This window comes from Podarcis liolepis (genome assembly GCF_965112155.1).
Source record: "Podarcis liolepis genome assembly, chromosome: 4".
Classification (NCBI taxonomy): Eukaryota; Metazoa; Chordata; class Lepidosauria; order Squamata; family Lacertidae; genus Podarcis; species Podarcis liolepis.
The window spans coordinates 86,106,173-86,394,530 of record NC_139558.1 but is presented as its reverse complement, the minus strand read 5'-3'; the positions used below and the strand labels follow the sequence as shown (position 1 = coordinate 86,394,530).

At 43.7% G+C, this 288,358-nt stretch overlaps 2 protein-coding genes and 4 long non-coding RNA genes across 7 annotated transcripts; 3 read left to right on the top strand and 3 right to left on the bottom strand.

Annotated features, from left to right (window-relative positions):
- Positions 1-7,666: 7,666 nt before the first annotated feature.
- LOC310705862 lies at positions 7,667-11,390 on the bottom strand. Its single transcript, XR_014525498.1, has 2 exons — positions 11,100-11,390; positions 7,667-8,086 (listed from the first exon to the last, which is right to left on the bottom strand). It is a non-coding gene; the product is annotated as an uncharacterized lncRNA (long non-coding RNA).
- A 39,821-nt stretch (positions 11,391-51,211) lies between these two features.
- On the bottom strand, positions 51,212-63,647 carry LOC310705414. The gene is made up of 2 exons (XR_014525253.1): positions 63,150-63,647; positions 51,212-51,765 (listed from the first exon to the last, which is right to left on the bottom strand). It is a non-coding gene; the product is annotated as an uncharacterized lncRNA (long non-coding RNA).
- Positions 63,648-86,050: 22,403 nt separating this feature from the next.
- Positions 86,051-237,215, bottom strand: PDGFD (platelet derived growth factor D). Its single transcript, XM_083499854.1, has 7 exons — positions 236,432-237,215; positions 142,869-143,073; positions 139,625-139,805; positions 115,314-115,373; positions 111,680-111,878; positions 99,476-99,690; positions 86,051-91,572 (listed from the first exon to the last, which is right to left on the bottom strand). Exons 1-7 carry the CDS (start codon positions 236,559-236,561, stop codon positions 91,438-91,440), a joined length of 1,125 nt encoding a protein of 374 aa, XP_083355980.1. The 5' UTR covers positions 236,562-237,215; the 3' UTR covers positions 86,051-91,437.
- Positions 128,830-129,437, top strand: LOC310705775 (putative CENPB DNA-binding domain-containing protein 1; the record flags this gene model as incomplete). Its single annotated transcript, XM_083500598.1, has 2 exons — positions 128,830-128,907; positions 129,082-129,437. The coding sequence occupies exon 2, from the start codon at positions 129,108-129,110 to the stop codon at positions 129,435-129,437; it is 330 nt and encodes a 109-aa protein (XP_083356724.1). The 5' UTR covers positions 128,830-128,907; positions 129,082-129,107.
- On the top strand, positions 150,416-150,848 carry LOC310705552. The gene is made up of 2 exons (XR_014525389.1): positions 150,416-150,478; positions 150,584-150,848. It is a non-coding gene; the product is annotated as an uncharacterized lncRNA (long non-coding RNA).
- A 22,464-nt stretch (positions 237,216-259,679) lies between the features above and the next one.
- On the top strand, positions 259,680-270,810 carry LOC310705422. 2 transcript variants are annotated; one of them, XR_014525263.1, is made up of 3 exons: positions 259,680-259,766; positions 269,683-269,771; positions 269,996-270,810. It is a non-coding gene; the product is annotated as an uncharacterized lncRNA (long non-coding RNA). The 2 variants fall into 2 exon arrangements; XR_014525264.1 differs by lacking the exon at positions 259,680-259,766 and adding an exon at positions 269,511-269,601.
- The last annotated feature ends 17,548 nt before the right edge of the window (positions 270,811-288,358 follow it).

The window sequence follows — 288,358 nt, the reverse complement described above, 5'->3', positions numbered from 1 at the left end:
CTGCTGGCACCCTGTCCTGCTTGTCTGCCAGAGTTCCTGACCACACCTGACTCCTTGCCTAGGACCCCGCTTCAGCCTTGATGGACAGTCTCCATACCACACCCTTGACCATGGACTGGACTTGGACCACGTCACATGGTAACCCCCCGGGACCAGCACAGCTGCCTTACCAACATGCTTGCCCATCTCAGCATTGATGGAGTGGTTGCTCCATCATCTACCACCTTGAGTATGCTGATACATGGAGTGCTGGCAACATCCCAATTCAGGATACTGGTCTTCATCAGACGGATGCTAAGACTGAATTCCCTTCAGGCTTGGGCAGAAGAGCTGATAAGACTCTGTAGAGAGCTTCATTGGAGTGAACTGTCAAGGCTGTGTCATCTGCAGACAACATGTCTCAGATGAGGACCCACCACATCTTGGTGTGGAGAGTCAGGTCTCCACACCAAGCCTACCCTACCTCTCAGGGTTGCTGTGAGAGCCCTACATTGAGCTCCATGGACCAAGGATGGGAGGCAGTTTTTTTTAAAGGAATAAGCTGAAGAATTTTCTTTAGTTTGAAAACATTTATGGCTCCATCACTGGAACTCGTTGTTCTGTCTGTTGGAATGAAGCATTTCATCGTTATTCCATTAATCAAAGAGTGGCATGAATTCACTTCTCTATTCTCGCTCAACATGAAATGATTATTGAAACAACCCTTTATAAAGTGATCAGCCAGCCAGTCTCATGTTGGAACAATCTTCTCCTGAGACGGACTAATCATTAATGGGAGGAGCAGCCATCCTCAGCAAAGTTGCTCAAGCTACGTTAAAAGTCTTGGTGCCTGGTATTTGATAGTCCGTTAAAATAATCCATAAAATCTTAAGGACAATTGCACCTTGAAATATTGTTCCCAGAGGCCTCGTAGGATGAGCAGAGTGAGAACAATGCAGATATATGACTCCACAATATTACAACAGTATTTCAAATAGTGTGTGGGGGCTCACGCTTAGAATGCCTCACAGTCATAGCCACTGACACTGGGGAAGCTTGAGGAATCCAGTCTTTCTGACTTTCAGTATGACTGAATGGACCCACACGCTGCATCTCCCAAACTGATGTGCTTAGTTATCTATGGGTTTTTGCACTTCCTAACACAGTTCTCAGTTTCAAATAAAGAAGTATCAAAATACTTTTGCTACCCTAACCTTATAGACTCAGAAGTGAGTCCTGTGAGGACTTATTCCCAGGTAAGTGTGGTTCAGATGGTAGCATAAGACTGGACTGGGAATCAGTCCCCTTGACCTCAATAAGACTTCCTTCTGAGTACAAGGCTGTACTTGTTACATATGTTAATTTTGAGAGAAAATATGTTTAAATATTTAAATATATGATTAAATATTTAAATATATGGTTAAATATGTAAACATCATTTAAATGCAAATTTTCATGGAGTTTTTGTTTTAATTTTTTTAGCTTATTACAGAAATGGAACAGAGTGGACCTATGATGAACACATGCTAAATGGGTAATGTCCAGAAAAAGTTTGATTCAACCATCCTTGGTTGATGCTGCCAGATACCATGGATGGAGGGTGCAGTGGAAATAACCATCTTATTTATGATGATGATGAGGAGGAGGCAGAAGAAGGAGGAAGCTTGGTTTTTTAGTATGAAATTGTCTATGGAAAAATGACAGGGTATTTTCCTACCCTTCTCTTGCTAACATTGACTGGAGTAATAAACACACTCCAATCACAAAATCCAATGTTTCTAGAGCAATTTATGTCGTGTGTGTGTGTGTGTGTGTGTGTGTGTGTGTGTGTGGTGTTGATGGTGTGCAAGTGACAATTTGTTGCAGCATCATAGAAGGAATATCTTGTAGGTCTATTTATATGTAAGTTGCATCGTGAAAGGTGCACCCCGGGTAGGTTTATGGTCCTGGAATTTTGCATGAAGGATAAGAAAGGAAGTCTGTTTTATTAGTGCAGCTAAAAAGGTCAATTCATTTTTAAATTTATGATTAGCAAGAAGAGTGCCATTGGACATGAACATATTGTGATGGGGAGCAAAAAATGAAGCATGAAAGAGCCATTGCTTTCTTCTGATGGCAGCCTTTGAGATGGCCTTGTCGCTTCCGAATGGGGATCTCTCTGAATTAACTGAAATATTTCCTGATAATGAGTCAGTGCATCATTTCACTTTTACTTAGCTCAAAATAATAATAAAAAACCTCCCTGCAACTCAGATGGGTTTCATCCATTATGTTCTTTCTCTAGTTATTTATGCTGTAAATAACAATCCTTCGATTTATAACAGGAATCAAGTTTTCACCCCTGTCTGCTCCTTGTTGAAGTGGATCCTTTTTAAGTGAGGCTAAGCTGAAAAGGAATTATCATTTTTCTCCTGATACACAGCATCGGAGACAACCCCATCACCTGCCGAGGCAAGTACTGTTGACTCCGGAGAATATAGTTGAGGCCACACAATCCTATGCTGGGGCACAGATTTTTCATCCTGATAAAACAGAAGGCTTAGGGAGAAATCCTCATACTTTCCCTATCCAACTGGCTGGGTTTTTATTGCACGTTGGGGCCACTGCTCATCCACAGTCACATAATGGCTGGGGTAAAAAATGGGGCATGGAGTAGGCAGATTGCAGTCTTCTTCTTCTTCTTCTTCTTCTTCTTCTTCTTCTTCTTCTTCTTCTTCTTCTTCTTCTTCTTCTTCTTCTATCACAATAGCCGAGTAAGATGGTCTTCCATAAACACGGTTTTAACAGTAGGTCCATAAGTGACTGTGGAGGCTGGTTCTGGATCCACACGTCCTTCCACAGTGGGGACATTGGTTTCTGGGAGGGAGTTGATCACGGTGAGGGCTTGCCAAGCATGCCTTCCTCCTAGCATGTTTCTCCCTTTCATCCTGAGTTTGAGCGTCTTCAAAGCCCATGACACCTTTGGTAAAGGTTGTTCTCCAATTGCAGCACTCTCAGGCAAGTGTTTCCCAGTTGTCGTTGTTTATACTACATTTTTTAAAGATTTGCCTTGAGACAGTCTTTAAACCTCTTTTGTTGACCATCAGCATTTTGCTTTCCATTTTAAAGTTTGGAATAGAGTAGTTGCTTTGGAAGACGATCATCAGGCATCAACACAACATGACCAGTCCAACGAAGTTGATGTTGAAGAATAATTGCTTCAACACTGGTGATCTTTGCTTCTTCCAGTACACTGATATTAGTTCACCTGTCTTCCCAAGTGATGTTTAATTTTTTCGGAGACACCCTTGATGCAATCTTTCGAGGAGTTGGAGTTTATGCGTGGTCCATGTTTCACAAGCATATAGTAAGGCTGGCAGTACAATAGCTTTGTAAACAAGCATTTTGATTTCCCTGTGAATGTCCTGGTCCTCAAACACTCTGGTCTTCAGTTGGGAGAAAGCTGCACTCACAAAGCTCAGGCGACACTGGACCTTGGCATCAGTGTTGGCCCTTGTGGAAAGATAACTGCCTAGGTAGGAGAAGTGATCAACATTTTCCAATGTTACACCACTGAGTTGGATTTGTGGCACTGCAGAGGGGTTATTTTGTACTTGTTGGTGCAGCACTTTGGTTTTGGGGATGTTGAGTGATAGGCCAAGCTGTTCATAAGCTTCTGCAAAGCTATTTAGGATGGTTTGGAGATCATCCTCTGAGCCAAAAACCTCCACAGAAGAGGTTTATAAGTGGTCCATGTTTCATAAGCATACAGGAAGCAACATTTCCACCCACTCACACGTTGGGTGGACAGGTGGGAGAACTCCACATCAGAGGAGTGTTTCTGGCATCAGTCCACTGGTAGCAGCCAGTGGGAGACATAGCTGATGCATATCCCCAGTTGCTGCATAGAGAAGAGCTCAAAAGGAACTAAATGCATGCTTTCATTTAATAAGTTTGCATATTTTTTTAGAGTGACTACAAAGCAAATTCTGCTGCTGTAAAGGAGTCTGATTTAATATGTAGCAGCATTACTCATCCTAATTTTAATGGCAGAAGGTATAGCATCTTTGTTCTTCGGCTCTTTATTTCCTCCACTTCCCCCATCCCTTTATTTGATAGAAAGTGACTTTGCCATATGCTGGTTAAAATACTTCAGAAAATAGTTCAGTAAGATAGAAAAAATACAACGGCCATCAAGATCATTTGCAAATCTCCATCTGTTTGATCACAATGGCAGCTCAGCGTGAAAAGACTGCTTGACAAGAAGAAGAAGAAGAAGAAGAAGAAGAAGAAGAAGAAGAAGAAGAAGAAGAAGAAGAAGAAGAAGAAGAAAGCATTGGGAGAAAATGCATTTCCTAGATAAAATGCTCATATCAAGATTGCTGTGCAGCCCAATCTCAGACATGTTTACAGACATGTCCCACTGCAATCACTGGAACGTTTCTACCAAGTAAGGTTGAGCAGAAATGACATCCTAATTATTGATGCTAATTGTAGGTGACAAAAAGGGGATGTGTGTGAGCTAAATATTCTTGCACTGGGAAATGAAATTTCTATAGAATTTAACATGTAATTCTATAGAATTTAACATTACATGTTAAATTCCTATAGAATTTAACATTTAATGTTAAATGAAGTTAGTTCATACAGGTGGGTGAAGGAAGCAATGGGTGGAGAGCAGGTCCAAGCCCTTTGCATTGGCCCAAGCCCTTTGCTTCCTTCAACTATCTATCGATCTATCAATTGATCAATCTACACACATACATGTGCGTACCCACCCACACCAACCTACCCATACAATAAAATCTACAGTTTGTGGAGGGAACCACTGCACATATTGCCCTGAAAGTTTGCAGGTTTTATCCTTTTTGAAGAAACATCTGTGCCTTCAAATTGTGTCCAATTTTCACAGTAAATAAAAAGGTTATAGGCTTTTTCTTTTAAAAAATAAATACAGCTACACATTGCCTGCATGAAAACCCCTTGACTGATCTGCCTGAAATTTGGGAGCTTAATTCAGTCTGGAGGGGCTCCTTTGCCTGCAAATTTCATCCACTTCTGTGAAAAGGATGTAAAGTTGTAGCTGTTCCCCATCATAATCAGTGTGAGGAAACAGACCTGCAGGTTTAATACAGTGGTACCTCGAGTTACATACGCTTCAGATTACAGACTCCGCTAACCCAGAAATACAGTGGTACCTCGGTTTATGTACTTAATTCGTTCTGGAGGTCCGTTCTTAACCTGAAACTGTTCTTAACCTGAAGCACCACTTTAGCTAATGGGGCTTCCTGCTGCCACCGTGCTGCTGGAGCACGATTTCTGTTCTCATCCTCAAGCAAAGTTCTTAACCCGGGGTACTATTTCTGGGTTAGCAGAGTCTGTAACCTGAAGCGTCTGTAACCCGAGGTACCACTGTATTACCTCGGGTTAAGAACTTTGCTTCAGGATGAGAACAGAAATCGCACTGCGGCAGCAGGAGGCCCCATTAGCTAAAGTGGTGCTTCAGGTTAAGAACAGTTTCAGGTTAAGAACAGACTTCCAGAACAAATTAAGTTCTCAACCCGAGGTACCACTGTAGCTCTGATTCAGACCTGAATATTGTTAAACTGTAAAGACACAGAATGGTCCCATAACTGAATGGGTTGCTTCCTAACAAGGCAAATCTTGTGGTTGGTGGAGTCTCCTAGTAGTGGGCTCTATCTTAAAAGACAACTGGGTGAGGGACCATAACTTGGTGGAAGAGTGCATGATTTGAATGCAAAAATTCTCAAGTCCAATCCCTAGCATGTTAGATTGGTTAGCAGCTGATAAGAAAGACCTCTGCTTGAGACCCCAGCAGTGATCAACCTTCCAGAACTACAACACCTATCATCCCTGTTAATTGGGCTGATGGGTGTTGTAGTACTTAACATCTGGAAGGCATTGTGTTGGCACCTATTCTTATAATTTCTTCCCATTCCATCTTTCCTCATGAGTGTTACACAGAGTCAGGGATGCTGGGATTTTCCTTCTTTTTATGAGTCCAGCACAGCTACGTTTGCTTTTTTTCAGGAGGAAACAGTAATCTTTTGCAGCAGCCAGGTTTCATTCCCTTCCACTTGCTGCTCCTAATAGGTTGTTCTCTCCACTCTGAGGGAGCAACCTTTTTAACCTTCTGTTCCTTCACCTCTCCTTAGACCTCTGTCAGCTTGCGCCGGCTCTCTCCTTGAGGTTAATTAACTTGAGCAACCTTATCATGCAGTATCTCAAAACTGCTAACAGAACTAGTCTAGGTCAATGCTGACTACAAGGAAACTTACCTTGGCGTATGGAAAAAGTAGGCAAGGAGGGGACAATTCCAGATTCCCGGTATAATATCTTTTCCTACTGGGGATTCTGTGATTGGTAGTCACAGATCTTGAATGGGAAAAGATTGCTTGCTAGGGGCTGCAAATGCCCTCCAGATACCGTCTCTGCCTTCACGTGATCCAGGGTAAGGTTCTTAGCCACAGAACAGGGAAAATGGAGGTGAGAATATGCCCAAAGCCACAATGCTTTTCAAGGCAAACACAGGGATTCCAATGCACCTGTATTTGCACATGCTGGAATTGCTCCCTGGAATTGCATTTTAATTGCTTAAGTCTGTTTCCGATGAGTTGGATGATGACTAGTATAATGCTAAATTGCCTTCCTATCATTAAATGCAACAATAACTCTGAACTGCTAACATGCATCATTGAATGTATACTGCAGTGCAGAGAGAGAGAGAGAGAGAGAGAGAGAGAGAGAGAGGACCGGGAGATCAGGAATACCTAAGGGATTCTCCAATGTACTGAGCATTCATCCTCATTTGCTTGAGCAAAGAGAGGTTAGCTTATATCCAGCTGTTATTGAACATTTGCTCTGATGTCATTGCAGGGAGGTTGTGCAACAATGAGTACTCAAACTGCATGCATCCCAATTTGCTTATGGGGTGTTTATACATCTTCCCATCAATCATTCATCCACTCAACACTTTCTGATGCATTTCCCAATCATTTCCCTGAAAGCTAAAGGTCTGTTTCTTTTATAAAGTGGATTTGTTGTGCGGGGATGACAGAGTACCTTAATCTACTTTGATGCTGCAAACCTAAATTTCCTAGAATACCCTTGAATCCCTCCCACAAAATACTGAACATCTGCAGGTGCCCTTTATCCAGGGATGGGGAAGCTTGGGCCCGGGGGCCAATTGTGGCCCTCCAGGCCTCTCAGGGCATTCTCTAGACCACGCCTCCTAAACCCAGGCCACACCCCTTAATGGTCTTGCTTTATACCCAAAGTGTTTTTGCCTAGGTGGAATGTAGCCTTGAATTCTGCTAATGCCTCTTGCTTTTTCGCATGGGGGATAGAGAGGGGTGTACAAGCATGTGTAGAAACTAGCCTATCACACAAAGGCAAAATTTACACCCATTGATCCACCCACTTTTGTCTCTGGCCCCACCCATTACTGGTATGTGGCCTTTAAAAAGTTATCCAGAAGGGAAAGTGGCCCTTGGGCTGCAAAATGTGTCCCATTCCTGGGATAAATCTGGGATAAATCTACAGGAAAATAGGACTGTGATTGTAGGTAAATACCAAGGAAATATGATCAACAAATGTATCATAGAGGACAATTTTGTAATGAAGTGGGCTTTTATGGACACACAAAATGTTCTGTTCCGCCAAAGGAGTCATAAATGAATTGTCCAAATTAGCAGCAAAAGGAATTTATTGTGACATGCAAAATTCCCATTCAAGGAGCCAAACAGTTGGTAATGTTCGAAATATAAACATGTAAGGACAGCTTAAAACAACGAGCAAACAGTCAAGAGATGGAGAGTATCATGTCATGGTGACCTTCGCTATACAGCAGAAGCAGGAAATCGTCTGGGAAGTCATTTTCACTGCAGAAAGCAACTTCTGGTCCTTACCAGGACGTACCATGCATGGGTCATCCAAATCCCGCATTGTGCATTTTCTCATGGGGGCTGCTTGAGAAAGAATAAAGCTTAACACCCTTCAGATTTATGTGAATAAATATCTATCTGATTACAGAAACCTTGCCTCTCTTTAGCTGTGTCACTTTTGCTGTATTTATTGAGAGCTGGATTCGTCAGTCACCCCAGGAAGACTTGCTGGATGCATTGAAACTCCAAAGCTATTCCATTTGTGTTCACGGGGCTTGTTTCCTGAGCACTGCTGGCAAGATATATGACAACCTGCCACAAATGCTTGACCTATTTTCCATGCAGCTCATGGCCAAGGGGGGAAAAAGTAGGCAGAAAGGGCATTTCAGTTGCCCTGTGGCAGGAACTATGGGTTGTAGGCAATGTTCTCTGTCTACTAGCACAAGACCCCTTGCAGAAACGGAGGACAGAGTTTGCAGGTTATTCAACAAAGGAATCCAACACAGCAGTTGTGTTAGTGGAAGGTTGCTGAGCGAACAGCTGCTTCTTGTGCAATCTGTTGCACAGCCATCTTGTGTTTTCCCTTGTTCCAGAGAACGAGGGATAGATATGTCCCCAGGAGGAGCCTCACATATATCTAAATGGATTTCAGAAGAGTGTATGGAATTGGAAAGGGTGCAGCTTTGAGATTTGGGGTGGGGGTGGGATTTCTTAATTATTATTTAAAAATTGCTTGGTATTTCACTTAATGGAGAAGTCTCCATAATAAAAAGTGGCAGCACACAAAAACAAAATAAGGCCCAAGACGGGGGGTGTATGTGTAATTTTATTCTTTTATTATGTAACAAGAGCATTTATAGGCTTTCTCTGTGCAAATAAAACCTCCTATTTATGCAATGCCACATTTGATATTAAACATCTGACGACAACAGTTGAAAAACAAAATGAAGTCTTTTACCAACGCACATCACTTCTTTGTTTAAGTTTGCAGCTGTAATCTGAACAATTGTGTCACAATTTGGCCTGATGGCCAAGTTGTAAAACATATCAAATGCCCCCAAAAGGGCAAGTGTCCAAATTGGAAGCCCCCTTTCAGCTTCAGACCCCAGACCAAACACCTTTCCTGCCCCACCTCAATTGGCTCTGCATCTTGCAGTCTGCCTAGCTGCTAACCACAGACACAAGGTGGGCTAGAGAACATTTAGGAGGTGATGGAAGGGTTGGGTACATCTCATGCCTTCCCCTGAAGCTCTTCTTGAAACTGCAAGAAGTGCTCCCTAAAGACGCTGTGTTTCCTTCCATACCTCATTGAGCCTTGTAATTTGGACAATGGACTGAAAAACAGAGCAGCTGGTGCTATAGATATGATTTAGTTGTCCCTAACATCTGGTAACTGATGGAGGGATTATAAGGAAGTAGGGAAGTCTGCGAAGGTTGCAGGCTGTCCCCCAACGCAATCTCCAAGCAGTAGTGAATGGGGGATGCAAGCCCGGTGTTAATGCAAACAGTAAACAGTTCTCTGAATGGCTTCTTACATGCCTAATTTGAATGCAAAATCACAGCTTCATATTCATTATAGATGCTATAAAATGGCCATAAATCCTGGAATTTATAACCAGCTGAGTTTTCTATAAATGATGTGCGGTTTATTGTCTGTTAATACCCAGTTACGGCAGTTAAACGTTCAGTCCCGCCAATTTTATAACTTTTTACCATACATATTAGAACAGAATGTTCACATCCGCATAGTTAAGGATGAGTTGCAGTTTCTGCTGAAAACTTCTGTTTTCAGCCACAGAGGAGTTATTCCATGCACTAACCTGACAAATATGTGTGTTTATTTGTGTGTGTGTGTGTTTTTTTAAAAAAGAGAAATGCCAAAAACCCAGAGTCATATTTTTGTACCACTTAAGCAGCCAGATTGGCTCTTTGTGAGATTGTTGATGGATGATTGCAGATCATATCAGAGGCTTTTGGTTTTGGCTGGGCTGGGGCCTTAAAGATGGCAATAAAAATATCCCTTAATTTAGACGTTGGGTCAAAAAAGATGTTGATAGGAGGAAACATGATGTTTCACTGATATGAATTAAGCTCCATTGGGTAATATCCAAGGAAAACGTAGTTAAGAACAAGAGTGGGTGTAGATCTGTGCCCTGATACCCACCTATACCCACCCTGATCTATTCGGTTCTTCCAGTACACTGGCATTAGTTTGCCTGTCTTTCCAGGTGATGTGTAAATTTTTTCGGAGACATTGTTGATGGAATCTTTCAAGGAGTTGGAGATGGCGTTTATAAGTGGTCCATGTTGGACTGGTCATGTTGTGTGGATGCCATTGTCTTCCAAAGCAACTACACTATTCCAAATTTTAAAATGGTAAGTGTAATGCTGGTGGTCAACCACAGAAGTTCAAAGACTCCCTCAAGGCACATCTAAAAAAACGTAGTATAAACACCGACAACTGGGAAACACTGGCCAATTGGAGAACAGCCTTTACCAAAGGTGTTCTGTTGAGCGGCTTTGAAGACGCTCAATCTCAGGACAAAACGGTGAAACGTGCTAAGAGGAAGGCACGCTTGGCAAACCCTCACTGTGATCACCTCCTGCCCAGGAACTTATATCCCCGCTGTGGAAGGACGTGGGGATCCAGAATTGGCTTCCACAGTCACTTACGGACTCACTTTTAAAACCATGTTTATGGAAGACAAACTTACTTGGCTATGAGTGATCACCAAAGAAGAAGATCTGGGCCCTGATGCAACAGTATCTGGAAGAGTTGTAACTCAGAGATAGAACAGATGCTTTGCAGTAGAGGCTGGTGCAAGTACAGGCAGAGCTACTCTCCTGGCTTGGCAGTGGTACAGCTTACTTGAGTGGGGCTTGAATGGGGCCAGAGCAATAATGAGGTCAGGAACTGTGTGGGTGCACTGGTGGAGATAATCCCATGCTCCTGACCTCATCACTGCCCCACTGCATCGTATCCCCATACAGATAATCTGTGGGGCTGCTGGCGTCAGATGGGCATCTCTTTGTCTCTGCTCCACCACACCAGTCGCTGCTGATACCGTGCCTGAAGGAGGCCTCAGGTTAATCCCTGGGCATCTCCAGGTGGGGCTAGGAATGTTTCCTGTCTGAGACCTTGGAGAGCTCCTGCAAGAGCTCCTGTGAGCTGTGTGGAACAGTGATCTAAGTGAGCTTCCTGTGTAGTGTGCAAAATAAGGAAGGGAAACAGTGTACCTGTATATAAAGAATCAAGCCTGACACAGGCCTTATAGCTCCCATGTTCATAATTATGGAATCTGGAATCCCAAACAATTGGGGTTCCGGATTGTATGGGAACCTTTATATTCACAAAGGCTCCCATATGAACTGCCTTCAGACATTCACCTAGGGCCACATTTGTGTATTGCACAAGCAACCAGATTGGTTCTTGGGGGGAGATGGTATCTCACAATGTTGGGAGGCAGCCTGCTCAGGGCATCCCCAGTCCCTTATCCCATGTTGATGAACACAGGAACTATAATGTCTCTATAGAGTTTCACTCTCTGACAAATATACAGTGGTATCTCGGGTTAAAAACTTAATTTGTTCTGGAGGTCTGTTCTTAACCTGAAACTGTTCTTAACCTGAAGCACCACTTTAGCTAATGGGGTCTCCCGCACCGCCGGAGAACGATTTCTGTTCTCATCCTGAAGCAAAGTTCTTAACCCGAGGTACTATTTCTGGGTTAGTGGAGTCTGTAACCTGAAGTGTCTGTAACCCAAGGTACCACTGTATCTTTAGGATTGATATATATGCATACCTATGATTGTTGCACACATATTTGGAGCTGGGTGTACAGTGGTAAAATAAACGACTAAAATAAACGACTTATATCAAATAAACTAAGTACTATTCACTATTCAATAGCACACAATAAAATTAAATATTAGCAAATAATAACTAAACAGAAATTCACTATTAACAATTACAATAAATAACTACCAAACTACAATCAATAAAAATAACAGCAAGTCACAATGCATAAAATGCCATATTACATGAAACCGTGTAAAAGGATCACATGGATAAAAAAGGCACACAACTTATATTTAAAATCAATTTAAAAATCCTTAAATTCTTCTCTCTTCCAAGATGCTTCTGCTGTCGTGGTCTGAAGGGTGGGGCAAGGGAGGTGGAAAAAGCCATTTCCTGGTGGATAGCACAAAGTCTCCCTCCCCTCACAGTTCTTCCTCTGGAAATGAAGACACTTACTGCTTCTGACAGTGGAGGTCGAATCAAGCCACTGTAGCCAGTAGCCACTGCTAGCCTTATCCTCCGGGAATTTGTCTAATTCAAGTTGGAGGCCCTCCCTTCCTGAATTCCATAGTTCAACTATGCACTGTGATGAAATCCTTTCTTCTACCTGTTCTGAATCTTCCAGCATTCTGCTTCATTGGATGACTGTGATTTCTAGTGTTCTGAGATGGGGAGGGGAAAAAACACTTCTCTATATCCACTTTTCCCCATGCCATGCATAAATCTATACCCTTCTACCATGCCATCCTTTACTCACCTATTCTCTATGCTTTTGTTGTTGTTGTTTAGTCGTTTAGTCGTGTCCGACTCTTCGTGACCCCATGGACCAGAGCACGCCAGGCACTCCTGTCTTCCACTGCCTCCCGCAGTTTGGTCAAACTCATGCTAGTAGCTTCGAGAACACTGTCCAACCATCTCGTCCTCTGTCATCCCCTTCTCCTTGTGCTCTACATCTTTTGCAACATCAGGATCTTTTCCAGGGAGTCTTCTCTTCTCATGAGGTGGCCAAAGTATTGGAGCATAAGCTTCAGGATCTGTCCTTCCAGTGAGCAATCAGGGCTGATTTCCTTCAGAATGGAGAGGTTTGATCTTCTTGCAGTCCATGGGACTCTCAAGAGTCTCCTCCAGCACCATAATTCAAAAGCATCAATTCTTCGGCGATCAGCCTTCTTTATGGTCCAGCTCTCACTTCCATACATCACTACTGGGAAAACCATAGCTTTAACTATACGGACCTTTGTTGGCAAGGTGATGTCGCCCCAAATGTTGTGACCCTTCTTCATAGGGGAGCTGTTGTATCACCTTGACCATTTGGGCTGCCCTTTCTCTCCAAAGGACTTCCTGCATGCATTTGTCCTCTCAAGCCTTTTAAAAGAAAGCTCCAGGATATAAGGGAAGACCATTCTCACCATATACAAACCTGCACTTATAGTACTTTCTTCTTCTTCTTTCCATTTTAAAATTGGAATTTATCTACTGGCCCAGAGACTCTGCTGAAGTATTTCTACATGTCTTCTGCTCTTCTCCCAGCTGCCTGCTTCCAAAACACACTTTTCCCTTTACTGAGGTTCTGCAGGCATGTTAGTTCACACTACAGGGAGACCTTTCATCCTTTGCAGCCCTTTGTGTTTTCACAGTAAAGAACTATTTTAAAGTCTAGAAATTTTGAAAATCCCACTGATTGGTAGAAATGGGGCAGGTCAAATACCTTGACTCTTGAGGGTCTATAACGAACAGTGTAAGATTTGCTGCTGATACAACTTCCAGGCAGGAACTCAAGCTAAATTTTCTCCTTCTTCCCCCTTTGTAGCTATGACCTACTTATTATGAGTTTTCAGGAAGGAAGAGTTGGAAGAAGGTCTACTTTTAGGAATCCAGAAATGGCTTTTATAAACCCACAAAGGACTTGAAGGCGTGAAGGCAACTACCACCCCACCATTTCCAAGCTAGATCTGAAAAAAGGTTGAAAACTATTTATTCTCCATCTTTTCTTCAACATGTTTCCACAGAAGGAGGTGTAAATGCTTTGGGGGGCACAGCCATGCTTGCACCTGGCATCAGGTATGTCACACACATGGGCGTGGCTTGGCCAAAATGGCTGCATGGAGTAAATGTGGAGGCCTACGGGGCCAAATTAGGCCTGCAGACTAGGGGTTCTGAACCACCAACCCTACCATCAGAACACAGGACAATCCAACCACATTTATTTCCTGTCCTGATCAAGCTAAGCAACTCAGACCACCATGGGCTTCCAGGAGCTCCTTAGTGGTTGGGAAAGTCAAATATCTGCTGAGCTTCTCCTCATGGTCTCTATATATTCATTGACCATTTGAAGGGAGGAAGTGTGGCTGAATGCTCTGGCCACCAGTCCCTCTTGGTGCCTGAGTACACAGAGACAGACCTCGCTGGGCTTCTTGCACCAGCTAGAGAACACCAGGCAGCTATGTTGTCCCCCACAAGTGACCCTTGGGATGATTCTTTTTTTTAAAAAAAAAATATTTATTAAGAATTTAATAATTACAAAAAGAAGAAAAAGAGTTAAACAAAGCAAAACAATACAATACATAAAAAGCAAAAAAGAAAAAGAAAAACACTGCTTATCTTAACAAAACAAAAACAAAAACAAAGACAGAAACAATTAAAAACACATCCAATATTTTCATATCTTGTCTTTCATTTCCTTGTTTCAACGACCTCCTCACACCTCCCTTTTTTGTATTCTAGTTCAATTAGCTATTTCAGCAAATCCTTTCCATCTTTCCCAGTTTTTGTCCTATAGTTTATCTTAACACAATCTAACCTTATTTTTCCCCCCCTTTGGCCCATTAACAGTCTATTTTTACTTAATTCTTTATAACATTTCTGCTAAAGCCATATAACTTCATTCCAGCATCCTTCTAACATTCATTAATTTTACAGTGTTTCTGTAAATAGTCTTTAAATTTTTTCCAATCTTCTTCCACCGACTCTTCTCCCTGGTCTCGGATTCTGCCAGTCATTTCCGCCAGTGACCCTTGGGATGATTCATTACTCTTCCTTCCCAATGCGCTTCTGTGACACATATCTGAAGATATAGGCACACAATACAATAGCAGAGTCCAAGCAGAAGCTAGGCATTGGAGGTGTGGCTTTCTAAGCTACTTTATTATGTACAAAACAGAACAAAGGAAATCATGGCTCCTCTCTCCTTCTTCATCTCCGAGAGAGCAGAAAAGCAAAAGTACAACATAACGGAACAGTGCAACTGAACTTCCGTTCTCATGACTCCATGACTCATGACTCATGACTCCACACAGACATGTGATGAAAACAATCACACATCCATCCTGCAACGGGGGAATGAAATCCCAACAGTCCCAACCACTTTCTCTTCAGCAGAAGGTCTGAGCAAAGCTTTCATGTAGACTGGTGCTTAAACAAAGTCTCTGTCTACTTCACCACTAAAGCAAAATGAGATAAATTGTCTTCAACTGTGGAAGTGGAGCATAGCCATTGTGACTAGCAGCTATCAATCACAATATCCTCCATGAATTTTCCCAATTCTTTTTGAAGCCATCTAAGTTGGTGGACATCAGTACTTCTGGCAGGAAAAAGTTCCTCAGCTTAGCTACTGTGTTGTTGGATTCCAACTCCCATCAGTTTCATCCAACACAACGAATGGTTTGGGGGTGATGAGAGAAGCAAGATAATCTGGAGATCCACAGGTTCCCCACCCTTCCTTTAGAATCATCCTCTCCCTGATGTGACAACTATGGGGAAGCTTCTATTTTTTTAAAAAAAAATCAGGGCAGCATTAAGAAGAACTCCCCTCACTGAAATCTGAAGTGGTAGAGTCCAAAATTCTACCATCTAATTCTATTACCGCATTTTCTGTAGTTGCAGAACACTAAATTCTGTCCAGAGAGCACGGCTGTCCTAAATTTAAGCCAAACAGCAACTGAATACTGTTTCAGAGAAATTCATTTCCTGGTCATTGTCACAAGACAGTGTTGCAGAAGCAGTTTGTGTCAGAGCTTAAGGCAGCCTCTCAGCCATTTGTATTAGAGATGTCTGACTCACAGCAGAGGGAAACAAGCAAAGCATTTAGCAATGTGGATCCCATATATTTACTGGCCTGTGCAAATGGCTTTAGGTGACAGGTAGAATAATACTTGGTGACATGCCTGCCTCTAGATTAATTCATTTTTTCCTTGTCCTTTGCCGTTCCTTCCCAGATAATAACTGGATTAGGATAGAATGATACTAGTCTTTGCACTAGACTGGCTTAAGGTGCCCCTGGGCCCTGGAGCAGTTGCCAAAATAGGGCCCTCCTGAAAAGGTACCAGAAACAAGGTACCAGAAAATCGACTTGAGGTATCTTAAAGACTAACAGCTAAAATTCTCAAAGTTCTCTGGGAAGAGGGATTAGCTGTTAAACAACTCTGGGAATTGTAGCTCTCCAAGTGGAATAAGCGTGTGGTCTAAACCACTGAACCTAGGGCTTGCTGATCAGAAGGTCAGCGGTTCAAATCCCCACGACGGGATGAGCTCCCGTTGCTCGGTCCCTGCTCCTGCCAACCTAGCAGTTTGAAAGCATGTCAAAGTGCAAGTAGATAAATAGGTACCACTCTGGCAGGAAGGTAAACGCCATTTCCGTGTGCTGCTCTGGTTCGCAAGAAGCGGCTTAGTCATACTGGTCACATGACCCGGAAGCTCTCTGTGGAAAAACGCCGGCTCCCTCAGCCTATAGAGAGAGATGAGCGCTGCAACCCCAGAGTCATCTGCGACCTTTACCTTTACCTTTAATAACTTTCAGCACCTAATAACAGCTACAGCTCCCATAACTCTTTGGGGGAAAACTATCACTGTTTTGATTGGTATTGTAGTGCTTTAAAAGTATGGTGCGAATTTGGCCATAGTGTCATTCCAAGAGAATTGGTGAGAACCAATCAGCAGCCACATGGACAACCTCTGCTGCAGCTGAGTTTTGGTCCCAAATTTTGTCCCAGATTCGGTAACTGCTGTCAACACACGCATGCCGCCAATGCCAAAATGTCCCAACCACCACTATTACCATCACTTGTGGCTGAGGTGGCAAAAATGGGAGAGAACATTTAGGTTCAGCCCTGCAATGGGGAACCATCTCCAGAGAAATGCATTTGTTTTTGCAGGGATATGAGACAATATGAAAGTGCTTGGTATTATAACTGTGGTTACCCATGCATACATGCAAATCGTCAGTGGATACCAGACATTATTCAAGGCTGGAATCATTCAGGGCAATTACACAGTGTGTGTGCATATGTGTGTGTTTTGTGTGTGTGTAAAATGGATTGGATTCCATGCTTTGACAGGCACTGCCCATGAGTGTTTAGATTCCACTAGTCTCCTCCCTTGCCCTCTCAGTTTCTGCTGTGGCACCATCCCTAAGCTTCGTCAAATGAAATGTTCACAGATAAACAGCTGTTATATAAATACAGAAAGTGCTAAAGAAGGTGTGAGGAACAGGCTTACTACAAAATTGCAGAAAAGCGATACACTGGCACAAAACGTTTAAATGTGAGAATAGAGGCACATTTAATGCTAGCACTTCATGGTGATGGGAGAGAGGTATGGCATACTGTGGTTTTAACCAAGCATTCCAAACTCAGATTAAAACCATACATTTGAAGCACGTGGCTCCCCTCAAAGAATTTTAGGAACTGTATTTCCACCCGCTCACAGAGCTACAATTCCCAACACCCTTAACAAATTACGGTTTCTCATATGCTTTGGGGGAAGTCATATGCTTTGGGGGGAATGCAATGCACTCTATGTGGGGCTGCCTTTGAAGGTGACCCGGAAACTGCAATTAATCCAGAATGTGGCAGCTAGACTGGTGACTGGGAGTGGCCACCGGGACCACATAACACCAGTCCTGAGAGATCTGCATTGGCTCCCACTACGTTTCCGAGCACAATTCAAAGTGTTGGTGCTGACCTTTAAAGCCCTAAATGGCCTCGGTCCTGTATACCTGAAGAAGCATCTCCACCCCCATCGTTCTGCCCAGACACTGAGATCCAGCACCGAGGGCCTTCTGGCGGTTCCCTCATTACGAGAAGTGAGGTTATAGGGAACCAGACAGAGGGCCTTCTCAGTAGTGGCGCCCACCCTGTGGAACACCCTCCCTTCAGATGTGAAGGAAATAAGCAGTTATCCTATCTTTAAAAGACATCTGAAGGCAGCCCTGTTTAGGGAGGTTTTTAATATTTAATGCTGTATTGTTTTTAACATGTGATTGGGAGCCGCCCAGAGTGGCTGGGGAGACTCAGCCAGATGGGCGGGGTCTAAATAATAAATTATTTATTTATTTATTTATTTATTTATTTATTTATTATTATTATTATTATTATTATTTGCTTTAAATGTGCTTTGGATGCGCTGTAAATGTATGGTGCAGCTCTGCCTCAAGTTGTCTTGAAAGGAAAGTGGGGCGTAAATGTTATATATGGTTGAGCAGTGAGCAGCATGGTTGAGTAGAGCTGACAAACCCAAAACAGCTCCAGCAAATCAGAGGAGGGCAGAATTTGGTAGGTCTGGGGGAATCTTCTGGGTCAGATACAGATCACCATCAAGGTTGGCGAATTAGGAGCAGAAGACCCAAAGCACAGAGGGATGGGAATGAAGGCAGGGCAGTCTCTGAAAGGTGGACTTTAACACAGTTTGGATTTTACTTTATTTGCAATCCCTGATACTTGACCACCTCCACTACCTACTAGGCCATGATGGCTATGTGTAACTTCCAGGATTAGCAGCATGCTCCTGAATCCCAGTTGCCGAGGAACAAGAAAAATAAAAAGTTGTTGCACTCATTGTCAGGGACTGGGCAGAGGAGGAATGGTGGAGACCACCTCCCCATCCTGACGATTCCAGGGAGGGGGAGGTAGAAGACAGTATAGGTTTACAAAAGGGGTTTGAGGGAGGTCACAGCTCAGAGGCAGATAAGGGGAAAAGTTGGGAAATCATGGGAGAGTCAGAGCGGCTGGCTGGCACATTGTCATTACAAAGCATTCCAGAATCACCATCTCCCAGAACCCGGCGAGCCTTAAAAGTAGGAGAGCAAAGAGCTCAAAGACAGAGGGCACTTAGTGGCACCCACAGAAGTGATGAGTGAAGACGTGGGAGAGACAGGGTGGAGATTCACTCAGGACAATGCCATTATCCAAGAGGCTGGGTCCTATAGCCTTTCTCGGTAAAGACTGAAATAAAAAAGTATGGTAAGAAACTGTTCCTTGCCTTTATACTTTCCTGGGCAACCAGCCAGGAGCTGCTGACAGCATCCTGACCCTCGTGTCCTGCAGGCAGGCTTCAGTGAGGCATCTCTTAAACGGGACGTGGCATGCTGGACAGTGGGTGGGTTTTGGCCTCACCCAGCAGGGCTCCATTTACATTCTTCCTGGGCTTGAGCAAAGGAGAAGGTGTCTAATGAGAATGGACCTTGAGAGAGAGAGATAAGAGTATATTTCAATGCTGGAGGAAGTTCTTTATTCCTCCTGGCCCCCTTCCCATGATCTCTTCCTTTCGCTCTGTTCATGGAGGCACAGGTGTTTTGTGAGCGAATCCTTTCATGGCAGAGCAGCCTTAATAATTAATAACAAATTCTCTCTCCCAGCCAAGCTGACAGACAGGATCTTCTTAGCCTCCCGCTGCCTTCTAATTGGCACCTTTTGCGCTGCGTGCCGCACAAAGCAAATGAGTTAAACAGGATATCTTCCTAAGGACACCCTCGACGTCCGGCTACAAGTGTCTATGCAAATAGGATGCTGTCAGGGAAGAAGGAAAAATGAGGAAGACAAAGTGCATACCTGTCAGGCACCTCGCAGCTGAAGCAACGCCGAGAAAATAAGAATCGACAGTTGTTGCTGTGTCGGTCCCAGCAGATAATAAAAAAGGGATTATTTTTATTATCAAGCTGACATCTGTTTATGTTAGGGTGGCACGCTTGGGCATCCAGGAGGGGGAGGGAGCAGGAGGAAACACATTGCCTAAAAAGCAGGGCAAAAGAGGATGCAGATTTATATACAATATGCATATGCTAATTTGCAGGGGTTGATGCATATTTGGAAATGATCACTCTAAATAGAAATACAATGCATTTCACTAGAGTGAGGAACAAGGCTGTGAAGAGGTGGAACTCTGTGTCTGCTCAATCTGCTGTTCAGGTGTTCCTGGGTGTGTGGGTGTGGGTGTACACACACACAACATATTATTGAAAGTTTTCAGCATTGTTGTTGTTCAGTCGTTTAGTCGTGTCCGACTCTTCATGACCCCATGGACCAGAGCACGCCAGGCACTCCTGTCTTCCACTGCCTCCCGCAGTTTGGTCAAATTCATGTTCATGGCTTCGAGAACACTGTCCAACCATCTCGTCCTCTGTTGTCCCCTTCTCCTTGTGCCCTCCATCTTTCCCAGCATCAGGCTCTTTTCCAGGGAGTCTTCTCTTCTCATGAGGTGGCCAAAGTATTGGAGCCTCAGCTTCAAGATCTGTCCTTCTAGTGAGCACTCAGGGCTGATTTCCTTCAGAATGGAGAGGTTTGATCTTCTTGCAGTCCATGGGACTCTCAAGAGTCTCCTCCAGCACCATAATTCAAAAGCATCAATTCTTTGGCGATCAGCCTTCTTTATGGTCCAGCATATAATACAATAAAAGCCAAACTAATCTAAATAAAAATGAAACAGAGAGAAAAGATAGAAAAAAGACAGGATGAGGAAGAGGATGTGACTTTACCCTTATTCCACCCAAAGGAAGGTGAGCCCTCTCAGCTCTCACCTGGGACCTTCCCCCTCTTTCTCCAGCCTCCCACCCTGGGAGATCGTCCCTACCCTGACCTTCACACAAGGCTGTTCGTCTTCCATCCTGCACCTTCCTGTGTGTATCTTCATTAACATGGCATGGGAAACATAAAAAGAGACAGACCATAAATATAGATAGAGTTAGCGGAGGGGGAGGAAATGAAAATTAGAAGTTATAGAAAATAAAAATAAAATAAGAAATAAGGGAAAAAAGTGTGAAATGCTTCGGATTCTCCATCTGCCAATGAAAGACTATTCAAAATATACATTTCAGGAAAACACCTAGCTGTGTTCCAAGAGAATATCCAGCTGCTTCTCAATATGCTCAGCAGTGTTTACCCAATTTGCAATCTCAGGTATCTCAAGTTCATTCATTCTTTTTTCAATCCAAAAAGTCCAAAAGGAACTCTTCCATTATGATCATTGCTAAATGTCAAAAATAGTCCTTCTCTAATCCAATACGGTGGTACCTCGGGTTACATACGCTTCAGGTTACAGACTCCACTAACCCAGAAATAGTGCTTCAGGTTAAGAACTCTGCTTCAGGATGAGAACAGAAATCGTGCTCTGGTGGCACAGCAGCAGCAGGAGGCCACATTAGCTAAAGTGGTGCTTCAGGTTAAGAACAGTTTCAGGTTAAGTATGGACCTCCGGAACAAATTAAGTACTTAACCCGAGGTACCACTGTATGATAAATTTCTCTCCAAGGGTTCCAACAACTCTTAACAGCCTTGTTGCTGTTGTTTAGTCGTTTAGTTGTGTCTGACTCTTCGTGACCCCATGGACACACCAGGCACTCCTGTCTTCCACTGCCTCCCACAGTTTGGTCAAACTCATGCTGGTAGCTTTGAGAACACTGTCCAACCATCTTGTCCTCTGTTGTCCCCTTCTCCTTGTGCCCTCCATCTTTCCCAACATCAGGGTCTTTTCCAGGGAGTCTTCTCTTCTCATGAGGTGGCCAAAGTATTGGAACCTCAGCTTCACGATCTGTCCCTCCAGTGAGCACTCAGGGCTGATTTCCTTAAGAATGGATAGGTTTGATCTTCTTGCAGTCCATCTTAACAGCATATTAGTCCACAATTATTTACTTGTTATGTCTTTGGTAATTCATACCCAGTTCCATATTTCCCAGTCCCAATTCCTGTTGGCCATGATTCTCCATCCTAGTTTTTGTTTTTTGTTTTAAAGGAAGGGGTCCTTCTTTTTCTACCCCCCCCCAAAAAAAAATTGTCAAAAGCTTAGAGACTTTTTCTCCTCTTCAACTTGTACATGTGGCCCTTTCTCTCAGGTGCTCCTAGCTGTTGATGAGCAACTTCCAGGACCTTTCCTGCTCTTCCTTCTGATGGTTCTTCACCTTTAAAATGGACTTGGACCAGGCAGTCCTTCAAATAGAGGACCATCCTCTGTGAAGTAGGACACACGACCACTCTAGGTTCAGCTACAAAGAACTTCGCATCAAGCGGATTGGAAAGGAAGCTAATGGGGCAATCCTGGGGCAGGATCCACCAGGTGAGCTGCTTAGGATGCAGCGGACAGTGGCAGAGCATCCACAACTGCCGCCTGGGGCGGACACATGGGGTGTACCCTCAAGGGGTGCGGAGGGAGCCGGCTGCAGCTTGCCTCCCAAAGCAGAGTGGGGGACACACTCCTGCGACACAGCCCAAATGAGGAGAGAGGTTGCAAAGCTGCTACTGACTCTTCTTCACTCTGCCCCCAGGTCCGACATGACCCGGGAATGGAGCAGTGGCTGGGTGCAAGAAAACTGCCTTGGCAGCTCCCTCACACACTGGAGCCAGGCTCTGGTGAGAGACTGTTGTGGGGGCGCCTGGTCGCTCCCCCTTCCAATAATGTGCCCGGGGCCACAGCCCCCCATGCTATGCCACTGGCAGCGGATCTCTGGCTCAGCATTCTGGGAGCATGGTGAGGGCAGGACCAGAGAGTGGGGACTTTGGCTGGATCCTGAGTCCATTCATTTCTGTCACATGACCTGCTAACCCAGCATGCAACACTGTTTTAGAGGCTGCTTCCTCTGCCAGGCTTAGGGCAGAGCAACAGCATCAACTCTGCTAAAAAGGGTTTGGATCTGTTGTAAATTTATGCCGGCTTGATTTATACCAGCTTCCCTTACCCCAGTTTATTGTGCATAAAGGTTTCCTGCCTAGAGCTCAAGTAAATAAAATGGTATTCCCTGATTAAGTAAATTAACATCTCAACTTTCTGCAGTTAGGAACCCAGTGTGATAAACACAGGAAGCATGGAACACTGTTGTAAAACTGTCGTGTTTTTAGAAACGACTACAAAAACGAAGTAGGAGTAAACGAAAACAAAACAAAACCCTACAATTGATATGTTTCAATAAACATTTGTGCTCTTTCCTGTATATTGACCTATTTAATAACAAACAAACAAACAAACAAACAAATAATAAAACTCCATTCTTCTTTATTTTTTGTGGCCACTTAATATTAAATCCCTTTACTTGCTCAGGTTTGATACTGAATTTTAAAAATAAGTTGTAATTCTTTGGCAACAGATGCTCCCTATTTTTAAAGTTCAGTTCTCAAAATGAGTTAATTCTCTCAGTTCTTTATTAAGATCCTCATTTCAAGATATGCAAAACAACGGAGGGCTTGCTGGCTTGAAACCGCTCCCAATTTCTGACCATGAAATGATCCCTTTTTGGTTTTTCTTATTTCTTATGTGGTTTAACCATTTTCTCTGCCTTTTAATCCTGCCTCATATTATGGAGAGTATAATTCCAGATGCTGAATGCCTCCTGAGGTAAACTTGAGCATCTTTGATTCCCACAGAAGACACTTGTGTGACAAGTTCTTTGGTCCATGGTGCTGAGGTCAGTTTATGAACCTTTCAGCGTTATTTCAGACGAATTCATTTTCTGTGGCCAGATTACCACTCTTTCGCTTCCTAGGAATGTCAAGCGTCACTTCCCATTGTCTGTTTTCATGTTCCGGTCCATTCTGTCCAATTTGTTGGTCTTACCAAGAAACATGATTTCTGTTCCCAGTTAGCCTTTTGCAGCCATGCTCCTTTCAAAAGGCACTCTTGAATCCACTCACAGTTCCTTGACATTGCCAGCAAAGGAAATTATGATAGTGGATAAACGTAATGGGCATTTTGATCGACTGAATAGGAGTTTAGGCAATTGAGCCTAAACTCATAGTTTATGATGCAGCAGCATAGCTATAAATATGTCGGCATACTTTGCAATTTCAGGTAGATGGCAGAAAACCACACAGGCTAAGTGTGAAATCGCAGCTTGGAAATTGAGAGTCAATACAATGGTACCTCGGGTTAAGAACTTAATTCGTTCCGGAGGTCTGTTCTTAACCTGAAACTGTTCTTAACCTGAAGCACCACTTTAGCTAATGGGGCCTCCCACTGCCAGCACGCCTCTGTTCTCATCCTGAAGCAAAGTTCTTAACCCGAGGTACTATTTCAGGGTTAATGGAGTCTGTAACCTGAAGCATCTGTAACCTGAAGCGTCTGTAACCTGAGGTACCACTGTAATGTGCAGTGCACGCCTTCCAGTGTGAATTCACTCGAGTGTCATTTCCCTTGTCAATGTTAACCAGGAGTGTGTGTGGACCGCAGCAATAGCATCCCACCAGTGGTGTCACTGCTGCTTAACAGCAGGGGTAGAGGACAGGAAGCAGCAAGGTGGGGACTGTGTGGGTCTACTTGCAGGAGTACTGGATTGGATCAACTGGTGCACTCACACAGCCATGACTTTGCCACCACATCCTTCTGGTATCTGACAGCAGTGCTGCCACTGGAAGGTTGTTGCTGTGGCTCTTCCCTGCTAGGCAAATAACTACTGGCCTCAACCATGGTCTACCACTCTAGGGAATACATATTGAATATAAAGACCCCCCCCGGTGTTTCTTTTCTTATCCACACAATTCCCTTCCCACATTGAACTTCAACATCTACCGCTTGTCCCCAGAATTTAACATATCAAAGCCTTGTAGGCCTTTGGAGTAATGTTCAAAATATAATTCCATAGTGATTTAATTTTGAGGCAAAGAAGACTTACATTATTTGACACATTTATCTAAAATGGATTTCAGTCCCTCTGGCGCTCTGGCTTATCCTCCTTCCACCCTCTGATAAAAAAAGAGAAGAAATATCAGCTGGCAAACACACTCCCTGATATAAAGGGCCAACAGAGCTGGGGGAGACTGTCCTTTTCGCATTGACTTGTGCTGCGTAGACAGTTTGGAGGAAAGCACGTCTGCATTTCAGAACACCTATCCTGGGCTCCCTCAGGTTTTATTGGTGCAAGGATGTCAGAGCAAACTGTGGCTGCAAGCAGCATGGTGCTAGCAAAATGTTTGTCCCAAAAGAATTGGCAGGAAATGGATTCTGAAATGTAGGCTCCTCAGGTAAATCTGTAGAGACTAAGTGGCTGGGAAAGCTCACTGTTCATGCCTACTCTGGGCATCCTTTCAGGTTTTTTAAAAACAACTTTAAAACTTGTTTTTGTGGCACCATCTTGGAAGCTGTTTAGCACCAGAACTATTTTTAAACCTTTTTAAACCAGCGTTGACAAGAATGAAAATAGCGTTGACACAGTTCACAGATGGCACGGCACATCTGTGAAATGCCACAGGTCAAGTCCTTTTGTTGGAGAGGTCAGGTACATATTTTCAGATGTGGTGGGGCTGAAAACCTGTACCATTATTTCGAGAAATGGTATTTGAAGACGTTTCTTCTATTGCGTGTCCAGGCGGAGATCCCCCTCCCGGCCCGAGAGACCACCAGAAGGAATAATGACTCGTGACAATGTGTTACAGCATTAAAAATTGGCCACAACTTTACTAAACCTTTCAGATGTAGGGAGACCTTGGCTTAGGCATTGGGTGTGTATCCCTTCCAGCCCCCCAGCCGGGGGAAATGGGGCTCCTCAGAGTGAGTGGGATATGGGAGGGTGCACAGCAAGACGCTTGTGTATGCTGGCCTCCCACCCCATATCCCCACAACGCAGGGGAGTTCACTGACAACCTTTCAGTGTATGGCCAGTGACTCCAATATACAAACCCCTTTAAGAGGGGACCCTGGAATCGCTACCGTGGGGGGTGAGTCACCACTTCACCCCCCCATATAGGGAAGATAGACTAAAGGATTCCGCCCAAGTCCTAAAACCGCCAAAATTGTGACAAATTGCTATGGGGAAGGCCAAACATGCCAATGCAGGGAAATTCCTTCCCGGCTCTTCATCGACAACCATCCAAAGACCGTAGCAGCACCCGTTGAACAGGAAGGAAAATGGTTAACCTGCAAACATTAAACAAAGGGAGGGTTGGGTGGGTGAAGCTCTGGAGTCGATTGCATAGCTGCTGCTGGCTCCAGCTCCTATTTAAGGAACTGGCCCCGCCTCCCTGCAGTGCTGATTGGCTAATTGAGGTTTGGCAGGAACCTCCAATGAGTAGCATAGGGAGGCAGGCCAGCCCAACCAGCTGGTGGGTCCCACATGGGCTGAGGTGCTGCGCATGGTTCCGCAAAGGCCGCCCACAAAGGAAGATGTGAGCGCTCATTGCAGGACAGGTGATACAACCTGATTCAAGGCAAGCTGTATTAAAGCTGTTTACAGAAGAGTATAAGAATTTCCTGCTTAAGGACCTACTAATTCTTTTCATGTCTGCAGCTAGAAATAAATTAATGCAATACTGGAAAACAGCTAGGAGCCAACTCCTAGGGGCTGAGGTGTCTTCAGCCCCCTCAATAAATTATTTGAGGGGGCTGGGCCCCCTCAAAGTTGATGGACATTGCCATTCAAATAGTGTGTGTGCAAGGATATTCCGACAATTGCAGAATGGCAACAGAAAGTATTGGAGTATGCGGAAATAGCAAGGTTAACTGGAAGAATCCGACAACAGGATGATGAGAAATTCCAAAAAGAATGGTCCAAATTTATGGTATACTTAGAGAAAACTGTACATAAATAAAGACACTCACAGGACCAAAATAAAACTCGTAATGTTTATTGTAAACATTTGGTTAGACCACAAGATGTAATGCTGTAATATAATAAGGAATGTATGTCTAAAGTATAATACAAAAAATTATTAAGGAATTATAGACATTTATAGAATGTATATATAGTAATCACGCTTAAGTAAGAGCAATGTAGAGAAGCCAGAAGAGGGGTGGAGGGAAGTTAATTCAGATAAGATATAGATTGAAAGGAGAATAATATTGTTAAGCTGTGTTGTGTTTAAGATATTTGGAAAAAAATAATAAAAATAATTGGGGGGAAATGGTGTGTGTGCACTGCATCATGTGATCATTTATACAGGGTGGGACTTACTAGGCCCCCTCAATATTTTATTCAAGTTGACACCCTAGCTACTAAGTTAACACTAGAGGCATGGAAGGATAGACAATGGAACACAGCTCTTATGGAGAAACTAATGGAGCATCTTAGAGCACCCTCCTTACTCATGTCCCATTATGATTTCTCCCTAATTGTTCCACTCTTTAGGCTGTCAGCTTCAAAGCTATTTCAGGCAAACAGATGCAGATGGTGACAGGGTCTGCTGGGACACCAGGATCAAGCTACTTGCATCGAAGAGGCAGGAGGATGACAAACAGCAATGGCGAGAGCGCAAGACCTAAATTGCAATGTACCTGATCAGATCATAAAACTGGCTCTTGAACGCTACAGCCCTTGATTGTAATGACTGCCATTAATTTATATTCTAAGCAACATGGCATCATTTCAGTCAGATTTCTGCAAACACGTGAACCGCGACTGTTTCTCTGGAGTGGTTTGCCTTCCGCCTCTGTTTTGCTGTTGGCATCTTAATGAGGTTCTCTCTCTCTCTCTCTCTCTCTCTCTCTCTCTCTCTCTCTCTCTCTCTCTGTTTTTAATAAGCAATTTGCATTTTGATTTTGCTTTTCTTTGGGTATAGGGAAAAGGTGACGCTTATCCTACAAATATGCGCTCAAAGTTGCATCAGGGAAGAATTCACATGCAGGCTACGCAATGTAAGAAGATCTCCTGAAAGTTTGGAGAGATGAAACTTATCTATTTGTTTCATTAACTGGCACATTTATACCCTCCCCTTTCAGGTGGTTCTCCCTCTCCCTCCATTTTGTCCTCACATCAAGCCTGTGAGGTTAGACTAAGAGACAGTGGCTTTCCTGTGGTCACCTGGTGAGTTTCTTGGCTGAGTGGAGATTTGAAACTTGGTCTCCAGGGTCAGCAGCACTCTCAAATGGCTGCACCACACTGGGCCTCTGTCTCTCTCTTTCAAATAAGAAAGCTAAACTCTTCTACATTCCTTGATGTTGCTGATTTTTATTGTTGTTTTGATGCCACCATTTTGATTGTTTCGTTGCTTGTGCCCCCTTATTGCTTTTGTTGCTGGAGTGTTCTTTATTATCAAATTTATTTATTTTAATACTGCCTTGGGAGCACTTGTAAGGCAGGGAGGTGGTGCATGGATGTAAAAATAAACAAAACGAAATGAAATAAATCTCCCTCATGTACAGCAACAGTATTTAAAAGTGCTTAATCTTGGCTGGATAATGCCTCATGTTTATTTAGAAGCAGGTCCCATTGAACTCTGTGGGATTTACTTATTAGAATCTACTTTTAGAGCTGTAGCTTTAAGGAAATTTCAGAGGTTGCTTTGGAGACCACACACACACACACACACACACAGAGAGAGAGAGAGAGAGAGAGAGAGAGAGAGAGAGAGAGAGAGAGAGAGAGAGAGAGAGAGAGAGAGAGAACCAGAATTCCTGCAGTGACATAGGCTATTATGAGAGAATTACAGAACTTTCTGCAGTGGATATATGCTTAGGGAAAGGTATAATTGAAAGGAAGGAAGTCTCTCTTAAGGAGTAAATCCTACAGCAGTGGGACTTCTGAATAAACATTTAAGCCATATACTGAACATATTTTTGTGTATTTCAGCATTTCATATTGAGATTATGATGCATATAATTTAGGAGTGAATCTTTATTGATTTGACAGGAACTATTGCAGCCAGCAAATGATCAGGGATTGGAACCACCCTGGGATATAGTTGTATAAAGAGCCGTAGACCAATAATGTAAATAAATAAAGGCATACAGCACATGCACAATGGAACCTGACAGGCAAATGGAAGTTGCATGCAATTATATTTGGCTCAGGGCATTACCCAGACTGGTTTTTGTTTGTGTTTAAAGTGCAAGAGATGGTGGAAATTTCTTAGCCCAAGGAAAATATCTTTATTGGTACACACTTCTAAACAGCTCAGCACTGTGCTTTGCAAAACAGCCTGCAGTTGGTGGAGCAATGCTGCTTTTGCCCCAGTAGTGCAGCCTCCGCTGGCAGTGATGGTGGAAGCAAGGTTAGGAGCCCAGAATAGCACTGCTAGTCACTGCCTCCTCTGCTGTGGACAAGCAGAGATGGCAGGCAAAGCATTTCCAGCAACCAAGGTCAGGCGTTGCCACCGATGTCACAGAGGGCACCTTGCCCAGGCCCCCTTCAAACTTGCAGCTGACCCTCAGGTTTGACTTGTCCCTGGTTTCAATGCCCTGGGGGGAGCAGGTTGAGACAGTGAACATGCTTGGCTGGCTTTAAAAGATGATTAGATAGTTTCATGGAGAAAATGGCTGCTGGTGATGTTGGTTATATGCATCCTCTAGGCTCCGGAAATAGAAGTGCTGGTTGCTGGGGAGCAGCCACCCAAGAAGGCTCCCACCTTGTAGGTTTCTCGGAGGCATGTTATGAAACAAGGATACAGGAATGGATGGACCAGTGGTCTGATCTGGAAGGACTCTTGTGTTCTTATGAAACTGGAGTCCAACAAGTGCTTATAAAGGTTCTTTGCCTGAAATGGAAACGCTGTGTCCACACTACTGTTTACTCTGCATCCTGTGCACTCCGGTTGCTGGTTTTTGAAGCTATGTACAGACAACATTAGCCACTGTTCTGTGGCTTGTTTTGTTTCCCCTTAAATCAGCTTTGATCTGAATTGAAAACTTAGGCCACATTCAGTTCTCAGTTAAGCTAAGGTCTATACTTTTGAAAGGTACCTTTCTTACGAATGGGTGGTCTTACATGCACAGATGGAAGCTTCATGAATAGGAGGGGTTTTTTGGTGGGGGAAGACATCCCTGCCCCCTCTCCACCCAATGGTGTGGACAGAGAGCAGGTGACTTACAGGTAGAAGCTCATTAAACCACACTGATGTGTACAGCAACATGCAGTTGCAATGTGAAACATAACAAACGTCAAAAGAGACCTCAATGCATTTTGAGCTGATAAATTGTGTTTGCAGCCAAAGTTCCAAGGGAAATTAATGGTAATGCTCATTATTGCATTTTTCCTCTTTTGGGTTGTTGTTGGCAGATTTCTCTAACCTACCGGTATGTAGACCTATTGAAGTTAAGTCAGGGGTGAATTTTGTAGGATAAGGGAATTATCATATTAATGCTTTCCACTAAGATAATATTGAGACTCCCAGGATCTCACAGCACTTTGCAAGTGTTAATTTAGTCTCACGTCCTCTGGAAGTGAAGGAGGTTGGTAGCAAACTCATTTAAAATCCTATTATGTCAATTTAAAATGATGGCATAATTCTTTTTTAATGAGGCATCTTCTTTGGATTCCATTTTGGTGGAATGAAGTGGGCTCTTCCCACCACTGAACACTGTGCAGCTAATAAGAAGCATGGTTATTATAAATATATTTTATTTTATTTATTTTTTTGTAACTTTTTTTATTAAGTTTTAACAATGCACAGTGTAAAAGAAAAAATACAAAGACAAGGACAAGAGAAATATAAAAACACAAAATACATACTACAAAATACAACAATACAAACATTAAGCACAAAAATACAAAAAAAGCATACATTAAAAAACTAATAGTAAAAAAGAAAAAGCACATATAGGAAAAACACAAAAATTCCCTCTTTCTTAGTTTTATATCTTACATTCACATATTTTCCTGACTTCCTCACATCCCCCGTTCTTGTATCCCTTTTAAAAGTTGGTTCAGCAAATTCATAGCCCTTAGTTTATCTATTGTTGGTTTAATCTTAAATTTTATCTTGTTGCTAGAACCCCCACAGTTCATTTCAATGTCATCAACATTCAAAAATTTTACAATGTTTCTGCAAATAGATTTTAAATTTCCCCCAATCTTCTTCCACTTGCTCTTCTCCCTGGTCTCGAATTCTGCCAGTCATCTCTGCCATCTCCATGTAGTCAATTAGTTGCATCTGCCAGTCTTCCACGGTGGGTAGATCTTCTGTCTTCCAATGTTTTGCTATAAGAATTCTTGCTGCTGCTGTAGCGTACATAAAGAAAGTTCTATCCTTCTTTAACACCGATTGGTCAACTATGCCCAGGAGGAAGGCCTCTGGTTTCTTCAGGAAGGTATATTTAAATACCCTTTTCAGTTCATTATATATCATTTCCCAGAAAGCCTTAATCCTTGGGCACGTCCACCAAAGGTGAAAGAAAGTACCTTCAATTTCTTTACACTTCCAACATTTATTATCGGGCAAATGATATATCTTTGCAAAGCTTGACTGGGGTCATGTACCACCTATACATCATTTTCATAATATTCTCTCTTAAGGCATTACATGCCGTGAATTTAATCTCGGTGGTCCACAACTTCTCCCAGTCAGCGAACATAATGTTATGGCCTATGCCTTGTGCCCATTTTATCATTGACGATTTTACTGTTTCTTCCTCAGTATTCCATTTCAACAGCAGATTATACATTCTCGAAAGTGTCTTTACATTGGGTTCTAACAATTCTGTTTCTAACTTTGATTTTTCCACCTGGAAACCAATTTTTTTGTCCAAGTTATAAACCTCTCTTATTTGAAAATAATGTAGCCAGTCTCGCACCTTCTCCTTAAGCTTGTCATAACTCTGCAATTTCAGTTTGTCACCTTCCTGTTCTAGAATTTCCCAGTATTTTGGCCATTGAGCCTCCATGTTCAGTTTTTTCAAAGCTTTCGCTTCCATAGGTGATAGCCACCTTGGTGTTTTACCCTCTAGAAAATCTTTATACCTTATCCAGACATTAAACAGTGATTTCCTGACAATATGGTTTCTAAATGCCTTATGTGCTTTAACCTTGCCATACCAAAGATATGCATGCCATTTATAAATATATTTTAGACGGGACTCTCTGCCATATCTAATATGGAACTTAGAAAGTTTTGGAGACGTGCATTTGTTGACTTGGTTTTGCCAGGAAGCATTCCGTTCCATCTGTTCTGTCAATATAGGCAAAAATAAATTAATGAATAGCTAAAAGTCCATGGAGAAATGCTCTTGAATAATGGAACTCCCACCCCCTAGATAAAGGGTGCCCTTCCAGTAGCCTTGAACATTGACCATGTGGATCCATGGATGGACTTCAAGGGTCCATGAACCAGCTCAAATCCCCTCCCTCCCCCAGAAATACAATGAAACAAATTGTATGCAGAATTTTGTTTGTATGGTTTGTGTGCATTTTTCTGTGGAGCAAGTCCATAGCTTACATCAGATTGTCAAAGGGGCCCATGACCCATAAAGAGTTAAGTGTCACTGATCTAACTGTTCTAAGCTATTAGATTGCTTTACTAAAAAAATCTTTCTATTAGGCAATTGATTGGTTGATTTTATTTCTATGCCGCTTTTTATTCAAATAAATCCCAAAGCGGCTTACAAATAAAAGATAAAATCACCATAATGAAACATCACAAATAAAGCATAAATCATATAGAATGCTTAACAAATCATCAGTAAAACAATCACAAGTCACAAATAAAATGGTGCACACATCTTTGTTAGCCAAGGAAGCAGCAGGGGTGAGCTGTTGGTTAAGAGACCTCAGCAATAGGAGGCAATTAAAAAGGGGGGAAATATTTACAGCAGGGGGAGCCAACATGGTGCCCTTGAGATGAGGTTGGAGCAAAAAGTACAGTTAAATGAACATAGGGTTAAACTTCATCCACTTTCCCTCTAGCCGAAAAGTTCCCTATCAGCTCACTACTATGTTAGAACAGCACCCTTGATGCCATTAGAATAGCATTTGATCTTTAGTCCAAGATTACACCTTGATCTGCCTACCAAAGCACATTAGTGATCAGATATACCCTGGGGCTGTATGACTCCTCATCCACAAGATCTGAAAATTCTACTACCTTCCCACTTGATCCCTGGGCAGATCAATTTTTACAGACTGAACACTTTATCCCCAAACAAGCCTACATGCAATAGATATATTTTTATATAACGGAACAGTCTCCTTTGCTTCACAGGTGTTCTCATACTGGGTAAAGGCCCCCTATTCTCAGGAAGCTTGCAAACAGATGTGTTGAGGCTGCTACAAGGCTTCCTCACTTGTTCCTGCAGGTAACTGTGCCTTTCACTCAACTTTGTAAACTTAAGTGCTTTCTCCACATTATCATTAATTAACTGCCTGACAGCTTTGACTATAAGTACCATGTTAAGGGACGCAGGTGGCGCTGTGGGTTAAACCACAGAGCCTAGGACTTGCCAATCAGAAGGTCGGCAGTTCGAATCCCCGCAACAGGGTGAGCTCCCTGCTCCTGCCAACCTAGCAGTTTGAAAGCACATCAAAGTGCAAGTAGATAAATAGGTACTGCTCCGGTGGGAAGGTAAACAGAGTTTCCATGTGCTCCTCTGGTTCGCCAGAAGCAGCTTAGTCATGCTGGCCACATGACCCGGAAGCTGTATACCGGCTCCCTTGGCCAATAAAGCGAGATGAGCGCCGCAACCCCAGAGTCGGCCACGAATGGACCTAATGGTCAGGGGTCCCTTTACCTTTACCTTTTTACCATGTTAATGTACAACTAGATAACTGTTATGGGTGTTGGGGGGATGTTATATTGTGGTTTTGTGACTATATATAACAATCCAATAACAAGTATTTAATAACGGAATGGGTGCTTTGGCCAAAGGTTCCAGCCATCCCTTGGATGACCTGAAGTTTTTCTATTTTTTGATGTGATCCTCAATACATGTCCATTTGCGACTGTCAAGCTACAGGCCTTGTAATGACATTCCCTGCACAGAAAGGAAGGGTGTTATATCGTGTTGCTCCTTTTAGACTGCGGAGGAGAGCCCTGAGCGAAACTTGTTTTATCAGCACTTTCTCTTTATGGAATAAGATTTTTCAAAAAGATTGAAGCTGTGAAACCATTTTTGTGGGGGTGGGGGTGAGGGTGGGGGGGTTGATCCCTCAGCTTCCCGGGTTTGTATAAACATGTCAGTCATCTCTGCTTTCGCTATTTCTGCCTTTCATACGGCCGCCAAGATAATGTACAAGAGAAAGGGGTCCCCCGTTGCCTCTCAGCTCTGTGTTTTCTTGACATCCAGTCCACAGAGTTGGGAAGTGGTAGGAAATTTAATCACTTCCATTGTCTGATCTTTATAGATCTGAGCCTCTTAAAGCTAAGCTCTCCCTGGGCTTTATGCAAAGGCAGTTCACATTAGCACAGAACTAACAGGCATTATTCTGACGCATATTCTACCGCATAGAAACCATGATAGCTCCATTTTCTAAGCAACACTAGAATTGACCTCAGCATACCTTGTTCAGGTGGGCAATGAAAGAGAGAGAGAGAGAGAACGTGTCTCTAACAGAGCATTTAGCATTTAAGAATTTTACACTAAGGGGCCCAGATCCAGAGCACCCCACAAGTGCATTGGGCTCAGAGCTAGTGGGGTGCTCTCCATTCATTTCAATGGAAAGTGCAATCGCATGGACCCATTTGGCTCTCGGGATATAGATCTTTAGCACCCACCCCATAGTAAATTGTTTAAACTGTTTTTATACCGTTGCAACCCACCCTGAGTGCATATGGCGAAAGGTGGGGTAGAACTTCAGATAACCATAACCATAATATTTTATTGCATTTATATTCTGCCCTTCCTGCAAGGAGCTCAAAGTGTCCTATATAATTCTCCCTATTTTATCCTCGCATGAGCCCTGTGAGATAGGTTAGGATGAGAGTGAGCGACTGCCCCAAGGTCACCTTGTGAGCGTCATCATCATCATCATCATCATCATCATCATTATGGCCAAATTTAAGAATCCACTTTCCATGAAAACATCTCAAAGCGATGAAAAATTTGAAAAAAATCTAGTACGGATACCAGCTGGGATCTGTAATCATCAGCATAATCTCCTCTTTACGTGAATGAAACTTCAAAGGTGGTCTAAACAGTTTGGAACCAGGTTTTCTGTAGGATTGCCAGCCCTCTCGTGTGCTTTCCTGAGCAACTGCTCTGAGAGAAATAGTGCATTTGGGTGTGGTGAAGCTGAAGTTAATACCGCATTCAGATACATAAATAAAACTTTGACATTTGAAGCCACTGCTCTTCCTGTCAACCATTTGTGACCCGAATTTTCCCCAGGCTGACAGTGTTAGGTCAGGAATCTTAGATAATGCTGACTTTTCTGTCAGTCTGGTCTGTGAGTTCTTGTCAGAATTGCAAAGTGAAGCCTTCATTTGTGGTTAGAGCTTTCCAGATTATAGGGAAGAAAAGGAGGACTAAAGCTGTTTACTCAGCTATAAGGCCCACTGAGCTCAATGAGACTTACTTCTTAGTAAGTGTGCACAGGGTTTCACAGGAAGGTTGCAGTTCTATGCATAGGGGTTTTTAAGAGCATAAGAACATTAGCAGAGCCTGCTGGGTCAGGCAGAAGAAGAAGAAGAAGAAGAAGAAGAAGAAGAAGAAGAAGAAGAAGAAGAAGAAGAAGAGGAGTTTGGATTTGATATCCTGCTTTATCACTACCCGAAGGAGTCTCAAAGCGGCTATCATTCTCCTTTCCCTTCCTCCCCCACAACAAACACTCTGTGAGGTGAGTGAGGCTGAGAGACTTCAAAGAAGTGTGGCTGGCCCAAGGTCACCCAGCAGCTGCATGTGGAGGAGCGGGGAAGCGAACCCGGTTCACCAGATTACAGGTCTACACCTCTTAACCACTACACCACACTGGCTCTCTATCTAGAGAGCCTATCTAGAACAGTATCCTGATTTCACAGTGGACAACCAAATGTTCATAGGAAGCCCACAGGCAGGAGGCTGATCATTAACAACACTCTCTCTCCTGCTATTCCCAGACATTGATATAAACTGCACTTGGAAGTAAGTTAACTGGAAGTCATCGAGATTTCCAATGGCATTGGATTGGATTGGATGGCAATACATGAAAATTACTAATGGTGTGTGGAGAAGGGGTGGTCCTTTCTTCTTACTGCCTCCTGGAACAGTTGGTCTTTAAGGTGCTACTGGAAGTTGGTCTTTAAGGTGCTACTGGAAGCAATTTTTTTATTTTGCCTCCTGGAAGAAAGCAATAAACCTGAATACAGAACTTTGTGCCACTTGCATTGCCTACCAGTAGGTTTTCCAACTCAATTTGGAGTGTTGATTTTAATCTTTAAAGCCCTGAATGGCTTGGATCCAGGTCACCTCAATTAATCTTCCCAAATGCTAGGATCTATCCTGAGAGCCACCTTTTCAAGCGCTCACCATTCAGAACAATTCGTTTGGTGTGCACACAAAAGGGGCTTTCGAAGGGTTTGGAAATAAGGTGTTGTTTTTAATGTTGCTGCTATTTTATGTTTTCGTGTAAATTTATGATAATTATTGTAATGTTCTGTTTATTATGTATTATGTTTTACTATTTATTATTTTTGCAAAACAAGTAATTTTGTAATTGTCTTATTTTGCTCTGGGACCATTTTCAGTGAATGCAAGTATAGAAACAGCTTCTTTTCAATGAGTTCACTTCAGTACCTTAAACTTAATTGTATAGAGGTTACAGCTTAGGCCTTAATACTTGGGTCCTTAAACAAGGTGAGACTTTCTGTCAGTTCCCCAGCCTTCTATAATGCTCCTCTAGGAGTATAACTGACCCAGGGGATCACCACACCCCTCCTAACTGGTTTGGGGTTCTCTTCTTTCCAGAAGACCTCTCTCCTTCTCACTGAATTGAGACCCAAGTAGACCTCAACTTCTTGCTCAAATTCAGCTTGCCAGTGCCAGTTAACTCTTATATGAATACTCTGAAAAAGACACGAATCACTGTCTTTCCAACAAAGCTCAGAGACTTTCTTTTCTGGCTACATATATTTTCCTCAGAGTGGATCTTACAAACACAGCTCAGGAGCTGCACTCCTATCCACCTGGTACACAGGCTGAGACCCTACCTGCCCGCGGACTGTCTCGCCAGAGTGGTGCATGCTCTAGTTATCTCCCGCTTGGACTACTGCAATGCGCTCTACGTGGGGCTACCTTTGAAGGTGACTCGGAAACTACAGCTAATCCAGAATGCGGCAGCTAGACTGGTGACTGGGGGCGGCCGCCGAGACCACATAACACCGGTCTTGAAAGACCTACATTGGCTCCCAGTACGCTTCCGAGCACAATTCAAAGTGCTGGTGTTGACCTTTAAAGCCCTAAACGGCCTCGGCCCAGTATACCTGAAGGAGCGTCTCCACCCCCATCGTTCTGCCCGGACGCTGAGGTCCAGCACCGAGGGCATTCTGGCAGTTCCCTCATTGCAAGAAGCAAAGCTACAGGGAACCAGGCAGAGGGCCTTCTCGGTAGTGGCGCCCGCCCTCCCATCAGATGTCAAAACGATAATCAACTACCTGACATTCAGAAGACATCTTAAGGCAGCCCGGTTCAGGGAAGTTTTTAATGTATGATATTTTAGTGTTTTTTTGTTTCAATGGAAGCCGCCCAGAGTGGCTGGGGAAACCCAGCCAGATGGGTGGGGTACAAATAATAAATTATTATTATTATTATTATTATTATTTATTATTATCCCCGCTGAACTCCAAGAACCCCAACTCTCCTCTCTCTCACTTCCCAACAGCTCCCCCCCCCCAAAGTGCTGACTCCATCCCTTTCTGGCTAGTGGTACCCACAACCAATCAGAAGAAGGCTACAGGTCAGCACCCTGATGGAATTCCATTGCACTGCATCACCAAACTCTTTCTGAGCTTTCAGGTGCCATCATGTCTGTGTTCAGTTTCTGTTAATTGATTTTGTGGAAACTTACAGATTCTGGCTTCAAACAATTAACTCAAGGCAGTGTCAATTTACTCTTGGCAGAAAGCCAAGGTCTGTTTGACCTAGAAACTACTTACTCTGATTGGTTAACGACCAGCACTCAACTCTGTTATCTAGGAATGCTAGCACAGTTTGGTGTTAGGTGTGTTAGGAGTAAAGTGCTGTGTATGGTTAAGAGAGAGAGAGAAAGAAAGGATTTATTTTGCTTTGTTTTATATGCAGAAACTCTGCTGGTTTTATTTTTCCTTTTAATAAATCCTGTAAATAGTTATTCTGAGTCTAGCTGACTAGTCATTACCACCTCAACTAGCTTCTTCACTGTGCAGGAAAACTCTGCTACGTTTGGGCTAAAGCCAGTAGGGCTATGCCTGACACTTCAAAGTTCCATGAGTCTGGTGTGAGGAAGGCCACCATCTTTCCTTTCATCTGTCCAGCAAGGCAATTTTCGTGTTCTTAAGACAGAGCCTTTCTAACAACTCCAGTTGAAGACAGATCAAGGCTAAATTCAGAATTGGTATTGCAACATGTCAGTGTGTTGCATCTGATTTCATTATTGCTGAACTAAATAGAATCTTGTTTTCCAATCTGCATCTTAATACATTTTCAAACCCCTTGACAGATCCACTGCTTCATATTCCGCTACCTTGACAACCAACCTGCATTCCATAATTTGTTCTGTCTCTCAAATGCCTCGGATGCTTTGCTGGGAAACAGTGGGGTAACTTAACATGGCCAGCACAAAATCCAACTAGGATGTTGAGCACAAGCTTACAACAACCTAAGATGAGTAGTTGGGCACTAGAGCAGACCAAATATTCCGTTCCACAACTGTGGGGCCATTGGTGATGATGGTATTTACATTTTAGGGTAGCGGGAGTGGTTCACAGACAGTGAAGTTGAAGGATAGCTGGTTGAAGCTGCAAAATCTGACTAGATGGTTCTTCAGGCCAGAGATAGGAGAAAGAGGAACAGTTGTGAAATGATCCTTGGAGCATGGAAATAGGAGAGTAGAATGGAAATATTTCAACTAATATAAGGTCTTTTTGTATGATATTTACCCAAATACTTTCGTTTTTATGCATGTCCCCTGTAAAATATACATTTTTGTGAACATTCTTTGATTGGAGAACTCATTACAAAATTCAGAGAGTTGCGAATTTCAAAGGATGGCTGGGTTTTAGTCCTCACAGTGTTTCAGAAAGTGCAAATTTGGTAGATTTGGCTGTAAATGCAAACAGAATTGAATTTATCACACAGCCCTTTTGGTTAGATGACTGAGCAGCATGAATGAGACTATTCCTCTAGCGCAAAGACTTCTCACCCTTCTGGTTTGATTGGAAGTGAGCATTGAACCATTCTTTTAATTCCAACTTTGCCATGTCTCCTGTTACCCACAGCACTTAGCTGAAGCTTGAAAGAGCCCTATCAGCAGAAACAATTACTTTAACCTTTTTTCCTCTCACTTAGGAGCACCATTATATTCATTTGTTTTCCTTCAATGCTATGGGAACTCTTAATTGACTTTTAATTAAGTGGTTACTCTTTAACTGTTGCGCATACCCTCAGGATTGGTGCAACATGGTTAAACTCTGTTCCAGTGTGCTGAGAGGAAAAAAGTCAGATTGGGAATGCTTTAAAAAAAAAAAGTGGAAAGAAGGAGAAGGGAGAGCTCAAGTTGCAAGCTCCCGCATGGGAATTAATCAGGGAAGCAAAATTGTCTGATGACTTGTCCCCAAGCTTAGTTTTCATAACTTATTCTAGATCTGTTTCAGTTCAGCCTTGTTGGAAGGGCTATAGAGCTCACTGCTGGAAGCTAGTACTCATTCAGGTAGGTTACTGACAAATGGGAACTAAAGACTCTTTCTACACAGAGGGATAAGGTGGTGGTGGATGTTTTGTCAGAGTGTTCCCCTTCTTGCCTTGGAATCTCTCTATGTTCTACAACTTCCATCATCCCTAGTTAGCAGGGTCAGCTGTCAGGGATGATGGGAACTGTAGTCCAAAACCAGCTGGAGACCGAAGTTTGGGAAATACTAAGCTAAGGAAAGCACAAGAGCTTTACACTTTATGCTGACTGAAGCATCTGCCTTGGGCAGTGGAATCCCGAAGGGGCAGCAGACCCCCACATGCCACCACCAGAGAATCAAAGAAAAGCAGTAGAGGCAAGTTCTGGCGAGAGCCCTGCGAAATCTTACCACTGTCACTGCTTCTCCTCAGTGCTCTGGTGCCGCCACGGGCACTTCCTGTGCCCACTGCTGCCAAAGAAGTGAGGAGAAGCCATAACCACTTCTCCTGTGGTGGTGGTAGTGATGGTGGGGTTATCACCAGAACCTAGAAGCTGCTGCTGCAGCCATGTAACCCCAGTAAGCAGGGGGGGGGCAGCCATGTGGGGTGGGACCTTTCCATTCGAGCTCAGACAGCAAAATGGGAAGGGCTGTCCTGCATTGTGGGCAAACTTTTCAGGGACCATATGCCAGTGATGGGCAGGGACAGAGGCAAAAGTGGGTGGGCAACATGTATGACTCTTAATATTGCACATCCGGCTACATTCTAGCTATGCAAATGTCAGAGGCATCCATATTCATCCACAACACAGACACATCTCTCCAACCAGGCAGGCAGGAGACATTCCAGCTAGTCAAAATCCCTCTAACAGAGCATGATCGAGGGGTAGGCCCTACAGAATGGGAACATGGTCTTTGAAGGACAGTGCCCTGTGAGCCAAACCGAGAGGACTGGAGGACAGCATTTGAACCTGAAGTTCACCATCCCTGGCTGAAACCTTCCTTTGCTTGTGTATTGCAGACACACAAGGGAGGGTACATGAACACCCTGTTATTCCCATCTCCACACATTCTCCAGCCATGCCCCCAGTCCTAGGAGCCAACTCCTAGGGGCCGAGATCCCTTCTGCCTCCACAATATAATATTTGAGGGGGCCAGGGCCCCCCAAAGTTGATGGCCATGGCCATTTAAATGGGGTATCTTGTGATCGATTGTGCAGGGCGGGGCTTACCTGCCCCCACAATATTTTATTCAGGTCGGCACACCTGCCCCCGGGGATTGACGCGCTTGCAGTTAGCATGAAGATGTGCTTGCATGCGCACAGAGGGAGAGTCCTGTGTGCCTGCATCTCCCAAGCCCCCATCACCATATCACCAAATGCACATCCAACTGGGAACATGGCCAGTGAGAAAATTGGCGCTGAGGGAGGGGTAGGGGTAGCATCATCTTTTCAGTCCCTCTCTTGGGTGGGATGTGTGGGATGTAAACACAGGAGCAGTCAATGACAACATTCCTAGAGTGTACATGTTAGAACATGGGGAGGGATGTCTGTCCAGCAAGCAGGTAAACTTCCTGGGGACGGACTTCCTCCGCATGTGACCAGAGGTGGGTGTGGCCTCACCTGTGCAGGTAATGACAAAAGCACAGGGCAGGCAGCCATCTCTCTCTCTCTGCCATTTTCCTTCGATGAGGAAGCATGTAAAGATGCCCTCTTGGCTCTCAGCCAAGAGAGGAGATAAGGTCTATCTTGCAACAAGATAGATTCTAAGTATATGTAACCTTTTTAAGCCTGTCTGCCATCTGGGATCATATTGTGAACAGACCGTGAGTAAACTCTTTATACTTTTATAAAGACTGTGTTGTGTCTTGTATTTTAAGAGGGAACAAAGGGGATATTACCAGAGTAATTATTATAGAGGTTCTAGCGAACCTGTGCACACGTTACCGTTGCAAACTAAAAGGGGAATGTCTATAAACTCTGCTGATATTTTGGGAACTTGTTAGCACAAGTTGGATAAGGATATAATAAGTCAATATATCCTCTCCTGCACCCCAGAACATTCCCACAGTATGTGTACTCATGGGAGAAGAAGGTCTGGGCAGATCTAGGGATAAGAGATCTAAGGATTTTTATAACCAGCATGTTCCTTTATTGCTCCATGGGGAAGCAAGGATCCAAGCAGGACCTGAGCACAAAAGCCCTCTCCACTTCTGTGGCTTCCAGTAAGTGGTATTCAGAAGAATTACAACCTTCAGCTGTGGAGTCGAGTCACCATGGCTAGTAGCCCTTAATAGCTTTCTCCTCCAATTCATCTGTGCAGCCAGTTAAGAGACCTGCGTGCAGAAGCTTTAAGAGTTTCCTCAGCATGTGGGGAAAGTCTGAGTGGGATGTTCCATCGCCAAGAACACAGCAGAACCAGGAGACACACAGTGGGGCATTAAGTGTCTCATTTGGAGAACGAATTTTGAAGAATTAAATGAAGTCACTTGTGCTGCTCAAGTGTGCCTTATGACAAGGTGTTTGCACGAGTAATCTTGTGCATGCACAAATCGGACAGATTAAAGATGAACAGTGACACAAAATTAACACCTAGCTCGCTGTTGCTGTTATTGTTAAGGAATGTAACTCGATGATGAGGCATTTGGAGACTGCAGACTGTCAGGTGATCAATACCTGTAGGTGGCAGTGAGGGAAATCATGTTAAATGGTTTATACCAGCCTTTGCCAACCTGCCAAGGGTGTGGTCCATGAAACTAGTCTTCCTCAGATGTAAACAATGCTGGGTTATTTCTTTGCTGAAATTTCCTCTTTTGCTCAACTGTTCATGGTACATACAGAAGCTAATTCTTTGGTCAGACACATTTTAAATAGGAGTCCATGGAGCTAGGATTTTTTTTTAAAAAAACCCAACCCATAAGCAGTGATTGTTTCTGAGAAAATAAGATGTATCTATGGTCTCTAGGCTGATCACAATGTTCTGCTTGGATACCATTTGGTAGATGATGGAAATTATGGAAGAGTGTAATAGAGAACATGTGACTGGTGACTGGGAGCAGCCGCCGAGACCATATAACACCAGTCTTGAAAGACCTACATTGGCTCCCAGTACGTTTCTGAGCACAATTCAGTGTTGGTGCTGACCTTTAAAGCCCTAAACGGCCTAGGTCCAGTATATCTGAAGGAGCGTCTCCACCCCCATCGTTCTACCCGGACACTGAGGTCCAGCACCGAGGGCCTTCTGGCAGTTCCCTCACTGCAAGAAGCCAAGTTACAGGGAACCAGGCAGAGGGCCTTCTCAGTAGTGGAACGCCCTCCCACCAGATGTCAAAGAGAACAACAACTACCAGACCATTAGAAGACATCTGAAGGCAGCCCTGTTTAGGGAAGCTTTTAATGTTTGATGTATCACAGTATTTTAATATTTTTTTGGAAGCTGCCCACAGTGGCTGGGGAGGCCCAGCCAGATGGGTTCGGTATAAATAATAAATTATTATTATTATTATTATTATTATTATTATTATTATTATTATTATTGAGTCACTAGTTGGCTGAGTGTTTGATTGGGTGTGTGTGTGTGTGTGTGTGAGAGAGAGAGAGAGAGAGAGAGAGAGAGAGAGCGCACTGATGTCACATGATACCACATTACTTTCCCACTCCCCATCATGCTGTTCATGTACCATATTGCACATTTTCTGAGCAAGTCTAGCTGGATTGGACAAGCAATACAAATGCGTACTTCACTGGCAACTGTGCACGATACAAGCATTGTGCCCCAACGTAACCTGTGACATCAGAACGGATATCTTGCAAACTGCGGGTGTCATTCAACAAATAATTGTATGAGCAGAATGACTTCTACTTGTGCAATGGGATTTCCCCCTCTCTCCTCCACCTGTGCTCCCCACTTGCTCACATGTTCACACTAAGCCATGGTTTGGCTTAAAACTGTACATGAACTGAAGCTGTTTCTTTCTAGACGCACACACTTTTCTTTTCTTTTCTTTTCTTTTCTTTTCTTTTCTTTTCTTTTCTTTTCTTTTCTTTTCTTTTCTTTTCTTAAAAAGACTGCAATCTAAGCATGAAAACCTTCACTTGCCTATTGTGTTTTACAAGGGAGTAACTTTAGTATGAAATCCCGGCTATGGATTCAGAGCTAAAACTCAGCTTCCGTTGTCACATTTCGTTTGAAGACAACTCGGGATCTGACAGGTTATTCATCAATGCTGAACCAGGGGCTATATCTTTCTAAAAGTATTCCATTAATTACCGTAGCTGTTCAGCAACATCATTCTCCACCACCATCTCGGTGTTTCCCCTCCGTAATATCCTGTCGTTCGCAAATATTATAAACCTGTCATTAATTACTGGTGTCAGGGCATGCATTTTCAATCTCACACTTCAAAGCCAGTTCTAGGCTCATCTGCGCAGAACAGACCTACGAGAGCCATGATGAACTAGGAGGGGTGCCATTCAGCATGGTGCGATGGCATAACCCCTCAGTAAATTTGCGCTTTCATTCCATAGCTGCAGGCATGAAATGTAATACCTTCTCAAAGCCACGGAGCTGCGAAACTTGATTTGCCAAGAAAACAGAACATACGAAGGTGCTCTTCAAGGCTGCCAGGGCTTCTTTAAGACATGCTAATGGTTGCTAAAAAAGCAGAGACATCACCTTGCCAACAAAGGTCCATATAGTTAAAGCCATGGTTTTCCCAGTAGTGATGTATGGAAGTGAGAGCTGGACCATAAAGAAGGCTGATCGCCGAAGAATTGATGCTTTTGAATTATGGTGCTGGAGGAGACTTGAGAGTCCCATGGACTGCAAGAAGATCAAACCTCTCCATTCTGAAGGAAATCAGCCCTGAGTGCTCACTGGAAGGACAGATCCTGAAGCTGAGGCTCCAATACTCAATCATGAGAAGAGAAGACTCCCTGGAAAAGACCATGATGTTGGGAAAGATTGAGGGCACAAGGAGAAGGGGACGACAGAGGACGAGATGTTTGGACAGTGTTCTTGAAGCTACCAGCATGAGTTTGACCAAACTGTGGGAGGCAGTGGAAGACAGGAGTGCCTGGCGTGCTCTGGTCCATGGGGTCACGAAGAGTCGGACATGACCAAACGACTAAACAACAACTAATGGTTGCTAAGCACAGATGGGCAGTCTCTCTTCTGCTCAGCTCCGATGGGCGAAAAAATGATTCGAGTTCTTCCCTGCAAAACATAGGGGAGATGGGCGCCATCTTGTACTCACACAATAAAATGTTCTGAGTTGTTCATGGCCACAAGGAGGCCACAAGCTCAGTGGTGGAACACATACTTGGAAAAGTTATGTCCTGGGTGGGGATGAAAGAATCTGTCAATTTTGGTTCTCTCAGTTTCTTGCTTTTCCAATCTTAAATTCAGTTCTCTATATTTTGGCAGCATTTCTGCTGGTTTCCTTTTTTTTTCTTAAATTCTCATGAAAACTATTCACTATTTAATGTGAATTTATCCCTGCTGAATTTAAGCCATCTTAATTTAAACCAACATACCTCCTGCTGATTTCTTATATTTAGAATGGCTCTGTATGCAATTAACTTAGCACCAGGGAACATGGAACACTTTCAAAGAGTTTTGTGTTTGCTTGCTTCATCTTCCAACCAGTTTGACCATTAATAGCACCAAGAAAGTGGTTTTCTCTTCTCTTTTAGTGTTGTCATTTTGCAAGTTGATTGTTGCTGCATCGGAAATGTCATTGATTGCCCTCTTGGACTAAACGGTAGCTGCTTTTCTTGATTTCTTGTTGGGACATAGAAAGCAAAGGATGGCTCTTTTTTCCAACTTGTGATCTCCCTAATCTTTTAAAATGCATCAATTTCCAACTTTCCCCACACTGAACTCATTTAATGGACTATTGCTTACAAAGTCTATCATTTTAATCAGTAGAGATTGATGGAGACTGTGCCTAACAGTCTTCGGTAGAGGGTGGGTTTTTTTTGGTGTGTGTGTTTTTAAGTAGCATTCTCCACTAAGGAGTTAGAAATCTTCATTGGTAAAGCTCCTGTCATCTTGAGCGATATAATCTGACATTATAATCTTTAAAACAAATTCTAAAAGAATTCCTTTAAAATTGCTCTATATGCGTTTCTTGATAACAAAATTATCAGATGAGCCACTTCTGGTTTCAGGGGTGGTAAGATTCAGAACACAATGGCAAAACATTGTGTATTTTGCATTATTAAACATTAGAAGATGTGCAGGTGCGCACATTTGTCAGCCCTCAGGTGATGTACTAGTGCAGCCTTTCTCAAACTTGGGTTCCCAAATGTTGTCGGACTACAACTCCCAACATCCCTGACTATTGGTGCTGCCAGCTAGGGATGATGGGAGTTGTAGTCCAACAACATGTGGACACCTAAGGTTGGGAAAGGTGAAGGATGCCTATTTCCTCCGCCCTGAACCAATACCTCTAGAATGAGCATTCGTTGTGATATTAGCATTCATACAACAGCAGCAGCAGTTTGTGACAGGTCATAGGGATTCTATTGTACCCCCCATAAATGCCAGTGTAATCAAGGTTGGATCATAAACATGTTTTTTACGACTTCTTCTTATGAGCTTTGTAAAAAAAGTTTTTAGTCCTAACAGGCTGGTATGCTGCATGTAGCCAACTTGTCACATTTTAACACCCCCCGAGGCAAAGCCATACAGATGCCTCATTAATAAAGATTGTTTCTCTGACAAGAGGCCCATTATATAATTAGAAAGAGCACTAATGAATTTACAACCTCCAGTTGCTGTGTGCTCAGTGCTGTCCGGTGTCATCACAGATCCAGAACAGGCATTTCATTACTTTGTAAGCTCCTGACTGGACAGCAAATATCATCATCACTATTATTTTTATTTTTATTTATATACCGTCTTCCTCCCAGAACTGGGAATCAAGGCGGCTCTCCAAAATTAAAAGGAGCAGGAATAAAACACAGAAAGCTAAAAGCACGTACAAGATAATAGTTGAAAGGTAAATTGCTTTGTTTTGTCCATATGTAGCACCCTGCTTGTGGTTAACTCTTAGCTGGAATGAAATATTCAACGCAGCAATAGAGAAATTAAAATAATAATTTATTTGTCAGACAAATAAATGAGAGACACAGTGGTATACGGTTACCAAAGCTCTGCCCACTCCAGCCCTGATGGCCAGCACTTATATTTCCTCAGCCCAGCCCCCTTGCTCCTCCTTTGGCTGCCTCTGTCCAATCAGCCTGGTTGAAATTCCTATTGGCTGTTTGCTAGAACCAATCATAAAAGATACACCCATTTCCTATTACCTTTTATGGGAGACAAAGAGCTATATTTCCTTCTATCCATAAATGGCAGACAAGTAGCCATATATCTTACATTTGCCTCGACAAGGCACCTTAATTATCAGATCATCTTTGCCCTATTGCCCTATTGCCCTATTGCCCTATTGCCCTATTGCCCTATTCACTCCAAAACAGATAGCTAAAACAGATGGCTCATGGTAACAGAGATCTTGGGTTCACCTTCTCACACACCATCAATGAAATAAGAATCTAACATAAGAATCTAACATTTCTTACTTTCTAAATCCTTTGCATACTTATATTTAAGCCAATATATTTCATACATTAACATATATAGCTTTTTAGAAGAAAAGGAACTTAGTAAAAAGGAAACAGCTTCAGAGAGAAGCCTCTTCGGTTTACAACCCCCCTTTCCCCAGCCTGCTGCTGTTCCTGTTAGCTCTTGCCCTTTAACCTTAGGAAAATATGGCTCAAGTCTAATGGGAGGCACCTAGTATTATTTTCTGTTAAACAATAAATCTCACTATTTACCAACTCTTAATTAGTGTTTTTGCAGCTTGATTGTATTATGTAATATGTAGGGTCACTGTAACCTTTGCTCCCAGCCTGTAATTTCCTTTTACAACTTTGAGAAACGTGTCTCCTGCTAATGCTATAAATCAGAGGAGCCCTCGTCCAGGAGATAAACATCTGCCAAAGTACTTAGCCAGCTGGTTTCTGCCTGGCATGAAAGATACAAACATTTACAAATATATTTTTAAAGCTCATTTTAAAATACAGGTCTTGATCAGATGCCTCACATAATTATGCAGCTTCCCTATTTCCAGTTTCTGGTCGCTCTGCAACACTCTGTTGTCACATTTTAATAACGCATTATTAACGTTACAAACAAAATGTAATGTGCCCATCTATGTTATGAAAATGATTCCTTAACGTTATAAACCATGAGTGTAGATCTGCAACTAGTCTCACAGAACTGCTAGACTGGAATCTTCAGTAGTATCTTCCTCAGTGCAGCAAATGGAAGTTCTGTATATTTATATAGTTTATAAACAGGATGGATATTCTGTATGAATATCTTTTTAGCCAATATTTTGACTACTGCACATTTGTTTCTGATGAAGCCTCTCACCACTCAAGACCGCTGTGTGTGCAGGGTCTGATAGTACAATCTGTGCCATGTACTTTAAAGAACTGTGTTTAAAACCTTCCCCCAAAGCATTTCTTTTTAAAAAGCCACTTGCAAAGCAGGGCAATATTTGAGAATTCAAAGAGTTTCCACTGTGCAAATCCTCCCCATTCAATATGTGTGTTCAGTTCCCCAGCTGCTCTCACGTGGCTCATTTTTATTTCTTGCCCTGAACTTTGACTCTACGATTTCACACCCTTTTTTCCTTGCCTGGTATGGCTCGATCTTTTCAATAATGTAAGCAACAGATTTATAAGAGCAGCCATTAATCTTTGCCTTCTGTTCTTACAGCCTTCCTTCAGCTGACATCACTCATAGCTAGACACATATTAGTAAGGAATATGCATTTTTCATTTCCTGGGTTTTCAGAAAGTGAAATTGCATCCCCTTGGGTCATAACAAATATATCTGGAGGAACCGTGGTTCTACCTGCTTAAGCAATTTCTCCCCTTAGGATTTCTTGCTTTGAGAAACTGCACAAATCAGGGCAATTTCACACGTTCGTGTGCCTCACCTGCTAAATATAACCCACTGGTAACCTATCACAGGGAAGCACGACACTTCCCCTTTATTTCCCAGGAGGGGTTCTGCTTTTATCACTCCCCACTACCTTGCTTATGGAAGAGTCTGAGCAGGAACCCATTTGTGGCGAGAGAGGAAGTGGGGCAGGAAGCCACTTCTGGTTCCTGATGCTGTCATTTGCCAGCAGTGGGGTGGAGGAAGGCAGAAGCTATAAAAGGGCCTCCCATCCTTTCCACCTCCTTCTTCAGAGGTTGTCACAGCACCTAGACAACCCACCTAGTATGCAGTGTGAAATTGGCTGGTTGGCATAGCGGGGTCCAGTAGGGATTTTTTTTCTTCAGCTGCAAATGGCTTGCAGCTGGGGAAGTTTTTTTGCCAACTCCACACTGTACTACAGGTGTGTGCAGGAAAGGGAAATGGGGAACAGGAAATGGTGTGGCACATTTCAGGTGATTAGTAAGTCCAGCAATTGCACACAGGGCTCTGTGATCCATGGGAAAGGGTATGGATAACCTTTCTGGTGAACTTGAGCCACTCACTCGGAGTTATGTGGCTTGGAGGGGATAGGAACCAGGAACAACTCCCTCCTCACCTTGAAGGTGTGGCAGGGCAAATAGGAGCTGGGATTAAGACCAACTTGACTCGCTCCAGGGTGTAAGCGCAGTGATGGCCAAAGTTAGCCCTCCAGCTGTTTAGGGACTACAATTCCCATAATCCCTGACCACTGGTCCTGTTAGCTAGGGATGATGGGAGTTGTAGTCCCAAAACAGCTGGAGGGCCAAGTTTGGCCATCACTGGAGGAAGGAGGGCAAAGCAGACTCCAAGCACAAGTTCTCCAGGTTAAAACTGACATCCATGTGAAAGTAGTATGCACAGCCTTCTCATACACTCAGCTATGTTCATTCTATATACACTCAGCTATTCATTCTAGCACACCCGATCCTGGCAGCTATAAACCCTATCCCTTTAGTCCCAGTACAGTGGTACCTCGGGTTAAGTACTTAATTCGTTCCGGAAGTCCGTACTTAACCTGAAACTGTTCTTAATCTGAAGCATCATTTTAGCTAATGGGGCCTCCTGCTGCTGCCGTGCACAATTTCTGTTCTCATCCTGAAGCAAAGTTCTTAACCTGAAGCACTATTTCTGGGTTAGCGGAGTCTGTAACCTGAAGCGTATGTAACCTGAGGTACCACTGTAGTGATGTATGGGAGTGAGAGTTGGACCATAAAGAAGGCTGATTGCCGAAGAATTGATGCTTTTGAATTATGGTGCTGGAGGAGACTCTTGAGAGTCCCATGGACTGCAAGAAAATCAAACCTATCCATTCTTAAGGAAATCAGCCCTGAATGCTCACTGGAAGGACAGATCATGAAGCGGAGACTCCAATACTTTGGCCACCTCACGAGAAGAGAAGACTCCTTGGAAAAGACCCTGATGTTGGGAAAGATGGAGGGCACAAGGAGAAGGGGACGACAGAGGACGAGATGGTTGGACAGTGTTCTTGAAGCTACTAACATGAGTTTGACCAAGCTGCGGGAGGCAGTGGAAGACAGGAGTGCCTGGCGTGCTCTGGTCCATGGGGTCACAAAGAGTGGGACACGACTAAACGACTAAACAACAACAGCATGTCATATGCAAAAACTGCAGTCCAGCTAGCATTTAAAATCAGCCTTATCCCCCAGAGATCTTAATAAATTAAGGCATAGAATCTTCCACAACCAACTTAGCAGATCCCTAACATAGATATTAACATCAGCCTAGTCCTAGACATGTACTCACTTACATTTATCCCAATTAGTCTATTTGTAACATGATCCCATCATACTATCTACTAGTAAAGTCAGCTAATAATGCTCTTGGGCCCATACCCGAAAATGTTGGTCAAACCCCCTCCTTTATTAATGAACCCTTTCATTATATCTAATGAACCAACCTGGGCATTGGAGCAACCAACCAACCTGGGCATTGGAGCAATCATAACTGCCGCCAATTACCACTGGCTTCTATGTTGCAAAATATGAGTCAGCAATATCAAAAGCAACACGATGGCCAGAAACAATAACAATGTGAAGAAGAAGAAGAAGAAGAAGAAGAAGAAGAAGAAGAAGAAGAAGAACAGTTGTTGTTTGGATTTGATATCCCGCCTTTCACTCCCTTTAAGGAGTCTCAAAGCCGCTAACAACAACAAACACTCTGTGAGGTGAGTGGGGCTGAGAGACTTCAAAGAAGCGTGACTGGCCCAAGGTCACCCAGCAGCTGCATGTGGAGGAGTGGAGACTTCGAACCCGGTTTCCCAGATTACGAGACTACCGCTCTTAACCACTACACCACACTAGCTTTATGGAATAATTCAAAACATCAAAATTAACAAACTGAAGTCTCTGAAAGTCTTTAAATGAATCACGGTGCCAGACTTTACCTGGTGGAGAGCAAGCTGTGAAGCTTTGTATAATCAGCAAATGTCCAGTTCTGATGCCCAACTCTGAACTCTGCTGAACAGTGTTTCCGGATAACAACTACTGTTTTGTTGAATTCTTCATCAGCCAATTAGTTCAACACTTGTAAGTAGAAAGATATGTAATTTCTTCATTAACCAATCTTTTTTTGAATAGATATAATGTAAAATACTTTGGAACAGTGCTCATGCGATTATGTAGTCACTGTATTCATTTAAGGACTTTCAGAGACTTCAGTTTGTTAGTTTTGATGTTTTGAATTATTCCATAAAGTTGTTCACATTGTTATTGTTTCTGGCCATCGTGTTGCTTTTGCTATTACTGGCCACTGGCTTCTAGCCTTAATTGGACGAGAACTAAACATCTTAGCCATCACCCCAATTTTAGCCAAACAACACCACCCACAAGCTACCGAAGCCGTGACAAAATGCTTTCTTATTCAAGCAACAGCCTTGGCCATTATCCTATTCTCAAACACCCTTAATGCGAGAATGGACCCCAATTGCTTGCAAGCACCCACCCAACCCAGACCAGATCTAGCAGAGTTGATGACAACAACACTCAGGCTGGCAAGCCAACTCCTGCTATGTGGATCTTGCCCCAGACAGCTGCCTTGATAGCTGTTAGAATCATAACAGGCTTGGTGGAGTTGCCCTCCTTCCTCACTGATGTCCTGGTTTGAATCCTGCCTGGACCCAAAGTGTAATACATCCTGCCTGGCTCTGCTTCCTAGAAATCATATCCGAGTGCAGGTTTCTGCAGTACCAGGTAGGGGGTAGCAGTTAGCCAAGAAGTGATTGCATTCTTAGGTTGCTGCTAGTGAAGGAATCCTTCCTTTTCTCTTTACAGTTGCAGTGCTCTGCTTCTGCTCCTCGCCTGTTGTCGGTCCTTTGTTCCAGGCACAGTCAGGCCTTAGGCTGAGTCTGCTTGTTCATTTTCTTTCCAGCTTTACTGTTGTTATTTTCCCCTGTATGAAAATATAATAAAATCAATCCTACGGAAGCTATTCCATACGCAGAGCTGCCGCATTATGTGGTTTTAATGACATTTAAAGGCGGTGAAAGCGGCAAGCTCAAATCTGGAGGTAGGAAGGTGTGTTATTGCAGAAATTGGTTAAAGTTGCTTCTCAGATTTCTAGGGCAACTAGAAATTTATTTTGCTTTTGTTTGAAACTCAGACAGGAAACGTTTACAAGGAGACTGGAGTAAAGTATATAGGAAGTCCCCATATACCAAGTTGGACCATTTATCCATCTAGTGTAGTATTGTCTACACTGACTGGCAACAGCTCTCTGAAGTTTCTGGCAGGGGGTCCCACCAGCCCTCCTTGGAGAGACAAAGGATTGAACCTGAGACCTTCTGCATGTAGGTTTCTAGCCTCGTATAACTCTAGCATGTTTGAATCTAGTTAGTGCACGAAGGAGTTAAACCATAGAGTACACTGTCCTGCCAGGCTTATCCTACATCACTTCCCACCTTGAGAGCAATTGGGTCACCAAGCCTTTGTCATCTCTCTCTCTCTCTCCATGTGGATTTTGGTATCTCTGAGTCGGTTGCTCCAGCACATTGCTTTAACTAGCCTCTTTTGTTTCAGATCAGAATGGAATCTGAAACTAGCCTTTCTCCATACCCATCGTTTAGAAACTATTACCTTTTGTAACTAAGCAACATTTTGACTGCCTGTGCATGTTTTCTGACTGCTGTAATTAAAGGCACATTAATCTGACTTTTGAAGAGTTTTGTAAGTAAACAATTTTTTGACTTGCCAAACATGTGGTCTATCTCTATGCTAGGGAAGTGAGATAGCTTGGAAAGAACTTTAAATGGGGACATTTTTGGGACTCATATGAATGGGAAAAGATGAATGGGAAAAGATAAATGAATCCATTACATTAGGGAAAATCGCTTTGCAAAAATGTATATTAGAAGAATTTTGCGTGGGAATCTGATTGGTCACTGTGATAACAGGGTGCTGGACGAGATAAGCCTTTGGTCCTATCCAGCAAGGCTTTATATAAATATACTGCATATATAAATTCTCATGAAATGAATTGACAGAGTAAGCAGATTTCTATGTGGCTCTGATGATTTCGGCTATGCCATCCACAAATCCTGCAGTCTGTTAGTTATATGACATATAACCTGTCTGTTTGAAGGAGGCAGTGGTAAAACCACTCCTTAAGAAACCTTCCTTGGATTCAGAAAACGTAACTAACTACCAGAGCCAGTTGCTAATCTCCCTTTCCTGAGTAAGGTTCTGGAGTGAGTGGTCATAGACCGATCTAGGTGCTTTTGGAAGAAACCAATGTTCTGGACCCATTTCAATTGGGGTTTAGGCCCGGTTTTGGCACAGAAACTGCTTTGATCACCTTGTATGATGACCTCTGTTGAGAGAGAGATACGGGAAACATGTCCCTGTTAATTCTTCTTGACCTCTCAGTGGCTATTGATACCATTGACCACGGTATCCTTCTGGAGCAACTGTCCAAACTAGTGGCGGGTGACACCACTTTGTGGTGGTTCCAGTCCTACTTGGATGGTCATTCCCAGAGGGTGTTGCTTGGGGAATGCTTTTCAGCCCCATAGAACCTTCACTGTGGGTTTCCACAGAGCTCAATCCTATCCCCTACATTGTTTAATATCTACATGAAACTGCTGGGTGGGGTTATCCAGAGCTTTAGAGTACATTGTCAGCAGTATTCTGATGACACTCAGCTCTATTTCTCCTTTAGCCCTGCAGGTGAGGCAATGGACTGGATGAGAGCCAACAAACTGAAACTCAATCCAAAGAAGACTGAGGCACTGTTAGTGGGTGGTTCCCTAGACGAGATGGGTGGGAGATCACTTGCTCTTGATGGGGTTACACTTTCTCTGAAGGAGCAGGTACCTAGCTTGGGGGTACTCCTGGATCCTTTGCTGTCACTCAAGGCTCAGGTGGCCTCAGTGGCCTGGAGTGCCTTCCGTCAGCTTTGGCTGGTGGCCCAGCTACACCCCTATCTGGACAGGGGTAGCCTGTCTATGCTCTGGTTGTCTATGCTCTGGTAATCTCAAGATTAGATTACTGCAATGTGTTATACATAGGGCGGTCTCTGAAGATGGTTCAGAAACTTCAGCTAGTGCAGAATTCAGCGGCCAGGTTGCTCACTGGAGCAAGACAGGTTGAGCATATTACACCAATCCTGGTCCAACTGCACCGGCTACCAATTAGTTTCTGGGCCCAATTCGAAGTGCTGCTTTTGACCTCTAAAATCTTAAACGGCTCAGGACTGCTATACCTCAAGGATGCCTCTTTCCATATGAACCTACCTGGACCCTGAGATCATCTTCTGAGGCCCTCCTTTGTGTGTCTCCTCCTCGAGAGGGTAGCAACATGAGAGAGGGGCCTTCTTTGCAGTCGTTCCCTGTCTGTGGAATGTTCTCTCCAGGGAAGTTCACCTGGCACCTTCATTATACACCTTTAGGCACCAGGCAAAAAACTTTCCTTTTGAAACCAGGCCTTTGGTTGATTTTATTGACATCCTATGGTCTTTTAAAATGTGTGGCTTTTTTGTTTTTTAAAATAATATTTATTACTTTTCCAGCAATTTAAACACAACAAAAAAAAGAACAATTCAGTACTGTCAGGGAACTGACATCAGAGGCACGGGAGAAGGAGAGGGTCTCTGATTCTGCAGGAGAAGGTCCCAGCGCTAGGGGGAGACTCAGCTGGGAAGAAGGGGAAGGGAATAGGTGTAACACCAGGGATCCAGGAGAGCAATGGGACAGGGAGGTGCAGGGGCTCCAGGACTCTTCGTTGGAAGTTAGTGAGGAGAGCCCAGGCACCCCGCTGCCCACGCCCACCCTGCGCAGGAGACTCCTGCGCAGTGAGAGGCGGAGACGATTGGGCGTCAAACAACTCTTATGTTGGCAGCGCTTTAAGAAACGCCCACAGACAGATTCTACGAGTGACTAAGGGCAGCCACGCTGAGATGGGCTGTGCAGTCCGGAGGGTTTAACCAGGCAAACTAATGCTCAAACTGAGCAGGATTACGCACGAGTAACTTCCAACCACTACAAGTACAATACAAAAACACTACATAACACTAACACATTAAACTAACAAAATAAAACAAAAAACACATCAAACAACATCAAACAACATCAAATCAACATCAAACAATTTCAATATCTTATCTTTCATTCACTTATTTCAACGACCTCCTCACACCTCCCTTTTTGTATTCCACTTCTGCTAATTGTTTCAGCAATTCCTTTCCATCTTCCTCTGTTTTCTATCCTATAATTATCTTAACACATTCTAACCTTATTTTTTCCTTTAATACTCTATTAATTTTATACTTAGTTCCTTATAACATTTCTACTAAAGCCATGTAACTTCATTCCAACATTTTTCTAACGTTCATTAATTTTACAATATTTCTGTAAATAGTCTTTAAACTTTTTCCAATCTTCTTCCACCGACTCTTCTCCCTGGTCTTGGATTCTGCCAGTCATTTCCGCCAGTTCCATATTGTCCATCAACTTCATCTGCCATTCTTCCCAGGTGGGTAAATCTTGTGTCTTCCTAAAATGTGGGGGTTTTTTTGGGCGGGGGTTATTGGGTTGTTGTTTTTATTTTGATTATGTATTTTGTGGTTTTATTTCGATTTTATTCTGAGAACTGTTCTAAGACCTCTGGGTATAGGGTAATATATAAATTCAATCAATAATCATAATAGTAATATAATTGGCTGTTCTTAGATACAGTGGATGCTCGGGTTGTGAATGTGATCCGTGCGGGAAGCACGTTCGCAACCTGCAGTGTCCGCAACCCACAGCACCACGTCTGTGCATGCGCCGGTCATGATTTGGCACTTCTGCGCATGCACCAAAACCTGGAAGGCATGGTGCACAACCCGAAATCGCGCAACCCAAAGCATCTATAACCCGACGTATGACTGTATTGATTTTATTTTGATAGCAAATACCAAAGTTGGTTGGTATTTCCCTTTGGGCAACTGGTTGGAAAGAAAACAAAGTAAGAAGAAAGAAAGAAAGAAAGAAAGAAAGAAAGAGAGAGAGAGAGAGAGAGAGAGAGTGAGTACCCAAGAACATCTTTTACCCCTCTGCACATCCAGACTTTCCATTATGTGGTATTGCATCAGTGGCAGGTCAGCACAAAGAAAGCAGAATGTTGGCAAGATAGATGAGATGCAGCCCAAGAGCTACTTCATTATCAGAGTTACTGTCATTTTTCATCTGGACAAGGGAAAACAGCCCTCTTCTGTTTTATCTGCAGTTTTCTTTAGAATTTAAGAGTTTTTATGACTCTTGTGTTGGTCTTTCCCCAAGCACTGGAAAGTTCAAGGCAACCTTTGTGTGGAAAGTAGAGGTGGGTGCAGCAGTCAATTTTGGTTTCTCAGTTTCTCATTTTTCCACCCTTGAGTTCAGTTCTCAGCATTTCCACATCAGTTTGCCATTTTTCTTTTGAGTCCTCATGAAAATTCATCTGCATTTAGGTGCCCGTTTCTCCCAATTTGCACATTTTTTGCTAAGCAACCCCCCCCCCATATAAATAATTTGCATGTGTTCGTTTCACTCATATATGCATTTTAATGCACATTTTTATCCCAGTGGTTGGAGAACAGCATTGCAAAATTTGGAGAAGTGCCCGTTTCGAAGGATGTCTGTGTTTTTGGAAAGTTCAGCTGAGGAAGGTTTGCCATGAAATGAAAATCAGATCAGGTTTATCCCCCATCCCTGGTGGAAAGTTTCCTTCAGAATGGACGACGCCGATGAAACTGGTAACTTCTCGTAGAATTCTCTCAAAATGTTCAGGCTGGGAGGAGATGATAAGCATAAGAACATAAGACGGATGACTTGCAGGATCAGACCAATGGCACACCTAGCCTGGTACTCTATTCTCACAGACGCCAAGCAAATACCTGTGCGAAGCTCATAAGTAGGGCCTCAGAGTGACAGCACTCTGTCCCGCCCCCTGCAATTTCCAGCAACTGGTATTCAGAAGCATAATGGCAGTAGAGGTAGAATTTAGTCTTTGTGTCCAGTAGCCGTGGATGCAATCCAGAAGCAAGTCTGGCTGGATAACTGTTGTTGTTGTTTAATCATTTAGTCGTGTCCGACTCTTCGTGACCCCATGGACTAGAGCACGCCAGGCACTCCTGTCTTCCACTGCCTCCCGCAGTTTGGTCAAACTCATGCTGGTAGCTTTGAGAACACTGTCCAACCATCTCGTCCTCTGTCATCCCCTTCTCCTTGTGCCCTCCATCTTTCCCAACATCAGGGTCTTTTCCAGGGAGTCTTCTCTTCTCATGAGGTGGCCAAAGTATTGGAGCCTCAGCTTCATGATCTGTTCTTCCAGGGAGCACTCAGGGCTGACTTCCTTCAGAATGGATAGGTTTGATCTTCTTGCAGTCCATGGGACTCTCAAGAGTCTCCTCCAGCACCATAATTCAAAAGCACCAATTCTTCGGCAATCAGCCTTCTTTATGGTCCAGCTCTCATTTCCATACATCACTACTGGGAAAACCATAGCTTTAACTATATGGATGTTTGTTGGCAAGGTGATGTCTCTGCTTTTTAGGCTGCACAATAAATCCTATATATACAGGTTTTTGAACTTATTCTATGAGTGTGGCACCTTCTGTTGCTAAAATGGTCCCATCTATGCATAAGGGGAGCGAGCAGACTTGGGGAAACCCCAAGATTTGCAGAGGTAGAAAAACAAAATAAAGGGTGGGGGAACAACCCAAATTGGGAGTGGGAATCAGAGACAGTAAACAGCTCAGTGGCCACAGAATGCTGGATTATGGGGTGGGGTGAAAAACAGGGAGAGGCAGAATGGATAGCTGGGACACAGAATGGGAGAAGTTCACACTGCAACAATTTGCTGCAGATCCCACTTGTCCAATGACGAACAAAAGAACGTGAGAGCACTAAGAAGAGATAGCTATCTATGATGTAATACGTTTTGAACTGATTTGAGATGATAGCAATAACATGCATTGGCAGAAAAGAATGGTAATTAGATTTATGGAGTAGATGGGAAGTCAGATTTAAAAGGAAGAGACCATTACAGTTTATGGATTATGGAATTTATATTAATTCTTTATGTAATGTGTGGCTGCTGATATTCTTATTATGGTGTAATATGTCTTGTTGTTGTTGTTGTTGTTGTTGTTGTTGTTGTTGTTGTTGTTGTTGTTATGTGTTGAGCAAATAAAATTAAAAAAATTAAAAAGGGAAAAAAGGAAAAGAGAAGAGATAGCTATCAAGTGCTGCTAAGAAATGTAAATGCAGCCAGCAGTTGAGGGCATCAATTCAAGCTTTACTTTTGATTGATTTGAGTACCCATTTCCAGGTAGCTGTGTTTCCTACCCAGGGGTTGGGCCCAGAAACTTCCCAAGGAACACAGGCTGGGCTTTTCTTGTGGTGTTTTGGGAAATTATGGGTCACAGAAGGCTCAACTTTTGGTTGCTCCAAGACTAGTAGACCTAGATCTACAGGAACTGAGAACTTCAGCCAATAAAACTTTTTCTCCTATAAATTAGGGAATCACCACAGCTGTATATCTGTATACATTAACCCCCTGAAATTCTACGACAGCATTAACTCTGGCTTGCTTCAATGTGCTGCCATCAGGACTGCTAAATAGATGAATTAATAAGTCCTGGACTAATTAATGGACACGTTTGTGTCGACATACAGCAGTAGAATTTGTTGAACAGGTCCTCCTACACTGTAATCCGTATAGTGAATGTAGAGAAAGATTAATTCTCCCTCTAAAGACAGTTATATCTCCTGCAAACTTGGTGCTCATTTGTTTAAAGAATGTGTCCTTTTGTGCCACTAAGAGGGCTACCAGGTTTTTTTCTGACCTCGATGCTGATCAGGACAAAATCATTGTGCTTGCTTAATTGCATAATTATTTGTATTTGCCCCTCAACGTGCCTTTTATCATTGTATTGAATTTTACTGGTCTGTGACCATAATAAATCGCTTGCTTGCTGCTTGTCTTCTATTGGCCCATCAGTTAAAAATCAGTAGTGTCTGGAAGTCAGTGCCAGGGTCTGAACAGGCATTGATGTTTAGAGCTAGAATGGCAAAAGGTTATTTGCAATTAACTCAACCCAATCTTGAGTGCTCACTGGGAGGACAGATCCTGAAGCTGAGGCTCCAACACTTTGGCCACCTCATGAGAAGAGAAGACTCCCTGGAAAAGACCCTGATGCTGGGAAAGATGGAGGGCACAAGGAGACAGAGGACAAGATGATTGAACAGTGTTCTTGAAGCTACCAGCATGAGTTTGACCAAACTACGGGAGGCAGTGAAAGACAGGAGTGCCTGGTGTGCTCTGGTCCATGGGGTCACGAAGAGTCGGACACGACTAAGCGACTAAAACAACAACAACATCAACAACCCAATCTGTCACTCCAGATTCTGCTCTGGCTTCACCCCTGAATCAGCAAGATCTCTCCCTATCTTTAGTTATGCCTCCTTTCCCTGTCTGGCATTTTTTTTTAAACAAACAAACAAACAAACAAGCAGACAAGCAAGCAAGCAAGCAAGCAAGCAAGCAAACAAACAAACCAAAGTGACCAACTCCAGCCCCCAGGTGGACTTAATGCAAGGTCCAAAGTCCAAGATCCTAAAAGTTATATTTCCCCACCTCCCTTTGCTCTTCTTGCAGGTCTGCTTGACAGGAACAGGAAAGCTTTTCCTGGGTTGTACCAGTGTGAGCCAGTGTGGTGTACGTCCATCAGGAAAGCCTGCCAAAGGCCCATCTGGTCCAGCATCTGGTGCTCATAGTGGTCAACCAGATTCCCCCAAGAAGCCTGCAAGAAACACCTGAGAGAAACATCACTCTGCAATTCCTGACAACTAGTATTGCAAGGCCTTCTGTCTCTGACAGTGGAGGTCGAACATAGTCATTGTGGCTAGAAGCCACTGAGAGCCTTACCCTCCACAAATTTGTCTAACCCTCTTTCAAGCCACCCAAGTTGGTGGCCATCACTGCTACAGCTTATGGGAGTAAATGCCAGAGTTTAACAATGCTCTACCTGATGATGTACTTTCTTTTGTTTTTCCTGAATCTTCCAACATTCAGCTTCACTGAATGCTGCAAACAAAACAAAACAAAACAAAACAACAACAACAACAACAACAACAAATTTGTTATTTATATGCCACCCATCTGCCTGGGTTGCCCCAGCCATTTTGGGCAGCTTCCAACAAATTGAAACATCAAGCACAGCAAAACAAACATTAAAAACTTCAGATGTCTTCAAAAAGTCAAGATAGTTGTTTATTTCCTTGATATCCAATGGGAGGGCTTTGCACAGGGTGGGTGCCACTACCGAGAAGGCCCTCTGCCTGGTTCCCTGTAACTTGGCTTCTCGCAGTGAGGGAAGCAGCAGAAGGCCCTCGGCGATGGACTCAGTAGAACGATGGGGGTGGAGACACTCCTTCAGGTATAAAGCATCAAATGGATAAACAGGTAGATTGGTCTAGCGATTCTATCCTGTTTCTATCCTCATTCCATCTGTTCCTCCATACTTCTGTGCTCTGTTTCATGAATGGGGTTGTTGAGCTAGAAGCCCAAGAGCTGAGCCTTTCAATACCCTTTCATCACAGAATCTCATTGTAAAGAAGCAATCCAGATCGTGGCTGTATATTTGGTGGGAGCAGCCAAATGAAATAAAGAACAAGCGTTGATCAAGGACTCCAATGGTGACCCCATGGTGTGTGGAAGTGAAGTTAAATAACGGTACCCATGTCTACCATTTACTTTCCTGAGATACATTTTGCATTGTGAATATTTCTTTGTCAGTTTGAAGGAGGGCTGGGGAGATGAAGTGGTTTGTTTTCTCCTCTTCTCCTAAACCGTTAGTCATGCAATTCCTCTTTTTAAACGATAGCTCATTTCATCGTCTCTGCCTGGCTGAACCTTCTGTTCTCCAAACTCCACCCTCTCCGATAGACGCTGAGCAGCTTACAAATTGGCAACGAGTTAAATGTCTCAGAGACTGACGGCAGCCGCTGAGTTTAACGCCTGAACCACAGGCCTGCTGCTGGCTCTCCAACAGCACAAATCTTGTAATCAGCACGTGCCTCACATTCGCTATGGCGGGCATTTAAGTGGGACGTGGCTGAACCATGAGAATCAAGATTTAAGCCATTCTGTTGCTATTGGGATGGGGTTCTTTGGCAGCTTGCTACCTGCTTCTTTCTTTCTTTTTTACCCTCCAGCTTCGCATCCCATTCAAGTCAACAAGGTGAATCCTGTAGAATGGTAGTTCATACTTGCATGGCGTCCCCTGACGACTGCAGCTTCACATGGCAGCTTTCATGTTTGTATAAGGACCAGTCATAGGTGTGATTGGGGAAAGGTAGCTTAGGAGCAAAGTATCTGCTTTGCAGGCAGAAGGTCCCGGGTTCAAGTCTTGGCTTCTCTAGGTAGGGCTGGGAATGTCTGAAATCGGAGAGAATTGCTACCAGTTGAGCTTGGTGGACTGATTGTCTGCTCACTATAAGGCAGCGTCTTATGTTTCTATGTAACTTTTTTAGGCTGGTAGATCTTATGCTTATCCTGTTCTCACAGTGGCCACCCAGACGCCTATAAGAAGCCCTCTAGCAGGACAACAATGCAACAGCACTTTTCCCACTTGCAAAGCCCATCCATTGGTATTCAGATGTGACTGGGCTCCAGAGGCGGATTTGGGTTCCGTCGCACTGGGAGCTAACTCTAGAGGGCGCTGCAGGGTTCTAGAACATCGTGAACTGAGCAGCATGGAAGATGAGAAGCAGGGGTGTGTCAAATTTTGGCTTTGTGCAGGGCACCACTGAAATTTTAGTGACCAAAGTCTGCCACTGTGGACTCCCTCAGAGGGTACCGGACTCTCCTACATTGTAGGTATTTAAACAGAGGTTGGATAGTCATCTGTCATGGATTCTTTAGCTGTAATTCCTTCATTGTAGGGGTTGGACTAGATGATCCTTGGAGTCCTTTCCAATTCTAAGATACTACAAATGTGTAGACTCTCGGAGTGGCTGAACCCAGGTACAGACAGCTTGTACCCAGGTACAAGGTAATCTGTGAAACACTGCACCCTCACCCCCGTGATGTGAGAATTGGGACCTCACAATGAAGGTTGGGAATAATAATAATAATTATAATAATAATAGTAATAATAGAACTTATGTTAGGAATGCAATTACTATATAGCTGCAAGGGTAACTGTCACAAATAACGTTTGTTTGTTTGTTTGTTTGTTTGTTTGTTTGTTTGTTTTAATATACCACCCTTCATCCAAAAATCTCAGGGTGGTTCACAAGATAAAAATACAGGATAGAAGCACCAAAAAAACCCCTAATAATCCCCTCCCACAAACACATGTAAAGGCTATAGTTAAAAAATGAGGGTGACGCTGTGGTCTAAACCACAGAGCCTCTTGGGCTTGCCGATCAGAAGGTCAGTGGTTTGAATCCGTGTGACAGGGTGAGCTCCTGTTGCTCTGTCGCAGCTCCTGCCAACCTAGCAGTTTGAAAGCATGCTAGTAGAAGTAGATAAATAGGTAATGCTGCGGCAGGAAGGTAGATGGCATTTCCGTGTGCTCTGGCTTCTGTCACGGTGTCCCGTTGTGCCAGAAGTGATTTAGTTATTCTGGTCACATGACCTGGAAAGCTGTCTCTGGACAAACGCCAGCTCCCTCGACCTGAAAGCGAGATGAGTGCGGCACCCCATAGTTGCCTTTGACTGGACTTAACTGTCCAGGGGTTCTTTACCTTTTACCTAAAGGCTATAGAATATTAATTAGCCAAACGCTGGGTTGAAGAACATTTTTGCTCAGTGCCTAAAGGCGTATAATGAACCTGACTTTAAACAGAGTAAAGTCCATTTGCGGGATCTGATTTCTTTCCGCAGGGCCTGCAAGACAGAGCTCTTCCGCCTGGCCTTCCGTTTGGACTCAGTCTGACCCTTATGTTTCCCTCCCTTTATGTGATCTATGGGCTGCTTTTAAAATGAGGCTGCATTTTAAATTGTATTTTAACCTGTATTTTAAATTGTTTTGTCTTCTTCTTCCCCTATTATGTTTTTACTGTAATTTTTATGGGTGTTAGCCACCCTGAGCCTAGCTCTGGCTGGGGAGGGCGGGGTATAAATAAAATTTGTTGCTGTTGTTGTTGTTCTTATATCAAGCTCAGGTTTCTCCTTAGCTGTAACTCCCATAAGTAATGTAAGCCACTCTGTGTTCCTAGGATGTAGGGTAGCATATAAGTTCAATCAATCAATCAATCAATCAATCAATAAAAATATACGAAATCAATAGAAAGGGAAAGGAACAGAAACTACCTTGACCCACAACTTGCTTTAGTGTCATAGTTTGCAGCTAGACTGGCCTGAGGAACAACTGAGAATCAAGCTTTGCAGGGGCAGTTTGTTCTCTGGCCACCCTCCCAATCTGCCGAAAAGTGTCGCCTGAAGCTGCCTCTTCTTTAAATTCACTATAGGGCGAGATTTATGCAGGGCTAAGGCTGGTATAGGGAAAGGAAGGAATGAGTGTGGAACTGTATATAATTTGTTGCCTAGCAACCCCACCAGCACACCCCCTAATTCTTTCTCGTTGATGCGGCAGGAAGCAACAGGGAAATTAAGGCCCTTTCCGCGTTGTCCCTCCAGTTCCCTTCCCATTAATTAACCTCCGTGATCTTGCCAGCATGAAAGAGGATCTAGAGTTCAGGCTTGTGTACAATTTACTGGCGTTTTACACATACGCCTTAACTCCGAGATGGGGAACCTGTCGCCTTCCAGATGTTGTTGAACTAGAACTCCCATCCCTCCTGACCACTGGCCATTTTGACTGGGGTTGATGCAATACAACATCTGGAGGGCCAAAGTTTCCTCACCTGCAAATTAACATAAGCCTGATATTAACCTTACTTTACCGCAAGTCCGTTTGTCTGATTAAGAAAACTCTGGAGAAAATTAGTGATGGTTTCCTCCTTAATTATAAGAATTAAGATATGCAGGTTTCTGGTGCATTTTTGAGATTGAGCTTTCAGGCACTTTAACTGTTGAGTTGCATGCTTTTTGCCTATAGGTGTTTTCTTAAAAACAACAACACCCCACCACCCATTCATAGATATTTGTTTAGGAGGCGATCCTATGGCAAGATCCTTTGGGATGAGCAGCTTAGGATGCACTGGGATCCCTGGCTCAGCTGCCTGATTTCAGGCTCAGACAGGCTCAGTTGGCATTAAGTTGACCAAGGTCTGCTGAAGGTAAAAAGGTAAAGGTAAAGGGACCCCTGACCATTAAGGCCAGTCGTGACCGACTCTGGGGTTGTGGCGCTCATCTCGCTTTATTGGCCGAGGGAGCCAGCGTACAGCTTCCGGGTCATGTGGCCAGCATGACTAAGCCGCTTCTGGCGAACCAGAGCAGCGCATGGAAACGTCGTTTACCTTTCCACCGGAGCGGTACCTATTTATCTACTTGCACTTTGATGTGCTTTTGAACTGCTGGGTTGGCAGGAGCAGGGACCGAGCAACGGGAGCTCTCCGCATCGTGGGGATTCGAACCGCCGACCTTTTGATCGGCAAGTCCTAGGCTCTGTGGTTTAACCCACAGTGCCACCCACGTCCCCTGCTGAAGGTACACTGGCATAATTTGCTCCCCAGCTGAACTGAAACTGGCTGAATTGAAGCTGGTGCAATTCTCAAAAGGGAGTGTTCTGGAGGTATGGCAGAAGCAGGACCACAGAGCGGGGATTAAACTGGATCCTAAGCCCATTCAGTACAGTCATGTGAGCTGGCAGCCCTGCATAGAATCCTGTTTTAAAGGCTTGTTTCCCCTCTTCCCAGCTCTGTTAGAGCAGCAGCTGCTGCCCCACAGCTGAACAGGGTTTGGATCTGATGCAACTTTTTCCTAGCTTAATTTACACCAGCATGTTGCAGGGGGTTGGAATAAATGACCCTTTGGACCCCTCCCAGCTCTGGAATTCTACGATTCTATGTTCTACGCATAGCGTGCTATTCAATTAAGTTTTAGTCCAGTGGTTCTCAACCTGTGGGTCCCCAGATGTTGTTGGACTACAACTCCCATCATCCTTGAGCTCTGGCCTTACTAGCTAGGGGTGATGGTAGTTGTAGTTCAACGACATCTGGGGACCCACAGGTTGAGAAAGGCTGTTTTAGTTGGGGAAGAGCTGACTGGAATTATTGAGCATGAATAAATTAGGACCGGAGGCGCCAACTTGTGAGGGAGATTGTGTGTGACGTCGCATCAGGACATTGGAGGAGCCAGGAGCCAGGGTGGTATTCAGTTAAGTTTTACTCTGAATAGTGACCTTGAAATTAATGGACATTGAATTTAAAGAGTTGGACGCATCTGATCTTTATCTCTCTTACGCCTTGCAGGCTGAGTTTGGCAGGAGAGGAAGGTGGCTTCCAACATCAGGTTCACAAGAACACTTTTTTCTCTTTATCCTTTGTAACTGAACATGAGAACAGAAATGGCTCCCTGAATTGGTCCACCCCATCTGTTGTTTATATCCACACACATATTCACCTAGAGGAATTGACGCTGTCTGTCTGCCCTCTGGTTAGGGTTAGGGTAACTTGCCATAGGGAGTATAGAAATTCCACTGTCGAAAGAAAGAAAGAAAGAAAGAAAGAAAGAAAGAAAGAAAGAAAGAAAGAAAGAAAGGGAGAGCATGGGATGCATGCCTGTATTAGCTTCATGAGTCAGACCTGGGTAATGTTGGCTCCGTGGCTGATTGTTAAAAGTTTGTACAGCCTAATCCTATGCTAAATTCTTCAAGCTGCAATCCAGCACACATTTACTTAAGCATATGCCACATACAACTCAGCGAGCCTTACTTCTGAGTAAACACATGCAAAGGTTTGGGATGCACATCTCCTTACAGGTTCCAGGGTGATTTGCAACTAAAGCCAATCTAATAAGGGTTATGAAGAAATGATGGAAGATATAAAACTTACAGTTGCTGATTTTTGCAGTTAACAATCTCAACACAATCAACAAAACAAAAACGTTTCAACATTATTCACCCCACACACCATAGGAGCTGAATCTCTTGCACGTAGGCCCTCTGAAAGTATTCTTCAGTTGGGATCCAAAGTTACATACAGAATCTGCTATATGTGGACAAGGGCTTGCGAAATGTTGCCTTTAAGTGGCAGCCTCTGGAAATGTTATCAATTCACGGGGTTAGATGCCGCAACATGTGGGGGTGGCCCCTGGCTTAGAGATGTCAGGATTCGACCCTGACAACAATCCCTGACAACTGGAATCAGTTGATTGATTGTTTTGTTGCTGACCTGGGTTGCTGGTCAACTCTTGCAAACACTTTGCCCCTTGCCCCCTGCCTATGTCATTCCCCCATGGCCATAGGGAGATGTGGGCACATGCGAGTCTACTTGGGAGGAAAGAGGAGCTCATCCAAGCCCTTGCCTAGGTGAGGGTCAGGCTTAGAATCTGGCAGAGCCTCCATTTCTTATCCAACCATCAGTCTGAAATGGAAGACTGCTGAAGCAGCAGCCGTAAATGTATAGATTTTGTAGGTACGTGCAGCCTCTCCAGGAGCCAAGGCTACCGAAACTGCCCATCCCTGACACAGAGCATGCATTTCTGAGCACACTGCTCAAGCACGTGAAATGTGCTTAATTCTTCTCAATCCTCCTGCTAAAATGCCTGCGCATCCTGATTACAGCATCTCTGACGCTCTGCTCCTAGCAGTCAAGAATATGCTTCGCTTCACTGGGTTCTTAGCCAGCTTGCTGCAATGCAGTACGTTTCATAGGCTTACTCCAGTGTACAAAAGCTCAGCACTGCTTATCCGCTGTGAGTTAACAGCAAATACTGATTATCCCCAAAGAGTAATAGCATGATTTCTCAATACAGGAGGGTTTAAAAAAAGAAAAGAAAAAAGCAACCATACAGTTAACAAAGGCTAGGGGCTGACAGCCAGATTGCATACAGGGCATAATTATTTTGCCCATTAATTAGGGTATAGCTTTGCTCCTGAGAATGTGCTTATTAAAATTTATGCTGAACGATAACTTTTAGGTTTGCTCTGAAAACACAGAACTGGAATCTCTTACCATAGGCAAAACCACGTTTTTTTAAAAATAGAACTAAAACATAGTATGTGCGACTTTTTGCTTCTTTGTTTTCAGAGTCACAGATTGGATCTAAGTTCAGTAGAAGCTCAATTATTCAAATTGCCTAGGCAGTCATCCAGAGAATCTGAAGAATCATAATTACCATCACCATTATTTACAGTTATCAGGATAATTGATTATAATCTCTATACCTAGCTTCTCAATTAGAAAATATTGGTGCGGTTTCGGGGGTGGCGGCGGCGGCAGCCATGTCCCCAGAGTAATTCCCATGATAGAATTTCATGTGATAGAATTTCAAATGCAAATAGACTTTACCCTGGTCCTTACTGCGGGTCAGCCATAGCATTTGTAGTGGCACCTCAGATGTGGACTGGGCTACATGGAGCACAAATGCAGATGCAGCAGTTGCCATAGGAACATAAGAAGCTGCCTTATACGGAGTCAGGCCATTGGTCCATCCTGCCCAGTATCATCTGCTGTGATTGGCAGCAACTCTCCAGGGTTTTAGACCTCCTTGGCGATGTTGGGGACTGAACTTGGGATCTTCTGCATGCAGAACAGATGCTCAGCTATGACCCTCCTATTGGAGGTAAGCACAGCATTGCTAGGAGTGGAGGGAAGACAGGGTACCCAATATATGTGAAACCTGGCAAACCATCCTTCAAATGCTGTTGTGCACCGTAGAAAAGAGGTTGATTAACAGGTGCGGATTCTTAAAAACTACTCTTTATTTTTCAAAATCATCAAAATACCCAATATACCGTATTTTTCGTCCCATAGGACGCTCCGTCCCATAGGACGCACCTAGTTTTTTGGGGGGGAAATAAAGGAAATTTTCCCCCTTTATTCACCCCCCAAAAGCAGGTCGGGGAAACCAAACCAGGTCGAGGAACAGCGGGATGGCGGCGTTGCGCCTCCCTGCTGTCCCCCAGCTTGTGGGGCTGGCCGATGTCTGCCTGGCGCGGGGGGCGCTCTGTTTCAGGGTGCCCCGCCCGCCGGACGGCAGGCTGCTATCCGCAGTGTGGGGAGCCCTGCAGGGACCTCCCACAGGGCTGCCCACACTGCGGATGTGTTCCCGAAGTGCTGGGCGCTCTGCTTTCCGGGCGCCCGGCGCTTCGGGAAGCAGGCTGCTATCCGTAGCCTAGACATCCCTGCGGGACCTCCTGCAGGGCTGCCCATGCTGCGGATGTCTGCCCGAAGCGCTGGGCGCTCTGCTTTCCGGGCGCCCGGCGCTCCGGGAAGCAGGCTGCTATCCGCAGCCTAGACATCCCTTCGGGACCTCCCGCAGGGCTGCCTAGGCTGCGGATGTGTTCCCGAAGCACCGAGCGCTCTGCTTTCAGCGCGCCCGGTGCTCCGGGAAGCAGGCTGCTATCCGCAGCCTAGACAGCCCTGCAGGAACTCCCACAGGGCTGCCTAGGCTGCGGATGTCTTCCTGAAGCCTGGAGAGCGAGAGGGGTCGGTGCGCACCGACCCCTCTCGCTCTCCAAGCTTCAGCGAAAGCCTGCATTCGCCCCATAGGACGCACCCAGATTTCCCCTTCATTTTTGGAGGGGAAAAAGTGCGTCCTATAGGGCGGAAAATACGGTAAGTCACAGAGCTCTCTCCCGGCGGTTTCCTACTCCAGCAGTACTAGAAATATTATTTAATGCAAGATGCATTTTCCAGGAAACAGGCCTTTTCTCAGTTGCTTGGAAGCCTGAACACACTTCTGTGCATGCTTCCCGGATGTGCAATAACTCTTTAAAGAACAATGTTCAAAAACTACAAAGTTCCCAGCTTTCTCATTATAAATAATAGCAGATTCGAAAGCACTTTCGCTCGGTAGAGTCTGCTATGATTCATATTTTATCCTTGCTGGTGTGATGCCGTGAGGCAATGTTCTCATTTTTTTCAGAGGACAGATTGAGGAACCTGTGTAAAACCACCCAATGGGGTCTCGGCTTATTATAGTTCTCATTTCCCGGGGCCAACACTGCTAATGGAAATGATCCAAGAGTATTGCAAAATCCAGTTCAAGATCATGGGTTGATTTACACTTTGCTTGATGACAGCTGTGGCGTTTGCCCTCCTAGGTGGGTCATAAGGAAAGGGTTAAATGAGTGTGAAGTGATTGGCCAGTGGGAACCCAAGGGGAGGAGTTAGAGTTAGAGTTGGAGTTGTTTGGAAGTCAGTTGAGAGTTGGAGAAGGAATAGGGAGGATAAGTATGTGGGTTGGTCGAGTTTTAATGTGAGAGAGTGAGGGAAACTGATAGGAGGAGTCAGATAGACAGTTGGAATAATCAGTTAGCAGTTATTAGGAAGGTATAGAAACTAAGGATAAGAAACTGACAAGAAAAATTAACTGAAACCATAAACTTGTTCATGGTTATAAAATAAACTTGATTATTAATGTTAACAACTGTCTGGACTCAGTGTGTACCCGAGAGAAACGGGTTGGTGGCAGCGGGGAAGTGATCATAGTGGTGACACAGGGATCAATAGACTGTCAAATGTCTGGGGACCCTGTGTGATTGCCACAAAAACGATAGTCTTATGTTCTTATCTAATTCTGCAGGTACAACCTTCATAGACACTTGCACCTGGAGTCAGCTGACACACCCAAATCCCAGCCATTAACTGCTGAGAGAGCAAGGGATATATATACAAATGAGTAAAACAACTCCCCAAATTGGGGGGACTGTTTCTCACTTATGAACACTATGTCGCTCAAAGTTGTTTATGAACATGAACACATTGTGAGACGAGTCACTTAGGCTCAGCCCCCTTAATATGGGGTATACATGCAAACATCTATAATCGTGATCCTTCATAATTTTTGCTCCAGTAGGTTCAGAGCTGTTACCCCCAGAATAGCTCATTGCTACCATGATGCTAAGAATGTTTACTCAGAATAACACAGCAAGCTCTTTCTAATCTATCTAAATAAAACTCCTACTCACTTCATTTGCCAGCTCACAAAACAGACTGTTTATTCCCGGCATATAAGAAGCAGAAATGAACTTGACAGAAAAGTCTTAGGCTGGACTCTTGCCCCAGAGGTTCTGAATTTAACCTCTTAATGATCAAATTACCAAAGAGAGTGTGATGGGATTGCAGCCTGAATAAACAAACTCAGCCAGGCTTCTAGATTCCTGTGTTTTCTCAGGCTTTAACTGAGCAATGTGAGAGTCTATTGCACCATTGTTGCTGTTGGCCTTTGTTTGCTTATCCTTTACTGTGGGTGTATTTTGATTTATTGCTTTTTAAATGATATTTTAGGCTGAGAATAAGTCCCATTGAATGCAATGGACCTTCCTTCTGAGTAAACACGCATAGGATTGCTCTGTCACGTTGTGTTTCATGTGACTTCCTTCCAGGTAAGTGCATATAGGACTGCAGCCTTCGCTATTTTTCTTGAACGATAAGCTGCTGTGAAGTAGGGTGTTGGCAGATAAGCCTATTTCTGGTCCATGCCATTTTTTTCCATGCGTGACACCCTAAATTCAATCTGCCTCATTTCTGTTTTCCATTTGCCAACCTTTAAAAACAACCCTACATTAAAATTCCCATTTACCTAATGCAATTTGGGGCCCCTCCAGACATCCTTTTGAAAAATCATGCATTCATTACGATTTGTGCCACCCATGATATGATACGATACGATACAATAATCTTTATTGGCATTGTCCCATACAGATCAACAAAATGGAAAAATCTGCACCAGACATTCAAAAACCAACAAGCCTGCTATCCCAGCTATCCCAGCCTGGTTAGCCCCCTAAAAACTCTGATACCCCATAATTAAATACAAAATACTCCCATAGAGACTACCTTACACTGCATTTAAAACCAAAATCGCATTTGGATAGAAACTGTTTCTCAGGGGGCTAGTCCTAGTCCTGATAACCCTGTACCTTCTTCCAGAAGGCAGAAGCTGAAAGAGATAATTTCCGGGGTGCGCACTATCCTGCACTATCTCTGCAGCTTTCTTATGACACCTGGAAGCATAGATTTGATCCAAGGTGGGAAGAATGGTTGATGATGGTATTGAAGTGGTTATATCTATCCTACTCTCGGAGTTTCTGATTTTAATTACTTCTTAATGATTATCTTTCATATGTATTTTCTCTGATTTGCTTTCAGTTTGTGTAAGCCAACTTGAAGCCTGGTCTGAAAAAAAGGTGGGATAACAACCACCACCATCACCACCACCTTTGTTGACGTCACCAGGAGCATGATAGAGGCAGTCCCTCTCCCAGCGACCTGTGAATCTCTGAGCTCCTCCTTTCCCTTTCCTATCTGCTTGCCTCCCCACCCGAACTTCCTTGTTTTACTGCCCTGGTAGCAGCAGAAATGGAATGAAGGGAGGGTAGACTTTTACTCTTCCTTTCTGGGGCAGAAGGGGCATGAATAAACACAGCACTACCGCCAGTTACATAACCCTCTGGTTATGTAAACTTCAGGATGTCTGAAAGCGGCAAACCCAGAAGTATATGACCAGGTTTCGCCGCTCACGCATGCGCAGAAGCGGTCCTCAGGTTGCAGAAACCTTGGTATCCGACCACACCTCTGGAACGGATCCCGTCTGCAACCGGAGGTACCACTGTATAGCAAAACCTCATTTCCTAGAGATAAAAGGCTCAACTGGACAGGATGCTAAACCCATATTCACATCCCAAGTTCAGGGTGGTACCCAATGAACATGTTCCACCCATACAAGGATTTCTGCTTCTGCAACAAAACCTCCTCTCTCCCCTTTTGCACCCCCTAAATTTGTTGTTGTGGTTTCTCCAACCCTCTAGATCAGATTTGGGGAGCATGGAGGGGGCGCTTACATGGGGGGGAATGAGTGGGGGAGTCCCAATGAGAAAGTGTGAATCCTTGCACTGATGCAACATATTAGGTAGATGCAAACTGAATAATCACGGGTTGATAATGATTGAGATTGCAGCAAGCATGAAGGAATACACCCCTTTGACCTTTTGCAGGCCTTCAGAAAATCTCTCCTCTAAAAATGTTATGTGAATTAGGAGGAAGTTGTCCATTGAGGGGTTTCCTTTCCCTGAGCAAATACCAGCTTCAGGTAGGGATCTTCCTCAGGTCTTTGGCAGAGGAAAAAACATAACGTTCCCTTCTCCATCTCTGCTGAAATCCTGATAATTATAAGCTCCACCCTGCAGCTGATGTTGTTTGCATTTTTAAAAACCTGCATATCATCCCTCTGCAGTTTCCCCCCCTTCTACCTGTCACCAGTGTCAAGCTGATTTCAGGTTGGCAAGTGACAAGTGCTAATTGATGCTGATGAACATGAGCAGAATGAAACAAATCTGTGCTCCTGGAAAGGACTTGCTCACACATGAAAACAAGCATACACACTAAACACACTGATACTTCTAACTGGCTTTGAATATTGTAACCCACACTAAGACCTTAGAGCAGGGGTCAGCAAACTTTGTGAGAAGGGGGCCGGTCCACTGTCCCTCAGACCATGTGCTAGGCCGAACTATATTTTGGAGAAAAAAATGAACGAATTCCTATGCCCCACAAATAACCCAGAGATGCATTTTAAATGAAGGCACACATTCTACTCATGTAAAAACACCAGACAGGCCCCACAAATAACCCAGAGGTGCATTTTAAATAAAAGGACACATTCTACTCATGTAAAAACATCCTGATTCCCAGACCGTCCGCGGGCCGGATTGAGAAGGCGATTGGGCCGCATCTGGCCCCCGGGCCTTAGGTTGCCTACCCCTGCCTTAGAGTAAAAGCCTAATAAGAATAAGAATAATAGGAACTTTCGCCCCTGTATCTAAGCCAAGTTTTACTGCCTGTATTTTTCTGAATGCTGTATGGACTGGAAAAGCACATGAATCTGCTCTTTGGAGAGTTTGTAAGTAAACCAAATTTAACTTACTAAGCGTGTGGTCTTTTTCTATGTTGGGGAAAGTGGGGACTATTTTGGAACTCAAAGGGCATATTTCAAACAACCTATATTTCAAAACTTTACTTTGCTGCATGTTTTGTGATTTTAAATCTCTGCTGGGGTTTTCTCACCAAATAGTACTTGCCCCAGACTTGGATCTTGGCATCCAGGAATTCTCTTTTTATACCCCCCCTTTTTTTTTTGGCCACTCACAAGAACTCATCAGCATTTCAGTGTTGACTTCTAATAAACACGTTTCATATGCAGTTTTGACTAACATACACATTTTTTTTCAAGCAGTCCCCCCCTCCAAATAAAATGCATTTTTGTATACTGTTTTCATTCTTATCTTCATTTTTATGTACACACTCCACCAGCACATCCATGAACATTGCTTAGCTGGGGAATTGCACTGCAAACTTTGGCACAGTGCAAATTTCTAAGGATCACTGGTGTTTTGGTTTGCATATTGTTTTGGAATGTGTGCATCTGATAGTTTTGGCTTTAAATCCTTATGGAACTGAATTTGTCCTCCATACTTACAGCTATTAGATAACCCCTTGCTTTGGTAGATTTCCAATGATTGCAGTTCTTCAACTAGGCTGTGTTCAAGGTTTTAGTACCAACACATAAGGCCCACTATATCTCAGGACCAGGTTAACTGGGAGACCACCTTATCCCTTATATATCGAATAGGTCACGAGGTTCTTTGCAAGATTCTATCCTTAATGTCTCTGACATAACGGCACCATAGTAGCATGAAGCAGGGCTTTCTGTGTGGCTGCCCCTGTTTTAGAGAACAGCTTTCTGAGCTATGACAGTCATCCGCAACCTGTACTTTTTGGAAACAAATGATGACATTTTTGTTTTAACAAACTTTTCCAGCTGGATGATGTATTGTTTTTAAACGTACCTTCAGTTGTTCTCCAGACCCTTTTCAGCTGTTTTTATGATGTGCTTGCAAATGGTTTCTATGCATATGTTAATAGGCAATTCATAAATTAAATTATAAAAAAGGGAATCCCATGTTGTGTCCTTGCCTCAGTTCCTAGGATGAAATTCAAACATTACCACTAGAATAGTGCATTAAGGCAACAGAGAGGCAGATAAAGTTTGCACAGACAACATTACAGAAATATTAGCGTGCAGTCGATGAGCGTACTTACATACCGAGGCTGATTCTGAACCCTTCGTTTGGTTCAAGATGAGCAATCCGGAGATATGTGTGTTTTCAGCTTTACTTTCTCTCCATAATATTTGCATTTCTCATAATACTACCGCGCCCAATAGAGAGCAATTGCACCATTGATTTTAATGGAATTTAGCTTAGTGCATGCTGCAGAAAGCAGACTGTGCAGGGAGAGTAATGAGGCTGCTGGTGCATAAAATAACCCAGACCAATATTCTTAGTCATATTCATTTGCCACAAAACCTTCCTACCTCCCTCGGTATTATTCCTAGATGCTCTTCAATCGTGACATTAAAGCAGATACATCTTTGTTTAAATAATTTGTTTTCCCCCTGTAATGGCTTTTCTCGGTCTGGGGGTGGAAATGAATGGGTCTCTTTACAACTCTCTGCTTTGAGTTTTGCAGTCCTATTGCGTTAGCTTCGAAATGGGTTTGTGGGCGGGGGGCACCATATTGGCTGCCCTAGGAGTGGCTGATAATAGGTTTGCTGGACAAATAAACCGAGCAGCTCCTTGTGTCTAATCCCACCCGAGGTTCTTTGGCTTGAACACATGCTAACAGGGCAGTTTCAACAGAGCCTGTTAATGGCACATGCTGTTCCTATTCCTCCTCTCATTTCACTTTGTAAGAGGCAGTCGGTGAACATAAGAGGAGCCCTGCTGGCTTAGAGAAAAGACCCATCCACAGTCCAACATCTTGTTGTCACAGTGGTCATCCAGAGGTCTTCTGGCAAGGCTGCAAACAGAGTCTGAGTGCAACAGTTCTCTCCCCATTTGTGACCCCCAGCAACTGGTATTCAGAAGATAGTGTGTGTGTGGTTTGGGAGCTGCACGGTCAGGGAAAAAACAATGTTGTCCAGGGTTGTAAAGACAGCAGAAAGAATAATTGGGTGCACTCTCCCTTTGTTGTTGTTGTTTAGTCGTTTAGTCATGTCTGACTCTTCGTGACCCCATGGACCAGAGCATGCCAGGCACTCCAGTCTTCCACTGCCTCCCGCAGTTTGGGCAAACTCATGCTGGTAGCTTCGAGAACACTATCCAACCATCTCGTCCTCTGTCATCCCCTTCTCCTTGTGCCCTCCATCGTTCCCAACTTCAGGGTCTTTTCCAAACAGTCTTCTCTTCTCATGAGGTGGCCAAAGTATTGGAGCCTCAGCTTCATGATCTGTCCTTCCAGTGAGCACTCAGTGCTGATTTCCTTAAGAATGGATTGGTTTGATCTTCTTGTAGTCCATGGGACTCTCAAGAGTCTCCTCCAGCACCATAATTCAAAAGCATCAATTCTTCGGCAATCAGCTTTCTTTATGGTCCAGCTCTCACTTCCATACATCACTAGCACTCTCCCTACCTTGGATCAAATCTATGCTTCCAGGTGTCATAAGAAAGCTGCAGAGATAGTGCAGGATACAGTGGTACCTTGGGTTACATACGCTTCAGGTTACATACGCTTCAGGTTACAGACTCCACTAACCCAGAAATATTACCTCGGGTTAAGAACTTTGCTTCAGGATGGGAACAGAAATCGTGCTCGGGCGGCGCAGCGGCAGCAGGAGGCCCTATTAGCTAATGTGGTGCTTCAGGTTAAGAACAGTTTCAGGTTAAGAACGACCTCTGGAACAAATTGAGTACTTAACCCGAGGTACCACTGTAGTGTGCACCCCAAAAATGATCTCTTTCAGCTTCTGCCTTCTGGAAGAAGGTACAGGGTTATAAAGACTAGTTCTAGCCGCCTGAGAAACAGTTTCTATTCAAATGCGATTTTGGTTTTAAATGCAATGTAAGGGAGTTTCTATGGGAGTATATTGTATTTAATTATGGGGTATCAGAGTTTTTAGGAGGCTAATCAGGCTGGGATAGCAGGCTTGTTGGTTTCTGAATGTTTCATGTAGATTTTCAATTTGGTTGTTCTGTATGGGACAATGACAATAAAGATTATTGTATCGTAGACCGCCTCTCCTTTTTAAAAACAATTTTTTAATTACCGGTAAATTTCTAATTTACATTTCAAAATATTCATTTAAGCAACCTTAAATCAGTGACTTCCCTTCTTCCCTTTCAGTGGTTCATTTTGCATACCGTAGATCCCTGCATATTTTACATGAACTATGAGACTTAGTATTCCATTGTTACATCCATCGAAACTTATTTACACTGTTGGATTTATCCTAATGCTACCAGCATTTTTCACCCATATATTCAGTTTACACTCATATATTCAGTAAACATTTTGCAGTCTTCTTTAGACGTACATTCTTCTTGTTCTCTTATTCTATATGTTAAATCCACAAGCTGCGCATATTCTATCAGTTTAAGTTGCCATTCTTCTTTGGTTGGGACCTCGCTCATTTTTCATTTGGGGGCTAACAAAACAAAGGCTGCAGTAGTGGCAATAGTCTTTTTTGACACGTGGGATTTTCCCTCTGAATTATCGCCAACAGAAAGGACTCTGACTCTTTTTGGGGTGGGGGTGGGGAGATACTTTTAAACATTTTTTTCAGTTCATTATATATCATTTCCCAATGCTCTTTTACCCTTTTACAAGTCCACCACATATGATAAAATGTACCGTCAACCTCATTACATCTCCAGCACTTACCTGATTCTGTGATTGGTGAATATTGCAGAATTCACCAATATTGCAGAATATTGCAGAATCTTAGAACTGTAGTGATGGAAGGGAGCCCAAGGCTCATCTAGTCCAGTGTTTCCCAAACTTGGGTCTCCAGATGTTTTGGGGCTACAACTCCCATCATCCCTTGCTAGCAGGACCAGGGCTCATGGGAACTGTAGTCCCAAAATAGCTAGAGACGCAAATTTGGGAAACACTGATATAGTCCAACCTCCTGCAATGCAGGAATCACAGCTATTTATCAATTGTTTACCTTAACCTCTGTGCAAAGCACCTGTAGCATTGTGACACCTAGGTAAATTTTTGCCAGCTGCTGCGACCACCAAGTAAGTCTGATGGGACCCAACAGCACAGGATGGGACTTAAGGAGAAGGCATTTTTAGGGACGTTTTTAATGACTGATGTTTTAATGTATTTTTAATCTTTTGTTGGAAGCCAACCAGAATGGCTGGGGAAACCCAGCCAGATGAGTGGGGTAGAAATAACAACAACAACAACAACAACAACAACAACAACAACAACAACAACAACAACAATAATTTATTTTGTTGCACCTCAGCTGGTGCTGTTTAGCTTTCACTGTAGACTTCTGAATACTTTCGTTACCCGAGGATCTTTTCCCCAAGACAAGAAAATAGCTCTCCTGGTTTCTCTGAAACTTCTCTCTCCCACTGATTCCTGAGTCTTATTGCACTGATATGACTATGGAAATTATTATTTTTTTTAAAAAAATAACTTCTACATTTTTCAAAAGCCAATTTGTTCCTGCTGCCTGTGCAATATTGGCCTTTCACTCACATGTCGGAGGTCTTTTCTCTTCGTCTCCTTTTCAGTGCTCTTTTCATTGGCATCCGTTCCACTTGGCTGAACTGTATCTGATTCCAGGAGAGCAGTGCAGAGCAAGGTCACTCCAATGACTTGAGGTGTGATCAGAGATTGCTAAGTGCTTTCTCCCCATGCTCAGCAGCTGAAAGTTGGCCTGCTCTAAAATTTCCCGTGGCATTCTCTCTCACGTTGCATTTACTAGCTTACCTCTCACCCTTCAACAGCCCATCACCATTCCTGGTGGGTGGCTTACAAAGAAATAGACAAAAGTAGCAAAATATTGCCACTGGGACCTGCATCAAAATCTTGGTGCATGGACTGCTTTAGTTCAGCATCCCAGCTTGCCAGATTATATGCCAGACCGAGACCTCTTTTATTCACTTAGGCTTTGGGTAACTAAGCTGAACTCTGCGGCGATGCTCTTTTTGAATGGCGTGTGTAGGACGTTAGCAATGAATGAACAATTTATTCAGGTAGGTAGCCGTGTTGGTCTGACGCAGTCAAAATAAATTTAAAAATTTAAAATATGTCCAGTAGAACCTTAGAGACCAACTAAGTTTGTTCTGCGTATAAGCTTTCGTGTGCATGCACACTTCTTCAGATCTGAAGAAGTGTACATGCACACGAAAGCTTATACCCAGAACAAACTTAGTTGGACTCTAAGGTGCTACTGGACAATTTTTTTTATTTGAACAATTTGTGCATTTTGTACAATGCAATGTTTTAAACATTCTAGGTTTAATTGTTTTTATCTGTTGTATTTTATCTTGCTCAGTTGCTTTGAGGCCTTTTTTGTATAAAGTAATGAGCAAATGTTAAAAACAATAAGTACAATTTCTCTCTCCCTCTTCTGAGTTTCTGCACTCTCTCCCCTCCCTCCAGTAGTCAGTAAGGCGACAAGGCATGCTCAGTCCTCATTGTACTGCATTGTCATTGGCAGCAGGAGTGGGTGGGGTGCCAAGCCATCCCCAAACCATAGGGTTCCTCCAAACCATAGGGTGCTAATGCCTTCATCTTGAGCATGGGTGGTTCCAATTCCACAACAGAAGAATGCACACACAGAGAACGAGTTCACTATTAGAGTACAGTATAAAAGTAACCGATGACAAACCTAGACAGTATCTTAAAAAGCAGAGACATCACCTTGCCAACAAAGGTCCATATAGTTAAAGCTATGGTTTTCCCAGTAGTGATGTATAGATGTGAGAGCTAGACCATAAAGAAGGCTGATCACCCAAGAATTGATGCTTTTGAATTATGGTGTTGGAGGAGACTCTTGAACCTATCCATTCTGAAGCCCTGAGTGCTCACTGGAAGGACAGATCCTGAAGCTGAGACTCCAATACTTTGGCCACCTCAAGAGAAGAGAAGACTCCCTGGAAAAGACCCTGATGTTGGGAAATATGGAGGGCACAAGGAGAAGGGGACAACAGAGGACGAGATGGTTGGACAGCGTTCTCGAAGCTACCAACATGAGTTTGACCAAACTGCGGGAGGCAGTGGAAGACAGGAGTGCCTGGCGTGTTCTGGTCCATGGTGTCACGAAGAGCTGGACATGACTAAATGACTAAACAACAACAATAACATAAAAGTAGCAGAAACAAAAATAGAAATAAAACTACTTGCTGGCACCCATCCTTCTCAGGAGACAATGGAAAAGCGTGCCTCATTTGCAGAGCACTTTAGAACTTGATTCAGATTTCTGTATCATTCTGATGGGTGTTGGGTGGAGCTTGCTGTATAAGAAGTCTACAGTGGAAGCTCAACATCACCAGCTGAGGTGCAGCAAAAAGTCTTATCCTTAAGTCCCATCTTGTGCTGGTGGGTCGCATTGGACTTACCTGGTGGTGGCAGCAGCTGGCAGAAAGCTACCTAGGTGTCACAGTACTACTTTGCACAGAGGTTAAGGTTATTGATAGCTGGGTTTCCTGCATCGCAGGAGGTTGGACTCACTGTTAAGATCATGTTCATAGAAGACGATCTTACTTGGCTACGAGTGATCACCAAAGAAAGAAAGAAAGAAAGAAAGAAGAGGAGGAGGAGGAGGAGGAGGAAGGTAATTGTGAAATGACCAACCAAAGTGTGCATAGATGGAATGTCCAGGAGGCTAATTACCAAGTGCTTGAGACTGACATGATCATTGAATTTGTTCCTAAGGGAAGCATTTTCTTTTCTTAAAAAACCCCTACACTGATTTCTTTAAAAGTTCAAAAAGTCTGTTTTTAAAAACAAAACCACTAGGCGCTTGATAGACAGCTCCCTCCCATTTCCAATGCTTATATGCCAATCTTGCTGAGGACATAATGGATTTTTCAGGAAGTCTGGACACATGAGGAGGCTGAAGAATACAGAACACTGAGACACGATTTGTTGAATGAAAGAAAACTGACTGGACTCACCAGCCACATTGAAAACAAGGTTAACACAACAAAACCCACATTCCGCAATTCACTTTCTCATTAATTGATGGACCATAGTCAAAGCACACGTGAAATATAAATATATTTATATTTATATGGCACATTATATATTACAGTCCTTCCCTACTAAGGACTAAACCCCATAAAACCCAGTGGGGCTTAAGTCTGAGTAGACAGTGTGTACTGCAGATCTATGCTTTTTGAACAGCGTTGAGATTCATCACACTGCATTATATGAAGAAAACTGAAGAAATACTGTTATGGATAAGAGCTGGCAGCTGGTATTTTATATAGTTTGCAGCAGCTGGTTATTACATCGCTGTGGGCTTTCTTTCTTCAAGTCAGAAATGGTTTCCTTCAGTCTTTGGTGTAATTCATTGTTTTCTGAGGCATTTATCCAGTTAACCAGAAAGCGACCCCATTTACAAGGATGAACAAAATATTTTAGTTTAAGAGTCTGCAGGAAAGCTGTCAGCACCAAGTTGCAAAACCAAGTCATATTGTTTATTTACTATTTATTTAAACATTTATTGATTGGTCTGTTTTATTAATTGATTGATTTGTATCCCATTTGCAAGGATATGTAAAATATTCTAGTTTAGGAGTCTGAAGGGAAGCTGTCAGTTTAAGATTTCGGCATCAAGTGCAGGAGAACCGGTCGCGCTCCCCTAAATTTGCCTCTGCTGTAATAATATCCACCATCTAGCTAATCCCAGATAGAACTTTGACAGTGGCATTTTGGACCAACTGAAGTTTCTGGACCATTTTTAAGGACTGGCCACAGAGAAAGCATTGTGGTGGACTTTAAAGTCTTCTCTGAATCTTCTAGCTACTTCAAAACATTGAGGTCTTTTGTGTTCTATAGTGCCCTGGGACCTCCGGAGTCACCAACCTTTTGCGACTACCAAGCACAAATTGAATTTCAAGAAAAAGTGCTGTGGGTACCAATCACAAAGTGGTTGCCATCAGGGCAAGCTATAACACAACATTAGGCAATACAATGATTGTGAAGCTATCTCCACAACTGTATTTTCATTCTATAAAGGGTTTAACCTGTAGGATTTCTGAAGGCACAGGAATCCTGGTTTTCCCAAATGCCGGCCATAAACCAAACTCCAGACCAGCCTTTCTCAACTTGTGGGTCCCCAGCTCTTGTTGGACTACAACTCCCACCACCCCTAGCTAGCAAGGCCAGAGCTCAGGGATGATGGGAGTTGTAGTCCAATAACATCTGGGGACCCACAGGTTGAGAACTTTCTCAAAGCTGCTCTATGTAGTGGTTAAGAGCGGTAGTCTCGTAATCTGGGGAACCGGGTTCGCGCCTCCGCTCCTCCACATGCAGCTGCTGGGTGACCTTGGGCCAGTCACACTTCTTTGAAGTCTCTCAGCCCCACTCACCGCACAGAGTGTTTGTTGTGGGGGAGGAAGGGAAAGGAGAATGTTATCCACTTTGAGACTCCTTAGGGTAGTGATAAAGTGGGATATCAAATCCAAACTCTTCTTCTTCTTCTTCTCTAGACTGATCCATTTAACACAATGTGACTTACTTCTGAGCAGGCAACTATATCATTTTACTGAAGGTTCCCAAGCTTTTCAAAATAGGGCTGTGGCAAAAATATTTTCATTTGACAAACCTTTTTGTGCAGTACAGATCTCTTGCTGCTTATTAAGTATTCAGCTTGGTACTGAAATTTCACCTCAAGCGAAACCTGAAACTAATTTGAAGGTTCCTTTTCTGAGGCTAAATTTTTCAGGGCATTAAAGGAGAGAAGCCAAAATGAGGAGTTTTTTTTTTTTTTTTGTAAACTTGCAGCATTTTACAAGAGCGCCACATTTCCCTCAGGCTGTCGCCAAGTTTTGAGGATGGCAAATGTTGATGCTAATGCAGGGATTATTTCCGTCAGGCAGAACATCTGAGGGATTTGGAAGGAACACAAAAAAACCTCTCTTTTTTTTTAAAGTAGAAAAATTGTCCCAGAGAGGTGAAAGTACAAACTCCCTTAGGTAATCGCTATACTTTGCCTGAAGTGAAATTCAAACCTCATTCTGGACTTCCTCCCCTCAAGTGGAATGGGAAAAAAGACAAAAGTTTCAACAAGTGGATAAAGTCACATTGTGGTTCCACATGCCCTTAATGAAGATTGATTTCATGGTGCAGGTGTGGGGGACTCCCTGGTCCTGAATGGGTTAACTGTGTCCCTGAAGGACCAGATGTGCAGCCTGGGAGTCATTTTGGACTCACAGCTGTCCATGGAGGCACAGATCAGTTCTGTGACCAGGGGAGCTGTCTACCAGCTCCATCTGGTATGCAGGCTGAGACCCTACCTGCTCACTGACTGTCTCGCCAGAGTAGTATGCACTCTAGTTATCTCCCGCTTAGACTACTGCAATGCGCAGTACATGGGGCTACCTTTTAAGGTGACCCAGAAACTACAACTAATTCAGAACGCGGCAGCAAGACTGGTGACTGGGAGTTGCAGCCGAGACCATCTATAAACCGGTCCTGAAAGACCTACATTGGCTCCCAGTACATTTTTGGGCACAATTCAAAGTTTTGGTGCTGACCTTGAAAGTCCTAAATCATGGGTAGGCAAACTAAGGCCAGGGAGCGAGATCCAGCCCAATCGCCTTCTCAATCCAGCCCGTGGATGGTCCAGGAATCAGAGTGTTTTTACATGAGTAGAATGTGTCCTTTTATTTAAAATGCATCTCTGGGTTGTTTGTGGGGCATAGGAATTCGCTCATCCCCCCCAAAAAAAATATAGTCTGGCCCCCGACAAGGTCTAAGGGACAGTGGACCGGCCCCCTGCTGAAAAAGTTTGCTAACTCTTGCCCTAAATGGCCTTGGCCCAGTATACTTGGAGGAGCGTCACCACACCCATTCTTCAACCCCAAGGGCCTTCTGGCAGTTCCCTCACTGCGAGAAGGCAAGTTACAGGGAACCAGGCAGAACACCTTCTTGGTAGTGGTACCTGCCCTCCCTGAAGATGTCAAGGTGATAAAGAACTACATAACTTTTAGAAGACATCTGAAGGCAGCCCTATATCATAAAGTTTTTAATGTTTGATGTTTTATTGTATTTTTAATTTTCTGTTGGGAGCCAGATGGGCGGGGTATAAATAACTTGTTGTTGTTGTTGTTGTTGTTGTTGTTGTTGTTGTTGTTGTTACTACTACTACTACTACTACTACTACTGTCTGTTTTAACTTAATTTTGCTTTATTTCAAGCTTGGGAAGAAGGGTGGGGAACAGGATTTTAAAAATATATGTATAATAAAGACATAGCTACGAATTTGGTATCTAAGATTTGTTGGCTATAAGCAACCTTGCATACCTCAAGTCAGCAGAGAGCAGGGAAAATAAACTTTGTGGTTTCCCACTAAACTTCCCAAGCTCATTTCCTCTCCCTCTCTCCCCACTGCATGAGGCAGCAATGAGAAGGCTTAGAATCCAAAGCCATCCTTGTAAATATGAAAAATCTATAAGAACATTTTTTTCTTTACCAATGGGACCTCAGTGTGTTTTATTTACCCTTTTTTTAAAAGCAATGGTAGTGATGTGTGGTAGAGGAACTGTGTAGCTTCAGCTTCCAAGCTATTAACTCTGCTATAAACCAACCAAACTTATTTTTTATAAAAAAACAACAAAACCAAGAAAAATTGGCAGAGATCTTTCTGGCCTTCTCCTGTGTTTTCCCTTGTCCTAAATTGGTACCTACCGGTATGAGGAAGCTTTGTTTTCTCTTGTACCTTCAATTAGCATTTTGTTGGGAGAGAAAAAACTTACAAAGGGATTTCCTTTAATTAACAAAATCTTTCAGTCTCAAAGATTTCGGTTGTATGCAAAATGCATTTCTTAGGGAAAGCTAATTTGCTTACCTTTCCTTGTCAAAGATTTAAATTGGACCCAAGTGCCTTCATTAAAATCGAAGGGGAGAAATAAATAATCGCTCCCACACACAATCCTGCAGCATTTATCTTGATTGAATAACCAAAAAGTGTAATTGTCTTTCAGATGTTGTGTAATTGGGAAGGGTGGGGGTGGGGGAGAGGGAATGAAATATTTTGGCTTGTTGAGACGAGACTAGAAGTTGCCTTTGTTCACCATTTGTTTTAGGAGCACATGAAAATCCTTGTCTGACCTTTGGAAAGAGATTACTGTTGCTACAGAGGACGAAGCCTCTTTGTGTTGAAGATGGAAAGGTTATTGTGAATGTCATGTGCGATTTTTTTCACAAGGATGGGTGAAATCGGAACCCATTTGGTGTTTCCTCCAAGGATTTGCCTGTCGACTGTGCAGTTTACACTCTGATTTTAATAGACAGTGTCTGGCTTTTGGGGCAATTGGTGTTTGGAGCTTTTCCAGAGCATCGAAAATGGACCCTACCCTTGCCTCTCTCCACCTGACTTGGGGCAGGGCTTGATAGGCTTCACAAGGACTGCAGCTGCTTTTAAATTGTTTTTAAATTTTATCTGTGTTGTTTAAATGAGACCATCTTGGCTGTGAGCCCTGGAAGACCTGCACCCTGCCTTGCTGGCCCTTTCCCACCTGGCCTGGGAGAGTGGAATGCTGACTGACTCCAGCTACAAAAGCTGAGGCTGTTGAACAGATTCTTGGGCTGGAATATTGTTTACGGGGGGTAGGGGGTTTGAGAGAGCTGTTGCTGTTATTGATACTATAGTGGACACTCTGGTTACGGATTTAATCATTCTGGGGGCCTGTGTGCCCCCCCCCCAAATCTGTAACGAGGCACCACTTCTGCACATGCACATGGTACTATACAGTGCTTCTGCGCATGTGCGCGTGGCAAAACCCAGAAGAATACACTTCCGGGTTTGCCGCATTCATAACTTAAAAGTTACATATCCAGAGCGGTACATAACTGGAGGGTCCACTGTATTGTTGTTTTAGATCTTATGATTTACGTGGACATTGTTTCCATTTGGTTATGTATTTTTTAATGTGTTTTATTTATTGTTTGTAATTATGTAAATCTTGTCCTGTTATAAGCCACCTTGAGCATAGTTTCAACTATGGAAAGGCGGAATACAAATAAAATGATGATGATGATGATGATGATGATGATGATCTAAAATGCTAACTCCCCCATTTTGTTCATTTTTAGGATTGTGCTAAATCAGGTTGTTTTTTTTAAAACAACAGCAACAACAACATATTTTTGACCTGATATTTCAGCACAGCACAATTGAAATTTCTCCCAGAAAAATATTTTGATTCTTCAAATATTCAACTTACAGACCCCATTGCGATACCGTTCAGTTCTAAGATTTACTGCGCTTGCTCTTTTATCTCCAGGCATAGTTTCCATTGACTGTCACTGCTTCCTTGCTGAGTTAGTCACATGGGTAGTTGCGCCCAATCACATGGTCAGGTGCATGGCATCTTGAGGATGATCATGATGATATTCCCAGAAGACTCTAATCAGGGCTGGCCCTAGCATTAGGCAGAACAAGGCAGTGCTTCAGGTAGCAGATTGTTGGTTTTATGAAAGGGCAGTATTTTTTTCGTTTTTTTATTATTAATAAATTAAAGTCACACCCGGAAAGAGGGGGAGGAAGTTGTAATAAGTATTTTGTGAACTGCCCTGTTATTGTCAGATGCAGGGCAGTATGCAGACTTAATTAATAATAACTATAATTTTCTGGAAGATGACTTGAGAATTGTGCATCTTGACTGGGAGGGTTGGCTGGAGGCGCCATTTTCTGCTCTGTCTCAGGCAGCAAAATGTCTTGGGCTGGTCTGATTGGAATCATGCGGATTACTGCAACCAATCCTATTTGACCAAACAACATAATCTAAATGAAAAAGTGAACATTGTTTTTTAAAAGAATGCTGGAAATTGCTGGAAATCGGTACTCTTTTTCTTCTTCAGCACAGCTGAAAAGGATCCCACATCTTCATAGATGAAACTCTCTCATTGGTGTTTATGGTGAGTTATGCTGACCAATCCTTGAGCCTGACTGTGCACTCCAGCTGAGGGCTGGCCAGGAAGGACAAAGGGGGAATGGGGTCCCATTATGCCATATGGGTGCCTGGGATCTGCATGAGAAACTTAGAGACTGCCAGCTATTGTGCACATATGTTAAATCGTGTCAATGTGTATTAATGAATCGGAACCACCTCCTTCAAAAGCTAGAGTTTATTTTTAATTGACCATAAGAGGCAAAATATTGTGTGTGCTAAACTGTCAAAAGGTCGGTTTAGAAAAGGCAGCATTTTAGGGATATAACACCAACAAAAACAACAATACATATATAAATCACACCTCAAAAAAGCAGTCTTATCTTAAAGAATACAGTGATTTCCGCTCTTTTCTTTCTGAAAAGCAATCTTCCGAAGTAGCAGAGTCACTTCGAAAGCATGGGTCTATTTCATGATTCTTTGAAAGTAATATTTGTGCAATGGATTTGATACTGTTTGAACCAAATGAAAACGAGAGGACTGGCTCATAACTTCAATACAAATGCTGCAATCGAATGTCCTTTTGGGCAGCTCACAATCATTCTGATTGAGTGTGTGCAGGAGAACTTCCTAGTGAATTGTGTCCAGAGAAATTGTATCAAATCTAATGGGGGGGGGGAAAGAAGAGGAGAATGGGGAAAAGAAAAGAACAGCAATTTGGCCTCCTTATAATTCCTTGCAATAAATACATGTGAGTTCTGTTTGCTTACCTCCTTTGTTATTGCCTTAGCATCAACCCTGCCATTGTTTTTTGACAGCTCATTCCTCAAAACCAGTTGTGTCAGCTCACTGGACAGAGGAGGGGAACACTTACATGTTGAGCAAGCTACACCTGGAGTCAGGGACTGGCTGGGCTAAGAGGAATGGTGGAAGGCACCAGCTGGGGGACCCCCAAGGGAAACCCCAGAGGTGCCAGGGGATAGGTGGTGGGGCACTGAGGAGAGGGAACTTCTTCAGAGGAAGAAGACTGGGAGGAAGTGATGGATGCAGCAGAGTTTAGTGAGCAGTGACAGGGAGCAATTCAGTGTCTGAGTAGAGGAGGGAGGTTAAGAGACTGCTGAAGAATCCCAGGAGTCTCCCCCTCCTGCTATGACAAGCTCCCCTTTCCCTGGTCTCAAAGAACATGAAGAATAATGAAGAGAGCAGAACAGAGGCCAGAGGTGCACAGACACAGTTTGAGACTGTTGGAAACATCTGGGAGAGGGGAAGCCTGGAAACTGTGTCATAGGGACAAGACCAACTGAGAAGTGTTGCCGAGTTGTGTGTTGTTTCCTTAAAGAGTTGACTGACAACAGAGCTCTGTTTCTTTTGTGATTACTTGTATCTGACCCCAGTCCTGACATCTGGTGTGCTGACCTAGCCTTTGGGATGTTTGGATTTTGTAGATGTTGCACATGAACACATTTGCATGGTCCACTCTACATGAGCACCATGTTCTTTGCTAGCTCAGAGGACATGAAAGGTGGTGTCAAGGGACAGGAGCTAGCAGAGCCAACCTGGTTCATTTTGTGAATATGACTGATTGATTGACTGATTGATTGATAAATGTATCCACTTGATTGTAAAAAAAAAAAACAACCACCTACCTTCAAAGCAGAATATGACTTTTGCTAATTCAGGTTATCAGGACTGTTCACAAGGAAGGTCCCTTGGCTACAGTGTGTGTAGCCAGAGCTGCCATTAATGTAATAAGGGCAGGAGCAAATCTCAGACTCATGTGACCTTCCAGTTTCTGTAGTTCAGCAATGGTGAGAAATGAATTGCATTTCAAAGGATCTGGAGGCCACCAGATTGGGGAAGGCTGTGGTAGATCCTATGACTGAGCTCACATGCACTGTCACAAAAACACACACATCCCAATGCATGAAATTCACCCTTGTGAACAGCCCACCACATGCCTGAAGCAAAGAGTCAAGTTTCAATGAAAAGGTCAAACTAAATGGAACTCTAACCACATGAAAAAACATGCAGTTGCCCTACATGGACAACGGTATAGTTAACAGTGTCCACTAAGGCTTATTATCACACATATATTTCACATTCTAGTTTCTTGGTATTAAAATGGGATTCTAGGAAGTTTTGCCCAAGTGAAGAGTTGTGAAGAACCTTTTTCAAAATAAGTAATAAAGCTGAGAATCTTTGGCTTCAAAGCTGCTCACTGAGTATAGGAGCATAATGAATTAAGCATCTTAAAGAGGTATCCTGGAAAAAAAATACACCCAAGTTGAATAAAAGAAGACCAAGAAATCCCACAAGCCATGTTTGGCTTCCCACGAGTTCCACCAGAATGTTAAGTGGCAACTCACTCAGTATTTAAACTGTATTCCAAGAAGGCTTTGATAGAGATATAAAAACAGGGAGCAGATAATGCATTCAACTTGATAAAAGAAACCAATCTAGAGGACAGAGATAATTTTAGAACTCTACCACTGATATAATCAGCAGAACAGGGGCGGTTTAAAAGTTCACAATATTACCTGATAACAAGCCAATTTCAGTTTAATGCAGGAAATGCTATTGTAAAACCATTCCTTTCGTCCTTAGAGACAGGCACGAAAAAGCAACCCATAAAAATGAAGTGCAGCTTCAGACTGCTGTTAAGTATAAATCCTTGTCTGTGAAATCTTCCACCCTATTTTCCCCATTATATCCACAACCTTGCCTTGAACTCCTAAGCTAGCCTACATTTTGCACTGGACAAGTCGCATTGGGTGGGTGGGTGAAATCAAATCAAAAACATGATTGGAAAGGATCCTCTTCCATACCTTAATCAAAGAACTTTCTCATAAGTTCAAAAGCACATTCTCATAATATGTTCAAAAGCTGGCTATGGAAGTAGCCTGTTATTTTACCAGGAGGCAGGCAGTAAATGCATATCTATATTCTGTGAAAATAATAAGCATTCAGTATTGCTCAGCAAGAATCAGGTGAGGCTCAAGGCATTAATATGCCTCACAAAAAATTCAATCCCATGATATTTTTTTTTAAGTGCCAAAAGTTCACACTTGGCCATGGAAGCTACTAGATACAGTTAACACTATAGTATATAATGAGAAAAGTATGGCATTTTATATGCAACTAAAAGAATACAGACAAGGTAGAACTCAACTCTTGCCCACTGAATACGTACATACGCAGGAAGAGCTGGTTTAGTGTAGTGGCTAAGATACTGAGCTGCGAATCTGAAGATCCCCAGTTTGAATCTCACCTCTGACATTAACTCAAGCCCTAAGTACACTGTAGACTTAAAGCAGTAGCATGCCACCTTAAACAGACCTGGCTTTCCACAAAGAATTATGGGAACTGTAGTTTGCTAGGGATGCTGAGAGTTGTTAGGAAGAATCTGGTTGGCCATTGTGAAAACAGGATGCTGGACTAGATGGGCCATTTGTTTGCTCCAGCAGGATCTTCCTATGTTCTTATGTGTGTTCTTAAGTAAAGGTAAAGGGGCCCCTGACAGTTAAGTCTAGTCGTGAACAACTCTGGGGTTGCGACGCTCATCTTGCTTTACTGGCCGAGGGAGCCGGTGTTTGTCCATGGACAGTTTTTCTGGGTCTTGTAGCCAGCATGACTAAGCTGCTTCTGGCGAAACCAGAGCAGTGCACAGAAACGCCGTTTACCTTCCCGCCAGAGCGGTACCTATTTATCTACTTGTGCTGGTGTTTTCAAACTGCTAGGTGGACAGGAACTGGGACCAAGCAATGGGAGCTCACCCCATCGCGGGGATTCAAACCGCCAGCCTTCCGATCAGCAAGTCCTAGGCTCAGTGGTTTAGACCACAGCGCCACCCGCGTCCCTTCAATGTGTGTTCTTAGGGGAAACCTATCCCCCTCCCAGAGAATACAGTTCCCAGAGCCCCTGCAAACAGAGACTGACTGTTAAACCAGCCCAGGAATTGGAGCTCTGGGAGGGGAATTGGGGCCCTTTACAAAGCTCAACACCTTTAACAAAATACAGTTCCCAGGTTTCTTTGGGGGATGCTATGACTGTTTAAAGTGGTATGATAGTGCTTTTAATGTATAGTGCAGATAGGCCCTCACTTAAATGGCCTTAGTCAAACCACTAAGTGGTTTCTCAGTCTCAGCCTCACCCCCATTTTCAATATGGGGGAAGAATAATATTGATTTGCCTTACAAAAGTATAACAGCCTTATGGGGTTGTTGAATAAATTGCTGCTATATAATGTATGTGAAGCACTTTGAACACTTAAAAAAACACACTATACAAATGATACATATTATCATTGAGGAACCTTCTAAGGTGCTCCACTTTAAACACAGGTGCAGATTAGGGATGAGATGAAGTGGTGAAGAAGGGAAGTTATTTTGCTTTTCCACCCAACCAGGTGAGAATTCTGCATGGAACAGAGGAACCTATCTTGATACATGCATACCTCATTGTTAAGGCTATTTGTGTGCTTCTGTCTTTTGACAAAGCATTGTGCTCATGACCTCTGTCTAGGTCTAGAAATGCGTGTGGATTGTGGGATGGGAAGCAATATTCTAGAACCAAATAGAAACAGCTGGAGATTCCCAAACTTCCTTCAGAAACACCAGGGAGGATTCCACTAAGCACCACCTTAAGGATGCTGATCACTATCTGTAGAATAAGTGCGGTTCCCGACAATGCAGAAACCATTCATCCCTACACTAAATGTAACTTAAGATGTCTAGCAGCTCTGGGCTACAACATGGCACACTGGTGGATGTTAGTCCAATCAAAAATAGACTTCATGCATTGCATATGATTCTGTTCATCATAGTCTTTTGGGAATCTGAACCTATATTTTGAAAGGATAAGGGGGAGCTCTTCAACATAATCCAGAATACTTTATGAGCAAGCAGAAGGCTATGCACAGGCCACAGCAATTGCTTACTCTGCTTCTGGTGGTCTCTGTGTTGCAATGAATATATCAAGGCATGCGAAATAATGGGCATGGATATGTATCTTACATTGGTGGATGTGGTCTCCTAATGTTCTGTAACGTATATCCATTACGTCAGATCCATGTGTGGGCAACTGTTTCTTTGTGGTGTACATATGCTGGACTGGGTGAATATGTATAAACTGAGATTAGCTATTTGGAATACATGTATGCCCATAAGATTTTTCCTTATTTACATTTTAAGTGTGCTTAAGTCAATAGGCTGTGTGCGCAAAGGGCTGTGTGCAGCAGCATATGAATACCTGCATGCCTACTCACTGTGTAACATGTAGGTTGATTCTTTTTTTTTAAAGCCAACTGGGAAATTCAGCCAAAAGAATACTGCTATCATGCTCACTGCATGCACTGAAGATTTCAGCTTTTGGCTTCTCTTGTTTTCTACTGCTTAATCCCATATTTGAAGTCGGATACCATAAATCAGTGTTATTAATGATTAGCTGTCATGGCACTTAGTGCTTGGAGTTGGGAGGCTGTGGGCACCTCTACCAGCTACAAGCCAGGTTGTTAGCAAAGTTCAGTGGCCACTGGGCGACCTTCTGCAGACTGCTCCTCCTTCAAGGGAAAGAGGTCCTTTTAAGTTGCAAACGGGATGGCATGGTCTCTTTTTATCGAGGTGGCCTTGCACTGCAGACACAATCACAACGCTCATGGTGCTCCAGCTGAATATCGATCAGCGCCATATTGTTCTTGGTTCTGCCCCTCCTCCTGATGTGACCTGCTTCAGGGATGAACCTCAACACCTGGGAAGGAAAGCAGACGCTTTGTCAGTGGCATTGGAACACTGGAAGCTGCCTTATGTGGAATCAGACTATTGGAATCAGACTGATCTAACCCAGTATTGTCTACATTGACTGCCAGTTGCTTTTAGGAAGCAGTTTTCCCCAGCTCTACCTGGAGACTCCAGGGATTGTACCTGGGAGCTTTTGCTTGCAAGGTAGATGCTACATCACTGAGCTACAATGTGCATGCAAGGCCCTTCCCCAGCCAATGTGGTAGGAAAGGGAATGGTCAAGGCGTGGGCTGGACCAGTGTTGTGTTAAGTTTTGTATTTGGCAACACATAACTGTGAGCTCTCCATGGTGCTGACAAGCTGCCCTTTTGCCCTGCTACTCTGCTTGTGATCTGGCAGTGCCTTTGACTGGATAATTTTACAGTGGTACCTCGGGTTAAGTACTTAATTCGTTCCGGAGGTCCGTTCTTAACCTGAAACTGTTCTTAACCTGAAGCACCACTTTAGCTAATGGGGCCTCCTGCTGCTGCCGCACCACTGGAGCCCGATTTCTGTTCTTATCCTGAAGCAAAGTTCTTAACCTGAAGCACTATTTCTGGGTTAGCGAAGTGTGTAACCAGAAGCGTATGTAACCTGAAGCGTATGTAACCTGAGGTACCACTGTAGATAATTTATTACAGTCAAATACCAGCTCACATAACATAACACAATAAAAACAGTGTTCATAAAGATAAAATATACAATAGGAACTGATTGCAGCAATAGCTCTTAAGTTAAAATTGAGATATATACATACACCTGTACAACTGAGATTTGGGCTACCATAAAAATTTGACCCTGTGGTGCCCCAAAGGGCAACTTCAGCATTTCACTAGTAAGCTATTGATTTGACTGAACTTCCAAGCTAGCCTTGCTGTGATTCTCCTCTTTGGGATGTGGCCTCTGTCCTATGAGCACCAGCTGAGTCCCCCATGTGACCCTAAGCTGGAAGAACATGGGACAGCACTCTTCTTGCTTGTGTTGCATCCAAGTGTTAAAACCTTCGTATACAGGAAGGCTATTGACCTTCAGATGCTGAATTTTATCTTTTGGGGTTTTATTTTTATGATGTCTCTTACTTCAGCTTCCCACCCCCACCCAATTGTTCTTTCTGTATAATACTGCAGTTTTATTGCATCACTATTTTGCAAGCCACCTTGAGGTATACGATAGGGTATAAATCAGGAGTGTGCACCAGCCACAACATTTGGTTTATACCACAGTCTGGCTCTTCAAAAACGGTCCTATTTGGTCTGAAGTGCTTTGGTAGCTACCTGGTTTGGTTCTGGCCTGAAGTCAAATCCCAATATGGAAATTGAACCAATTTAACACCAAGCCAGTGGCAGGCCAGAGAGCAGGGCATATAAAGCAGATCTTAATGCTTGGGAAGGTTCTTAGAGGCAGAGGCAGACCTTCAATATCCTGCCTCTCAGTTGTTTAAGGGTCAATACCAGCACTCTAAATTGGACTCAGAAACAAACTGGTAACCTAAAGTAAATGGTGCAGGATTGTTGTAATACACACTGACCATCCTGCCCCTTGCAGGCAATTGCATAGGACGCCTGTGTACCAGAGCCCTGGAGTTCCCACATATCCAAGGTAGTAGGTGCCTTGGAGTACACTTGGTGCAATGCATGCAGGGATACATGCTATATAGCACAGCTGGGGAGCTTTAGGCCCAGAAGCAAAATGCAGCTCTCCAGGCCTCTCTGGCCAGCCCTTGGGACTCTCCCCTAGCAATACTCTTCACCATGCCTCCTTAAATGTTTTTGCCTGGCTAGAAGTTGTCCATGAACTCTGATGATGCCCCTTGCTTGTCTGGATGAAGAACAGAGGTGTGTGTTTATATGTATGTGTGTAGATGTCCTCAGGTAGAATATACATTGATTGTTGTACCCACTTTTGCATCTGGCACCTCCCAGCATTAGCCTGTGGCTCCTGACAGGTTGAAGAAGAAGAAGAGGAGGAGGAGTTTGGATTTGATATCCCACTTTATCACTACCCTAAGGAGTCTCAAAGCAGCTAACAATCTCCTTTTCCCTTCTTCCCCACAGCAAACACTCTGTGAGGTGAGTGAGGCTGAGAGCCTTCAGAGAAGTGTGACTGGCCCAAGGTCACCCAACAGCTGCATGTGGAGGAGCGGGGAAGCAAACCCAGTTCACCAGATTACAAATCCACCACTCTTAACCACTACACCACACTGGCTCTCAAAGATCAAATGTGGCCCTTGGCTTGAAAAAGCTTCTCCACCCTTGCTCTATAGACACCACCTCTTCCACATGCAGCTTTTTGAGTGGAGAAAATGGATCGTGCTCCAAGCCCTTTCTCAAAATCTAATTAATGTAAAATGCACTTTGAAATTCACCAGCATTGTTCAGTGAACACGGCCTTTTCGAATGAAAGCACATGCAAAGGGATGAGGATCTGCCCAGCATTTAAGCCAGCAGACCTCCTGACAGTTTAGGGATTTTGTCTTCTCTGTATTTTCTGTTAAGAAACATGAGCACAGTATATGCACTTTGCTGATAACGGGAGAGAAATGAATTGGCAGGCACTTTCCCATCCAAGGCCGGAAAGCAGTGTTTGAACAACACAGAAATTGGGCGGCTTTACTAAGTGATCAAGGGACTGATGCTTAACATTTCAATCCAAGCGTCCATCTAATAGTCTTAGGCTCAGGTTTATTCAGCAGACCTGAAAGGATGAAAAAGGCAAGGTCGCCTGCCACAGTCACGGTATATTAAAGGGAACTCTGTGTATTTAAAATAAAAACTCACATTTGCACGTTGCAGGCACGAGGCTTGCTCAAATATGCAAGTCTACTGAAAGGAAGCTATCTAATATGGAGCCTATTCTTCAACAGGGAACATAACTGGGACCTGCAGCAAAAGGTTGCAGCGTATCCTTCTCACCTCCTAACATGAGTGCTCCTGTTCAGGATTCCAGCTAGCCAGCCAGCTAGCCAGGTGTCATCTTTCAGGATACTATAAATTGCTAGAGGCTGATGCAGAATATCCTACCCTACCTGTTAGTATTTCACGCCTCTGATGCTGCAGATGAGATTGGTGTAAATCACATGCCTGTCTGGGAAGAGCGTGGGAACGCAAGACAGTCTTGTCTCTCCCACTGTATTATCTATTGTACTGTACTTTTGCTTTTGCTTTTGTCCTGTCTGTTCTCTCGGAGCTGGAGAGAAGGGACGCAATGATTCCTTTGTCTGTATGTAGTGTGTAAATAAATACGTAGATTAGCTCTACAATGTCTCATTCTTCTTGCTGTGTTACGCCAGAAGATTAGTGTGCATATACCAGTTGGTATATGTCTCTGAAGCGCACTGGAGAAGAAGGGGAATGCCTTTTCCAGAGCTGCACATACTGGAGGATGCTCGGAGTTTGGGGGCTGCAGGGGCACCCCAGGGCATTTTCCCAACATTACCTTCCCAGTTTTCCATTTTCCTTTTCAATGGACTTTCAACATTTCGAGGCTACTGAAGATGCTCAGTCCTCATTTGCCCCCTTAGCCTTTCAAATGTTTTTGTTTACTTCTGTAAGCCTCAGAGGTCCACTGAGCAGACTGATACTTTCCTCTTGTTTCCTCCCGTTTTCCACAGGCATCTGGCTGTCCAGAGAACAGGAATGCTGGACTAGGCAGGCCTTTGGCCTGATACAGCAGGCTCTTTTTAGGATCGCCTGTTGTTTTTCAGTGGTCCTATTTGAGATCCACTTCTGGTGGCAATTACAACCTGAGTTTGCTATTAGAGGGATTAGTGAAGCTTGGGCAGATGCTCATAGCATGGAGCGTTGATGTGTTTGTTCATGAATCCTGTTTGCTGTGAGCATCCTAACAACATCATCCCCAACACACATGTTCTTTGAACACCCTAGATAAGTACAGATGTAACTTTGAACCACATAATAGCTTTACAAGTGCAAGTTACAGTGAACCCTGGGCTTGTCCACTCTTCCCTCTCCACTGCTCACCTTGAGTGTGGTTTCTGGTCTCTTTCTTGAGTATGTGCTAGAGGAGAACATGGGAGAATGGGATGCACAAGCTTGGGGGGAGGCTAAGGTGGTTTAATATGATATCTGAGTGCACCCCAGATCTGTGCCCTCCATTATGCAGACTCATAGCCAATTTACCCTCGTTTGACCTCTGTGCAGACAGAGTGTGGCACTCACAGTGCTTCATTGCATCCCTTCTCTTCCTCCCCCCGAGCTCTCAAGAAAACTTGGGGAAATCTGGGGAAACAGAGAGAAAATTCTTTCCTGACCTCATATGAGGAAAGAGTAGTTCAGGGACTCTGCTATGTAATTGCTTTGAACATTTACATTGGCTTTACCATCCGTAGGATGTCAAGTATGAAGTAAGGATAGGGCTTGGCAGAGGAATGGGAAGGAAAATAAAACTGTGCCGCAGAAAATATTCCTCCCCTCATCCCTTCATATATCAGAGATTGAATCAATCCTGTATACGGAGCCCTGTTAATAAAAAACTAGATGGAAAATGCAACTGTTGAGCCAGATACAGTGTTTATAAGAATGTAAAAGATTATGATGCCCTTATAAAAGTTCTCATAGAATTGACTATATGGGAAAGGCAGGTGAATGTGATGCAGGTCTGAGCTTCCTGCCTTGTAACTTTATTGAAGGGTATCAAGGGGTTGTGTTTGTGACACATTTCCTCAGGTGATAAATGCTCTGGGCTTTTAATGCAACCTGCACCTCACTTCCTGACCTTGTTTGGAATTCAGGTGACTATGGAGTAATCTGGGGTCACTAAACATGCTTGAGAATGAAAAGGCTGAGTAAAATCCTCTCTCTTTTTACGTTGATGATTAATTTCTCGGCTTTCAACCAATCAATATTTTTTAACCTATGCATCTAAAAAAAGGAGCCATTTTCTCTTCTAAGAAGGTGGTGCTAGATCAGACCAATAGCCTATCCAGTCCGGCATCCTGTTCTCACAATAACCAACCTAGATGTCTATGCAAGCAGGTCCTGAGTGCCACAGAAATCTCCCCTCCTGTGGTTTCCAGCCACTGGCACTCAGAAGCTGTCTGGGGCTGGTGGGAATTAGAGTCTATGACATCTGGACAGACAAAGCATTCCCATCCCTGTAATGGAGGTCTTGATGGTGGGGCACACTTGAAAACCTCTATACAAAGTTACAACCGATAATATTGGTTTGAAAATAAAAAAGTGAAAAAAGAAAGTGTTCAGATTAGGCTTCCATTCCAAATTATATCCATGTTGCACTACATATTTTTACAGTTTTGGATTGTGAACTGCCCTAGGAGAAATATTTTTGAAGGGCGGTACACAAATGTCTTATATAAAATATTCTGCTGTATAACATTGAACGTTTTGTACACGCAATACATTTCCCCATCTGTATGAAGGCCTCTTAATAAGTTAGCTTTGCATAGGTAATTTTTTTCTATGATAGAGTGTCTGGCCACACTATGCATTCAGAGGTGGCACATGTCCCTTGAGAATTGTCCCATTGTGCCTCTTGCTCAGTGTTGGAATTGATCCCAAGAAAGGAAAGGCAGGAGTTCCTCTCAGCAGCCCCTCTTGCCCTTGCTGGTACCTTTTTTTAAATCAGAGGAAATGGCTAGATAAATGTGGAACAAAGCTAGGGATGAATGCTTAGCCCTGGGATTCAGAAAAATTCAAGAATTTTGCCTGGGAAGAATGTGCTGGACTAACATCACTCTGGTCTTTCATGTACCCAATATAGATTAAACTTCACAGTGCCTATTAATTCTAATATCCAAATCTATGTTCATTGTACGGTTAATTCATCCCTAAAGGATACATTTACATTTACATTTACAAAAGCCAGGTCATTCGAAGCTCAAGCTAGAACATTGTCCTTAATTAATTCCAGTCTGCGAGATAAAAAGAATGGAAGGAATTAATAGCAATTCCTGTGGTGGACTCGGTGAGCAAATTTCCTTTCCTGCACCACACACACACACACACACACACACACACACACACAGAGGTTTTCTCACCCGGTGGAACTCAGGTATCTCCCCATCATGCCTACCAAATAATCTGTTATCCTGGACCTTTAATATTCACCATAAATCACCACCATTAGATTAATATCTGGGTGCTGCATATGCATCCCCCCAAAAGTAGAGCTGCCCTGTTTTCATTTGATCACACTCAGGATGCAGCTATTTTACAATGCTGCTAAAAAAAAAGCCTCCCCTCCACATCCCAGTTCAATCAACCCATATAGAGATGAGCTCTCAGGTGTTTAACTTTCTTAATTAAGAGCATGTGTTATAAATTTTGAAATCCCACCAATAAGATGTTTAGTAAGGAAGGAGAAGAAGCAGGGAGCAGTTGAATTCAGGCCCCTGAATCCCTTCCAGCAGCTGCTTGGTGAGATCGGTATTTTTAGGGTTGCCATTTTTCAAAAAGGGACACGGGTGAGTTAAACCACAGAGCCTAGGATTTGCCGATCAGAGGGTCGGCAGTTCGAATCCCCGCAATGGGTGAGCTCCCGTTGCTCGGTCCCTGCTCCTGCCAACCTAGCAGTTTGAAAGCACATCAAATTGCAAGTAGATAAATAGGTACTGCTCTGGCGGTAAACGGTGTTTCTGTGTGCTGCTTTGGCTGGCCACATGACCCGTAAGCTGTACGCCGGCTCCCTCGGCCAATAAAGCAAGATGAGCGCCGCAACCCCCGAGTCGACCACGACTGGACTTAATGGTCAGGGGTCCCTTTACCTTTATTTCAAAAAGAAAAAATTTCTGAAACCTAGGGCCATATGAATGCAACCTGGCTGCTGAATCAAACCGGGGAATAAGGCCTGCAATATCCATTAGTGCAGAGGCGGGCAACTTATTTCCACTGAAGGCTGCATTACCCTGGGGATAATCTGTTGGGAGCCACAAAACAGCAGTGGGTTGGAATAGCGGCAGAAGTATGTGGGGCCACCCCATTGCTTCTCTCTCTACCACCCCCTCCTCTCTCTCTCTCTGCGCTCCATCCCTCCTTCACCACCACCCAGTTGACGTGTAATGATTAATCATAGGTTGGGTTTGTTCTGCTTTGGTTTGTTCCTTAATTTTCACCGTTTTGCATGAAATAAAGGGGTTTTTTTAAAGGGGGGTGGGGAGAAGAATATAGGGTGTGTTTTTGTCATTGGAGTAGTTTAAACACTGAGACCACGTCTCTCCTGTAGATGCTCAATAAATCACCTTCCTGGGTCTTGCACTTTGAACAATCGATATCCTCTATTGGGAGAAGCTGAAGAGTAGGGAGAGGAAATAATTGAGCTGGAAAATGTTCATTGCCATGCTCCCCCCCCCCCATTTTGTTATGGTTTGTAGGAATATTTAACTTTATTTAAATGATTGATTGTGTAATGATTTATTAGAAATATTAAAATTACAGTCGTACCTTGGATCCTGGACGCCTTGCGAGTTGAATGTTTTGGCTCCCGAATGCTGCAAACCCAGAAGTGAGTGTTCTGGTTTGCCAATGTTCTTTGGAACCCAAACACCCAATGCAACTTCTGCAGCTTCTGATTGGCTACAGGAGCTTCCTGCAGCCAATCAGAAACCGTGCCTTGGTTTCCGAACATTTTTGAAGTCAAATGGACTTCCATTCGACTTCCAAGGTACCACTGTAGGTTTATTTTAGAAACTGTAAAGCAGTAATGTTAATTGCTGCTGCACTGTTGTAGTAGATTGCATTAAATACCTTCATATATTCTTGTAAAGAATAATAATAAAAACTAAAAGTAATAAATTAATAACTAAATCGTGTTACTAAGGAGAAAGTAAACATCTTGCTTTTAAAACACAGATTATCTTGAGCCTAGAAGACTATAGATGTAAGTAAAGACCGATGTACCTCATGATATTTTTTCACCAATTTTCCTGCTGTGCACGTGCAAGATTTCCAGTTGTTGAACCCACAGCCACAATTCCCCCCACAGCGCTGGACCAGAAGGCAACGTGGAAAGAAAACAACATTGGTTTGCTTCAGTTCTTCCCTTATGTTGACAGAATAATTCCTTGGAGTGCAGCTGTATCGCTTCACATCGTCATTCAACCTATCCAAGTCAACTGAAATGGAAAAGGAGAGAGAAATGGCATTTGTAAAGAAAACATATTTGTTTAATACATTTCTAACCTGTCCTTCCTCACAAGGTCTCGGGGCAGGCGGGGAGGGGGGACACAATACAAATTGCAATTCCTAATATATATATAGCTCTAAAACCAAAAGGAACACGTGGTACAAACCTTAAAATCACAACAGCCATAAAGCTAATAAAATCTTAGAACTGGCAGCATGCTTCCACATGTATAATTCACCACTGCACCCAGGTTTTGCTTGCTTCTTATATCAAACAATACTAGCCTGTTCAGCCCGGACACTGATGTCCAGTTCTGAGGGCCTTCTGATGGTTCCCTCACTGCGAGAAGTGAGGTTACAGGGAACCAGGCAGAGAGCCTTCTTGGTAGTGGCACCAACCCTGTGGAATGCCCTCCCATCAGATGTCAAGAAAATAAACAACTATCTGACTTTTAGAAGATACCTGAAGGTAGTCCTGTTTAGGGAAGTTTTAAATGTTTGATGTTTTATCACTTGATGATGATGATGATGATGTTGGGAGCCACCCAGAGTGGCTGGGGAAACCCAGCCAGATGGGTGGGGAATAAATTCTTCTTCTTCTTTTCTCCTTCTTCTTCTTCTTCTTCTTCTTCTTCTTCTTCTTCTTCTTCTTCTTCTTCTTCCAAATGCTCAAATGTGTTTTTACCTGCTGCCCATAACACAAAGGCCATGCAAAGTGCATTCCACCCATCCCCATTATCGGTATGCATGGATGAATTTGTGGTTTGTGTCACTTTTGCATGCTTTTACCCATAATATCCATTTCCTCAAGCAACCCCTTTTTATAAATCTTCTCAAGTAGTATTTAAATACATATTTTAATGTATATTTTAATCCTGTTTAAATGTGTATTTTTTCTCAAAATATGTATCAAAAGGTGTGATTTACTTCAAAGAATGTTTCTCAAGGTACATTTTCCTCAAAATAATTATGTAAAGGTGTGATTTCTCTTAATGAACATATTTTAAGGCAAATATATATTCAAATAGGCGATGTCTCTCAAAGTACTTATTTACATGTGCATTTTATCTCAGGATATGCATTTAATATCTGTTTTATCTCTAAATACATATTTAAATGCATTCATTCAAGATACATATTTTAAAACGGCTGCTAAGAACATTCAGAAAAGTGCAAAATCAACTGTATATAAATTCTGCTTTGTGCATTGTCCATGAGGTGTGGATCATGTCCTTTCATACTGGAATTATGCAAGGATCAAATTCCTCCATCCCTCAAAGGGGGCTGGCTGAAGACATTTTGCTGAGGTGAAGTACAAGATAGCATCCTTCCCATTCATATGTGCCGAAGGTGACTGCACTGGATGGTAGCAGGCCAACTCCCAGTAGGAAATGGTGGCTCTGGGATTCCTCAAAACCACCATTTCCTGAAGGAATCATGACATCTGTGATTTTCCTAGCAGGCAATGATGGTCCTGAGCCTGCATTTGTTGGTTGGGGAACCAAGGTCTTCCTCCATTCACTGAAAAGTAAGGTTGGAGGAGGGTTTGCTTGCAAAGGGTGGGGTAGGGAGAGAACTAGCAAACAGAGGGAGGGGTTAGGAACCGGTGGCCCTCCAAATGTTGTTGAACTAAAACTTCCATCATCCCACAATGACTAGAACTGATGGGAGTTGGAATCCAATGGGGACCCTGACCCAATTAGGATTCCTAGATGTGTGGAGATGTGTGTACCGTATTTTTCGCTCTATAACACGCACCCGACCATAACACACACATAGTTTTTAGAGGAGGAAAATCCGTAGGCATGCCACCCGTAGGCATTCCCTCCATAACACGCACAGACATTTCCCCTTACTTTCTAGGAGGAAAAAAGTGAGTGTTATGGTGCAAAAAATACGGTATGTTGCTTGCACTTCATTGGTTTGCTGCAGGAAAAGTGGAAAAAAGTACATTTGCCAAATAAAAAATGGAACTGCATATTCCCCTCTGCAATTGCACTGTGTGTTACTGGCATCCAGTACAGTATCCCAAGGAACTTCGTTTTTGTCCTTAAAAAATAAAAACACATACCAAGTTTCTAGACCGTAAGGCTACAAGATAGCCTTAAAGGTATGGAGGCAATTCCTAGTGGATTTTCAGAAACGTGCTCTTTGCGGGGATGTGCGTGGGTGGTGGAAGGAAGGAAGCTAAATAGGATTTGCAGCGGTCTAGGCATGACATTACAACATGTAGCAATTCCCTATGCATATCTCACTAAGAACATTCACCCCTGTTTCCCCCAAAGTGCCAAAATCTCTACAAAGAAGTATGTATTGCTCGAGATCTAACCACAAAATCAATGGGAGTTACCAGTGCACTCAAGCACTGAAAGCAAAGTCACCCTAGTGTACATAGCAAACAGTGAGGAGAATAGAAAGCTATTGATTTCTTCTCCCAAACAGATGAAACTTAGTGCTCTGTTGTTATTTTTCAGAGCTACTGCCTCTCAGGCCTGACCCTTCAAGCTAATCCCACTTAAAAGGAAGAACAGTGCTTTCCAAACAGCTTCCCCTAAGTTTTTCCCTAAGTGCGGCCATATCTCCTCTTTCCATCACTCCCCATGTCAGCCATCATTGCTATCTGCTTACCCAGATCAAAACAGATTCAGAAGCACCCAGTATCACCACCACCTTGTCTGGATCCAGCACCTGCCCACTCCATCTCAAGCACTAGGCTTCAACCCAGAGGAGGGGACCCATAGCCCTCCAGTTGTTGTTGGACTACGACTCCCATCACCTCTGTCCATTGATGATACTGGCTGGGGCTGATGGGAGTTAGATGTTAGGTTTCTGTTATGCCACTGTGCAGTTTTTGGAGTCACAAGACTGTGTTCCAGAATGTCCACAAGACATTCCAGACTGTTGGAAGTCTCACAGGAGACGGATGTTGAAGTTACTGGTTTCCTGTTTCTGTTTCCTGTTGTTTCTGTCTCTCACAGAGAGCAGACACATATTCTTTTCTGTCTTGTGTAGTTAGAAATAAAGTAGCAATGTAGCACATATTTTTGGCTCCTTCTGCTGCTGTCTGAGTATTCTGCGCAATGGAGAGCATGTCTGAAGTCTCATTCAAAGGCTTAGGTCATTAATCACCATTGGAGGAGAGCCTGGATGGGGTTCTGAAGATACGGCCAGAGGTGTGGCCATTACAGCTCAGTCGTATGGAGGCTCCGACATTAGAACCCAACAACATTTGGAGGGCCATAGGTTTCCTTTCTCTCCCTTTCCCTTCCAGTTTTATTTTTCTCGCATGGAGAAACCTTAGAAGGAACCCAAGTCTTCTCTGAATGATCTCCAAGAAAGAATGGAATTGGAAAATCAGGGCCCATGATTCAATGAGATGGGAGTTTACTCACTGGTAATAGAGACAAAACTGCAACCATAGATTCCAAGCAGTGCTGTGGTGTCAAGAAAGCTGTTTTTAAAAGCTTAACTAAAATGAGTTTGCTAAGAGTAAATGAATCATAGAATCATAGAACTGTAGAATTGTACAAGACCCTGAGGTTCAACCCCCTGCAATGTAGGAATCTCAACTAAAGCATCCATGACACATGGCCATCCAACCTCTGCTTAAAAACCTCCAAGGAAGGAGAGCCCACCATCTTCTGAGGGAGTCTGTTCCACTGTCGAACCACTCTAACTTCCAGAAAGTTCTTCCTGAAGCTTAGTCAGAACCTCCTTTTTTGTAGCTTGAAACCATTGGTTTGGGTCCTGCTTTCTAGTGTGGGAATGTTCAGGGTGGCAGGAGAGGATATATTGCTTATTAATATCCTTCCTAACTTGCGCTAGCAAGTTCCTTTACTTAGCAGAGTGCATTCCCCTTTACACAGCAGAAAACTTGTTGCAAACTCGTTTGAGTTTCTTAAGACAATACGCAATTCAGTCTGGCTTGTTCAGATTGAAAGGTTTTCCCGTAAGACCCCCTGAATCCCTCCTTAAAGAATAAAGACTCCACAGTCTTATTCATAAGTAACAAAAAGCAAGTTTACTCACAATCAGGCAGAGAACAGTGTGATCCCTGAAGACAGGCTTTAGGCTTAAAGTTTCAAACATATACAAACAGGTTTACCCCATAAGGGAGATTTACCTAGTGACTGCAGGCTAGCAGTCCAACAGTTCACAGGATGAAAGGAAGATGGAAAAGAGAGAGAGTGGCAGCATGCCTTGTCCTTTTATCAGGTCTGGATAGGTCACGCCCACCCACTAGTCACATGCAAGGAAAGGTGCTCCAGGCCAGGAGGAACAGGAAGTTTCGACTGGCTGGACCAACATCCCCTTGCATGTCGACTCTAGGAAAACAAGGAATGTTGTATTTGACTGCTCCCAGTAGATTACATCCCACATCTAGAGCAAATCACAATGTGTTCTTTTTAGGATATTGCCCCCCCCCGCTTGTGCCAGCTGAAAAAATGTGCGTGTGTGTTCATGTATGTGCAATGTCCTTCAGTTGGACCGTAAATTCAAGATGAAGTGTCTCTGACACAAAGATTGCTTCTTAAAGTGAAAGTTCAAGAGGGCTGGGATTGTCAGTGGAATTATAACCAGTCACATGAAGCGAGGGCTGTGGCTCATACAAGCTGGCATGCCAATTACCTCAAAAGAGGAAGGTCAAGTAGTCTAAACACGATGAAATTACTGCTGTCATAAAGGGGTGCATCTCTGCTGAAATCAATGGAATCGAGCCAGTGATGAATCTGCCTTTGCACAACTCTTCTGACAATTTAATTTTTTAAAAAGAAAGGATTTATGCCACAGAGCTGTCTCTGCGTGTGACCTGCAACAGCTTACCACACAGTGCACATGTGTGTCCTTTTTGCTATTATTATGGGCTGCTTCACACATTGCACACCCACATGAGAAGTACCATCTCTCTGGCTACATACTTGCATGCAGATGCGAGTGAGCAACTTTCTAGTTTAATGGGTAGTTATTCCACAGCCATAATATTCTTGGATCTAGAGAATGAAATGCTTTGTTTCTCATTTTCTCCCTCTAAACTTTATTCCATAGCTTTTGTACTTTCCTTTGCAGTTTCAAAAATATGATGGATTTTTTTATGTAATGCATATGTGTTTCTCTGGCTGCACCCAGATTGTTGCCTGATAGCTTGAAAAGAGGAATAGAGGAATTCCTGAATGTTACGGTCATCAGTGATAACTTGCCATAATGTCTACCTTCACTTTTGGTGGCAATATGTTTCTGAATGCCAGTTGATGGGAATCGTGGGCTGGAAGAGGTCTACTGATGATTGTGTACTTCCTAATGTGAGAACAGGATGCTTGACTAGATAGGCCTGTGGTCAGATCCAGCATGGCTCATCACATGCCCTTATGTTCTTTCTCCGAAAAGCAACTTTCTGTCAAAATGTACAGCTACAGGGGAATGTTGGGTATTGTCTTGGGTGTTTACATGTTACACTGAACACAGGTGCAAGCTGCCTTTACACAAGTGTACAAGTGTGAAAGGATATACACTTGTTGATTTGCAAAGGTCATCTATTGTGTACAGGCCTCTCCCGACTTGCGCATGTTCTACTCGCGCACGATAACGCATATGCGCGACACCAGGAAATCAATCAATCAATCAATCAATAGAATCATACCTGGAAATGGTGGGAAAGAGCTGCAGAGTCCTCGTGTCTCATGAGGAGACTCTCCCTGGAGCCCGAAGAGGATGTGAGTGAGGGTGGAGGAAGCTCCCAAGAGATCTGAGGTGCAGTGGGACTTTGTCTAGGCTGCTCAGCCTCCCCGCCCAACAGCTGTCGTGTGGGGCAGTGAAGTGGCAGCAGTCACTTTCCCACAGAGTCTCCAGTCAACACCAGAGCTTCAACTCTAGTTGAAGAGAGAGTTGTGTGAAGAAAGAGCGGGAGAGTGTGGGAAATAGGAATTGGAGGCTTTTAAGAGAGTGCGCCCCACTTTGTGAAATTTCCCTTATGTGTGCGGGGGCCTCACATGGCCCCTCCTAATAAGTGTTTAGGGGACACACCTGTACACAGGTATACTGATTCTACACTCATTGAATGCTACATGTGAATGACTGCAAGAACGTAGCTCAACTATTGTTTATACAGGTACACAGACTCTGCATTTGTTGAATGCTCCACTTCTTAGTTCATGCATATGATGCTGTGGAACAACGAACTTAGTTAAGTGGGTCTGCACAGGCTAACTGTGCACCTATGAACTTGCCCCAGAACCCAGTGCAACACAGAGGAGTTGCTCAATAGATATGCCGTAATGGAACGTGTTCGCCAAAGGAGGAACATTTGAAAACAACAGCCTTGGAGTGATGATTAACCATTGTACAAAGGGATCTTTTCAGAACCCAGAATGCGCATTTGCCATGAGCGAGCATGTGTGTGATATCTGTATTCAGCAGTCAATGCATTCTGAATTTACTGGCAGATGGCCCAGAACCCTTCAAAGAGGAGTACATGGAGGATTACAGTTATTTACTGGCATCTCCTTCCAAACCCTAGAGATACGAGATTCCACTGTTCAATTTTTGTTTAAAGTCTTGACAAATACTTTTCATTAATGATAGATGGATGGGAGATTGGTAAGGACACAGGGAATTCACATGAAATGTGAATGTTCAGTGTGCATTCCACGTACTTTGGAAAGACTCCAAGGTGCAATGTCCCTGTACTTTCACCTTTTTTTGCTCCAACCCCCATAAAAAACCAAATCCGAATGCAGACAGCAACCTCTGTTTAGCTTGTAAACCCATCATAGCAGGCTGATGTTATTTCAAGAATGTCCCACCTGATTAATTTATCTTCTGCAGCTGTTACCTACTATTGTGTGAGTTTTACATACTATGGCATAACATAATGTACAGAGCAGAAATGTGGCTGTTAAGGCCAAATGAATCCCTGTGAGTACAATCCAGATAACACTTGCATCCTCCTGATTTCATTGGAACTTTAATCACACTTAACTCTCTTTGGTCTGAGTACATCTCTTTGATCATTATGGTTCCTACATGCGTTTCTCCTCGATTTGCTATTCAATACATGGAGATTCATACTTGAATGTGTAAAGTGACCCCATTGGGATGTGTTGCATTGGAGGCGATTCGAAAAGCACCCAGTATGCTTCATTCACACATGCATGTTCACCCCTTCCTAATTACAGTGTCTCATGGTGACTTGCCTATGGGAACTTGTCCTACTGGCTGACAGGGGCTAGGCCTATACTCTCCAACATTTCTCTGATGAAAATAGGGACACCCTGTTCCATAATAATTATAATTATTTTATTATTTATACCCCCACCCATCTGGCTGGGTTGTTCCAGTCACTCTGGATGGCTTCCAACATATAAAGCCCTCATTAAACATTTAAAAAACATCCCTGTACAGGGCTACCTTCAGATGTATTCTAAAGATTGTACAGTGGTACCTTCTGGTTACGAATGCCGATAACCCGGAAGTAGCTGCTCCTGGTTGCGAACTTTGTCCCAGGATGTGAAAGGAAATCGCGTGCTGGCGGCAGGAGGAGGCCCCATTAGCAAAAGCACACCTCAGGTTAAGAACAGTTTCAGGTTAAGAACGGACCTCCAGAACGAATTAAGTTCTTAACCCAAGGTACCACTGTATAGTAACTTATATCCTTGGCTTGGCACATAACTCCATACCCTCCAACACTTCTCCAGTGACATTCTAAGGTGAAGCGGGACATTCCGGGATCAAATCAGAAACCGGGACAGCTTCTATAAATCCCTGGAAAATAGGACACTTGGAGGGTCTGTAGGCCTGTACAAGGTAAGGGCTAAAGACCAATGGTGGTCAAGTATCTACTGTCTTCAGAAACATTTAAAGCAAGACGGAGATGGCAAAGTGCCTTGATCACTTCAGGAGCATCGCTTTTCCTCTCCTGGAAGGAGAAGCATGGTGTGGAGTTGGTGTTCTCTTTCCTAACAGGTGAAAGCCTCCCAGAGACACTTTATGATCCATACATGTCTGAGACTCCCTCAGGGCCAATCACAGGCCACATTAAAGACATGACTGGCCATGAGGGCTATGTTCTACTTCCATTGTCAGAGTCATCATGCCTCCTAACACTCACTAGTTGCTGGGAATCGCAGGTGAGTGGGGTGCTGTTTCGCTCATGTCTTGCTTGGGCTTCCTGCAGGTATCAGGGCAGCCACTGTGAGAACAGGTTGGTGAATGCGATGGGCCATTGTTTACACAGAGTCTATGCAGGTAGGCTCCTATGCAAGCATGATATCCAACATATATATGTCAGGCAATGGCCGGCCAATGTGGTCACAATCCTATAGCACATCCATGAACTGAATGTCTCCAAAAGACTTTTGTCAAGATCAGAGTCGTTTGGTGAAACAAAACAAAATACAGGATAATAAGGGGTTGTTGTTGTGCAGTCGTTTAGTCGTGTCCGACTCTTCGTGACCCCATGGACCAGAGCACGCCAGGCACTCCTGTCTTCCACTGCCTCCTGCAATTTGGTCAAACTCATGCTGGTAGCTTCGAGAACACTGTCCAACCATCTCGTCCTCTGTCGTCCCCTTCTCCTTGCGCCCTCCATCATTCCCAACATAAGGGTCTTTTCCAGGGAGTCTTCTCTTCTCATGAGGTGGCCAAAGTATTGGAGCCTCAGCTCGATCTGTCCTTCCAGTGAGCACTCAGGGCTGATTTCCTTCAGAATGGAGAGGTTTGATCTTCTTGCAGTCCATGGGACTCTCAAGAGTCTCCTCCAGCACCATAATTCAAAAGCATCAATTCTTCAGCGATCAGCCTTCTTTATGGTCCAGCTCTCACTTCCATACATCACTGCTGGGAAAACCATAGCTTTAACTATACGGACCTTTGTTGGCAAATAACAAGGGGTACCTGCACGAAAATGCTGCAATCTTGAATTCAGGTTCCCAGCAACTCCACTTCTCTTCTCCCTGGTTTTCTGACCCCACAGACTTCATTGACTTATTTTTTCTTTTTGTTTGCTTTTAAAAATCAACTGCTCAGGGAGCTTCTCTATTGAGCCATAGGGAAATTTGATAAATTAGTGAGTGATTCCCAACCGATGCACTTCTTGCAACTGGATGCTACTTAAGAAGAAGGGAAGCGGGTGCATGATACAGAATCCTGCGTTTCATTCAATTACAATTAAAATGCTTAACCACCCGGTCTACATAATGAAAATTGGTGAGATGTTGGCAGCCCATAAAAACCACCTGCTCTGACAGGTGCTGACGCCAGATGTTCGTCTAAGTGCAATGGATAAAAATGATTATCCCAGTCCTTAATATACAGCGGGACAGTTAACATGGCGGCAGAGGGCAAGAAGAAGGGGAGTTACTACTGGTAATTAAGGACACCTGTGGCTTATATAAAACAACTGGCTTTAAAGTTCAGCCAAAAAACATTTGTCCTCTGGAGAAATGATTATAGGTGTCCAGATTGTGTTTGGTGAGCTGTTCATAGAATTGTAGAGTTGGAAGGGGCCAAGGCCACCTGGTGGTGGCCATCGTTATATCTTATGGAAACAAATCCCATAATTTAAGTATGTGCTGTGTGAAGTACTTTCTTTTGTCTGTCCTGGACCTTCCAGCATTCAGCTTCATAGTACAACCCTGAGTTCTAGTATTGTGGGAGAGATACATTGACAGTGCAATCCTTAGCGATTTGTGGAGTTAAATGGTGGCCAATAATTCAGAGTCAGGGAAGGAGTGAAGTGGTAGATGATCTGTCAGGCTTTGGGAATCAGGACAAAGCAAAAAGAGTCACTTACCATTTAAGGTAAAGGGACCCCTGACCGTTAGGTCCAGTCGCGGACGACTCTGGGGTTGTGGTGCTCATCTCGCTCTATGGCCCGAGGAAGCCAGCGTTTGTCTGCAGACAGCTTCTGGGTCATGTGGCCAGCATGACTAAGCTGCTTCTGGCAAACCAGAGCAGCCCACGGAAATGCCGTTTACCTTCTCGCTGGAGCGGTACCTATTAATCTACTTGCACTTGACGTGCTTTTGAACTGCTAGGTTGGCAGGAGCTGGGACCGAGCAATGGGAGCTCACCCTGTCACGGGGATTTGAACTGCCAACCTTTTGATTGGCAAGCCCTAAGCTCAGTGGTTTAAACCACAGCGCCACCTGCTTAAAGTCTTAAATGACTACAGCAAAAGAACAAAGCAGCCATTCTCGGAATGAAGGTGTTCCCAATTAAGGTTTCCACCCACTCCCCCCCATGTCACTTCCGCGCCTTGCAACCTGATCTCACAACCACTGTGCTTCTAGTGTAGCCATCTTATCTGCTCTATGTGACCTTGGGCTGATAAGCTGGACACCTTCCAGTGAGAGAGTCTGTTAGCTCTCTCTCTTCCAGTTCTTCTCCACTTTGCTGTTCACTCCCCAGTTCATCCCAACTTTTGTCTTCAGAACTATGCCCCTCTGCAAACCACTGTTCCAAATCTATACTGCTTCCTCTCCTCCTGGGCAGCTTCAGGATCCTGGTCAGCAGCAGGGGGAGGAGGAGGCTCCCACCATTCCTCATCAGAGCAGTACTCCTCTGCCTGGTCTCTGGCATGATCCCTTGAGGAGTTCCAATAGTAGTGTGGAACACTCAAAGGCCTCTGATTCACTCACCCATTTTTATGCTAAGTGTGTGAGCTGATTCCACTGAGAATCACTGCATTCGATGTGGAGTGTCATGGGAATGCATGCACTGTGGGGCCATTCAGAAATGCAAGTTATCTCTTCATATTGCACCCATCATGGGAAAACCAAGTACATCTGAACCCGGTTCAAAGCAGAAACCTCAAAGTGTCAGAACCAGTGGTGGGGCACAGGGGTCATCCCCCCTGGTGCAAAATTGTTAAGGGTGCAAAATTTCAACCCTGGTACTGCCTCAATACAGTTGCGCACTTCCATTGCTGGACTACATTGAAAATGGCTTCTCCATGAGAACCAGAAAGTGACCTCTCCAGAGAACAGAACGGCTTTTCTTATCTCTTACATCCTGCTAATTTTGCCGTTCATTTTAATTATTTTCCCCGAAAAGCTGCTGCAACAGTACAACACAGTTCAGTGCTAAGAAAGCCTGAATCCCAATAAACTTCCCCAGAATGCATTAATGTGCAGTAAAAATGCTGTCTGGTGCTTTCGTTGCTGTTAACCATTACCTAGGTTTACACAACACAGCCATGACGTCAATGTAATAACTCCCCTGTTAGGAGAATCTCTCAGCTGTTTGCTGAGGATGTTCTCTTGTCAAAGTATATTCTCTGATGAACTGAATTCTCAAGTTGTGACTGAACTCTGCATACCAATTTAAACTGCCATTCCCTAATCTGTTTACAATTTCCTCCTCCTCACACTTCTCTCTCAGATGTGAAGATGAGAGGTCTTGGCTCTATCCTCTGAAAACTAAGGAACAAGCATGGCGATCTTTGTCTTCTCTAGATTAGCCATCTTAGACCTCGAAACCTTTCCTATCCAAATTATGTACTTCCTGTATAAAACAACTTCATTACTTTCTTACTCTAAAAGGATCTTTGAGTGCACAATTGCAATGGGTAAAGGCTAGTAAAGGTAAAGGGACCCCTGACCTTTAGGTCCAGTCGTGACCGACTCTGGGGTTGTGGCACTCATCTCACTTTATTGGCCGAGGGAGCCGGTGTGCAGCTTCTGGGTCATGTGGCCAGCATGACTAAGCTGCTTCTGGCAAACCAGAACACCGTTTACCTTCCCGCTGGAGCGGTACCTATTTCTCTACTTGCACTTTGACGTGCTTTCGAACTGCTAGGTGGGCAGCAGCAGGGACCGAGCAAAGGGAGCTCACCCCATTGTGGGGATTCGAACCGCGACCTTCTGATCGGCAAGTCCTAGGCCCTGTGGTTTAACCCACAATACCACCCGGGTAAATGCTACCCTCTAGCAAAATTCACAAGCTGCACTCTACATACCAAAGTTTCAACAGGTTTCTTCCTACCTTTCGATTTCCTTTCATAGAAACTTCTGCCGCGATGTGGGGCAGTGTCTGTGTACAGACTTTCCAGATCTTCTTGCCACGTGTCTGGGTTAAAGTGCTTGAGGAGTTCCTCCACGGTGTCAAATCCAGCAACGGTTTGATCCAGAGCTTCTGCCGTAAGAGTAGCGTCAGTCACTGACGGAGAGTGATAGGAAATGCCCTAAGAGTGACATACAGTGCGGTGTACTTTGAAAAACGCAGGTAGAAAGTGACAAACATCTCAAATAAAACTTTTCCCCAGATCTGGTTCATAGAATGTATTCATACAGGGCTAATATTATGCATTGCAAAAAACAAGGGCTGCATCCTCAATATATGTATGTTTTTTGTATGTAAATACAAACACATATACAGTGGTACCTCGGGTTACATACGCTTCAGGTTACATACGCTTCAGGTTACAGACTCTGCTAACCCAGAAATAGTACCTTGGGTTAAGAACTTTGCTTCAGGATGAGAACAGAAATCACATGGCGGCGGTGCAGCGGCAGTGGGAGGTGCTTCAGGTTAAGAACAGTTTCAGGTTAAGAACAGACCTCCAAAACAAATTAAGTACTTAACCCAAGGTACCACTGTAGACACAAGCAAACTCTATCTATCTACTATCTATCTATCATCTATCTATCTATCTATCTATCTATCTATCTATCTATCTATCTATCATCTATCTATGTATCTATCTATCTATCTATCTATCTATCTATCTATCTATCTATCTCTATCTATCTATCTATCTATCTATCTATCTATCTATCTATCATCTATCTATCTATCATCTATCTATCTATCTATCTATCTATCTATCATCTATCTATGTATCTATCTATCTATCTATCTATCTATCTATCTATCTATCTATCTATGTATCTATCTCTATCTATCTATCTATCTATCTATCTATCTATCTATCTATCTATCATCTATCTATCTATCTATCTATCTATCTATCTATCTATCTATCATCTATCTATCTATATCTATATTTATCTATCTATCTATCTATCATCCATCTATCATCTATCTATCTATCTATCTATCTATCTATCTATCTATCTATCTATCTATCATTATGGTGCTGGAGTCCCATGGATTGCAAGAAGATCAAACCTATCCATTCTGAAGGAAATCAGTCCTGAGTCCTCACTGGAGGGCAGATTGTGAAGCTGAGGCTGCAGTACTTGGCCACCTCAGGAGAAGAGAAGACTCCCTGGAAAAGACCCTGATGTTGGGAAGGATGGAGGGCACAAGGAGAAGGGGACGACAGAGGACGAGATGGCTGGACAGTGTTCTCGAAGCTACTAACATGAATTTGACCAAACTGCAGGAGGAAGTAGAAGACAGGAGTGCCTGGCATGCTCTGGTTCATGGGGTTGTGAAGAGTCGGACACAACTAAATGACTAAACAACAATAAATCTATCATCTATCTAACTATCTATCTATCTATCTATCTATCTATGGTTGGCATCCGTCTGTTTCGGGAGACAATGGAGGAGTGCACCTTTGGGGGTGAAGTCAAACCATTGGAGTTACAGCTCCTGCTGTGGCTGTAGAGACCAATATAGGAGAGACATGTGTTGCTGCAGTTGGGGCAGCTGAAGGCATCCGGTTGTGCTGCTGCAGACGCACCATGGCGTTCCTTCTCTCTGCACTCCTCCCAGCGGTCATTACTTTTCTGATCACTGCTATGGATACCACGACCTGACTATCTGTCTCTAGGCATATATAAGATCATGGTTAACCAGCTGACTATGTTTGCATGTGTTATTTAAGTAGTGCCATTGGTGTGTGCATGGCACTTTACAAAGTAAAAGAGGATAAGTCCCTGCCCAACATTTGACAACAACATTTGACTGGAGATAAAGGGCAGGAAATGGACACTGGGGTAAACAGAAGACTACTCTGACTATTTCAAGTGCACACAGTTAGGTCTGGTTATAGTGGGGTGCGGGAATTAAAGGGTTGTACCAATGTCTTCGAATCCCCGCGGCGGGGTGAGCTCCCGTTGTTCGGTCCCTGCTCCTGCCCACCTAGCAGTTCAAAAGCACCCTTAAGTGCAAGTAGATAAATAGGTACCGCTTTATAGGGAGGGTAAACGGTGGTTCCGTGTGCTGTGCTGGTGCTGGCTCGCTAGAGCAGCTTCGTCATGCTGGCCACGTGACCCGGAAGTGTCTCCGGACAGCGCTGGCCCCCGGCCTCTTAAGCGAGATGGGCGCGCAACCCCAGAGTCGGTCACGACTGGCCCGTACGGGCAGGGGTACCTTTACCAATGTCTTCATGGAAAAAATGAGTTTTGAAGAGGGATTTGAAGTAAGCGAGAGAGATCTCCAGGGTTTCAGGCAGGGACTAAAGTAGAGTTGATGGGGAATCGAACCTGAGACCTTCTGCTTGCAAAGCAGATGCTCAGCAACTGAGCCATGGCCCTATCATACAATGCTGCTTTTCTTTTATATAAAACTTTTACCTTTGAAAGGATAGATCCCCCCCCCATTTCAGTTAAAAAGGTAAAGGGACCCCTGACCATTAGGTCCAGTTGTGACCGACTCTGGGGTTGTGGCGCTCATCTCATTTTATTGGCCTAGGGAGCCGGCGTACAGCTTCCGGGTCATGTGGCCAGCATGACTAAGCCACTTCTGGTGAACCAGAGCAGCGCAGGGAAACGCCATTTACTTTCCCACCGGAGTGGTGCCTATTTATCTACTTGCACTTTGATGTGTTTTGTAACTGTTGGGTTGGCAGGAGTAGGGACTGAGTAACGGGAGCTCACCCTGTTGCGGGGATTCGAACCGCCGACCTTCTGATCAGCAAGTCCTAGGCTCTGTGGTTTAACCCACAGCGCCACCCGCGTCCCTCCCATTTCAATTACTATGCAGCAAAAGGAAAGCTCAAGAGGACAATCACAGACCCTACGATAACCTGCTGGCCCTGGCAGATGCATAGGAAAAAGCAAATGAATAAGTGGCAGCCTAACAAACTTGAGCTTGTTCTGCAAAGAGGGAATTACCAGTTTCAGGAGAAAAAGCTTTTTGCCAAGCGTATTGTGACTCGAGCGTTGCATCCAGAGAAGAAGACAAAGGAGAACTGTTTTAATGGGACAAGGTTAAGACTTGCCAGGCTATTGACCTCACTGTTGCTATTCAGCAACTTTCAATAGGTTGCTCCTCTGTAGCAAACATTGGCAGCTCCCTTCTAATGAGTGCCAAGCCATTGTGTGATGTTCTTATTCTCCAGAGAGATAAAAACTAATTCAGAATGAACTTGCACATGTCCATCGGTATGTATCTAGCAAAGAGATTTAGCCAAGTTTTAAAAAGGTACAGAAAACCACCCAGAGATGCATATGTTACTGCATAGGTAAATAGCTTGCTGTTACATTTTGTTTTTAATTAATGCATATATAAATTTTGCTAAATAAAATCAGTTATTCAGATTTTCCAATGTATCCTTATGTGGTGGTGATACATGAGGGAAAGAAAATAAAAACATGATCATTCCATGGGCTTCCATGCAAAAAAAAAAACATGCCAAAAAAAATATTTAGGGGGGGAATCTGAATTAAATTCTTTCTCTAAAATGCGCATTTCACATTTAACTTACCAAGACGGGGCTTGTGACCGATTCCCAGTTGGTTTCAGCTGCAGCAGGCTGGAGATCATCCTGAAGATCAAACAGAAAAATAAAGGACAGGGAGGGGCAGGTATTAGAGTCACAACATTATTGTACATGTCTTTTTATAAAAATATATATACAAAGGATGAACTATATGGTTGCTGGGCATTTCCATTCGTAACACAAGACTTTGCTCTGTTCTTTTCCAATTCTGAAAGCATCAGGTTGCATCTAATATAATGCAAATTAAAGTCATGTAGCAGTATACTTGTTCCACTTGTGAAATGTTTTGCACCAGCAGAACGTTGCTGCATGAGAGAACGCATAGGCAGCTTGCTGGTTAACTTCTTCGCACAACAGAGCATGCAACCTGTTTCATGACCAGTTTCCACTAGTGCAACTGCTGCATAGGATTCCTCTGTTGTTTAGCATTAAAAGTCACCTGTCTGCTAGCACAAGAGCCCTTGCTCTTTGTGGACAAATATTTGTCTAGTGGACAAAGATAGTTGGATCCAGCCTAATAAAACAATTTCTGTAGATCTGCAATCGATATTCCATAGATGATTCGGTTATAACTCAGAGAAATTCTTTGTAAACAAAAATGTCTTCAGCAGGTGCCTAAACAACATGAAGCACCTTTTTTATTTCAGCTGGTAATTTTCACTGTCGGTCTTCCTGCCTCCCATTCCCAAAGGGACTTAGCCACCACTGCATTTAAATATATGTTTGTTTAAAAAAGTTTTTATTGAATTTTACGATTTAATATTCAACCACATGACATAATATAACATTTATCATATAACCCCGCCTCCCCACGACTTCCATCAGCTTCCCCTTCTGGTTCTTAAAATATTTACTCCTTCTGCTTAATTGTTGTCTTATCTTTATGATCATACATCTAAATGCTCTTATTTTCTTATCAATTTTAAACCAAATTTTCTTTCATAGTTACCTCTTACACTCAATTACATTTCATATTATTGTTTCTTAACCTTTGAACTTGTTTTCTTAGTTGTAAATGTTTAATCAAACCCTGCTAGTGAGTCCATTTCTTTACAGTATTTCTGTATGTAGAACATAAAGGGTTCCCAGTCTTTTTTAAAATGTTCATTGTCATTGTTTCTGATTCTTCCTGTAAAGGGATCCCTGACTGTTGAGTTGTGAATGACTCTGGGGTTGTGGCACTCATCTCGCTTTACAGGCTGAGGGAGCTGGCATTTGTCCGCAGACAGTTTTCTGGGTCATGTGGCCAGCATGACTAAGACACTTCTGACACAACGGAACACCGACACCAGAGCAGCGCACAGAAACACTGTTTAGCTTCCCACCAGAGTGGTACCTATTAATCTACTTGCACTTTTGGTATGCTTTCAAACTGCTAGATTGGCAGGAGGTGGGACCGAGCAACAGGAGTTCACCCTGTCACAGGGATTCGAACCGCCAACCTTTTGATTGGGAAGCCCAAAGGCTCAGTGGTTTAGACCACAGCGCCACCCGCGTCCCTGATTCTTCCTGTAAGTTTCGCCATTTCTGCATATTCCATAAGTTTGGCTTGCTATTCTTTTTTCATTGGTATCTTGTCATCTTTCCATTTTTTTGGCTGGGAGAGGCAGCTAAATGTATGTTTTTAAACACATTTTCGACCACAAAACTCATTTCTGAATGCATATTCTCTCAGCATAGCCTTTTCTAAAAAGGATCCACTCTCAAAATGCATATATTATTATATAACATAGAATAGCACCAGAACATCCTGAAAACAGAAAAGCTAGTGGATAACTAAATTCCAGTTAGCTGGAGGTTGGGAATCAGGTCACTTCATTTTGGAATCCAATCAAATTCCTCACCGATCCCTATAAGAAACCATCTTTTGGAATGGAGGAAAATGCGAAAAGTAGTTTGCAGAGTGGCACGAGGGGACCTGTGGCTCAGGTGTAACCTTTGAAAATCAATGAGTTCCTCTCCCTCTCAAGACACAATGCCTGAGCTGAGTCTTAAATAACCAGGAGCCACAGAGAAAGAGAGAGGATGTGTGGCTGGCTGCCACAATACATCTCTAGCTATAATTCCATTATTGGTGATGACTATGTTAATAACAGGGCACAATGATGTAGTGGGTGCCTCCTGATCCATTCTGACATAGTCACTTGTTATAATAGGAGAGAGAGCATGATAGTCCAAACTCTGTCAAAGAAAGATGAAGGTTTTCAGCTGTAATTACAGTCAAGGTCAGTCTGAGCCTGGTTTGTCTATTTATGAAAAGTGAAAGGTGCAAAATGGCTTTAAGTAGCAGGCGAGTTTGGTCTGCACCTCTCTCGTTCCTTGCTATTATGTTAGGAGGAGAAGGATGTCCAAATGTGTGGCTTGGGGACGATTCGAACTATGGGAAACCAGCGTAATTTATGATGGCTTAAATTAAGCTGGCATAATGTACACCACATCCAAACTTATTCAGGAACAGAGCTGCTGCTGCCCGAGACTGGCAGAGGGAAAGCAAGCTTTTCAAAATGGAGTTTAGTTAAGTCCCTGCTTTTACTGGTGGAAGTTCCACCTGGTTGGCGGGTCACGTGACTGATCTGAACAGAGGGAGTACTCTGGGAGTACCCCTGCTTGTCCCTGCCACTGCTCCAGAATATCTCTTTTTCAGGACTTAAGACAACCAGGGGCAGAGGAAGGGGGTTCGGTGGGGGGTGGGCCGCCCTGGTGTCACCACTGAGGGGGGTGACAAAATGCTGGGTGGCACTCACCGCAGGGCCTGCAGTGCACCCGAGCCACGCGTCACTCCGGGGAGTGACGTGATGGTTTGGGTGCCCACAGGGTCCGGGCTACCCCAAATGGTCCACCTGCCACCTCCCCCTCAGCTGTAGGGCGGCTGAGTGGGAGGAGGCAGGCAGACTCCTCAGAGGCCCCGTGGAGTGTCCTGCCCTGGCTCACCCAGCCCCACGGGCGGCTGGCCCCACCCCCCATGGGCAGCTGGTCCTGCTCCTGGGCGCAGGGCACACGCGCCGCCCCAGGCTCCCAATCAGCTTGCTCCGCTGCTGAAGGCAACATAAGATCTGCTGGTCTCAGCTGAGCCCCAACTGAGACATGATGAGAGAGTTGTGGCAGGGTATCTCTGGCTCAGTCAGAAGGTGTGGCTTGCACCTGCATAGCCCGGCCGCACAAGCAATTCATAGAATTGTAGAGTTGGATGGGGCTGTCAGGAGCTTTTCCTACTCTCGAGTAGGACCCTGGTAGAGACACATGCCCAACTGGCATGATCTCTCCCTCCCGGTCGTTCATTCGAGCGATTCAAAAGCTTTCTTCAGCCCAAACATTACAGCGACCGATGCCAACAGACATTGGCACACTCAGGGATCCGCAGAGTCTTCACAGCTTTGCATGACAGACCTCAGCAACTCAGCATTTTGGCTAATCTACTTTATTTACATATAAAACACACATGGAGCACTGCAACATGGCTCCCTCTCTCTCTAGCATCAGACAGCAAAGAGAAAGAACAAAGGACAGTCCCACTTCACGTAACACAATAACACAAACATCCTGTCTCCGTCACTTCCCACTCTGTGGAGTCAAAACATACACCGTCATGTGACAGACAACAATCCCATGACTGCAATCACAGAGCAGGAATTCTAACAGGGGTCACAAGGGTCAACTAGCCCAACTCCCTGCAATGCAGGAATCTTTGGGTGATCTAACCCATGACCCATGACCCTGAGATTCAGAGTCTCGTGCTTTACTGAGCCAGAGACCTATTGGATCCTTATTTAGCCAGGTAGATCTTGGGCTTGGATTGCTTCCTTATTTATGAAACTGTGCAGTGGGTAAACAGGGAAGAATTATTAACTTTCCTTTAAAAGAAAAATAAAAGGGAGTAGTTAGCATCTACTGTAATGGGTATGTTTCAAGTTTAAGACAGGTAGGGTCACAGAGAAGGATGGGGGAGAAACCTGATTCTGTTTGCATTTAAAGGCGAAACTACTAAATCTGCACTTTCTGAAATGATGCATGAAGCAAAACGCAGCCACCCTTTTCAATTCACATTTACCCAATTTTTTAAGTGCAGTTTTTCAACCAAACAATGCTTGGAAATGTGAGGGTAAATGGTGCATGAAAATGAACTTAATCATGAAAAGAACACACAAAACGTGTTTTATTGAGGGGAAAGTGCTCACAAAAACGTATGCATTAGTCAAAAACCGAATGAAAAATGTGTTGAATAGCACATAGCTGCACTAAAATGTTGATGAATTTCCTTAAGTTTTTTAAAAATAAAAAATAACACATATTGCTATGGAAATGTGGAGAACTGAATTAATGATTGCAAGAACTGAAACTGATGGATCCTTCCATCCCTATTCATAGGTGAGTGGTAGGGGAAATCGTGACAGTTTCCCCAATCTTAATTTCAGTTCTTCACATTAGTTTGCATTTATTTTAATTTTAAAAACTGACTTTCTCCTAAGATACACATTTTGTATGCAATTTGGACTCTTTTACACATTTTTACAAAGCTAATTCCCCCAACGATATGTATTTTTTTGCATCTTATTCTTTTACTAACATATGCAGTTTTAGGCAGACTTTACCCTACTACATGCATATATATTTTTGTTCACATTGCCCGTGTAATGGGCTCCATGGCAAAATTCAGAGGACCACGAATTTCGTAGGATGGCTATGTTTTGGTCCACAAATTGTAAATTACTTAAGTTTTAAACGTGAACTAAATTACATCCCTCCCCATATGCACAGAAGGTGTAGCTCTGCCCTTTGATTCACCCTTTCCCCTTGGCTCTGAGAATCACACCTTATTCCCTATGCAAAATCCAGTGCCCTTGAGAGGGCTTTGGTGAACTTCTGCCATGCTGACTGGCAGATTTCAGCATGAGCCTCGTTGGTAGTACAAGAAAATGCCTTGAGTGAAACTGCAAAAGAAAAGAAAAGAAAAGAAAAGAAAAAAGAGAGAGACTAGTGGATGCTTCAGTAGTCTCTCCTGACTACAGCAGAGCAGAAAAACAGCCCTTCAGAATTTACGGGAGGTTAATAACTGAAGGGTGGGTGAAGCAATGTGGTCATTCCCAAATCCTTCCTCCCTTGACATTGAGGGGTGACATTTTGCAGCTGACCTGTAAATAAGGGCTGTGCATGCTCTGTTGTGGTTGTTTAAAGGGGGAAAGTATTTCTCAAGCAATATAACTTGACCTTCCCAGTAGCCTGCTAATATTGGGGATTGGGATAGAGAAGTGTTTACCCGGAGAGTTAAATTTATTTATTTATTTATAAAATAATTTTTATTAGGTTTTCCACAATTATAACAAATAGCACATAACAAAACAACAAAGAGAAAAACAAAAGCAGAAAAATACATCTAAGAAGAAAATACATCAAAGAACAAAAAAAAAATACAAAAAACACTATCCTACCCACCACAATACAAAGAAAAAATAAAAACGAACTTAATTCTTTGAAAACCCAACCGTAATTACATGTTGGTTGACTTCCTCTATTCCCTCCCTTCTGAATTTCCTTGTATCTGCATGTAACAGCTTTCCAATATCATTCTTAAACAAAAGTATTTCCAACTGTTATCTATCTTATTCACTTTTCTTACCAATCTACATCACATTTATATAATTACATCCTAATTTAGTCCTAGGCCTATTTGGTACTTCCAAGTGACTTACCCGGAGAGTTAAATTTATTTCTGCGTTACAAAGCAATGGGTTGTAGTCACCTAAGTCCTACTCAGAGTAGACCCAATGAAATCAATGAACCTAAACTTGTCATGCCCATTAACTTCAATGTATCTAGTCTGTGCAGGACAAGCATTGAATACCATTCACAGTTTTTACAAACACAATGCATTCCTCATGTTGCCCCAGATACTGTTGAAGCTGGTTAAATCCTATGTGGCAGGACACCTTTTTCTTCTCCTGGAAAATATGTGCATGTATTTTTTACAGCGCAGTCCTACATGCATTTACTCAGAAGCAGTACCCATTGATTTAAGTAGAGCTGAAGCTGTTGATTTTTACTTCCCTTCATTTTTTAATTTTTCCTATTGTAAGTTCAGATCTCTATATTTCCACGCCAGCTGGCAATTTTAGTCCTCATGAAAATTCATTGGCATTTAAATGTGATTTTCTCATAATATAAACATTTGTATGCAATTCTGTCCGGTATACACATATTTGCAAAGCAATTTCCCGCAATATTACACAATTCGTTGTTTTGTTGTTTGCTAATATATGCTTTTAAATTTACACCTACCCTAGTATAAACTTGGTTTGTATATTGTTTCAGAAAGTGTGCGTTGAACAAGTTTGCCTTTAGAAGCAAGATGAATTACCGGTAAGTTGTTCCCCTACCCCTATGCAGGGCTTCCCCAGGCCACACCCCCTTTTCAGCCACATCTCTCCCTATATCATGACCCCCTACTTCACATTCTCCTTGAGTGTCCCTGAATGCTGATAGGTGATTTTTGCTTGACTGGGTGTGAGTGTGTCTAGAAACTAGCCTATTCTATGAAGGCTAAATTAACATTTGTTGCTCCTCCTATGTTTGCTTCTGGCCTCACTCACCACCAGCATGTGGCCCTAGGAGGTTTGCCCAGCAAGAAGTTCCTCACCCTGACCTAGTTATTTTACTGCACCTTTGACACAAATATCCAAAGAGATGAATATTCGAAGAGTGTTCCACAAATGACTGAATGAGGATATTGGATATGTGCGCCCTACAGGGACAGTGTTTTTGCCTATGCTTGGAAGAGATCGTGCCTGTGATTACTTGCTGCAAAGCTCCCTTTGTCTTATTGATCTTATATGATGGTTCATTGACATTTTAAAAGCTCCGTCTCTGTGGGCCCCACTTAATTTTGCAGGAAACTTATGACAGAAATGTGGATAATATTTTACAGATGCAGCAAAGGGCTAAGCAATTTACTCCCTTCCTGGAAAACGATGCATCTTTTAAGGGGTGGCTGGGTACATATATTTTCAAATGAAAACATAAAAGCAAGAACTGTCTGTAGACTTCCTAAAAATTGAACAACAGTGGCAAATAACAAGAGATACCCCCTCCCCCAGTCTCTGAAGTTTAGAAGGATGATCTTCTGCCAAGTTTCTTTGCTTACTGATGGGCTCGAAAGATGCTGATTTTCTGTAAACAGTAAGAAATAATACTGCCTATTTGGATTGTGTTCAGCTGACTTCAGCCAGATGGTTAGAAGAGGTGCGTGGAAGTGTGTGTTTTTATGTGTGGAAGTGTGTGAAAGAGTGGCATCTCCTTATTCCAATTTAATTTGCAACATCTGTGTCTTGCTTTTTGTTTTTGTTTTGCAAAGAGATATTTAAATGAAAGAAACGATTGTTATTCATTTTACAAGATACCGTTCTAGTTAACTGCAGATGCTGATATCTGGTGAATTCTTTTTTAAAAATAAATTTTATTAATTTTACAAATAAAAAAATACAAACAAACACACATCGATAAAGTAACACTATATGTGGAGATTCAATGAATCTCATGACTTCCCCCCCATCCTGTCCATGGAGTCTTGTTTTAAAACATCTACAACTGCTTACAGTGGTACCTCGGGTTAAGTACTTAATTGGTTCTGGAGGTCCGTTCTTAACCTGAAACTGTTCTTAACCTGAAGCATCACTTTAGATAATGGGGCCTCCCACTGCTGCTGCACTGCCAGAGCACGATTTCTGTTCTCATCCTGAAGCAAAGTTCTTAACCTGAGGTACTATTTCTGGGTTAGCGGAGTCTGTAACCTGAAGCGTATGTAACCTGAGGTACCACTGTATTAGTTTGTACTCCAGTTATTATATCCAACCATATTATCCATAATGTTTCTTTACACTACAAGTGAGTCAAAATCCTACTCTTGTTTCCATCTGCTTACAGTAGTCTCCAAAATAACTTGTAAATTCCCCCCCCCCCATTCTTTTATAAAGTTATCTAAAGTCAGATATCATGGTGAATTCAACTAGGGATGCTATTTCAGAGTTCAAGAGCAGGAAACAAAGACACTTTTATCATTGGGAAAATACTTGGTGAGTGTTAAAATGCCTGATCTTGGCTTTGTTCTAAGTCAAACTGCCAGATTACACCCTTGCTGCTAGCAATATTTTAAAGTGCAGTTATTGTGATTATTTTATTTATTAATATATTTATTTCTACATTTATATCCCACTTTACCTCCAAGGAGCTCAAAGTAGCATACATCATTTTCCATTTGTGACCTTGCAATTTGAGGTAATTTCCATTCTCCTTTCCGTTTTTGATGGAACTCTTCCTACCTGTGAAAGACCTTCCCTCCGTTTCAACCTTGCTTTTGACCAAAATATATTTTCACGCTTTCCTTCTGCGTTACGGATGGAAGTGCCATGTAAGCCTCTATAAATTAAGAATAGACACCTGTGTGGTTGCTGGCTTATGTGCACTGTTGGGTTGGCTGCGTGGAAAAACACTTCCCCTGGCTTTAATCTCTTTTTGAATGCACCTGGCAAATGTACCTGAACCAGCACCACGATGGCCCTTGCAAGCTCTAGGAGCTGCAGTTAAAATGAGAAAGCATTTTACCTCCTCATATTTGTGAAGGAGATAAATCACCCACAAAAGGAATAGACTGATTATCCACTGTCCTATTGTCCTTGGCTTGAAGGCATTTCTTCCTTGGCCAGCCTCAAATAAAAAAGGTTTCACCTAGGGGATGATTTACATGTCCTGGCTAGATGGTTATCAGTCTACCATCGTTTAATAATAGGGATGGGTGAGAAATCCAATTCAGTTTGCATTTAAAGGCGAACCCACACAATTCACACTTAACAAAACATTACCCAGACCAAAACACAGCCATTCTGCAAAATTCAAATCTCTTTGAATTTTGCAATGCAGTTCTCCAGCTGAGTAACACACACACACACACACACACACACACACACACACACACACATATATATATAGTGCAGCATAAAACGTATATAAAATAGTGTTGCTGCTTTTTATTGCTTTATAAGGAGAAATTGCTTTATAAAAATGTATATGTATATTGTGAGAAATTCACAGTAAAATGCTATCAATACAGACTGAATCTGCATAAACTTCTGCATATACAGTCATACCTTGGAAGTCAAATGGAATCTGTTCCAGAAGTCTGTTCGATTTCCAAAGTGTTCAACTTCCAAATCACAGCTTCTGATTGGCTGCAGGAAGCTCCTGCAGCCAATTGGAAGCCTCGGAAGCCCCATCGGATGTTCGGCTTCCAAAATAACATTCGAAAACTGGAACAGTCACTTCCGGGTTTCGCTCATTCAGGAGCCAAAACGTCTGAGTTCAACAACCAAGGTATGACTTTAAAAGGCTTATTCGAGGATCAAGGAATGTTTGCTGATTGGTAGATGGGGTACAAGGGAGTTTTGTAGAATGAGAAGAGGGAACCAATAGTAGATAGTGAGGAAGAGCCAGAGTGGTATAATGGTTAGAGTGTTGGACTATGATCTGGGAGAGCAGGGTTTGAATCCCCACTCAACCATGAAGCTCGCTGGGTGAGCTTGGGCCAGTCACCATCTCTTAGTCTAACCTACCTCATGGGCTTGTTGTGAGGATGAAATGGGGGGAAACCATGTACACCACCTTGAGCTCCGTGGAAGAAAAAGTGGTATATGAATGTGATGATGATGATGATGTGGCAGAGTAGGTCTATCTAGGAGTGGCTGAATAAAGTGGATAGGGATAGTTATGACTTCAAAGTATTCACTCCTCAAGAAGAACGGTGCTGATGGTGGTGACAATGGCCTAATGTTGTGCTAGGCCTTGATTTACAGAGCCATGATTTACAACTTAGCAAGCACCACATACTGTAAAAGGCACAGGGGGAGGAATGGGGAAGCAAGTATAAATAAATCTGTTTTGGAAGTCCTGTTGTAGATGGAAGCTCTTGTACACTGCCAGACGTAAAAACACGCTGCTCATGAGACGAAGGCTGAAGAGAAAATGGAGGTTTCGTTGGACAAGGAGAGCATACCAGGATGACATTCATGAGAAGATAAAAAGTTTCAACTACAACAAGACACAACAGTGAAGGGTTGAAAAGGAGCAAGTGCAGCTTCATCGAGGGATAGGGACCCAATGAATAGAATTAGGGGTCTCCCAAGGCAGCAGAATCATTATGTGTTCCCATTCATTTTCATTTGTAGAGTGTTATTTAAATTTCCATTCATTTTATGTGCTCCCATTCTCTTTATTTATAAAGGCAAAGGGACACCTGACCATTAGGTCCAGTTGTGGCTGACTCTGGGGTTGCGGCGCTCATCTCACTTTATTGGCCGAGGGAGCCGGCGTACAGCTTCCAGGTCCTGTGGCCAGCATGACTAAGCCGCTTCTGGCGAACCAGAGCAGTACACGGAAGCACTGTTTACCTTCCCGCTGGAGTGGTACCTATTTATCTACTTGCACTTTGATGTGCTTCCAAACTGCTAGGTTGGCAGGAGCAAGGACCAAGCAACGGGAGCTCACCCCGTCGTGGGGATTCAAACCGCCGACCTTCTGATCAGCAAGCCCTTACTTATACCCTATAAATGCCCCATTTGCTCCAAAGGACAAACATCCGCTGAAAAAAGCAGCTTCCTATGGGGCAGGGAGCTTCAATGCAGTGAAGTGAAGGACTTGGGTTCAGCCAGACAAGAGGTCTTACACTTTGTCCCAGTGTGAGGCCAGGTTGGCATATGAAACTCTATGGCATTTGAGATGAGGCAAATGGAATCGTGTGTGTGGCCCTTCCAGCAACTTTTGACCCAAGTGCAAATTCCACTCGCAAACTGATCGCAATGCTTGCTGCTTCGAGGATATTTGAGAGAAGAGCGGAAATGTTGAGGTGGGGAGTAGAGAATGGGAGAGACAGAGTATAGATCTTTAGAATGGTAGAAGACAGGAAGAATAATGTGGCAGCATTAAAGAAAGGGAAAATATAAGCTTGCTTTGAAGACAAATCTTCCTGACAGCGAGATTTTTCCCCATGATGATCTCCCTGAAGGAGTGATAGAAGCTCCATTTGTTGGGGCTTTTAAAACAAGACTGGACTGAAAGGAAGAAACAGACAATAGGAGAGATTTTTGCCCCGAGAGATCATTTAATGAGATGTCCTAATAGCTTTTTCAGATCTTTAGTCCCTGGCTCTGTATTCCCCTCTAATGATCACTGTAACAGGAAAAGCAGAGAGGCCCAGAGCTTATGGAATTTTCTAAAACAACTGCATTTTTTGACCTAATCCTGTAAATATCTTCCAGTGGTTACTTCTCATCACTACAGTAGTGCCCCGCAAGACGAATGCCTCGCAAGACAAAAAACTCGCTAGACGAAAGGTTTTTTTGTCCGCGATTTGCCTCGCAAGACGAATTCCCCTATGGGCTTGCTTCGCAAAACGAAAACGTCTCGCGACATTGTTTCCTTTGTGTAAAAACCGTTAAAACCAAGGGTGCTTAGCTTGAGCAGCTGCAGTTGCGACTTGGCTTCGAGGAGCAACTGTTAGCACGTGGTTTGGTAGCCTTTTATCAGACTTTGCTCACTTTTGAAGATTTTCCAAAACTTTTCCAGAACTTTTCCAGAACTTCTCTTTCATCCATTTGGTAAGTTAAACTTTTATAACTTTTTTGGGGGGTTTTGGATTTTGGGTTGGGGTGTTTGGGATTCAAGGACTTGGTGTTGGGAAGGGGTTTGTGATAATCTGGGGGCTTGTGGGCCTTTTGGGGGAATTTTTATGATTTTCTGTGACCATTGTGCCAGGTTGTTTATTTTTGAAAATTTTTCTGAGTTTGAATTTCTGAGTGCTGGCTGGCTAGGGGAACAGTGGGGGAGGTTTCTGCAGAAATCTGGGGGCTTGTGGGGTTTTTTTGGGAATTTTTATGATTTTCTGTGACCATTGGGCCAGGTTGTTTATTTTTGAAAATTTTTCTGAGTTTGAATTTCTGAGTGCTGGCTGGCTGGGGGAACAGTGGGGGAGGTTTCTGCAGAAATCTGGGACCATGTGGGGGTTTTTTTGGGAATTTTTATGATTTTCTGTGACCACTAGGCATGGCTGTTTTTTTTTGAAAATTTTTCTGAGTTTGAATTTCTGAGTGCTGGCTGGCTGGGGGAACAGTGGGGGAGGTTTCTGCAGAAATCTGGGGGCTTGTGGGGTTTTTTTGGGAATTTTTATGATTTTCTGTGACCATTGGGCCAGGTTGTTTATTTTTGAAAATTTTTCTGAGTTTGAATTTCTGAGTGCTGGCTGGCTGGGGGAACAGTGGGGGAGGTTTCTGCAGAAATCTGGGGGCTTGTGGGTTTTTTGGGGGAATTTTTATGATTTTCTGTGACCATTGGGCCAGGTTGTTTATTTTTGAAAATTTTTCTGAGTTTGAATTTCTGAGTGCTGGCTGGCTAGGGGAACAGTGGGGGAGGTTTCTGCAGAAATCTGGGACCATTTGGGGTTTTTTTTGGAATTTTTATGATTTTCTGTGACCACTAGGCATGGCTGTTTATTTTCGAATTTTTTTCTGAATTTGAATTTCTGAGTGCTGGCTGGCTGGGGGAACAGTGGGGGAGGTTTCTGCAGAAATCTGGGACCATGTGGGGTTTTTTTGGAATTTTTATGATTTTCTGTGACCACTAGGCATGGCTGTTTTTTTTCAAATTTTTTTTTCTGAATTTGAATTTCTGAGTGCTGGCTGGCTAGGGGAACAGTGGGGGAGGTTTCTGCAGAAATCTGGGACCATGTGGGGGTTTTTTGGAATTTTTATGATTTTCTGTGACCACTAGGCATGGCTGTTTTTTTTCAAATTTTTTTTTCTGAATTTGAATTTCTGAGTGCTGGCTGGCTGGGGGAACAGTGGGGGAGGTTTCTGCAGAAATCTGGGGGCTTGTGGGGTTTTTTTGGAATTTTTATGATTTTCTGTGACCACTAGGCATGGCTGTTTTTTTTTTGAAAATTTTTCTGAATTTGAATTTCTGAGTGCTGGCTGGCTAGGGGAACAGTGGGGGAGGTTTCTGCAGAAATCTGGGACCATGTGGGGTTTTTTTTGGAATTTTTATGATTTTCTGTGACCACTAGGCATGGCTGTTTTTTTTCAAGTTTTTTTTTCCTGAATTTGAATTTCTGAGTGCTGGCTGGCTGGGGGAACAGTGGGGGAGGTTTCTGCAGAAATCTGGGGGCTTGTGGGGGTTTTTTGGAATTTTTATGATTTTCTGTGACCACTAGGCATGGCTGTTTTTTTTTCAAATTTTTTTTTCTGAATTTGAATTTCTGAGTGCTGGCCATGTTGTTATTTTTTGAAATTTTTTTTGTCTGGGTGGGGAAGCAGTTGGGGAGGGGTTTGCAGCAGTAGGGGAGGGGCTGGGGGAGCAGTTGAGGAGGGGTTTGCAATTTCTGTGTTGTGGGTGGGTTGGTGCGTGTCTGTGGGAGCAGTTGAGGTTTTTGAAGACATTGGTGATTTTTGAAGCTTTTCCTAAACTTTTTTTGCAGCCATTTGAGGTTCCTGAGGACTTCGGTGGTTGATTGTTGAAGCTTTTCCAGAACTTCTCTTTCATCCATTTGGTAAGCTCAACTTTTAAAACTTTTTTGGGGGTTTTGGGATTTTGGATTTGGGGTTGGGGTGCTTGGGATTCAAGGCCTTGGTTCTGGGTTTTAATTTCTGTGTGGTGGGTGGCTGGGTGCTTTTGTATTTTTTTGGTTTGAATCACATCACTGATTTTTTTTCCTGTTTCTTAGTTTACGAAGGTAGGACCTGTGCTGCCATGGGACCCAAGAAGACTGCTGCTGCGGTGGCCGGCGAGAGGAAGAAGGAGAAGGTGATGCTGGAAATGAAGAAGGACATCATTCGGAAGCACGACGGCGGAATGCGTGTGACGGACATCGCCAGGGAGTACGGCAGGAACCCATCGACCATCGGGACCATCCTGAAGATGAGGGAGAAGATCATGGCGACTGATGCAGCCAAGGGAGTCACCAGGATCGTGAGGAACCGCCCAGCTGTCCTGGAGGAGGTCGAGAAGTTGCTGCTCATCTGGATAGAAGAGAAGCAGCGTGCAGGGGACACAGTGTCTGAGGCCGTCATTTGTGCATGAGCCTTGCATGCTGACCTCATCCGGGAACAGCCAGGAACCTCAGCCGAGCCAGAAGTCTTCAAGGCTAGCAGAGGTTGGTTTGACCGGTTCAAGACAAGATCTGGCATCCACAGCGTGGTCAGGCATGGAGAGGCTGCCAGTTCTGATGTTCCTGCGGCTGAAGACTTTGCAGCGGAGTTCCTGGAGCTTGTGAAGACGGAGGGCTACGTTCCGCAGCAGGTCTTCAACTGCGACGAGACCGGGCTGTTTTGGAAGAGGATGCCCAAAAGGACTTTCATCACTCAGGAGGAGTCCAGGCTGCCTGGCCACAAGCCCATGAAGGACCGTCTGACCCTGCTCTTCTGTGCCAACGCAAGCGGCGACCTGAAGATCAAGCCCCTGCTGGTGTACCACTCGGAGAACCTACGGGCCTTCAAGAGACACAAGATCGACAAGGAGCGGCTGAGTGTCATGTGGCGATCCAACAGCAAGGCTTGGGTCACACGTGTGCTGTTTGTGGACTGGGTCAATCTTGCTTTTGGCCCTGCTGTCAAGCAGTACCTGCTGGACAACGACCTGCCGCTGAAGGCTTTGCTTCTGATGGACAATGCTCCTGCCCATCCTAAAGGCCTTGAGGTGGACTTGTTGGAGGAGTTCAGCTTCATCAACATCATGTTCCTGCCGCCTAACACCACGCCACTGCTCCAGCCGATGGATCAGCAGGTCATCGCCAATTTCAAAAAACTCTACACCAAGGAGCTTTTCAGGCGATGCTTCGAGGTGACTGACTGCACCACCATCACCCTGCGGGAATTCTGGAAGGACCACTTCGACATCGCCACCTGCTTGAAGATGGTCAACACGGCCTGGAAAGGGATCAGCCAGAGAAATTTGAATTGCGCTTGGCGCAGCCTGTGGCCGGACTGTGTGGCACCAAGTGACTCTGATGCACCAGAGTCAACAGTGGTGCAGGACATTGTTGCCTTGGGGAGGACCATGGGCCTGGAGGTCACGGAGGAGGACGTCTGCGAGCTGGTAGAGGGGCACGACGACGAGCTGACCACCCAGGAGCTGGTCGAACTGCAGGCAGAGGCTGCGCAGGAGCAGGCCTCACTGGAAGAGGAGGAAGCAACTGAGGAACGGCTGTCCTCCGAAAGACTGAGGGACATTTGCCAGAGGTGGAAGGAGGTGCAGACTTTTGCAGATCTACACCACCATGAGAAGCACGTGGCACATGACGCTGGGAACTTTTATGATACGAGGGTCATGTCGTATTTCAGGGAGCTGCTGAAAAGGCGGATAAAGCAGCAGACAATGGACAGGTTCTTGACCAAGAAGCAAAGAGTGGAAGAGGAGCCTTCTTCAAGTGGTCCCCCAGAGTCTTAGAAAATGTCTGTATACTGTACTTTGTTGATTTTTAAATGTATTTCTGTCATGTTTATAAAGTTTATTTATTTTCCCTTAAATTTTTGAACTGCTCTTTACAGTATGTGTGACTTTAAAGAGCAGTTAGTAAACTGTTGTTGTACCAAATTTGGCTTTGTTTGGACTTTTTTTGACCATAGGAACGCATTAATTGATTTTCAATGCATTCCTATGGGATTTCGTGCTTCGCAAGACGAAAAATTCGCTAGACGACAAAAATTGCGGAACGAATTAATTTCGTCTTGCGGGGCACCACTGTACAAGACTTGGGTGGTGATTTACTTTGTACATAATTCCACATTTTGGAAAACTGCATTTTCCAATCATATGGTAACTTTGGTGGCCAAGAATTAATGGATCTTTAAGGGAGAAATCCTAGACACCAGAAGTTGCCATAAAACAAAACAGTGTGAATTAAGGTGGCATAAAGTTACACCGGATCCAAAACACACTCAGTTACTGATGTTTGAAGCAGCCTAACCCTGGCAGAGGGCAAACAAGCCTTTAAAATGATGTTAGTATGTGCATTTTTCTACACATTGCTTAGCTGGAGAATTGCATTGCAAAATTCAGTGAATTGCAAATTTCAAAGGCTGCGTCAGGCTGCTGCCAGTGACTCCTGGCTGGTTGCCAGGAACATACAAAGACAAGGAAAATTTTTATTACCGTCCGCTTTTTAATGCAATATTTACAGAGAGAGGCTATAGAACCCAGCCTCTTGGATAATGGTGTTGTCCCGAGTGAATCTCCACCCCTGTCTCTCCCACTTCCTCATTCACTATTTGCATTGTCTCTCCTATGGGTGCTGCTATGTGTCCTCTGTCTTTGAGCTCTTTACTCTCCTGCTTTCAAGGCTCGCCGGGTTCTGAGAGGAGGGGGGGGTCTGGAATGCTTTCTAAAGACACTGTGTCCGTCAGATGTCACCCCCCAGTGCTTCCTCTTCCTCCCACTCTTCTCCAATTATTTCCCAGCTTCTCCCCTCCGCAGCCTCTGAGCTGTGACCTCCCTCAAACCCCTGTTGTAACTCTAAACTGTCTTCCTCTTCCTCCTCTATGGAAGGGTCAAGCTGGGGAGCTGGTCTCCACCATTCCTCCTCTGCCCAGTCCCTGACAGCTGGATGGGTTTTGATTCATGTATTGTTTTGGAAAGTGCAAATTAGGAAAATTCACCTTCCCCGTCCCTAATTTGAAAACATCCTTATGTTTCACCTCTGAGGTCACCATCAAGCTGAGATTCCTGCATTGCACGGGGTTGAATTAGATGACCCTTGGGGAATAGCTGTCAATTTTTCCCTTTTCTTGCAAGGAATCCTATTTGGAATAAGGGAATTTCCCTTAAAAAGGGGGGGGGGAACGTTGACAGCTATGCCTTGGGGTCCCTTCCAACTCTACAATTCTATGATTCTATTATTCTAAGGGCACAACCTGGTATGATATTTGTCTTCCCATTTCCAGGGAGTGATTATAACTCATTTATTAAAAATCCAGTCTGTTTTCAAGTTTATTATCTGGCTCGTGATGTTATCTGCACTGACTTAAGTGGTTCAGCAGTTGCCTGTGAAGAGTCATAGAGCTTTTAAGTATAACAAACACCACTGCAATCATTTGGCGTAATTTCATGGGGAAAAATTGTAGAAATTGATTTGCCACAGTGATTTTGACATCAAAAGCAAGATGTGCAGTTAGCACGTCTGATAAAACCTGCACCGCTTGCTAAACCTATAAAAACACAATGACAGGAGAGACCTTGGGCATTATTCGAACACACCTTTTGACTCTGTCGAAAGCGAAAATTACACTGCGCCGCAGTAAGCCAAATGCTGAATTATGCCAATGTTATTTGATTATCCAATCCAATAAAATCAAATGAAATTTATTACACAGTTTCCATTCAGCAACTGCAGACATGGCAATGGCTTATTTGAGACAGGGTCATCCATATGAGGCTAGGTACTCTGCAGCAGTTGCAATAATGGAGGGAGCAGAAGAAATAACCCATAAAGTTGCAATGATGTGTGTTCAGCAGCGGAGGCCTTGCAATGCTTCCTGCCCTTTTCCAAAGCATGGCTGGTTGAAATGCAAGACAGAGCCTTTTCTACAGCACCACCCAGAATTATTGATTGCATTTCCATCCCATCTTCCCACCCCACTGGAATTCAAAGGTCCCCCCACACCTCATTTAATCCCCCAAATAACCCTGTGAGTTGAGTTAGGCTGAGAGGCAGTGACTGGCCCAAGGTCACCCAGTGAACTTCATGGCAATTTGAAGTTTTAGGCATCCAATTGCTTCAGTATTAATATCTGCAATAGGGTTATGCTAGCAGTTTCCGGCAAACCCTCTTCTTTGTGAGACTTTGTGGGTGAACTGTGAGTTTTTTTGGGAACTGGATGAGAGACAGGATGGGTGGGTAGAATTCTGGATGAAAGCCAGGTGGCAGAGAGGAGAGGTGTGTCAGAAGGAGGAGAACGTTCTACCTCCACTCTTCTTCTTCTTTGGCGATCATTCGTAGCTGAGAAAGATTGTCTTCCATGAACACAGTTTCAACAGTGAGTCTGTAAGAGACTGTGGAGGCCAATTCTGGATCCACACATCTTTTCACAGTGGGGACATAGGTTTCTGGGTGGGAGTTGATCACGGTGAGTGTTTGCCAAGCGTGCCTTCCTCTTCGCATGTTTCTCTCTTGCAACCTGAATCCGAGCATCTTCAAAGCCCATGAAACGTTTGGTAAAGGCTGTTCTCCAACTGGAGCGCTTGCAGGCCAGTGTTTCCCAGTTGTTGGTGTTTATACTACAGTGGTATGGACTGCAAGAAGATCAAACCTACCCATTCTGAAGGAAATCAGCCCTGAGTGTTCACTGGAAGGACAGATCCTGAAACTGAGGCTCCAATACTTTGGCCACCTCATGAGAAGAGAAGACTCCCTGGAAAAGACCCTGATGTTGGGAAGGATGAAGGGCACAAGGAGAAGGGGACGACAGAAGACGAGATGGTTGGACAGTGTTCTCGAAGCTACCAACATGAGTTTGACCAAACTGTGGGAGGCAGTGGAAGACAGGAGGGCCTGGCATGCTCTGGTCCATGGAGTCACCAAGAGTCGGACACAACTAAACGACTAAACAACAACATACTACAGTGGTACCTTGGGTTAAGATCTTAATTCATTCTGGAGGTCTGTTCTTAACCTGAAACTGTTCTTAACCTGAGGTACCACTTTAGCTAATAGGGCCTCCTGCTGCTGCTGCGCTGCCGGAGCACGATTTCTGTTCTCATCCTGAAGCAAAGTTCTTAACCCGAGGTACAATTTATGGGTTAGCAGAATCTGTAACCTAAAGCGTCTGTAACCTGAAGCATCTGTAACCTGAAGCGTCTGTAACCCGAGGTACCACTGCACATTTTTTTTAGAACCTCTTTTGTTGGCCTCCACTATGCTCTTCCTCTACTTTCAGAGAGGCATGAAGTTGAGTGATGGAAGATTCAGGACAGATAAAATAAAGTGCTTCTGCATGAAGCACATAGTTAAGCTATGGAACTCACTCCACACGAGGCAGTGATGGTCACTGACTAGGAAGGCTTTACAAGAGGATGGGAAGAACTCATGGAAGATAAGGCTAGCAATGGCTACAAGCCATTGGCTACAAGGCAGACCTCCACAGTCAGAGGCAACAATGCTTCTGAATACCAGTTGCTGGAAACCAAAGGAGGGGGGAGGGCTCTTATGCTCTTGTTTGGATTTGGATTTGATATCCCACTTTATCACTACCTGAAGGAGTCTCAAAGCAGCTAACATTCTCCTTTCGCTTCCTCCCCCACAGCAAACACTCTGTGAGGTGAGTGGGGCTGAGAGACTTCAGAGAAGTGTGATTGGCCCAAGGTCACCCAGCAGCTGCATGTGGAGGAGCAGGGAAGTGAATCCAGTTCACCAGATTACGAGACTACCGCTCTTAACCACTACACCACACTGGCTCTCATTTAAACTTGTTCTGCTCCTTGGTTTCCTACAGACATCTGGTTGGCCACTGTGAGAACAGGACGCTGGACTAGACGGGTCTTTGGTCTGATCCAGCAGGTTCTACTTCTGTTCTTCTGCATTTATTAAAGCAGCATAAGATTGCACTAGCTTTTTTGCTCAGTCAGTTCTTTTCACCTCCCCTTATTATATGATACTGGGTGTGTGTTTTTTGTTTTTTTTAAAGAATGTTGGGATTTGTTTTTATTATTGCTTTTATTGATTCGGTGTCTGTTAATAATTTAAGATGCTTTAAACTTATTTGTAAAGAACAAAAGGGAAGAACGGCTTAAATAAATTAAAAAACAACAACTAACAGCGTTCTCTTGCAGGTTTATAGCCTGGAAAACATTATAAATCGTTTTGATACACAAACACACTGGTAAAGGGGAGAGAGACTGGAGATCAAGATGCTGGTATCAAGAGGGGTGTTGGGTGTCACTCATGGAGAAGTGAGTGCAGGAGATCAGAGCAATGTGTAAGGGGGCAACGCCAGGTGATTTTCATGCCATCTGGGGGAGCTACATTGCCAATGCTGCAAAAGCTGAGTGTAATTGCAACCCACCTTTGACACACCAAAATTTGCAGAGAGATAATCTCAGATGGATAAAGATGACTTTCAAATTCCCAGCATCATAGTTTGGCTTTCTGAAACCCACTCCCTTCATGGTTGCTTTGATTATTGCTTCATATTTGTTGTGGCAAATCATATTTTTTTTAAAATTAACACCACCACCAGAAATTCACATTCTACAAACCTCTGGCATATCCCACATTTAAACTTTTTGGGAACTGACAGTGGTATGCTGTTTTTGTTTATATTTTAATAGGGTTTTTTAATTCTGCTTGATTACTTTTTAAATTAATTACTACATATATATATATTGCTTTCTAGTAAGTCCCAACTGGTATGTGATGCTCAGGTTAGCAGCTAAGAAAGGCTATTTTGGTTTCAGAGTACATTGTGACAATCACATCCACGCCACACATTTAAACCACATGTCTCCCCCAAAGAATTCTGGGACCTGTAGTTTACCCCCAAAGAGCTACAATTCCCAAGCACCCTTAACAAACTACAGCTCCTAGAATTCTCTCATAAAGGTTGTCCAGGATGCAAAATATTTTTATTTCTGTTCACGCTGCCAACATGATAGATGCTCAGCAACATCACTTATCCATTTCCCGCTGCTGAAAAAGCTGCTCTGTTGAAATGTTATATATTTTGGTTTTTTCCTAAACCCCCAGGGCCCCATATTAGCTGCTCACAGTTTCTCATAAAGCTGGCTAATTGTAAGAGAGGTCCTTTGGAAATATCACACAATGCAGCATTGCTTAATTTTTATGCATTGCGGTACTCCAGGGAAAGGAAATCATAAATTGTTGTTTTGTTAAATTGCCTTCAAATTAAAGGCTTATATGGTGTAGTAATTTACCTAGAAGAACGGTTCTGCTGAGTTATCCCAATAGTCAATTTAACCCAGTATCCTGTCTCCAACAGTGCTCAGATTCTTCAGGAACTTCTCACCACACTGGCAACCAATAATGCTACTTAATTTTATGTTCCTCAATCCCTTTTATCAGGTGTTTAGCAGGCAATTACTTTTATTTTTGCATTCATCTGTCTCAAGAGACAATGGAGTAGGCCTCTGGGGTAAAACCAAACCACTGCACTGGCAACACTGAAGTGACCTCCCCCCAGGGATCAATCCTGGGCAGTGTGTGTGGAGGTCCAGAGTTGCCCAGATAACAAGACCCCCCATTCTTGGCCTCACTGATGTGAGTTTCTCCAGCCACTCTGGGTGGCTTCCAACGGAATATTAAAATACAATAACCTATTAAACATTAAAAGCTTCCCTAAACAGGGCTGCCTTCAGATGATGGTGATGATGATGATGATGATGATGATGATGATGATAATAATAATAATAATAATAATAATAATAATAATAATAATAATAATTTATTTGTACCCTGACCATCTGGCTGGGTTTCCACAGCCACTCTGGGTGGCTTCCACAAAGAGCAAAAATACACTGAGATGTCACACATTAAAAACTTCCCTGAACAGGGCTGCCTTAAGATGTCTTCTGAATGTCAGGTAGTCGTTTATCTTTAGATGCCAGTGTGGTGTAGTGGTTAAGAGCGGTAGTCTTGTAATCTGGGGAACTGGGTTTGCGTCTCCGCTCCTCCACATGCAGCTGTTGGGTGACCTTGGGCCAGTCACACTTCTTTGAAGTCTCTCAGCCCCACTCACCTCACAGCGTGTTTGTTGTGGGGGAGGAAGGGAAAGGAGAATGTTAGCCGCTTTGAGACTCCTTAAAGGGAGTGACAGGCGGGACGCCCTCTTCCTCCTCCTCCTCCTCCTCCTCCTCCTCCTCCTCCTCTTCTTCTTCTTCTTCTTCTTCTTCTTCTTCTTCTTCTTCTAGTCTGGTAGTTGTTCTTCTCTTTGACATCTGGTGGGAGGGCGTTCCACAGGGCGGGTGCCAGTACAGAGAAGGCCCTCTGCCTGGTTCCCTGTAACTTGGCTTCTTACAATGAGGGAACCGCCAGAAGGCCCTCGCCGCTGGACATCAGTGTCCGGGCAGAACAATGGGGGTGGAGACATTCCTTCAGGTGTCACACAACTGTCTTAGGGACTCTACTCCAGATTTGTGAAGGGTTTACTCCTTAGCCTTTTCTTCTCCCCAATGTACCTCACAAGGCAGCACAGGTTGAGGATCAGAGGTGTCCTTCTCCTTAGATGGGCTGTCTTCCCAGGTTGATGGGCCCCATCTGCCCCTCACTTCCCTCTACAGCCCTTGCAGAAACTGCCTTCTTGACCATTGGACCCACGACTGGTCTCATCCGCTCAATCGGCCAGAGCTTGTCTTCACAAGTCACTAACTCACTGAGGGCTTGAGATCCATCGTCTATCCAAATTTAGGTTGCCAGTCAAAGCTGTTACTTGGGGTATGGACACTGCCGCTTGCTGACAGCTTCTAGGGGGCACAGGTAAACTTAAATCATGACTAAGATTGCAAACAGATTTGAGTAGGAACCAAGTTTAACCAGATGCACCATTGTAAAAATGTAAATTTCTTTAGTAGCTCTAAGAAAATAGACATTTGGGGGGTGGACATGAGAATTAAATAGGTAAATCATGAGCCAAATAGAAAATAAGAAGAAGGGAGCAGTTGTTTACCTAGAATGCAGGGCTTATAAATCTTCAAAGCTTCCCTGTGTCCAATCAATCAATCAATCAATCACCACTTCTCTCCATGCAGACAACTCCCAGAGTTCCCTGTGAAAGGGGGATTGCTTATTGAACCATTCTAAGACCTGTAGCTCTGGGAGGGGAATAGGGGTCTCCTGCCAGCACCCTTAACAAACTACAGCTCCCAGAATTCTTTCGGGGAAGCCATGACTGTTTAAATCAGTGGAAGTGGTACTACTACAGATGCCACATAAAACCCGTTCTGCATTTGTAGGACTCTATTAGGGTTAAACCACAGAGCCTCGGACTTGCCAATCAGAAGTTTGGTGGTTCGAATCCCTGCGACGGGGTGAGCTCCCGTTGCTCGATCCCTGCTCCTGCCAACCTAGCAGTTCGAAAGCCCGTCAAAGTGCAAGTAGATAAACAGGTACCGCTCCAGTGGGAAGGTAAACGGCGTTTCCGTGTGCTGCTCTGGTTCACCAGAAGCGGCTTAGTCATGCTGGCCACATGACCCGGAAGCTGTACACCAGCTCCCTTGGCCAATAAAGTGAGATGAGCGCCGCAACCCCAGAGTCGGCCACGACTGGACCTAACAGTCAGGGGTCCCTTTACCTTTACCTTTATTAGTTAGTGTGGCAGCGCCTGCACTTGGGAACTGCCTATTGAGACCAAGCAGGTGCCTTCACTGTACTCTTTTCAGCACCTGCTAAAAACATTCCTGTTCAGACAAGCCTAACCAGGTGCTTCGAAAGCCGAGGTATTTTTAATTTTGTGTTTCAAACCAGAGTTGCAAATTCTTTTTTGATTTTTCTGTTTTATCTTTTGCAAACTGCTTGGAAGTGTTTTTTGGTTTTTTGGTTTTACAATGAAGCAGTGTATAAATTGTACAAATTAAATGAATAATGATATAAGTGGTAGCATGGTGCTTTAAATCTGTGGTGTGCCAAACACTCTAACCACTATGCCACATGGTCTCTAAACAGATCTGCCCAGTCCACTGGGGAAAAAAATTGCCTCCTCCCCTAACTCCCTCCCTCAAATTCTTCAGTTTCATCAGTATGGCAAGCAGGCATGCATGCAATACCTTCATCCTGCAGAAAAACAATGGATCCCAAATTAACTGCCTGCTGAGGCACTCTGTGCTCTGTCTGCAGCATTTATTGTATTTGACCTGTGTGTGTCTTGTTTAGATTCATGGGCTACAACCCCTGAAGGTATATTTTCCCCTTTCTGACCTCACTTTTGCTTAGAAAGAGCAGCCGTTCCCAGTGTTATTCTTCAAGACCTTTTTTCACTGCTCTCAGCTTGTCGCTCCAGACCACAAAGTGATAGCAGGGGTTGAAACACATTATTAAAGAGGATGGCAGAGAGTTTTATAGTTTCCCCTTAACTTCTGATTTACTCAGAGGATGGTCAACCTACTTTGATATGGGATATATTCTTGGAGAGGAAATATTTACAGACAGCTAACTCCCCCCCCCCCTTTGCTCTAAGGTAACTACTGCTCCATCCATCCCCAATGTTCCTTTAGCTCTTTCTTGCCACAATCTCCACTCCATTGAAACAAGCAGTTGTGTTACTTACCACCAGGGAATAATAAATCTTGAATCCAGGCTTAGCCACAAAGAAGTCATCCGACTTGAAGGTGATCTTTAGCTGGTTTGTTTTCGATGTGATTCTTGGAGGAGCTTCCTTGTACCCACACCACCGTCCCCGGATGAGCGTGCTGATTTCGGATATATCTTCCACTTCTACAAAGTCGTATCTGGAAGTTAGGATGGACATGTTTATTATACAATGTTATAGGAGTAGGGCTGAGTTCCTGGGAACTTTCACCACTTAAATGAACAGTGAGGGAAGAAAGCAGGCCAAGATCTGCTGTCAAGATTTGAGGCGTGTAAAATTTGGGATGAACAATTTCAGATTGGAGGAGTCAAAACTCGCAAGGCATGGAGAACTCCTACCAGTGGCCATCACCCGGTCGGGCTGCCATTTCCCCACCCCTGTGAAGCAATCTCTTTAACGATTTCTTTAGCCTGCCTTTATTCAGAAACCTCCATTCAAAGGTTGCTACAGCACATGGGCTCCATCTGCACTATACATTTAAAGAAGTGTCATGCTGCTTGGAACAGTCATGGCTTCCCCCAAAGAATCCTGGGAAAGGATGTTGAGAGTTGTTGGAGGACCTCTATTCCTCCTTAAAGAGCTACAACTCTCAGAGTGGTTTAGCAGTCAGCGCCTTTTCCCAGGGAACTCTGGGGATTTTGCACTGCCAACATTAAGAATAAACAACACGGTGGCAAACAGCATAATGACAGCAATAAAACTGGATTTATAAATGCAAATATACATCGCAACATTGCATTAAAAAACCAGGTATTTATGTTGATTGTGAAAGAAACACCATCAAGCTGACTACACTGGAGTGGGGGGAAGTGTCCACAAGTCCATTCTCACAATATTATCTAGAAACTTCCTTGAAGGTAAGCCATGCCTAATAGTAGGCCACATTCACTTTTTTAAAAAATAATCAAATGTATTAAGAGTTTTCAACATATGATACAATAAAAACCAAAGCAATTCTTCTCTCTTTCTTCTCTTCTTTTTTCCTTTATTTTCCTTTTGGTATAAGCCACATTCACTAATGGCTTTGGCTTCAAACCCATAGCACTGGGTATGTTGTTGAGCTACAACTACCACAAGAATCAAGATGGCTGTTGAGCATGGTTCCTGGGAGCTATAATTCAGAATCCTCTGGAGACCCACAAGTTCCCATCTCCTGGCTTGCAGCAACCCCATCCTTTCCATGGTCATGATTCATAACAGCTCTAATTATTTCACAGTGTGAATGAACTAATTCAAGCTTGTTAGCATGTGGTTATAAAGATGGCTTGTAAATATTGTATATTGATTTTTTTAATTAAGCAATTTAGATATGATGATAATGATGATGCTGTTAAATAATAAAATGGGCCTATATTTGGAACCAGATGGGACCTTGCCCCAGCATGTAAGTATCTTGGCTCCCACCATTCGCCCCAGCAACTAACAAGGTGGCTGAGGGTGGTCTCCTTTGCCACTGCCACTGCTCCAGTCTCTTTACCATGCTGTCTGTCACTCCCAACATCTAGAGGGCCAGAAAGGCTCTCAACTGTTACAGTGCTGGCTTGGAGGAAGGTGGAACCATAATTCTCTAATGGTTAACTACAGTGATGAAATGGGCTGGCCAATGAGGTATTAGACCATGCTGTGGAAGCTTGTTTCAGCATTACCAGCCACCAATCACTGACTGCTCTGGACAGCAATGTGGCAAAGCAGAGTAGCCGCCACAACCTGATACTTCATAGCTGTAGACACTTTAAAAATCCTAGTGTGGTAGCATGTAGATCTGTCTGGAAAGCCTGTCAAGGGAAAGTTTAGGCATGCCTCTCTCCTTGGCGACAAGCCTCCCAATCCCAAACAGGACTTTGTGGGTTATTTATGACGGGCTGAAATTCATCCATATGCTTTGAATACTCTGCGGAAGCAAAAGAGCTATAAAGCAGCCGGTGCAGCTAGGAATATGGCTCCTCTGTGAGCCCAAATGAGCCCAAAATGTATCGTTATTCAAAATAAACATTAAAAAGAACAAACTCTGCATAGGGGCAAGCAGCCTAGTCAAACAGCTATTCCACAGCCTATCCCTTCCCATTCCTTTCTTGACTACTCTACAGAGATAAAAATGTATTGGATGCTGTCCAGAGTTTTCTGTAGCCTGGATGAAAGCCCCGACTTCATACAGTGGTTCTCAACCTGTGGGTCCCCAGATGTTGTTGGACTACAACTCCCATCATCCCTGAGCTCTGGCCTTGCTAGCTAAGGGTGATGGGAGTTGTAGTCCAACCACATCTGGGGACCCACAGGAATAGTATCAGTCTGACTAATGGTCCCTGAACTCCTAAAACAAGGGTAGCCAACACAGCATCATGACATTTTTGCAGTCACTTAAATCAGGGATTGCCAACGTGTCCTCCAGATCTTGTTAGACTTCAGCTCCCATAAGTCCCAGCAAGCACAGTCAGTCATCAGGGGTGATGGGAGCTGAGGTTCATCAACATTTTGAGGGCACCAAGTTGGGTACCCCAAGTGGGGTAAATCTAACTGCATGGGACAAGAAAGCCTCCTGTGATAGTATGGATGTTTGGTGTATGGAGCCATATTGCTCAAGTGAAACAGAGTTCCCACAAGCTCCCTAAATGTGCCAGGCAGGAAGATATGACACCGGTCCTGAAAGACCTATATTGGCTTCCAGTATGTTTCCGAGCACAATTAAAAGTGTTGATGCTGACCTTGAAAGCCCTAAACAGCATCATCCCTGTGTACCTAAAGGAGTGTCTCCACCCCCATCATTCAGCCCAGACACTGAGGTCCAGCTCCGAGGGCCTTCTGGCAGTTCCCTCACTGTGAGAACTGAGAGATTACAGGGAACCAGGCAGAGGGCCTTCTCAGTAGTGGCGCCCGCCCTGTGGAATGCCCTTCCACCAGATGTCAAGGAAATAAACAACTATCTGACTTTTAGAAGACATCTGAAGGCAGCCCTGTTTAGGAAAGTTTTTTAAGTTTCATGTTTTATCATGCTTTTAATATTCTGTTGGGAGCCGCCCAGAGAGGCTGGGAAAACCCAGCCAGATGGGTGGGGTAATAATAATAATAATAAGAAGAAGAAGAAGAAGAAGAAGAAGAAGAAGAAGAAGAAGAAGAAGAAGAAGAAGAAGTTTGTAATTATTTTTGCCTTGTTTTCTCTTTGTTTGATGCCATTAACACTTCACGACTGTCTCACACAACCCACCTGCAGATATCATTCTCTGGCTCCTCCAGTCCAAATTGGTTATCAAACACCAGCTGTATCCTTGCATTCTCTGTCGAAAGCAGCCTCCATGTCAGTAACAGGTTCCTGGGATAGTTGTGAGGAAAACGAGGGCTGTGGATCTCACCACTGCGCAAGACGCGGATGGTCTCTTCCTTCCGGTACAAGGCTGTGAGGTGATTGCTCTCTGTTAGAAGAGATTAGTATGTAGTTCAGGAGGGGAAATCAGCAAAGCAACATTATTTACATTTATAGAACGCTAACAGTTTCGTACCCAGTGCTACTCAAGAATTCTAAGAAACAAAACATTGGGGCACTTTTGAAACCAGTGCTTAGAATCAGTGCAATTTTGGAAGCTGTCATCTGCCTTACATGCCTTACATTCAATCCCTGGTATCTCCTGGTAGACCTGGTATCTCCTGGTAGGTCTGGAAGAAACTCCTGCCTGAGATCTTGGTGAGCCATTGCCAGTCAGTGTAAGTGATAGATGGACCAATGGTCTGATTGGATATAAGGAAGTTTCCTGTGTTCTTCTCATTCAAAACAGATGAAATACTGCTCCTTGATTTTGGGAAACATCATGCAAAACTTCATTATGATATATTTAGAGGTGGCCAAATGTACAGTCAACACAACCACAACTTTCCAAAATATATAGTAGATGGATTGCACAAAAAGCTTGTATGACAGCCTTTTATACTGAGTCAGAGCATTGGCTCATCAGTAGGGATGCAAGGATCTGTCCACCTTGCTTCTCTCGGTTTCTCATTTCTTTAGACTTAAATTCAGGTTTCCATATCTAGCAACAATTTGCGATTTATTGTCATTTTCTCCAAAAACAAAACAAAACAAAACATTTTAGTGTCATTTTCTCCTAAAAACACATTTTTATATGCAACTTTATATAATGCACACCTTTTAGCAAGGAATTTCCCCATATATGGCATTTTTGAATAATATTTTTACTAACATTTTAATGCACCACTTTCCCCTAATATATACATATTTGTTTGTTTGGAGAACTTGCATTGCAAGATTTGGGTTACAGTGGAACCTTGGTTTATGAACTTAATCCATTCTGGAAGTCTGTTCTTAAACCAAAGCATTCTTAAACCAAGGCGTGCTTTCCCATAGCAGCGGGGGACTCAATTTACAAACGGAACACACTCAACAGGAAGTGGAACATGTTCTGCTTCCAAGGCAAAGTTCACAAACCAAAACACCTACTTTCGGGTTTCCAGCATTCTTAATCCAAGTTGTTCATAAACTAAGCTGTTCTTAAACCAAGGTACCATGCCAGTCAGTTTTAAAACCATTTAACAATTTCTAGGTGACCATCCCTAGGAAGTCCCTATTTTTATGTGTACAGTTCTTCAGAAATGGTAAAACAAGCATGCTAACAGTTTCCAGTTCTCTCACCACCAGCTATAAAATTCTAGGTATGGAAAGTGCATGCTATTGAGTTGTCATATATACAAATGTCCCTGTATTTCAGTACAAATAACCCCCAAGGTTGCAGTTCTGTGACCACTGGGAGGGTGTCCATGGGATCTTTTCCAACAAGTAAAACACACCATTAATACTAAAACACAATATTATACAATGTAAACAACCATTTAAAACAACTTAAAATGGCAAAAATAATCTGGGTCCTAACAATATACATCCCAAGTGTCAAAAGCCAGGCAAAGAGATGCATTCGCTGGAAGGAGGCTAATCAATGTGCCAGATGTACCTCTGAGCAGAGGGAGTTCTACAATTTAGGGACTGCCACAGAGAATGTCCTCTCCTGGGCAGTTACCCCTCAAGCTTCTGAGGGCAGTGGAACAACCAAGAGGGCACCATTACAACAATAAAACACATAGAACCATCCCAAATAGAAGAGAACAGTATAAATTCAGCCAAAGGGGTGAGTCCCACAAAACAAGACAAGAAGAAGAAGAGGAGGAGGAGTTTGGTTTTGATATCCCACTTTATCGCTACCCTAAGGAGTTCTCAAAGCGGCTAACATTCTTCTTTCCCTTCCTCCCCCACAACAAACACAACAAACACTATGCGAGGTGAGTGGGGCTGAGAGACTTCAGAGAAGTGTGACTAGCCCTAGGTCACCCAGCAGCTGCGTGTGGAGGAGCGGGGAAGCGAACCCGGTTCACCAGATTACGAGTCCACCGCTCTTAACCACTACACCACACTGGCTCTCTACACCACAAGACAAGACAAGACAAGACAAGACAAGACAAGACAAGACAAGACAAGACAAGACAAGACAAGACAAAACAAAACAACTGTCAAAGGTCAGGGTAAAGAGACATATCTTCAGCATTCAGTGCTAGATGCACCTCTGTTGGGAGGTACGAGCTGCCACAAAAAGTCCTCTCCCAGGCCACCAGTCCCCATGCTCCTGAGGGCAACAGAGCTTTGAAGAGGAACGTCTCTTCTAATCTTAACAGCTGAGAAGTTTGGTAGGGATCAAGGCAGTCTTTCATATACTTTGGGCCTAAGAGCTCAGATGTCTGCCACTCACAGAGCCTTTGATGCCTTGGTCCAACCAATGTTGGAGCTCTGGCATCAGTAGGGCCTCCAAAGGGGAGTGTTTGATACAAATGTATCCTGGTCAATGCATCGCCAAACCTCTGGCTATTAGAAAAAAGACTTTTCAGATATGTATACAGCATGTAAACTTAACATGACATAATTTTAGGGTGTTTATTTTTAAGTACAGTGGTACCTTGGTTCTCAAACTTAATCCGTTCCGAGAGTCTGTTCGATTCCCAAAACAGTTCGAAAACCAAGGCATGGCTTCTGATTGGCTGCAGGAGCTTCCTGCACTCAAGAGGAAGCCACGTCGGACATTTGGCTTCCGAAAAACGGTCACAAACCAGAACATTTACTTCTGGGTTTGCAGCATTCAGGAGGCAATTTGTTCGGCATCTAAGCCATTCGGGAACCAGGATTTGACTGAACTATGCTAAAGCAGGACTTCAGATATGCCGCACATCCACGAAGTGAGGATGTCCTTTCCTCGCAATACCATCGTGGTTATTTATTTGTGATTACATTATCATTATGTTATGAGAGAGGAACATGAACAGGGCTCACTCCAGGTTGGGCAAAGTCTTCTAGGAAGTGCTCTGAGTAGCAACGGGTGTCTGCAAAGGGGAGACAAAGCTCAGTGGGAGAGCATCTGATTTGAGTGTAAAAATTATTGGTTCAGTCCCCAGCATATTCAGGTAGGGCTGGGAGAGACCAGACGTCACAGAACTATTTGGTCATTGTTTTAAAAACTGGCCTCACCATGAATCATTGTCTCTTTGTCCAAAGTCAACTTGAAGTGTGATTCAGTTGACATCTGTCTGCTTAGTAACTTTCCACCATTACTTCCCACCATTGTTCTCAAAGCAATTAGCAACAAGGAGATAGGAACCTACTTTGTTTTTGATTTTGTTCTCAGCATGTATACCAGCTGAAGAAGCATGGGTGGAGAGCTTGCATTAAAGAGGGGCAAGAACCCACATAGAGATGGTCTTTCAACAACATATACTATCACTATAAGTTCTGCATTTTTTTCCTTTCAGACTGTTGGGTGAATCTTCACATTACAATCAGCTGACCACTGGGACTTGCACAGAGCTGGGTCATGCACTGTGCAAGCCCCGATTCATTTCCCTGCAAGTAAAATCTCAGCTCTCTGGTAACAATGGAGGAGTGCGCCTTTGGGGGTGAAGTCAAACTGCTGGAAGCAGTGGCTGTAGAGAGACATGTTTTGTTGCTGCTAGGGCAGATGAAGGTGTCCGGTTGTTCTGCTGCAGATGCACCATGGTGTTTCTGCTATAGCAGTTGCAACATGCTCTGATAGATGTTATATGATTTTTAATTGTGTTGTTACAGGCACAGCACTGACCACCTGAATGAAACCATCGGACCACAGTTGGTCCCCAGTTGCCATTGATTGATATACAGTCGTACCTCAGGTTACAAACACCTCGGGTTACAAACACTTTGGGTTAGAGACTCCGCTAACCCGGCAGTGGGAGGCCCCATTAGCTAAAGTGGTACCTCAGGTTAAGAATGGTTTCAGGTTAAGAACGGACCTCCAGAATGAATTAAGTTCATAACCAGAGATACCACTGTACTGTATATTTTATTCATTCTTAGCAATGGTTTGAAAACAGAAGTACAAATATGTTTTGAATGTTTGTATTATATATCCATCTAGCTATCGGGGACAGATTTGCTCCTTCTGCAACTTTTATTGACAGGACAAGAATAAATTATGAGGAGGAACCTTTGACTGAGCGAGGCTTTTGAATCATTGATGGTTAGGAGGGAAATAAAGTGAATTTTAGGTCAAAACTCAGAGCTCTTGTTCAGATCCACTTAGAAATACAAACGTAACTATTTCTTCTCTTCCCCTGGGCTGTTTTCCACTAGGTGGGTGGCTGCTGATATCCGCATCCATCAAATTCTACATTAGAAATGTATGTCAGCAGTCCATCAACTACCCCTCTAGAGAGCGAATAACTCTATCTGCAAAAACAGCTTGAAAAATATATATGACAGAAGCCCAAGCGCTTGTCATAATGACTTTTTTTTTTAGAAACGTGATTAAGCTGCATCATTTTATAGACCCTCAATCTGCTGTTCACTTTGTATTCCCCGCTAGAAATTTCCTAAAGTGAAATCTATCCACTTACGATTAAATAAAAAAAAGTCTCCATCAGCCACTTAAAGTGAATCACAGAGGTGGTCTGCATGAAGCAAGCAGAGATGTAAAATCTGGCATCTCTTTAATATAGGTAGAAGTACAGCAGGGGTATGGGCTTAATCACACACATCCCATAGCTGTATCTAAGTACTTCAAATGGACACATTAGACTTTATATGCCTGCTATTCTCTGCACTTAACAAATGATCTGCGTACTTTGGTATCTGAGCAAAGACTGTGCTATGGTTCTGGCCAAATCCCAGATCACAAACTGAATAGGGCTGATTTTTGTTAACCTGGGATTTGGCTGGATTGGGTCAGAGCAGCACCACGTCACCCCGGGTTGGGTCAAGTCCACCCAGAGCGATCCTGGCTTACTTTTCCTGCAAGCAGACCCATTCCATTTACTGGCATGAAACTACTGAATTTGCTGCTCAAACTGCTGGATGTGCTTTCAAACTGCTAGGTTGGCAGGAGCAGGGACTGCATAACAGGAGCTCACTGCGTCACGGGGATTCAAACCGCCAACCTTCTGATCGGCAAGTCCTAGGCTCTGTGGTTTCACCCACAGCACCACCCTTATATCTTGCTAATTTCATGTTCTCTATTAGGCAAGCGTTCTCTGTTTTTCAAGCTGAAATATTCCCCTCACCAACCTATTCTTTAGGTACATTTACACTTGAGATCCCAACCCGCTGCGAAGAGACTGCCAGAGGCAATATGGTTTTAATTGAGCCTCATAATGCTTTGGGAAAGAAAGATGATGTGAGTTTAATCCAGGAAGCTAATAAAGGAAGGCACGCTAGCATTCTCCGACCACATGCGCGATAAGCACAGCACCATCCTTTTTATCTTTCGGCAAAGGAAGATTTGCACTGTGCTCTGAGATTCCCGAACACATCAAACTCAGGTCAGTGCTGGAAAACACAATGCCTTCACAGAATCCCTCAAAACCTGAGTCTTACTTCTGAATAATGCATATGTGCACGGGATAAGAAATAAACATGACATACTGAGGTGGTGAAAGAAGAGTCTCAGTGTTTCATTTCTACCTAGAAGTACCTTAGTGCTTTCATTTCTTTTTCATTCCCCCCTCTGGAACTTGTGGGAAATGAAGAGTAATTGTTTATGAGAAAGACATTTACGGCAGTGTTGGGAAGCTCGCTGGAGAGGAGGCCAATAGTGGTCAAAGCAAAATGGGAAGATAATGGTCCATTGAATAACCTTAATATTGCACATTCTCCCCCTCTGTCTTCTTTCTTTCTTTCTTTCTTTCTTTCTTTCTTTCTTTCTTTCTCACAAGTAAGAAGGAAAAGAAAACATGATTTTGCTGGAAATGGTAACACCATTAATCGTGCTGGGATGGGAGCCATCGCTTATGCTTTGTTTGCTAAGGCTCCACCTGCAATTCCCAGTTAAAAAGAATTCCAGGGTTAAAATGCTTAGAACATGGAAGTCCTTTGTGCTGCGCACCTGAAATTTGACATTCCGATGCCTTGATGGAATAGCAGAATTCCTCAATGTTTGCTCTCTGACCAAGTTGATGGTTCTTGCATTAATTCACAAGGCCCTTAAGAACTTGGGTTCAGGATATCTCAAGGACTACCAAATCCCTTATATCCCTGCCTGATCATGGACGTATCTGCAGGAGTCACCATTTGTGGACCTCCGTGGCTCAGATGCATGGCTTGTATACAGCAGGAGCCTTGCATTTAGCATTGTGCGCCCAATTTTACTGAATTCCCCTGCAATCAAGCATAATATACAACACCCAGCATAAAATCAATAATTTAATACCAGAAAATAAAATTTGTTCAGGGAAACTGATGTACTATAAAAAGGCACAAATTAAACCACAAACTAACACCAGCTAAGCATGTCACTGCCCTTTGCTCAAATGGATAAATGCAAGACAACTTATCCATTGCCTTTAACAACTCAGAAACTTTCAGTGTAACCCTGTTCATGTCAACTCAGTGGCTATGTGGAAATAAGACTAACGCCTAATACAATTTTGGAGATAAAGCAGCAACAGAGATGGAAATAAGTGAAAGATGACGAGCATAAAACTATTCCGTGTTGCTGAATGTCATCCAAGTAATATGTTGAAGTTGGTAACAGAAATGTTATTTTAGGGAGATGGTTGGCATAGAAATCTGAACACATGAACTCCACCCAAAGACATCCAGAATGTTCAACGGCACACTTTATTAAAAGGGAATTTTGTCAAGGGTCTGCCACAGAAATACATCTGCTTCCCACAAAAGAACACACACACAGCAGAAGGAAGACAGTAAATCTACTTGTTTTGGCCTCATTACTTGAAAAGCATGACCGGGTCTTGAAAATGATTTAGAAGAAAGAGGTTCAATTATAAGGCCAAAAACCACAGGCCACATAAGGTCAAAGAAAGCCCCAAAGTTTCCCAACTAAAGCCCGAACAGCATACCCTCCAAGTGTCCTGATTTTCCAGGGACAGCCCCAGAATTACAAAAGCCATTCTAGCTTCTAATTTGATCCCAGAATTGTCCCTGTTTCCCCTGCCAGTGCTGCCGGTGCTGAGCTCCTATACCATTTTAACAGCCAAAGTATCCCCAAGGATAATGATTTGTTAAGTGTGCTGACCTCACAGACCTATGACCTCACAAGCACTACAGTTCCCAGCATTCTCCATGACATAAATGTGCTCTGATTGGAGGTGTGGATGCGACCAAAGTAAGACAGAACTTCCAGTCCAGGTGATTTCTGGGAGGAGGAATCATAGAATCATAGAATCATAGAGTTGGACGAGACCACAAGGGCCATCGAGTCCAACCCCCTGCCAAGCAGGAGACACCATCTTATACTTTCCAAAACATCTTGGACACAGAACATGAGCCCCAAACTGGTGTGTGTGTGTGTGTGTGTGTGTGTGTGTGTGTGTGTGTGATTCATGTTATTACTGTGTGTTTTTACAACAGAAACATTAACTTCTCCTGCTGTGTTCTTCCAGGTGCATCCTGCTTTTTCCTCAAGACCTTCCATATTTGTTTCACCCATTACACACCTACACCTGTCAACATCACATGCTGTTGTTGTTATTGCAGATAAGCTCCCCACCCCCCCTTCATTTTCCTCAGCTTGGCAGCTGGCAAGATCTAACCAGTTACGTCCGAAGAGTTCCAAAGCGAAGGAGAGAAAAGCATTTTTGAACCGAAGCCACAGAACAGTTCATTTTCGGGTCGAGGCATGCAAAATAAACTGAATTTGTACAACTAGTTCTGTTGGCCTCAGCCCCTCCCCCGCCCATCCAATTTTCCCATAGTAAGCAGGATTCTTTTTCCTTTTTTCCTTTGGTTACGCTCAGGACTCTATAAATCAGAAAGGATGTAGACAGAATACATAGGGGCTGTGCTTTGTGGCCAACAGTGCAAATTGCATCATTCCTTCAAGCTTTTGGGAAATACGGAGTGATCTGAAACTGCAGAACTATTTCCCTTGGTAAAATGGTATGTTTGTTCGCGTGTGTGACTCTAAACAATTGCATGAATCAAAGCCACTGAACACTGTTTCATCACTATCCTCTTCTGAGGAAAAGGATCTCCCATGGTGCCAGGGAGCCTAGTAATTCATGCCCTTCCTTTTAAAGATAGCTGTTTGCACCGTGACCCTCATTGAACGCAAGAGTAGCTGCTCTAATGGAAGTTGGCGTGTTACCTGTCTCAAGTTTGCTGGAGTGGATTCCCCTCCATCACACAGAGCCATTGCTGGAGAATTGTGGGGTCTGGCAAGGTGCATGGAGTGGAGTTATTGGCAGAACCTGGAGCAGGTGACACAGAACATAAGAGGAGCCAGAGGTCCATCGAGTCCAGCACCCTCTTTTCACAGAACCCTGCCATGCTACGTTTCCACATGCAGAAAAAGAATTGATGTTGCGAAACATTCCAAAATGGTTAAGTCCCATCTGAATTCTTTCTGGTACAGCCCAGACAGCAGCATGTGGTTTTATTGTGGCTTCCTAGTACAGTGGTACCTCAGGTTACATACGCTTCAGGTTACATACGCTTCAGGTTACAGACTCTGCTAACCCAGAAATAGTACCTCGGGTTAAGAACTTTGCTTCAGGATGAGAACAGAAATCGTGCTCAGGAGGCCCCATTAGCTAAAGTGGTGCTTCAGGTTAAGAACAGTTTCAGGTTAAGTACGGACCCCCGGAACAAATTAAGTACTTAACCTGAGGTACCACTGTACCTCAATTATTCCATCTAAACAAACAAACAAACAAACAAACAAACAAACAAACAAGGTAACCTATATCCTACAGGATGTGGACCTTTCTCATATGCCTCATTCTGGCTGTTGCATTCTATTGTAAGACCTAGTACAGTGGTGCCCCGCAAGACGAATGCCTCGCAAGATGAAAAACTCGCTAGACGAAAGGGTTTTCCGTTTTTGCGTTGCTTCGCTAGATGAATTTCCCTATGGGCTTGCTTCGCAAGATGAAAACGTCTTGCGCTTTTTTTTAAAAGCCGCTTGAAGAGGTGCAGTTGCGATGGACCGTGCTTCGCAAGACGAAAAACATCGCAAGACGAAAAGACTCGCGGAACGATTTTTTTTCGTCTTGCGAGGCACCACTGTAGTTCATCCTCTTGTGACTCCTTCCTTTAGTCAGCACACATTGGTGACCTATAAGCTGAGCACCACATGACAAATCATTAAGAATTTGCAGGCTTAAGTCTCAGTGTCCTTGAAGGAAACTCTTGCATTCTTCTAACTTCATCCATGGAGATGGTAGCCTTCTTCAGGCATTTTTTATGCATGGGAAGTAAATGTGAAAGGTAAAGGACCCCTGGACGGTTAAGTCCAGTCAAAGGTGACTATGGGGCTGTGGCGCTCATCTTGATTTCAGGCTGAGGGAGCCAGTGTTTGTACACAGACAGCTTTCCGGGTCATGTAGCCAGCATGACTGAACTGTTTCTGGTGCAATGGGACACCGTTACAAGTTCCAGAGTGCATGGAAACGCCTTTTACCTTCCCGCCGCAGCGGTACCTATTTATCTACTTGCGCTGGTGTGCTCTTGAACTGCTAGGTTGGCAGGAGCTGGGACAGAGTAGCGGGAGCTCACCTCATTGCACGGATTCGAACTGCTGACCTTCCAATCAGCAAGCCCAAAAGGCTCCGTGGTTTAGACCACAGCGCCACCCACATCCCACCGAAAGTAACCTTACATGCATAAGTGAATTCACTTGGCCCCTGTTGCAGCTGTAGCCACGTTTCAATCTGTGGTGGTAGGTGGGGGGAACCTTGTGAGGTGGGCAGTCTCTTTTATTTTAATAGTGCCCTGCACAAAATAATAATAATAATAATAATAATAATAATAATAATAATAATAATAATAATTTATTTATACGCTGTCCATCTGGCTGTGTTTCCCAAAAACAAAAACATTTTGCTGTTTCTCACTGCAAGTTGGAAGACTTAATCCACTCTGGAGAACCTGCTGTGCCTGCAAATTTCATCCACTTTCATGAATATATATATATATATATATATATATATATATATATATATATATGCAGGTTTTGGTGTCTTCGGGTGTCTTCCCGTGTAAGAGTTGGGGTGTCTAGGCGACGTTTCGACGAGGTCTCACTCGTCATCTTCAGGCTGGTGCTTTCGGCTTCTTGTTACTGGAACAGAGCAGGATCTCAGTGTTTGAGTTCCTATAAATACTGTTGAGGGGGTGTGGTGTATAGCCTCCAACGTTCTGGGAACTTCCTATCTGCCCAGAACGTTGGAGGCTATACACCACACCCCCTCAACAGTATTTATAGGAACTCAAACACTGAGATCCTGCTCTGTTCCAGTAACAAGAAGCCGAAAGCACCAGCCTGAAGATGACGAGTGAGACCTCGTCGAAACGTCGCCTAGACACCCCAACTCTTACACGGGAAGACACCCGAAGACACCAAAACCTGCATTCCTGTACCCGTGAAAATCTACGAAAGCATATATATATATATATATATATATATGGAGAGAGTGAGCGTGTGCACACCGTTCTTAGGCTGGATCTACACAGATATGAAAAACACTATTAAAAAACGCTATAAAATTTGGCTCCCAATGCAATTTACCATTCACAGTGGATCGCTGCTCTACAGCACCCTCTGGTGCCATATTTGTATAATGCATTTTTACCGTTATCATTGACCAGTGTAGCTGAGTCCTTCTATTCCCCATTGTAATGCATGAGGCAGGGGGAAACAGTGCTTTGTTTCTAACAGGGCATGACCTATTTGGAACTAAGTCCTCTTGAATTCAGTGGGACTTACTCACACTTAAGGGGGCTTAAGACTCCAGCCTAACATATCTAATCAGATCCTGAAAAACAAGTTGAACTAGAAAGCCCCAGACTGCAAACTCAAGTGAGCTGCTTCCCAAAGCTACAGATACAAAGTCGAATCCTGTGGTCCAGGCACACTGTTACTGTTTTCACTTATCCTGTTTTCTCATGGCAAAGCAATGTCTCTAAGCTTGCATGGTAAAAGCTTGTTGCTGCTTTCTTTCTCAGAATTAAAATAAGATCTGTACCTTCTCTTCCCCTCCAACCATGATTTAGCTCACAGTTAATTATCACCACTTGGTGTGTCCCTGTTCTCAACCAAGAGCAATGGCTTAGCTGGAATGCCATGTTTGTATTACATGAGGCTGTGTTCACAGTTGCCCCAGAACCTCTGGGATGTTCTGGGGGGGGGGGACATAATTAAATAAAGAACAATGATTTTGCTATGTAACAGGCATCTTTTCTATATGGCTTGCAATACGGCTTTCATCCATTGGGAGATCAACCCTGTTATTATGTATATTTTGAAAAACATTTCTCTAGCACAGTGCCACAGCACTGGGAAAAGCAATTTGCGATGCGCTCACACAGAAATCCCAAGCGGCTGTGCAGCTGTTTTGAATTTCAAGACTAAATTAAGAACCAAAGTTTGTTTATTACTATTATTAGTATATCCATGCATTTTCACAGTGTGAATGGAGGGAGGTCAAGAATCACTGCTGTGAGTTGTTTTCTCCAACCTGTGTAAAGAGAAATCAGCCCTTTACTTGTTTTTATTTAAGTTAATCAGGAACTCTGGCTGCATGCTGCTTCCATAGCAGACTTTATTCTGTGTCTTTGCCTGCCTCCTGGAGTATAGCTTTGGCTCCTGAATGACCTTTTCAGAAGATTAAAGAAGCTGTGTTTTCCTTTTTCCTTTAGCACTATGCTCATGGCTGCAGTCCAGCAGTGGTAACACAATATCCCATCTCTGCCCAGTATAGATTAACCGTCTTCAGCCTCCTAATCTTAAGAAAACATTTCCATATCAACTGGTGTGCCAAGTATAGATGGAAGAAGCTGTCCAGTTATGGCTTTTCTCCGTTTCTCCATTTCCCAGTCTTCAACCCAGCTCACCAAATCAGTTTTCAAAGCCTACCCCAAAATCCACACACATTTCCACGTGTGTTTCTTCCAATATACCCCTTCTCATGCAATTTTGCCTAGTATGAACATTTTTGCAAGCAATTTCCCCATATACAATACATTTTAACGCTTAAAAATAAACGAATGCACACATATTTCTCCTTTTGTTCAAAAACTGCATGATGAAATTTGGGGAATTGTCAGTTTTCAAGGATAGGTGATTTTTGGGTCATGCATTGGTTTGGGAATCTCACTGTGTGACCAGTCACTGTCTCTCAGCCTATCCTACCTCACAAGGCTGCTGTCTAAATGAGGAGGGGGAGAACTATGTACACAACCTTGAGCTCCTTGAAGAAAGGGTAAAATATAAATGATGAGGAGGAGGAGGAGGAGGGGAAGAAGAAGAAGAAGAAGAAGAAGAAGAAGAAGAAGAAGAAGAAGAAGAAGAAGAGAATCATGTCTCAAGCCCCCATTGCTCCCTAAGAGATGAATAGTCAGGCAAGACATCAATATATAATTCGGTTCTAACAAACCACTGCTTTATTGTTTAGACATGTGAATGGTTTGACATGGGCATATGTCCCTGGTGCAGAATTTGTGTCAGATCTATTTAGTTTAATACATTTATATCCCACCTTTTTTCCATCATGGAAGGCAATATGACATATATGTAGTTCTCAGGTGGTCACCCATCTAGGCACTGGCCAGACCGAAACCTGCTTAGCTTTAGCAAAGTGATAGCCCCTTGTGCCTCTAGACCATTCCATAGAAACTGAGCCAGCTATTTCCCCGTGGTTGAAAGATGATCAATTCTGGAGGAAATGCTCTTGACTTGGTACATTTTATCTCAGCTTAGCTTCTCTGAATCTTGGGGTCATTCTTTGAAAACAGCTGTTTGGCACTAGTCTAGAGACTACTGGTGCTAAAGTAAAAAACAAGAACAAAAAGCAGTCCCACAAATAAACCTCATCAACTTCTCCATGACACTTGTGGGAAGACGTACACAATGGTTTCAAAAAAAAATCCACGACAATTGCTTAGGTAGCCAATGCTGTGTCTCCCCTGAGAAAACTTAAGAAACAAACCAAACCAAACAAACCCTCAAGGATATCTGGATATGCAGCTTGCTGGGAAGATGCCCAACAGATGGTCTCCAAAATTAATTATAAAGATACTAGGAACATCTAGACCTCCCCACCCACAACATTAAAAGCTTTTATTGAAAGAAAAAATCCTAACAATTCAATTTAGACCACCAAAAACCAAGCCAGTAAATAACAGACCAATTTTCATTTGTTTCCTTCCTTCAATTTTTAAATTACTTTTAATAAAGATGAGAACTAGCCAAGGTGATGTCCTCCAATTCTTGTTGGTTTACAAATCCCATGGCCAGTGGCCAGATGCATTGAGAGCTGCAGCCTAATCACACCAGGAAGGCATCATATTGGCTATCCCTACTTTACATGATTGTATATATGTTGTATACATTGTAGGGAACCAGCCCGTAAGGGGTAAAAATGTTGACTGCAACAGAGCTCTTGGACTGCAAACACCGTCTACAAGCACTGAAACCTTTTCACAGCAAATGTCCTGTGAAAGCCATATTTTAATTTGTAGTCCATTGACCTAAATGTGTGGGAGCAGGATATCTTAAGGAACATCTGGAACCTGAGGCATGGCAAGTAGATGGAATGGGGCTTTCTGGATCACAGCTCTCCAACTCCATCATTGCTGACCTTCAATGCTATCAATGGCTACTTGCCATGACAGTTCTGCTCTAGTCCATGGTCACCATGAGAAGAGGATGCTGGACTAGATAGACCATTGGCTTGATCCAGCAGTGTTCTTCTTATGTTTTATGTTCTTCTGCCATGCAGCTAAGAAACCAAAATATGCTTGGAGGAGAACTTATTTCATTCTCTCTCTGTGTGTTTGATCCTTTTCCTCATATGAGTATTATGCCCAAAGTGGCTTGCCAGGTGAGGTAGAGCAACTATGCTAACTTCTCAGCAGTTGGACTGCTTTGGCTTACCAGGAGGGGCTAGATAGTGGTGAGGTCAGCATGGTGCAAACACATCAGCAGGAGCACTGGTTGTGCCAGTGCATCTACAGCACACAAACCTCCTTCCCACCACACTAGTTTGCTTCCCAATAAGCAACAGTGATTGTCTACCAGGAAGCCTTCATGGTTGTTCTCCTTCCATGGAATGCTATGACCGAGTGCCAGCAAGACGAAAATGAGATGGAGGTAGCTGCTCAGTCCATCCCTAGTGATGTACGGATCTCACTTGATAGTATTGCTGTAGCTATTATGAGGTCTAAAAAAAGTATCCACATCACTTGGCATTTAAGTTCATGGCTGTCATTTTATCTTAAATATATCCATAGAGTAATCTCTTGAGGTGCTGTAAATTCAGCCCACACATCCACCCACCTGTAGTGAAATGGAAACTGACAACAGAAGCAATGGAAATACCAGCCAAAGAACAAATATAATAACAAACTTGTGTCATTAATCAGAAATAATCCAGACACTCTTATGCTCAGGTGACAGTGAGGAGAGGAGAGCTGGTGTCCAAAAGATCATTGACTTGAGTGGTGGAGATGATGACACACTTGGGAGTATTTCTGTATGTCCAAGGAAGACAACTTGCACCTGCCCCTGTGCATAATTCCTGTTGGAACTGATAGATTGGTCTGATGGGGTATATGAACCTCCTTTGGGGAGACCCAGCCCACTAATATATTTATTGGAGGGGCTGAAGGGACCTCAGCCCCTAGGAGTTGGTTCCTATGCTCCAGAGGAAGTAAAGAAGTTTTCTGATGGGCCCATGCAAGTCCCACAGTGGCCCTGTCATGCTTAGTCTATAAAGAGGTGTGTGAAACACGTCACAGAGGCAGTAGACAGGGACATGAGATCTACATCAGTGGGCAAAATCAGAAGCCAAGAAGCAAGTTGGCAGCTGATATCCTAGAACGAATCAAAGCAAGGCTTGTTTAAATTTCTCTAATTGTTTTCATTTCTTTAAATTGTTTTCATTTCTTTGATGTCATTACTTTTAATGTTGTTTTATGATTACAAGGTAACATTGTATGCTTAGTAGGGTATGTTTTATGTAGAGAAAACTAAATTAAACTACCTGGCATTTTCAGAAGGTAAAATTAAAATTGTTTGGTTTTCTGAGATAACTTTATGTGCATTTTAATCAAACATAGATTTACCAAGCTGAATGTTGCCCAGTCACAAAAATTATAGCAGATTTGAATTCCTTACACTATCATCAGTGCAGCAATGCTCATTGAGTTGGCGAACCACCTTACCAGAAAACTGGATGCCAAACATTTCTCACCTTCAATGAGAATTGTGGAAGCAAGAAAGGACTTAATCCAGGTAACCAACTTGACCCAGTTATTCTCCTCCCATCCTATTATTATCTAATATTTTTCTATCAGCAGTGTGCCCATGGTTATTCTTTGGCTTTCCATATTAAACAGTCTCTTCGGGTAGCTAACTGTGTATCTTAAAAACCACATAAACACAAGAAGATACTTGCGCAAGGGAGTTAAATCTCTTGCGCTGTAATTCTTTGGACTTCAAAAGTGCTTAACTTTGGCTGGATCATGCCAGTAGCACCTGGCAGGGAGGGGGTGCAGTACACACCTGTCCTCCCGGCACCACCATCACCATGGCTTACTGGGAGAGAGGTGAAGGGGTGAAGAGGTGGGGATGTTGGCACTGTGAGGACATGCCAGCAGAACTAACCCCTGTGTTGCAAAATATGAGTCAGCAATATCAAAAGCAACATGATGGCCAAAAACAATAACATTGTGAACTTTATGGAATAATTCAAAACATCAAAACTAACAAACTAAAGTCTCTGAAAGTCCTTAAATGAATCATGGTGCCAGACTTTACTTGGCAGAGAGCAAGCTGTGCAGCTTTGTATAATCAGCAAATGTCCAATTCTGATGTCCAGCTCTGAACTCTGCTGAACAGTGTTTCCGGATAACAACTACTGTTTCGTTGAATTCTTCATCAGCCAATTAGTTCAACACTCATAAGTAGATAGATATGTAATTGCTTCATTAGCTGAAAATAAAATATTCAAACGATGACCTTCACATGCATAACAACAACTTCAAATAGCATAGAAATTATAAACTGTAACATAAAAAAGTTACATACCCAAACTTTTTTCGAATAGATATAATATACATGAGAATGAAAAATACTCTAGAACAGTGCTCATGCAATTATGCAATCACTGTTACTAACAACATTTTTTGAAAAATATATATAGCCAACCCTACTGTTCAGCAGAGTTCAGAGTTGGACAACCAAATTGGACATTTGCTGATTATACAAAGCTTCACAGCTTGCTCTCTGCCAGGTAAAGTCTGGCACCATGATTCATTTAAGGACTTTCAGAGACTTTAGTTTGTTAGTTTTGATGTTTTGAATTATTCCATAAAGTTTTTCACATTGTAATTGTTTCTGGCCATCGTGTTGCTTTTGATATTGCTGAGCAGAAGTAACCCAGCATTCCTGGCGGTACATCTCTACAGTGGCAATATCCCACCACCTTGTCTCTATCCCTGCTGCTAAGCCGCTGTGATGCTGCTGCCGGGAAGATACGTATGTGATGCCCCCCACTTTCCTATTGGCTGCCCCTGGAGTGATCCATTCCAAATTAAGCACTTTTCAGCTTGACAAATTACAATGGGAAATATTTACCTAAGTGCTCAACTCTTCATTGCAATCAGTGGAAGGAAAAGTGCTTAATTATGACTAGTTCTCCTGGAGAATAATGACATGTTGCGTGAACCATGAGAAGGGGCAAGAGCTCCATGCATGCTAAACCCTTTTTCAAGTGCTTGGTTTCCCCCAAAGAATTCTGGGAACAGTAGTTTGTTAAGGGTGCCGGGAAATTGTAGCTCTGTAAGGGCAAACTACAGTTACTAGCATTCTTTGGAGGAACCCATGAGTTTAAAACGTATGGTGCAGATCATTTCTGTTGTGTGTGTTTTTCCTCTTTTCTACTGAGTGTTTGAAATGTGTATATTGGCATGGGAGTTTTAATATAAAGTGATTAATAAGGTTTTCGTTAAGAAAACAAAGAAAACAGATTTTGTGCTGGCCCGCTGGCTCCTAAGACCATGCCACAAGTTGATTATTTCATTTCCCACTGGCCAATAAAGTACAAAGTACACAGAACAAATGTGCTACAACATTAACCACAAAAATGTGTGGCCAGATGCTACTAATTAAGAGAATAAACCTCATCACATTCCTGCCTAAAATAAAATATTCTCATACATCTCCAGCATAATTTTAGGGACAATGAAAACACTTCCTTGTATTTTGATCAAGGAAGACCAAAAAATACAAAAACTTCACACTTCAGTCTTGCCAAGTTTAATCTTCTGCCTCCACATTTTTCTAAACAAAAGTTTAAAAAGATGTTTTACGTGAAGAAAAAAGAGACAGGTTTAGCTTGATAGAAAATAGACAAAACCAGGATATATAAGAGATTTGATGTGTAATCACTTCCTGCTGGTGCTTATTGTGCTGAGGAAAATTGGCTGTTGGGTGATGTGGGAATAAGAAGGTGCATTTTAATCATTAACTAGATTTTGGCAAAAGCTGCTTGCCCCCCCCCCCCGCTGCCCTGGATTAAACAACCATGTTCAGATTCCATTCAGAAAGCTCAGTCTATTAAAAGTCTTGACAGCTATTCCTATTTACCAACAAGAAGAAAAAGTCTGATCCACATTTATGCAGCATATTCCATTTCTTCACAATTGCAACCCTGTCAGTTTGCATTTCTTAGTACAGAAAGTATTGATATGATGAATTCAAGAGGGTTCTGGAAGCTTCTGGGTGTGAAAGAAACAAGCAGAAGGCTCATGATGTTTGGGTTATTCCTTCAGAGAAGCTGAGAAGTTTCGGAGTTCTGCTCAGGATCACTACTGAGAAGAATTCCATGATCTCTCCCTCATATATATCCACTACATGGATAGTGCCATTATATCGTTTAATCACAAGGTGGAACTAAAATTAGTTGTATCTGGGTGGAGCCAGGAGTTTCCTGTTGCCGTTTTGTTCTTGTTGCTGGAGAGAGACAGCAAAGTTATTGCCTAGCTTCCAGACTTGTGCATCCTCTAAGCCACTGTTCTTCAACCTTGGGTTCCCAGACGCTGTCAGACTACAACTCCTATCATCCCTGACCACTGGGCCCAACTGTCTGGGGATAACGGGAGTTGCAGTTCAACAGCATATGAGAACTTGAGGTTGAAGAAGACTGATCCCAGTCTTCTATTACATCTAAATTCAAGAATAAATACAAAACAGGTGCAACCCAATAAAGGTTAATTGATATTTTAAAAAACTCAATATACTAAAAGTTCACAAACACGCAGACTCAAATCCTTCCACCCACAGGCTCAAGCCTTCAAACAGAGATGGCAACTTTATGACACATGTGCTATACTAATGTGTATTGAAAAGGTTATTTTATTAGGTTTCATCTAGACCACCACAGGCAGAGGTGCCAACTTCTGGAAAAGATTGTGGGGGCCCACAAGTTATCCAGACAGAGAAGTTGGGATCTTTATAGAGTTCAGTAAAACCCTACCAGCCCTTTTATGTCACCTGATACCTGCAAAGTGTGTAGCTGCAGTACTAGACCATGGCTCTCTGCAGTGATGGGTGCTTGTACCATATTGCAGCAGAGAGAAGCTCCCTTCTTGTACAAATGTCCCTCAGTGTTACCATTTCAAGACAAATGCCAGACAACTAAAGCCCCAGTCAGGCTCGTATAAATATCACTCTGGTTAGCGAGGGATGCTGCTGAAACCCTTACCTTTGCTGTTATTCTTTCTCCGCACCTCCCACCCTGACTGAGGTTATAAAATAAATAAATAAAATGGAACAATAATCATTTGGAAAAGAGAAGAAGAAAAAACTTAGCTGAATAAAATGAAGTGGCAATGGATATGTCTGAAGGTTCCTGTGGGACAATGCATTCTATTTTTACAGCGTAGCCTGTAATTATAAGAGGAGCCACAGTGATGACCTTGAATATCGTTTGGCGTAAACTATAATTAAGTAGCTGACATCTATGCTGAATAACCACTCTGCAGCGTGATGCTAAAGTAGTGTCTATTTACACATCTCTGCACCAGTTTGTTGCCTATTGATTTGTCTGATTTAAAGAGGTACCTTTAGCCCTCTCACAATCCTTTCTCTCTCTCTTAAGGTGTGACCTGCCTTCCTCAAATCTCCATTTTTAAAATTTTTGGTGAAATCAAGACTACTCTATCAGCCAGATACCACTTACGCATAATCCTGCTAAATCACATTTTTGAATGTTCCCTCAGGTACCAAAACAAAACGCCCACAAGTAACAAAAAAACTTGAGACCCGCACATTTGCTATATATTGTTGTCTTTTTCTACACATGTGTGTTGAGGTAGGATCATGATGGTGAGTTCAGGGCCTCTCCCCTGATATCCCTAATGTCAATAAGCCTAATCAATACATCAAATCCATTGTCAGAGATAAATCATGTATGGGAATTGTGCATCAAAGCTATTGAATGGCCTTTCAATAGAATAATTAAAAAACAAAGTAGTCAGTTCTACAAATGGAAAGGGGTGCCAAGTAAGTTCTTCACTTGGGGTTTGATTTGATATAGGACCAGTTTTAGATTGACTTTTTATTTCTAACCAATACAAAAGACAAATTTTCAACTATTATATCTGAGATGTTACCAGAGGTTCACCCTCAAAGGCACATATAGGATTGATGCTGTAGGTTTGACGTCTTTTAAGGAGCCTCGGACAAAATTGGTGTTGGAGAAAATAAGAAGATAGCCTCCAACATTTCTCCAATGACAATAAGGACATCCTATACAGTTCTCGAAGCTACCAGCATGAGTTTGACCAAAGTGCGGGAGGCAGTGGAAGACAGGAGTGCCTGGCGTGCTCTGGTCCATGGGGTCACGAAGAGTCGGACACGACTAAATGACTAAACAACAACAACAATTCAATAATAATAATAATAATAATAATAATAATAATAATAATAATAATGCCACACCCATCTGACTGGGTTGCCCCAGCCACTCTGGGCAGCTTCCAACACATAAAAAAAATAACAAAACATTAAACACTAAACAACTTCCTTTGCTAAACAGGGCTGACTTCTGATGCCTTCTAAAGGCATCGGAAGTTATTGTATAGTTAATTATCTCCTTGGCTCAAGGGGTTGCATGACTCCATACCCTCCAACATTTCTCTGATGAAAACAGGGGGCATCCTAAGGAAAAGTGGGACAATCCAGGATCAAACCAGAAACCGGGATGGCTTCTATAGATCTGGGACTGTCCCTGGAAAATAGGGACACTTGAAGGATCCGTAAGTATATCCCAAACCATGCATCCAAGGAAAAGGGGGCAACTGGCAGGCCCCCAGCTGGCTCCAACCCACTGGCCGGTGTGTCAGGTGAACTCTGGTCCTTGGTGCAGCATAAATCTGCAACACAGGCTTTAGAAGCCTATGCACGCTATTCAGCAGAGAAAACACTGCACAAACAGAAGTGGCACGAGGGGCTGTGTTAGCACATTTCCAAGCAGGTTTATTCAGCATAGATCAGGACAAAAGGAAACATGTCTGATCTCCTTCGTGTCCCAAGCAAAACAGAAAGCTATACACAAACGGATGTTCCCAGCATGCAATGCCGGTGTATGCTACAGACATGTGACACGCAACAGTCCCAGGTCTGTTCCTTAAGGTGGAACGGAATTCTCAAGAGAACAAGAAAAGCACTGGTGGATCAGACCAATGGCTCGCCTAGTTCAACACCCTGTTCCTACAGTAGCCAACTAGGTGCCAATGGGAAACACACAAGCAGGACCCGAGTGCAACAGCTCTCTGCCCACCAAGCAGCTGGTAAACAGAGGTTTACTGCCTCTGACAGTGGAAGTAGAACATAGCCATGACTGGGCAAGCATCACTACAAGCAGCTGCAAAGACAGCGCTCTTCTCTGGTCATGTAAACTAATGGCCAATACCCCAATTCTTTAAATATTTTGCAAGCTCATAAACCTATCACAAACATTCCCAGAGCTTGGGAAAATAAATATTTAACAATATAGAGTCCACTTCTTTCCTAGTATTCCTCTTACGAGCCTACCTTTTGGCTGAAGGAACAGTTATGCTGGAATGTTATGGATTATCTCCAAAGCGCCTGCAACGCCCCTGGAATGTTGATGATGCTCTAGGTCTTTTCTACGCTCTTTTGCCTGGCAGGAACAACAAACTGATGCATGTTTTCCCAGTTTCTGAACTTGCTGAGCATTGTTTCTTTTAGGCACCGAGAGGCAGCAGTTTCTCTTTTGGTTGGCAGTGCCATTCCAATCCGCAAGCAGGTTCAGGAGCATTCAGTTGGAGGGTCTGCCATGAAAACAGCACCAAAGGAATTCCTCCCCCATCCCTCCTGGACAGGTCATTGTTTTGTACAGCATGCAGATACAGTGGTGCCTCGCAAGACGAAAAGAATCCGTTCTGTGATTCTCTTCGTCTAGCGGTTTTTTTGTCTTGCGAAGCAAGCCCATTGACGGATTAGAGGATTAGCGCTATTAGCACTATTAGCGGCTTTTAGCGGCTTATCAGCTTATCGGATCAGCTGATAAGCGGCTTAGCGGCTTAGAAAAGGGGGGGAGGGAAAAAACCCCGCAGGAACACGCAAGACATTTTCGTCTTGCGAAGCAAGCCCATAGGAGATTCGTTTTGCGAAGCACCTCCAAAACGGAAAACTCTTTCGTCTAGCGAGTTTTCCGTCTTGCGAGGCATTCGTCTTGCGGGGCACCACTGTACCTCACTTCAACAATCAAGCAGAAGAGGGTAGCAGTGCTCTGTTATAATATAGTGTAACATACACATTCATGTTAGAATTCTTGCTCCGTGATTGCAGTCATGGGATTTTTGTCTATCACATGATGGTGTATGTTTTGACTCCACAAAGTGGGAAGTGACGGAGACAGGATGTTTGTGTTACTGTGTTCCGTGAAGTGGGACTATTGTCCTTTGTTCTTTTTCTCTTTGCTGTCTGATGCTAGAGAGAGCCATGTTGCAGTGCTCCATGTGTGTTTATATGTAAATAAAGTAGATTAGCCAAAATGCTGGGTTGCTGGGGTTCTGTTACACAAACTGCGCAGATTCTGTGGATCCCTAAGTGTGCTGATGTCTGTTGGCATTGGTCGGGGAAAAGAAAGCTTTTGAAGCTCCCAAACAATCAACCAGGAGGGAGAGAACATGCCAGTCGGGCATGTGTCTCTAACAGGGTCCTACTCAAGTGTAGGCTGAGCTCCTGACAATTCATGACTTATGATTTAGAATGTATGAAGGCATATTTCCCCCTTCCATCCTCTATTAGTTGCATGCAGCAGCGCATCCATTCTGCTGCAGTTTGTGTTCTGCCAAAAACTACATTATTTGTCGCACTGTCCACTGTGGAAAGATTATGTAACTTGCTTAATTTGCATAATTAATTGCACAAATTGTGTAATTGCTTCATCATTACATTATTCCACTGCTTTTTTTCTGTTCAAAGGAAAAACAATGCAATCGGGGTAGGGAGACGCATAATCCATTACATATCATTTGCAGACTGAAAGGAAAAACAACAAATACTGATCACATTTGCTGGATTGATTTCCATTCTGGACATGGGATGAATAAATGAACACTGGCAATTTCTGCTTCCACTTCCATTAGAATTCTCCAACATCACTCTTCACGATCCAAGCTGGAAAGAGAATGGATGCGTGGATCCACAGCTATCCCAGAAGGTAACGTCTAATATCTGAGTACATAATCCAGCCACCTGATGAAGAATGGTTTTCTGCAACAATAGAACACCACTTTTCATTATGTGGCAACCTGAAGGCAATGTTTCCTCAGAGAAAGAAAAGCCTGTCAAGACATTTTCGAATTACCATCTCATGATTTCAAAAAGAAAAGCTTTCAAGAGTTTCAAGCTATTGTGATGCAAGAAAAGGCAAATGGTTGAGTGCAGTGGCAGGATGCAAAGAAGGGGGGTGAATGGGTGCACATCAGTATCACTGAGAGGTTTATTGTTGGGAATTCACAAGATGGACAGGCAACAAGGATGGAACACTCCTGTTCAGGGTTGCAGCCAGCCAGCCTTGTCTTCTTCTGGGATATTCTATTCCACTTTTCCTCCCTCTTGATTTTCCACATCATACCTTCCCTGCTGCCAACACACAACAGTCTTGTCAGCAAATAATAATAATAATAATAATAATAATGATTTATTTGTACCCCGCCCTGACAAACAGTGTCTTGCAGTAAATAAAAAGAACCACGCAGAGTCAAAGATCCACAGTAAAAGAAAAACTTAACTAAGGCAAAAACTTCGTTCCATGCAATATACAAGCAGAGTGAGAGAGAGCAAGGAGTAGCTCGTTGAGCCCAAGATTTTATCTCTCCTGGCTCCACGTGACCCTGCGTTAGTCAAAACAATATGAACCTTCTAGAGTCTTCCAGTACATTCCAGAAACTTCCAGTATTTTCTAGTTTCTGCCCTCAAAGACCTGACATGCCCATCTAGCTGGGTTTCTGCAGCCACTCCGGGCAGCTCCCAACAGAATATTAAAAACACGATAAAACATCAAAACGTGGACCATTCCATGCTAGCTAAGCATGCTCAGACCTCCTTAGGCCGTTTTAGGTTCCACCCCTATTTATTAAGTCCCTTTTGATGTCCCTTCCTACCTGGAAACAGAGACAAAGATGCTGAACCTGGAAGGACATGTGGGAAATAGAGGAGGTTAAGCTCCGGATTGGGAACGAGAAGGGATTGGGCACTATTGGGAATAGCCATTACCAGCATCAAGTTTTTAGCTTCGCAACTTAAACGTTAGCCTCTTCTGTAAGGAATCTGAAATGAAAAGCTTAGACCTCCAGGTCAAACCGTGAGATCTGGCAGCCCTTGGTACGACTGATAGCTCTTTTGGCTCTGACAGTGTCTACACTGCCTGAGAAATGACACTCAATTATAGCATGGCAAATCCAGTTCAAAACTACATAGGGAGAGGGGGGAAATGGAAGGAGGGTAACAGAAAGAGGAAAGAATGTGATTGTACAACTGCTTCTGCATCAGTATTTAATACTCCTTGGTGACTCAATCCGTTGGCATCATTCACTCTGTATCTATCTTTCATCTATATCTATCATCTATCCATCATCTATCTATCTATCTATCTATCTATCTATCTATCTATCTATCTATCTATCTATCTCCTGCTATTTTACAGCTTTGTGAACCTGAACAAGAAGATAAGTGAGCACATTAAAAGCTGGAGCATTCTATTTGTATATTTTTTAACATCAGACTGAATCTGACAGTAATTGCTTCTTTCTTCTTCTTTCTTCCAAACCCACTTTGTTGGCAGGAAAATCTCTCAGATGTGAAATTGCATGTTCTGAAGCAAAATATGTACTGGTGTTCACTCAAATTACAGCGATCTTTAGTTTCTTGAGTGGTTGATTTTGCTTGCTTTTATATATATTTTAGGGCTGTATCATATTGTGCTTTTTCTGACAACAGAGGTTGATCAGAAAAGCAAGCAGCCTCTCATGAATGGATGGTAGTGGGGATTTCTGCTCTGTTTATAGCAGGTCAGGCAACTTAAAAGGTCCATTGTGCCAAATGGGCCTTACTCCCAGGTAAGTGTGCGTAGAACTGCAGCTGGAAGTGCAGGGCTTCCCAGCAGGCAGGTTGCTGTTGCTTACTGGGAGAGGGAGGAGTGAGGTTGTGTGTTATACAAATCTACCACAGTTTGGAACATTGTATACTGTGCTGACCCCATGAAATGTAGTCCAGGACCGGTCCAGAATCCAAAGGTTCCGCTGGGAGTCAGTCCAACAGGGCCAAGGCAGGACACGAGGCAGGAAACCAGGCAAGGACAGGTACAGGATTTCAGGCAGGATCTTAGCATACAGCAATGTTGCTCCCACAACCTGGGGCAGGGTCTGACAGCCTTTTATCTTTGTTGGGGTAACGGCCAGTCCTGATCCCCCGGCGACTCACCTCCCTGTTTCGCCCGAAGGCAAGCACTCCTCCTGCAAGTACTCAGGTCTCTCCTTCTCTCAGACCTTAGTCTCTGCAGCTCGGGAGACATCGGTGGGTTACTAGACCCAGGGGCTGCCTCAGCCTCCCCTGACCCAACCGGTAGTGGAGCAGCTGTGAGTGATTGCCCAGCTGAAGGCAACAAGGTAATCCCCACATCTGGAGCCAGGGCTGGCTCAGGCCCCTGACTCGGCCCAGCTGGTGTTTGTTGCAGGGGAACCTGTGCAGACTGGGACTCTTCAGGATCAGGCCCCAGACTTGGTTCAGATGATGCCTGAGGCAAAGGATCCAGTGCAGACTGAGACTCCTCTGGTTCCGAGCCTGAGCCTGAGTCCCAGGCCATCACAGACAGTCCCGGAATCACGAAAGTCATCCTGGCTTCTGATTTGATTCTGGAATGTCCTTATTTTCCCCACCAACACAATCAGCACTGAGCTCAGGGAGGAGGATGAGCCAGCTCCTGTCCTGAGCAATTGTGGCAGTGGAAGTGGCAGCTGCGAGGGAGCACCCCATTGCCTCTCCATGGCCACTGCTACTGGCTTCCTCCCTTGGGCAGCTCATAGTGGCTACTGCAGACTGGTTAAGGAGGAGGAGGAGAGGCTGTTGCCACTGAGACCCTAGCCTCACATGTTACACATGTTACACTGGCTCTGAGGTGCAGTCAGAGAGCAGAGCCACCCTGGGGGGGGGGGGAGTGGGAGCAGAGTGCAAGGAGTCTTGTTTTTTTGTTTAAAAAACCAACAACAACCAACAAACACCACTTTGTGCATCCGCCTCTAATCTTGCCCCTTTCTAAAATTTATTTATTGGTGTGTCTTTTTCTTTTTGCAAATCTACCTAAGAATAAAATGGGGACGAAGGTGTTTTCTCAAGATATCGGAGAGCACGGGTGCTGTGTGCTGCTGGTGGAGTGGTGGCGGCATTCGCCCTTCTTCTGAAAGGAAATGCTCTGTGGGTTGGGGGGCTAAAATGGGGTGGGGTGGGGTGAGGAAGGTCAGTGTGGGGCAGGGAGTGAGAAATGTTTTCACCTGAGGAATGTTGGAGGGTATGTGACTTTTTTGGTTGAGTATGGGACTTTCTTGTTGAGAGAAAAGGCAAGTACTGTAGTTATGCATAGCATGGATTTTTTCCTCCCTCTCTCATATAACACCAGAAACTTGTGGACTTCCATTAAAGCTGAACGTTGGAAGGTGCTGGACCGATAAAAGAAATAACTTTTTCACCCAGTGCATGAATAAATTAAGAAATTCTCTGCCCACCCCTTATCAATACACTTCCACTGAAAATATGAAAGGAGCGTGTGTTTTTTTCTTCTCGTGTTTCTTAATCAGTCCTCCGTTCCAGGAAATACTAATTCAGAGTGCATCTCTCTGGTCTAGGGCTTATACTTAATGACTCTTTAAATTCCCAGTGTTAACATTGGGAAGAAGTCACTCCGTTGCCGCAGGATGTGTGTGCGTGTTATAGTGCTGGTAGCATACTGTAATTATGCCAGACTAATGGCATCACATGCTTTCTGAGGGGTGCCCAGAGACTCCACTCACTTCAGAATAAATGCAGAGGACCCCATCAAACTTCCATCCCGAAAGCCCGTTTCATTGAGCTGAATTATCAAGCCCCATTATGCAGTAAACAACTGCCTTAGTTTACAATGCCACGGCAGGTAATTGCCGGTTGAGAAATGATTTCTTGTTTATAGGAACATGCAGTACAATAGCCAGGGAATCAGAAACAAAACACAAGGCATGTATTAAATCATCTTGCTGGCATTAAGCACGCACAAAGTGAAAATATTCCCCAAGGGATGCCTCCATAAAAGGAAACTGACCGGAGGAGGCATGACCTTAAAACTGCATGGATTAATTGTTCTTAAAGGTGCTAAGGCAAGTTGTAAGAACTTGCAGTGATATGCCAGAGAAACCGCAAGAACACTAGAAACCTTGAACAAAAATCTACAAGCAGACACAGCCGTTAGAGATTGGGCAGTTTTAAAGAGCACTTTTTCTATAACTGAAAAGCCTTGCCATTTATATTTTTATTATCCCTTGAAAGGACAGTGTCTCAGACTGGTTTAAAGCCACAAGCGGAGCTTCCTGTTTATCCACAGCAAATGTGAACCTCCGTGACTCACAAGGATTGTCGTTTTGCAGGCCCAGCATAAACAGCTCTTTCCCCAGATAGCATCCCTCAATGAGTTGTTTGTTGAACGAGCCAGTGCACACTTCCACGGGGAATAAGCCCCCACTGAACACAGGCTAACTTACGAGTAAACAGATGTATGGTTTGGGCTACAACAAGCCAAATGAAATTGTGTCCATAAGCAACTGGGAGGGAGGCATCCTCCGGAAATAATTATCCCCACTAAGATGACTCATTGGGATGCTTGGGATTTTGTGCTATTGAAATTCTCCAAACCACCTGGCAGGATGCTACAGGTTGCTGGCTTACCAAGCAGTTGCATGTACACTCTTGCAATTTACTGATTAGTAGAGACCGCTTGCTGTCAGTAGCAATTGTGGCAGGTCATAGAGGATTCTGGGTATTCCTGCCAATAATTTGAATTGACCAATCATGGCTGATCTGAGAGGCACGGCTTTGGAAGCGGACCTGTCTCCACTCAGTTCTGCCTCCACAGCATATATATTTGCTGCACTGAGTGTGGGCAGCACATTTGTCAATGGACACCCCATCTGCCCATCCTCGATGTCTGGGCCTGGCCACCCAAAGGTAAGCAGGTAGGGCACATGCATGACCTTGCTATGGAATTCTCAGTCACCATATTGGGGGCCAAAGAGGAATTTACTTGCAGACAAATTGGGCCCGCCTTGGTTTTTTGCCCACCTTGTAGCAACTGCGACAACTTTATGGTGGAAAAAGGGATTGGGTTGGTTCTTAGTCTGAACTGGAGCAACTTTTCAGGATAGCCCAGTAAAGGAGTCCAGGGGGGATAGTATATGTCTGAAGGCTTAAACAAGGGCTAAGAGGCCACAGAACTTCACAAATGGCATCCTGGTGCATTTGCCACATTTGATTTGAGTCATAGGGGGCACCCTTAAACCCAGGAACGACCCTGGCGGAATAACCAACCAGCAACCGAACTGGTTTATTTAGGATACATATCCAAGCCTACTGACATCTGTAAGCAATAAAGTTGTGGCCATTTTGACCCAAAGCTGCTGTCCTGTCTTTCTTGCTGCTTCTACGCCCCCTAAACCCCTGGCAAGCAGGGGGCTCCCTGCACCTGGGTCCGCAAATAGTCACTTTATTAGCCTGGTATGTTAGAATATGGAGTGCACTGCATCACGTACACTTTTGGTGTGAAATCCTCCCTTCTGGAAGTGCAACTGTAGCCCCATGTAATAACTAACATAAAGTGCTTCTAAGTTAATTGTGCTTGAGTTGCGAGTATTTGTGAAAATGCCTTTCTTTCTCCATCTGGGTGTGAGCCCTTTTAATTAAAAGGTGATGAGGACACTGCTATATTTCATGTGCGCCCTGGGACAGTCATTTCCTTCCCCCCTGCCAGGCACTCGGCCTGAGCATATAAATATTTAGATATAATGCAAGTTTCTACATCTGTCGTCACATTTCCAGAGAGATCTGCTTTCCATATTCATTTCTAACAACTTCTCAAAACACTGCCGCTAGGATTATCGACTGTTTCGAAACAGCTCAATGAGCTAAATCTGCCGTAGCAATGAAGCCAAGAAAAGCCAAAAAAAAAGAGAGAATGTATGTGTGAGAGAATGTATGCATGCGATGGTGGGGAAGCATATGAATCTTTGTGTTTGTGCGCAGATGTGCGTCTGAATGGCTCCACTCGTCACAAGCTCAGGCCCCACCCACTGCTAGCCCCAGATATAGAATAATAGAATCACATAATTGTAGAGTTGGAAGAAACTCTGAGGGTCATCTAGTCCAATCCCCTGCAATGCAGGAATTTTGCCCACAGATGTCCCTGGGTGGACTTGAACCGCCAACCTTCTGGTCAACAGTCAGATGCACTATTGGAATGGGAGACCAAAGATGAATTGGTGAAGGAGGCAATGATTCATTGGGTGTCTGATTTTGGCTATAGTTTAGAATTATCAGCATAGGAGTTATTATTGAACAACACAATAAAATTCCCAACATGTTATGCAACCAGAGAAAACATCCAAAAAGTGATCTTCAGATGGCATCTACCACCCAGCAAACTGGTTCAAATGTATAAAAGAGGATGAAACTTATGTTGGAAATGTTTAGAGAAGGAGGGCTCGTTAATCCACATGTGGTGGCAATGCGAGCTCACAAAAATAATAATACTGGGGAATGATTTATGAAGAACTAAACAAGATGCTTAAATGTTCCTTCCCCGAGAAGCCAGAAGCATTCCTGTTGGCTATACTATGACAGGAAATTCCAGATAAAGTAAAAAAACAAAACCTCTTTCTTTACGCAACAGCGGCAGCAAGGGTACTGTACACTAAAATGTGGAAGGGGAGGGAAACCCCAACCAAAGACCAGTGGTTGCTTAAACTAATAAAATATGTAGAATTAGCCACAATGTTGGCCAGAATAAGAAATACAAAGAGAAAAACAGTGTTAAGCGCGTGGGGACACCTAGAGAAGCATCTAAAAAGAAGCAGTATAAAGACAGAGGAGAGAAGGAGTGGAAAGCTTTAGGAGCTGCAGCAAAGTGATTGGGTTAGGATGTCAAGGGAAGATAGGCTGAGAAGTCCAGGCGAGAAGGGATAGGAGATGACGGATGCAACTGGAATAACTATAACCGACTGTAACCGAAAAACACATAACCAGCCAGATGCACTGATCCATTGTGCCACAGGAAATCAGCAATGACCAGTGGCCCCCAAATGCCCATCCACCAGCATATATAGCCTCAGGCACAAAAAGGTTGCTGATTTCTGATCTAGTCCAATATCCTGGTTCTGGTTGCTGGTCATCCAGTTGCCTCTAAAACAGCCTTTCCCAAACTTGATTCCTTCCAGATTCTGTTGTTGTTTAGTCATTTAGTTGTGTCCGACTCTTTGTGACCCCATGGACCAGAGCACGCCAGGCACTCCTGTCTTCCACTGCCTCCCGCAGTTTGGTCAGACTCATGCTGGTAGCTTCGAGAACACTGTCCAACCATCTCATCCTCTGTCGTCCCCTTCTCCTTGTGCCCTCCATCTTTCCCAACATCAGGGTCTTTTCCAGGGAGTCTTCTCTTCTCATGAAGTGGCCAAAGTATTGGAGCCTCAGCTTCACGATCTGTCCTTCCAGTGAGCACTGAGGGCTGATTTCCTTCAGAATGGATAGGTTTGATCTTCTTGCAGTCCATGGGACTCTCAAGAGTCTCCTCCCATTTCCTATCATTTCTCCCTCTCCCTCGTAATACCCAGAGTCATCCAGTTAAGCTGAACATTGGAGGGTTCGGGACAGACAAAAGAAAGGTCTTCTTCACACAGTGCTCAAGAGTCAGTGACGGCCACCAACTTGGATCAGACAAATTCATGGAGGATACAGCTACCAATGGCTACCAACCCTGATGACTATGTTCTACCTCCACTGTTGGAGAAAGTGTATCTCTGGATATCAGTTGCTGGAAGCCTCAGGAGGGGAGAGTGCAGAGCTCAGGTCCTACATGGCTTCCCACAGGAATCTGCTTTGCCACTGTGAAAACAAAATGTTGGGCTCTATGGCCTATTGGCCTGATCTAGTAGATTCTTTGTATCACTGACCAGTGGCCATGCTGACTGCAGATGATGGACTCCTGCAACATCTGAAGGGCATCAGGTTAGGGAAAGTTGCTCTAAAAATGTACAGTCAAGGCACAAAGACCACACTGCTCTTACATTTGCACGTTGACTTTGAACATAGAACCAATTGGTTATCATGACTAAAGGCCTTTGATAAATCCATGAAATCCACAGTTTAATTGCTCCCCACATAGCTATTATGGACAGATATTTTCTTATGTGGAGGCACATAGTTCCGGTTATAAATATTCAGCTGGGGTAAACAAAGGTACTCAGGTTATCAGCATGAAGAGACCATCAAGTCAGCTACATTTTGTAAACCTATCAGGGCTGTCAAAAGTGTTCCAAGTATCTCAGGTAGCACCTCTGGAGCAACTCACAACACAGCATATGCTTCACAGGTGTTCCCCCCATAAAACAAAAAAAGTAATTGCATCTATCATTTCACGACGAGCGTGCTAGATATCTGGAGACCAGATAAAGAGATGTTCTTGCCACAGAGATGCCCAAGTGCTGAATTAGTCTCCAGGCTTCTGATAGAAAGTCACAATGAAGAAGGGTCTAAGGAGGATTGAAAAGTCTATAACAGGTGAGTCTCAGGCAAAGATTATGCATTGCTGAGCCAAGAAAAAAACCAGAAAGCCCTTGGCAATGCACATTTCAAGTTTCCCAAGGAGTAGTATTCACCATGGTGCAAACATGGTGGCTAACAGATTGAGGTTGAATCCTGACAAGACAGAAGTATTGTTTTGGGGGGACAAGGGGAGGGCGGGTGTGGGGGACTCCCTGGTCCTGAATGGGGTAGCTGTGCCCTGAAGGACCAGGTGCACAGCCTGGGAATCATTTTGGACTCACAGCAGTCCATGGAGGCGCAGGTTAATTCTGTGTCCAGGGCAGCTGTCTACCAGCTCCATCTGATATGCAGGCTGAGACACTATCTGCCTGCAGACTGCCTTGCCAGAGTGGTGCATGCTCTGGTTATCTCCCGCTTGGACTACTGCAATGCGCTCTACGTGGGGCTACCTTTGAAGGTGACCCGGAAACTGCAATTAATCCAGAATGTGGCAGCTAGACTGGTGACTGGGAGTGGCTGCCGGGACCACATAACTCCGGTCCTGAGAGATCTTCATTGGCTCCCGGTACATTTCTGAGCACAATTCAAAGTGTTGGTGCTGACCTTGAAAGCCCTAAATGGCCCCAGTCCTGTATACAGTGGTACCTCTGTATACCAAAGTCCAGCATCTTGTTCACACAGTGGCCAGACAGATGCTTATGCAGGACTTGAGTAGAGCAGCACTCTTTCTACCTATGACTTCCATTAACTGATATTCAAAGACCTGCTGTCTTCAAGAAGCAGATGCTATTTAAGAACCTGAGGGTGTGTGTGTGTGTGTGTGTGTGTTTGGATTCTCTTGACCCCTCAGAGAACATAACCACTCAGAGCCGCTAATGAATTTTCATCTTGACAGTACACAGTCAACAGACTGGTTGTGTTTGTGAGCCAAAAAAATGAGAATACTGAAATATATTTTCCTTTGTTCGCTCCCCAAAGCAAGTGTTGCATATTCATGGTTGCAGATAATTGTCATGTAATTGCCAGATAAATCAGATTTTTGAACAGTTATTGCAGTTCTGTGAAGGAACAGTTTCTGTGTTGTTTTTAAACTTCTACCCAGTTGTTGAACTGTTTTAGAAATTATTTTAGCTGTTTCTAGGGATATGTCTGCAAATTGCCTCGGGATATATATGTGGAAGAAATTCAGTAACAATAATAATAATGATGATGATGATGTAGCAACCAGTTGTGAAATCAAAACTGTGCCTATCACACAGTATGAGGAAGGGTAAAACAACAGTCTCATCAGTTCTTTTGAATAGTTGAAAAATTAAATGTTTTATCCCACTATCCCAAAAGTATTTTTGTTTATCTCCATCATCACTAGAATGCAGAGATACAAATATGTCTACAATGAAATAATCCTAATTTTCAAATAATCCTATCTTTAAATTGATCAATAAAATATAAATACAACATATGTACCCCAAGGTTTTAGTGAAAATAAGATATATGGTTGAATATTAGCTTGATATTTCATGTTCCAATGATTTACAAACTCCACTTTTGGGGGCAAACAACCCTCCTTAATTTTCTAATAAAATGCTGCTGTGCATTTTTATTTTTCACATAGCTAATTATGTTCCAGCTGTGCCTCAATAGAAAATACTTTAAAATAAAACAAGGGTGCTCACTCAGTTCTAAACTGGGAATTATGCAATTAAGCCGGGTATGTGTTCTTAAATGGAAAACAAAAGCACTGTTGTGTTTCAAATTGGAATACCATGCAAATTAAATTACCATTTTGAAAACCCTGTCTTTGCAAAAATTGCATAGTGACTCTTTGTGGAGGAATGTCCTGCATATGCAATGCCAGTTTTGGCACAGTAGGGGGGAAAAACAGGGGAAATTCATATAGTCCTTGAACTATGTTTGCCTCCTGTCACAGAAACATGGACGGTATTCAACTAATGTTTACTCATCAGTTAGGTTCAATGGGTCTACTCCGAGTAAAAGTTAGTTAGCTGCTAGAAGAGGGCCATGTGAATGGGCTGAGATTGCAAATCCCTATTAGAGTAGGGATGGTGAACCTGTGGCCCTCCAGATGTTGTTGGACTACAATTCCCATCATCCCTGGGAGCTGGAGTCCAATAATTATCTCTGGAGGGCCACAGGCTCCCCATCCTTATTCTTCCTGGTATGGTATACAGAATTGGTAGCCCAACTGGCATTCTAGTTCTGGAACTAACCATTTGGTAATGTAGGGCTTGTTTAGGGGTCTTTGGCCTAGCAGCACTCAGTACTGGTGGTGAGTGCATGACAAGGAGCTATATATGATTATGTTCCAAGCCAGGGATTATAACCAACTGAGAACCTCAAATAACAGAAATCCTTCTATTCTGTTTGTTTTAGCTGGACAAGTTCCTTTTCTGTTTATGGGTGGCAGGATTCCTCTGAATCTGATCTGGAATGAATCTGAGGCAACTGGATGAACTCTCAAGTGCCCTCAAGAGATCTCAAAAGTTGGTTTCCATTAGACATGGTTGGGCCACCAGACCCTGGTATATAATGTGATAGCTGAGATGTGTAGGAGCCTGGAGGTATAGATAGGCCCAATCCTGATCCATTTCAGACCAGCTCCAGATCTTGGTTTGATTCAGAATGGATTCAAAGGTAGTAGACTCTCCAAATCTGGAGGTTGTGTTTGACTGAGCTGATGGCGAAAGTCAACTCTAGTTATGTCATACAGCAGGAATCTGAGAGGGCAAATTGCAGCTTGTTTGTAACGGTGATGAAATACCATTGCCTGGTTGCTCTTCTCACACTGTAACAATTATGGCAGCTATTGAAAAATCAGCATCTGCTAACCATTGCCATGTAGCGACAGTCCAAGTCACCAGGTGTCCCAAATGCATTAAACAGAAGGTGACTCTGGTGAGACACGGTAAAGGCCAAACTGAATGGCGAGAACCTTGGCACAAGAATGAGAGAAAGGGCAAGAAAAGGATGGGAAAGAGAAGTCTGCTCTGTCAATTTGCACTTGACCATGCTAATCAAGAGCATGGCTTAAGAACCAAGCGCACTAGGGAGACGGTCTGTAGTTACAAAGAGCAAGGCATACCATGTGGCTATTTGGGCAATTTTGCTGCAATATGCTCTGTAATGTGTGGAGCACTGGAAAGCACACTTTGGAAAATGTTTTTTTTAAAAAAGCCACAAAGAATATGGTGATGGGGGAGCGGGGGAAGGATCTGCATTCAAAACCCCAACCTTGTTTGCTAATGATGCCTGGTATTTTCCCAGCAAAAGGACATACCATTTTTGCCCCTCTCTCTTTCTTCCATGTCCTTTTCTATGATCTATTGGGAGGCTGGGGCACTGATGCCAGGAGTCAATTGTTCTGTGGATTATAGTAGATCTCTGTTGATGCTGCCATTAGTCAGACCGCAGCCAATTGCAATCAGCCCCCAGCACGTATGTAGCTGCAGGTTTATGAGATGAGGGAAAGGGCCATAGATCAGCGCTAGGAAGGGATGGAGGAGAAATTCAATTCCGTTGGCATCTGAAGTTGAAACTACCAAATCTGAACTTTGCAAAACAACATGAGAACCAAAGCGCAGCCATCTTTTGAAATTTGCACTGATCTGAATTTTGTGGTGCAATTATGAAACCACCCAATTTTTGCAAAATGCATATCTTAAGGGAAAGTGTTCATCAAAAATACAAATAAATACAAAGGAGGTATGGGGCAAACCAAGGTAGACAACCCCCTTTTTCCAGTGCCTTGCTGTACTTGTTTTCCTAAGAAAGGACTGTAGTCCAATGGCAGAACATCAGCTTTGCATGCAGAAGGTCTCAGTTTCAATCCACAGCTCCATGTGGAGCTTCAAAAGACCCCTAGCTGGAATCCTGGAGAGGCACTGTCAATCAATGTAGAAAGTATGCAGCTAGATCAGGGTGGAATTTGGTAATATGCCACCCTGTGAGAGGCCAGTTGACTCCCTCCCTCCAGCCCTCACCCTGGCAGGGTCTTGCTGACAAAGTCCGTATAGTTAAAGCCATGGTTTTCCCAGTAGTGATGTATGGAAGTGAGAGCTGGACGATAAGGAAGGCTGATCGCCGAAGAATTGATGCTTTTGAATTATGGTGCTGGGGGAGACTCTTGAGAGTCCCATGGACTGCAAGAAGATCAAACCGATCCATTCTTAAGGAAATCAGCCCTGAGTGCTCACTGGAAGGACAGATTGTGAAGCTGAGGCTCCAGTACTTTGGCCACCTCATGAGAAGAGAAGACTCCCTGGAAAAGACCCTGATGTTGGGAAAGATGGAGGGCACAAGGAGAAGGGGACGACAGAGGACGAGATGGTTGGATAGTGTTCTCGAAGCTACCAGCATGCGTTTGACCAAACTGTGGGAGGCAGTGGAAGACAGGAGTGCCTGGCGTGCTCTGGTCCATGGGGTCACGAAGAGTTGGACACGACTGAATGACTAAACAACAGCAACTTCCTTCCCAAAGCCCAGTAAGCACTTGCCTGGCTTCAGGAAGGAGACAGGAGGACTCTAGGTCCCCTGCCAGAGCCCTCACACCTCCTTCCCAAAGCTGGGCAAGCAGTGACCAGGCTTTGAGATGGCAACCTATTTGGATGTGTGCCCTGTGTGACTGCACAGCTTGCACAGCCCTAAATCTGCCTCTGGCTAGATAGACCAACAGTCTGACTCAGTATGCAGCAGCTTCTTATGCTCTAGGAGTACTGAGGATCCCCTCACCTGGCATGCCCCCAACTGGTCTCTTTTTTGTCATCTCTGACATCAGGGATGAACTAGCTGTCTCAAGGAAGAGGCATTCAACATCAGATCACCCTCTTTGAGGAAAAACTCTGTCCCTCTGGGATCCTGCCCTCCAATGGTGTAGCTATGGGACTGCAGCTTTAAATAGTCTGTTTCAATGGCAGCATCTGATAGCGGGCTACTTCCCCTCCCAGCCCCAGTTGAGAATAACGTAATCTAGGTGTGATTGGAAAGGAAGCAAAGGGCCATCTGCAGTCTGAGACTAGGAGGGTCAGAGGACAGAATTTGGGGGTCTGTGAGCATCCTTTGGGTGCTCTCAGATCCAATGTGGGAGCAGTGGACTTTGTGGAGTCTTTAAGCTGCTAGTCTGCCTCCACCAATGCTCAGCATGTATATTTGTAAACAGAAACAACCATTACAAAATGGCGCACGTCTCAACTGATTTCCTTAGAAAAGAAACTGGGTAAGCGTTGCATCGCTAGAACTGCTCACCACCAGAAGAACTGGAATGAAGATAAATTTGCAGTCGAAGGCTCACGTTAATTCCAAAAACACAGGAACGTTTTCTGAGAGAGTCGGCCCAATGCACCAGCAAGGCCAAAGAATTATGATAAACACTTTGTACGAGGCCTGCTCTGAACCCTCTCCCATGTAAGCTTCAAACGCCTCCTCCCATGCCCTGATGTCCCGAGCCAAAGGTCTGGCAATCTCTGCGACTGACACCGGGCTTGTCTTGAGTCCTGACACATCTTTTTTGCAAGCCATTGGCTGAGAACATCACCTCTGCCGCAACGGCAGTCTTTGCCTGGAAGACGCAGGCGGAAGGGGGATTAGCTCGCTATCAGGTTTGCCCACACCGTGCCTGATATGCTATCTGCCCAGCCATCACCCTCAGCTCATCATCTGTGCTTCCATTAAACACACACAGAGAGAGGCTTGTGTGATATAGCAGTTGTCATTTCAATTGGCAGCTGCCGCCTGTCAGTGGAGAAACCATTTTCTAAAATGCTGCATCTTTTCTAACTGGCAGAAGAAGAAATTCAGGCAGACCCTCCTTACTCCCCTCCCAAATCTTTGTCCTAGCTTGTAAAAAAAAAAAAAAAAAGCATTCATTCAGTTTTCCCTCTGGGGGAAAATGCAGAATACCAAAATGTTCCCCTTTTTATGCTTGTTCCAGAGCATAACTTATCATCAAAAGCACAGATATTCACCTTCCCCTCCCCATGGATCTCATGCCAGCTTTTATTTCAGTGAAGGTCTCAGCTTGATGCTTCCAGTAGGAACAGGAGGCAATATAATCTTCAGCTCTATATCCAAAAAAACACAAGTTTCAGCAGCTTCTGCTTCTTTCTTCAAAAATGTGCTCCCCCACACCATGCATGTCCTTGTCCATTGTAAAAGCAAGATACAGCCGTGTACTGATTTGTGTGTGTGTTTTAAGGGGTAGGAAGGGTATTCAGAGAGAATAAACAAGAATGCATGCCTGTTGGGTTCTTTCACTCACTCTCACATACCCCATTTGGAGCTGCCGTGAGACTACAGCACACACAAGTGGTTTTCTATAACATGGTCTACCAAGTTCTTCTGATCCAGGATCTTATCAAACATGGTGTGTTGGAGCCAGTCCAGACAGACAACTAGCAATAGCCTTCTGCTGCTTCTTCTTCTTCTTCTTCTTCTTCTTCTTCTTCTTCTTCTTCTTCTTCTTCTTCTTCTTCTTCTCTTTCCCTTCTTCCTCCCCCTTCACATGGCAACTTATTGGAAATAAGAGGAATCTGGGGATGGGAAGGTTGGGAGAAACCAAATCAAAGAAGCCCAAAATGGAGAAGGGCAGACTGATATTGGGTGAGTGAGAACTGAGAGCAGAGAGCAATTTTTTGTTCTGTGTTTATCAGCAGGGAAGCAACCAGGGAGGCAAAGCTATTGCTGTCCTATTTGGGGGACAGCTTTGGAAACAGCAGCAGAAGCAACAACAACAATGCCAGGTTACTCATCAAAATGACTCAGAGTGACTTTCACATGCAATAGAAATGCTAAAGCCAATTACATTAGCCACATTTATTAATTTATTGCATTTATATCCTACTTTTTCCTCCAAGGAGCTGAAGGTGGTGTACATGCATCTTCGCCCACCTAGTTCCCATAACAACCCTGTGAGGCAGGTTAGACCAAGAGGCAGTGGTTGGCCCAAGGCCACATAGTCAGCTTCATGGCTGAGTGATTTGCACCCAGGTCTGAGTCTGAGGCTCTAACTGCTACGTCCCACTGGCTCTCAATAAACTTAATCATTAAAAACCTGTGCACCACACATACACATCTTTATAAAGCAAGGGAGGTCTAATTATTTGAGATATTTCCTGTCAATTGAAAATCCTTTCAGGAGGAGGGGGAAACAACCCTTGATATATATTTTTCTCTTTCTACCCCCTTCCGTCACTTTGTGCCATTGGTCTGGGGCAGTGATGGCAGTGGGTTGGTTGTTTTTTTTGGGGGGGGGTTGCATCTGTCTATCTGCTTCCTGACTGTGAATGACCCTGTTCTCTTTCCCCTTTCCTCTGTTGCATGTTCCTATTTCCTCTCCTTTTATAGGGCAAGCCAGTTCCCAGAGTTCAGATCTATAGGGCTTTTGTATATTTGTTCTCTCTCCCCCACCCTTCCCCCTCCCCTCTCCCCTCTCCCCACACCACAATGGTTGCTAAGAGGTTCCTAGGATGTGCATCTTTAATTTGGGAAGTTCAATATTTGCAATGCCTTGTGGTGGCACTGCACGCCCTGAATGATTTTGTCAGTTATTTTTAAGATATACAGTGGTACCTTGGGTTAAGAACTTAATTCGTTCTGGATGTCCATTCTTAACCTGAAACTGTTCTTAACCTGAGGTACCACTTTAGCTAATGGGGCCTCCTGCTGCCGCCGCGCCACAATTTCTGTTCTCATTCTGAAGCAAAGTTCTTAACTTGAGGTACTATTTCTGGGTTAGTGGAGTCTGTAACCTGAAGCGTCTGTAACCTGAAGCATCTGTAACCCAAGGTACCACTGTAGATATATAGATATAGATACAAATATATATAGGTATAGATATATAGGGTGTAACCCCCCCCCACACACTTGGGGATTAAACGACATATAAACCATGTACAATGCAAAAATAATAGGTGGTGCCTAGAAACAGGCCCTGTTTCAACTCTTCATCCCATGCTTCATGTTACTAGCGCAAATAGCACTAAGAGAGGGCTGAAGTATTGGATTCAAATCTGAACTTTAGAGGGATGGGTGCCAAAAGGGAGGAAGAGTGTGGTTTGAGGAAGAAAGGGAGGGGGCATTGAAACCCTGTGCCCTTAATCTTCCTTTCATCCCCGACCCCATCCTGAACACTATGAGGCAAAACTTTTCTGAGAAAGTCTGTCTCTGCTCTTGATGTATTTTTATGATCACATCAAAGGAAACGAGTAAACTGCTGCAATCAAGGCAATCTTTACATGGAAGGAACACTGTGTCTTGCTTCTATGATGCGTAAAACGTTCAGGGTATAATGGTAGAATGCTTCTGCTGCTGCAGGGGACCTGCCCCCTTAGTCATACTGTCTCTGGGATGAGATGTGGTCCTCCAGATGTTGTTGGACTACAACTCCCATCAGCCCCTGGCAGTGTGGCCAATCAACAGGGATGCTGGGAGTTGTAGTCCAGCAACATCTGGAGGTCCAACAAGTTTCACCAGCCCTCCTGTGGCTGGATATTAAAAACCAGCTCTTGATGTTCCATTGCATGTCTGAGAATTAGCACGACTAATGAAGAAAACCCAGAATGAAGCTACGGAAATAAAAAGGCAGGGTCATTCAGATTAGAGGAGGATTAACGGCAGGTGTCATCATAACTATGGAGTACTACTCCATAGCACTCACCACAATCTGCCCCTGACTACACTTTCCCCTTTTTCCATGCAAGAACCTATAAGGTCCATTTACTCCAGCATCCTGTTTTCACAATGGCCAATCAGATGCCTCAGTGGGAAGCCTGTTAAGTATAGTAATTTTATTCACTGAAATTGTAAATGCTTTTATGCAATACTATGTGTTTAAATCTGATAGGTTGGTAACTGAATTCTAGAGAGATCTCTAGTAGTTCTCATGCGATTGGCTAGCATTGGTCACATGGTGAAGGTGAGGCTCCATTTGATGTGAAGCGAGATGACTGTGTTTTAGAATCCACTGTGAACACTGCTAAGTTGAATAGAGTGTTGTAGTGCTTCTTCTCTGCTTGAAAGAGAGCAAAAGCTGCAGGAGAAGGTAAAGGGGGAAATCTCTCATAGGAGCTGCAAGGCATGGCCTAATTGAAGATACAGAACACTGGAAGATGAAGTTAATGGACTATGCAGAATTAGATAAACTAACAGGAAGAATTCGAAACCGGTGGGACCAGAAATTCACGGAAGACTGGAGTAAATTTACGGACTATTTGAAAAGTATTTGTGAAGACCAGACGACGTTTGTAGGTTTGCAAGAAGTTCTGTGAGGAGTATTATTGGAAGTATTGCAAAAATAGATAAGGGAAAGGATAATTTGTTAAGAGACTTAAAGGCAATATAAAGTTAAGAAATGTATAAGAAGTGGACAAAATGGTGGATTATCAGAGGTGCTGATGGAAGTCTAAAAAGATTATATAAGTGATAAGTTTCGTGGTACATTTTATAATTTATATATTAAAATCAATAAAAATTATTATATTAAAAAAAGATACAGAACGCTGAGTGCTGAGCTCTGGAAAGAGAGGAAAATACAGTTGTTTGGAAGTTAGAAGAAGAGACTGTAAACCCATGCTTGGATGAGCATGTGACTGTAAGTATTGTTTAAATTCATCTATAAGTTTCTGCACGTAAAGTTTTCTAATGTTAAAGTTTAATTTCCAGTGAAGTGCGTCTCCTCCAGCCTGAAATCTAGACGGCATAGTCCTCAATGAAAAGGGCTGCTCTGGTGTCATGCATCATGTAGATAGCATCATGATTCACTGTCTCTCGTGGGAACCAGCAAAACGCACACCCTCTCTTTACACACACCCTGCCTGTCGCAAATGACAGATTGCTGGCTAGGATGAAACATTTAACTACTTTAAATAGGTGTCTGAACACCGGAAGCATCAAGTCTGCATTGCCAAATACATGTCGTGTACATGCCTGAACCTCTAAGAACATCAAAAAACTTCAATCGTCAATGCTTCTGCCTTAGAAGGTCAATCGCTTTAAAAAGAAGGTATTTTGCCTCATAAGAAGAACATATCCCAACAAAAGCACGAGAGAAATGACTTTGAAGAAAGCCCTTGATGAAACGTTCAGTAAAACCCCGAAGATCAATACAATCTTTGAAGTGGTGCTCTGAAGTACAACTGGTCTCATTTTCTCATCTTGCTAGGAAAAATTGATTTCTAAGCAATGTTTCATGGAAAGGAAATAGGGAGAAATTGCCACATTAGCAATGGAGACCATCAGATGTTCCATTCAGGGGCTCTGCAACTTCTGAGCCCAAAAGCAAATGCTTTTGAAATTGATTTTTTCCCCTTTTAATTTTTTTATATATAAAGCATACCCCCCCAAAAGAGCCTCTCTCTCTTTATTTAATGAGCGTCACGTGTATAAAGAAGTGTTCAGCTCAAGAAATGTTGAGAGATGTTCAGTGGGGGCACCCATAGTGTTAGAAGACATCTGGGTTCTTAGCTTAAGATGGCTGGTAAACAGAAATGGGCTGAATTCAACCCAATGCTTCTGCTAGCAGATGTCCATGCTAGGACTTCTGCCAGTGCAATGGAGATTTCCCACCTCTCCTTCCTCCATGTACACCCCCAAATTAACTTTGGGCTTACTGAAATGTTCACTGGGCTCTGGGGAGGGTCTCCTCATGAGCTACAAGGACTTTCCAGCTCTCTCCCAACATTTCCAGGTCTGAACTTAATTGTTGATTTCCCTGTGCCACGTCATCCTCTTCTTCTTCTTTGGTGATCACTTGTAGCTGAGTAAGATTGTCTTCCATGAACACGGTTTTAACAGTGAGTCCGTAAGTGACTATGGAGGCCAATTCTGGATCCACATGTTTTATGCATCCAATTGCTTCAGTATTAATATCTGCAATAGGGTGATGCCAGCAGTTTCCGGCAAGTCCTCTTCTTAGTGAGACTTTGTGGGTGAACTGTGAGTTTTTTTGGAAACTGGATGAGAGACAGGATGGGTGGGTAGAATTCTGGATGAAATCCAGGTGGCAGAGAGGAGAGGTGTGTCAGAAGGAGGAGAACGTTCTACCTCCACTTCTTCTTTGGCAATCACTCATAGCCAAGAAAGATTGTCTTCCATGAACACAGTTTCAACAGTGAGTCTGTAAGTGACTGTGGAGGCCAATTCTGGATCCACACGTCTTTCCACAGTGGGGACATTGGTTTCCAAGTAGGAGTTGATCATGGTGAAGGTTTGCCAAGTGTGCCTTCCTCTTCGCACATTTCTCCCTTGTGTCCTGAGTTCAAGTGTCTTTACTATGACACCTTTGGTAAAGGCTGTTCTCCAACTGAAGCGCTTGCAGGCCAGGGTCCCCCAGTTGTCAGTGTTTATACTACATTTTAAAAGATACTGTATATATGTAATCGCACGTAAAGGAGGGATGCATGTATTGGAGAGTTGTTATGCGATCAGCTGGAATGAAGTCTTGTGATTCAGCCATGGCATAACAAATCGAGTGCCATAATGCTTAAGTGTGTTAATGAAGAGGCTTGACAGAAACTAAACTCCAAAATCCCTGCATGCCAATGCCATGATAACTGATATGTTGACATATGGCTGCATAAAGCTCCGTAGCTTTAGGAATACCAACGAGGCATCTCTAGTCAATAACCAGTTGGGAGACTGAGTGACAGCAGTTGGCGTAAACCTCAAACAGCAAAAGTCTTTGCTTTCATTTTAACTGTCTGCCCGTCTGTTTCTTCTCTCCTTGCTTGCAGTCAAATCTGCCCCAATTAATTGTATACATATGTACACACAGAGAGATTTGCTCAGAAATACGAGTTGGTGTCAATCAAAAACGGTTCCAGAGCATTGTTTAGAAGGAGAGACTCTTGTGTGCATCGTCATGCAATGCGACAGGACTACAAATGAAGCTATTTGCATGGGGAAATATGGACTTGCTAATCACTTTGTTGGGAACAACATCAAACATACTTGGAAGCACCGAATATAATTCGTGTTTGCGTAACTAGTTGGTGTAACCAAAATGTGGGTTTTGTTTGACATTTCCAAAAGACGGGTGCAGTCCATCCACAGCTGATGCCTTCAACCAGACCAGAACACTGATCCCACCGTTATTGTACTAAGAATTTCTTTATAAAAAAATTCCTTCCAGTAGCACCTTAAAGACCAACTAAGTTAGTTCTTGGTATGAGCTTTTGTGTGCATGCACACTTCTTCAGATAGAAGAAGTGTGCATGCACACGAAAGCTCATACCAAGAACTAACTTAGTTGGTCTTTAAGGTGCTACTGGAAGGAATTTTTTTCTTCTATCTGAAGAAGTGTGCATGCACACAAAAGCTCATACCAAGAACTAACTTAGTTGGTCTTTAAGGTGCTACTGGAAGGAATTTTTTATTTTGACTATGGCAGACCAACACGGCTACCTATCTGTAAGAATTTCTTGAAAGTCATAACTTATCATTGGCTCCTGGCAACAGCTTCAAGTGGAGAATTAGGAGCCGGTGTGGTATGATTTCAGGCTAGGACTCAGAAGACCCAGGTTCAATTTCTCTACCCAGCCAGGAATTTCACAGAGCAACCTTAAGCTATCCTCCCCCCACCTCCAAGTCTAACCTAAAAAGGATAAAATGGAGAATACCACCACCACCCCAGTTCAGAGGGTAGGATCCTAGACCAGGCATGGCCAAACTTGGCCCTCCAGCTGTTTTGGGACTACAACTCCCATCATCCCTAGCTAACAGGACCAGTGGTCAGGGATGATGGGAATTGTAGTCCCAAAACATCTGGAGGGCCAAGTCTGGCTATGCTTGGTCTAGACAAATTGGATCAAATTACAAGTTTTAGCAGAACTTTGATGACCACCTATCATGGAAGTTGTAGCAGTGGATGTCCTTCCTCTGGCTCTGTGACCCCATCAAACTCTACAGTTCTATGACTCTGTCTCCAAGATCTGGTCTAGAGTGGTAGAATGGACCACATTACTGCAGGTAGTCGTGTGTCACAATTTTAGAATATTCCCCAGTATTATTATTTTTTTAAAAAAAATCATTGCAGATAACACACACACACAACCCTAGCCTATTGAGGAGATAAGTCCTAGCCAGTGGCGTGTGGTTAATTTTTTTGGTGGGGGAACCAGTAGGGCTAGAGGTGCCAGTTTGTGATGGTGATAAAGGACCCCTGGATGGTTAAGTCCAGTCAAAGGTGACTATGGGGTTGCGGCACTCGTTTTGCTTTCAGGCAAAGGGAGCTGGCGTTTGTCCACAGACAGCTTTCCAGGTCATGTGGCCAGCATGACTAAACTGCTTCTGGCGCAACGGGACACTGTGACGGAAACCAGAGCGCACGGAAACGCCATTTACCTTCCCACCGCAGTGGTACCTATTTATCTACTTGCATTGGCATGCTTTTGAACTGCTAGGTTGGCAGGAGCTGGGACAGAGCAATGGGAGCTCATCCCATGGCAGGGATTCGAATCGATGACCTTCTGATTGGCAAGCCCAAGAGGCTCAGTGGTTTAGGCCACAGCGCCACCCGTGTCCCAGGGGACAGGCCTCATTCCCCTAGTCCACTGACCACACAGCACTGGTTCTAGCTCAGTCGACTCCCTGCTAGATTAGGTGTAGTCTTGCAGGGAGATTTTTTCTGCAAAGGAGAGTTCAAAATGGCAATCCTGCCCTCCTAATTCTACAACTTCATAATTCTTATCACTTTGTTCCCAATTCAATCAGTTGTATGTATAAGGCCAGCCACAGTCTAACCTTCCTCCCATGATTGTTGGTGAGGATGATGGCTTAAGACCCATGTACGCTTGCTCCAAGCTCCTTGGAGAAAGGGTTAGCGTATTATTTCTTAATTGAATTTCTCAGGTCATTAGTACACAATGCAAAAGCCATTCCAGAGCGTTGAGTGAATTGATTAATGAAACTTACTGAGACATGGACAATTTATTTTTAAAATGTCATGGGGAACTGGGTAGGTAAGAGGAAAACAGAAATGAGTAAATGTAATATCAATATATTTATTTAAATAGCAGGAGCCCAGAAACTGCCAGCAACAAAGGTTGAGTTCGTACCTGCCATTTAAAATATTGTAATTTTTGCACCGTGTAAACCATAAAGTTAACCATTTCATACTCTGTTATATACATTGAACAGACTTCTGATTTGCCTGTTTTTCCTTTCCTTTCTGCTGCCTGCCTGGACAGCAATGTTGGATGTAGGCACATTTATTGCTAATCCTTCCTCTCCCCTAAAATACCTCATTTACTTCTGAGACCTGCAATTAAAATAGCTATATATCTTCTGGCCAAGGATTTGTGCCTTAAAAACATGTGGGGCAAGAAGAAATTCAACAAGGAGCAATTTCTCTAACCAATGTTAAGGATAAGTAAATGTCTCTGCTTCCATTTGCTGATGGTTCCGTTGGCCAGTAGTGGCTGGTGGGGCAGTGTGAATGAGCCAGTGTTGCTCATCCGTTGTCAGGGACTGGGCAGAGAAGGAATGGTGGCCTGACCCTATCAGATAAGAAGAAGGCAGTTCAGAATTACAACAGGGGTTTGACGGAGATCACAGCTCAGGGGCAGATGAGGGGGAAAGCTGGGAAATAATGGGAGAGGAGGGGGAGGAGGAGGAGGAGGAGGAGGAGGAGGAAGAGAAGAAGAGTTTGGATTTGATATCCCACTTTATCACTACCCGAAGGAGTCTCAAAGCGGCTAACATTCTCCTTTCCCTTCCTCCCCCACAACAAACACTCTGTGAGGTGGGTGGGACTGAGAGACTTCAAAGAAGTGTGACTGGCCCAAGGTCACCCAGCAGCTGCATGTGGAAGAGCGGAGACGCGAACCCAGTTCCCCAGATTATGAGTCTAGCGCTCTTAACCACTAATGGACACAGTGCCTTTAGAAAGCAATCCAGACCCTCCATCTCCCAGAACCCAGTGAGCCTTGAAAGTAGGAGAGCAAAGAGCTCAAAGACGGGTCCTTTTTGCACCTGTAGCGATGATGCATGAGGAAGTAGGAAAGATGGAGGGGGTGGAGATTCACCCAGGGCAACGCCATTATTCCAAGAGGCTGCATGCCCAAGCCTCTCTCTGTGAATATTGAATAAAAGTGGGTGGTAAGGACTTTTCCTTGTCTTGTCCATTCCTGCCGTGGGGGGTGTTTCTCCCTAGCTGTCAACTTTTCCCTTTTCTTGTGAGGAATCATATTCGGAATAAAGGACTTTCCCTTTTAAAAAAGGGAAACGTTGACATCTATGTTCCTCTGCTGCCTGATACTTGCCTTCCCAGCGCCACATGTTGCTGCTGTTTAGCAAGGGGAAGGGGGCTAAGGCAGAATGGGCTTAGCATGGTGTGTGCAGTGGCAGGGCCTGTCCAGGATTTCCCATGATGCACCTGCACTGACCCAAACTCCTCCTGCCTTGCCCCTACCCCTTTCAGTAAGGGGCAGTGATGTGCGTGGGATTGGGAAAGCAGGTTAAGCAATGCAGCGCCACTGGCAGCTATTGCCGTTAGCTTTCCTCTGTCCCATGTCCCACACACCTCCGGGATTCCCATTTTAACCAGGGGAATTTATAAAATTAACAACTGGAACATGCAAAACTTGCTGTAGCTTTCAGCTTCTCTCAGTGCACGGAAACTCCCTGCTCCCTCCCCAATCCTGATGCACACATGTGTCAATACTGATTTTGTTGTTGTTTAAAAAAAAACCTACCAAAAAGGAATGTTGATGTGATTGTTATTGCACCAGGATTCTTTTTGTGGGGTGTTTTACTGATATGCACACACACTCTTTGGCACTGGTAAAACAAATAAGCCGAAGCAATTGAAAGCTTCGACAAATTGCAAGCATCCATAAAGCACTGCAAAGAAGCAGCCTTCATGTGATTATAACAAAGAGGAATGCACCAGGGTTCTTTCTGTGCAGTGTTTTTGTTATGTACTGAAGTTCTCGCCCTGGGCCAGCAGGGGGATACTGTAGATAGTTTTCACTCAGGTCCACATATGCAAATAAGGAATTGAAAGTGACGTTCAGTGATTGGATAGTTACAGAAAGTTGTTACTGTTGCATTGTACTGGAGCTCTATATAAGCAGGCTGACTGAACCCTTCAGTTCAGTTCTGTTCTGGCCTGTGAATAAACAAGAGCTGTTTGAAGAATCGCTGTGTCGTCTGATATGTTCACCCACAACTTAACAGTTTTACTGATGCACACATGTGCTGGTGTGTATTGATGAAACAAGTGTGCTGAAGGAACTGATAGCTGCAGCAAACTACGGATACACATGTGCATATTGATAAGCACTGTAAGTAGGAATGAATGGGTAGCTTTCAGGGAAGTTACTCCCCTAAAGATCTGTTTTGGAATAAATACTACTTAACATTTATAACGAATCAGGATGAACACAGGGACATCTGCATCCTCACTGCAGGGTTCTGAAGCACATTTTCATGACGTGACAGCATTGCATTCATGAAATATAATCAGAACAATATTTAAGAGTGTGCCACACATGTGTATCTAGGGATGTGCAAGTGGTGGGGGGAGAAGCCAGGCTTTCCCCTTCAGTCAACAAAAGAAGCTTAAGTTATAAGTGAACACTAAGAGTATTTGGGTGGTGTCAAAATTTATATTCTTACATGGCAGCTCACAAATAGAGAAACAGGCTTCTGTCCTTCAAAGCCAAGGGTAGCCCCATCCTTGGTGTTGAAGTTGTTTTTTTATCCCTTGCCAAATGTCAGAATGCTCCTTTTGAGACATGAAAACCTCAAAGGCCTTTTATGATGACTATTTATTACAGCCGGCACCCAGCAAACAGATGTAGGACCGGGGATGTAGGGGAAAGTTCACCGGAACAGCTTTACTTGAGACTTCCTCAGGAAATTCTGATATATCGGGGCTCCTAAAATGTGCCAATTTAGTATACAGTATTCAGTGGGAGAAACATAAGGTTTTCTAATGTTACACAGACTGACTAAAATGGTTTGCAAAAGACCGATTCCCACCACTGTAATAGCAAATCTTAAGTGGGAACTTTTTTTTTTTTTAAATGAATACCGCTAGCAAAATGCTCATTGCTGTTAATGGTAAGATGCAGTGCCAGATTTACGTATAAGCTAAACAAGCTATAGCTTAGGGCCCCACTCTCTTGGGGGCCCCAAATTTTTTTAAAGGAAATAAAACTGGATGTACATTTCGAAAATATAGCATAAGTTCAACAATTACTTTGATAAAATATATATGTTGTTTTGTGCAAATGGCTTTAGATACCTATTAGGTCCATACATTACTATATAGCATATATTCAACGCATAGTGACAATTTGTTGTTGACAAAGGACAGCTGGACATATAAAGGGCCCCATTACCTTCAGTAGCTTAGGGCCTCATCAAATCTAAATCTGGCCCTGGTAAGATGTGTGCAAAGGGAAGGCTCAAATACAGTGGTGCCTCGCAAGACGAAATTAATTCGTTCCGCAAGTTTTTTCTTCTTGAGAGTTTTTCGTCTTGCGAAGCACGGTTTCCCATAGGAATGCATTGAAAATCAATTAATGCGTTCCTATGGAAACCGCTTGCCAGGCTGGCGGTGCGGAGAAGGGCTTTTCTCCCCACCACAAGCCTTCAGGACAGGTACGAGAACAGAGGGGAAGGGGCGCAGTGTTTCTCCTCTGTTCCCGGGGCTTGCGGTGGGAAGAGGGTTTTTCCTCCCCACCGCCAACATTCAGAACAGCATTCTGAATGTTGGCGGTGGGAAGGAAAACCCTCCTCCCACCGCAAGTCTTCAGGACAGCCATCCGAAGGCTGGCGACGGGAGGAGGTCTCTCCGCCCCACCGCCAGCCTTCGGAGCAGCCTTCAGAAGGCTGGCGGTGGGGCGGAGAGACCTCCTCCCGCCGCCAGCCTTCGGAGCAGCCTTCCGAAGCCTGGCGGTGGGGCGGAGAGCCCTCCTCCCGCCGCCAGCCTTCGGAGCATCCTTCCAAAGCCTGGCGGCGGGAGGAAGTCTCTCCGCCCCACCGCCAGGCTTCGGAGGAGGTCCGAGGACAGTGGGGAAGACGCGCTGTGCTTCCCCGCTGTCCCGGAGATTTCCCTATGGGCTTTCGTCTTGCGAAGGAAGCCCATAGGGAAATTCGTTTTGCGAAGCGCCTCCAAAACGGAAAACCCTTTCATCTAGCGGATTTTCCGTCTTGCGAGGCGTTCGTCTTGCGGGGCACCACTGTATTGCATGAACCTTGGAGAAGGTAGAGAGAGGAATACAGTGCAGTCTCTGTGAAGTTTGCACTCTGCATAATTCCTGGCAGTGAGGGTGAGGACACTGGGGACAGAGGGCAGATTTTGCCCTCACTGTGCCAGTGTTCCCAAAAGCAGAGTGTGAGATTTCCACATGGGGAGATTGGAAGAGAGTAAAACAGGGCACTCAATGACACTCCAAGGCCCTAGAGTGGGGGGTGGGGGCTAAGCTCAACAGCCAGCCTCCTTGACCACAGAATTACCAGAATGGCCATGCTAACATTTGTCATATTTACTTACTTACTTAATTTATACCCTGCCCATCTCCAGAGAGAGAGAGAGAGAGAGAGAGAGAGAGAGAGAGAGAGATTCATCCAATGTATATGATACTGTACAATTATAGCTGCTAACCTGGGCATCAGAATGCCTGGAACACTGACCCCATCTGTGCTATGCGTTTAGAGCAACACCATACCACTTTAAACAATCATGCCCCCCCCCTTGAATCCTGGGACCTCTAGTTTGTTAAGGGTGCTGAGAGTTGCTTGAAGACCCCTATTCTAAGGTTACCAGACATCCCCGTTTCCCGAGGACAGTCCCCGGATTTACAAATCAGTTCCCTGACAAAATCCTATCATTCCTACTGTAGTTGAAAAGTGTCCCCAGATTCACTGGAAAAAATCTGGTAACCTTACCCTATTCCCCTCACAGAGCTGCAATTCTCAGAGTGGTTTAACAATAAATCCCTCTCCATAGGGAATTCTGGGTTGCCTGATACTACACCTCACATCATCCCTAACCACTGAACATGCTGGCAGGAGCTGATGGGAATTGTAGTCGCCCCCCCCAAAAAAAAGTGGAGGACACCACATTGGAGAAGACGGGTTTAGAGTATTTTGGGTTAATCTTATTTTTTATATTTCTGGAGAGGTCATATCAGCTGTCAATTTTATTGACATATTTTTACATTTAAATTGGGTATTTTTCACATGAACACTGCTTTCGTTATTTAGTTTTTAAGCCGAAAAGTGACCAGGTGCAAAAATGAACAAACAAACAAAGTTGTGCCTTTAATTTGGTAAAAGTATATTGCAGTGCATTAACGAAAAACTTAAATACAGTTTTATGCCACCAGCTCATGTTGCTTGGTCAATAGTAGCCAAAAGTTCTCCAGAATGTCCATGGGCTGGGAACAAACTGTCTGCAAATACAGCTAAACGGAATTGATTCACCACCAGCGAATTCCCATTGCCAGTGAATATAACATAAACATAACTCAAATTATACATGAATCCACAAGAAATTAAAATCTTTTCTACTCTAACCAACCCTTAATGGTTATGTAATGAGCATGCATAAATACATGCTAAGCAGGAGACCCTCAAGAAAGATCTTTATCACAAAAGCATTTCACATTGTAAGAAAAAGAAGTCTTCAAAAACAAATAAGGCTATAAATCTTGCATGAAAATTGTTCATCCTTGGATGAACTTCTGTGAGAGAGCAACATGGATAAGAGGGGGGAAAGATACTGGAAACAAAGACAGGAACTTAATTTTCTGAACAATATCAAATCTTATATGCTCTCTGTAACCTCGGGAAACAATGTCTTTAATGCGATCATATAAAATACATTTAATCATTTGATTTGACAGTTGTGAGCCTGATGTGAATAATACAATCTTTTCTCCCTCCAAAAAAACCTCCAGGACTCCTTCTCCTCACTGCAGGATGCCAGGGTGAAATGATTCTTTATACAGATTGCCAGCTCTGCTTTCAGTATAGCATGTTCTCCTTCATAGAGAGCATGTGTTGTGGTGGGGTCTGACAGGCCCCCATTCTGTTGTTGGGCGGGTTAGTAATGGATGACCATCTGCAGTGACTGGGCAGTTGGGTTACTGGGCAAATTTTGGTGTTGCCATTCTAGGGGGATGGACCAAAGGTTATAAAATCAAGTCACGCGGCACTGACTGGGCTCCTTTGATGCGTGCATCGGATCACCCGCCCACCCTCCCTAATCTAGGGCTATTGCATTTACCTTGCTATGCCTGTCATGGGGTCGTCTGCTTTTGGGGCAGGGGCCTGGTAGGAATTTTGTCCATTTGGCAGATTGGCTGGTGCCATTTGGTTTTTGCCTACTGCGTAGCAAATCGTCACAACTTGTAAGGTTGCAGTTTGTTGTTGTTGTTTAGTCGTTTAGTCACGACTCTTTGTGACCCCATGGACCAGAGCATGCCAGGCACTCCTGTCTTCCACTGCCTCCCACAGTTTGGTCAAACTCATGCTGGTAGCTTCGAGAACACTATCCAACCATCTCGTCCTCTGTCGTCCCCTTCTCCTTGTGTCCTCAATCTTTCCCAACATCAGGGTCTTTTCCAGGGACTCTTCTCTTCTCATGAGGTGGCCAGAGTATTGGAGCCTCAGCTTCAGGATCTGTCCTTCCAGTGAGCACTCAGGGCTGATTTCCTTCAGAATGGATAGGTTTGATCTTCTTGCAGTCCATTGGACGGGTTGCAGTTAGGCATTGGTTAAAAAATTGGTTGGTGGAGGGGTAAGGATTGGCGGTGCCTGCCCCTCCAATGCTGCTGCGGAAAGGGAATTCCGTTAAAGGAATCCACGGGCTTGCCATTCTTTCGTCCGTACCCCTGAATGGGGCTTAGGGCTATGCAAGCCCCTGGGAGCATGCGGGGAGGGGTGAGGGTCTGGTGCCTGGCTCCATGCTCTCCCAAATATTGTTTTCCTGATTGGCTTTTGCTGGAATCCGGAAGTCAGTTCTGTCCCAGGGCAGGGGACAGATAGTTGGAACCAATGCCTAAGCAACCACTCACATTTATGTATTTTAATAAAATTGTGGCCAAAATTATGCCAAAAACCTTAAACAAAAATGTGAATTGTGAATTATTTAGGGGTGGCTTGGGGGACCTTGACACACAAGGACCTTTTTGCACTTGCCATTTATAGTGGTATAATTGCTGGGGGTTTTCTTCTAGATTTTCTGGCATGCTGCCACACAACATCATCATCGGTCATCTAATATGCCGAAATAATGTACTAAAAAGAAGAGCCTTTTTTTTCTACCGCAAAACAATCCTGACTTTTTGCGAAAGATTCTCGATGGATCCCCAATATTGTCATTTGTGCGGCACATGTACCAGCATTTGTACCAAGTGGCAGCCAACACAATCAGGGTTATGTGGTAGTACAGTCTTCTCCCAGTCAACAATCTGGCGAATCCTAGGGGTTGCCCACACCTGTAGAACCCGATTCTCAGTCCATGCCTCTGACGCATGTTGTTTTTAGCTGAAATGCACTGGACTTTGCAGCATTTTACTATGATTTGATTAGACAGAGAGTGGTTTTTAGCACTGAAACACACACACACACACACACACACACACACACACACAATCTGGCCAGTCAACTCCTCCTCAGAAATATGCTACTGTCATCACCGGTAGAAGAGAGTAGACAATATTTTGCAAGTCTTGAAACACAGCGTGACCACCTTTAATAGCCGTGTAAACAGCCCGGTAAAATGGGGGTGTGCATTTCAATGATAAATGGCAGCTAAACAAGTTGTGCAAATAATGAGAAGCACTCCTCTCTCCTACAGGAGGGCAGAGGCTGATTGTTACAGAAAGGCTCATTAACACTGCCATTCTCAATGATGCAAACTGCTTTTGCTAGCAGTAAGAAAGACCCGCATCTCAAGGGCTTTTCAAAGCTCACCTTGTGTTACTTTTTGTGCTCTTTTGTAATTGTTTTAGCTGTCTGTATTATGTTTCGTACATCGCCTTGGGGCATATGTGGAAAGCTATTTAAAAAATAATATTAACAACAACAACATATCTGAAAGTTTTAACCTCAGCCAGTAATAGCGACACAATTCTGCTGGCAAACAGTTGTGCACTCCTTCTCAAATGTTCAAATGATAAATCTGATCGGAAACAGGGGTGAGAGCAGAAAGCAGAGTTCATTTCTGTGTGGAGTCAAAAAGTTTCAGTACACCAGTTCAAATATATTATGTTTTAATAAAAACAATATACACTGTTTTTTCCCGTGTATAAGGCAATATATTTTCCTTAGAAATAATAGGCAAAATTAACGGGTCGTCTTATACATTGGTGGCAGGAGCCAACAGGAGATTGTCAGCAGTGATTGGGCGTGTGATTGTTTGCTGCGGCAAGGACTGCTGACGATTGGCTGCGGCTGCGAAAATTTGGCGTTCGATTTACGTCAGCGTCGAGGCGTGAGTGCAACTGGCTGTGGTTGCGTTGAGTGGGCAGCTGGGCTTTGGGTGGGGAGCGTGCTGGCGATTGACGGTTGCGCCCTCCCTCAAAAGCTCCACAACTCTGGGCAATCTCCCCCCCAAAAAAGCTCAACAACTTTCGGCAATTTCTTGCTGCGGTCCCCCAAAATAGGGGTCATCTTATACATGGGGGGGTGTTATACACGGAAAAATATGGAACATTTTCAAGTCTCCTACCGTGTTGCTTTACAGTGGTACCTCAGGTTACAGATGCTTCAGGTTACAGACACTTCAGGTTACAGACTCCACTAACCCAGAAATTGTACCTCGGGTTAAGAACTTTACTTCAGGATGAGAACAGAAATCGCGGTATGGCGGCAGCGGGAGGCCCCATTAGCTAAAGTGGTACCTCAGGTTAAGAACAGTTTCAAGTTAAGAATTGACCTCCAGAATGAATTAAGTTCTTAACCCAAGGTACCACTGTAATCTCAAACAGTTTGGGAAACACTCTTTCTCAGATACTTATGTCCTACCTTTTCTGGGAACTATCTATGCATTCTTTGTAATGGAAGATGCCTTGTAAAGTGTATAACAACTTGTTTCAATGGCCAAGGTCCACTTTAAGAGTAAACACTAAAAGTTTTAAAATCGGAGCACTTCTCATATAAAAAGAGAGGGGGAGTTGCTGGCAGGTTTACAATTATGAATAGTCTTTGGTAGACGCCACAGAAATGGAACGCAGGCATTTACTCGTTTCTGCATGATTATTAAAAAGTATACTTCGGTAATTGTAAATGCAGATTAGCATCTGTTTTATCACTTTGCAGGCTCAGTTTCACCAAATTCTTTGCCCTGAAGCTGCAACTGACCAGACTTACCCCCATCTCAATGAGATCTGTTAAATACTACAGGTCTATTAAAGGAACCAATGAATATTTGCAGAATAAACATTTGCTGCTCTCCAAATGATACCAATGATTTTCAGGGAAGGAATGAAGAAGACAAATGCTGTTCCTACCACTAAAAGATTAGCCTTTAATACAGCTTTTAATGCTGTGAACTGGCCTGCTCCCCATGAGCCAACTATCAACGAAAGGCTGAATCACAACAAGGGCTCAGAGACACCAGCACTCTGTTACAGAGGCTTCTGAGATGCCCACAAACAGGGCTTGAAGGCAGCAATTCTCTCTCCATAGCCTGCCCCCAGTGTTAGAAACTTATATATAAAAGCTAAGAGCTAAATGCAGTGGCGTAGCGTGGGTTGTCAGCACCCGGGGCAAGGCAAGTAATTTGTGCCCCCTAACCCGTGGATTTGCGCCCCCTAACCCGTGGATTTGCGCCCCCTAACCCTAACCCCCAGATGTTGCGCCCGGTGCGGCCGGCCCCCCCTGCACCCCCCACGCTACGCCACTGGCTAAATGGCACCTTAAACCAAGGTTATGGTACAACCACAGAATGTCTAGGCACACTTTTATATATAGAGAACACAAAGCTGAAAATGAATTAACTGCAGCTAAAATATAGTGTTCATTTTTCACATGGTCTAGTCCTTCCCATGCCAACCCCCCTAATATTCTTCAAAGGGTCTCTTCTCCAGTCTTCAGAGAGTAGCTAGAAGTGGGGAGGTAGAAAGAGGTCCACCTTTGCTTCCACTCTGCAGTTTTAATTTGAAATCTTAGACACAGGACTGCACCCAGAGCTCAGAAACTGCTTGCGCTAATGAAATTCCCTGTTGCAAAATGTGCCTAGAACAACAGGAGTTTTGAAAGCTGCCTGCCCCACACTAGTGGGCATTTGGAGTTTTTCTCCTGGTGAGGGCAGAGGTTCCCATTTGTTATCATGGTGAACAGATTTAACTCGGACTGCTTTGGGGTGATGTGTGTGTTTTGTGTGTGTGTGGATGTTCTGTACGCCACATGTCAATTAAAGTTTCCATTGTGGCTTATAAGAAGAAAGAGTGCAAACTTTTGTAGTACTAAAAAAAAAAAAAATGTGTTCTGTGTGCTCCACTTTTATTTCTCTCTAGATTTCTTAATGCTGCTCATTGACTGTAACAATAAAGATTTGATTTGATTTCATACAATACTAAAACCCACCAACACAGCAGCAAAGGTAATGCAGCACAATATAAGCTAAACAGCTCTAAATCACAACAGCTTTGGAAAGAAAGAGAAGCCCACACCAGATATGGCTCATTAGATAAGTAAGAGCTGTTCGACAGTGGAATTTGCTGCCAAGGAGTGTGGTGGAATCTCCTTCTTTGGAGGTCTTTAAGCAGAGGCTTGACAACCATATGTCAGGAGTCCTCTGATGGTGTTTCCTGCTTGGCAGGGGGTTGGATTTGATGGCCCTTGTGGTCTCTTCCAACTCTATGATTCTATGATTCTATAAATAGAGTGACTGGGGAAACCCAGCCAGATGGGCGGGGCATAAATTAATAAACTTCTTCCTCTTCTTCTTCTTCCTCTTCTTCTTCTTCTTCTTTAAGACGTAACATTTTTAAAAGTCTTAATTTAGCACCCACTGCTGCAGATTTATTTACTATCGGAAATTAATGCCCCAATGTATCTGCCGCCCTTTCACAGGACAAAAACAAAAAGCCAGTCATATCCCACTCACAGAGCTACAATTCCCAGATTTCCCTTGGAAGAAGGATTGCTTGTAAAACACTTTGGAAATTGTAGCTCTGGGAGGGGAATATGGGTCTCCTAACAACTAACTCTCAGCACCATGAACAAAAGGCAGAATTCTTTGAGGGAAGCCGTGATTGTTTCAAGTAGCCTTGTAGTGTTTTGAATGTATGTTGTGATTGCAGGTCCTGGAAGCTTTTCCAAGGCTGCTCCAATTAAATCGCATTACACATAGGGTCTAGATGTGACTCGGAGATGCATCACCAAGGGCAGCGCCTAAGAAGGGTGTTCCACAACAGTGAGCATAATGTTCGCGTAATGTCTACCGACTAATGCATCCCTGGTCATTTCTCCATCCTGCTAAACGCCCAACCAGCTCCCTCTCTGTGTGACCCTCTTAGCAATGCCTTTGCTTGCTTGTTTTGGAGATGAGGAAGGCTTTCTAAACTGCGCACCCAAGACATTCCTGTCAGTTCTCCATGGCAGTAGCCAAAAAAATGATCATGTTTTCCTACTGCCCACTTTCCCTGAGTTCAGCTATCCAGTATCAACTTGGGACCAAAAAGTACAGCATGGAATGCTGCTTTTAAGCACCAAAGCAGTCAGGAGGAAATTGCCCACCCCCTTCATAGCATTCCCTACCTTCTCACTCTCACTGGGTCAGCTTCCAGAAAAGCTTAAGATTGCTTCCATCTGTTGGATGGAAGCCTTCCAGCCTTCTGTATATTATGCCTTTTGGGCACACACACACATGCGCGCGCACACACACACCTAACGCAGCAGACCTAGAAGCTTGGAGACATTGCAGAGGTGGAAGGGGTTAGAACTTTGCAGAGTCGTTAGGTCTGTGCAATTAGCGTACTTGTGGCTAAGCAAACTTGACAAGAGTATTTTGGCAGCGGCTATTCGGCTCGGAAAGAACATTTCTCCACAGCCAGATGGAAGACATTCAAAGGAACCTGCTTAATGACACTGAGTTAAGAGAGGAATAATGCATCACATCCCAGTGGTACAAAACAGCCTACCCAAATCTGTTACATTTTGTAGAAACATCCTCATTCCCAGCTGAAAGGACAACTAAGTGTATGCGACTGCATTTTCTCACTTTTGTCCCTATTTAACCTCTGCAGTTCTCCTCCCTTCCCTCCTTTCACTGTTCCTTCTACTGTAAAAGTAAAAGACTTGGGAGGTGGTTTTTTTTGTTAGCGTTGAACCACGACAGGGCCTTCTTGGTGGTGGTTCCCCATTTGTGGAATGCCCTCCCTAATGAGGTGTGTCTATCTCTCTCATTCCCGTTTACTCAGGCATCTGAAGACTGAAAGATCTGTTTCTGGGAACCCTGACATGTCCCATTAAACTTTAATTAGTTTAATGGTTAGCACATGTCCAGTGCGCTTCCGATGCCACAATGTCCCATTACAGCAGAGCTTTTCGCACAGCGGCTCAAGAAGGGCTGGAGAGTCAGCATCTCTTCAATAAAGGAATCTTGGAGCAAGCGGTTTGGAACTCAAATAAAAAGGTTTATTTACACAAAACAAAAAACCCTGGTGAAGAATCACACATTTCAGCAAACACGCCCCAAAAGAAAAGGAAGGGGGGAGAAGGAGGGGGCAAACACAGGAGTGAGTTGACTATTTATACAAACTCACATTCCTGGAAGCTTAACGACCTCCAGCTGCTCAGTGACTAGAGCGTCTTGATTAGAGCTTCTTAACCCTTTAATACCAACACCCCCTCTCGCTCGTAACACTGAGCCGTACCAACCTTAATTCAAATTTAAACCTGAACAGAAACATTTATGAGATTGTGGACTCAAAGCTTTTGTAAAACCGTCTGCGAGATTTTCTTGGCTTGGACAATACTTTAGTTCAATTAAACCTTGTTTTACACTTTGGCATACATTTTGATAACGGATATCCAAATGTTTTGTGTGTGCCTTGAATTGACCTGATTTAGCTAGTTTAATACAAGGTTGATTGTCTTCCCACACTCTGATAGGTAGGGAACATTCTCCAAACAATTCTTGTACCAGTTGCTTATAAAATTCCAGTTCTCTACATACATCTGATAATGCATTGAACTCAGATTCAGTTGAACTTAAAGATATAAGTGATTGTTTTCTTGATCTCCAACCAATTAGTGCATTTCCAAATTTTATCGCCATTCCTGACACTGATTTTCTATCTGGTCCAGCATCAGCCCAACTGCTGTCGGCCCAACATTCAAGTTGTGTGCTGCCCTCTGCTGATAGTTTTAAGCGAAATCTTTTGGTAGTTTGGAGATACCTTAAAACTCTTTTTACTCCTTGCCAAGCATGCATTGATGGTTTTTCAGCTTGTCTACACAGCATGTTGACAGCATATGTTATATCGGGCCGAGTCCACTGTGCAATGTGGAGTAGACTGCCTATCGCTGACTGGTAAACCCCGGGATTACTGAACTCTGCCTGTTGCTCAGTTTGAGCATCCTTTGTGTAACTTAACTCCATTGGGGTTTTAACACCAGCACAGTTGTCCATTTTAAACCTTTCCAGCAACTGCTGGATCTTAGCTTCTTGGCTGAGCCAATAGTTCCCATCTTCATCTTGCTGAATTTTAACTCCTAGATAAACAGATACATTGCCTAGTGATTTTATCTGAAACCTTTCTCCAAGCTTTGTGGCAAATTGTTGTGCAAGTTTATCGTCCTTTCCACTGTATAATAAATCATCAACAAATATCAAGACTGCTTCTTGTTCACATCCCGAGCCTTTTAGATAAAGACACGCATCTGCTGCGCTCTTTCTGAACCCCATGCTCTCTAGAGCATCGTTTAAGCAGGAATTCCAATTACGGGCGGACTGTTTCAACCCATAAATGGATTTGTGTAGGCGCCAGACCTGGTTTGGCTTGTCTCCTTCAAAACCTGGTGGTGGCGTCATATAGACTTCCTCCTGTAAGTCTGCATTTAAATAAGCCACATTGACATCAAAATGGAACAGCTTATTTCCCTTCTTAGCTGAAGAGGCTAAAAGCATTCTTAATGACTCCGATCTTGAAGTAGGGGCATAAATTTGAGAATAGTGAACTCCTTTGCGCTGCGAAAACCCTTTTGCAACTAGTCGGGCTTTATATTGCAACTCCTCAGTAGTTGTGGGCTTTAAACGATATACCCATCGACAACCTACAGCTTGTTGCCCTTTTGGAAGCTCTGTACTTGTAAACACACCGAGAGACTTCATTGAAGCCATCTCTTTTTCCATTGCTTCCTGCCACTTTACGGCTTCTGAGCTTGGAAGCTGTTGTACCTCTACATAGCTATCTGGCTCACACTGTGCCATATTTACGTATACACTTGTCACCTTAAACCGCTCTGGCGGCTTGCCCTTTGTGGCACGTTTTGACCTGCGCAATTGCTCCTCTTGTGCCCCCTCTGACCGTTGGCTGTCAGAATCTGTCTCAGACTTTATGTCTGGACGTGCCTCTAGGGATAAAGACCTCCGTTTAGATACCTCCCTTGGGCTTGGTGTTGCAGGCGACCTGCTTCGCTTTTGCTGTCTGCTAGGCCTACTGATTGGCGATGTTGGAACACTCTTAGATTCTGGCTTTTCTACCTTAGGAGAAGAACCTTGTGCCTGGTCAGAATCTGCATCTGAACCATGTGCACCGTCCCCTTCTGGCTCATCACCCTCTGGACTTTCATTCTCAGCATAAATGCCTAAATCATCTCTCAAAATGTCAGGGTTAGCATGTAAGTGAGTCCATCCGGATTGCTCACAAAATTCAGCGCTCCTACTGAGGACCACTCTTGTAGTATCCCCATCTGGGTTCACGAACCTCCAAGATTTGGCGTGTGGTTCGTACCCACAAAAGATGAGTTTCCTAGCCCTTGGACTTCCCTTTTTCCTTAACGCTTTTGGGATAAGTACATAGGCTTGAGATCCAAACACCCGAAAGTAATTAACTTTGGGCTTCTTCCCATATAAAGCAAAATATGGCGTAGTATCAATTACTGAATTATATACTCGGTTCAGAACATGAGTAGCCGTCTTCCAGGCTTCCGCCCAGTAACTTTGAGGAAGTTTAGCATCAAACAACATAGAATTTGCCAACTCTTGCAGAACCCTGTTTTTACGTTCGGCCACGCCTCCTTCTTGGGGGGAATAAGGTGTAGACAGACGATGCTTAATTCCCTTTTTCTTAAAGAAATTCTGCAACACAGACCCGGTAAATTCTGACCCTCTGTCTGTTTGAAAAGCAAGAACTCTAGTACCGAATTCAAGTTCTACTGCATGAACCCAATTTTTAACTGTTTCTGCAGTATCTGCTTTTGTTTTGAGAGGAAAAAACCATGTAACCTTTGTTTTGTCATCTGAGAGACACAGTGCATACCTCGAACCTCCCATGCTAGCAACAGGCATTGGGCCACATAGGTCCATATGCACAAGTTGGAATACTTTGTCAGATTTCCTATTTGAACTGGGATAGCTGCATCTATGAACCTTCGCCCTTTTGCATGCAGTACAATCCAAATACTTAGTACATTTGTTCAATTTGCACCCTTCTGATAATTCAGGTTGTCTTTTAACATACTGAAAATTAATATGTCCCAAACGGCGATGCCATAAATGAACACAAGAATTATGGGTAGGTGAGTTCACACAACCAGCATGAACCTGTTCAACTTCATCTGGACTTGTCTCAAAATAGTATAACCCATCTCTGCATTCCACCTGCAAAAGAGATATGTTATTCTTTGAAATAGTGCAAACCCCATTTTCAAACACAGTTTTAAACCCATTTCTATCAAGTTCTGACACAGACAAAATACACCCCTTCATTCCCTTTAGCACGTAGGCATCAATTTCTGTTTGCAAACACTTCAAAAACACTGTGCCTACAGTCTCTAAGGAACGTTTAGTTGAATCTGCCATTGTCACAACTTTAAGGGTTTGCAAATGTCTGCAATTCTGCAAACGGACACTAGATGGCGCCACCAGGTGGTGAGATGCACCACTGTCGATCAACCAGCGTAGATTGCTGCCTTGGCCACGCCCTTGCATCAACGCCATTGCTGAAGCCATGTGTTGTGTGCTGTGGGAGTAGCCACGACCTCCTCCTCTTCTTCGACGTCCCCTGGAACTCCCTGTCTGGTAACTAGGGGTAACGGCCTTGGTGCTGTCTTGACCAGGTTCACGTGTACAATTCCTGATTAAATGGGAAGAGGAACCACAGCGAAAACAGTGTCTAGCTGCAAAAGCATTTACTGTGTTCTCAAACTCAGCATCCCCACTCTTAGGCACAGCATAACTCCCCTTTGAAGACAAACCTCTTTCTCTTTGCCTTTTATCCTGTTCATCAGCAAGTCGAGAAGAAATGTATTCAAGGGTTAATTCAGATGAAGGCATAGCTTCCAAAGTTAAAGCCAGAGTCTCATAGCTTTTATCAAGAGAAGACAACAATATGTATGACTGCTGCTCCATAGAGAAAGGAATGCCCAGCTGTCTTAGTTGATTAAAGGCAGACACCATTTTGGCAATATGTTCTTTCACACACGCTCCCGGTTGGAGACGTAAATCAAACAAACATCTTGTAGCATGGATCTTGGCCCCCGCAGTGTTTCTGGAATTTAGCTGCTGCAGAACCGTCCAGACCTCATGCGTGTTCTTTAACTCAGAAACATAAGGCATTTGCTCTGGTCCCACTGCCAAAACTAGTAGACCTTGGGCTTTCCTGTCGCGTTTCTGAGAAGCTGCCGCTGCTGCTTTGTCTTCTGCAGACGCGTCTGCAGCTGCCTGTAAAGGCGGTGCTTCAGTACAACTCCACAACTCTTTTGCTTGCAACCAAACCCTTACTCTAGCCTTCCAATCTTGCCAATTTTTCCCATTGAGTCGCGTAAAGGGGACAGTAAAACTTTCCTGGGACTCTGCCATCCTCCCTGGGGCTTAGGAACGATACTCACAGACCTGTAGACCGTCTCCCAGCTGCTGAGGTGGCTCCTCGAGGAATAAGACGTCTTCCAGCGAGTACAAACTGCGCAGTGCCTCTTTAAAACTTTTCCTAGGCACGTTGCAGGACTCAAGCTGCTTTGAAGGCTTTCGTTGTCGGCAACCGCTTCTGTCTTCGCTCCAGTCCTTGCATAAATCACTCTGAACTGCACTCCTTATCTCCTTCTTGACGTACAAACAGCCATAACCTGTCCCATTAAACTTTAATTAGTTTAATGGTTAGCACATGTCCAGTGCGCTTCCGATGCCACAATGTCCCATTACAGCAGAGCTTTTCGCACAGCGGCTCAAGAAGGGCTGGAGAGTCAGCATCTCTTCAATAAAGGAATCTTGGAGCAAGCGGTTTGGAACTCAAATAAAAAGGTTTATTTACACAAAACAAAAAACCCTGGTGAAGAATCACACATTTCAGCAAACACGCCCCAAAAGAAAAGGAAGGGGGGAGAAGGAGGGGGCAAACACAGGAGTGAGTTGACTATTTATACAAACTCACATTTCTGGAAGCTTAACGACCTCCAGCTGCTCAGTGACTAGAGCGTCTTGATTAGAGCTTCTTAACCCTTTAATACCAACATGACATTATTAACTATGAGAGTAGGTGATTGTTTTATAGAAATATTTTTTAAAATAATAATAATAATAATAATAATAATAATAATAATAATAATAATAATCATAATCAGAGAGAGTTAGTTCCTGCTGACTTTTAGTAAAAATAAATAAATCATCCTTCCAGTAGAAGCCCATCTGCTCATTTGAGCTGTATGACACTGGATGGCAAACTCACACAAGACCATCCCTCTCCTTGTGTAAATGGGGAAATTGCAAGTGGTAGTTTTTCAGTTCCTGGAGCCATAAGACAGATGACCCCTTGCCCCCCATGAGACTTGTACCAGTCCTCAGTTAAAACAATTACAGGCAATATTTTCTAGGGCTGAGGTGATATTTCTCAGGAAAGAATTTCACTGCTGAATTCTCTGAGAATTTTCTTCTTCACCATCCCTCTGAACAGTGACGAATATTTGATAAAACGACTGACATATACACTGCCTGCAAAGAAGGGTGTGAGCACTAAAATGCTCATCATTTTTACCCTTGTGAAAAAATGATACTTTATATAATATACACAAAGATCAATTTGATACACAATCACAAGACAGCCAGTCTTGAGTACGTTATTTTTACTAATATATTGTTTTATACACACATTTCCCCCTCCTGTATACATTTTTGCTTGGCCAACTGCCTAACAAAATTCTAAGAAGTGCATTTTTCAAAGGGTGACTGCTTCAGTTCTCATAGTGTTTCAGAAAAAGCGAATTAAGGCGATTCACCTGTAAATGTGAACTGCACTGGATCTCTCTCCCTCCTTTAGGCACGGATCACTAAGTGCTTAAGGATCGGAAGCAGGATTTCGAATTGTGCTTGGAATTAGAGGGGTGCTGATGCAATTAAACCAAGATTAACTAATCAGATTCAGAACCAAATAACTTATTAAACGCAGGATACAGAGATACAGGCAAATCTTGCAGTCACTGCACATCCTTACTAAATGCCATTGGAAGAGAAAAGGCCCTAGACATTATTCAGTGGATGTGCAAATCCAATACGCCTTCATTCCAAAAACTAAAAAATGGCAACCATTAACATCAAAATGTTTGCATAAATAAGAACTCAAAATGAGTGCCTCTCCTAAGGAAGAAAGACATTTCATTTGTTTCACATGTTCAGTCTATGAAATTTGAAATGGAAGGCTCTACAATTTCTCTATTACTTTGGGTATTCAACTGGATATTGCTTTATACAGAGGGAAGAAAATGGATCCATTTTTCTAGTGATGTTGTCTTTCTTTATTTCTTCTCTTTTTAAAATTTATGTTCCACTGTGTTCCTGCACAAGGGAGATAAAGTATCGTCAGCGGGGAAGCTTGCTATGCTGTGATGTGGGCAGAGAGCTGCAGGGTATATATATTCTCAAACTGATCTTGCATTTTATTCACTCATCCAAACATTTCTCTGAGATGCTGTACACTGTGTTGGAAATACAGAGCTGACATACTGACTTTAACAAGCGATCAGAGGTTGCAAAGGCTGAAGGTGTCCTTCACAGATAATTACTGAGTGCCATTGCGGCTGAATTATTTGCAATGCTAATGCCTAACCTACCAGTTCGTTCTTTCTTGTTCTTTCTATCCTGTTTCAAAAAAATAAATCAATATCTACCAATGTTAGTCAAGCAATTTAAATACTGTAAAAATAATGTTCAAATTGGGGTCCACAAATTGACCTCCCACCTTTCCTCTCCTCTTACCTGGGTGTTGCTGCGTCTTTTTTCGGCAGTGGCTCTAAACAACAACAAGCAACATGTCGGCTAATAATATACTGACAAAATCTTTATAACATTATACTGTTTCAAAATTCATAAACAGAAGACATATAATATGTGCATGGAGTCACAAATAATAGGAATCAAATAAATGTTCCATGAACATGAATGGTAGGAGTGGTAAGTCACTATCAAAAGTCAATGAGATGGAGGCAAAATGCCTTTCCACAGTCAATATCCTGCAAATGTGAGATGATAGGTGCTCCTAATGTAGCAACAGGGTACTCCGAACACAGAAGCAGACAGCAGAACAGTTCTTCCAGGATAATGAACTGTTTCAATGATAATTCAAATTAATTGTCGCCAGAGGTACATCAAATGGCCATGGATCAGCAATCACTTAGAAGTGTAGTAAGCTGATGTTGTTGGCAGTGGCAGCAGAAAGGAGAAACAGTGGAAGGGCTCTCCCCAATATCTGCTTTGGAACTGGGCAAACTTCTATGGGTTATGCTGGGTGCAAAGAGCTCCTGGAAAACGTAGGATTTGTCATGTCATAAGGGGCCTTGGGGAAAGGATGATTCGCAGGGTTACTTGCACGTTGGTAGGGTGCAGAGCATCGGCATGCCGGACAATGGAGGAGGGAAGAAGAGAAACAGCCTCTGTCTTCACCACTCCTTTTTGTCAGTGCTCTGGCAGCAACGGCACCAGTGGGTGGGAAGGACTGAGAAGAAGTATAAAAGTAAAGGGACCCTTGACCATTAGGTCCAGTCACGCTGACTCTGGAGTTGCGGTACTCATCTCGCTTTACTGGCCATGGGAGCCGGCGTACAGCTTCTGGGTCATGTGGCCAGCATGACTAAGCCACTTCTGGTGAACCAGAGCAGTGCACGGAAACGCTGTTTACCTTCACACCTATTTATCTACTTGCACTTTGATGTGCTTTTGAACTGCTAGGTTGGCAGGAGCAGGGACAGAGCAACGGGAGCTCACCCTGTCGTGGGGATTCGAACCACGACCTTCTGATCAACAAGTCCTAGGTTCTGTGGTTTAACCCACAGCGCCACCCGCGTCCCTTGAGAAGAAGTATAGAGGCAGGAAAAATGTATTCCATATCTAAACGATGGAACTTGCTCACACTGGAGACAGGGATGCCCACCAACTCTGATGTCTCTAAAAAGAAAAGCATGGAAAAGCAGGCTATTGATGGCTGCTGGCCACGATGGCCTTTGCAGATGGGAGAGAGCAGTGCTTTAAAATCCCAGTGGCTGAAAACCACAGGAAGGGAGAGAACTCTTGTACTTAGTTCCTGCTTGTGGGTTTCCCACAGAAATCTGGCAGGCCACTGTGAGAACAGGATGCTGGCCTGAATGGACCAATGGCACGACTCAGTAGGCTGTTCTTATGAGGCCTTGGGTGAAGCCTGGGAGGAATAGCTGAGCTGAACTTCAGTTTGTGGTGAGCTGTAGGCAGGTACCCCCAATCCACCGCAGAACATTTTCTAATATGGTTAAAGATTGTGACGGTCTTCCTGCCCTTTTCCAGCTTGACTTATTTCACCCGATTCACAGATCAGAGCAGCCTCCACTGACAGATGGATGGAGGCAGAAGAGGAAGCTATAGATTTTCCTAAATCCCTCGTAACATTTCTTAAATTAGCCATACAAAGTGCAAGAAGCAATTCCCACAAAAGGAGAGTTCTGAAGGATTTTCTGATGTTATTTCTCACTCTCTCCTCTCACTGCCTCAAGTTTCAAAGCAGGGAACTGTGCCATAGGAAACAGCACAAAGCAGATCTGTGACTAAATAGCCCCTTGAAATTTCCCACAAATGTTTGTCAGTAGAGAATTTGAGGTGTGTGGGAACATTTCATCAAATTTCTGGAGGGGAAAGAGAAAATTCTCAACAGTTTCTGAGGGGATGGGGCCACAACTAGGAATAGCAGTTGCACAGTTTCTCCCCACACTCCCTCAGTCCCTCCCTTTTTTATTATTACTGCTGCAAGATTCTAGATCTGCTGTTTCTCAATATTATGGGAGAAAATGTATTGGCTGAGGAAACTGCTTAAACTTGGGGCACCAACTTTGTAAATTTCAGACACCAGAGATGGGTCTTTAGCAGACATTCAGTGTGGACAAAGTGTGGCATTTCAGGGAACGACAATCCGTTTCTGCTGCTCGTATTCCACTGTGCCAGTTTCCCCCTTTATCCTCCAATATCCTTTCACCGTGGCCTGATTTGAAAAATGCTTACCCAAATCTGTCCTGCAGGAGTGTGCTTTCCCTCTGTGCTGGCCTGTTGCACTTATCACACTCATAGGCATAGGAAGGGGGGGATGGGAGGCCCTGGGTGTCATTGCTGAGGGGGTGACATTTGGAGCGCTGTCTCCCCATGACTCCCAAGCCTCCCCTGAGCTGTCGATGTGTGTGTGTGTGTGTGTGGGGGGGGGGTTGACAAAAAATTCCGCACCAGGTACCAATGACCTTGCTACACCTCTGATCACACTTCTGATGCCACCATGTGTCCATGTTTCAGTCGCATATACAATCCAGCACACATAGGCTCAGATTGCACAAACAATTCATGGATTTTTACCTATGATGCTGATCACAGTCTCCTATATGCTTTGGATTTTATGCACATGTACCCTACATTAAGCCCACTTGTCTAAGGACCCCAGACAAAGTCACACTAGATGAGTGAAGGAGACAAATCTTCAAGGCAGCCAACAAACATTAGCATATCCCAAGCAATAAGATACAGTTCGCAAAAAATTAAATTGGGATCACAGATCAGATCAGAGGGACAGCCCTGGTTCAAACGCAGTCCTCCCGCAATTGTCAGCTCAGTGGAGCTGCTCTCAGATGGTGAGAGTAACAGATAACCAGGCTCATAATGTGAAATCTTTCTAAAACCCTTCCTGTCATGCAATGTTTATTACAAGCTTAAGGGTACGATGATGCAACAGAAAACGTGTGCTGGTGTTCAGCAACTTGGTGTGACTTGGTTGGCTATTCAGTCCTTGAAATACTGCTTCAAACAAAGATTTGTGGGCAGCCTGTTTGGAAGGAACTGCTCCATGGACTGTAGTGTTCAGCTCTGACAATTATCTTGGCGCTACCAGCCCTACCTGTATTTCTTCCAGTTGGGAAGCTGCCACCAAAATCTGGAAACCCCTGAGAGAAAAACAGGTGAGGTTGGCGCCTTTGTATTTTTCCAATCTGACGTGTTTGGCAGAGATCACTGATGTTCAATGAGTGAAAACCTTTCAGTATATTAGGTTCTGAAGTATAGTTAGATGTTGATAGGCCAGGGAGGCAAAATCTAGGCTGCAATCCTGTGCCCTGTTACTTGTTGTTCACTGCCATGATACAGGATTACAGCCTTAGAAGAATTGTGTATGTAATATGTAAAATGCAGTTTTCCTGTAGTCTGCAAAATCTTTAAAATTAATAGGTTACCTTTCATTACAGTGGCTGACACTAGTCAATTAATGGCTTGCTTTGTAATCCATTAAAATTAAATAATTCTGTATTTCTGCCCTCTTGCTATGAATATGTTTTGGAAGCTAGAGAAAGACATATAAAACAGCTAACAATGTAATCCACAAAGCCTCCAATTGATTGAGAAATGCCTTTCTTTATCATTATTTGGAGATTGCTTCAAATAAAGAAGGGTGTCTTTCAGTCTCATATCTGCCAATTGCGATTTGGCTTCATTGCTTAAACTTTCCTCAATTAATCCAATGAATCTATAGTTGATTAATTTTTTAAATAAAAATTAATTGAGATCTGCAGGCCATCTATCATCATAGTATGTCAACAGTGGGTTTGGAAGCTCACATTCTGTGCTAAGCTACCACCACCACATTTCCCAGGTTTCTGTCTGTGTTTGGATGTGAGGTAGATGACTGGCTTATCATGTGATCACATGGCTGGTCCTACCATTAGCCAGAATGAAGAAGTGGCCTCAGACAGAGGGTTTTGAAGTGTAAGTGCGTTCCCACAAATCAAGACACAGTGATGACAGTAAGAACCTTTATTAAACTAACAGAACTGGACAAGAGGGGCAAAGCAACTGCTTATATACATTTCTGAAGGCGTGAGCCACTCCCACTCTCAGCATGATTGGCTGTTCAAACTCCCAAGCTGCGAATCATAACTCAGAGTTTAAGGGCCAGTGGCAGTAGCCCAAATCCTGAAATGTTCTTTGATTGGATATCACGTATCGAATCAGAACACAGGGGCTCAGAATACTTAGTCCAGACTCAAGCTCAGGCAAACACAGACCACAGAATACATAAAAGGTTTTGCTTGCCATGAAAGGCCAGTAAAATGTTAATTATTTAATAGTATTCAGTGCCATGGAGAGAACTTAAGAAGACTCCTGCTGGATCAGATCAGGCCAATGGTCTAATTCTGCATTGTGTTCCCCCAGTGGCCAACCAGATGTCTATGGGTAGCCTGAAAGTAGGACATGAGCCTGAAAGCAGCACTCACCCAACTTGAAATTCCCAGCACCTAATATTTAGAGGTCTACTGCTTTTGACAGGAGCAGTAGAACATAGCCATTGTGTCTAGAAGTCTTTATACTCCATGAAAATGAGGTGCAGTTTTGTGGAATTTTCTGCCCCAGTTCCAAAACAACATGGTTAGCCTTGGTTACCGAGTACTTTTACTTGCGGTGGGGGGTGGGGTACCCTTTGTTGCTCCACCTCAGGCTGCAAAATGTCTTGGCCTGCTCTGTGTGACATTTACACCACCCTGTAAGTTAGCATGAAATAGGGTTACTTGCATTTACTCACAAACTGGCTGTTGAATGTCCAAGTGTTATGAACTTGGGTCATTCTACTGTTCACTGCCAGACTTTGGCTTCATAGCAAGCCAGCTGATTGAGGGCCTTCTGCCATGTATTGGAAGTGGAAAAATCTGTTTGCCTGAATAAATAAAGCCCTCGGAGATGCATAAAGTCAGAATATTTTTCTTACCCCTTTAGCTTCTGGTTCTGCATCTTCACCATCTGCTGGGATTTATTTTTAAGCTCTAATTTTGTAAAATGGAAGAAGAGAGTCTGTTGCCAAGATATAAAGTAACCATTTGTAGGGGGGAATGAAAGTTAGTATTATTATTATTTTACTTGTTGTTGTTGTTGTTTAGTCATTTAGTCGTGTCCGACTCTTCGTGACCCCATGGAGCAGAGCACGCCAGGCACTCCTGTCTTCTACTGCCTCCCACAGTTTGGTCAAACTCATGCTGGTAGCTTCAAGAACACTATCCAACCATCTCGTCCTCTGTCGTCCCCTTCTCCTTGTGCCCTCCATCTTTCCCAACGTCAGGGTCTTTTCCAGGGAATCTTCTCTTCTCATGAGGTGGCCAAAATATTGGAGTCTCAGCTTCAGGATCTGTCCTTCCAGTGAGAACTCAGGGCTGATTTCCTTCAGAATGGAGAGGTTTGATCTTCTTGCAGTCCATGGGACTCTCAAGAGTCTCCTCCAGCACCATAATTCAAAAGCATCAATTCTTCAGCGATCAGCCTTCTTGATGGTCCAGCTCTCACTTCCATACATCGCTACTATACGGACCTTTGTTGGCAAGGTGATGTCCTTGCTTTTTACTTAGCTATTGTCACATACTGTATGCCTGTGCCAGAGTGTGACGGCTGAACTAGGACGGTTTGATATTGCCCTGTTGTCATGTTTAGGCTACTTCCTATAGAATCATAAACTTGTAGAGTTGAAAGGGACCTAAAGGGACATTTGGCCAAACCCCTGACATGCAAGGTGAAGTGCAGTGCAAGGTGAACTTCTGGTGAAGTTTGGGCTTGCAGAGACTATTCCCGGTTGCAGGGATGAAGGTCCACAATTTGGATGCTCTGCCCTCAAAGGCTGATGGACTCTGAGGCTCTGCAAGACAGTGTTTTGAAAGGGGATTTGCAAAACCCAAGTCTCGAGAAGCCCCTTGCAAAGTACAATGTTGCACAGCGCTTTGACAGGGGCTTAGCAAGACCGTTTAGTGCTTTTCTGTGTCATTAGCGTTCCTTCTCTTGTAACAACCCTTCAGTGTAAGAGGGTAATAATATTGCCATCCCTACATTGTATATTTGTGGGTGGGCAAAACATCAGCTTCTTTAAGCAGATCCCCTGGACTAACTTGAAACTTATACTGAGTATTTCCAGGTCTTGCTCTCAGCCACAACGCCAGCTCTCTGGAGATTCAATGATCAGCCTTAACCTCAGCCAGGAAAGTATGCTTTTATAAATTAAGATTTGTTTAAGAAGAATAAACAAACAAACAAACAAATCATGCAGCTGTTTAAGTTTTGTTTATGTTGGTTGAACTTCTTTGCGGTTAAGCAAGCGAAGAGAATGAAAAAAAAAAGTTCTACTGTTCACATTTTGCTTGCATGACTCAGTTCTTCCTCCTTCCATTTTTGTATTGGAGGCTGAAGGAACAAATGGACTGATAGGTTTGAACTGCTGATGAGTGCTTTACCATGAATTCCCAGCAGATGCACAGAATCACAGGATGTAGAAGGTAAATAAATCCAACATCGTTTGCAATTTGATTGAAGAGACCTGGGGTACAAATTCCATGTCAAGAATTAAAGGTGGGGTTGCCATACGTCCAGACTGTCCCAGCAGCAGTGTCCGGCAGCAGTGTTTGAGTGGAAATTCGGGCGTATGGCAGCCCATGCCGTTTCCCCATAAAAATAGCTCAAAAACGGCAAAAAAATAATAATGGGCAAAACTAAAAAAATTGGGCAAAACTAAAAAATGCTCAACAACGTTTCTGTCTGGCAACCCTAATTAAAGGTCTGGACTCAAGATTAAGTTGGAAACACCAGTGTTGGTTTTGTGTGTGTGTGTTTAAGGATGTTAGTTGTGGATACACATAGATCCATCATAATTACTGCGAAGGGATTTGGCCTTTTCATACACATAGCTTAACAGCATTTAATTGTTTACAATAATAGTAACACAGGCTGTTGTCGAACACACTTACATGGAAGTAAGCCCACTGAACACAGTGGGCCTCACTTCTGATTCAGCATGGATAGGGTAGTGCTGCATGTGGAGAATAGACAAATAGACATAGAGTTCGAGTGGTTGTCTTTAATACAATACGCCTGATTCTACATTGTCACCTAGTGACAGTCTGCTCCTTGCAGAAACACCAGCAAGGTCTCCTGAGAGGTTCACAAAGATTGGCTTGGTCTGTAATCGGGGAGGCAGTCTGTTGGTGGCCTGGTATCAAAATAATGAACTTGGTGTGGTAGCTAATGTACAAGGCTTAGCTAGTTCCTTTGATTATGGCTTAGTTGGTTACATCTTTCTCTGGGACAGATTTGATGGGGTTAGTGAGTCATGATCGACAGAGATCCAGTGAGATCCAGTACAGGATGTCTGCTCACACAGTGGGGCTTCTGCTGCTCTCCCCTACAGTCCCCCAGGTGACCCCAAAATATTCTCTTGAGGGGTTTGGGGAACCTTTGCAGCAGATTTTGGGGGGTCTTGTGGGAACAGAGAAACTGGAATTCTTATTGCACAAGCAGAGTTCCATTGAACAAGTGGGCAGATAATACTGGATGTCAACATTTATTTTTAAAGCATGAAACAGCACTTCAGACAAGTTTTTCTCTGGTTCTTGGAAGGATGCGGTTAATCATTAAACATATATTTAAATGACTTCCATAGAATACCATCCATAGAATACCAGTTTTCATTCGTTCATTCATTTACACACACACACACACACACACACACAGGCATGCCAGTTCTAGTTTTCTTGACTCTTTTAGTCAAATATCTGTTTGTCTTTAATTATGGGCAATTAACTGAACAGCTAGAAGATGATGTCAGATTATCTGATCTCATACTTCAGCAATTTTGGTCTATGTGCAATATTTAGATTTTATTGCACTTCACTGTAAATAACATGTTTTGTTTTACATCTCTTTTGGCATCACACAGAAGTAAAATGGATGTCTTTGTAGTAGCAAATCAATAACACGTGCTATTTATTTTCCATTGTTTTCAGAAATACAAATACCATAGACTACATGAAGGACTTTGGCAGAACACATAACAGGAGTTATGTGAAACTGAAAATATTCTACAGCCATGAAGATCCACAAAGTCCAAGAAGAGAGATAATGTTGGCCATGCAGTCACTCTCAGTTGAGTTATTTTCAGCTCTCACAGATGTCAATAATTAAGTTAGGATTACAGAAGTTCTTTTTCACCAGTGAAAATGCTACAACTGGTAATTATTAAACCTGCAGTATTAATGCATAAAAATGGAATTCAGGGGAAATATGGCATTCTGGAAGCTTCCAGTATTGATGCAAAATATATTGGCCCCAACTCTGAATATCCTCTATGCTATCAACAAATCACTTTTTGAGTCACAGTTATATAAGTGATCATTGTGTATTTTCATGATTCCTGCATTCTCACAATATTTCAGCCACTGACGACAAACCATTTGAATTCTTTCAAAATATTTGCTCTTTGAGCCACATTCTCCGTATTTGAACAAGCAAAATATGCATTCACAAAAACAATTGCCTGTGCACTCTTAAAACTACAGAAACCTTGATGCAGTATGATGAAGACTGAATAGACATGAAAACCTCTGGGACCTTTAGCTGAACCGAGGAATCCTCAATACTAACAGAATGGCAACACAAAGAGAACTAGCTGCAACTTGACCAGAAAGATGGCAATCAAGGGTGAAAAGATGTTTATTTTCAAAAGTCGCATATTTTGATAAGGTACTGAGATTTGACAAGCCAAGCATAGCTGGTCCTGGAAGAATATAAACACTCCCCCACAATTACAATAGGATGACAATTTTATTATAGTATTAGCAAAATACATATTGTCACGTTGCTTGAGGCATGTTTGTAGAAGGAGGAATTCTAGACTGAGAGGACTGTTAGTGTGTGTGTGTGTGTGTGTGTGTGTGTGTGTGTGTATACATGTGGAAGTCTCTAAAAATCCCTGTCACGAGAGATGAGCCACTTGGAAATGGGTGGGAAGGGCAAGCTTAGCTCTAAAGGCAATTGTGTCCTCCAGCGTCCAGTACTTTATACAGTGGTACATACGCTTCAGGTTACATGCACTTCAGGTTACAGACTCTGCTAACCCACAAATAGTACCTCAGGTTAAGAACTTTGCTTCAGGATGAGAACAGTAATCGTGCTCCGTCGGTGCGGCAGCAGCAGGAGGCCCCATTAGCTAAAGTGGTGCTTCAGGTTAAGAACAGCTTCAGATTAAGAACGGACCTCCGGAACGAATTAAGTACTTAACCCGAGGTACCACTGTATAGGAGTTCATTGAAACCATTCATTCATATCGGAGAAAGTAAAGGTGTTATTTGAAGACATCTTCAAGGTGCTTCCTTGACTGTGGTGCCTCCACTGACTGAGAAGCAAGATGACTTTCAAATGTGTAGTGTGGCCTCAGAATGTATTCTGTTTCTTGGTGTGGCCCCTGGTCTTCTCATGGACTATTGACCCGTATACCACTAATCCGCTGCCACCAACCAGGTCCTCCCTGGGAAATCACTTAGTCTCAGTTGGGTTCTTAAGTTAACAAAGAAGAGTGTAGTTTATTGCAAACACAAATAAACTTTAACTGCATTCAAAACATTAGTAGATAGGTAGCCGTGTTGGTCTGCCATAGTCAAAATAAAAAAATTCCTTCCAGTAGCACCTTAAAGACCAACTAAGTTAGTTCTTGGTATGAGCTTTCGTGTGCATGCACACTTCTTCAAAACATTGTTACTCTTTACCTTCTTAGTCTTATTTTATCCTGTCTCTAACTCCTCTACCTCCCCTCGCAGAAGAACCAACTGCACTAACTGTCTCTCTATTTCCATCTGTCTGACAACTGCTTTCCCAACTGCCTTTTCCCAACCAACCAATCAGAACCAACCTCGAATTAAGCCCTTTTATGAACAGGTAGGCTCCGCATCTGGATTTTCTATTGGTCTACCTATTAACTCTTTCTCTCCCCCTGTATAGACATTTTCAAACGAACGGGCAAACACCACATCTGGTCAGACTGTTTTTATATAGCGAGAGCTGTTTTGTGTGTTTTTTTAATTGATTTGATTTCACCTTGAACATTTCTTATTGCATGCAGCTAGGCTCACACTAGACTGTTAGATTTCTGAACTATACTATTTGAGACTGAAAATAGCAATGTCTTTTAAAAAAATGTTACCCACACATTAAAAACAACAACCTGTATGTAGTAAATTGTATGTAGCACACTGAAGAGAAATGCTGAGCACAATCCTGTCCCCAAAAAGCTAATTTACTACATATTTATTTATTTAGACATTTATGTTCCACTCTTTGGGCGGTAGCTTCTCAGAGTGACTAAAGGCCAGGGTATAAATTTCCCAGAAGAGACAGGTTAATATGAGAAGCAACAGATCTACCTCTAACAATGGCACCACCTGATACATTACAATTACCTATTCCCAGCAAAGATGTCTTTTTTTAAAAAAAGTCTTCCATTCAGCCTGGTGTGCAAATTGGATGCTAATTAAAAACCATATGAATACCTGAACCTTTGCAACTCAAAGCTGTAAAGTAAATTAGCATTTTATTTACTGGTCATTAACATGAGGTGAAGAGCAGAGGATATTGCACTATTTTTAATAAGGTCACAACTATAATAAATTATTCTGAGACAAATTGGGCAGCTTCACCCAAAGAGAAGCGTCCTGGGTTTGCAAAGGAGGCAGGCTGCATAGGGAGGGAATCATGATAGTGGAGGCTTATATGACTTGCACTTAGAGATGGGCAGAGATCCATCTTTTTCTGGTCAGTAACAATTATCACTGTGCCAATTTCTAATAAAATAAAATGTTACTCCCCTGCAAAAGGGGATTCTATTTTTTGGGCTCATTTTCAGAGTACTTCAGAATTTCTTTACTATTTCTATGGTTGTGGTGTTTTAAGGTTGTTGTTGTTGTTTAGTCGTTTAGTCATGTCCGACTCTTCATGACCCCATGGACCAGAGCACGCCAGGCACTCCTGTCTTCCACTGCCTCCCGCAGTTTGGTCAAACTCATGTTGGTAGCTTCGAGAACACTGTCCAACCATCTTGTCCTCTGTTGTCCCCTTCTCCTTCTGCCCTCAATCTTTCCCAACATCAGGGTCTTTTCCAGGGAGTCTTCTCTTCTCATGAGGTGGCCATAGTATTGGAGCCTCAGCTTCAGGATCTGTCCTTCCAGTGAGCACTCAGGGCTGATTCAGAATGGATAGGTTTGATCTTCTTGCAGTCCATGGGACTCTCAAGAGTCTCCTCCAGCACCAGAATACAAAAGCATCAATTCTTTGGCGATCAGCCTTCTTTATGGTCTAGCTCTCACTTCCATACATCACTACTGGGAAAACCATAGCTTTAATTATACGCACCTTTGTCGGCAAGGTGATGTCTCTGCTTTTTAAGGTTTTAAGGTTACCTTATTGTAAAGAGGTGGTTGAGGGTGGTGTGTGTCTTTCTTTTCTTTTTCAGCACTCTGCAGCCTCCCTGGCTGCCTACACTCCCTGATCTGAAAGCCCCTGTGGGCTTTCATTGAAGCACAGGCACCTGGGATGGCTGCAGAGCACAAACTATACATGGGTGAGATGATTTGAAGAAGGGAAGAAAGGATACTCACAAGCACCCCTTGGCTACTACAAAAGTAAGATGAGCCCATCAAAAACCCTGCACCCACCCATAAGAATTTCACTGAAATTTTCTCTCCCCTTTGATCATTTTCAAATGCAATTTATTTCCTTCTAATTGATGGAAATTAATTAATTCATAAATCCTTTCCATTCCTGCATTTATCTGCACTTTAAAAAACACATGCACAGAAATTTTATTCAAATACAAAATTAATCTCAAACAGTGCGTTTCTCCTTTTACCCTAAAATATGCCATTTTAACATATTTTGTTATGTATGAGTCAGAACTGTATTGCAAAATCCAGAGAGGTGAGAAACCCAAAGGAGAATTTCATTTTGATTTCCACATGAGTCTGGGAGGTGCAGATCAGATCAGTTCCCATAGGAATTCACAGAAACAAAAGTTCATTGAACACCGGGGGGGGGGGGGAATTCCCTCGATGGGCCTGTAATTTATTTCAGCCTCTAATCCCTATATGGAAAATGGTGTTCGGCTGGCTACTTTCCAGGTGTTTGAGAAGCAGCCACGTTTAGTGACTTTGGGGAGAGAAGATGAAGCGTAACACATCAACTTACTCGTTTTATTTTTTCCACAAGATTTAAATGCTGTTTGATTGCAGCAAAACCTCAAAGCGGTTTATGAAAGTGATGAAACAAAATTATCAGGGAGAAAAACAGCTTAAAACTATATACAACATTCAAAAAAATAATGAAAATCAAGCCAATGTGAGTTCTTGAAAACCTCTTAAGAATATCCTGTCTGGACTCAATGAATCATACATCATTAATTGGTTGCAACTGAGGGTCCTTCAGTTCACCTACCGTTCCTGATTTTAAAAAAGAGTGGGAGGAGATGTGTCTTTATTATTTTCATATAATAGGACAGACAGAAACTTAACTGCTAGCAGAAATGGACACTGTTCTTGTTCTCTTATCCCATGGGCAAGATGTTTTCACCTACAGCATTTTCTTAACACTGCCATAGAAAAAAGGTGCGTTGCTTGTTCACAGTATCAGCAGCAATGAATGGCTTCTTCGCGAAGTGCTGAAACAGCAACCATTTGCCGACTTTCGTTGGCCTAGAGTCTTTTTTTTTACTTTCCTCAAAGGTACTTTTTGGGAGCATGAGCTACTGCCTCACTCTATTAACTGTTCAGTTAGCTTTCAAGGCCTACACAACTTGGAGCCCACTGAGCTGAACTCAGCCAACCAGCCACATAGTGCAACCTCCCAATGACTTTCTTATCTATTTTTCCTGCTTGCCTGAGATTTCGAAAGCAGCGTGTCCGTCAGGCTCCTGTTAGGCCAAGCGAGTTGCAACCAGCTTGGCGGGTCCCATACTGTGCAGGCTTGTGTGTGGAGCGGTTTGAAACAATAAAAAGCCTCTCTCAAATAAGCCCATCTCAAATGTCTAGTATTATTGTCACCTGGTGCTTTAAACTCCGCTAGAAAGGAATCGGTGAAGTAATTGTTGTTGCTTTATACATTGCCGAAAATGAGAAAATGGATTACCAGAAACAGAGAACGATAGAGCACACAGATCTGTAGAGAACCTACATGTGGTGTTGTATAAGTATAGGTCAATTTTTTTTGGGGGGGGGGAGCAATCTCAGGAGTCCAGGAATCTTAAATAAAACAAAACAGCACAGTAAGAAGCAGGGAAATGCCACTATGTAGCAAATTAGAAAGTAGGGGAACCATTTACTGTACACACTGCAAAGAATAGAGAGAATGCATCAGCAACAAAAGCTGACAAAGTGTAATAATAATAACAACAACAACAACAATAATAATTAATAATAATTATTATTTATTTATACCCCACCCATCTGGCTGGGTTTCCCCAGCCACTGTGGGCAGCTTCCAGCAAAATATTAAAATACAATAATTCATCAAATATTAAAAGCTCTCCTAAGCCTTCAGATGTCTTCTAAAAGTCACATAGTTTATTTTCTTGACATCTGGTGGGAAGGTGTACCACAGGAGGGTGCCACACTACCGATTAGGCCCTCTGCCTGGTTCCCTGTAACTTCATTTCTCGCAGTGAGGGAACTGCCAGAAGGCCCTCGGCGCTGGACCTCAGTGTCCAGGCTGAATGATGGGGGTGGAGATGCTTCTTCAGGGATACTGGGCTGAGGCCATTTAGGGCTTTAAAGGTCAGCACCAACCCTTTGAATTGTGCCTGGAAACATACTGGGAGCCAATGTAGGTCTTTCAGGACCTGAGTTATGTAGTCTCGGCGGCCACTCCCAGTCACCAGTCATCTAGCTGCAGCATTCTGGATTAGTTGTAGTGCACAGATTTGTAGTATGCACAGATTTGCACAATGGTTGCATATACAATTTTATAGGTACAGATGCAGATTTTTAAATGGCTGGAATTCAACTCGGATTCTCGCTCAACTCTAAATCTCCCTGTAGCGGGAAAGGCAATGTGTGACCAGATGACATCTGCACCTGTTCATTCTACTGTCTAGTGTCCAGGTGCTTGTTGATGAAAAACGCCAAGGCCCACCTGCTCTCCCTTTTTAGGGTTCATTACCTTTAAACTGGACTTGGAGTTGACAACCCTTCAAACAGAGGAACAGCCTCTGGCAACACTTCAACTAGAGGAATATCCTCTGTAAAGTTGAACTCATGGCCTTTGTAGAAGGGTATGCAGACTGCTACCTTGCCAACAAAGGTCCGTATAGTTAAAACTACTATGGTTTTCCCAGTAGTGATGTATGGAAGTGAGAGCTGGACCATCAAGAAGGCTGATTGCCGAAGAATTGATGCTTTTGAATTATGGTGCTGGAGGAGACTCTTGAGAGTTCCATGGACTGCAAGAAGATCAAACCTCTCCATTCTGAAGGAAATCAGCCCTGAGTGCTCACTGGAAGGACAGATCGTGAAGCTGAGGCGCCAATACTTTGGCCACCTCATGAGAAGAGAAGACTCCCTGGAAAAGACCCTGATGTTGGGAAAGATGGAGGGCACAAGGAGAAGGGACATCAGAGGACGAGATGGTTGGATAGTGTTCTCGAAGCTACCAGCATGAGTTTGACTAAACTGCGGGATACAGTGGAAGACAGAGGTGCCTGGCGTGCTCTGGTCCATGGGGTCACGAAGAGTTGGACACGACTAAACGACTAAACAACAACAACAACATGTAGACTGCTATTGTTTTATTGTTGTTAGCTGCCATGAGCCCGGCTTTGGCTGAGGAGGGCGGGATATAAATAACATTTATTATTATTATTATTATTATTATTATTATTATTATTATTATTATTATTGAAGTCTAGCTAGAGACAGGGCATCAGAGTAGCAAGGGAAATGTCCCAGCAAAGTGGATTCTCAGAGTGAAGGAGGGAGAGAAACCAGATAGCAACTACTAGAGGTTTTCTGGAAAATCTAATTAAGGAAAGTTATGTTTTCCACACCACAGAGGTTTGTGTTGCATTTTAACTATGATACTAAAAGAATAAGACGTCCACAGTAGCCTTCCTTGCTTCCTTCCTCTTCCTTTTCATTTAAACTTTTTTTAATCTCACATCTTCAGAATTAAAAGTATTGATTGTACTCTGCTCTCAAGTCACATCTGTACATTGGCTTAGATGAGGCCAGATATACTTTTCCTCCTTTCTGAAAACTCCTGTTTTAGCATGGACACAAGAAAGCCACTAGCTTTGTAATTTATTGAGAGCCAGTGTGGTGTAGTGGTTAAGAGCGGTAGTCACGTAATCTGGGAAACCGGGTTCGCGTCTCCGCTCCTCCACATGCAGCTGCTGGGTGACCTTGGGCCAGTCACACTTCTGTGAAGTCTCTCAGCCCCACTCACCTCACAGAGTGTTTGTTGTGGGGGAGGAAGGGAAAGGAGAATGTTAGCCGCTTTGAGACTCCTGAAGGGGAGTGAAAGGCGGGATATCAAATCCAAACTCTTCTTCTTCTTTATTGCATGCCATAACAGTTCAAGGATGCACAGTCATTAGAACTAAAAGAATATTGAGAGCTTTTTCATGTCACTCATCCACCCTGTGGTCGAAGGAAGGCGTTGTGACACCCGGGGCAGGCGTCGCTATATAGGACGCATGTGCGGCATCACTACGTACGACGCATGCACCGTACGCAGCACCACCGTACATGCACTGTATAGCAGTTTGCCGCTGGCACCACTCCAGCGCCGTACGGACAATGCCGGGATCCTCTGCTTGCGGCTGTGTCCATACGGCGCTGGAGTAGCGCCAGGGCAAACCTCTATACAGTGCATGTGCAGTGTCACTACGTACAGCACATGCATGCGACACTGCACATGCGCTGCACTTAGTGGTTTGCTGCTGGCACCGGGATCCTCTGCTCCCGGCTGCAGCCGCGAACGGAGGATCCTCCACATGCAGCTGCGGTGGCACGATGGCTGCTTGCGCCCCCGCGAGCCCCTGCGGGGTGACTTCTTGTCACCCCCGCAGACATGGAACCCGGGGCACACCACCCCCGCCCCCCCCCCCCGTTGCCACTGGCTCTCCCAGATTATCGCAAAAGCTTTCGAGAGAGAAAGAAAGAGAAAGAGAAAGAAAAAGTGTGTGATAGTTTATTTTTTTCTGTTAAGTGCAAGGAATAGTTTTGTCGAGCTCAAAACTATATACATTGTGCTGTCAACCAACACTGATCCAATAAAAGATATTATCTGGACAATGGGCACCAGTGGTTTTCAGACATCATACCTATATGAAACCTGCCACTGAGGAGCAGCAGTAGGAGACAGTTACTGCCTACAAGGCTTGATTTTCATGAACTTTATGGAGGCATCTGGTTGGTCACATCAGGAAGCAGAATGCTAGACTAGGTAGATGGATGTAGCAGGATTATAATCAAAGACTCCTAGAACTGTAGAGTTGGAAGGGACCACTAGGGTCATCTAGCCCAACCCTGTGCAATGTAGGAATCTTTCGCCCAACATGGGTCTCAAACTCTCGACCCTGAAATTAAGAGTCTCATGTTTTACTGACTGAGCTATCTCTCCTGGACTAGTATTATCATTGCTGGATTTATTACCCACTTGGGTAATCTTACATTGTTCTCCTAGAATCTTTTCAGTTTTCAGTTCTGAAAATACTTTTTTAAAAAAATTAAATAAAAATTAAATCTAAATATCAATGCTTGTGGATGGATTGTTAAAGTATTACTATAAAGTAGCAACTTCTTAAATTTAGCCCATTCCTGCTTATAACAATGCCACTATTCTGTGACTGATTCTCCCCCACCGGCAATTAGAATCTGTGAACATTCTGTGACATTATAATGGCTCAGCCATTGCTGAAGTAGGGGGAGCTTGCAGATGACAGGCAAATACAGTGGTAGCTCTACTTACGAACACGATCCGTTTCGGGGTGCCATATGCACCCTGAAAAGTCCATAAGTAGAGCGCTGCTACTGCACATGTGCGAAGCTTACAGGGCGAACCCGGAAGTAAACACTTCGGGGTTTGCCACGTTCGTAACCTGAAAAGCTGCAATGCAAAGCAAACATAACACGAGGTATGACTGTAGTCAGTTTAGCAACCATTTCAACCCAGTAATAGTAGTAGTAGTAGTAGTAGTAGTAGTAGTAGTAGTAATAATAATAATAATAATAATAATGATTTATTTATACCCCGCCCATCTGGCTGGGCTTCCCCAGCCACTCTGGGCGGCTTCCAAACAAAATATTAAAATACAGTAATGCTTGAAACATTAAAAGCTTGCACTGCTTCATGTATTTCAGTGGCTTCCCTTGCATGTTCTAAATGGCAGGTTGCATCACACAGACAACATGACTGTCCCCACTTCCACTGAGGCTGATAGGAATGTTGCCATTTATTATTTCGGTGGGAAGGAGCAAGGTCTCTCTCATTGTATTTTAAGCTCTTCGGGTGAAGTTTGCTTCCATGTTTCTCATGGAGCTCAACCTCCTAAAGTCCCAAGCGCACAGCGGGGGTATTTGGGGGCTAGCAGGAAGTCTATTCAGCTGGCAACTTTTGTCGTCTCACGCTGTTCCCAGTGTGTCAAGTCAAGTGCTCAGACTGCCAAAACACAAATGTAGGAAGCTGGCTTTTAAAACACGAGACAAAGATCAGCGCCAAGGAATGAAACCAGAAATTACTCAAATACAATAGGAAGCTTGACGTCACCTAGAATTTATGACTTACCAGAATAACAGAGACGTGCCACGCTGCCAAAAAGAGAGAGAAATATTTGCCCACTTGGGCTGCCATTCCTACGACGGTGTCACTAAAATGATTATTTGGAAGCAGACAATGAGTCCACAGCTGAGGCAACATCATATTGGCCCTGGCTGCAGCTGACTCAGTCCAATATGGTCTCATTCATTCGTCCAAAAATAATGAAGTGCTGTTGTTCTTGTGAAACAGCAGCGTTCCATGCACTCCACAAGAAAACCAGCGGAACCAATTAAAAGAAAAACCCAACAACAGTTAAAACACAACAGCAAATAAAATTAATTTAGGATTCAAGATTAAGGTAAGATGGTTTCCAGACATCTGAAATCTGAAGGAACATCAGTCCAAGATAAAGCAGACTCATTTTCTGTGGCTCTGAAGGGAAGGACTAAGAACCAATGAATGGAAATAGCAGTGAAGGAAATTTTGGCTGAACTGAGATGAAAATTTTGTCAGTAGAGATCGACACATTGGTCCATTTCAGTTTCTTATTTATCCAATTTTAAGTTCATAGTTCTATACCAGTTTGCAACTTTTTTTTAATTCAGCAAAATGTTAGTGCAAATATCTCCTAGTGCAAATCACTCCTTTACTGAGAGAAAGACAGGAAATGAATAAAACCAATCAATCAATCAAATGAAAGGAGGTCATTTGAACTCAATGGGACTTGCCTCTGGCAAGACATGCAGAGGATTGTGCTCTTAGAAGATTATGATTAAGCAGATATGCATGTATCTTTGCATGATCAAGGTGGAATAGTTTATTAGGGTTTCAGGAAGGAGATATTGTTTATCCCTTTCTACAGCTCATTCCTATTGTCCATCTGCTGACTTTGGCCCCAGTCAGCTGGTCCTTTCAGAAATGAAGAATGCAATTATGCATCTGCGAACGAAAGCAACACTGCAATCAAAAGAAGTTGTTTTTAAGGGGTTCTTAAAGGTTGGTGCTGATAATACCATTCAGCTGTTAAAAGTTGCTGTAACTCTGAAACTGACTGGGGAGTTTATAATTGAAATATCTGCCTTAGCGTGATATACATCTATCTGATAAAACAGGCCAGTCACTGCCTATCCTTTGTGGAACTCCATTATATTGATTACAGCTGAGTCAGATTTGTAATTTTCCCTGGTTCCTTTAGTTCTCTGAGACAGCAATGTAGTTAAGAGCTAATATAGAGTAGCGATAATGAACAGACGTTGTAGGTGAGAAATTATCCGTGCAAATCTCAGCACAACTATTAACTGGACAGCCTTAGTTAAACCACTAAGGGACTGGTTCAGACTTGCAGAATAAAAGTTTGGAGCTATGGGGGCAAAGTCCTAAGAACTTGCTTGCCTACATGCTCCCTCTTCCTGTCAGGTGCTGTGATCCCATCCCTCTCTTTCTGGTTTCAAGCAAACCATTGTTTCTGAATTTTCATCTGAAACCAGCAAACTAAGGTTTGCAGATCAAGATTGGAGACCAGGATCAAATGCCTGAGGCTGGGGGTTCTTAAGGTTCTCTCACATAGTGCCAAACCATAATCTGAACTAGAGATGAGTGGATCTGTAAATTTTGGATTCTCTCCGCTTCTCATTTTTCCACTCACAAGTTCAGTTTTCCACATTTCCACACCAGCTTACCAATTTTTGAAACAAATCTTCACGAAAATTCAGCCGCATCTTTGTGCTACATCTTCTCCTCATATGCACAATTTTGTCTGCAGTATTGTCTACTACACATTTGTGCAAAGTAATCCCCTGCTTATACAATGTATTTTGCATGCTGCTGTCAGCAATACATGTATTTTTATGCATACTTTGCCCTAGCATAAGCATTTTTGTATCCGTTACATGGCTGGAAAACGGCATCGCAAAATGTGAATTTTGAAGGATGGCTTTGTCTTGGTTTGCTTACAGCTTCAGAAATTGAGAATCGGGTAGGTTTGCCTAGAAATGTTAGCTGAATTAAATTTCTCCCCCATCTCAAGGCTGAACCAGTCCAATGATCCCTCTCCCAGGCTGCAGTAAGGGGAAAACTTGTGGAAGGATAACAATTTGAAGACAGAGCAGAACAAAAATGGGAGCAGCGATGCTTTTCAGAAACCTTTTCACTGCTGATGAGAGTTGTAGTCTGAAAACATGACCATGCCAGCTAAGACTGGTGAGACTTGTAGTTCAAAACATCTGCAGGGCACCAGGGCTGGTTTATTCATTTAACCCTTCCTTTGCCCATGGCATATGTCTGCCAGCTGGACTCAAGCAACCATAAACCAGGTTGACTCCCCTAGGTACTTCCTTTTGTGTTCATGTCTTTGTATAGGAAAGGTTTGCAGTGGGTGAAAGGAGACATGGAATTTCCTTATTAAGATTGTTCACCTATCAAAAAGCGTGCATTTTGTCTAAAGGCTACAGGCAACAGTAATCCAAATGGTTATTTTCCATTTTATGAAAGAACCTTTTTCTTCCCTTCCTTTTGATGCCTTTGAGCATCCAACCTCTAATCTTGGTATTCTGTTGCAGTCAAAAGATCTGGATCCCCTCGAGATGTCTTTGCAAATCTGCAAGTTAAGGTTGTTGAAATCTGGACATGAGCCCAGAGTATTTCACTGAATTAGGTTTTGTCCTAGCCTTGTAATTAAAGTAGCAGTGCTGGAACATGCTCAGGACAGACCCTTTACAAAAAAACAAAAACCTATGTTCAAAGCAGATTTTCAAAAATATTTTTTTAAAGCCTAATCTTCTGCATGTCAGCAATTCCCAGTTAGGAAGTTAGGACACCACAGCATGTCCCAAAAGCTATGTTGGTGTAGCTACAGCACATGGTGGATATCAGGCCAGGAACAGGAGGACTGCGGCACACAGCTGGAAATGCAGTAAGTGACCCTGGCAAAAGTAGGTACCTTTTCTGCCAGCCTGTCTTGATGTAGAGAGTGGAAAACCAGGGCACACATTGGCCTGATGTTTGCCAAAATTATCTGGGTGGGTGAGGATAGCATTCCAGCATGGCTTGAATATAAAAAATGAGTAAAGATGTACATTTTTATACAGTGGTACCTCAGGTTAAGTACTTAATTCGTTCTGGAGGTCCGTACTTAACCTGAAACTGTTCTTAACCTGAAGCACCACTTAAGCTAATGGGGCCTCCTGCTGCCGCCGCGCCACTGGAGCACGATTTCTGTTCTCATCCTGAAGCAGAGTTCTTAACCTGAAGCACTATTTCTGGGTTAGCGGAGTCTGTAACCTGAAGCCTATGTAACCTGCGGTACCACTGTACATTGGTTAAATGGCAGGCTTGTGTCTTGCAATGACCGCCTTGGTCATGCAGCGATTCTCTTTGCTTTTTGTATAGGGAAGGAGGTACGTTGTACTCACCCTCCATGATCTCAGTCAGTGGGGGCCAGGCTATCACAGAGTTGGGGATAGAGGCAGAGATGGCCCTGTTACTGGGCAGAGTGAGGTGGCGGCCTCAGGTGGCAGATGGCAGAAGGGGCAGGGGTGAGGTGTTGGAGGACAGAGCCCTGTGTGCTACACAGCCTGGCCTAGCTCCTCCACCAACCTACCACACTGTCCTGGAAGTTGCTGTCCTATAAGTACTGCTGACATAAGATTCAACTGCCACTCAGGCAGTTTCTTTGAAGAATTGGAGAGGGAGGCATTTTATCATTTACCTCAAGCAACAAAGTATTTTGAGCCACCCTTGTGTAGAGGGCCAGCATTGCTTGTTTGTTTTATTAAATTTATACACCCCTGATGTTGAGAAAGGTTGAGGGTACAAAGAAAAGGGGATGACAGAGGATGAGATGATTGGACAGTGTTCTCGAAGCTACCAGCATGAGTTTGACCAAACTGTGGGAGGCAGTGGAAGACAGGAGTGCCTGGCGTGCTCTGGTCCATGGGGTCACGAAGAGTCGGACACGACTAAACGACTAAAAAACAACAACATACACCACCTTTCATCAAAAGATCTTAGGGTGAATCACAGAATAAAATACAAGATAAAACACAAGTATATAATAAAACCAAAACAACAAAACAATAGCCACCCACCCCTTCTCAAAGATACACTTAAAAGGCTGTATGTTATTAAACAGCCAAAGGCCTGGCTGAAGTGGAACGTTTTTGCCTGGCATGTAAAAATATACAATGAAGGCACCAGGAAAACCTCCCTGGGGAGAGCATTCTACAAATGGGGAGCCACTAGAGAAAAGAGCCATTCTCGCGTTGCCACCCTCCGGACCTCACAAAGGAGGAGGCAAACAAAGAAGGGCCTTAGATGATGAACACAGAGTCTGGGGCGGTTTGTATGGGGAGAGGCGGTCCTTGAGGCATTGTTGTCATGGTAACACCATCTCCAGGCCCAGAGATTTGCTCTTTACATTTCTGCCCAGTACTTCCCACTCTATCCCTCTTGTCCCTCAAGGAAGAGTTCCATATACAGATTGTGTCACCACAACAAGCCTGTAAGGAAGGCTAGGCTGAGAGAGAGAGCGTGACTGGCTTAAGGATACCCAGTCTGTGTTGTGGCCGGTTAGGGATCTGAACCCCGATCTTCACAGTCCTAGCATGGCACTCTAACCACTATACCACATTGTTCTCCCCCCCCATTCACCTATAAGCCTTACTTGCTAGCTTTTTAGAAACACCTGGCTGCCCGTTATAAGAATGTTGCACTAGACGGACTCTTCTTTTGTAAGCCAGAAATAAAGGTGAAAGCTATTGGGATAAAGGCCAAACTTTCTCCTTGCCAAAGAGGATCTTAAGCTAGTATGAACCTGCCGCCCCATCTTTTATTTTCTTTTTAACCAGAATGCTTTTTCTTAACAACATTTCTGAGGAACATGTAGCTAGAGGGGACAAAATAGTAGTACAGTGAGAATTTTAGGGAATGCTTGGAAAGAGCTTTGGCCATCTTCCCTTGTTGTAAAAATGCCCTCAGAGTCCATGATGGGGTCTCTGTTGTGCTCAAATGGCTGCAGGTACAACTGTAGAACTCCTGGACATCAAATAATGCTGAATGTTGGAAGATTTAGGGCAGATAAAAGTACTTTTTCACACAATAAGCAGTTAAAATATGGAACTTGATCCCACAGGAGGTAGTGATTGCCACCAGTTTTAGAGGGGGATTAGGCAAATTCATGGAAGATAAGACTATCAATTGTTACTAGCCATGATCACTATGTTCTGCCTCCATTGTTGGAGGCCTTATGCCTCTGAATACTAGCTGCTGGGAACTGCATGTGGGCAGAGTGCTGTTGTGCTCATGTCCTGCTTGCAGACTTCCCATAGGCAACCAGTTTGCTACTGAGAAAACAAAATGGTGGGTTGGATAGGCCATTGCCTTGACCCAGCAAGCTCTTCTTGACACTCATTTTTTTAAAAAGATATTTATTAAGATTTTCAAAAGATTACAAAGTAAAAAGAAAAAAGAAAAATACAAAATAAAAATAGTTAAAAACAATTCAGTCCATCACATATTTTTCATCTGCTTATTTCCCGGACCTCCTCACGCCTCCCTTTTCTGTATTCCAGTTCAAATTGTTAGTTCAGCAAATCCCTCCCCTCTTCATTCATCTTAGTCTTCAATTTTAAAATATTGTAACATTAAATTTTTACCTATTAATGGCCATTTTCTCATATTCCCTTATAGTGTTACAACTAAGGACCACTTAGTTTCTATCCAACATCATTCTAACATTCATTAATTTTACTAAGCTCTTCTTGACACTCAGATCAGCCAAATCAACCCCGGTAACCAATGGGGTGATGGATGTCCACAGCCCATTTGCTTTCACATGGATTCTCCAAAAAGCTGAGTGCACTCAGAGGGTACATCATTCTGAATTTCCCATCGTTGACAGTCACAAGTGGCTTGAGCTCAAATTGTGCTTCCTGGCACCTGCACAGTAGAAGGCGACCACCCACCCATCCATCTTTCTTATTTGTATGCCACCTTTCCATAGTTAAACCCATGCTCAAGGTGACTTACAACACACACACCCCAACAACACCTTAGCACAAGAGTCTGCTCAGCAGCCTCTGGAGTCAGACAGGACCCTGCCCTCCCAGGCCAGGTGGATAAAGGCCTGCAAGGAAGGGAATATGTCTCCCAGGCTTCACAGCCAAGGTAGGACCAATGCAGAGAGCAAAGCTTGCAAGACACAAGACTAATTGGTGTGAGGTCATCCCATGACAGGCAGCATCTATCTTGCTCCTCAACCAGTAAAATTTCCCCGAATGGCATGCAGCTAAAAAACGCTGAGCCAAGAGTCAGAGAAGATCCCATTGATTTCTGCTCTTAAAAGACTGTGGCATTAAATTATTAGCGATCAGAAGAAACTCATTGACCATGGAAACTGTCTCCATCAAAGAGATAATATGCCTATTGCAACCTCTGAGACCTTGTTTGAGACCTTTAAGTGCTACTATGCCTTGAAGGGCTTCCCTTAGTAAACATCTGCTGTGGAGAAGTATTGGACTCCAGCTGTTTGCAGCTGTAAAGCCTTGAATGCCTAATATTTACACAGTGGGGGGGGTAGGCTGCATTCACAGCTGTGTTCCCCTCCTGAATTCCTTCCTCCACTTGAACTCCCCACCCGCACCCCCCATGAAACAAAAACCCCAAACAGAATAGCTCACCCAGGAAAACTTTTGTTGTGATTGAATTACAAGGAGCCTTAAAACGCCACAAAATTGCAGCTGCAACATTCTCAGGAAAGTTGTGCAAGGCCCGAGTAGGCAAGGAAAAGTGAGTGATTTGCAAAACTAGTTTACTCAAGGCTTGCTACATGAATGCTTAGAAAGTCGGCAGCACAGGGGCAGAGGAGTGGAGAGGCAGCCCACAAATGATGAATAGCTTTCTGCTACTCAGACGGGTTTAAACAATTGGTGCACGTGTGTGTGCACACACAGAACAAGCCCCCAGCACGGGATCAAGCGATTCTTCTTGTTTTCTGCGTGATGCTTTACAAACAGCCAGTAGAGACAGGATCTGAATTTAATGCTGTTAAAGAAATAACTGCAGAGCAGACAAAGCTACCAACAATGCTCAGCCATAGTTTGTTTTCAGTGCCATGGTTTTGCTCTGGAGCATCTGCAGGGAACAGTATACAACCAGTACCAGATTGCTAGTCATTGGAGTGAGTGGGCTTTCCGTAGAATGTAGGACACCTTGAAGAAGCTGTGAAATTCCAGGAAGGAGAGAATCCAGGAAGGAGAGAACTGAGAGTGTTGAGTCTCTCTTAGCAGAAGATCCTCATTGATCCACAATAGGTTTCCAAGGGGTAACTGTTTGTGTGTGTGCAAGAGCAGATATCTGAATTGACCGACACAGCCCTGTATTGTCACCTTTTCTCTTCTGATCAAGCGTACACCATCTAGGAGAACTTCTAAAAGGCTCTTGGGGAAAAGTAATTTAGGAGGAGTTGGTCCTCTGATCTCCTTACAATTTTTTCCCTGTATTCTATTCAGGTTGGAACCTTTCCAGGGGTTTTGGAAAGAAGCTTCCCAAGGGTTTTGGAAAGAAGCTGGATAAATGCTATTCTATTCCTCTTCAGGTGCCACCATTGGAATCGGCCCTCCAATCAGTTAACATTTGCCTGCAATTGCACAACAGAATCTACAAATGTTCATCTTCAGAATGGAAGGTTGTTGCTGGGTTGGTTGGTGAGGGTCCAGACATTCTAAATCATCCTTCTCCAACCTGATGCCCTACAGATGTTTTGGACTATAACTCCTATCCCCAACTTGCGTCTCCTGTGGCCATGCATGATGGGAGTTGTAGCCCAATAACATCTGAAGGACACCAGCTTTTGGAATTCTGCTGTAAACTGTCTAGAATGGGTACCCATCTTAAAAGGAACTAGTAAGAAGAAAAAAGTGTCTTTCATCATGTGCACCACAGACACACCCATTTACATGCATACTCACATAAAATTAGAGGGATTGTGATTTTAGATCAGAGGGAAGCTTCCAGGCATAATTTTGAGTCCTCCCTTCATCTCTCATCTTAGAAATTAGCCACAATCCAGAGGATCTGTTTAATCAAAGATCCCTGGAAATGTTTCAGAATTTGAACTGAGAAGTTTGCCAGCAAGTGGTTCCTTTCCTCCCTTTCTATTTTTGGGAAATGTTCCACAGATCTTTGATCTATGGGGCTCTCCTCCTGTTCCTAGAGGAGATTGCAGAAAACAGCAGAAAAATAAAATAAGCCAACCTCCCTGATATCTGGGTCAACACTGAGCAGCAACTTTCAACCACTTACTACAGTCCCTGCTCACCTTGGTCAGAAATACATTCTTTAATAATATACCATGCTCTCTTGGTAAATTCAGATAACAAGTTCTGCATTCCTCATTTTCCTATCAGAAGAGGGTCAGAGCATGGTTGCCACCATAGCAACCACACTTTCGAAAACTCTGGTTGGAAAGCAAAACTCCTGCATATTTTGGGCCAAATCTGAATTTGAGCCAGAGAAGATTGCATTGCCTGTAAAATAAGGAAGTGTGCAGAACAAATACATCTGGAATTATGGGCCATGAGAGCATATGTGGCTGCCTTTGTCAGAGTCTTGGTCCAACTAACTCTGCACCAACAACTCTGATCTAGAAACTCAGGCCTTGCTACCTGAGATCTTCCAGATTAAGATACCTGCAACTGAATCTGGGATCCTGTGCATTCAAAGCATGCACTTCACTGCTGGGAAGTGGCTCCTTCACTGCTTCAGCAAAGCTTGTAGTGGGCAGGCTTGAGTCTCAGCACATGACTTAAGCCTTGGGGAGATCTGTTCCAACACTTAATGGACATAAGGATATATCTTTGTGCTACTTCACACACTGCAATTTCCTAAAACCATTTCCCCATGGAGCAAATGTGTGAAACTTGCAGGGAACTCAGCATGTGTGAATGACGCAACATGTGCCTGACTTGCTGTGAATATGTGCATTGGCTGGCTTCAACTTGTGCACAACACAGAATAACAGATTCATTGTAGAGTTGGAAGCAGCCACAAGAGTCATCTAGTCCAATCCCCAGCAATTCAGGAATCTTGTTGTCCAACATGGGGCTTGAACACACAACCCTGGAATTAAGAGTCTCATGTTCTACCAACTGAGCAATCCCACAAGCTTTAAAATGTGTACACAGTGAAGGTACTCCACATGCAAGTGTACCCCATGCATGCAGAGTGAATCCAGGGCTGCCAGGTGTGTGTGACAATTTCTTTACACCCTGACTTCATGCACTTTCCTACATGAAAGCATTCCCCATGTCAGAATTTGTAATGTTTGAATGTGGCCCTGGGTGTGTGACTTTTGAAAAATTCAGATGCACTCATGCAACTAATCCAACCTCCTGTGACCATGAATGTATGTTTCTGGATCTGCATGTGTCCACTCAGCTAATGTACACAATTTCAGAACTAGTATGGGCTGCACAACAGCTGCTGCAATCTTTGAAGGAGTGGTATGTATGTGTGTTTGTATGAAAGACACGGGGGGGGGGCTTCTGCAAAACTACTCCCTGGACCTCTAGTTGTTCCTTGGAGTGCCAACAACCTTGCCCTATGCTGGGAAAACAAACCTTTAAGTGGGGCACACAAGGTCTGAAGCCAAAAGCAAGATGGCCAGCTGGCAGCTGCTATGAATCACAGAATCATAGAATTGTAGAGTCCAACTCCCTGCAATGCATGAATATGGTAAAGGTAAATGACCCCTGGACAGTTAAATCCAGTCAAAGGCAACTATGGGGTTGCAGCGCTCATCTCGCTTCAGGCTGAGGGAGCCGGTGTTTGACCACATATGGCCAGCATGACTAAACCGCTTCTGGCACAACAGAACACCGCGATGGAAACCAGAGCACATGGAAATGCCATTTATCTTCCTGCCGCAGTGGTACCTATTTATCTACTTGCACTGGCCTGCTTTTGAACTGCTAGGTTGGCAGGAGCTGGGACAGAGCAACAGGAGCGCACCTGGATGCGCAGATTCGAACTGTTGAACCTCTGATCGGCAAGCCCAAGAGGCTCAGTGGTTTAGACCACAGTGCTACCCACATCCCCCCTTTTTTACCTGCAGGAATATACAGCTGCCCCATACCAGGATCAAACCTGCAACCTAGGCGTTATCAGCATCATCCTCTAACCAACTGAGCTCTCCAGGCTAATGAGCTCCATAGATAGTTCTTGCTTCACAAAACCCAAGTCTTGTAGCGCCATAAATATTTGCCATTTATTACTTCCACACACTTGACACCACTTCATCAGTCGCTTCAAAAGTTCTGCATTTATCGCACTGAATGCAGGTCTAGTTACATGAGCCGGGGGGAGAGGGGCACTCCAAGCCCACCATCGACACATATACCAATGCATTGCGCATGGCGTGTTGCCAACAGAGACCCTGCACATGGCATCCTGGAGAGATCATGCATTGTGCGAGCGATTATTTGCATGACCATTCCCAGTGCAACCTGTAGTGCGTCAAGCAGCCTCAGAAGTCCTTTGAGGCAGAGGAGTTGCTTTCATCCCCTCACTCCAATTGCCCTCTCTTACGCTTCTCCTCTCGCAAGTGCACCGCCTGAGAGAACATGCAGGGGGCGCGTTTCCACCACGCGCCTGGTCGGTTTCACACACCAGGAGCAAAAGTTGCGAGAAAGAAGAGGCACTCACCATCTCTCCGCAGGTTCGAAGCGCGCAAGGCTCGGATAGATCCGCTCTGGGCGCCGGCGCTGGAGCCCTGTCGGTTGCAAAAGCTGGCGCAGATCGCAACGTAAAAGAGGAGATGCTCAAGCGGTTGCATTGGGACGCCTTGCTGCTTAGCGCAAAGTCTTTACTTTTTTAAAAAGTGAGGACGGGTTCCTCTTCCAAATGGAATATCTCCCTGTTCGCGAAGCTTTTAAAGCCTTCCCTTTGTCCCCTCCCGAGCTGACTCTCCAAACTCAGCCCCGATGATGTCCAACATGAATGAGCTCCCCCCTTCCCCGCCCTCCTCCCCTCTAAAGTGGCTGGCTGGCTGCAGGGACGATGAGGTGGGAAACCTCTTTGCCAAGTTACAACAGTTAAGAGAGGGAGGCGGGCAAACGGACAGGTTACCCTCCTCCGCCAGCCCTCCGGGCTTCCTGCGCTCCACCGGCAGCTCCGCTTAAGCACTGGGGGCGGGAAGTGATCCTGCCGAGGGATCTGGCTCCGGAGACTCTGCAGGGGGTGGGGTGGGGCTGCTTCATCCAGCTGCAGGCTCGCAACGCCCCCCTCGCCGTCGCCAGGGTGGATAGCGCCCCCCGTCCCGCGCCTGAGCTGCGCGCCAGGCTCTGCCCGATCCGGCGGGGAGCGCTCAGAATCCGGCGAGGGGGTCTCTCTTCTCGCTCGGGCAACCGAGCATCGCCGCTCGGGGGGCTGGAGGTTCTCGGCGAGGTGGTCTGGAGGAGCGATCGCGAGCTTTTGGCTGGCTGGCTCGCTTTCTTTTCTTTTTTTGCGCGCGGAAGGGAAACGCGCCGGAGACGGCGCCCCAGGGAGGAAAGGAGGTGGCGGCGGCGGCCCCGGCGCCTCTGGCCACTGGGGCAAGGGAGGCGGCGGAGCAGCCGGACGGGGAGGAGGGGAAGGAGGGAAGCCGTCTGCTTTCAGGGCAACCTGCGGGAAGATCCCCTCTCAGGGATCCCAGCAGCCAGCAAACTCTCAATGCCTTGGGAAGGTTGGGGAATCCGCAAATTGTCTCTCTGATGCTAGCTCAGTTGGTAGAACATGAGACGCCTGATCTCCAGGTCTTGGCTTTGAGCCCCACGTTAGGCAAAAGTTTCTAGCATTGCTGGGGGTTGAGCTAGATGACCCTCGCGGTCCCTTCCAACCGTGGTGCCAGCTTGAATAAAATATTGGGCGGGAGGGGGGAAGGTACGCCCCGCCCTAAATAATCTATTGCAAACTGTGGTGCACACACACAATTTGAATGGCAATGCCCATCAACTGGGGGGGGACTCAAATTTTTTTGGGGGGGGCAAAAGGATCTCGGGCCCTAGGAGTTGGCTCCTCTTTTCCCAACTCTGCAATTTGATGGTTTGATGACGCATCAGATGCATCCAGGTTTGATGGCTTTGACGCATTTCTAGCCCACCTTTTGGCCCCAAGGAGTTCAAGGTGGCCCACATGGTTCTCCCCTTCCTCATTTAATTGACACAGCAGCCCTGCATGGCTGAGAGGCCCTGACTAGCCCAAGGTCACCTGGTGAGCTCCATATAGTTGTAGGATCCAGGCATAGGCAAACTCCGGCCTTCCAAATGTTTGGGACTACAATTCCCATCATCCCTAGCTAACAGGACCAGTGGTCAGGGATGATGGGACTTGTAGTCCCCAACATTTGGAGGGCCGGAGTTTGCCTATGCCTAATGTTGCCTGATAGTGAGCCAGACCGATGGTCCATCCAGTTCAGTATTATGATAGAATCGTAGAATTGGGATGCTGAGAGTCATTGAGTCCAACCCACTGCCATGCAGGAAGCATCCTTTGAGAAAAAGTGGTGTCCCCTTAAGGAAAGGTCTGTGGCTCAGTGCTAGAGCTTCAGTCCATGCCGGCTCAGTCCACAGCATCTCAAGGTAGGGCTGGGAATGTCTTCTGCCTGAAACCCGGAAGAGGGCCAGAGCTAGTGGTGGAACGTCTGCTTTTCAGGAGGTTCCAGGTTCAGTTCCTGACAAGACCCCTGCCTGAAACTCTAGAACTGCTGCCTGTCCATGTAGGCAATTCTAAGCTAGATGAACCAGTGGTTTCTATGCTAGGTATAGAGCAGATGGGGGCAGCCCTTCCCTCCCATCTTGCTTAGTTTCTGGGTGCAGAAGAGGGACAGAAGGTCCCTTTCTTCCTCCACTAAGCCACTCATTTCCTCACTTCCATGCAGTTGCTGGTTGTTCCCATCATCCCCAGCCAGCCGAGCCAATGGGTAGGAATGATGGAGGCTGCCGTCCAGCAATAACTGGGGACCCCCGTCTAGGTGTCCCCTGAAGACATTAGAAGTCTCCAGGTTCTCTCCCAGGCCTACCTGAAGATGTTGGGGATTGGACTTGGGACCTTGGGCACCCAAAGCTGATGCTCTATCACTGAGCCAAGGCCCTTCCCCAAAGAGAGAGGAGTGCATTAAAACACTTTGTCATCCCAGTAGAACTACCACTGAGCCACAGTCCTCCCCCTACCCACAGTGTGATAACTCCATCAGATTGTCACTCGAGGCAGCCATTCTACAGACTCACTTGGTAGGAGAGATGGAAAGCTGGGATCATTCCAACAGCTTTGCTGAAAGACCAACTGTGTCACACTCCTCTCACCCCTGAACTATCCCTGCTGGTCTTTATAAGAACAGGAATTGGTTCTTGAGTTTTATTTCTGCCTCTTCTCTCCTCGTCCCTTTCCCCTTGTGTGTTGGGTTGGATCCCCCCCATTGTTAACTTGCAGGCAGGGACAGTCTCATTTTAACTGATTGCATGTAATCTACTCTGGGAGAGTTTCTGGCCAAAAAGCAAGTTATGGGTGCACTATATGAAGAAATAAAAACCCAAACTGTTTAAAACAGGACTTTTGCAGTTAGGAAAGTCGTGGGGAAATGCACTGTGAAAAGTGTGGGATGGAAGAAGTATCAATGTATTAACACCCAACAAGCAAATCCACCCTGGTGAGATGTTTCAGTTGGTAGAACATGAGACTCTTAATACCAAGGTTCGTGAGTTTGAGTCCCAGCTTGGGCAAAAGATTGCTGCGCCGCAGGGGGCTGGACTAAATGACCCTCGTGGTCCCTTCCAACTCTACAATTCTATGATTCTAAATCAGAACAAATGACCAACAGAAAACAGATAATATAGCCTAACTTCTGTGCAAGCAATCAGGAGGAATGTTCAAATAAACAAGTCATCTTTAGGGGTCCAAATTTTCGTTCATGCATATCATCACTTACTTGCAATAGATCTGGGCTAAAGTATTTACTGAAAAGCAAAAAAAAAAGAAGAAAAAAAAGATAAGTGATCAGAAAGTCTGATACTTGGGTATTTTCATATTATGAAGTTCTTGGATTCCTCCCCCCCCCCCGCCCCCTGCAGCCACTGCCTTCCTAGCCAATTATGGTACCAGCTTGAGGGATGAAAGGACAGATTTCAAAGGCTGAGAGTGCCAAATATCCCAGAACCAGAAGAGCAAAGGGATAAAGTGAACTCCGAGGATGACAGCTGTTGGAAGGAAGCCAGTCACATAAAGATGCTGGCCCCGGAATACCAGAAGCGACTGGCATGCGTCCCAAATCAATTAAGGAAGATTACTGCAGCATAGGCAATATACTTGTCTCCCACAGCAGAAAATGTAGATAGCAAAGTTAAAAAGCGAAGAGAAATGTTAACTAATGAAATCAAGAAAGGAAACCTATGGATATTTGAATTGCAAAATTAGGTACGGTGGGTTAATTTTTTTATTTTTTTTATTTAAGGCAGTAGGATATGAAATTCTCACACAAATTGAAGGGCTGGTACATACTGGAAAGATTGGATTTGCAGATCATATAGATATATTTATACTGCTCCAAATCTTATATGATTTCTCTCAAGGGAAAACCATTAAGCTGTGCAGTTCTGTCAGCAACCATGCATGTCAACACCTGGGTGCATTTTTTTAAATAAAAAAAACCTAAAGAAAAAGACTGAATAGAAACATTTTTTAAAAAACGTAAGCAAAGGGAAAACAGTATTCCCAAGTGCCTGCTCTGATTTATGCCCCAGCCTCATAACATCCAGATGTTTTGGCCAACAATCTAGGAACACAGGAAGCTGCCTTTTAATGAGTGAGATTGTTGGGTCCATCTAATTCAGTATCATCCACACTGACTGTCAGTGGCTCTCCATCATTTCAGGCAGGTGTCTCTCCCACTTTACCTGGAGGTGCTGCAGATGAAGCCTGGGACCTTCTGCGTCCAAGTCAGATGCTCTACTACTTCAAGCATCCCTGACCACCAGCCATTCCTGCCAGGGCTAAGGGGTCCTGGAGCCCAAAACATTTGTGAAGGCACCAAGCTGGGAAAAGCTGGTCTTGCCATCTGCAGAACAGGTATGGGGAGATTCTTTAACACCAAGAAGGGAGGCTAAGCAAGGTAGATCTCCCTCTGGTAGCCCCTGCAGTTCTGCCCCTCCTTTCTTTATACTTAGACCAACATCCTGGGTTAGGACATTGCCAGCATCAACACAGTTGAAGTGGTAGACGATTTCATCTATCTGGGTTCCACCATAACCAGCTATGCTGGTCCCGGGGGGTTACCGTGCGCCATGGTCCGAGTCCAGTCCAAGGTTGAGGGTGTGGTATGGAGGCTGTCCGTCAAGGCTAAAGCGGGGTCCAAGGCAAGGAGTCAGGTGAGGTCAGGAACTCTGGCAGAAGAGCAGGACAGGGTGCAGCCAGGAACAGGCTACCAACAACATTGCTCCCGCAACCTGGGACAGGGCTGGCTGGCTTTTATCTGCCCCGAGGCATAGGGCGGTCTGGGTCCACAGGTGACTCATCTCTCCTGGCCTGGAGGCAAGCACCTGCAGGCAATGGGTCCTCGGCCACCTCCGTAGCCAGAGCGGATTCAGCTAGTGTCTGCTCCTGAGGATCCGGCACAGGTGAGGGCCCTTCAGGTTCAAGCCCCAGCCCCGGCTCAGCTGGTCCTGGAGGCGGGGACTCCTGTGCAGGCTGGGATTCCTCAGGTTCAGCCTCTGAATCTGATTCCCAGGCCATCACACCAGCAAGCTTTCCATCGATGCTGAGCTGGACAAGCGTATTTGCAATGGAGCTATGGTACTGGTTTGCCTATCCAAAAGGGTATAGGAGAAAGTGATGGTGATGCCCACTGCCAAGATGAAGGTCTACCAGGCTGGCGTGTTGAGCATGCAGCTTTAAAGAAGTGAATCATGGGCAGTGGCATAGCATTTGGGGCTGAAGGGGGCTCTTGATCTCCCCCCCCCCACTTTCCTGCTTCAGCTTCTGCTTCTGCTTCTGGACTTCTCTCTGCCACAGACTCTCCCAGCTCACTAAGCCCTGCTAGCTCTTCAGCTTCTGACACCTCCTCTTCCCAGTCTTCTCCCTTGGACCACTCATCGTCATCCCACCACCAACCCCAGGGCTCTGAACTTTCTTCCCTTGGGGGTTCCCCAGCTGGTTCCTTTCACCATTCCTCTGCATACAACCATTCCATGACTATAGAGAGGCCTGTCTTCTTCTTTCTTTGGTGATCACTTGTAGCCAAGTAAGTTTGTCTTCCATAAACACGGTTTTAACAGTAGGTCCGTAAGTGACTGTGGAGGCCAATTCTGGATCCATACGTCCTTTCACAGTGGGGACATTGGTTTCTGGGTGGGAGTTGATCATGATGTGGATTTGCCAAGCGTGTCTTCCTCCCAGCACGTTTCTCCCTTGCGTCCTGAGTTCGAGAGTCTTCAAAGCCCATGACACCTTTGGTAAAGGCTGTTCTCCAACTGGAGCGCTCTCAGGCCAGTGTTTCCCAGTTGCCAGTGTTTATACTACATTTTTTTAGATTTGCCATGAGGCTGTCTTTAAACCTCTTTTGTTGACCACCAGCATTGCGCTTTCCATTTTTAAGTTCGGAATAGAGTAGTTGCTTTGGAAGATGATCATCAGGCATCTGCACAACATGACAGTCCAACAAAGATGATGTTGAAGAATCATTGCTTCAATGGGTGATCTTTGCTTCTTCCAGTACACTGATATTAGTTCGCCTGTCTTCCCAAGTGATATGTAAATTTTTTTGGAGAGGCCTGTAGGGCTGTGTTCAGGCCCCAGGTTTGTAATCAGAAACCCAAGTCACATGGAGGGTTTTCCATGACTGAATGCCTGAACATCTCCCTTCAGGTCTTTTTACTCAACATTCAAAGCTCTGAAGCTGTAACCAGGAGGGATAGGGATGTTAGGGCACAAATGGTCCTGCTTCTCCCTCCATCCTTTTCACAGTGATGTCTGAACAGGGCTATTGCCGAGCAGGGAAGCAGACCAGCCTGTGCTACTCAGCCACCATGTTTGAAAGTCACATCTGATCTTATTTGTTTGTTTGTTTGTTACATTTGTGTACTGCCCTTCATCTGAAGACCACAAACACCAGCATGTACACATACGTGCATAATTTGCCTGTATCAACAAGCCTGCTTTTGTTTCCTACTGAGAAAGCTGCAGACTCATATGCCTGGAAACTGGCACTGTTTCCCATCATTCCTTAACTATCAGATCACCATTTATAAACTTGCTTGATTACTCTTCTTGAAGGCTCACAATAAAGCCGCAGGCTGTTCCCACCTTCCTTGTCCGTTTCCATCAGGGATGATGATTAGCAGTGCTGTTTCTTTTTTAAACAGAAAAGCTGTAACTTCGACCCCACAGGGAGCATTTTAAAAAAATAAATAGGGCTATTGTTAAGTTTTGCCACATTCCAAATCTGTTTTGAGAAAGCTGACATTCCTCATAGCATAGCAATAATTATTCCTGAGCTGAGCCAAATCTTCTCTGAACCAAATCAATACATCAGTAATCACTGGTTAAAATCTTCCAGGTACAGAAGTGCAGTAAGTAGCAAGACTGCTGATGTGGAACATTGCCTAATAAATAGCTATCAATACTGCTGCAGAAAAAGAGAGAGAAAAGAGATGGGGTTTTAGGATGTGAACAGGGATCCGGAACGGATCCCATTCATAATCCAGAGGTACCACTGTAAATAGGTACCACTGCGGCAGGAAGGTAAATACTGTTTCCATGCACTCTGCTTTCCATCATGGTGTTTCGTTGCACCAGAAGCGGTTTACGTAGTCATGTTGGCCACATGACCCGGAAAGCTGTCTGTGGACAAACGCCAGCTCCCTTGGCCTGAAAGCGAGATGAGTACCGCAACCCCATAGTCGCCTTTGACTGGACTTAACCGTCCAGGGATTCTTTACCTTTACCTCACCTGAGACCCTTGGATTAATCTGTTGCACGAACTCATCACCATAGGCTTTGCACTAGCAGATAAAGAACATTGGGTTCAACCCTTTATGATTTAAATGTTCCCCATTCCATTTGGTTAAATGAGGTTGTGCTTTGCGATCTCTGTATTTCAGTGACAGAACTGCTGAGAGTGGAGCCTGGGTTCAATAAAATATTACCGAAAGACCATGTCGAAACAAATGGCATAAAATTTGAAAGCCTTCCCACTACAAATAGACATATTTTTCCCTGCTATCAGATCTGACAGTGAAAACAAATATGAAGAAAATAATTTCACTGTCTTTGTTCTTTAGTTCCATTAATCTTAATTTAAGTCTGAAAGGAAAACCAAGAAGCATCAATCTCATTTTATTTCTCATAGACTCACAGACAAGCAGCACCTTCAAAGCGTTGCAATTGCTCAATCCAATTCTCCCATTCGGAGTAAAAAAATGGAATGGGGTGGGAGGGGGGAGAGGAAAGGATAAAGGATAAACATTATTGTTGAATCAATCCGTCATAAAACCTTCAACATATATGCAAGAGGGGAACTGAGGTCCACATAAACTGTCTTCAGACAGCACCATCCATAGGTAGGGTCATGACAGTGAGACCCATCTCAAACCATGTGAAGCTGGTAGAATGTGTTAACAGAGCTAAGGGCTGCATGAACAGTTTGGAAATCTGGACAAATCAGACCTGACAAAGGGCCCCGCAATGTCAGGTCTGGTTTGTGGGTGACAGTTTAAGATGAGCCATGAAGAAGCCAGTCATCAAGACCAAACCATGATGGCTAATGCCCATTAGGACATGCAGACTGGAAGGCAGGAAGGCCAACAGTGCCACAGCAGAGCCAACTCATTTGAGTTATATCGCCATCCTCCTCCCTGCTGAGTTCCACAAGGTCAATGCTGAGACTTAGGAGGAGGCAGCTGGCAAGGAGTGCCACCCTTGGTCTAGTTGTATGTACCTGTAAGAAGGCAGGCAGGTGGTAGATGACTGAAGACTGATGGAATAGTGCCTCATTTGCCGTAATGGACCAGCCTCCACTAGTCTGAACTTACCTGAGGCATATTCCAAACTGCTTTGAAATGCCTTTTGTGTATGGGTAATTTCTCCTGTTAGGAGTCTTTTTACTGGAGGTCTCCGACAGGTTGCTTTCCAGCAATTTCTGCTCTCTCCCCTGGCTTCATTGTCTCCTTCACAGTGCCATTTTGCCGAGTGGAAAGAGTGACTGGTGAACCACCAGAGCAATTGTGTGGATGCTGTGCTTGTGGGTATTGGTGGAAATGGGTGAGGTTTGGGAGAAGAATGGGGTGAGCAGTGAGTATTGTGTGATTTGTGTAGAGGTAGGACAGAGTTCAAATGTAACATGTGGTATTTTATGAGTCAGAATGTGCCTTCAGGGAGGCTGAAGAGAGGAGGAATTCCCGGCTCTGAAGATGCTTCAAAATGTGCTGCTATATTTTTATGGATTTATTTTTTTATTGCATTATTTGGTACTTTTATTTAAGGTTATCTTGCCCTGCATTGTATCTGCAGCTCAGCCACATTGGAAGGTGACCACTGACTGGCAGCTGACAAGGCAGACTACCAGAAGCCAATTTGCTGAGGAATCCCTCAAAACTGATGCTGGACCTGATTTATTTGTTTTATTAACACCTTATTGGCATCTGTCTTGGGAGACAAAGGAGCAGTGTGCCTTTAGGGGTGAGGTCAAACTGTTGGAAGGTTACAGTGCCTGTTGTGGCTGTAGAGACCGATATGGAAGAGACATGTTTTATTGCAGCTCGGGCAGATGAAGGTGTCTGTTTGGGCTGAAGTACATTTTCAGATCACTGCCTGTATGATAATAAGATCGAAAATTTACAAAGCGCAACAACAGGTAGATCAACAACAACAGCAGTGCCTTGGTTTCCTTAACACTGGGGTGTAGAAACGTTTTTCAATCCAAGGGCCATATGGAGAACTTTATGCAGGCCACGTTGCGTTGGCAGGTGGGGTTGGAGAGCAAAGGGATAGTTGGATAGTAGGATAGTTACATTCCAGTCAAACAAAAGTACACATACAACTCTCTTCATCCTCCATCTAGGCAAGCAAGAGGCATTGCCTCAGTTCAAAAGTTCTACCCAGGTAAAGGTGCTCAAGGAGGGTGCAAAGCTGAGCTGGCAAGAAGCGTAACTTGGGGAAAAGGGGTGAGGCCCTGTGGGGAGAGTCCCGAGGGTCAGATGAAGAAGCCTGGAAGGCTTGAGTTTCTCCACTTCTGCTTTGAACTCCCAAGCTGCTCTGAATTTGGCTCTTTTGTTCTGCTCAGATCACTGTTGCGCAAGCAACAGAAAACAGAATGGGATCGCCCTGAGAGCTGCTGTTTCTTCTGAGATTGCTGGTGTCATGTTCCCCGTTAATTACAACCTACAATGCGAAAGAGTCAAATGGCGCTAAAACTATTTGTCAGAACTAGGATGTTGTGGATAACCCTTCCCAAAACGACAAAAGACTCCATCCACTCCCAAATGGCACATTTTCAGATATATTTAAGAGATCAAAGCAGTATTTATGCACAGTGCATCCGTCATACTAACATGGATGTCCAAATCCCCAGAGATGAAAGCTTTCCTCAGAGAAATGTGCCAGGGGAACACAATTCATGAACAAATGAATGGTGGGGGTGGGGGGCAGAGGGAAGATGAGACTCTGCTACTCAGTCTTAAACCTGTAACTGACTGTAGCAGATAGGTCTTTCAAGTCAGAACAGCTAAACGTCCAGATCTGCTCCATTTCTTACTTCCAGTAGCATCCTTTGCAGGTTTGCACTTTCCCCCCCTTTTTAAAAAAAATACAAAGCACATGCACTGCTTTGTGCCAATATGCCCTGTCAGTTTTTAATGGACATAATTGAATCAACAAAATAGAAGGCTGGGACGAAAGGGAATGTCTACTGATATGAATGGGAAAGAGAAAAGTTTCTCCTCATATACAAATTCAAATGCATGCAGGTATGATCTACTCTGGTCTAATTCAAAGCACATCAACAGTTAAATAAGACTCAAAAGTGGACAAGGCAGTACTATTTAAATTATAGTACTATTTAAATTATAGTAACCATTTCCAAGTTTGCATCTGTATTTACAAATTAGCCCATACACAATTTATGCAAGCCCACGTCGTCTTTTGCCCTCTTTTTTATTTTATTTTCTCTTTGATTGGAAAACCGTGTCCTCTTTTTTGGCCACTGAAGCCATTGTACTGTATTCCATGAGCAACTTATTCCTGGCTTCAGCGAAGTGTGAACTGCACTGCAGTTTATCCCTTTTCCTTTATCCAAAGTGGGAGAGGAGGAAACACAGAGCCAGTAAAAGAGATGGTGGGAAGATCAAATATGCCTGGCACTGTGATGGCATTTCTCTTTCCCCTCCCTCCAAATAACTAAAAGTAGGGTAGGCATGAGATGTCAAAGTTGGGAGACATCTTCCAAGAATGTGTTTAGGTGAGACACTGAAAATCTGGATCACTTCCAAAACAAGAGGCTACAATGTAAAAGAGGGAATCTGGTAGGCTGGCTAAGATATTCCCTTTATCAAGGTGTGCAATTAGGCACCCAACATCTGCATCTTAAAAGAGGGAGATCCATCATGATTGAGTGAGCTCTGTTGTCATAGAAACAAATAGGTGGGTCTTTTCCTCACCCCCTCCCTTGGCTGGCAAGGAGAACAATAGCCACTGGACCTTCATTCCAAGGAAACCAAACCCTGGGGAAAGAGTTTGGAACCCCTAGACCAGCCTTTCTCAACCTTGGGTCCCCAGGTGTTGTTGGACTACAACTCCCATCATCCCTGGCTGGTGACTGGTCCAGCTGGCTAGGGGTGATGGGAGTTGTAGTCCAACAACATCTGAGGACTAAAGTTGAGAAAGTTTCCCCTAGAGTCTATCCCCGCTTAGAGATTGAGGTGGTGTGCATAACAAAATACCTCTTGACCATTTTGATCTGTGGAACAGGAACTTTTTCAAGTGCCACATAATATTCATCCCACACTTGTAAGCAATCTTTAATTTTTTTTAGCATAGCTGCACCTACCACTTGGAACGGCTTTCCCTCTGACATAAGGCATGCACCTTTACTATACTATTTTCAGTCCCTGCTAAAAACTTCTTTTTTGTTTAGGGAAGCCACCCCAGGTATGTGAAGCCGACATGTATTTTAAAATGTAATTTTATGGTGTGTCTTTTTTAAAAAATGCTGATGTTATTTGTATTTTGATAAACCTATTTTAGGTTAACTTGTTTCTAACTCCTATTTTTATCAATAATTTTGATGTATATTTTACATTACATAAACTGCTTAGCGGGTTTTTAATATTCCTCTTCTTCTTATTTACTATAATTATTAATCTGTTGAATAAAATACAATGCATGAATGCATATTGCTTGGTAAGGAGGTGGACTTCACAATGGAAAAATTTGTTTTTTTTAAAAAAAACAACACAAAAACAAACCAAAAATAGTACAATACACCAAAATACAATTATTGTAATTTTTGTCATAACAATGAATTCATTTTAAAAGGAATTCATTTTAAAAGGACAATGAGACATTATTACAATCAGGATAATTGTACAATGTTTGATAAATTCACTTATGCAGGTTTCCTTACCAAGGTCCTGTAGTTCCATCTTCAAGACAAAAAATACAGAGCAAGATCTAACGGGTGTGTTTCTGTCTCTGATCGTCCAGTGTTAATGATGCTTCTTACATGGAGATAACCAAACATTAGAAACCACATTCAAGTTGCATCATCCAAGACTGGATCTCCGAATCAGCCTTCCCTTTCAGGGCCGTCTGTAACATATGTGCCACCGGAGTGCTAAGATCCACCCAGCGCCCCCAAATTTAGTTTAGCCGCTCCCAAAGGTGTCAAAGGTGCCTCTGACCCTGCTGTCGCAAAGCAGCTCAATGCAATGCATAACATAATATCTTGATGTAAGAGTTAATTTTGCGTGCACTGCACCGCCGTGAATGAAAAGCGCCGCTGCTAGCACAGCGCGTCTTTGGTAAATGAGTGCACAAAGTCGAAAGTCCTTTAGTGAAACAGTAGGTATACATTTCGGTAATACCTAGGTACAGTGGTACCTTGGGTTAAGTCCTTAATTCGTTCCGGAGGTCCGTTCTTAACCTGAAACTGTTCTTAATCTGAAGCACCACTTTAGCTAATGGGGCCTCCTGCTGCTGCCGCCGCGGTAGGAGCACGATTTCTGTTCTCATCCTGAAGCAAAGTTCTTAACCCGAGGTACTATTTCTGGGTTAGCAGAGTCTGTAACCTGAAGCATATATAACCTGAGGTACCACTGTATATATGTTTTTTTGTTTTACTAGCTTGATCAAAATTATTTATTATTTCATAATAGGTAGATAGTTAAGAGCTTAGGCAACTTCAGTGGCGGGCGCCTAGTGCCCCCCCCAAAAAAAATTGGCACCCAGGTGCCCCACACCCCTTGCACCCCAGGGTAAAGACAGCCCTGTTCCCTCTCCTTGTACCCTTTGGATGTTTTGGATTACAACTTCCATAGCATCAGCTAGCATGCCCATGTTGGCAAAGAATGGTTTAGACTGTGTTTAGACACATCTGATGACCAACTAAAGGATTAATAAAACAAGATCAGTTTATAGAAATATAACCACAGACTGCAAGCAGTAAAGCTTCCAACAGGGCAAATTGTCTTTTGAGTTTCCCATGCTTATAGTAATAGATCACCCTTTAAATCTGGCGGGGATGTCAAATTCAGACATTTATTATTACTCTAGGACAAGTAATCTGAAACACCGTGTAATGGTTTCACTATACCACAGGACACAGAAACATCAAGCAGGGACATCACGTAATGCTCAGTTTTGCCAATGAATGTCTGAAAGAGCCAATAATTGTTACATCCAAAGAGCAATTTGTTTCTGTGGTCTCGAGGACGCAATGTGTTAAGCCATTTTCATATCATTAAGGCTTTATGAGCAGAGAAACATGATGAACTTGGAGTTAAAGGCAACCAAGTGACATCCAGCCTTTTAAATAAGACCAACAGAAATTTGGCAAGACAACGAGGCAACGCGTTCCCTTTGGCTGTCCAAATATTTGAAAAAGGGTGGCTGGAATAAACAACAGCATGTTGTCAGAGTCCATCCCAATCATGGTTTCGGGGTGGGAGGAGATGACCTTATTCAAGGAAGAAGAGTGAGATGCTCTTGATACATCTATTGTGATTGGAGATCCCGTAGAGCCTGATGTCATACTCACCGGTGGCTAAAATAAAAAAATTCCTTCCAGTAGCACCTTAAAGACCAACTAAGTTAGTTCTTGGTATGAGCTTTCGTGTGCATGCACACTTCTTCAGATACACTGAAACAGAAGTTGCCAGATCCTTCTATATAGTGAGAAGGTGGGGAGGGGTATTACTCAGAAGGGTGGTGGGAATGGGAGATTGGCAGATAGCTGAGATGAGCCTGTTGACGACTCTTAACGACTGCAATAGGTCCTACAGGAAAAGGCAGGGGGTGAGAAGGTGAAAAATGGCTTAGTCATGTATAATGAGATAAGAATCCATCACCGTGGCTGGTATTCATAGGAATGGGTAAGTGTGCACACACTACGTTGTCATCAGCATACTGAAGCTCTGTGACAGAAGTTACGGTAACCTTACTCTTTGCTTTCAGCCTGCTCAGATTAAAGAGCTTTCCATCTGCTCAATATATGATTTCTACTCCAGTGGGGAGTTTCTCTTCGACAAGTGTAGGATCATGGCAATGAAAATACAGTGGTCCCTCGGGTTAATAACTTAATTCGTTCTGGAGGTCCGTTCTTAACCTGAAACTGTTCTTAACCTGAAGCACCACGTTAGCTAATGGGGCCTCCTGCTGCCACCGCACCGCCGGAGCCCAATTTCTGTTCTCATCCTGAAGCAAAGTTCTTAACCTGAGGTACTATTTCTGGGTTAGCGGAGTCTGTACCCTGAAGCGTATGTAACCTGAAGTGTATGTAACCCGAGGTACCACTGTAATGAATAGAGTTGGGGTGATAACACAACCCTGTTTAACACCTGATCCTACTGTAAATGGTTCACTTGGACAGCCATTGTTTTCTGCAATTCTTGCTGTTATATTATCATAGAGGAACTGAATGATGTTCACAAATTTATCTGGGCAGCCAATTTTCAGAAGGACAGTCCATTACGATTTACAGTGTCAAAGGCCCCTTAGTCAGGTCAATAAACACCATATACAGGGGTTGGTTTTGTTCTCTGCATTTTTATTGAAGCTGTTGAGTGGTGAAAATCATGTCCCCAGTCCCCCTAGAAAGTCTAAAACCATTCTGGGATTTAGGAAGTGTAGCCTCGGACACTGTTAATTCGCTAAGATCCTTGCCAGAATTTTGCCAGCCGCAGGTAATAAAGAGATGCCTCGATAGTTTCCGCAATCTGTTCTGTCACCTTTTTTAAAGGGATTGATAACTTTGGCATCCCTAAAGTCTGCTGGGATCTCCTCTCTCCCCCAGATTTTGTCAAAAGAGTGTGTTGGTAATAGCAAGGTTGTGTGCTGCACATGTCAAAAATAAGATTCCGTTCTAGTTGCTGTTGCCAATTCCTTCTTTCCCAATATTCCCAGGCCACAGATCAAAATCTCGCCCAACTTTGGCATTAAAAATCACCCAGGAGGATAATTTTAGATGGCATCCAGCTGAGAGTAAAATTTTTCTTTAATGTCTTCATCAGCATTCAGTGTTGGTGCATAAGCGCTTAGAATAGTAGCCTGCTGGTTTTTGGCGAGTTTTATTCAAAGGGTTGAAATTCGCTCATAAATGCCGGAAGGGACTTCTGGCAAGAGCTTCACAAGATCGTTTTTGATAGCAAAGCCTACTCCATGTATTCAGTGTTCTTGTTCAGGTAGACCTTTCCAGAAGAATGTGACACTCCATTTTCTTCTTTAATTTTCCCTCACCTGCTCTTCAAGCTTCTTGAAGTGCTGTAATATCGATGATGGGAAGCAGCATTCCTGAGGTGGCTTATAGCAGCCCACTGCCCTCGCCAGGTGTAGCGCAACTAGGGGAGCAGCACTGTGAGGCCTCAGAGATGGCACTTTGCCTCATGGGTGGCATGCATGTGCAACACTGGTTTGAGCTGAATGTGTGAACCGGCTCCATTGAAAAGCACTGTGTGATATCATGTTTGTAAAGAACCATGAAGCTGAGAGGGGTCATCTGCGCAGCCCAGGGCCTCCATACACACTGCCCAGTTTTGTGCCCTGGAGAGGTCACTTCAGTGACCCTAACACAACAAAAACAATGGGAGGCAGCAGTTATGAGCTACCAGTCTCTGCAATCGCTGTGATTCTCCAGTGGCTTGACTTCACCCCCAGAGGCGCACTTTCGTCTTTCAGGTTTTGACCTTTAAAGCCCTATGCGGCCTAGGACCCACGTACCTACGGAACCGCCTCTCCTGGTATGCTCCGTGGAGGACCTTAAAGTTCACAAATGACAACATTTTGGAGGTCCCAAGTCACAAGGTGGTTAGATTGGTTTCAACTAGGGCCAGGGCCTTTTCAGTACTGGCCCCGACTTGGTGGAATGCTCTGTCACAAGAGACAACGGCCCTGCAGGACTTTACATCTTTGCACAGGGCCTGCAAGACAGAGCTGTTCCGCCTGGCCTTTGGTTTGGACTCAGTCTGACCCTTATGTTTCCCTCCTCTTATGGTTTTGATCTATGGGTTATTATTAAAATGAGGCTGCATTTTAAATTGTATGTTTAACCTGTATTTTAAATTGTTTCCCTCCCCTATTATGTTTTTATTGTAATTTTACTGGTGTTAGCCACCCTGAACCCGGCTCTGGCCAGGGAGGGCAGGGTATAAATAAATTATTATTATTATTATTATTATTAAGACAGATGGATGCCAACAACAAAAAGGGCCACACATACTTGCAGGTTTTCATAATGCTGCAATCATTAAGTGAAGATGCACCTGTGAAGCTGTGGTGCACCTTTGCCCTAGAGTATTATAAGATACCGGGGTCACTTGAGATCAACCTGGAAAGGAGACGATTAAGAGGTATTATGCTAGCCATCTTCAAATATTTGAAGTGCTGTCACATAGGCAGGGGAGCAATGTTGTTTTCCGTTGCTCCAGAGGTCAGGACCTGAACTAATGGATTCAATTTACAGGGGGAATACTATTGTCCTAGCTCCTGCCCGACACACACAGACAGGGGCTCTCACTTGGAAATAAGAAAGATAGCTTTATCCAGGCAAGTAATAATACAGGCTCAACGGCCGCCACAGGACTCAGGAGTCATAATTCAGGAGTTCCAGAGCAGAGCAAGAAGTTATCATTATTATCTATTTATTTATACCCCTTTATACACCTTTTTCCCTGACGGAACTCAGGGTGACTTAAAGATTAAAAACAAGAACTATTAAAAACATTGAAAGCACAACCATTAAAAAGCAATAAAATAAAAATTATAAACTAAAATAAACAAAACGTTTTGAAAAATGCACTGAATTTGACCTTCTCCAAGCCGGGCTCCTACAATTCCACAATTCAGCTCACCTGTCTGCTTCTTGCTGTTCCTCTGTCAGATCAGGCCAACCCAACCCCAACAGGCCTGCTGAGCTTGGGACAGGGATTTTGACTAAATATATAGAAGAACTTCCTGACCACACGTCACAAAGTGGAGCAGACTGCAGCAGTAGAGGGCAGGTTCGCCTTCATTCAATGTTTTTAAGTAAAAGGGTGGATCTTATCAGGAACGCTTCATTGCCAAAGGGTTGGATTGCATGGCCTTTGACGAACCTACCAACTCTATGATTCGAAAGCTATTTTGCTCTTTGTGCTCTCTTTAAGAAGAAGAAGTAATTTCGCCAGGAGATTAATCTGATTTAATAAAGACATTTGATGGAAAAAATCTAGGGCTTGAGACATAAAAATGTCGAAGCTGGAATGGTTAATAGCCTGATCTGGGATACACTGTGACAGCTAATGAATGTAGCTATTTGGGCAGCAATCTTTAGCAAATCACTTTTTCCAGCTGCTGTTATTGAGGGAGGTTTCTTCTGCCCTCTGAGTAATGCTCCTGTTTAAAGTCTCCCTCTTTTTCCCTGCTGCTTCTTCTTCACTGCAATGTTTTCTTGCAGCAAATCAGGGGGAAAAATGACCCGGGAAACGAGGGAAATATGTGTGTGAGTGGGCGTGTGTGCGTTCATGCAGGTATAGCATTGTGGCTGAGAGCTCAAGGTATGCTTGAGAAGGTCATTGATCTGATTCTCACCACTGCCTACGGCAACCAGATTTACTTCAGCTTCTCCTCTTCTTTTGTACACACGAACAGAACAAAAGAGAACATCACCTTCCATAAAACCTCTCTGTGTTAATTTACATGTATAAATGCAAATTTAGAAATACTATAATTGACCGAAATAAAAAAAAAAATGTAATACATCACATCACAGTGTGGAACAAGAATTCTGGGATTGTATTGGCTACAACTTTAGCAACTGGGCACTTTTGCAAAAGCATTTGGTACACACAGGTGAGGGCTTGAGGTCCTTTTCAAATCGCTACAAACTGGACCTAGCTATGACATGCAAGGGACAGTGTCACCAATGTATGGCAGGATACCAAACAGCTTTGCTGGCAACACAAAAGGTATCAGAACAAGACGGGACACTGAAATAGGGAAAACGCATGGCGCAATCCCTCTTTGAAATTATCTTGAAATTATCTTTTGATGGCACTGGACACCCACACACCTTGCAATAATTATTTCTTCAAGCTCACCACTTCTCTGGAAAGGCTGTGGAGAACAATGCTCTTATTTTCATGCCTGGTGGGAATGTACTTTGGTCAATGGCTTTTGGGTTGGAAAAAATGTGTTTTGTCTGGCCTCCAAAAATCACTATACAGTCTAATTTTTCCTAATTCGGCACGTGCCTTATTATCCTTAGATTTGACTGCAAATTCTAATCTCAAATTTAAAGAATTAATTTCCTTCTTGTTCACAGCAGCTAGGTTTCTTCTTCTTGTTGTTGTTAATTGAATTTATATACCGTCCTATGGGGATGCGGTCACGAAATTAAAAGACGCCTGCTCCTTGGGAGAAGGGTGATGGCAAATCTAGACAACATCTTAAAAAGTAGAGACATCACCTTACCAACAAAGGTCCGTATAGTAAAAGCTATGGTTTTCCCAGTAGTGATGTATGGAAGTGAGAGCTGGACAATAAAGAAGGCTGATCGCCGAAGAATTGATGCTTTTGAATTATGGTGGTGGAGGAGACTCTTGAGAGTCCCATGGACTGCATGAAGATCAAACGTATCCATTCTGAAGGAAATCAGCCCTGAGTGCTCACTGGAAGGACAGATTGTGAAGCTGAGGCTCCAATACTTTGGCCACCTCATGAGAAGAGAAGACTCCCTGGAAAAGACCCTGATGCTGGGAAAGATGGAGGGCACAAGGAGAAGGGGACAACAGAGGACGAGATGGTTGGACAGTGTTCTTGAAGCTACAAACATGAGTCTGACCAAACTGCGGGAGGCAGTGGAAGACAGGAGTGCCAGCGTGTTCTGGTCCATGGGGTCACGAAGAGTCGGACCTGACTAAACAACTAAACAACATGGGGATGCGGGTGGCGCTGTGGGTTATACCACAGAGCCTAGCACTTGCCAATCAGAAGGTCAGCGGTTCGAATCCCCGTGATTGGGTGAGCTCCCGTTGCTCGGCCCCTGCTCCTGCCAACCTAGCAGTTCGAAAGCACATCAAAGTGCAAGTAAATAAATAGGTACCACTCCGGCGGGAAGGAAAACGGCATTTCCGTGCGCTGCTCTGGTTTGCCAGAAGTGGCTTAGTCATGCTAGCCACATGACCCAGAAGCTGTACGCCGGCTCCTTCAGTCAATAAAGTGAGATGAGCACCGCAACCCCAGAGTCGGCCATGACTGGACCTAATGGTCAGGGGTCCCTTTACCTTTACCATCCTATACCTGGAGGTCTCACGGTGGTTCACGGAATAGTTATTGCCCAACTATTGAAGGAAGCTTCCAATATACCAACAGTGGCTTGCGGGAGGAAGAATTCTGGGAACCACTGTTTACTCCTCACAGAACTATAGTTCACAGCACCTTTAATATACTAAAGTTCCCAGAATCTTTTGGGGTTTTTTAGAGGGGTGTGTCTATGCTTCAAAGCCTTGTTGTACACACAGACTTGGTGACTGGTCCAAGGTCACCCGGTGACCTTAATGGTTGTGTGATGATTTGACATCTAGTCTCACAGGTCCTAGGTCAACACTCTGCCCCCTACCGCTACACTGGCTTACTGCTGCCTTCTGACCCAGCTGTAGCTTCCAAAGAAGCTCCCAATTGTGGCTTCCAACAGTTTCCCCTCCGTATAATACAGGACAGTAATGCAACCTGGAGACAGTGGACAGATCTTTCTTGCCCATGCGAAGGCGCAGCAGCTAACCAATAATGGGATGGTTTGATTCAACATAATGAAAATGCCGCATCAAGGAAAAGGGGGAGAAAAAGAAGTCAAAGTAATTTCTTTGCTAGCTATCAGGCATGCTTTATTAGTGCCTCATTGCCTGACCTTTGTGCCACAGCTGAATTGATTTATAAGCTTCCCCTGTCTGTGTGACACATTTTATTCGTCAACCCTACCGTTGGCCTGGTTTGTTCCCGATTAATTTATTATGGCATCATTCAATGCAGAGCAGATTTGGGAGAAAATTGATTATTGCCTTTGATGAGATGGCATGCCTGTCTCTACCCTGCTCCAGAAATGGTGAGTCATCTTTCTCTGTCAGCAAAACATCTGTAACGGAATTAGAAATGTGTGCTCAATGCTATTAGCATCAATGAATGGTGAAGATTTGTTTGCCGCTCGGCTGACACCTTTTGCAGTCGGAAGAGGTACATGAAGAAGCAGGTGCTGTTATTATTTATAAAAAGTATTTCCAAAGAGCACCGTGGAGTTTTACTTAATAATGATCTGAGAGTAGGCTCCGGCTCCTGATGTGAATGTCAACTCTGCTTTGAAATACAATGTCAGAACCATGGAATCGCAGCTGCAAATTTGAAATCTGCAAATGTGAAGACCATGATTTTTGCAATTTGTGGGGCCACAGTATTGCGTGAGCTCACGACTCCAAAGTCACATTGCTCACCCAAATAGGCTGCTTCGTTGCCAGCCATTGTGTGAGCATTTATTAGTGGTACATTGGTGCCAGCCATGCTTTTGAGGGAAGAGAGTTCCTAATTTGAGAGGTAAAGAAAGTGAACATCTGTGCTATCTGAAGTACAAAAGCAAAAGGCAAGTGTAAAAATAACTGAAGTTGCGAGTGCCAGAATCTAGACATAACACCAGCCTAATCCAAGAACAAATTATATGGAAGAATGAAAACAATCAAGAAGATATCGGCAGATGGTGGGATCTGGAGACAGATGATTCAGTATCTCTGCCGCAGATCCATTTTTAAAGCCATTATCCACTGTCTATGTAGTCTTACGGAACTGAAGTCACCTGTTTTGATCTATTGAATAAGATCTGGAAAGAACAATCCTTTTAGAATCTGGGGGGCAACATTGCCAGTTTGAAATTGGTTATTGAGCTATGTGGACACACCAAAAACAAACTTGTGTATACATGCATAGGAAAGCAGATAATTGCACTGCATCCCACACCACATAGCACATAGTTAAACTATGGAATTCACCCCCACAATGATGACCACCTACTTGGATGGCTTGAAAATATAACTGGACAAATTCATGGTGAATAAATGATGGCTATGTTTTTCCTCCACTGTCAGAGGCAGTGTTGGAGCACACTAGGTCCCTCCCTTCAAAGCTTGCCCTAAGTTCCAACCTCCTTTAAAGAAGCTTCAGACAGCATTTTGATGAAGGACCTCCCCTCTTCTGTTAAACCTTGCTGCAGCCATGTGTAATGGAGGAGTGAAGACATTTTGCAGAGCAGTTTGTCAAACTGTTCAGTGAAGTGCCTTCCCTGCTCCATTAAAGAGCCTGACTGAGCAGCTGCTTGCTTACTCACATGCCTGGCTGCTTTATGTGACACTGGAGTTGCCATGGCCAACTACTGGCAGGCACAAGAACTGCAGTGTGATGACCTCCTTACACTTGTACTTATATAGAAAGATAGAGAAGTTATTTACCGGTATTTCTGCAGGGCTGAACTGTCCAAAGATACAAGTCACATCCATTGCTCCTCCCACTTTTGCCTCTGACCCCCACCCACTAGTGGCATGTGGCCCCCAAGTTTCCACAATGGAACACAATGGACCTCTGACTGAAAAAGGTAACTCATCCCTGCTATATTTGATGAAATACATGAAGAAGTTTTTAACAGTGGCTAATACTAGCTAGTTGGCAACATGCAGTGGTACCCCCTCTAATACAGTAGCTTCTAGAAAACAACACGCTACAGTATTTAGCCATTGTCATTTCACAGTTGATAGCTCATGAGATTTCACAGCATGCTTGAATTAAAATAATCACATGATGACAAAAAAAGTTTTCTTTGAGATAAAAGATGCACTTCCAAAATGGGAGTTTGAATTGCTCGTCATAATTTCTCATTCAGAAACTTGAACTGTGAAATTGGAAAACTCACCCTATTTTGAATATTAAGAGACATACATTTCCTCTCTCTTTGATAGCTTCAGGTGGTGCAACATGTGGTGCAGCACTTCTTGAAAGGGTAGATTTTCAGGACAGCATTACACCAATATCCTAGAGTATTCCCATTTATTTGGCTGCCTTTCATTTGCTCAGAATGAACCAGGAGGGCAATTCCATTTAATCCGTGTGAGAACAGAGGTAGCTCCACCACATGAGACCTCCCCATCATTTTGCATCTCCACCTCTCCTTTCTTTTCCACAGCACCAACTTGGCCAGTCAGGTGAGCAATGCTTGACCCACCATGCAATCCACTACTGAGCCAGAGGCAATAACAGAAACCTAGACCTTTAGAGTTTGAAGGGACCTTGGGGTCATCTTGTCTAACTCCCTGCATTGCAGAAATCTCAACTAAAGCATCCATGTTAGGTTGTCCTCCAACCTCTGCTAAAAAACCTCAAATGAAGGAGAGTCTATCAGCTCCCAAGGTAGTCCATCCCACTGAACAGCTCTTACAGTTCTTCCTAATGTTTCGTGGGAATCACCTTTCTTGCTATTTGAACCTGTTGTTCTGGGTCCTATGCTCTGGAGCAGTGGAAAACAAGTTGGCTCCATGTGCCAGCCCTTTAGCTAGTTGAAGATGGTCAGTGTGGTGTAGTGGTTAAGAGCGGTAGACTCGTAATCTGGTGAACCGGGTTCGCGTCTCCACTCCTCCACATGCAGCCTTGGGCTAGTCACACTTCTTTGACATCTGTCAGCCCCACTCACCTCACAGAGTGTTTGTTGTGAGGGAGGAAGGGAAAGGAGAATGTTAGCTGCTTTGAGACTCCTTCGGGTAGTGATAAAGCGGGATATCAAATCCAAACTCTTCTTCTTCTTCTACCGTATCTCCTCTTAGTCTTCTCTTCTTCAGGCTATAAATACCCAGCTCCCTCAACTGTCCCTCATAAGGGTTGGTTATCTTGGTTGTCCTCCTCTGAACACATTCCAGCTTGTCAATACCCTGTGCTGGATGCAGCCCTCCAAGTGGGGTCTGAGCAAGGCAGAACAGAATTGTACTATTGCTATTACTTCCTTTGATCTGGACACTCTGCTTCTGTTGATGCATTAGCTTTTCTTTTTTTAGTTGCATCACACTGTCATGCAACTTCAAACTGGGAGGAAAGCAACCAAGAGCCTAAGTAAAGGATTAATGCTCACAAGGGCTATAGAACTCTGTGATATCATATGCCCGGGACAGTTATTTCAGTTGGTACAGTTATGACAGTTATTAACAGTATTTCGTGTGAGAGCAGTTGTTCTGCTGTCTGCCTCAGAGTTAGCCTGTAACAGTTTTTATCTTAGATGCAAATATATGTAAGATATATTAGCAACGTAACACCTACCTGTCTTGTATATTTAAGCTAGCAAGTGCAAGTACACTGGGTAAAAAGCTCTTTGTTATTTAAACCTTAAAAGAGAGCATAGTTTTCATAGGAGGGAAAAGGGAAGAAATTAAAGGGTCAAACAACCTGGATTCTCTTCTGCATAACTCTGTAAAGCCCAATTCCCACACAAACATGGTTGTAGGCACTCGCAGAGGGAGGAGAAAGTGGTTTCGCGTCTCCGCTCCTCCACATGCAGCTGCTGGGTGACCTTGGGCCAGTCACACTTCTCTGAAGTTTCTCAGCCCCACTCAAATCACAGAGTGTTTGCTGTGGGGGAGGAAGGGAAAGGAGAATGTTAGCCGCTTTGAGACTCCTTAAAGGTAAAGGTAAAGGTACCCCTGCCCGTACGGGCCAGTCTTGCCAGACTCTAGGGTTGTGCGCCCATCTCACTCAAGAGGCCGTGGGCCAGCGCTGTCCGAAGACACTTCCGGGTCACGTGGCCAGCGTGACATCGCTGCTCTGGCGAGCCAGAGCCGCACACGGAAACGCCGTTTACCTTCCCGCTTGTAAGCGGTCCCTATTTATCTACTTGCACCCGGAGGTGCTTTCGAACTGCTAGGTTGGCAGGTGCTGGGACCGAACGACGGGAGCGCACCCCGCCGCAGGGATTCGAACCGCTGACCTTTTGATCGGCAAGCCCTAGGCGCTGAGGCTTTTACCCACAGCGCCACCTGCATCCCTTGCGCCACCTGCATCCCTGCGCCACCTGCATCCCTTTGAGACTCCTTAGGGTAGTGATAAAGCAGGATATCAAATCCAAACTCTTCTTCTTCTTCCATGGCGAAAGCTTGTTGTGGATCTTCCCGATGGGAGACAGGAGGTAGGTGGGTGCAGGTTTGTAGATTTCTCTCTCTCCAGGCTCTCAGTAATATAATGTGGGTTAATGCCTAGGCTCCTGTAGTGGGGGAATCTGCCCAGGATGAGAGCCGTTGAGAGGGAATCTGTTCCTCCAGGTCAGGGATGGGGGAGAATGTGTATAGGGGTGGGTTTGATCGATGGTTTTTCCAAGTTGGTAGGTTGGTTTGCCAAAAGACTGAAAGGCATTCTTAACATCAATCCAGTATGACTGATATTTTGCTAGTTTATATTGTTTTAATGGTTTTATTGTAGTTGCATATTTCTTTTTTATTAATATGTCTTTCACTGTTTTGGGGTCAAAAAGTATATATACAAATGAACCATAGAATAATGTTGTTTTTGTTTTTGCTGTAGTTGTTGTTGATGATGCTATAATATTTATACCCTGCCCATCTGGCTGGGTCTCCCCAGCCACTCTGGGGACATCATAATAAATAATCATAAAAAGGTAAAGGGACCCCTGACCCTTTGGTCCAGTCGTGGCCGACTCTGGGGTTGTGGTGCTCATTTCACTTTATTGGCCATGGGAGCCGGCGTACAGCTTCCGGGTCATGTGGCCAGCATGACAAAGCTGCTTCTGGCGAACCAGAGCAGTGCACGGAAACGCTGTTTACCTTCCCACCAGAGCGGTACCTATTTATCTACTTGCACTTTGACGTGCTTTCGAACTGCTAGGTTGGCAGGAGCAGGGACCGAGCAATGGGAGCTCATCCCGTTGTGGGGATTTGAACTGCCGGCCTTCTGATTGGCAAGTCCTAGGCTCTGTGGTTTAACCCACAGCGCCACCCGCGTCCCAATAAATAATCATAAATACTTATTTATGACATCATACATAATCATTCAGTTATGAAGCTCATTTGGTGACTTTGGGTCTCTATCTCTCAGTTTAGCCTATCTCAGAGACATGATTTAAGGATAAGATGTTTTAAACCTCACCCATGTAGACCTCTCTGAGCATATTGGAGAATGGGTGGGGTATAAGTTTGATTTATTAATGATTCACTGATGAGGTTTTGGTGCTTATTAAATCCCTCTTGATAAGATATGATTTACTGTATTTCTATGCTGCTTTCCATTCAAGTGAACCCCAAAGTGGCTTGAAAACAATAAATAGCAACATACTTTCACCTGCTAGTTAAACTCTTTCGGAGGATGTGAAAAATGCAGTCCCATTGCAGTTGCTTCATACAAAATTCTACGCTTCCGGTGCCCAACAGAACCGTAATAGCAGTCCTGTGTTTTTGTTAATTCATCTTCCCTTCCACAAAGACCGCTTAAAGATCTGAAGTATCCCACTGCAAGTACATCGACATTAAAAACCTCACACCTCCATCCCTGCCTTGCTACTCAACTATTTCATAGCTGCCACCTGCACAACAAGAGCAGATTGGAGGCGGCTGATAACGGATAGGCTGAGCGGTTTTATTTTCATCTGAACTTTTCTGTAAATATAAACAACACCTGATCATCTGGATTGAAATGGCCCCCCAGAGGATACCTGGGCCATCTGCCTGGAACTTGGCAGAATCGATGCAGCCAAGCTTAATAAATGGCAATCAAGTACCTGCTCAAAAATGTCTCCTTTGACGGGCATCAAAGAAGCTCTTTTTAGGCACAGCTTTCTGTTTTGCTTCAGTCCAAACTGCTGGGCTGGCTCATATAGGCACATCCATCACTTAAGGACTGCCTTGCCCATATGTCCCAAACCGGTAACTGAGATCATCCATGGGCAGGGAAGCTGTATTAGAAAGTCCCCCATGGATGAGAAGCACAATTTAAGTCAATGATGAGTCATGGCTTCAGTGTAGTAAGCCAAGCTCTATGGAGCTCCCAACATTCGGAAATCAGGCAGACACAGACAGGGCTGGGTTAAAACACTTTTCTTTCAGGAAGCTTTTGCACTGCAAGTACTACTTTCACAGAACCATCAAGTTGGAAGGGGCCCAAAAAACCATCTCTGCAGGTATCATTGCTAAATAATCCCTGACAGATGGCCATCCAGCCACCATTTAAAAACCTGCTATCTATTTTGTGATGTTTTACATTTTATAGATTGCACAGTCCACCCGCCTCCCACCCATAAGCTCTTTGGGGACATATAGTGAAATGTGGGGTGTAAATTCATTTTTTAAAAATACAATAAATTGGCAACTGTAAGCATGTGTGCATGAGTCACCCCAGATCCAACACCGCAGATAGCATTTTTATAGCTTATTGTGTCATATCCCAGGGTGTTTCAATTGACTCGGTTTACATGTAGAGCCATCCCACCATCACCCGATACTTCTGCCCATCTGCCACTCTTTCCATTCTCCCGATCTCCCCAGCTGTTTCCCCACCATCATCAGGGATGCTTGGGGAATGTGAATTTTACAAATCCCAGTATGAATGGACCATGATTCGTATATCCCATGCTAACCCATGGCTTGAAACAGAGCCTTCTGTGTGGTTGTCTTCTTCTCCAAATGTTGCACCATAGATCCCAGCTCAGAAAACATTTATTAAGAGAGCCATCCTACAGGGGGAGGCAAGTGGTGGAGCAGACTGACCGGCCATATCCAAAGACCTGCTGGGCTCAGGCATGAGAGGCGGAAATGAAGGCAAAGCAGAGTTTTAATGCTCTTTCATCCTTGTTTGTTTGTTTGTTTAAAATACTTTTGTCTACATTGGTTCAAACAAGAGAGAATTAGATTTGCCAGCTCCATTCCACCCCCTGTTCCAGAGGGGGGTCTGAATCCTTCAGAACTGTATCTCTTCCCAGTCTGACACTGGCATGAAAATTATCTGCCTCTATCAATTTCTGAAGCCCTACATTAGTCAGGTAGGGGCTACAGTAGCTTCTGCAGTGGCGGAGAGGGACCCTCCGAGATAGGATCACCACCTCTGAGGTCAGAACTCTCCCTCTGCATCTTTGGATGGCAGGGTAAATGCATTTGTAAATGCATGTTTTGTGGCAAAATGTGTTTGGAACTGTACATCGCAAGAAAAAAAATCAGAAATGCAATTCTTTATGCAGCTTTAAAACAACAGTGAGCAGCACCCAGTAGCGATGGTGCAGAATAATGTGGAAACAGGTGATCCAAAAAGTGAATAACTGCAAAGAAAGTGACATGGATCAGAAATCGACTGATCCCTAGCAGCCAGGAATCCAAGTGGAGAAAAGTAGGTGGGGACAGGGAATCGTTTACAAATGAAAGCCACCAGACATGAAAAGGGTTGGGGACCCCTCCTGCCCTTCACTTTGCTCCCCCCAACCCTCTCCTTTTTATCAATACTTTGCATACAGGAGCAAACATAATGCCCCAAGACTTTGTATCCATGCATTTTAAATAATACAGTCATATCTTGGGTTAAATGTGCTTTAGGTCGAGCGTTTCCATGGTGACCCGGAAGTAATGGAGTGCGTTACTTCTGGGTTTTGCCGCTTGTGCATGTGCAGACGCTCAAAATGACGTCAAGTGTATGCACGGAAGTGGCAAATCGTGACCCGCACACGCACAGATGTGGGTTGCGTTCACTTCAGCATGCGAATGGGGCTCCAGAACGGATCCCGTTCGCATCCAGAGGTACCACTGGAAGAAGAAGAAGAAGAAGAAGAAGAAGAAGAAGAAGAAGAAGAAGAAGAAGAAGAAGAAGAAGAAGAAGATTTTCTTTGTTTCTGTTTGGAATTACACCTCACAAAAAGTATCCATTTTATTTAAACCGTCTTGACGTCTTTTAAACACAGTAACTTACATTTAAGCAATCAAATATGAATGACACTCTTTATTTATAAACGCAAGTTTAAGTGCAGATTAAAACATTTGGAATGAAGTTTTGCCTGTCCTTAAAGCAATTATAGAGGTGGAGTTTGGAAGGGATCCTAAGATCTGTCTGTTAAAAATGATTTGCAAGGCAGCATTAGATGAAAATGTAGGCATCACAGGTACTTAATGCGCTGCCCTGTGGCAAGAATAGTTGTGGTAAATAACTGGAAACATGAAAGAAGAAGAAAATATTCAGAGGAGGAATGGAGAGAAAAAGTTGGGTATATAAAAAGTTAGACCTTTGAACAAAGATTGGGGGAGAGGCTAATGAACTTTGAGACATTAATAAATCGAGCCTTTTGGACTCAGTCTGAGCAGAAATATTGGCAAGGCTTTAGATTTTCTCAATGGAAGATTAAAACACCAGATTTCTGTGGGTGTTGGGTGAAATGGTTACTTCATTTCTTTCCATTTTTTGTACATGAAAAACACACATTCATGGAATGTATGTAGAAATCTATTACCTTATTTGGGTGCTCGGTTGCTATATGTGATGAAAATAATGGGATGGAGAGTGGAGTATCACCCTCCAGGTGCATCACCATCCCCTCCATGGGCTAGAGAGTGAAAGTCTGTCGTGGGGAGCCTCGTGTACTTGTGGAGGCACCCTATATGATTTAGAGCCAATTATGCAGGGTGCCTCCATTAGTCCAGGAAGGTCCCTGTACTTCAAGCATTCACCCAACAATTCATTTAGGGTGAAGACAAGGCACAGATGACATACTGGAAGAAACAGGGTTTGGCAACACACCCTAGCATTTCCTTGTGTGATTGTCATCATGCGCAGCACTGAATGCTTCTATCATCTCTATCAACTATCTATCTATCTATCTATCTATCTATCTATCTATCTATCTATCATCTATCATCTATCTCTATCATCTATCTATCTATCTATCATCTATCTATCTATCATCTATCATCTATCATCTATCATCTATCATCTATCATCTATCATCTATCTATATCTATCTATCTATCTATCTATCTATCTATCCATCTATCATCTATCTATCATCTATCTATCTATCATCTCTCTCTCTCTCTCTCTCTCTCTATCTATCTATCAATCTATCATCATCATCATTATCTATCTATCTATCTATCATCTATCTATATCATCTATCTATATCTATCTATATCTATCTATCTATCATCTATCTATCTATCTATCTATCTATCTATCTATCTATCTATCTATCATCTATCTATCAATCATCTATCTATCTATCATCTATCTATCTTTATCTAATCTATCTATCTATCTATCTATCTATCTATCTATCTATCTATCATCTATCTATTATTTCAGGAGTGGGAAACATTTTTCAGCCCAAGGGCCACATTGCTTCATGGGAAAAATCCCTGAGGGTTGAATGCCAGTGGTGGGCAGGGTCAGAGGTAAAACTAGGTGGGGCAAGACATGTGATTTGTACAGTAGACTGTATTTCAGGCCTTAAGAAAGTCAGAGGTTCCAACACACTTGTCTCTATCCAGCCAGGGAATGCAAATATCTATTTCATCAGTGTTAAAAATCACCATCCATGTACAGCTCATCTCTAGAAGCTATTAGGACTGGTTGCATAGAACCTAGAAGGTTGCATAGCCTTCTAGAACAATTATGATATCCAGGGATGCTTTGGACCGACTTGGATTATCTTCTCCCGTTTTATGTTTCCTTATTAACAAAGAATTCACTCTCAGACTGTTTAGTAAACAAGAAAATGTGAGACTTACTCACATCAAAGTCTTTAGAGGATTCAACAGATATGATGATGAAAATCAGTCAGGCAATAGGCTTTAAATGTTACAAATTTCCAAAGTCCAGTTCAAAATGGAGATTGCTCTCTGGAGGAAAGCAAAGATGTGTTTTTCCCCATTGCAGGTAGGAAAAAGCATGTGTGACAGGAAGGAATATTCAGGGATTAATTCCCTGCCACAAGGTTTTGGGGGTATGACATCTTAGTGTCACCTTTATACATGGAGCCATTGCTCCTGTTTGTGACTATACATGCATTTGTGATTTCAGCTGCACAGAAAGAAGGGGTGTGGCCTAAAGTGAGTCCCAAGGGCCGGATAAAGATACTTGGGGGGCCATGTTTGGACTCTGGCCCTGAGATTTCCCAGTCCTGATCTACCTATGTAGATACAGTGACAGACAGACATGCTTTGATTACTATTGCATTCCATTTATGTTTCATATTTTTATACTGAATAATAAGAAACTTAAAAATAAGTTAAAATAAAGAAGAACCTGCGACTGACTGATGCGGCAGGTTTCTGGTAATGCTTATCCACTCAACACTGAGATCATTTATTAAATGGTTGAGTAGCAAAGAAAGAAAAGGGAAAGAGGTTTCCACTGTTAGAAACCTCAAATACAATAGCTTATAAAAATGGCACCTGCTAAGCTAATAATTTGAAGCTCAGAATACACAATCCACCTACAAGTATGTGCCAAATTGCACACTGATCCAATAAGAAGTTTCACAGCTACAGCAAGTAAAAAAGTTCTGAAAATGGACCTTTTGACACTTGGTACTCTAATTTTTCAATTTGCGTATCACACATTGCTTCCCAATGTGGAGGGAAACTACTGATGCACTCGATGTGGTCTTGTCAAGGAAGGTTACCCTTCATTGATTTCATAGAATCATAGATTTGGAAGGGACCCAAGGCTCAACTGTTGCAATGCAGGAATCTTAGCTAAAGCATTCATGGCAGATGGCTATCTAAGCTCTGCTTAAAAGCCTCCAAGGAAGAAGAGTCTACCACCTCCTGAGGGAGACTGTTCCACTGTCGAACAACTCTTACTGTCAGAAAGTTTTTCCTGGTGGTTGGTCGGAATTTCCCTTCTTGTAACTTGAAGCCATTGGTTCAAATCCTACCCACCAGAGCAGGAGAAAACAAGCTTGCACCATCTTCCATGGGACAGCCCTTAAGATATTTGAAGGTGGCTATCATATCTCCTCTCAGTCTCCTCTTTTCCAGGCTAAACATACCCAGCTCCTTCAAGTGCTCCTCGTAAGGCTTAGCTTCCAGACCCTTGGTTGCCCTCCTCTGCACACGTTCCAGCTTGTCAACATCCTTCTTAAATTGTGGTGCCCAGAATTGGACACAGTAGTCTAGGTGTGGTCTGACCAGGGCAGTGTACAATAGTACTGTTCCTTCCCTTGATTTGGGCACTATGCTTGATGGGGTTCTGAGCAGTGATTCTAATATTATTAAGGCTTTCCTGCCCCCCTTAAAGTCCATGGCAGAAACTACCAAGAAATTAAATCACTGCATGCATGGATAAATTTTTGAAGCAAAAATTTCGTCAGGACTCCTAGAGGGAGAACTTAATTGATACTACATGCAAAGTCTATTCATTTAGTTACAACAGTGTGGCAAAGTGATTGGGTGAGGGCTCACCAACCTTACTGTGCCCACGGGATACCTGAGAAATATGGGAGACCAATGTTGCACCACACTGTTACTGATCACAAGGCATGTCTGTTAAAACATTGGCCTTAACTCCCAATTCTCTGATTTTGTGGAGTGCAAAACAATGAAAGAGCTTTAACTCTGGTCTTTCTTTTTTTACTTTTGCTTTATAAAATCCCTAAATCAGATTATCAGATTTGCAGTCTTCTATACATGACCTAATATATTGTTACATTAGAAATAATGACCTAAATGTCAGTGTCACTACAACAGAGTTAAACCTTCGGGAATTGGGAAGTTTGCCCAAAATCATGTATAATCTAGCAGAGTAGATATGTCAACATGCATAAGTACATGTAGTTTGTTTGACATGATCACCCATAATCCTATAATAATGCAGAATAGAATTTCCTGGAGGGTTTTCCTCAGCTTTAAAATGTCTCTGACATATAATTCCCCCAGCCCCCATAATTTTAGAATGCTTTAATATCTGTAGTAAGTGGAGATGTCTCAAAATGAGAGAGATACACTTTCCTAGCAGCAAAAAAGTCATTTCTTTTTTTTTTAGAAAAATATTTCTATTTTATTGAAAATTTTCAGTGAAAAAAGAAACAGCAGGGCTTTTTTCAGCTGGAACTCACTTCCGGCACCTGTCAGGTGGGTGCCACTGACATTCTAAGCAAGCTAGGGAGGTGTTCATGGTGATTTCCAGCACCTCTTTTTCTAGAAAAAAAGCACTGGGTGAAAGAAAATAAATATAAAATAAAAAGGTGCTTGAAACTGTAATACAATACAATATATAGGTATATAAGTAATGTTATTATTCCACTGAGTATCTGCATTAAAAAGATACCTGCAAATATGATATGAAGGCTGGTAACATCAACCCCGCCTTGTGGGAATTCCTTGCAGACGACCGCAGTGCCTGGAGACAGGCAGTCAAGTCATGTATCCACAGCAGTGACCAAAGGAGAAATGACTGCTGGAAGGAGTGCAGAAAGAAGAAACGCCATGGTGCACCTGCAGCAGCACAACCAGACACCCTCATCTGCCCCAGCTGAAACAAAACATGTCTCTCCCATATCGGTCTCTACAGTCACAGCAGGCGCTGCAACCTTCCAGCAGCTTGACCTCACCCCTGAAGGCGCACTCCTCTATTGTCTCCCGAGACAGATGGATGCCAATCAAACAATTAAGAAGTATAAAGTCACCCCCTCCATCCCTACCTCCAGGTGTGCCAGTCTTGGTGTGAAATACGGTAATTATGGAAGCAAACTCCCAGCTCTTTTTTTGCACCTCCCAGATCCCTGTGGCCATGGACCAAAGAAGGAAGGAAGGAAGGAAGGAAGGAAGGAAGGAAGGAAGGACAACCCTGTTTATGACAGTGCTGTACTGAAAACTTATCCCATTTATTTATTTTACTAACTCTTATCCAGAAATTAATGAGAAAATATCTTGAATAAGAACATTATCCAAGAGAGAAAATGATGGAGAAATTCATATGGGTCAAGTGCCGGGTAATTGTCACACTTCCTTTATTTTTGGGGTTGCTCAGGGATGTTTATGAGTGTCCTTTCATTCATTCTACAAATCATCTTTCCAGGGATCTGGACTCTGCAGCCTTCCTGGGTGCCTGTGCTTCTTGAAAACCCTATGGCATTCTCAGCTGGGCTTTCTTGTAAACATGGGAAGGCGAGGAAGCTTCCTACTGTGTGTCTGACAACTGAAATATTTTCCATATATATCCTTTCATTCTACAAATCATCTTTCCAGGGATCTGAACTCTGCAGCCTTCCTGGGTGCCTGTGTTTCCTGAAAACCCTATGGCATTCTCAGCTGGGCTTTCTTGTAAACATAGGAAGGTGAGGAAGCTTCCTACTGTATGTCTGACAACTGAAATATTTTTAAAGAAATGAGTGTGGGATGGATTCTTTTTCAAGCAAGGTAAAACGAAGGGCTTCCCTTAAAAACAAGTGAATGCATCAATCTCAGGCACCTGGGAGGCAGCCTCCACAGCTTTTCTGTGCCTCAGTTACAGTTCAGGGAAAGACACCACAAATTAACTTATCCCATGGGTTTTTTTCAGATCAGGAAGTGCAGGCAGCCAGGGAGGCCGCAGAGTGCTGAAGAAATGTTTAAGGTAGCGGTAAAAACACAGAAAACGCAGCCCCACCTCCACTACAATGATAAATAAATTCTAAAGCGACAGTAAAATTAAAGCCTCTTTGGCAGGACAACCTGACAGTGCAGAAGTCAGAAGAGTGATGATGTATTAGAATAAACTCATAATAGTTCTGATTATCATTCATTGCCTGGGCAGTATATTTTTCCAGCGATGAGACAAACCGAGTTCTGCTGCGTTTCCGCTAGCATAGCTGGAGATCATTAGCTCATTTTTCAACACTTCCTCAAATGTCAGTGGAAGAGACAGCTCATGCTTCTCCATGCTTCTGAGATTTCACTCCACCCTGTGCATAGATGTTGTGTGGTACCAAGAGGGAAAGGCAGTGAGATCAGCCTCCAGCAGTTTGCCAGCCATCCGGTGAGTTTTCTCCTTTCATCATTGCTCGCTGACTGTGCACATAGTGAGGTCACCGACTAATTTCTTGAAGAATCAGGGTGAATTTAGCTATAGAAACCCAAGAAGAGCCAGGTCTCTGTGGAGACATGAAGCCTTTGCAGGTAGATGGTCCCAGGTTCAGTCCCTAAGCATCACCAGCCAGGAATGAGAGAGATCCCTTTCTGAAACCCTGAGGAGCCACTGCCAGTCAATGAAAGCTGGATGGATCAGTGGTATGACTTGGTATAACTGCAGCTTTTCATTTGTGTGGACAGGCAGAGTCCCCCAAACCCTGGGCGGCCCCCGTGTGGAATAACGACTCAATGCGCTATGGGATTAAAATTGGCCACAACTTTATTATGTTTCAGATGTGGGTAGACCTTGGCTTTGGCATTGGGCATTTATCCCTTCCAGTCCCCCACCGGGGATCTGGGAATATCAGGGTTATCCAGAGTGTGTGGGGGGGATGGGCTGGCTCTGGAGAACATATGTTCAAGCAGAGAGAGTTTGCCACCATTACGCCACCGTCGCAGGGGAGAGCAATGACAACCTCTAGGCGTACGGCCAAAGCCTCCCCTCAAAACAACCCCTTTAATGGGGAACCCTGGTATCGGTGCCACAAAGAGAAGGGGGTAATGGGTCACCACTATATGCCCACCCCCATTTAGGGAAGACAGGCTAAAGGATTCCACCCAAGGCCTGATACCGCCAAAGTTGTGATGTTTTGCTATGGGAAAGGCAAACCTGCCAATGCAGGAGAGTTCCTTTCCGGCCCTTCAACAGCAACCTTGACGTAGCAGCGCCCGCGTACCTGTGGAGAAAAGGTTAATCTGCAAAAGAAGTCTTAACTGAGGGTGGGTAGGGTGAGAGAAGCTCTGGATCCAACTAACTATTCCCAGGTAAGATCCTCCCCCTATTGTGTGGGCAGGATGGTCCCTCCCCCTACCTGGACTGATCACCTTGGCAACGCCTCCCCAGGCAGGATTGGGCAACTGGCTAAGGTAGGCAGAGACCTCCAGGTATCCCACCTGGGGAAGGCGAAGCCAAGCCTGTGCTAATGGTGCCGCATAGGGTCCAGGGGGCTGCGCGCAACCACACAAAGGGCGCCCCCCATTTAATGTGGGAAGTGGTCATTGCTTCTCATACCCCACCACTGCTGGTACACAACTCACATACACAATGGGTTTCTGTATCCCAATAAATCTGCTTTGGCATATTCAATTACCAACTATGTTTTGTGGTGTTTCTATAATTGCTGAATTTGTACAACATGGACACATTTTATGATTAGGAGACACCGTTCTTGATCACACACAGAAAATGAAGTCACTTACATGTTTATTTTCTCTTATTTGTTTGCTCCATTTCTTTTCTGTTATTCTTTTTGCCACTGAATGCTTGGTCCAAGAAGATCATCAGGATTACAGTTCTGTTTTTGATGGCACTAATAAATAGTTGCCACTTTTGAAAGAGCCAGTGAAACAGCCTCCTGAAAAATGGTGCAGATAGGGCTTGAGAAATATGATTCTGCATTAAATGATGGAGACATAACGGCATCTGATTGTAATGGTGTTGGGACTAGAAAACCACAATGGCTGCATCATTTGATTAAAATATTGTGATAAACACATGGGATAAATAGTTGGAGGCAGTGTTGGGGGGAACTATTCTGCCCACCGTAAATCACAGCTATTGCTGTTTTTCACTTACGAATGGCAGTTACATGGTTCAAAAATCTCAGTCTTGCTTTTCCCTGTGCTCTGCTGTAGCTGGATTGATTGCCTTGAGGCTGAAAAGATGAACAAAATATTAAGCAATAAGTCAAATCTATCACCCTGCTTCTTCTTCTTCTTATAAACATTTTGCTTACTGTTCAGTAAAGTAAATGAAACTGCTCTTCTCTGTTACTCTCCCATTTCAGGATAAACCTCCTGTTATCTTCACAGCAGATATGGCTTGCTCTGTTTCTCTTACCTGTTCATGCTCATTGGCTTGAAGATCCTTCATGCCTGATAATACCTGCCCAAAATACCAAAATATTTCAGGAGATATGATGTTGTTCCTAATATACATCACAAGCCAAAGCTTATAGGAAGGGCAACAACTGTTTATCCACTGAGTGTCCTTATTGTAGAGCTGTTGTGGTGTAGCTCATAGAGATCCACTAAGGATGACCTTCCCCAACAACTGGTGCCTTTCAGATGTTCTCAGTTACAACTCCTGTTAACCTCAGCCAGCAGGGAGACCAATGGGAAGGGTTTTTTTCTTAAGCTAAAGAAATGGGGGTGAGGTTGGGGGTGGCAGAGCAGGGTGGCCTCCTCATCCACAATCAAATTATAGCCAAGGGAAATCTTATTCAAAGCTGACTTGGCATTCAATAGCCCGTTTTCCCATGCCGTACTTCTCTTTATCTAGAACCACTGCAGTTGGGCCCCCTCAGCCTCACCAGATGATCTCTTTCCCTACTTCCCAGAAACTCAACGCTACAATACAACCAGCTGCAAGTTTATAACTAGGCAAAGCCCACCCCCATAAGAGAAGAACACAGAACAAAACAATCCAAAACAACCAGGACCCTTAGTCTCTGGGTGATAAAGGGGAGAGCCGGCACTTGTCCCAAACACTTGTCCCAAGCCAGCGTGGTGTAGTGGTTAAGAGTGGTGGACTCATAATCTGGTGAACTGGGTTCGCTTCCGTGCTCCTCCACATGCAGCTGCTGGGTGACCTTGGGCTAGTCACACTTTTTTGAAGTCTCTCAGCCCCACTCACCTCACAGAGTGTTTGTTGTGGAGGAGGAAGGGAAAGGAGATTGTTAGCCGCTTTGAGACTCCTTAGGGTAGTGATAAAGTGGGATATCTACTTCTGCTTCATTGACTATGCAAAAGCCTTTGACTGTTCGACCACAGCAAACTATGGCAAGTTCTTAAAGAAATGGGAGTGCCTGATCACCTCATCTGTCTCCTGAGAAATCTCTATGTGGGACAAGAAGCTACAGTTAGAACTGGATATGGAACAACTGATTGGTTCAAAATTGGGAAAGGAGTACGGCAAGGCTGTATATTGTCTCCCTGGTTATTTAAATATATGCAGAATTCATCATGCGAAAGGCTGGGCTGGATGAATCCCAAACTGGAATTAAGATTGCCGGAAGAAATATCAACAACCTCAGATATGCAGATGACACAACCTTGATGGCAGAAAGTGAGGAGGAATTAAAGAACCTTTTAATGAGGGTGAAAGAGGAGAGCGCAAAATATGGTCTGAAGCTCAACATAAAAAAAACGAAGATCATGGCCACTGGTCCCATCACCTCCTGGCAAATGGGGAAGAAATGGAGGCCGTGAGAGATTTTACTTTCCTAGGCTCCATGATCACTGCAGATGGTGACAGCAGTCACGAAATTAAAAGACGCCTGCTCCTTGGGAGAAAGGCGATGGCAAACCTAGACAGTATCTTAAAAAGCAGAGACATCACCTTGTCAACAAAGGTCCGTATAGTTAAAGCCATGGTTTTCCCAGTAGTGATGTATGGAAGTGAGAGCTGGACCATCAAGAAGGCTGATCGCCGAAGAATTGATGCTTTTAAATTATGGTGCTGGAGGAGACTCTTGAGAGTCCCATGGACTGCAAGAAGATCAAACCTCTCCATTCTTAAGGAAATCAGCCCTGAGTGCTCACTGGAAGGACAGATCATGAAGCTGAGGCTCCAATACTTTGGCCACCTCATGAGAAGAGAAGACTCCCTGGAAAAGACCCTGATGTTGGGAAAGATAGAGGGCACAAGGAGAAGGGGACGGCAGAGGACGAGATGGTTGGACAGTGTTCTCGAAGCTACAAACATGAGTCTGAGCAAACTGCAGGAGGCAGTGGAAGACAGAAGTGCCTGGCGTGCTCTGGTCCATGGGGTCACGAAGAGTCGAACGCGACTAAACAACTAAACAACAGCAACAAAAGCGGGATATCAAATCCAAACTCCTCCTCCTCTTCTTCTTCAAACAATAGTGTTGTCTCTCCATGGCCTCACCAGCCTCCTCCCTTGGGCATCTCGCAGTGGCTGCTGGAGAACAGGTGAGGAGGAGCAGAGGATGCTACTTCTAAGGCCCTACCCCGATTGATGCACTGGCTCTGAGGGCAGGAAGAAAGAGCGAGCAGAGTGCAAGGGATCTTGATTCCCCCCCCCCCAATGCTTTGGCCATCTGCATCTAATCTTGTCCCTTTCTAAAATTTATTTATTGGTGTGTGTTTTTCTTTTTATACATCTGCCAAAGAATAAAATAAAACAAAACAGGGATTAAGAGGTTCTCTCAGGACAGCGGAGGCTTTGTGTGTTGTGTCTTGTTGGTCTAGTGGTGGTGAAACCTACCTTTCTTCTGACAGCAAGTGCTGTGTGGGCCGGAGGGGGCACAAAAATGGGGGTCAAGGAGGGTCAGTTGGGAGGAGTGAGAGGAATGTTGTAGGGTATGCAATGGTAGGTCTGGCCCTGTGACAAGCAATACTTCATTGGGGCAGAATGTTTGATCTCTTCAACACAAATGCGCTCAGCTCACATCAAAGTCTGCAGGATAAGCCAGAGTTAAGGGCTGTCTTTGAATCCTCTTGCTGTTCCCTGCAAGTTTTAGTTTTTTATTTTAACATAGAATAATATTCATTGCAACATAATAGAACACTTTTTAACAATGTCTGGTTGCCCGGACTGAAGCATCTGCTAAGAATTCTTTTTAGTACAGTACAGTAGATACATCTCGGTATATTTTACTGGGGTGCTCATTGATGTTAGGAAATAATTGCCAGAAAAGCTCCATAGCTCTGCTGTTATTGCTTTCTTCAAACAGAAGACCATCTGATCTGGCTTTTTCAAGATGTTGAAAGGGGAGAAAAAGAAGTTCCAAAGATGAAAAGTGGTGGGGGTTTTTTGGTTTTCCTTTGCTTCAGCTCAACGTTTATTCCTTTATTTAAAATGAAAATATATTTAAATTGTCATTTCAAACCTTCGAAGAGATAATGGAAAGATAACTATCATGACCTTGATGGAGTTAAAAGCTGAGGACACCGCACACAGCTGCAACTTTAAAAATGACGACTCCCTCATTGCAGCAAGATTGTCCTTGTCCAATGAATTGATATTGAGTCACATGATTGGTATCTGATGGAGAGCTGTGGACCCTGGCAAGAGTCAATTGCTAAAAGAGCCAGTGTAGTGTCATGGTTAGTTTGGCTTAGAGAAGATCCACCCTACATAGTTAAAGAACATTCAATGCATGTGACTTCCGCCAAGAAGCCTGGAAACTGCTGTTTCTCCCACACAAAGCTACAATTCGAAGTATCCTTGACAAACTACAGTTCCCAAGATTCTTTGGGGGACGTCATGTGCTTTATACATGCAGTGCATATGCTTTAAATGTAGGGTACAGATCTACCCTAAGATGGAGGTGACTTCTTATGTTGTTGTTGTTGTTGTTATTATTATTATTATTATTATTATTATTATTACTATTACTATATACGCCGCCCATCTGGCTGGGTTTCTCCAGCCACTCTGAGCAGCTTACAGCATACCCAAAACCAAAATAAAACATCAAGCATTTAAAACCTCCAAATACAGGGCTGCCTTCAGATGTCTTCTAAAAGTTGTGTAATTCTTTATCTCCTTGACATCTGATGGGAAGGGGGTTCCGCAGGGAGGGTGCCACTACTGAGAAGGCCCTCTGCCTGAACTGACTCAGGTTCAGTTCCCCATTGTAGAAGCCTGGCTTTTAGCCTATGAGGGTGGAGAAGAACCATAGGCACCGCCTTGAACTTCATGAAGGATCCTTGGGATAGAGATGTAATTAATTATACTAAAAAGGATACATTCTCTGGTTCATCTATGGATGTGTTCTTGTCATGGGTACCTTACACAAGAACATAAGAAGACCCTTGCAGGATCAGACCAAGCACCTGCCTAGTCCAACGTTGTGTTTCTATCAGTCATCAACCCATTGCCTTTGGAAAGCCCACAGGCCTCAAACATGAAGATGTTAGCATCTCAGTGGCTGCACCTCATGGAATATAATAATAGGACTATCAATAATAGGAATTATCAGGATAGTAGGATATACCGTATTTTTTGCACCATAACACTCACTTTTTTTCCTCCTAGAAAGTAAGGGGAAATGTCTGTGCGTGTTATGGAGGGAATGCCTACGGGTGGCATGCCTACGGATTTTCCTCCTCTAAAAACTATGTGCGTGTTATGGTTGGGTGCGTGTTATAGAGCGAAAAATACTACCCAACCTGTTCCCCTAAGATAATGGATGGCATCTATCGGTAACTACCTGTTTTCAACTCAATAAAGTCTGCCAAGCTCTTCATTTTCTGGATTCAGTCTGCTTTACTCAGCCATTGTTGCTAACAATATATTCCTTCCAAAAACAATCCAGCAAAGCATCAGCTCTTGCCAGGGCTTTTTTTCAGCTGGAACTCACCGGAACTTAGTTCCAGCATGTCTTAGGTGGGTGCCATTGCCATTAAAAAAGAACAAGGCCGGCATTCATGGTGAGTTCCAGCACCTCATTTTCTAGAAAAATAGCACTGCCTCTTGCTTCCTACAAAATAGCACTCCCATAGGAACAGACTCTGTTCAGATACCACTGTTTTATTCTTGTTTCATGGTCACTGTCTAATAATGAATAGTCCTTCAAATGAAGAAAACCACTGTTCCAACTGGGATAATGAAGGTGGTCCATTGTGGATCTTCCAATTCTTTGATTTCCTTTCGCTTTCCAAAAAAAGGAGAGTTGCTATTCTGAGGAATCCAAAATGGCTTCTGTGACCTCACGTTCACGGGCATCGCTGGGAAGAGCATGGGCAATAGCGCCATCTTGTGATCCATTCTCCAAGATTTGCAAAGTGAAGTCGTGCTCTGGCTGAAGTGACTGTGCACAATGGAACAACTTTACATCATCCTCATTGGAGCAGCTGTTTCTAGAGTTATTACTGCAATATGGATACAGACATAATAATTGATGAAACCCTGCCAAGGACATTGCAAAACTGCTTTTAGCACCACCATTGAATGTGACATTCGATGGAGACATCTGAAGCTTATCAGCCAGGAATTTTACAAGGGCTGTTGCCAACTGATATTCCACAAAACAAAAATGGTTCCTAACATCTACACAACGAGAAATCCATGGCCTTTTTTTAAAGGAATGTTGTGCAACATAGAGATTTTTCCTCTCTTTATGTTTCTTGTCCTTCCTCCCCTTTAGTTAATCTCTGATTCTCTTCTGACACTAGAACTATCTAGTGCTGAAGACACTTTTTGTTATGAATTCTGTAGAACCCTCCTATAATATACTGTATTTTTTGCTCTATAAGACTCACTTTTTCCCTCCTAAAAAGTAAGGGGATATGTGTGTGCGTCTTATGGAGCGAAAGCAGGCTGCGCAGCTATCCCAGAAGCCAGAACAGCAAGAGGGATTGCTGCTTTCACTGCGCAGTTCTGGCTTCTGAGATTCAGAATATTTTTTTTCTTGTTTTCCTCCTCCAAAAGCTAGGTGTGTCTTGGGGTCTGGTGCGTCTTATAGAGCGAAAAATATGGTAAATGTAAACCAAATGTTTCAGTGTTCCATGCCAGCGTGGTGTAGCAGTTGGATCTGGACCTGGGAGACAAGGGTTCACATTCACGCTCAGCCAATAAGCTCACTGAATGGTGCTGGGCCAGTCACTGCCCCTCAGTCTATCTTACCTCACAGGGTTGTTGTGAGAATAAAATAGGGAGGAGGAGAACTATTTATGCCATCTTGAGCTCTGTGGAGGTAATGTGGGTGTGCTGGTCCCGGGGGGAAGGTCACCGTTATCGTAGTCAAAGTTCAGTCCTGAGTCACTAGCCTGGAAACAGTTCACAAGGAGCGAGGCGAGGTCTGAAGCAGGAAGCCAGGCGGGAACAGGAACGCTGGAAGGTCAGAAGCAGGAAGACGGGCGGGGAACAGGAACACTGGAAGGTCAGGTCTGGGTCCGGGCAGAAGCAGGTACTCCACAACAACGTTGCTCCCGCAACCTGGGACCGGGCTGACTGGCCTTTATCTTCTCTGAGGCCAGGGGCGGTCCCGGCCCCCAGGAGACCCGCCTCTCCTGGTCTTAAGGCAAGCACTCCTCCTGGGAGAAACCAGTTCCCTTCGCCTCTCTGCCCTGAGCCTCTGCAGTTCAGGAGAGGCTGAAGGGTTACTGGGCCCAGGGGGAGACTCACCTGTAGGCACTGAGTCCTCAACCACCTCTGGAGCCAGAATGGATTCACCTGGTGCCTGCTGCTGAGGATCCGGCACAGGTGTAGGCGCCTCAGAATCCAGACCCTGCCCCAGTTCAGCCGGCCCTGGAGGCGGGGACTCCTGTGCAGGCTGAGATTCCTCCGGTTCATCCTCTGAATCGGAATCCCAGGCCATCACAGTGGGACATAAATGAAATGCAATAATAATAATAATAATAATAATAATAATAATAATAATAATAATAATAATAAAATTGTGGGTTTCAATGGAGTTCAGAATGCACTATTTTGCTGTTTTATATATAATGAGATATATAGAAAACGAGCTGTTTTGGGAGCCAAACAGCACCATGTTCTGATGCATTGGGTGCAATTGCCATGCCACACCAAGATTGTGCGACTTCATATTTTTGTGTGGAATATTGTTGTTTTCAAACTCTAGTACTGAAAGCATTTCAGGTCCTGGTTATGAAAGGGCTGGGGAAGTGAAAGTGTCCACCTCCCCCCCAAAAATGATTTCTAATGTTGTAGCTTCATTCCTCCTACATATTTTGACAGGGTATGTCACAAGTTGGCCCTTTTGTGAATAAATCTATAGTAAACTGATAAATGTATTCCTCCGTGCTATTGTTAGATTTTAATAAAACATGGCCCCAAGTCAGTGTGATGAATCTCCCACCTGGAACAACAGTTGTTCTGCTAAAATGGTTAGTGCAGGGAGGTTACAGCGCTATTCAGTCATGTTATTGCCGCATAAAATATATCTATAATGGTTATGTGTCTACCAATAAAGCAGGTTATATGAAAGTTTAAAAGCCAGTTGTGTTCTTGGATGGTTGCTTTAATCCACAGGCAGGCACAGGTTAACCCCTGGGAAAAACTGAGAGAAAGAAAATAAAAGAAAAGATAAAAGAAAAGTGTGTGTATTTGTGTCTAGAAAGAGAACATCACACTGTTGCAGCATATAGCCTGAAGCCCCAAGTTAGCTAAAGTGCTTACACATGCTGTATTAAGACCATTTGTCATATTGGAGTAATTTGTTCACTACGTTAGCTTCCACGTTTCTAAATATAAAATGATAACATGGCTGAACGGAATAATGCCAGCATACGAAATGTGCCTAGGAGACATAGGCCTGGAAAGTAGGTTTTGAAATCATTTCCCCGTTTAAAATCTGAGAAGAAAGAGAAATCCGCTAAAAGATTGCGGCATCCTGTTAGCGTCTGGCTGGCTCCAGATTATCCTTTGCTTGTGGAAAGGAATTTAAACATGAAGTGGTTTGGCCCAGTTCCTGCACACAGTTAGAAATGCAGTGGCTGCTTCAAATGTGGTTTCGTGGGGGCAAGCCTTTGATGAGAACCAGTTCCCTATGAGCTTCTGAATATTATTTTCACCCCAAAGCCACCTCTCTTTCTCCTTTCCCGTGTGCAGTGGTGTCTCAACAGGGGGTGGGGTCGTGCATCCCGGGTGCCATGTCTGGGGGGGTGACAACAAGGCACTCCGCGGGGTGGAGGATCCTGGCGCCGGCAGCAAACTGCTATGTACAGCGCATGGGCGGTGTCGCACGCATACGCTGTATGTAGTGATGCCGCCCATGCGCTGTACATAGTGGTTTGTTGCTGGTGCTGCTCCAGCGCCGTATGGACGGCGGTGGGGTCCCTCTGTCACCGCTCCAGCCGCATGTAGAGGATCCTCCATTCGAGGCCGCAGCCGTGAGCAGAAGATCCAGGCACCATCCGTAAGGTGCTAGAGTGGCGCCGCCGGTAAACCGCTATGTACAGCACATATGCGGCATCACTACATATGCCGCATTGTACGTAGCAATGCCGCACATGCGCCCTAGGTAGCGACGCCCCGCCCTGGGTGTCATGAGGCCTTCGTTCACCCTTGCTCATGTGCGACCACGTTGCTCCCTAGAACAGCCTTTGCCAACCTGGTGCTCTCCAGATGTTCTGGACTACAACTCCCACCACCACCACCGGCCAACCACAGGACAGCCAAATGGCAATGGCTAATGCCCATTGGGACTGGTTGGGAGATGAATAGTAGGTGGAGCCTGAATTAATGGAAGGAGGAGCAAAGGAATTCTGGGTTTCATCCTCCCACTCTCCTCCCTACAGTGTTCTCAAAGGGCATGAAATGATGAGTTAGTAAATTGTTGCTTTAACCTGCCACAGGGATACCTCTGACCCCATGGTCAGAGCATAGCCATCATGGCAAGTAGCCATTGATAGCTTTCCCCTCCATGAATTTGTCGAATCCTCTTTTAAAGCCATCTACGTTGGTGTCCATCACTGCCTCCCTTTGAAGCAAGCTCCACAGTTTATATGCAGCATGGAAAAGTACTTTATCTCCCCTGAATCTTCCAACATTCAGCTTCAACTTCCACGAGTTGAGAGAGAGGTCAGGGGAAAACTTTTCTCTGTCTACTTTCCCCATGCCATGCATAATTTTATAAACACCTATGTTACTCACCTTTTCTCTAAACTAAAAAGCCACAAACCTTCTATCAGGACACGGGGCCATCCTATTATCAGGTCATAAACAAGCATGAGGATTATCAGGCCTTATTTGGGGTACATCAGTAGATCAGATCTTCTGGTGACCCAAATGCATGCAGGAAGAATCTCCTGCCTCTGCTAGACAAGACGCGGACCACTCTAGGAGGCCTGGTTTGCATTGTTAGGCCTCAGTGTTTTCTCTTCCTTCCATAATGTAGAGAGGGAGAGGACTTCCAGTTTCTTTTCTGATGCTTACGATGTTATTATGAATCACTGCTAACACTGTGTCACTGTGACTGGGATGCTAGCTGTCACATTTCCTTCACGTACTGTCCCTGTGAATAATGAATGGCCTATCAAAAATGGCAAAGAGCAAAAATGGTCCAAGAGCTTAAACACTCCTTCTTAATTGTGCTCAGTGCAGCCTGACAAGGAACCCATTTTTCCTTTCATCCTCAGGAAGAAAACAGCAACGAGAGACAGGTTCACCTAGTCAGCACAGCAGGTTTCCATGTAAGTCTTGATGGGGTCCTATTACCTCCCAAACATTCAGCGCCCAGTGTACTGTTTCTGAGGAGGTAGATCAAGGGTAGCCAGCCTTTCCATGGGCATATTTGGATTTTTGAGCAAATGTCATGGGAACCACTCCTTCTACTCATTTCTCTTACTGCCTCCCCTGGATCAACCCAACACACCACCACATATAGACAGAAAGAGATAAGATGCTTGTGCACAGATATTTCACTTTCCCAAAGATTTTGGGTAAGAGTCAGATTCAGCAGAACCTCCTCCTTCTGTGACCTTTCCAAGGATACGTAACACACACCCCTCAAGACCAATGGTGTAGGAGGGACTCAGAAGCTTTATGACTGCCTGGAGGAAGCATCCAAGTCACTATTGTGCCCATGGCCACCACACTGCAGACACCTAGAAGAGATATTTTCTCTTGCCGCTGCCCCCCACCCCCACCCCAGTCTGGTCCTTATGGTAGGTACATGCTCAGCAAAAAGTCCTTTCATCTGAACCTGCATTCTTTATTAATGCCATTATCACCTACGTGATAATATTCCACACTACCAGTACTTGGGAGTGCAGGGAACAAGCAACAGTGCCAGCCCAAGTTATATTACATGGGGCAGCAAATGAAACCCAGCTGCAAGTCAAGGCTATCAGCGTTGCTTTGGCAGTTCTGCAGCCAAGTAACATGTACCTGTTAAGATTCCTGCTCCGTGTTTGCCGTCATGAGATTGTTGTCTATCACATGACTGTGTAAGTTTCCATTCCACAGTGTGGGAAGTGACGGAGACAGGATATTTTGGTATTACTGTGTTCCGTGAAGTGGGACTATTGTCCTTTGTTCTTTCTCTCTTTGCTGTCTGATGAGAAAGAGGAAGGAGCTAAGTCAGAATGCTCCAAGTGTATTATATGTAAATAAACATAGATTAGCCAAAGGCTGAGCTACTGAGTTCAGTTACGCAAACTGCGAATACTCTGCAGGATCCCTAAGCATGCTGGCATCAGTTGCTGTGATGTTCGTGTTGGAGAAAGCTTTTGGAGCTCCCAAATGATCAACCAGGAGAGAGAGAACATGCCAGTCGGGTATGTGTCTCTGCCAGGGTCCTACACGAGAGTAGGATGCTCCTAACAGTACTACTACTACTACTACTACTAATAAATATATGAGTACTGTCAGGGGCTCAGGAACAGAGGCACAGGGGAGGGAGAAAATGGAGAGCGAAGGGGAAGAATCTGAGGGCAGCGTAGGGGAGTATGACAGTGACCCGAGAGATTCCATGAGCTTCTCCAGCGAATCGGAAGATTCCCAGAAGGAGGCGCTGATGGTCAGGGCAAGGGGGGTCCCAGGGGGGACGCACCAGAAACAAGGGGCCAGTGGGGACTCCCGAAGCAGCAGCGGGAGATCAGGACCAGCTTCCCCACCAGAGCGTAGTGGGGGGGAAGAGTCCCATGTGTCAGGGCCAGCGTCTCCTCCAGCAGGGAGAGAAGGTGAGTCAGGGCTGACCACGCCTCTATCGGAGAGTGGGGGAACGGAGGGGAGGTCAGGTCCAGCTAGCCTCCCCGAAGGGGGAAGCAGTGACAGGAGCAGTGTAACGGTCAGGAGGAAGGTTGCCGGCTGGGCGCGCGCGCCAAGTTCGAATGTACAGGCGCGTGGGACAGCAGAAAACTCGGATTGGGAACCAGGTCCTAAAGCCCGCCGGAGGCAGGGGGAAGACTCAGGGGACTCAGCGTCAGAAGAGTCTAGGAAGGGCAAAACCCCAGCGGACAGGCAGAACCAGAGGAGGAAAGAGCAAAGGAAGAGGTGGAGCAAGGCCAGAGTCTTAAACTGGTGTCTGGGGGGAGGAGATTCAGACGGAGCTTCAGTGGTCTAGAGTTTCAGACATAGAGCTGCGCGCTGCGGCTGTGAAAGCGAAACTGAACTTCAATAAAGACTTTTGTATATAACAACGAACCGGCGTTGGTCCTTTGTGAGCTGGGACCTCGGGCACCTCTGACAAGTACATTTAAAAATATGTTTGTTAAAACCAGTGCTTTTTTTAAAGGAAAAAATGGTGCCGGAATTCACCATGAACAGTAACAGAACTCACCATAACAGTAAGTGCCACACTTTTAACCTTTGACAAAAATAAAAGGTGCTGGTACTGCGTACACTTGAGTACCCCCAGGGGGAAAAAGCACTGGAAAGATACAGTGGTACCTTGGGTTAAGAACTTAATTCATTCTGGAGGTCTGTTCTTAACCTGAAACTGTTCTTAACCTGAAGCACCACTTTAGTTAATGGGGCCTCCAGCTGCTGCCGTGCCACCGGAGCATAATTTCTGTTCTCATCCTGAAGCAAAGTTCTTAACCCGAGGTACTATTTCTGGGTTAGCGGAGTCTGTAACCTGAAGCATATGTAACCTGAGGTACCACGGTATATAATACTGTATGTATTGATATGGTGGCTGCTGCCTCTAAAAGAGCAGAAGAGCAAGAAGAGGAAGCATGCCACTGGGCCATCAACCACCCCATCGGTGGAGGACAAGGCACTTACATCAACCAAGGCCATGGTCATCCCAGAACAGGTGGTAGGGTGGGCGTTCCAGCATCTAATGTAACATGGGCATATTTAAAGGAGCATCTTAAGTGCATGGGAGGTGAAATTAGGGCAAAAAGGAACGGAGCAGGAACAGCAAACAGTCTCTGGTGCGTTGTAGACTCTGGAGGGGTTATTTACTGAGACCTTTTGTGGGCAATATAGGAAGAACTAGCAAGCACACCTCACTCCAGATATGGATTCAAGTGTGGCTACCTTTAGCTTTCAGCTGACTCCCACGACACAGTACGGAACATAGGAAGGAGCCTTATACCAAGTCAGGTCATTGGTCCATCTAGCTCAATAAGGTCTACTCTAAGCATGCCCTTTACCACTGAGACACTTCATGGCGTCATAAGACCTCTCTTAGCAAGGTTCACACATTGCAAGCGTCGTCCACACACTGATTGCTCTGGATCCAGAACAATCAGTTTATTTTCTGTTTGAAAATATTCATCATCTTTGAAAATTGGAAAATTCTCCTAATGCATTATCTATTTCTTCTTATGATCTGATTAAATAATCATTATATCATTTAGACATGCCTAATTCCCAAACTTGTTTTTGCATTGTATAAGTGATAAATCTTTCAAGGTTACATTTCATTTATCAAGAAATGAAACTCGTTTTAATTTATTTTCACAAAGGGGATCATAGCAATTTGTATGCACAGCACAATTAGTCTCATAGTGCAAGATTTCAATGACTGAAGTAATATTAATTTTTATGTAATCTCTTTCATTTTCAGGCTGACCATTTTTATGCTTTCTTCCTCCCTCTCCTCTATTTAAGCTGTAGTATTAGTTTGATTCTTATTGTTACCAAATGGTTTAAAATTCTGTTCTGCATTCTGACTTGAATATGTCAGCCATTCATTCTTTGCTTGATAGCAGATCATTCAAGTGAGTATACACTGCTGAAATTCCGAAGCAATTTGAATGCAAATTAAATCAACACAATATCTCAAAAGAATGTTGCCCTTAGAGAGACTACAAGTTATCAGCTGTTTGAAAATTCTTTATCAAATGAAACTGTTTTGACTTAAAACTGTGTAAGTGCTCCCTTTGAAAATTATTGTTACATTGTCTGATCCTAAAATGACTCTCTAACTTTTCATCAGGAGTTAAAACGGCATTGCAATATGAATGAGAGGGGCAGAACAATCTCATTCTCACCTAATGTGTAGGTTTCGTGTGCCCACAAAAGGTCTCAGTGGTGCTTTTCCCCCCGGGGGTACGCAGGGGTATGCATATCCCCAAACCAGGGGTCAGAAAAAATTTTCAGCAGGGGGCCCGTCCACTGTCCCTCAGACCTTGTGGGGGGGGGGCTGGACTATAATTTGAAAAATAATAATGAACGAATTCCTATGCCCCACAAATAACCCAGAGATGCATTTTAAATAAAAGCACACATTCTACTCATGTAAAAACACCAGGCAGGCCCCACAAATAACCCAGAGATGCATGCATGCATAAATAAATAAATAAATAAATAAATAAATAAATAAATAAATAAATAAAATAAAATAAAATCACACATTCTACTCATGTAAAAACACACTGATTCCTGGACCGTCTGCGGGCTGAATTTAGAAGGTGATTGGGCCAGATCCGGCCCCCAAGCCTTAGTTTGCCTAACCATACCCTAAACATTTTGTGAATCTTTGTACTTTTGTCCATTTACTGTATTAATTTTTCCTGATTTGAACTATAAAATGGTGATTTTCTTGAGTCAAAATGAAAGTACCCCTAAACATTACTTTTTTTTAAAAAAAAGCACTGGGTCTCAGTAAATATCCTCTTTAAAATCCACAGTATATGAGAGACGATTTGCTCTTTCTGTTCAGCTCCTGTTTGTCCTGGCTCAGCCTCTCCAATCCTGTTAAACATGTTAAATGCCCACCTTTCACTGGTTGTCTGGACTGAACACCCACCTGCCCTTCTGCTCTGAGCAGATGAGAGGTGCAAATAGCTTATTTCTGTGAGATAGTGTGGCAGCGACTGTCATAGGTGCCTTTCCCCATAGATTGGGGTAGGGGCTGAAGCAAGGCATTCCTGCACCTTTTCATGGTCCTGTCTCTTTCCCCCTCTGTTTCATATGCTGCAGCCATTTTATGTTATGCCATGCTACCCTTGGAAGCCATTTTGTGACTGGCACCCATGGGACGTCCTCAAAATTCCAGATGTGCTCATTGGGCCAAAATGTTTGGTGGCCTCTACCCTAATGGAATCTCTATCCTCCTTGGCTACACACTGTCTCTGTTTGGTTCAAAGTTTGTCTTTTATGGGAAACACTGAATCTCTAGGACAGCCTTTTACAACCTTGGGTCCCCTGATGTTGTTGGACTGCCATCATCTCTGGCTAACAGTACCAGTGGTCAGGCATGAAAGGATGCCCAAATTCAGTCTGAGAAAGTTCCCCAGCCTCTTCTTCAGATGTTAACACCAGCCTTTTATGCATTTTTTCCAAAAATTTCCTTAAGACGTGTTTATGCCGCCATTACCGCAGTGATTTCGAATCCACTAACAGAAGTTAAATACTGAATAAAACAAACTGTGCAATAAAATAGCCAGCAGAGAAAAGCACAGATACTTGTTGGAGAGATTAAATATTTAAAACGTTTAAAATACCTGGGTGAATAAACGAATAAACGAAAACACCATTGCCTAGTGCCTGAAAGGTAGAGTCTAGACTTATTTCTTCGAGGAAGGCATTCCACAACTGGGGCAGCAGTGACAAGAAAGTCATCTCTCCCCTGTTGATGAGTAGGGGAGTAAGAAGGCCTTGCTTTGGCAACTTATGTTATTAATGCAAATAATAACATAAACTATATATTGCCATTATGTTATTCCAATTCCAGCCCATTCATTTCCAAAGAAAACACAATGCAAAGGGGATGCGTATAATCAATTACGTATTATTTGTGGAATGAAAACAACAACTGCAGCAAATGCCAATCATATTTGCTGGACTGATTTCCAGTCTGGACCTGGCACAAATAAGGAAATGTCAGTGATTTCCCTTCCCATTTCTGTCTCCATTGGAATTCTCTGACATCCCTACTTAGATGTGCTGACAGATTAGATGGAGCCATAAACAAATAGGAAACCAATATAGGTGATATGAAAACACGGTTGAATATCTAGGCTCCAGTCAACAAACTGGCAGGGTCATTTCCTCTTGTTGTGAGAGTAGAAGCACTGTGTTGTATACTAGGGTGCCTCAATCTTTATACTGTGAAATGTTAATGGGTTTACGCCCCACTTCACTATTGCTGGAGCCAAGTGGGCAACTTTGTGATTTCCAATCTTCATTTATCCACATTTCCACATCAGTTTGCAAATTTATTTTATTTTTTACAGAAAACTTTCTCAGTATTTCAATGAGAATTCCTCCTAATATATACATTTTCACAAAGAAATTTTTCCCTTCTGTTATGCATTTCTGGATGTTATTTTTGCCAACTTGTGCATATTTGTGCTGAAGGTAAAGGTAAAGGGACCCCTGACCATTAGGTCCAGTCGTGGCCGACTCTGGGGTTGCGGTGCTCATCTCGCTTTATTGGCTGAGGGAGCCGGCGTACAGCATGACTAAGCCACTTCTGGCGAACCAGAGCAGCACACGGAAACAACGTTTCCCTCCCCGCTGGAGCAGTACCTATTTATCTTCTTGCACTTTGACGTGCTTTCGAACTGCTAGGTTGGCAGGAGCAGGGACCAAGCAACGGGAGCTCACCCCATTGCGGGGATTCGAACCGCCGACCTTCTGATTGGCAAGCCCTAGGCTCTGTGGTTTAACCCACAGCGCCACCCGTGTCCCTATATTTGTGCTAGCCACCTGTAAATTTTGGTTTTTAAGTATATGTGTGTGTGTATTAAAAAGCATGCACTGCACTGAAGTATGTAATAATTACACTGTGTGTGTGTTGCTTGTGCACTGATTGTGTGTACTCAACAAGACTGCTGGGGACACACACACACAAGACAAAGTGCTAATAAAAATAGGGATAGAACAAAACATAGCTCAAAATAAAATACAAACCTAACCTAA

Coding starts and splice junctions, on each gene's coding strand:
- PDGFD (XM_083499854.1), bottom strand. CDS start 236,561: ATGCAACCGCTTGAGCATCTCCTCTTTTACGTTGCGATCTGCGCCAGC. Junction 143,074..236,431: donor TTCGAACCTGCGGAGAGATG/GTGAGTGCCTCT, acceptor CTCTTCTAACAG/AGAGCAATCACCTCACAGCC. Junction 139,806..142,868: donor CCAGAGAATGATATCTGCAG/GTGGGTTGTGTG, acceptor CCTAACTTCCAG/ATACGACTTTGTAGAAGTGG.